Here is a 255,209-nt window from a genome sequence, read left to right as displayed (position 1 = left end):
ATATTCTATTAGATTATTCTCCACCTATGTGACAACTCAACTGAGCGTCCATGGCTATAGTGCATAAATGTCAAAGGGAATATTTGCAGGGGCAGAAACCAGTCAGGTGAGGGCCACGACCTGAGTGTGTACACTTGTTTTCAAGAGTCATTAAAAGTTGAACGCCTGTGGAACTTGTTAAATGTCTAAGTGTTTTTAAAGTTATGTAGTGACAGTAAGATGGGGTGAGTGCTGAGCACCTCAGTTTTGGAAGTCTTGAAGAATTGTTGGAAACTGTGGAGTTGACTACGGTGAGAAGCGCTCACAATGAAACTCTACATACAAATAACTGTTAGTAATTTATAAAAATGCACAGAGCAAACTGTTGATGTAATTTAATAATATAATAATATTAAACTTAACCCCTAGAGGTTACTTGCTCTTGTTCGATGTGCTTCAAATTGTTATTTGACGCCAACCAATAAATTAAGAATACAAATTTGTTATAAGATGAACAGTGAAAGGGGATGTTATTTTTAAATGCCAAACAGTGATACAGTTAAATGCTTTGCTTTGTTTTAGGTGCGACTGGTTTGGTTACTGGGAGTCCACTCAGTTACAGGGTTGGTTTTTGGCTAGCATTGTTCTTTTCAAAGGTAAAATACCATCAGTGTTCCACCAGTGGGCGGCTGGCTTCCTGGCTGTGGTACAACTGTCTGTCCTCTCCTCTGTAGTCTCTTTTAGACTTTTAGTGTTTGTTCTCTGGAGCTGACTTGACAAACAGAAGGTTTATATTCTGCATTACTCATCAAGCAATTTGATACCTTATTTGATACCTCGATGTATTACCTAACATCCTCAAATTATATTTTGCAAAACACCTTCAATACATTAATGTGAAAATCCTGAAAGAACTGTATAATGCCTCAGGCTGCGTATCCTTGCATTCAAGGCAAATGAAACAAAATAAATGCTTTCTCAGTTGTGCAGATCAAGGCCAAAAACATCCACAGGCGGACTTTAATAGTCTATTAGACTTTATGTTTTGTCATCACTGGACAAAAGAAATCAATAATAACCTTTCAGCACAGTGTAATTTAAGTGCTCTGAGAGGGAAGTAGACTGGCGCACCTCCTTGAGGCTTTGTTTTCATGCTTGTAGCCTGTGAGGGACACAGATCTTATACACTTGATCAGAGAAATCAGATCAGGAAAGCAGATTAAAATAGTAAAAAGAGCAAAGCAGTTCATGCACAGAAAAGGCTATGGTGGTGCAATGGGTTTAGTGCAGAGGAATTTCACCAGGGAGAGCAGAGTTTCAACCCTGTGAAGCCGTGAATTCAGGGTTGGCTTTCTGATTCCATAAGAAGCAGGTGCGTTTGCCTGTGGTCATGTCATTAGTGGGGCTTACAAGAAAGGATGAGCTTCGGCAAGGGTCTGTCTCCTTTTTAGATTTTGGGTGTTTGTTAGTTTTTTGCCCCACTAGATCTATATATATATATATATATATATATATATATATATATATATATATATATATATATATATATATATAGCAGCTGGATAGCTGATCTTATGTATATATGCTATACAATGAGCTACATCCCCACATAAATTTTTAGTGCCAAATGATAAATGTCTGGATGCAGAGCACATTTTAATTTACACCTACAGCGACAAAACAAAGGCAGTGAATGTGGAGAGCAAAACAAACTGTTCTAATGGTTCATTATCTATTATCACCAGGTGGCGAAATCCCACTCTTGCTCCTAGGTTAACAGTGACATCAGCTCTGAAGTGGTCCAGAGGCTCATTAAATCAGAGGAAACAGACTCCTCTGGTAAATACAGCTGCCGCCCACCACCAGCACAAGCATCGCACTGATATATAGTTCATTTCTATAGTTCCTTCCACAGGAAGCAGTGTTAAAGGTCCTGTGTTTACATAATGCTTTCTTCATACTGTAGTCCTTAGGGGACTAATCGGGAGGATAACCACTGAATATATACATATGTGGATTTATGTAAAAGGCACTATTTTGAAACCGTGCTTAGTGACATCTCATCTGTTGTATGTCGAAGGCAAATATTTTCCTGAAGAAATAATAATAATACACTCAAAACACACTCAGCTGCAATCAATCGTTCCATTGTTATGATCGGTGTTTGCTTTGTTCTTTTCCTTCGTGTGCCGCCTTCTTTGCGTTGCCATTTCCTGTTTTTCACACCGACTTCCAGCATCTGTCAGTAGGTGTGTTTGTTTTTTTCAGTTACAGGTGGGCATACATGTGGGTGCAGGGTTGGTGGTCAGCTAGTTTTGCGAGCTTATGATAGACTTAGCCTTTGTTTGAAATACACAACATTGTATTGTTAATGAAGTCTATGAGGAATCGAATCCCTTTCTTTAATCATAAGGCTGATTGTAATACTTTCAAAACAATGCGACTGGAGAGATTGCTGTAATATTTTGGATATTAAAAATAATAAAATCATGAAAGTAATTCTGGTAAAAGCTTCATATTTGTGATTTAAATTGAATTATTCAGTACTGTGCAACTTTGAGCTGTGTATTTATACCATCACTATATTTGATGTTTTGAAACCTCACATGACAGGTGGATCTGAATGAGCAACCATGGGACACTGCAGACTCATATGGTAGCATCACATCACAAACTCGGTCGAAACTTAACCTTACCATGCTTTATTTTTCTTTTTTACTCTAACTTGGACCATCATTTAAAAAAAAAAACATGGTGGATTGATTCAATAAGAAGTAACGACCAATTGAGACCAGGAAAAGGTTCACTAAGCTCATAGATGAAGGCAGCCAAAGAGGTTTCCCACAGACTTCCCTGCAATCTCTGCAGTTGTTTTTGCAATCTGAGGAGTCGCCCCCTGCTGGCTATTAAGAACACTACACATTTAAGATGCTTCCACAGTGAATGAAATGGATATTTCCATTCACAGATATATTTAGTTGTGTTTAATGCTAATTATGTCTCTTGAACAATCTTGCTGATCTGAGCTGAACTTCTAAATGTAATTATTACTTTTTCAGTGTTGTTATCTAAGACCTAGCATTGTTGTAGACTGTTCTCGCTGGCTTTCATTTTATGCTTTGACAATTGAAAACGGACACAACAGTAAGAATTTTCATACTGAACATTTTACCCTTGACATGATATTGACATGATGGAATTTCTGCAATAATTCTGTATCTTTACTACATTCTTGCTGCAAATATAGAATAAATGTGACTTTTCCTGCAGTGTTACAGGTGTCATTTGAGGGTTACGTGACATTTACATAAGTATTTCTGCATTTATTCTTGTGGCAGAGGAGTGGGTGACTTCTGGAGCACACAATAGCTAATTTAATTTCCCCTTCTTGATTTTTCTAACCAACAGTTATGCTTAAAGTCATCAGCCCATGCTACTCTGAAGCTACAAACTACAGTAAGCCTTTGTGGTGCTATGGCTGATAATGCTGTAAGACTAGTAGATCTTATCTATGACTGTTTCCTCCACTTTTCAAATTATTTCTGGTTATCACAGAAGCAGTAAGAACTTGATGGTGTGAAGATGTTCACCCACAATGGTGCTTTTTCCTTCTTTTTTTCTTTTTTGCACTTGTTCCTGTCTAGTTGTTGTCATAGAGAGTGTTTCAGTGAAGTGCTACCAGTAAGTCAAGACCTCTGTTATGATGGACTCTCACATTTCACATGCACTCACTGCGTGGACGCCTCAGGAGAATAAAAATGGCATCAGGAGTTTTATCTCGGGAATCATTATTTAAATGTGCAGTTTTCTAGAGTGAAGCAGGGGAGATGTGCCCTGCAAAATCTGGAAAACGTGTATTTGTCCCTCTCAGTAAAAACATGAAAGCAGCAGAAGACATATATTTGTGCTATTAAAGCTTATAAAAATAAAAACATATCCACAATAAATTGACACAGAAAAAAATAAAAATAAATAGCCTGTATTCCAGTCCTGCACTCAAGAATACAACTAAAATTGCCAGAACATCATTTATTTTGTTTTGTATGATTATATGATTAAGACTTACAGTCAGTAACTTAGACCACTGATTCATTCCAAATGTACTTATTGTGTTTACAGTAAGTTATGGTAATAAGCTGAATGATAATTTTCCCAGCAACTTGGATAAACACAGACCTTTAGCATTCAGTTGTATGTCAACACAATTCCAAAGAGGAAAGACATCAGCAACCATCTTAGAGAAGCGACTATTGCTGCCCATCCATCTGGGAAGGGTTATAAACATTTTCAAACAATTTGAGGTCCATTATTATGCACTGAGAAAGATTATTCACGAGTGAAAAATACTGAAGATGATCTTCCCAGTATGTCCTGGCAAATTTGCCTCAAGGTCAGACCATGTAATGTTCAGAGATATTGTAAAAACCTACAAGCTACATCCCAGACATCCATCAGGTAGCATGTTAGATGTTACAGTTAATGACAGTACAATTAAAGGCAAGATAAAATAAGTATGTGGTTTTTTTTTTTTATTGGAAATGTTGGCAAGAGAAAGCCTCAGCTTTATGAGGACAGACTAGACCACTGTGGAAAGGCTGTAATTGAAGGCCCCTCCCTGAACCTGGGTCTAGTGGAGGGTTTTTTCTTACTGTTAAAGGGGAGTTTTTCCTTTCCACTGCTCATAGAAGTCAACTGGTAGTTGTGGTTTTCTCTGTTCTCTCTGTAGGGTCTTTACCTTACAGCAGGGGTGGGAGAACTCCAGCCCTCAAGGGCCGGTGTCCTGCAGGTTTTACATGTGTCCTTGATCTAACACAGCAGATTTAAATGGTTAAATTACCTCCTCAACATGTCTTGAAGTTCTCCAGAGTCCTGGGAATGAACTAATCATTTGCTTCAGGGGTGTTGACCCAGGGTGAGATCTAAAACCTGCAGGACACTGGCTCTCGAGGCCTGGAGTTGGCCTCCTCTGACTTACACGATAAAAAGCTTTGAGGCAAATGTTGTGATTTTGTGCTATATAAATAAAATTGAAGGAACTTGAATTAAATTAATGGACAGTGCCACATTTGGTGAAAACCAAGCAGGACTTCCTACCATCTGTCAATGGTCAGTGCAAAGAGGAATGATTTGGGTTTTTTCCTGCAGCCACAGAGCCGGGGCATCTTCCACCCCCCAGTCACTGAGTTGACAACTCCTCTCTATACCAAAGTATGCTACAGTCAAATTTCAGGGCATGTGAAGCTTGGCTAAATTGAGTCATTAAACAGGACAATTACCCCAAGGCTAGCTGAAAATCTACAAAAGAATTGCCTAAAAAGAAAAGAATGAAGGTGTTCCAGTTATTCCAGTCAAAGTTCAGACCTCAAAATGATTAAAATGCTGTGGTGGGACCTTAAGAGGGCTGTGCATTAAGAAATACTTGCAGCCTCAATGAACTGAAGCAATGTTGTAAAGAAGAGTGGGTCAGAATTCTGATTACGACTTGCGGTCATACAAAAACAATTACTTGAAATTACTGCTGCTAAAGGTTTTTCTGTAAGCTGTTGAGTATGTGCTTAGTTTTCATTTAATAAATAATGAAACAGTGCAATATGTAATGTGTTGTTATTCATCTAAGGTTGTATTTAAAAATTTAGAACCTGGTAAAGACCAGAGGGGAAACCTTAGAGAATATACTTTCTTTTTCACATGACTGTTCGCTGATATTAGCATGTTAGCCCTGTCATAACTGCCAGTGTGAGACGTTATCATTTAGCCCAGTGGTTCCCAAACTTTTTTTGCTGGGCCCCCTTTGTTTTACAAGAAAAATGTTCGTCCCCCCCACCCACGCACAAACACATCCTCCAACCACACACACCCATATTTTGCTCCATTGCGGTTTATTTCACACCTCAAACATTTAGTAAACAATTAAGCAAATACAAGTAATCTGCAATAAATTACAGGTAGCAAGAAAGTAAACTACTAACTCTTTTACGCTACGTCCACACCTACACGGGTATTTTTGAAAACGCAGCTGTTTCGTCCACACGTAAACGGCGTTTCGAATCACCGAAAATGGAGATTATTTAAAACTCCTTTTTACGTGTTTACGTGTGGACGAGGAATACAGAGTTCGTCAAGCAACGTCAAAGGTATGTGCCTTTTTTCACGTCACGCTGTGTGCCACGTTATTGTTTACATGAGATGAATTGCAGAATGGCAGATAGAGACAAAATACTGTTAATATGACTATCTGCAGGTTTTACATGCTTACATACACACGCAGTTACTGTCCCTCCATTTAGAAAGGCAGAGGCATCACGGTGTGATTATTTTACATGTATTGTTTGTTTTTTTTCCCCCTGTGTAATAATACTCAACATTGCTATCAATGCATTTTTCAAAAAAATGCCTCTCTGTACAAAATGGGTTTAAAAACATAAACAACTGTGGGATACTGTTTGTCCGTGATTTGAACCGGGGAACAAATCGTGGCAGGACCAGCCTGATGTTATTTGTATCCCGCTGTAACTTTACTGTATAAAGAGCAAACATCTCCAAAATGTCAGGAGTAGTTAGTGATTTGAGCAGCCGAAGGGAAAACCAATTCTGCAGGGGAGACCTACCTTGGCACTTGTGCAGGTGAAACCAAAGGGCAGATATGCTTCACCACATTTTCTCTTCTTTGGCTTAGAATGACGTTGGTTTGGAAACATATTCAGCTATGCTTCATCTCCTGTTTTGCGTTTCTGTGGCCGCCTGGTGATAGCAGTGTCCTTTTTCATACTGCGCCCCCCCCCAGGGGGTGGGCCCCACACTTTGGGAAGGTCTGATTTAGCCAAACCTCCTTTCTGCCTGTCCGTAAAGAGCTGGGTATACAATTGTGAATGGAGCCTTTTTAAAATTTTGTTCATCTGGCCCCAAACTACATTAAATTATTAATATCTCTAACAGTTTTTGGGATGACCTTGTTCAATTTTGGTGTTGACTATACTTCATTATACCGTATTTGATTCCTTTACAAGAAAAAAAAATATTTGAACAGAATTCACAGCTTTTAAAATTAGTTCCTTTTTCAGTTTGTTACATTTGTGTATTATAGTTTTAATTTTTGAACCATCATTCCTAATTATGAAAAAGGAAGACCCATATCGTCTTCAATGGTGAAAATGGTGAAAAACTGGCAAAGAGCGGGAAAACATGTCAAGTTGAAAACTGACACCACAGATGTCCTGTTACTTCACTTATACATCAAATCCAAGAGCTAATTTACATCCAGTGGAAACATGAATATGAGTGAAAAATCTGACAAAAATAAAATAAAAATCTAAGTAGTTGCGCAACCTCCCCAAGAGAGAGCTGGCAAACAAACAAAACCAAAGCACCACCACTAAATCTTCAATTTTACATTCATTGATTAAATATAAAATCTGATCAGCTGCATTTTAAATGCTTTTTAATGCGTTCAGTAATTACAGAGACAGTGACAAGACCAGCGTGGAATAATGATATTTCTCTAACAAAGTTTGAGCAAGATAAAAAATAGATAAGTAAATGCATTTTTCATTACATTTAATAGAATGACATTGTTGTAATTTGCTAATAATAGCCATCATCACAGAGACCTGGGACCCCATTAAATGGCACACAACAGAGCTGATAGAGTATTGCCTGCACAGATTGCGCTGAGAGGAGAGGCTGTTATTTTGCACAGCTATAATCAAAGCCATAGTGATCAACAGACCTGCTGAGTTATAAGCTGACATCTCCTTAACACTAACAGCAGACGTTGGCTCTTGGCGCTTAAAGTAGATTTAGAGAAAAGCAGAGTAGAAGGAGAGAGTGAGTGGAGGAGAGAGGAGAACGACTTTTTGGCATCTCTGTGCTTTCCCCTGGTAATTTGAATTTTTTTTAATCACTACGCGTTTCTGTGAAGCCTAACCAGGCAAACAAAGAGGCTTCAAACAATGCAAAAAAACCAAGAGAAGACCTTGGATCTGGCCTTGCTGAATTAATGAACCACAACTAATTGGGTATTCAGTTACTCTAAGCCCTTTGCCAAACAGGTCATATTCAGTATTCAGCCCAACAGGAGTGGTTAATCCCCACAATTGACTTTAATCTAATTAGAAAACAGATCTCATGTGTATTTTTTAGTAAAAAACACACACATTTGTTTTCAGTCTGTTGCATAAAAAGTATCCAAAAACACCAGTTTCATTAGATGGATCTCCCCTGCTGTTGGCGGATGGAAATACAGCGTTTATAAAAATACAAATTCATCAAACTGCATGTGCATCGCATGTTCATGCATACTACATCTACACTCTTCAGCTCATGCCTCAACTCCGTCACATAGCAACGATTTGGTCTCCATAGAAACGGAATTAAATTTATAACAAAGGATATTTATAACAAACTTTCATCAACAAATTCCCTGAATAGAAAATGCTATTCTAGCAAAGCTTATTCTTTGTTTTTGTTTTTGTACTCATCGAGGGACTGCCTGAGATGTTCTGGTCGTTCGTTTCAGGTATAACAATATAAAAAATGCAACTTGGAACGCAATAATGGTTCATTCATTCACTTAAGATGCTGGGAAAACACCAGATAAATATATATATACTTTATTTAGTGTTGAAAGCTCTTTATTTTAAATAGGAAAAAAAATGTAAGGAAAATGGTTTTTAAACTTTATTTAGGGGGAAATCATAAAGTTTTTTAAGCATTTTCAACATATTTTTTTTTTAAATCAGATTTTTCTGGGGTTTACATACATGTATGACAACTGAAACTAAAGTTATAGCTTTCTTTATAATAACCCAGAAAACAGAAAGCTGAACAAAACCTTAATTTAAACAAAATACATTTAGATCTCATTTTAGAGTCTGCCTAAATGGATGGAGTTGCCTATTTTTTTTTTATTGGTAAATCAAATGTGGATGTTCAATCTTTTATTGCTCTAAGCTTGTTAAAAGATTCTCCAGACTAAGAAGCAGAGAAGTTAATTATTCAACAGACTAAATAGATTTACTGGGACTTTACTTCGCACTGGACTCAATACTTCACAGTGGAATTTAACTCCCCTGAGCCTGAACAGATACCGTTTTTAACACAATAGTCTTCAGCTCTGGTCTTTGAGATTCAGTTCTTGGCAAGTTTAATAATTTAAAAATTATAGCCACCCTACATATTGATTTAAACTGTTCTATTATTGCATACTTAGAATGAAGATCAGACACTATAGACTATAGACACTGTAGGCAGGATATCAAGTCCACTCTGCGTTTGCTTTATATTTCTTTGAATGACTGGTTGTTTATAGAAGCTTCATAGGTATATCTGTAAAGAAAAGTCTGAAAGATCTTTCAAACCATTTTCAAGATGATGTACAGTACATGTTTCTCGTTTTCACAACTCTCCCGGTGACCAGATGACAGTGTCTCTGCAGGGATGCGTCCTGCTGCTGTCCATGAAGCCAAAGGTCATCAGCTGCTCACCGTCAGCAGGATGAGAGTCTTAAAAACTTGCTGCACAGTGGGAACTCTCACTTTCTTGTGGAGCGATTAACAGGAAAGCAACTTTTTTTCTTCTTTTTTGTTGAGAAGGAATCATGAATGAAAACAGAGCTGGGGAAGAACGAATAACTTTACAATCACTTGTGTAATAGTTGCATTCACTGCTGCAATAACTGAAATGGCTGTAGTGAAAACTTATGTTAACAAGAGGGAGGAACAGGGGTGAAGAGTGGAGGAAGGTGCACACAGGTGGACTAAATTGTATGTAAAAGGTGCAATCTGAAACAGATAGGAGGCTGTACGGTGGTGGCAGAGGGAATGTTGGATATATTGGACAAAGGATTTTTAATGTGGAGCTGCCAGGGACAAGGAAAAGGAGAACACCACAGCACTGGTTTACTGAGGTCATAAAGGAAGCTAGAGAGTTGGTGGGACTGAAAAGGAACATGAACGTGATTTATTGATGAACAGAAATTAGGTAGAGGTGGTTGGTGGTTAGACTCTGATGGTGCGTCTCAGCAGAACTGCACCCCAGCTGTGAAAGGGATTAGAGCAGGACCCCTGGAGCCTAGATGCTGGTGGTGGAGATGAAGGTGGCTTGTATGGAGCCTGACATGAAGAGAGGTGGAGATATGGAGGAGGTGGATTGCACAAAGGCGTCTGCAAAGGAGAAGGACAGTGAGATTTAAAGTAGGCGTCATGAATGCCGATTGGCCTGGAGAAGGCTGGGAGAGGGTGATTGGACTAGACCAGTGATAAAACAAACAGTTTGACAGCGTGGGAAAGTCGGAGAGAGCAAGCTTAGATTTAGCCAGCACCACCTGCGTGTGGACAGATGTGAGGCCACAGATCTTCCTTATTGAACCTATATATAATATACATTTAGTTTGCTTGGTTTGGTGAGTTTAATTAATTTGTTTAACCCTTTAAAACCGGTCAGAGCAGGCACGCTCCGTTTTGTGTAACTATTTTTAAATCCTGGTAGCACTGCAACCATGTGAGCTAGCGCAAAAATTTTTTTTGCGTATGAAACTGGAGGAGTTGTACTTACATCTTATGCCATCAGCTTGTCCTAGGTCACGGTTTCCATCCACATATAGCTTTGCAAAAACTGCATAAAAAGCGCTTGCAGCAACAAAAATATAATATTCCAGAAACTTGCTTTGGATCCGATCAGCTGTTCATAACACTTCCTACGTCCATCAGCTGAACTATGCATGTCCCTGCCCAAAACCGGAAGTGACGTCATTTTCGCGGAAATGTAGTTTTTTACCATCAAGGCCTCATGAGCTTATCAGAAACCGGAAGTGACGTCATTTTCGCGGAAATGTAGGTTTTTACCATCAAGGCCTCATGAGCTTATACTGGTGTTTTTAAAAGTTATGTTTGACTTTATGACTTTCTGTGTCGTTTCTGGGATGCTTAGGACTCATATTGCACTGCTGGAAATAATTTATTTTGATGCATATGCTGCTTTTTTGCAAATTTGCACTATAATATTTATTTTCGTTTTTCCTGCAGTGTATAGAAATTGGTGTATTTCAAAAACAAAACTATGAAGACACTCAAAATAAATTTCCTGTGGTGGGAAACTAGTTTGTGCAACTTTTTTGTATTTACAGTTTTGAGGGATAAGCCTCTTAAATTTCTCTAACTAGAAATATATATAACGATTTTAAATTTTTTTGTCGTTTATTGCACTTTTTTGCAATTTATGTAATTACTATGCACTTAATGCATGCATATTATTAAAATTTAGGCTGTAATGGTTGTATTGATGTATAGCAACTTGAAATGCTCCCAAAAATGGCTCTACAACATGTAAAAATATAATATAAGCTCTGGCGGACTTGGTTCTATGGTAGGTCTTAAAGGGTTAAACACTCTTTTATAAGCTCCATCGATTCCTTGTTGCTGAACCTCTCTGGTGTTTCTCCAGTCCATTCAAGTTAAACATAAGAGAACCCAGGGTGAAGCTGGCTGAAATTTCCATTGCATGTCCATTTCATTTCTTAAAGTAGCTCACTGTCATCCCTCCATACATATTTTTAATGGACAAAAGAGAAATTAAAATGAAATCCAGACACAGTGGCTACTAAGAGGTAAACTTATATTAAAAAGTGGATCCAAGGTGTCCCCAGAGTCAGAAAGCATAATAACTCTGTGACTGTCAACAGCATTTTCAAAGTGTAATGCTTATTTAATATGAAGCTGCAGTGAAAAACTATTGTGACTTCAGCCTCTCTACTTATTGGTCTCTTGGCCTTTGACTGTGTGGATGGGTGTGTGTTCTCACTTGATTGCAGTTTTCCGGTAAAGCATGACTTCATCTGTTTTCATTACTCAGAAATAAAAAGTCTTTTTCTTCTTCGCTTTTCAGCTGCTCCTTTTAAGCAGTCGCCACAGTGAATCATCTGCCTTCATCTCATCCTATGATCAGCATCCTCTTCTGTCACACCATCAGAATCCGAATACTTTAGTAATCCATAAGGAAATTTGGCTGTTTTACTTATCAGCCTTTGTTCCTGTGTCTGTCCTTGTCTCATCTGTTTAGTTATTTTTAGTGGTCCCTGCCTGGCTCTCCTGTCGTGTCCCCTTACCTATCTTGTTTTCTCTGTCTTGTCTTTTTACTGTTAAATGAGTCTTATCTCCTTATCCAGCCTTATCCCATGATGCATTGAGTATTTCTTCTTCAGTCACCTTTCTCACTCACTATGTGCTAATAGACCTCTCTGCATTGAATCATACCTGTTATTAATCTCTGTCTCTCTTCCACAGCATGTCTTTTATCCTGTCTTCCTTCTCTCACCCCAACCGGTCGCAGCAGATGGCCCCGCCCCTCCCTGAGCCTGGTTGTGACGTAGGTTTCTTCCTGTTGGACGGGAGTTTTTCCTTCCCGTTGTCGCCAAAGTGCTTGCTAATCCGGTTGTTCAGTCTGACGTCACTAGCCGTGTCTGGGCCTAAACGCCGCTGCAGGTCCATATATCAAACGATCACTATGGCATTACTGAGAGTTGAAAAATTGTCTAAAGTCTTTCATCTTTAATAAAATGATCAGCGTTCTGCTCTACCAGGTGTGACAATTGAGTTTAACATCCAGGCATCCATGAAAACGGAATTTATGACATTTAACGGAGTTAGAAGTTAGCAGGAAGTTAGCTCGCTAGCTTCTATCTAAATACAATATAGCATGTCCTGACTGCGGGGTGTTGGAAACAAATTAAAACGTACAGCTCTGCTATCACTTCCAACATAAATGAAGACAGAAAACTAAACAGCAGTGACGTTTGTAGGGTTACTGAAGTTTGGCTAGCTGGTATATAATGATGTGCTACGTGACCGCTAGCGACACAGCTATGTTAGCATAATATAAACAAGCTAACTTTTTTTCCACTCGATAAAAGTTAACGTGAGTGTTCTCGGTGGTTAGGAACAAATGTAATCGCATGGCAGGATGCTGTAAAAGGACCAAACTTCAGCCAGGAGAACAACTGAGATAATCCATCCACAATACGAGGTTAGTCATTCATATACTGCTGCATGGGCTGGGCTGTAGTTACATCCTAAGGTTTTAAAAACTGAGCTTAAATAAATGATTAGCGGTAATAAAAGCCGAGGGAGGTCAACAGTGATCACTGACTGTTTTAGGAGCTTTTTGAGATCAAATAGAAGAAAATACATAACATTAAACATGCTAACAACACAAAAGCCATATTAAACGCAGACTACTTTAGGCCCGGAAGTAGGATTCGTCGCGTCATCACTGAACAACCGGATAGGTGGTCATTTCACTGTTGGGTTTTTCTCTGTATATATCATTGTAGGGTCTACCTTACAATATAAATCACCTTGAGGCAACTGTTGTTGTGATTTGGCACTGTATACATAAAATTGAATTGAATCTCGTCTCTGTGTTTGGGGTACTTTCCTCCCTGTGCCAAGTTGGTATGTCTGAACTCTGGGTCTGTCCCTGTTGTTGATTTATTTTGATTTTGTTTCTTGTCCAGTGTGTGTTGTGTTCAGTTTTGCTTCCCCTGTTGTTACTCTGATTTAGTTCACCTGTGTTCCCAGGTGTGTTCCATCTCTCTGATTACATCATGTACATTTAAGCTTTCTGTTTCCCCTTATCGTATGTTCTGATCTCTCTCATCTCTCCTCTAGTTTTGTGTCCAGTATTTCATTTATAGCGTCCTAGTTAAGTTCCTTGTGTTCTGTCTCTGCCCAAAAATAAAGCTGCCTTTAAGTTTAGTCATGCTTCCATGTCCTAAATCTGCCTGCTTCACACATCACATCCTGAAACTAACATTCAAATCATATTAACTCTGACAGTTACACAGCAATGTCGGGAAGCATGGTTCATTAGTGTTATTAGTTCCGAATGGGGTTTTCCATCTGTAACACGACATGAAAAATGTCTACATCTGGCAGTTTTATCCAATTTATGGTATTGTAGAATTAGTTTAGGTTTTTCAGGGGACAACAAAATCGCACTGATGATGGAGAGATTTCAAAAACTCACAAAAAACCCGTGTGTCAAATATGATACACTTGGCGTTACAGGGATTAAAATCTGGCTTGCTGCAATAATCTTGTAATAATTTTTGCAGTTGTGGAACACTTGACAATTATCTCTAATAGGGCCATATATTCTAACATTTCCTCATAATTTACTTCACTGGAAACAGTTTTAGCATAAACAGTACTGTATACACAGTTCTGATGTTTCTTTCTGTATATTAGCCCACTAATGGCATTGCATTAACAGAAGTTCCAGTGCTAGCATTAGCCTTCTAGGGGACTAGGGGAATTATGGATAAGGTTATGCGGGTCACACTGAACATTTATTCTCTGGAGAGGAGAATAATTCTCTGGGAAGAGAAAAAACAGTTCGTCCGCAGCAAAAATGCAGCTAATAACACAGTGATGAAAGCAGAAATCATTATTCTGTTACAACAAACGCATCATCTCGGGTTAATCATTTGCTTGGCTTTGACACTTTGCTATTATTGGTGCCCAATTGTGAGCTCCTGACTTATGGCCATGTGTGCTGCCAATACAGAGGCTATGACAGAACCATGGTGTCTGTGTTTTCGACTCTGTGTTATGTGAAGGCGTGATATAATCGCACTCTGTCATCAAACAGCTGCAGCTAGCTCCCCAGTGCTGGATTCTTACATATCCTCACAGTGTCATGTCGGTTTTATAAGGTCTTGTGAATTCTGGGCAATTTATTTTAAAATGTGTATTACTGCTAATACAAAAGCTTCAAACACAAAGAATAAAGTTATATTACAATTGCGATCTCACAGTGAAGCTGTAATGAATTCCTAACACGATTCTTTTGTTGTTTTTCTTCTGTCGTTTCACAGATTTCTTTGACAAAAAAAGCATTTCTACATTTAAAAAATTAACTGAACTTAATACCAATCTAATAATTCTGTTATCACACAGCGACTTTACTCCTGCATGACTACAGAAGGAATAAATAATAACTGGAAGTCAGCAGAGCTAATCTATGATTTGTAAGCAATATTTTCACTTTTCAAACTGACTTCAAGGTGAGTGTGTTCCCATTTACAGACATATTTGTTTAACACATAATCACCAAGCTTATCTTTAATTAAACAAAAGTCATTCAGTAGTTCAGATGGTGTTTTTCTAACCTGTCACAATCCATAGCTTTTCTCAGTTTTATAATTAGAAATGAAATAATGCTTTATGTTACTGCATGGTACTTACGGGGAAAATGATTAATTTAATTTGTAAAATTAATCTGAAACAAATCTAATCTGAGAGAAATTACCCTACTTACTGGACTCGCAGAGGGTTTGCAGATCTTTAATTAGGCACTTAGATTTAATTATTCCTAGAGGTACTGTGCTGTGTATCAGGTACATATACACTCAGTTGCCAGTAGGTACAGTTTAGACCCACTTTTGCCTTCACAACCACGTAATTCTTTGTGGCATAATTTTAACAAGGTGCTACAAATATTTCTGAGAGTTTTGGTCCATATTGATAGGACAGTCACACAGTTGCTGCAGATTTGTCAGCTGCATGTCCATGATGTGATTGTCCCATAGAGATACATTGACTGTGGAGGGCATTTGAGTGCAATGACATGTTGCATTATACTGGTGGAGACAGCCATCAAAAGATTTGTATAGTTAGGTCAGAAAGGTATGGACATGATTTGTAACAATACTCAGGTAGGCTACTTTATGCTTAGTTGCTACTAAAGTTGCATCAAAGTGTGCCAAGAACCAACAACCTGAGCCACTGATGCAAGCCAGGATGGAACCATGTCTCAGCAGAAACACTCAGGACAGGCAATGTTTTTCCAAACCTCTATTGTCCAGTTCTGGTGAGCCCTTGTGAACTGTAATCACAGTTTTCCAGTCATACTTGACAGGAGTGGCACCCGGTGTGGTCTTCTGTTGCTCTAGCCCAGTGTTTCCCAACCACTGTGCCGTGGCACATAGGTGTGCTGTGAGAAATGGTCAGGTGTGCCATTGAAGATTATTTGGTTCCACCTGATTAGTAATCTAAGCGAGAAGTGTGAGTAATGGGCAGAACAATTACCTTCTCTTCTACTAGAGGGCAGTACAACTACCTGCTCTAATTAAATGGATTGCCAACTGCCAGTAAAACAGAAGAAGACGCAGAAGAAATTACATAATAGTCATGCTGGGAGTGAAACAACGCAGTACGTAATAGCAATGGATAAATATTTGAAAAGAAAAAGTAGTCAGTCTGACCTGGTCCTGGAGAAAATTCTGACTGAGATGAAGGCCCTAGCATGAGTCGTGGTCAGAAGAAAGCAAAAAATACTGGGGGTATACTGGGGACAAACAGAGCCAATTCCACTATACCTGGTGCGTGCCAAAAGGTCAATATCCTTTTTGTGACATTTCTTGTTTGGTGGTGTGCCGTGTGATCTTTCTAATGTGATGGGCTAGAGCAAACACTGCTCTAGCCCATCTGCTTCACGGTTTGATCTATGTGTTCAAAGATGCTCTGCATAGTTGCTTGTAAGTAGTGATTACTTTTTCCTTTCTCAGCTTAAAGCAGATTAGCCATTCCCCTCTGACATCTGGCAACAACAAGGCATTTTCACAAATAAAACTGCTGCTCGCTGGTTATTTCCCCCTTCTTCAGACGATTCTCTGTAAACTTTAGCGAACTCCCAGTAAATCCACGCTTTCCAAAATATTACAGCAGCATATTTAGCATCCTTCATTTGGATGTTTGGTTTGAACGTCAGCAGGTCATCTTGACCAAATCTACACATTTAAATGTAAATGTATGAGTTCCATCCATGTGATGATCAAATATGTGCGTGAACAAATATTGAACAAATAAATAATAATAATAAAGTGGCTCAATGAGTCTTTGACAGGGCTTCAAGTGGGTTAGAGTCATCCAACTGTCATGTTCAGCTTGAGCAGGTTGTTCTCTCCCCTGACTGACAGAAGACGTCTCACTTTGGACTTTCAGTAAGATTTGCGCTGCAATACTCCCCTATCAGCCCGCCAAGTGAAAAGTGACATGTAAATTGCATATCAAATTTACCACTGCAGAATGTGAGGGTTACATGGCAGCTGTTAATCAGTGGAGGTTATAAAGTGATATGATGTACGGATGTATTTTTCTGTGAAGGGGAGATGGTTTCACTTTGAGCAGTGTGTGACTTGAATTTAAAAATCAATGTTTATACCAAAGGCAGCACTAAGAGAGTAGTTTTCCCATCTCACTGCACATGCTCGTTCTGTTTATTTTAAATTTGTTAGCTTACCATCCTTCTGCTACCAAAAGTCTTCAAATGCCACGATCCCGTCATTGATTTTCCTCTGAAGACATGATCAAAGAGACTCAGAAGAAACTGTTAAACTTCCTCTTTTCACCTTCACAGGTCTGTTTACCTGGCTAAGAAAATGTCTAGTGTTGGTGAGAGGACACAAAGGTCTGCTTAGTCATACTGAGAGACTAAAGAGCAGGGGCAATGCTTCCAACTGTGGGAGGTTTCTGTGCTTTAAAAGTATTCCTCTAAATTCTTTGCAAAAAATCCATTTACAGATATCCTGTCTAATGGTCAGTGTCTAATAAAATGTGCTTCTTCAGCTTTTAAACCCTGTGCATCAGTGTGTTATTATATACTCAATGCAAAGTGATACAAGGTTATGTTCCTATGATTTCTAAGAGCCATGTACACATATTGGACTTTCCATGAGAATTGTGCACTCCTTACACTTAGTTGCATAATAAGAGGCTTTTGTTTCCTCTGTTTCAGGTCCTGGTTAATGGCCTGTGTCGTTTGAGAAAGGAAATGACGAGCTTGCTGCTTGGGAAACTATATGAGCTGGTTCACTACTTTATTTTGTGAAGCTCCCTGCTTTGTTATGCTATGAAGCCAGGCACAAAAATGTTCAGTACTGTCACTGAGAAATAAGAAAAAAAAATATATACTAGAATTCATGTATAAAATGTATAAAATGAGAGAAAATTGTTGCGCATAAATGTTTTTTCATTAGAGTAATTATGCTCATGTGGGGGTAATGTGTTAAAAAGCTCCCTCCCCTTTCAATTCTTTAACTTCTTCACTTCTATTTGGTACATGGGGATCAGTCAGGCCCGGGAGCCGCCGTCAGTTCCTGCAAAAAATTAAAAATGATAAAGCTAATAGTCAGGGCTGGGTCAGGTCATCGTAAACCTCTCTGTAGTTGTGCTGAAAGCCTGCAGTGCTGTGGGATGTGCTTAGTCCTTTCCTCGTGTGCTCTACACTCTAATTGAGAGAGAGTTGCGATAACTGCCATAGTGTTGTCATGAGACATGCTTCCAACTGAAGTGCATTCGTTTCTAATCATGATCCTTACACCAGCATGCCATCACATCGATTTAAGACCATATTTATTTGTTTATTTCTTTTCTACTCTCTGTAATGTGTGCTTCCACAATGACTAGTTAGTAAATGATTAATGATGTTTAATAAAAAGTGGTCCTCGTATAATGTGGTTCCAAGAGCTGAGCTTATCTTTACTCTGTGGTTGAGATCATTTAAAACTTTGAAAAGTATTGTGTTCACTTTGGAAAGCAATTAATCTCACTTTTGTTTCAGTCGGAGATGTTCTTGTGGTTTCTTCGCTTCCAATCTAATCTTTCTATTAAAAAAGCAATAAAACTGGAGGCAGGGGTCCATCTGTCAAGGTGTTTATAATGTTGAATACGGGCGTTGGAATAACGATATCTGATACGATGCAAAGTGTAAAATTACATAACTGTCAGTCTACTAGAGATATTTTCAATCACATACGTAAATTAACGCTGCGATCCTTAACTGCAGAATCTGGAGAGGTGTTTATAGTCAGGTGTGAGTCGGGCGAGAGGTTGTCAGAGGTTGTTTTAACATATCCAATAGGTTGATAATACTTTTCCGCTGCTCAAGATAATTTAAAACCATGCACTTGAATCTGATAAATGATCATATTTTTACCACCAACCTCGGTGTGCTCTGGCTGCTTTTAAGCCTTTTAAGCCCACTGTGTGCTCACCAGAGTCTTTGTTATCCTGCTTAATAGAGCATTACTTTGAGAGGAAGCTGTTCAAGCTGAGCTCAAATTTTAGAAACTATCCAAACTATTTTACTCAACAGATGGACCATTACATCTGCCAAAAAAGGGTTTGAAATAAATCCTTGGGTTATTTTGAAACATGCAGTTTTTAGAGCATCCAGGTTGATGATTTTATATGTTATGGACTCGAGCAAACCCGTGCAGAAAGATGGTGTGTTTTAATGCAGTTATCTGAAAAATTATATGGCTTACTGTGTGGTCATTTTAGCTTTTATATCTTACGTTATGTGTATATTGTTTCTTTTTCAATTCCTTTCTCTCTGTTATATTTAGCTTATCTGTTGTCTTGTTTTAAAAGGTCTGTTTGTGAAGATGGATGACTCACCTTCCACAAACCACATGTACCAAAGCAGCCGTCAGCAGGGCTAACACAGAGAAACAGACAACCATTCGCACTTCTATGGGCAATTTAGAGTCATCAATTAACTTAACCCCGCTAACTGCATGTCTTTGGGCTGAGGGAGGAGTCTGAAGTACTACACAGGCCCAGATGGTAGATTTAAACCCAGGTGGAGTCAGTGTTTTAACAGAAGTTATACTAATTGCTTGCAAGTTAGCTTAAATAAATACTAATTAATAGGCAGTTCAATTCCCATATTGATCAGTAGCGTCTTGTGTAACCAAAGGTGCTTACAATGTGCAGCCATTAGTGGAAGACTGCATGTTTTTTACATGTAAAAACCATTAACAGTGCATTGTTTGAAAAAACTGTGTGACCCATTAGCTGTGGAAAGTAGGCTGGGGTCACAGAGACCTCCCACACATTTACACACTGTCATAAATTGTGTTCATACTCGTCCACCCTGTGACAGCTGGCCCTGGTCTATTGTATATTAATTTTCCTCTCTCTTCTTTTGTTTCAGCACATACTGAGGTCATCTTTACCATTTTCTCACACTCAAAGAAGTTACAATATTGACACTTGCGCTGCCAAGTTGCAAAGACTTATGAGTGATCTCAGTCAAACAGACACAGCTGCGATTCTTTGGTGGCGAAATCACATTTTGGACTGCTTTTTGTCAAATCCTGAAAATTATCCATCTGTTTATAAGCTACTGTCCATGCAATTATCAACAGAGAATATTTATTACATAAAATATGTTACGTCAAGTAGTAGAAATACACTGTGACTTGTGATTTCATTGAATCAAACATACGTTTGTAAAACTAAAGATTTAGTCAGTGGATCCCAGCCATTTTGGCTTGCAGTAATCAGGTTGCAGTTGTTGTGGTTTCACCAAAGATATACTGTTGAAACTGTTAACACTCACTAAACTTCTAAGATTTATAAGATTAATTTCAATAATTCTTGAGACCTCAAAAAACTGTAATAACTCTACAGCCCAACAGATTTATCGTGTGTGCTCTCAGCGAGGCCCAAATATTGTGAACTACTGCATTAAGATATTTACATTAAGTATTTAAAAAATAGTGGCTTCATATATTAGCATATGTATGCATGAAGGCACAAAGTCTGTGTGCCGATGTTAATGCTACAGATCGTTGGTGACTTTTCCACACTTATGCATCCTCAGCAAACACTGACCAGACGCCTTTACTTTACGTGGTAGTTCCTAAACACTTCCTCTTTGCAGTTATACAACTTACAAAAATTGGGGAGAGAAGATGTTTCAGGAGCTGACCTACTGCAGTGAGGACTCTTTCAAAGGACTAATACACGGCAGACTGCATTTACAGGTGATTGATTTGATACACTTGCAGCAAGGGGGCTGAACAAAGTTGAAGGTATTCCCCAATATATTTATCCATATAGTGTATATTATTTATATTTAGTCTTGAAGAACAATATTTTAGTCCTAATGTGACACATTTTTACCTTAAAATTCTTCCTAGAAGACATGGATTTTTTTTTAGCTTTCTTTTGTTGGCAAATGTTGTTAAATGATCTGAATATTTCTTTCAATAATGTAACCACTGCGGCAGATTGTATCTCACCTTGTTGCACTGGCTTCATAAACCTTCAGGCTAATTCTTCCAGAGAAACGTTCTTATCCCGCCACAACAGGTCAACTAATGAGAAAATTAGACGACCGCTCTCATTTATCTCACCTACTCGCATTCAGTATCTTAAATTATGCAAGGCTGGATAGATCATACAGAGCATTATTATGAGAAGCCCAAACAGTAATAGCTCGAGTATGTTGCAATTTAGTCAAAACTGGTAATAACCAGAGATAATGAGTGTGATTCTCATTAGCTTCAAGGCCTTTGTCGAACTCAAACTGCAGAGGATTTTTTAAATTAGTGTCACCAGGACCGCTACATGACCAGCATCAACTATTTGAAAGGACTGTTTAAAAAAAGCAAAGCCATTTTGGGTACTCTGTTGGCAATGAAAAGGGAAAGAGCGGCTGTTGAAACAATGCAGTTGTGCGAGTAAGACGGCTTGTTTGTTTTGTTTGAATGGAAATAAAGATCTTTCATGTTCAAAGAATGCCTCCCACAGAGTATCTTTTCCTCTTTTTCCCTTCATAGTTGAAACTGTCGAGCCAAACAGTGGCCGAAAGGCTTTTAGTACCCTGTAGCAGTTCAATGTTAAAATGCCCGTGGATAAATGCAGAGACGCTTGGACACATTTAAATAATTACCAGCAGGCTTTATTCTTTAGAATCACAAGCTTTTATAAAATCGATATTTAACTCTTGAAACGTAGTGGCTCCATCTTCACAGTTATTGTGGGTACGAGTCAATTCTTATGTGCCGGGCAGTCTGAGTGATCGTGTCCTTGAGGTCAATTAGCCTTGAGGGAAATAATGAGTGTGGTGCCCCAGCTTTACCCTGCTGCTTAAGACCACTGCGGCCACACTTTAAAGACATTATTCACAAAGCATCATTTCATAGCTGTGAGTAAGAAAAACTTCCTGACTTGACAGAAAGTGCTGAGTTTATTTCACTTTGCAGAGTAATCAGAACTTTGGAGTGCTTTTCACATCAACCACTTTTGCCAAAGACTCATCCTAATTAGAAGTGCAATGTCGGATGTCTAAGATAGAAAGGGAAGATGCTACCTGAACTTCAGTTCCAGTAGATGTATAAACATAAAACTGCAGAAGTCTCACATACATCACCAACATCAGGAAATGAATGAAGGTAAATATGCAAAGCATGATGATAGATAGACAAACTGACTGAAATGGGATTCTCAATCATGCTGGTGCCATTAATGTGTTTTGGAACAAATAACATGGCTCGCTGTGAGGAACAGACTGTAGAATAATTTTCTGCTTCAGTTTTGTTGAGTGAACTTCTAATATCTCTTTTTCTACTCAGCTTTAATTAGCAGATGTGCGTCTGCCTACAACAATTTTCTCTAAAAATGAAAGTGAGACGCTGCACTGATTAAAACCTTTGAAGATAAATTAAACATGCATAAAATTGTGACAAGATGTGAAGTGATAATGCCTGATACTGTACTTGTCAGTTTTAACATGCGCATACACTTAAAATAGCACATGCAAGTTTGGAAGTACAAAATTTGAGACACAGCATGCCATTTGGGTGTAGCTTTAATACTGTGCAAGAAAGTGATTAATTTCCTCACATGTACCCAGCCTAAAAGGTCCCTTTTATATTTTATCATGTGTGGTATCTAATGATCCTATGATACTATCAGGAAGTCACTATTCATTATCTGTAAAAATTTGGAGATAAAGTTGCCTTTGAGGTCTGCATTTTATTTTTAGGTACTTTTAGGGGTTCAGAGTGTCTTCAATGAAGGGTGGAAATTCAACCCTTAAATCAGTAAACCAAGGTGAAAATAATAATCATTGAGAGAAGTGATGAAGAGGTGTAATTTCAGAGAGTACATAAATTCTCAACAAAAAGGTTAAAAGTGTATCAGCAATTAGCAATCAGCAATCAGCAAGTGAACACCTGTAGACACAATCACTGCCAGTGCTGGCTTGATGAAAACACTTCACTAAACATCCAGTTTAAGCATCCAATTCTTGTTTTATTTAGCTCTTATTGTATCATATTTGGATGATGTTCCATACTAAGTCACCCGGTGCCTGCTGCTCATATGTATGAGAAAGCACAGTGTGTCTCAATCCTAATATACTTTGATTAATAATTAATAATTGCAAATCCAACAAAGGTGGATTTGTTGCTACTGTGATTTCAGAATCTATTTAGGCCCCTTGTTTGAGCGCTGCAGCATAGCTGGAGCTCTCCTAGCACCCATAAACTGGCCCACTCAAGTGTCAAGCCAATATCTGCATATATTAAGACTTAGTCATAAAAAACAACAGGCTGTCTTTAATGGGAAAATAAAAATGCTCTGCAGACAAAGACTGCAACACACACATATTTTTAGCAGCATAGCCCTAAAGGTGACCGTGTTAGTCTGTTAATGACGTAAGCATCTGTGCCAAATAGATCCAACAGAATAAATGTTCATTTTTGAAGAAACACAGCTTTTTCTACGCTGGATGATTTTCTCTATGCTTTGACTTGGGTCAGTTTTATAGAATTCATTCGCTAAGTTTTATAAAATAAAATAAAATAGCTGTGTATGACTAGTGATGGAAAAAATACAGGTAAATGAGGATGAATCAGAGACTCTTTAGGTAGGTCTCAAGGCTTAAGGCACCAGATTCACTCCTTTGTAAACTCTTGCATACTTGTAAACTTGTAAACTATGTAAAGCCACAAAACATACGAGTGAATGATAGATGTTGATATCTGCGAGATTTAGATAACTAAAAGCAGACTAAAGTCTGAAAAGGGGTTCAAACATTTATTACCAGTAAAGATTGCTGTAATGCTGCTTTCCTGGATTTACAAAAGCAGGTGTTAAAAATCCCCCAGTGAAACTATAAAATGTTCTTCTAGCACTGCTCGACATACTTGTAATGGATTTTTATATGACTGGCTTAGTTTCCTCCATTGTTGACAATGTCACTGAATAAATTATTCCTTCTTCTTTGATTCCTTTTAGCTGTACTACCTTCTCCGTTTTGTGTTTTTAGTTGACCTTTTTTTAGTGTGGGTAACACCCTTGCTCCTGTCATGTATGATCTGCCTTTTTTTGCAAACACATTTAGACCGTGCATCTTGTTTGGAATTTGCTTAATCAATAAACCTGACATTCTTCATACAGGGAGTGCAGAATTATTAGGCAAGTTGTATTTTTGAGGAATAATTTTATTATTGAACAACAACCATGTTCTCAATGAACCCAAAAAACTTATTAATATCAAAGCTGAATGTTTTTGGAAGTAGTTTTTAGTTTGTTTTTAGTTTTAGCTATTTTAGGGGGATATCTGTGTGTGCAGGTGACTATTACTGTGCATAATTATTAGGCAACTTAATAAAAAACAAATATATACCCATTTCAATTATTTATTTTTACCAGTGAAACCAATATAACATCTCCACATAACACACAATACTCTGGTTTGCTGCGGTGGATTGGTTCTGTGTAAACTGACGTGCAGTCTGGATTGCAACAGCGCACAGAGATGATAATCATTTAACCTTGTTTGTTTGTTTTGAGAGGAGACATATCTCTTATGCCCCTCAGTATGAGATCGGCATTGTAGAAGGCGAGGTTATTATGAGGATATTATGATTTTTTTGGCCACAGGGATTTCTGGCTCTTTTTCTTTCTAGGAAATGTTGTGAGTGTCTTATTTCCATTCCAGGACTGTATCACAATCTTTAGTTGCCTTCAGTCACCCATCTAACAGCAGCTCTAACAACTCTATTCTGAGACACAATAGCTCACAGGAATTACACCTGACGCTTTTCCTTCCAATATGTCTTTTTGAATAAAACATACTGAGCGCAACCATAAAATAATAGTACTTTTTACACACTGCAGTCACACACCGCTGACTGAGGAACAAAATTGGACTCTTACATACAAAAAAATGTGCACATTTATTTATTTTTTCACCATTATGGGGTCATAACAGAACCGAAGGGGGAATAATATGCTGAGATTGACTTGTCACATGTGGATATATCTTTACTTCTGCAGTTTCCATTTAAGTAGATAAATAAGGGATAATAGGTTTTGTGATCATTCTCAGTGGAGGTACCATATAGCAGAACTAAATAAATCAGAATGGATTGATTTTATGTTGTTTACTCTTTTGGATTTCATTTCCTCAGTCTCTTTGTTTATTATTTTTACAGATTTATTGATGATGTTTGGCTTTCACTTCTGGTGGTTATATGCTGCTAAAACTTGGCATTATCATCCAAAGGCAATTCAAAACAAGTATTTATTTAAGAAAAAAAAATAAAGGAAAATTGCATATATACATTTGCTCCGGTTGCAATGAACATTCTCAGTATGAGCCATGCGTTCCACCTCATCATCATACTTCATGTTAACATTTCCCACCACTTGTCTAAAATTGGACACCCTGGTGAGTGTGAGCCAGCCTACAACCGGCCCTCCCCTCCTCCCTCAGCCAAGTAACCCACTGGACAAATATAAACCTTTGTGTGAGTCTACAATCAAAAGACAGTGATTATTCTCATTTTAAAGGTGAAGGGGAAGTACGGCTCTTTCTAGATGGTGGTTGCCATGGATTTCTCTCAAAAGGTTTTGGTATAATGGCACATCCCACTTCTGATGTCAGCGCTCGAGGAAGGGGAGGAAGAAGGATTCGAGAGAGAAAGCGAGAGTCGAGGGAAAAGGAAAGGGAAGGAGGGAACGAGGGAGGGAGGGCGAGAGGAGGGGAGGCAGCCTGTTGCTCATGATTATCAAATAGCGTTCTCGTACTCCACAAGCCCAGTGCCTTTGCATAGATGGACCAGAGTTGAAGGAGGTAGCAGCAGTGCCTGAAAATACACTTCACATTTTCCCTCATGTACATTCTTCTCATCGCCTTCAGGCTTCTTCAGCAAACTAACAGCTGCAGAGGAACTGATTTGAGAGCGCAGTGAGTATGGATTTTTTTGTTTACATGTTTTTAAACTTAATGCTTGTTGTATAGAAAAAAACAAACAATACTCCTTAGTTGTAAGTGACACTTTGGGAGTTTTTCTCATTCGTGCGTTCAGTGTTTAAATTCCAAATCATGTACGTAAATAGCTGCTTCCTCAGGCTTGATATTATAACTGTGTGCGCCATGTGCCTACCTGTTAGTGTTTTCGTAGGTCACACTGATGTGCTGTCAGTATTTCTTTTAAAGTAACTTGAAGGGTGCATCAGCAGTGTCAGTTGTAATCAGACTGAGCTAATTAATGGTTTCCTGTGAGGTCCACTTTTCATTGAACGAGGAATTATCTGTCTCGAACAGATGACCGAGACTCGCATGCCCGATGTGCTGCATGTACGCCATGGTAACAAGGGTGCAGCAGCATGACACTGTATGATGTGTAAACATTTACTGAGACAGGGTTCGATGCAGAGACAGATTTTGTCTGGCATGCTCTCTGAGGAGGGACATATATTTGATATATATATACATTATCTTTGCAGTGTCCTTTGAAATGAAAAACACTTTTCAAAATCTAATTTTAAACTGAAAATTGATGCAAGGGAAACTTTTGAACGTGGGAACAACTTCAAGTCCTCAAACAGCGTATCACAGCTTATGTTTCTGTCAGTGAACCCATATGAGATCAGTTCAAACACAGCACATGGTTTCATTCTGAAGATGATTTTAGATAATGGCCCATAATGTGATTAGAGTCCGCAATGCAAATCCCTCTTTGGAGACCTTGGAGCAGTGATATATGATATGTAATCCATCATCCTCTCTCCCTCCACCAGGTAATTGTGACTCTAATGAGATGAACTAATGACTTTTCCTATTCTAATAACTAATAGTGGCTCTCTGATTCTACTCCACAAAAAAGATCCATAAAGTAATTATAGTATGCTTCTCAGGTGCTTTTATGTTTAAGGTGCTTGAGAGACATCTCCTGATCTGCTGTTTCCCTGAGCACCAGTGGGTACCCAAAGAGATCTGCAGCCAGGGCTCGGACTCAATACAAATTGGGCGATGGATGTGCTTTGAAAGTGTAAGTAAGAAAAAGTCCTCGTCTTTCCTTCTGAAGTCTTTTATCTGCACAGACTTGGATGTGAATTTAGTCCATCTTCTAAAACCCTTGGCTCTTTCATGTTCTGATTTGACTGTTTAGGTTTTTAACCAGTTCAAGCTGTGGTAAAATGTAAAAATACAACTAACTTAACCAACACACAGATGTGGTGTCCTTTGACAAGAAAGCTTTTATTTTCTACACTCAGCACTGACCATCAAGTGTCTAATTTCCCACTTAAAGGACAACTGTTAGTTTACAGTCCATTTATACCATCTCATCAGCTTATTTTAAGTTGAGTTGAGTTCTTCTTTTTTCCTTGCTGAGCTTTTAAGCGACTGGTGCGAGCACCTTCTGTCACTTCAGCCTGCAGGGACTTGCGCTGCGCCCTAGTGCAGAGGTCTTTTGAAACACTCTGTCCAAAGTGACAGACAGTCGGGTCTTCTCTGCAGTGAGGTTGTGATGCCTGCACACATGCTCGCTGTCTTTTATCTGCTGCTTGTGAAAAACACATTATTTACACAGCCCTGAAAGATTAGGTGGTCGGATGATTGCAGCTCGACAGGAAAAGGGCAGCAAGAGATGAAAAGTGAGTATCGGTTAATGCACGCAAACGATGCAGAGAACTTAATGTTATGCAATCTTTATATAATCAAGTTAGATGAGCACTCGCAAATGGTGAGAGTGTGCAATCATCCACTCAGGAAAATTCCTGAGATGAAAAAGAAAAACACATGCTGTCGTTATACATCGGATGTGAGTGATGGGTGTAACGTTGAGGTGTTTTGTGTGCTGACTAAATATTGTGTGTCACAGTTTGTCAGGGATCAGAGGACGGGAAGTGCTGAGGCATGAGGTAGAAGCCTAGAGAGTCGGTGGGCCGGCTCAGATCGTGTCTGGGGAATAGAGCCCTTTAAAAAGGAAGGACGGGCAGAGGACAGATTGGAAAATAAACTGTGGACAGAAAATGACAGAGGTGTGATGCTTCTCATTTGCTCTTTGTTACACGACATTTTATTCCAAGCGAGACATGAAGAAGTACTTGAATTGCATTTCAATAATTGACTTTTAAGCTTTTAAAACGACATTTTTATAAAATGAAAGGTGGTTTATTTTACAGATACATTTCATTCTGTTGCTGCTTTTCACTCCAGTTGAATTGAACAGTGAACAGGATGAAAAAGAGTAGCCATTAGTGCTGAGATAGCTCATTACTGAAACATATTATCTGCACAGAATACTTCTGTACCTCAGAAGTAGAGAGCAGCGCACTGTGGTGGACGACAGACAGAGTTGGGGAGACATTTATTGCCCTGGAGCTATACTGTAGCTTCTTCCAGGGTTCTCGGCATGCATTAATACCACCCACATCCAACAAAAAAGAAACACTTTTGTTTACAACTATTCCTGCTTGAATTACTGTAAGGAAAGGTCTTCGGGGTAGGATTGCTTCTGGCATGCCTGACTGTTTCAGTGTTTAACCAGATTTCAGAGAGAGAGAGAGAGAGACAGTTGGGTCTTGGCAGCTCTTGCGGTCCATTTCTGGAAACACCATCCTCTTATAGTCCATTAGAGAACAGTGAGCTGTTAAGGGAATAGGAGCAGAAGTGGTTGTTGGGGAGAACAAAAGGAACATTGTGTGGTTTAAATGGTCATTAAGCCTGAGAGGACATGACTGACATGACTTCATTGTCAGGTGACATGCGCTTTTCTGGAACATCTCTATAGAGAGCATTTATTTTACAGCACGTTATTGCTTTAAATATGGTTGAGGGGCTACATGCAAGAAAATAAGACTGAACTCTACACTTTGAACAGCTGCCACTGGAAAGCTTAGAGGTTTCGATTTTCATCAGAAACACTGACAAAAATCCGATACTCATCAAATTACCATGTGTCTGTATTTCACAGAATGAGTCAAGCTGAATTGCAAATCTTTGATTCAGAGACAGATTGGTAAAATCTGTCTTACACAGCACTTCCAGCAATATGGAGATATGCAGCAATAAATAGTCATCGCTAAGTAAACTATTTGTATCTCTTTGCGGGCACAAACACATAGACACTCTTCAGATGTTCATTTTTACTATTAAATTTGAATATGAACCACCCATACTGAACAAAATTCTTTAACACATGCCTCTGCAGGCAGGTAAAAAGAAAATAACAGACAGATCTCAACAGTTACAACACATTTCCTTATTTTTAAAAGCTTATAATTTTTTTAAATTGCTCTTTGATCTTGTGGTCATGATCACTAGTGGGCTCTTTAAAATGATCTCAGTCAATATTGGTGGTATTAAAAGTCTCCAAAGACTCTTGAGGAGGGAACCATGGGAAATGCATGCACAATACTGTCAGGCAACTGAGACTCACAACCCAGTGACTCACCAGGCAATCTGGAGAACATGCCCTGTGGCTTAGCTGTGATAACGCTGGCACAGAAAGAGGCCAGACCTCAGCCGATCTGGTGGGGAGAACAGCCTTCGCTGTCTTTGCAGCGTTTCATCTCTCCTTCTCCTTCTAGACTTTGTCCCCCAGAGGAAACATCAGAGGCGCAACATTGCACGGAAAGGAAAACAAAACAAAACAAGAGTTTAAAAAAATGCTCCTGTGACTGCGGAGATGGAAAAGCACAATCGGTTTAAAGGCAAAGTGAGAAATCAAACAGCCTCAAGGGGTTAAGTGTGATTTAATCTAGTAGGAGAGTGGCGTAGGCTTGTGCACATCCACACCGGCGATGCATTGTAGGCGTATTGATAACCTCCACCGCATGGAGGGAGAGTGTGAGAAGAATCAAAAAGGAGGGATTTTGCCTTTTTTGAAAATTGATTTTCATTCTTGTGTTTGGCTTTTGTTTAATGGTACTACTGTTTATTTTGCAGGCAGCGTTTATATTTAAGAAAAGTGGGAAGCGATTGAATGTGAATCTGCTGATGGCCTGCATGATTTCCCTGACTGCACTGGGGTTTTGTTATGATCTGACCTCAGGGGCATTCCACATGTGACGAGTCCAATAAAGCCAAAAATCTATATTATCAGGAAGTTAATGCAACAAGGCAGAGCACTGGAGGGAAAAGCTTCGGGCGGGTTTGCTCTGATTTCAGGGGTGAAAGATGGTGCTGACTGTAATCAGTGGCTCACACAGGCTGACAATGCAGGTGCCTAATAACCATTCAGTTGACACATTCACATCCCCATTTTAGAATCCTTACTCAGAATTTGGCCAAGCAGCAATCCAGGCACTGACATTTTAATTTCTAACTGGCTAACCTGCCTCCCCCTAAATCACTGTAATTGATTAAATTAGTTTGGACAGAGGCCACAAGGCCGTCACTGCACTGGTGATAAAGTGGTGATAAAGTGGTAAACATTTTCCAGTTCCTTCTCTTTCTTATTGCAATATAGTGCTGCTCCTCTTCTCGTGCTCGTCTCTTGTTCTGCCGAAGAGTCTTTGGTAAATGTGCATAAGCTGGCACTCGGAACAGCCTGCATAACTGTGTGATTGCACGTTAGTACACACACACCTCAACCGACACCTAACTGCGTTTTAAAGCCTCCCGCTCTAAATGTGAGAGGGCCAGAAATAGCACAGACGGATTATTAAGTGTGTTTGAAAACAGCCTCTTCAGTATCTGTAGGATAACAGTTACATCAGTGAATTACTGAGTCAGTACAGCATCACTGGGTGACAAATCTTTATACAAAAATGTGAGGAGTTAAATAGTTGCCCACATAAATGTATACTGTTAAGAGTTTAACATTTAATCATGATCTGTTACCTCAGTCAAAAGAAACTAATGCCTCATTGTTATTTGCCCTCCTTTTCAAATTGAAGTAACAGTACGACTTTGGGGTAAATACATGGAATCAAGTCTTGAAATGGGGACACAGTTAGTCAGGCTCATTCCAAAGTTACATAAATCCACATATTGTCCCCCAAAGCTTAGTTTATTCCACTCAAAACATATGACAAGTTAAACTGTTGTCGCCAAAGCATTGTTTCCCCTTCTTTGTCTCCTCATATTAAGTAAAGTTGAACAGTGCCTCTCTGTCACTCCATAATTAACACAGAAACCTCAGAGTGGTATCAGTTTTGCCATTAAACTGAGGACAAATTCTATTTTAAAACGTATAATACAGTAAATACAATCTCATGTAGCAAAGCAGGGTTGAATTTCTGTTTATGTCCACCAGATATCTTTGCCCCCTAGTGGCCATTCATTGGCTAATACAGCTTACCTCTCCAGCGTTGGGATTTGCATCTTGCGGCTTTATAGCAGGGCGGATTCACCGAGACCAGTGTGTGTGATCGAGCCAGACACTGGAAGGAGATATCTGCAAATATCGTTCAACGACCAGAATACTATTGTTATGTTTGAATGAGTGGAAATAAACAGTATGCAAATTAACCTACAGCAATATGTAAATGTCACCTCAGTTCATTCTCTTGTAAAGTTATGCAATTGACTATACTAAACATTTACCTCAAGGCAGAGCAACAGCAATAAATATTATCATTGTCATCATCATCATACTTTCTTTACTTATTGTTGTTGTAACAATATTCCTTGAGGTTCATGTTTAGTACATTAGATAAGGAAGCAAACAGAAGCAATAATATCAAGTTAAAATAGGTAAATTAGTAAAAAAAGAAAAGAAAAATATTTGCTGTAACATTAAAGTAGTAATAAGGAAAGTAGGAAAACGCTAATAAAATCTAAACTTTTTCCAATGGCGCTGTTCTAAAAGGGACTAGATACTAAACTAGAGTGCACTATGACAAAATAAATGTTGAAAGACATTTTTTAATTAAGGCCTTATAAAACCCAGAAAGACTTTATTTACAAATGCCTACAGCTGCAGATTCCTGTAAACCCTGAGGCACAGTGCTCTGTGGCGCATAGTTAATAAAAGCTACTGCTTCATGACTTCAGTGCGGCTCAAACTTCAGCCTGAGGCTCGAACAAGCAGGAAACACCATCCAAGTGCAGAAACGCACATATTTTAATCTATTTAATCATCACACGTTTAAAAAGAAGAATATTAAGGTTTTATTACAAGTCAGTGTGACATATTTAATGGAAGTAATGTTAATGAAAACAGTCTTCTAGGATTTCACTAATATGTTTACACATATTAATATTATGCTCGGTGGAGTTTCCCCGCTGTAGCTTTACAATAGCTGAAAAGTGTGTTGGTGGTAATGTTTCACGCAGCTTTCTTGCTTTCATTTCTACAGTGAGTGGGCTGTTCTGCAGGCAGAGATTGTTTACATATCACTCTGCTTTTCTTATAATTTCACGTATCCATTTGAATCATAATGCAAACAGTCCGAGTTCCTCCTGCTGCAGTAAAGTGCATTGTGATGGTATTCATTTAGTAAGAGTGTACTGCTCAGTATGTTGGCAGGTGAATTGAAGTACTTCTCACAGTGATATGATGATTTTAACTGACCTGGACACCATGACTTTTTTGTCTCAAGCTTCCTTATAATTGAACCTCATAACTTTGTCTGTTGTTTGCATTTTACTCTTTATCAAATAATAATGGACTTTTCTTTCTCTGCGTGTATTACTAGTCTGTGTAATACTGCTGACTGTACCTTGGTCAGGACTCTGAGATTTTTAAACTTTGCTTTTTAATTAGTTTGGCCGATTGTGTCAAACCTGCACTGGTGCACTAACTTCAGACTCTCTATTGTTTCTGTGAAGGTGACAGTGTGTTGATGGGAGGTTGAGCACAGGGATGTGAGCGGACCGGTAAAGATGACCCTGCTGGCGGGTGACGGCTCTGACTATGACTACAGTGCCCTGAGCTGTGCCTCTGATAACTCCCTCAACCCTCCCCTCCCACAAGAGAAGGAGGCTCACAAGGGAGCCTTCTATAAAAGGGCGCAGCCTGCCCCTGAGCTCAGCACCATCCACGATAACACACTCCTGTCCAGTGCCCGTAAACTCCATGCCATTATCAACGTGGGTGGCCTGCGCTACCAGCTGCCTTGGACCACCTTAGAGGACTTCCCCTTGTCACGTCTGGGCCAGCTGCACCTCTGCAGCAGCTTCGATGAGATTATGCGCATCTGTGATGACTATGATGTCACACACAACGAGTTCTTCTTTGACCGCAGCCCCTGTGCCTTCCGTAACATCCTGACCTTTCTGCGGGCGGGCAAACTGCGGTCCCTCAGGGAGATGTGCGCCCTCTCCTTCAGAGAGGAGCTGCTGTACTGGGGGGTTCCAGAGGAGAGCCTGGAGTGGTGCTGTCGCAGGCGTCTGCTGCAGCGCATGGAGGAGTTTGAAGCCATGGAGAGAGCAGAGGAGGAGGAAGAACTCCTGGAGGATCTGCTGGATTCAGACAGTGGCCACAGGGGACGCGCGGCTGAATCTAGACTCAGTCGGTGCATGGCTAAGCTGAGGGACATGGTGGAGAGGCCTCACTCTGGCCTCCCAGGGAAGATCTTTGCCTGTTTGTCCGTGCTGTTTGTCACCATCACTGCCATCAACTTATCCATCAGCACCATGCCGGCCATGAGGGAGGAGGAGGAGTTGGTAAGTAGAAACGTGGTGTTTGACACAGCACATGAAGATTAAAAATGATATAAAAAAGAAGAGGTTGTAAGGCTACAAAAGCAAAACAAAACGTATGGTTTCTGTGAGGTACAGTTGGGACAACAACAGGTTTTGTCCCAAAGCTTCTGAGGCTCTTACAGCTGATAAATGTGGTTAATATTGTTATGATATCCAATTTTTTCAAAATAGCTGCCCAGAAGACTCAATTTCCAGTGTCTAAAATTAAAGAACTGCTTAGCTATGGTTAAATTAATAATTAACCAATTATCTAAATGAAGACAGAAGAAGCAGAAAAGTAACTTGTGCCTAAATATAGTTCATTTTTGAAGTATTTGTATTAATAAGGAAAAAATGAGAATATCACAAACTCATTTCATTCTAAATTTGACAAACATTTCAAATATAAGAATTCATTTTGAAACCAATATAGTTAAAACAGTTCACCAAAACTTGTACTCTGTTTTAATTTCATTTCTATTTATATATTTTTAATTCATTTTAATGTATTTGTCATTAAAACTGCTTTGCACAGCCACAATACATAAAGAGATGCCACCATACTGACAATGAATATGTGAACCCAGCAGGTTTATGTCGTTTTTTCTATCCATTCTTTTTAAACTGATGTATCCAAAGGGAAAAAAAGAGGTTATGTGCTTTACAAAAACCCCTCAGCCATTAAAGAAAATGCTAATAATGTCACGTCATTTTAAAACCTCATTCCAGTAAGAGAAGGAAGGCTGCTGAGAGAGCCACAATTTTTCCCCCAGATTAGAATAAATGTTTGAAGACGTCTCAGGCTGCTTTCATGAAATGCTTCCATTATTATGTCTGACTTCAATCACAAACATAATTAGCACCCCAGCCTTTTTAGTCAAATCAAAGGAAAATTGAATATCTGAGCCACACACGTAATCTTCTCGCAGAGTAAAGTGCAAACAGGTTGTGAATTAATTAATTGATTTGTCGTGAAAGCTTTTGTGAAAATTAAAAAAGCAGGCTTTTGATAGAAGTGCAGATTGACTGCAAACTCTTTGATTTCCACTGTGGGGGAAAAAGTTTGTGTTGTTTTTTTCTTTCTTTCTGTTTTAAGTTGTTCAGATAATCAAGTGCAGATACAGTAATTGTGGGAAATGGGTGGAGTGCAAAACGTTCGCTCCTGTACAGTGAGACATTAGCTCAGGAGTGAGGGAACTCCAGGCCTCGAGGGCCGGTGTCCTGCAGGTTTTAGATGTGTCCTTGATCCAGCACAGCTGATTCAAATGGTTAAATTACCTCCTCAACATGTCCTGAAGTTCTCCAGAGGCCTGGTAATGAACTAATCAAGTGATTGAGGTGTGTTGAGCCAGGGTGAGATCTAAAACCTGCAGGACACCGGCCCTCGAGGCCTGGAGTTGGCCACCCCTGCATTAGCTGCAGATGAGTTAAACATCACCTCTGTCACACTGTTAAACCAATAACTGCCTAAGAAAACGGGGGAGGGGAAAAAAAGAAAAACAAAATTGAAAAAGGAAATGAAAAGCTGCTTGTTGTCTGATTTAGTCACTGATATATTCATCTGACACCCTTGCACTGTATTCTCACTTGAGAGTCTGAATTCATTTGTTTTTAAAATAAAGTGCCAATGATCTCATTCTAACAGCTCCTCAACAAGACGACAAAGCCTTGCATTAAAAGTACACAAGTGTTTCAGGTTATCTGGAGTTTTCAGGTGGTCAGGCCACTTCCTCCTCTGTGGGAGTATGTTTCATAATAATGATATTATTCCCTGATATGGACTGCATTCAGCGGCTATTGCAGTATGTGCTTTTAAATGCTTTGAACCATATTTCAACCACGCACTGAATCATGAAGAAAAATACACTGCTTCTGGAAGTGTGGCGGTATCGTTTTAGACGCTTTGACCTAAGATTTACTGCCTAATGACATTACTTTTTCCCCCATAACCAAAACTGGTGGTTTGATCTGTAATGAGCAATTATTTTTATTTTTTCATTGTCTTGGCTGCCGTGCTGAGGGCTGCAGAGTCCTACCACTGTTTAGCGTTTGAATTTCACACTGAGGTGGCTCCCTCTAGTGATTCGACCTCATCTACATGCTGGTGACCACATTTTGTTTCTTTCCTAAACAGGGGACCTGTTCCCAGATGTGCTATAATATCTTCATTGTGGAGACTGTGTGTGTAGCCTGGTTCTCCCTGGAGTTCACCCTGCGCTTCATCCAAGATCGCAGCAAGCTGACCTTCCTCAGACAGCCCCTGAACCTGATTGATGTGGTAGCAATCCTGCCGTACTACATTACACTAGTGGTGGACAGCACTTCCAAAGGAGAGAAGAGGCTGGGCTCAGGCAACACCTACTTGGACAAAGTGGGCTTGGTGCTGCGTGTGCTGAGGGCCCTGCGTATCCTCTACGTGATGCGGTTAGCTCGCCATTCCCTGGGCCTGCAAACTCTAGGCCTGACAGCACGCCGCTGCACACGGGAGTTTGGACTGCTACTCCTTTTCCTGTGTGTGGCGATCGCACTATACTCCCCCCTGCTGTACTTGATTGAGAATGAAATGGCCACCACACAGGAATTCACAAGCATCCCTGCTACCTACTGGTGGGCTGTCATCACCATGACAACAGTGGGCTATGGGGATATGGTGCCAAGGAGCATCCCGGGTCAGGTGGTGGCTCTGAGCAGCATCCTAAGTGGCATCCTCCTCATGGCCTTTCCCGTCACCTCCATCTTCCACACATTCTCACGCTCCTACGTGGAGCTGAAGCAGGAGCAGCAGAGGCTCCTGCAGAGGAGGACACACTTTCTACTGCGGAGCCGCATGGCCGGGCTAGGCAGCAACCTGTCCTTAGAGAGCGACATGCTCTTTCCTATTGGGTCGTCTGACATGAGAGAAATGGATGACTGAGACTGCAGGACAACTGAGGACATGAGAGAGTGGGTCTAGAATAGAAACCAAGGATGAAGGAGGTAACGCATGGGATTGAATGTGTAACTAAGACAGGAAGAGAGGCTGACATTCGATGGATTGGCTGGTTGAAAGGGGCGTCAAAAAGTGAGACACAGAAGAGACAGAGATTATTTTTTCTTCCCAAAAAATGCAGCTTGATTTGTAGCAGTGTACACTTAAAGAAAATGATGAAGAGATGAGAGAGAAATAAGAACAGCAAAAAAGGATCTCTTTATTAAGCGCATATAAGAGCAAACATAAGTCCAGCTGACAAAAAAGACAAAATACGCATAAACCTCGAGCTTACCGGTGACCTGTAGTGTTAAAACAGTCATATTCTAAAACGTGTTTATGAACAGAAGACATGCCTGAAGAGCACAGTCACAGCTTCACATCATTCAACAACATTGTGATGTTTTTTTTAATCTCTGGTTTCAGTGGATTTGGTGATGTTGTGTGCTCTCGGGACAGTGCCAGTTAACTGAAGATGCTTTTTGCTTTTGTTAAGTCCCAAAGATATAAATTCCTTCCCAACTACAATGTGACCCTTGATCAACTCATTATTTTCTAACTGCTTTGAAAACATTGAAACTTATGTTGGGGTTCCTTAATAATACTGTGGCACAGCCAGCATCTACACATTACTTATGATGTCCTAACTGTCCTTCTTCTACACTTTGGGGTTCATATGCAATTTTTGAACAAGTTCTGGAAACAGCATTATTGTGCTTGTAATTACTGCATTTGCTGTGCATAGCTGTTTATAAACTATATCTCACTTTAAATTGGATTTGAGTGGAATCTCTCCTTTTTTCTGTTGATGATTCATTGATGCCTCTTGTTTTAACTTCAACTTTTCACTTTAGAAACAGGGAAAGGAAACTGTTTTACTAAACTGATGCCTAAAGACATCATCCATGGGAACCAGACTCTCTTGGTGAGCTTCTCTTTCCAGACTGTATCAGTTATATTGTTATAAATTGATATTTCATTCTCATCTATTCGGTTACTGATGGTTTACACCAGTGGTTTTTGAAGGAAATTGCCTTCCCGGGTTTCCTCCGTGGCGTGAGCGATAAGCAGAGTTCTGTCCTTTCCTTCTAAGATTCCTAATTATTTAAAGTAACACTCAGGTATGCCATTCAGCGTGTTAGTACGAGCTCGGGAGCAGCTTGGGAGAACAAGGAAACACAGACTGCTTCAGGTTGTCTTCCCAAATCGACTCAAAGGTTTATTTGATACACAGCAGTTTATATAGATGAAAAAAAAGGTTCGTGTGTCAGCTTTCCCAGTTCAAACCGGTACAGACCAAATAAGGAAACGTCTTCCTGCCTTCTGAGCAAAGAAGTATCCTGTGTGTAGTTTATCAGTTCAGCTATAATTTATGATCATCCCAGCAAAATACACTCCTAGACATAAAATACAGAGTTCTTTCATTAGTGAATTCTGAAACAAACCACCTAGCCTTTAACGAGCCTTTTCCAGGAGATAAAGAAAAGGGAGGATGGGAGTAAGGAAGTGGTCTCATCTCTGTGGTGTTTTCGACCTTGGGGTACCAGCTTGTGAGTCCTACACATTAATTCTTGGGTCAGAGAGAAAGAGAAAAACAACTAGTAGTTGGGCCTTATTGAGTAACAGTTTTCCTGTATAAAACAATATCCTGTAAATGCTACTATGGTATCAAAATACCTAACAGTTCCCCTCTTTTATTATTTTTTAAAAATAATAACTCAAATAGAAAGGAAAAATCACAAATGTAATAACATAATATAAAAAGCAAATCATAAAATGTAATAGTTCACAACCTAATGTTCAATATACACATCAGGAACATCATTGATGACATCTGACACATAATCTGGGTCAATTTGTGCCAATTGCAAATACATTGAAGTAGCTGTACTAGTAGCTATACGGGTTATCATTGAACGTACACAGGGTACCACACAACAGACAATAATCATCAAAAACATGCTGCAACGGTTACAAAGGCTACAATTAGTTCCTTCCATCTTCCAAACGTGTCCTGTAGCCACTTATGTAGCCACTGACCGTGACCTGTATTGGCAATTAGTTCTATCTGCAATGCTTCAAGTTTATTCATAGCTTGTGTGAATGAACCGTTAGGAGCGGTATTATTGGGAATGAAAGTACAGCATACATCAACGGTTACTAAACCACAGGTACCGGTCCAATTAACAGGTAAAGCTAATCTAAGGGTATTATTGCACAACCAATAAGCATGTGGGATTGGTCTGGTCAGGCGCGTGATCATGTGTGATTTAACTAACTCCCCCCAGTCAGTATCATTTAAGACACCGTCTGGGGGAACAATGATCGATTCTCTGCTCGAACTTGAACTGTGTGTGTGTTCCTCCAGATATGATACAACTTCAGCCACAGAGACAGCTAGCCATGTCTCATTACAGCGTGCACCTGGGGAGTCAGAGAAGAATGTATAGTTATCCTTTATATAATCTATGTGTGTGTCTGGGCCAGTTAACTTTAGTCTGCGCAGACATATCATACTAGTATTAAAATGGAGAGGGATCTGTCCTAAGGGCAGTGAGGGCTTTAACCTATTCTTAGGGCGTTTCATCGGGGCGCAGGTCCCTGCGGTGTCATTAGATAACTTCAATAATTCGCCTAATGGAGTCTCAGGGTTAGTTGGTGTGTGTGTGTGTCTAAGTAGGCAGTCGAGAGGGCTCAGAGTCAACTGTAAAGCGTCTTTAAAGAGAGCATTATTTCCGCTGATTTTCTCTAGTCCCTCAGTGAGGGGGAAACCGGATATGGGGTATCCTACTATTACCTGTTCTGGATTAGCCTTTGAACAGACATAACAGTTACTGTTTCCTAAATCACGAGCGGCTGTTCTGGCATTTTCATACCAGGCGTTAGCTCCTGTTCTAGAGGGTGCATAAAATGGTTTATTAGTGGCGTCTATGTTGCTATTTACTGATTTTAGGGAGCGTGAGGAGTGCATTAAGTAGGTGTCTTGCAAAATGGAGCATGAGGTATAGTCAGCAAAATATGACCTGCAGAAATGTGAACATGGTTGCAGTTTACAATACAAAATAGCAAAGAGAAATCCTAAGGTTAATGCGATAGATATGATAAATAACCTAAATATATAAGAAAGTATATAAGAAAAACAGTTCTTCAGTCGTCTCCTGGCCTGGTCCCAGGTTCGAGAGACATTGAATAAGCGTCGTATGATGACAATGGGCATTTCATTTTCTCCATTATCAGGATGAAATGAGTCTGGCTTTATCAGGTTAGACATCATGTGGTACTTTTGGCTTTCTGTTCCTGCTGGATGTTTGAGTACCTTGTCTTTGTTCTTTCATACGTTGTGTGTTAATCAGTGATTGCGTGTGTGCACTGGATCCGGGCGCTGGCTCGCCTGAGATGTCATCTACCCGTGTGTGTTTATTTGCTCTAGTTCCGGGCGCTGGCTCGCCGGAGATGTCGTCTGCTTGATCCGACGCCTGAGATGGTCCGATTGGGCTGGTCTTAACCCTGCTGGCATGAATCCACTGAGGTTGTCCGTCCGTAAGGATGCTGGTTCTTCGTCACTGCCAGTAAAGCCTGGGGGCTGGAAAACGCGGCCTCCCAGAGTGTCCTTGGTTTTAGTGGCTTCTCCAACATGCGTCTCCTTGTCTCCACTGGTGGAACTGTGGAGGGGAAAGGCTGAGAGAGACAAACTTTCTGATAGTTATTATTCAGTTTTTCTACCAGGTTGTGAACATCAGTGGACAATGCAATATACATCACCTTCTACTAGCGGTGCCCCTCTGGAAGCTGACCATGGTCTTGGAAATAGTCTTATTTCAAATGGAAATAATTTGGTTACTGCAGATTGAGTCATTCTAATCTCACACAGGACTTGAGTAAGTAATTTGACCCAGGTCATTAAAGTTTTAGCACATTTTTTAATTACTTCTCATGTGAATGAAGGTCCTCTATCACTGTTAATTTGGTGAGGTATTCCGAATCTGGGTATTATTTCATTGCTCAACTTTTGACAGACTACTTCTGCAGTTTCTTTTGAGGTTGGATAAGCTTCTACTCATTTACTAAATTGGTCCACTATTGCCAGTAAGTACTTGATGCTTCCTTGCGCTGGCATATGTGTGAAATCAATTTGTAATGTATGAAATGGAAAATCTGGTTGTGGTAAATGCTGATGTTTTGCTTTTGATTTTCCTACATTAGTTCGTGCACATGTTAGACAGGTTGCTAATATGCTTTTACTGCATGTGATGTTTTCTCAATTACAAATCTTGATTTTATTGCCCCTATTACCCCTCTTTGTCCGACATGACTCACACAGTGAAAATGTCGGGCAAGGACTGGCATCAGGGAATATGGGAGGGCAATCAAACCCTTAAGATTTTTGTATAGGCCATCTCTGTCTTCTAAGGTACAGTCATTATTCTATGCAGAGGCTTGCTCTTGTATGAATTTTAAATCAACATTTGTGTCTAAATAGTCCGGGAGTGTAACAAGTGGCAGCTGTAGGGGCACAGATAATACTTCCTGCGGAGGTGGGAGCTGTGATGCAGCTGCAGCCTTGGCTGTCACGTCTGCTAAGGCATTACCTGTTGCTTCGTCTGTGTCAGCTGTACTGTGTCCTTTCGTTTTTACAACTGCAACGGCCGATGGCAGCTGTATAGCCTGCAAAAGTCTTTGAACAAAATCAGAATTTAGCAATTTATTTTCCATCAGCAGATCTAAATCCTCTCTGTCTCCACAATGTGCCAAAGTCATGCACAACGCCAAATGCATAGCGGCTGTCTGCGTAAATTGTCACATGCTTATCCAAATGTAGCTCACAGGCGCGTATTAAAGCCATGAGCTCTGCTTTTTGTGCTGAGTGAAATGGTAATGAGTGAGCCTCTAGTATGATGTCAGGCACTGTTACCACTGAATAGCCACAAAGAAATGAGTTGTCATTCGGCCTTGAACAGGACCCGTCCACATAAACCGTGGCTGAGTCTGAGATAGGTGTTTGCTCTAAATCTGGACGTGGTGCTGTGGATTCCTGTATACGTGTCATGCAGTCATGATCGTCAAGCCTGTCTGAGCCATCCTGTCGGTCAGAAGAACACAGCATAGGATCAATAAATGTGCTGGCGAATCAGGTGTGCTGCTCGCTTTTATAGTGAGATTTGCATATGTTGTGTAGTTATGTTTGCTAGAATGGTCGTGACCTGGTGATTGGTGTGTAGAATAGTGTCATGTGAGAGTGTGAGCTTCTCGCAGTCCCTTATCATGATAGAGCAAGCTGCTACTGCCCTCAGGCAGGCCGGCATTCCCTGAACAATTCAGGCAGCACCTTTGAGTGGCGGAGGTCAGCACTCCCTTTAATGCATTGAAAGAGACAGTCATTTCTGTGGATCACAGTATTCGAGGAGGCTTGTCTTTTTTGCAGCATTCACGCAGAATGTGGTCATGAAAAGAACAGTCTGGTATCCACTGTCTGCAATAGTTCACCATGCCTAAGAAGGACGACATTTCCTTCTGTGTAGTGGGACGAGGGACGGAGGTCACAGCTTTGACCCTGTCTGCAGTCATGGAACGTTTTCCGTGAGACAGTGTGAATCCCAAATATTGAACAGAAGTCTGACAGTACTGCATTTTCTTTGCAGATGCTTTGTGGCCAGTCTTTTGGAGGTGCTGGAGAAGCATGTGTGTAGCAGTTTGACATAGTTTTTCACTTTCAGCACAGAGGAGGAGGTCATCCACATGTGGATCAGAGTACAGCCCTCAGGAGGAGTAAAGCTGTCCAGGGTAGCACGGATCACCATTGAGAAAGCAGCAGGGCCGTCTATCATGCCTTGAGGCAAACGAGTGCAAGTGTACTGCTTATTTCTATGTGTGAATGCAAATAACGGCTGTGTGTCACAGGTACTGAGAAAAAGGAGCGGAGCATAAATCCACCACGGTAAAATGTGTATGCAATGCATGTCAATATGCTGTGAACATCTGAAACGAGAGGTGGCAGAGGAATGTTGACTGCATTAATTTGCCTTAAGTCTTGTATGAAACGCCATACGCCAGGTTTGTTAGGCTTTGGCACAGGATTGACAGGAGTGTGGGCTTTATTACTCCTGTAGTCAATAAATCTCCTATGATGACATCTAGAGCTGCGGCTTTTTCCGTGGAAAGGGGACATTGCCTGACATATACTCGCTTTTTGTTTTTTAGCTGTGCGTGATAAGGTATGCAGTCAATAAATCCTATATCATTCTCACTTTTTGACCATAATGTCATATTCTGGTATTCAGCTGGCAATGTAACTGCAGAAATAGTACAGTGGATAGGGTAGGTTAGATCTATGTGACGACATGGTGTAGTTATGTCATAAACTATGTCTGAGTTATGTGACAAAATCACTGTTTGACCTTCACTTGTGTGAGCAGTTATCATGTTGTTGAACAGTGTGAGAGAAACAAAAGTGTGGCTCCCAGTCATGGGATTACCTGTTAGTGGCGTCTGTACACGTTTTTTTTTTTGGCACAGTGTGTGACATAGAGTACCGGACAAAAAGGATGTTGAGTTCATTCTCTGCTGAGGGTCCAGCTGACACAGAGGATGTTCCTTCTCCATCATGTCGGTACATAGGGCAGAGAAAACATAAGCTGTTATCAGTGTCAGCAAACATTTCACCCTTTATGTTAAATTAAATACACAAATTCATTTTTGCTTTGGGTGTCTGCGGCTGCTGGAAAACTGAGCTAAATTTGCACCTCTAGCTTGTCCAACAGTGCATAAAGCGTTTTATGAATACTAGGATGGATTCATCAGGCTTCTGTTTACACATAGTTACTGCATTTAAGTCAATTTTGTCTCTGGACATTGTTAGCAGGAATTTCTTTAGATTCTTAAAGAAATCGGCGACTTTGTCATTATTTACCCTCCTTTTGTCCATAGCGGTAACATTTGATGCATCACGTCGCGGCATTCTATCATATATTTTCTACAGGACTTTTTAAGCAGACTACTTTTCTTATCACAAATGATATTCAACATTTCTACTGACCTGTTTTCTGGCGATAATCGTTCGGGATAAGGCTCCGGAAATAAATTAGAATGCATTGAACTTCTTAAGTTGTAAACAAAGTCAGTCACATAAGCACTCCCGCATGTTCTGGATACGTGATCATGGACGTCTTCACCGATTCGTGGACGTAGGTTACACGTAACCGGAAATGGGAGTTATACTGAGCCGTTATTTGAGACTTTATTTTGTATTTTATTAATTTTTGGTTTTACAGGTACTTTAGATTTTTTATCGGACCTGTCTGTGGTCTTTGAATTATTCTGACCCATGTTCAGTGATTTCCAGAGGGGTTTACACGCTAGGAGGATTTATGTTAGTATTTTCGCTGCGGCACAGCTGAGGTCACTTTAAATTTATTGCTAGCAATTTTTTGTTTGTGTGAGCAACTCTCACTTAGCGAGCAACTTCTCGCTTAACGAGCAACTTCTCGTAAAACAACAGGCAACTTCCTGTGTCTTTCTGCTTTTAATTTACTGCTTTTAACCCTTGTATGGTAATCGGGTCTGTGAGACCCTTTCAACTTCTCCCTGTGTCACTCTTTGGTGAGCAACTTCTCACTTAACGAGAAGTATTTAAGACAACAGGCAACTCCCTGTGTCACTCTTTGGTGAGCAACTTCTCACTTAACGAGAAGTATTTAAGACAACAGGCAACTTCCTGTGTCACTCTTTCTGAGTGAGCAACTTAAACAAAATTAAAATATTCAAGACAACAGGCAACTTCCTGTGTCCACCAACACCACACAAGGGTTAATTTACTTTATTCGGGGACTGAGGAAGTCAGTCAGTGTATCTCTCTGGATCACTAAGTGAAACTTCGTCAGCATATCCCGTTTTTTTATGGATTCGGGGACTGAGGAAGTCAGTCAGTGTATCTCTCTGGATCACTAAGTGAAACTTCGTCAGCATATCCCGTTTTTTTATGGATCGATCACTGAGAGAGGTATAATAGGTCTTTATATAAATATGAAAGACGCATATTTACCTTCTGTCAGTATCCCACTTCTGACACCAAAATTGAAGGAAATTGCCTTCCCGGGTTTCCTCCGTGGCGTGAGCGATAAGCAGAGTTCTGTCCTTTCCTTCTAAGATTCCTAATTATTTAAAGTAACACTCAGGTATGCCATTCAGCGTGTTAGTACGAGCTCGGGAGCAGCTTGGGAGAACAAGGAAACACAGACTGCTTCAGGTTGTCTTCCCAAATCGACTCAAAGGTTTATTTGATACACAGCAGTTTATATAGATGAAAAAAAAGGTTCGTGTGTCAGCTTTCCCAGTTCAAACCGGTACAGACCAAATAAGGAAACGTCTTCCTGCCTTCTGAGCAAAGAAGTATCCTGTGTGTAGTTTATCAGTTCAGCTATAATTTATGATCATCCCAGCAAAATACACTCCTAGACATAAAATACAGAGTTCTTTCATTAGTGAATTCTGAAACAAACCACCTAGCCTTTAACGAGCCTTTTCCAGGAGATAAAGAAAAGAGAGGATGGGAGTAAGGAAGTGGTCTCATCTCTGTGGTGTTTTCGACCTTGGGGTACCAGCTTGTGAGTCCTACACATTAATTCTTGGGTCAGAGAGAAAGAGAAAAACAACTAGTAGTTGGGCCTTATTGAGTAACAGTTTTCCTGTATAAAACAATATCCTGTAAATGCTACTATGGTATCAAAATACCTAACAGTTTTCAAACTGTGGGCCATAGGCAGTTTCACTGCAGGTGGCATGTGGACGATTAGGGTAAATATATGCAATGACAGCATTGAAAATATTGTGATGCTAAATTTATTATTTATTTAGTATTGACTCTCCAATAATACATACAGGAAAAAAAAAACCAACAATCAAATGACCCCCTCTGAGCAAGCACTTTGGCGACAGTGGGAAGGAAAAACTCCCTTTTAACAGGAAGAAACCTCCGGCAGAACCAGGCTTAGGGAGGGGCGGGGCCATCTGCTGCGATCGGTTGGGGTGAGAGAAGGAAGACAGGATAAAAGACATGCTGTGGAAAAGAAACATAGATTAATGACAAGTATAATTCAATGCAGAGAGATCTATTGACTCATAGTGTGTGAGAAAGGTGACTGAAGAAGAAATACTCAGTGCATCATGGGAATCCCCCAGCTGTCTACACCTATTGCAGAATAACTAAGGGAGGATTCAGGGTCACCTGATCCAGCCCTAACTATATGCTTTAGCAAAAAGAAACGTTTTAAGCCTAATGTTAAAAGTAGAGATAGTGTCTGTCTCCTGAAACCAAACTGGAAGCTGGCTCCACAGAAGAGGGGCCTGAAAACGGAAGGCTCTCCCTCCCATTCTACTTTTAAATACTCTTGGAACAAGTCTGCCATGTCAGAGCGAAATGCTCTAATGGGGGTACTGACATAAATGCAGTGATGAAACGCCAAGAGGTACAAGGCAGTGATGGACTGTCTGAAGTATTCTAATTAAGTATTTGTCTGTTATATTTATGCGCTTCCTTTTCACCTAATTAATACAGTAATACCTGTCTCTGCAAATTATACTTCTTGCTACATTATAGCCGTCTTACAGCTAGATACATTCTTTATTAATATTTTTCATACAAAATCTACAGATTACAAAATAGAAGAGAAAAAAGGCAGGGCAGTAGCTGCACACTAACCAAGGGCTGTATTTGGAACACCTATACATCTGGTGCAGTTCGACAACAGTTTGGTTGGTTGCATTCAATGCACTCGATCGCTAAAGTGGTTCTAATAAGGTGTTTAGTACGTGCATAACATAGGTTTAAGTAAATTTACCTCGACATCACTCATCTAAAATGCTGGCAAAAAGCCATACATGTCATGCATGCAAGTTTTTAAATTGCCAACTCGCTACATGTGCAGGAAAGGAGGAAAATCATAAACGGTTTCCTTCCCTCTCCGTATAAGAAGAAAGATTACAGGATACTTCTGGGACAAGCCAGCATGTTTGCTTGTATGCGTTTTATTTTTTTAATCGTAGGGGCATTGTTAGTACTTGTAGGTAAACTGAAGTACTTCTTTCCTCAGAGTTTAATGTGTAAAGTTGACAGAAGCCTCCAATTCTGCAGCAGCTGCTTCGATTTAGAAATGCTGCTTCATGGCCAGCAGGTGGCAGCATTGTGTCATCAAATAGAAACATCACAAGCAAGCCTGATCTTTGATTTTCACGCTAACAAAGAGAATAATCAAAATCGAAAATTAGACTACCTCGCATTCTAGTTCAGTGATATTAGGGATTATTTCATGATGTCAGATTAAAAAAAAATTCAAACAATTTTTAAGGATCTAAATTTATATTATAGTTAAAATATCTCCATGTTTTTAGGTCAGCCTTTGAAACTTTACATGGAAAATTCAGCAGTATTTGTGTGCAGGGTATGATTTAATGGTGTGAAGTTGGCTCACATCACAAAACGTAACATGTGTCATAGGCTAAACTAAACAGTCTCAACCGCCAAGAGCAGGACGAGTAATTGTACAACGAACCGCGTTTGAACCTGCACTACTCAGGTGAGGTGGGGCTTCTATGACATGCCATTCACGCCAATCGGGCAAATCCACAGTGCAAAAACCCTCCCACCAATCAGAGCTTTCACGATGCGGTGAAGTCTCCTCCCTTTCTTGCCTCAAGCACATCCCAGTGTTTTGGTCATGATTTGGTGTTTTTGCTCAGCCTTGTCGCAAACCGGGGGTTTCTGTTACGCGCAAAGCTCGGAGTTTTTAATCAGGGACGTTCCGGTGCTTTTCTTCATTTAGACCGTGTCAGTGAAAAATGTTTCCACAGCTTCAAAGGCTTTCCCCGTCATGACTTCACCGGGCGCTCCCTCCAGTTGAATGGGATCCCTCCTCATCGCCTCTGTGTCACTCGCTTTGGCACCGACTCTCTCTTCAGCTGCCCGTCTTCTCCAAAGCCCCAGTTTTAGGAATCAGTGAAGCTTTTTAGTGTATATCATCAGTTCATTAATGCTTTGATGCCAAATCCTCCGGTCTGATCGACAGAAGAGCGACGCCGTTAAATCTCCGGTAGCCTGCGCTTCACGGTGAGTAAAGCCAACTTGTTGTTTTAGTCGCTTGACAGGCGGACAGACAGGGATTAATAAAAAATGAATGAGCAGTTGGAGCTCAGCCGTGCATCAAATAAGTACAGACAAAGCTTCACTCTTTGGGGCATTAAAACAAACAAACATCTCTAATCTAAATTTACACTCAGCATCTTATTCAGCGTATATTTTTGTAAACAAGTGCTCCTGTTAATGGTGACCAGCAGCTGGTAGTTTTCGCACCTTGTAATAAATTAAACCACGTTGCATCCACACCAGTCTGAAAGTTTATCATCACAGTTTTTCTTGAATAACTAAACTACACGGGGTGTGAGGAGTCTCTCCTCTGCTGTACGTGGCTTCAGGAAATAATCACACCACACCTTTTAGTTGCACATCCTTGATTTTAGGGCCATGGGAGTTTACACAAGTGAAACTTTCTGTCTTTTGCTCCAGTTGATTTATTTATATGAAAGCTGAAATGAGTTTAGATTCATTACATATATGTGTGTATGTATGTATAGTAGGATTTTGCTTGTTCACTCGTCATGACACATATTTTCCCTCTCAAATTCCCCCACACAGTTTAAAGACATGACTGTCATATGCTTAGGATTAGTCTCTCCCACTCAACATGACTCAAAAGGTCTAAATATTGACTCTGTTGTGGTGTAGTAGCTAATAACTGAAAAACTAGGTGTGCATATTTCAAAGTTATTGTACAATCTGTAACATAACGTTGAAAGCCATGCCCCTGAGAAGTTGTAGTTTCAGTCCATAATGTTTAACATTGTGATTAGTCATTGGCTTGCATTTAGTGTACACATCAGTCCCGACTCTTGGCCAATGGCTAGGATCTGCTAACCTAGCCTTTGTGTCAAAAATTAAAACCGATTTAGTGTCTAGACGAGATTTTCTTGCAGACACTTAAATATTGGTCTCTCAGTTCCTGCAAGACGTCACCGTGCGGCATATGTGTTATCATGGCTGTTGAGATATGACAGCTGGCACAGCCCTTGTGCTCTCCACACACACACAGTTAAACCTGCTGTACCACTATTGCAGTGTGTTGTCGCAGCTTTTTGGTCTGCCTAAGATCGCAATATTGTATATAAACATTCAGCTTATTTTCTTTCTCTCACTCTAATCCTTTCTGAAACCTCAAACATTTCTCGGGAGACATATTTCAGTGACATGCGTGGAGGTTTAATGATAATAAAATTGCTGTTACATTTGATTATCAGTAGTGCATTAGACTAATCCTCTACAGATTTTCTAGTGTTTTTTTCCCTCCCATGTCTGTGTGTGTGTGTGTCTATGTGCGTGAATGTTTAGTCTTTTCCTGAAAGCATTAAAATGCTTGGCAGCAGGCAGAAAGAACATATTATTTCCCATGTGTTCAATATAAGTTGATCCAGCAACACGCAAGCTGATGCTCGAGATGAAGCAGGGCATGCTTGATCATTTCTGTTAACCACTATCTTCTCTCCTCATAAGTGTTTTCAGCTAATGTAAATACGGGTCAGATGTTGCCATTTTCACTATTATTAGCATGCTTCCTGCAACCAGTGAGTGAGAAGTGTTTCTCAAAGTGGTACGAGATGGTCCATTGTGATTTCTAACTGCCAGATTTCAGGCTCTGCAGAGGGGACCTAATGCTCCTTGGAATCCCATGAATGTCTTCAGTGAAAGCCATAGATGTTTATGTCAACTCCAATGAGACTAGTGGAAACTGGCTCTTGAGGCTGAAATTCCTGCTAATTGGCAACGTGGATGTGGACTGGCCGCTTTGTTCCCTCTTATACTGGAGTGGTTTGTCTGTCAGGGTGATGCACTGCGCCTGGCATCAATGAACTGCTTGTTTCTGCAGCTATCCAGACTGGGAGAATCAGCGTCTTTAAGACAAGTTGCTTCCACTTTCAAAAATGCCTTTGTGCACCTATTCATAGAGAAGGAAGGAAAGCGATTTGGGGTGGTCTGCAGAGAGAAACTGTTTCTCAGGAGTTTCAGCTAAGCGTTTTGTTAGTGATGTGTGTATTTGTCTCTGCCTTTAACTGCACTGAAGCAAAGTGAGCAGTGGCAGTAAACAGCTTTCACTCTAGCTGGCAGTTTGCTGAGTTCATCATTTGATCTAGCTCATGTCCCACTTTCCTTTAGGTCAGATGAGGATTAATTGGCAGTGAGCTCTGAGGACATATTGTAATTAGATTTTTTAAAGGATTTTCCTTTTGTGTATATTTATTGGTGTAGCTACATTAAAGCCATATAATTCTAATGTTAAATATCAAAACATAATTGCACACACAGAGCTTAAGCACAAAGTTGTTATATATTATAAATAAACTGATGTCAGTATTGGCATTTATATCAGTTCTTCCCACACATCGGCTTATTCATTAGGCGGGTCGCCAGAGAATATTTTAGTGCTGATTTTTAAATTTTTGTTTACTGTTTTGATCTATCTAACAGAATTGGACCAACCAAACTCATTTTACCAGTGGACAATCTTGATTTTTATTTCTAAAGCGCAGTCATCGCAAACCAATCGAGAGTTATTAGCAGTAATAATAATAATAATAATAATATGAATTGTGTAAATCTTTATGTTGTGCAATTTTTGAAGCCTTAAAAACATTTTATAAAACATATTGCAGAAAAAGATGCTCATGTGGCCAAGCAGGGACCACAGAGCATAATTATTAAATATGTCTGTGTAAGTTCTCAGTCATCCAGGTCATGATAGGAACTTGGAAAGAAAGCGAATTATCAAGAAACATAATAAATAATTAATAAATGAATAATTTACCCTTTCCAATAAGACTATAAATTACATACAGTGCTTAATAAATTTATTAGTCCAAGGGAAAGCGTTTTAATCTAAATGATATTTTGTAATACTAAAATATAATATAGTTATTGTTGTATGAAATAAATTTTCAATTTTAAGGTTTTACCAAAAAACAAACAAACAGTAAAGCACCTCTTTTATATTAAGATACCAAACTGTATTTTAATTTTCTTTGTTACTATATTTTTTTTCTTCTTTCTTTCCAATTACAAGTTTCAAAATGTGAAAGCAAAAGTACCATAGAAAGCCATATTACTGTTATGTTCAACTGCTTTCTCAATTAAAGAAAAAAAAATACCATATTGCAGTTGTTTACTTGCATTCCTGAACAGGAAAATGTGTTATAGTGGTTGAGCGATTGATTAATTTCAGCCGGCTCAAAATGGTTATAAAGCATGAATTCAGTTGGTGACTTGCCTAATAAATAACTAATTTTTAGCTTTAAACAAGTTTTTGATAGTTTGCTTGTTTTTAATGAAAAGTGGTTTCATAAATTCGTTAACCACTGTAGTTTTAACTAAAGAATGAATGAATGAAAGCCGGAATCTCTTGAAATCCAGATTTTTTACCCTCTAAACATTTTTGTGGGCATAGGCCTAAAAAGTGTATAATCAGTGAGGCACTAATTAAAAAGAAGAAGCATAACTGTCCAGAGAACCAGAGATGAAAAAAGAATCTAAATGATCTGGGGCTTCAGTAGTAATAGGAGTAGTAGTGTGGCTGCGCTTTGCTAAAACAACATACTATTCCCCTTTGGCTTTTGAGTACTTAACAAACAAAACACTTGTCTGATGCCAGTGTCAACCCCTCTTCGGTTTGCCAACGAGATACGCGAAGCACTCCAAAAAGAGAGAAAGCGGGAAAGACTGTATCTGTGAAAAGGGGGCATGAAATTTGTGATGGCTTCCTGCTGACAAAAGCCTTTGAATTTTTCATGTTGCAGATACTAAACTTCTGTTGCTCTAGCCCAGATTTGTTGCTAATTAGTGCCCAGCCACATTCAAGGGCATACGGTTGAGCATGGGAATGCCAGTGCCACCTGTTCTCTCGTTCTCCCTGTCTTACATCACTCCCACCCTGTCACATGCTGTCTGTCTCTCTCTGTTTGGGCTTTGTGTACCATTGGCATAGTTTTGAATCCTTAACTGTAAGTCTACTTTTCATCTACTCCGTACGGTGTCACTGCTTGAATTAGTGTCTGCAGAGGAAATGCGGGTCACCGTGTATACACCAATAAAACATGAAGTTACAAAGCTGTCCAGTTCACCCAGTAAAAGCACTTGAATAATAAAGATGAAGAACTGAAGTGCTCTGACATATCCCTTCAAGGCTTCACTCAGAGGGGTCTGTGCTTGCTGGCCGTCTGAATGAAGTATCTGATAGTGGTTTGATACAGACAAACAGAGGAGGGTTTGTATCCTCCCAGGATCGTTGGCCACTTCCTGCCCCTGTGCTCTGGGAATTAGCCAGGGTGACACAGGCCACGCATCTTCTCTCAATCCACCCACTGTTGCCTCTGTGGAAAAGCGATCACTCGCACACCCTCATTCCCATCGCTCCGTTCGCATTTCTTGTGACAGGAAAAGCGTCTTTGGCATTTAAAAAGATGCCTCTCTGTGTAGCTTTGTGTAGGCGCAGCTGTGCGAGCCCGGTCAGGCTGATGAGATGCTGGGAAGAGCGCACGCTGCTCTCCCCTCCCTCAAAACGTGAGGCTGTCCATCCTCTGAGAATCACCGCCACATATGTCGACATGGGAGTTTTTACACAGATCGTGTTCCGGCAGGGAGCACAGACCATGTCAGAATCAACCTCTGGACCAGGCAAATCTTATAATCTCACCAAAACCAGATAACAGGAGCATGCGTGGAATTTGTGGAGCAAAGCTGCACTAAGGGATGAGGGTACTCAATATGATTTGTGATCCTTTCAGTGAGTCGTGTCAGGCAATGAAAAGCAAAATCCGGATGAAGAGAAATTTGCTTGAATGAAGTGTTACTGTGTTCACGACAGCTGTGTCACTACTCAAATGACTCAGTTGCGACAGAAACGACCGGGCCATGCCGGGTCATATCCTGGGGTCTTGGTTTGACTAAATCTGTTTTTTATGTTTTACAGAACCAGCTGATATAATTGGTAAATCATTTCACCATATAATTACTGGTTGCAGTTTAGATGTTGTTTCTTTGTTGCAAGTAAAAACAGGTAACGAAACTGAAATATATCAGTGTGTGGTTGCTAAACAATACTGATGACTCAGGGATTATTTTCCCAAATGATGTGATTTCTCAGTTTTAAATTTGGCTTTTTGGCTCATCGCCTGCTTTGGACTAAAATCTCTGCATCCACTGACATTTCAGAATATGTTCACAATCCACTGTGTTTATGGCAGTTTTGGATCATGAAACATGACTTCATCATCATTTTTTTTCCTTTTTACTCATCTCTAATGTAAAATATGACTCCAGTCATAGTCACAGAGATAGCAGGAATTGCTGCACCTCGTCTTTCCTGCCTCTTTCCTCTGGTTTCACTCCTGTCTGTTGTTAGGTGAGTCAGACATCTTCCTCTTCCTCAGCAGAGGCAGCTTAGTGGCCCAACCCATCTGTAGCTTATGAAACCTCCAACTGCACCATCAACTCAGTGCTCTTTACTGATTGCCTCGCAAACTGTGTCTCAGTCTCTGCTTCACCACCCCACAGAGTAACATTTGAATATTGAAATCAGGGCCTACTGAACAAAGGCTGGTTTAAAAGAGTTGGAGGAAATCACTTCAGTGTTGGGGGCCTCGTCCTCCAATCTATTATGGAAATGTCATGGCAGGGAGCAGTTATGTTTTGATGATGAAATGTGACATGGGTACATTTGAATATTTTATTGCTTCTGCATCTCTGATACTTTTATTTGTCTATCTCCAAGGAAGCAGTGCTCAACACTGGGCTCTTTGTGTCTTGGTTTCAGTTTGAATTCAAAGCCAAAGCAGCTATAGAAATGTAGACTGAGCATGCTTTAGTTATGCTGGGTGTGCACAGAAGTGCATAACTTTAGCTATAGCCCTATCTATTTGAAATATTCAGCTTTATCACTGAAGACAACCTAATAATGGAGGCGTATCAGCTGATTATCAGCTACAGCGTGGCATTCTTAGCATACATTTATTTCTGTTGACACAATAAGAAGTCTGGGGGTGTTTTTCGTGTGTGTGTTGCGACCTTGAATTGCATTCCTGTTCTTTAATTGTGTGAAAAATTCCTGCGTGAAGCTGCCGTTTCTTACCCCGAGAGGCAGTGGAGGGAAACTTTTGGAGTGGATGTTATGTGTGGCTGAGGGAAACTTGTGCTTTTGAACATCTAGGAAGAGACAGTGTCTCTACCTGCTCCCAATAAATTCCTGATTTGGGTTGTGTGAGCAGGAGAGCAGTTCAAACTCGTCTTGTCCTCCTCTCTGCATTCCTTAGCCATGACTGAACTCAGTCACTCTGCTGCAACAAACCTCAGATGGTAAAATGCACATCTAGCGCACTTCTTCCTGCATTAAACAGTGTAAAACAGTACATATATACGGTGCATGTTCCCTCCTGGTGAATCAGGAGCTGCAGGGATTTCTTAGTGCCTGGCTGTGCAGATGAGAAGTTAAACGGTAGAAGCCCTCGAAAAGCCTTAGCTTACTGAAGCGTGAGGCACATGGGAGTTTCTGTGGAAACTGAGAAGATCAAATACCTCCTCTTTGAAATGTGATGAGATGAGGTGAATTTAAGGTTTGCTATCACAGCAGTGGAGTCAACTGTAGGCGACATATTCTGAAGCAGTAAAACACATCCTATGTGATACTGCAGAAGGCTTTCTGATCCTGTATCTGTAGTGTCTTTGTTGTCTTTGGACCCCTCCGTTTTCTCATGTCAAATATGTTCCTCAACCGCTTTGAGCTCACTACCAGTTCAGCAGTGTTTTAGAAAAACATTGTTTTTTCCACCTCACGTGACTTGTGCCTGACACATCAGTGGAAATGAAATCCTTTATTTCCACCATTTCTTGAGGGATTGGAGAAAGAATAGAGGATAGAGTGGGAGAAGGGAGATAGACCAAGTGTAAGGGAGTAAGATGGGGATGGGAAGTGGGGGTGGGGGGTTCAATGCCCTTGAGGATTATCTTTCTCTTCTCCTCCCTTCCTCTTTCTCCTCCATTTCTTGTTTGAACACATGACCGCAGCTCATCAATCTCAGTTCGCATAATGACCATATTTAGATGAGAGCTGCACGATATGAAGCTGATGTTGGAGTAAGTCCCAGAAGCCACGCAACCTGGACGTTTGTCAGCGGAGGTACCTCATATTGCAACAATACAGTAGTAAACCAGTCTATTCTTGGCATTTAATATGCCACAGTGGAACAGCGCTCTGCCTCTCACACCGTCAACACAAGTGAACACCCTCAGGGGTCTTAAATGCAGTCGCAGTACTGTGCATGCCACAAATGCCTCAGATCTCATAGTTGTTCAGGAGCCGCCGCTGTTTCGTTTTGATCCTCGTCTGTATTCATCACCGGTGACACAGAACGGCCAAAAACAGTCTTTGAGGTTCAGCTGCTTGCGATGTTCCACTTAAAATCTCCTCCTCATAAACATAAACCTGCAAATGTTGAAACTGTGAAATGCTAACTATGGGTTAATGTGCTGGAATATATTTGCTGTTTTGCAACAAACATGATGAGCTAAGCAGAGGGAATTGCAGTAATGTCATCGCTCTGTCTCGATTCAGCTGGGCCCCCGTCACACCCAGACTGGGGAGGTTAGTCACAGGTCTCAGGCAAATCAGGTGCAAGAAAGGTGATACTTCTTTTTACTAGTTCTGCACTAGGAAGGCTACATTCAAGTTACTCTGTTGAGAGAGATATTTAAGAAACTTGGAGTAGAAAGAGGGCATGATTTACTGAATAATTATTGAAATACATAGACTTCCACAGATTTGGTACAGGTAAGCTCTTACCTGATGGAGTTATACTGTAAGTAAGAACACAAATGTCAGATACAGCTTGATTTGACTTCTACATACTACATGTAGGTCCCTAACTGTGTGGTGCGCTAGTGAGAAGATGCACTGATAATTTATAGCTAGTCATGTGTTTTCATGTGTTTTCATGTCTCTTCCTGCGCGCTCTGCCTTAGCCTAAACCAGTAGTTAGAACATATCCAAAGCAGACCAAATCCTGCAGGGTAGGAAATTACTCTGGGTTTATGTGCTAAAATGGTTATAATGTGAACACATAATGGTTTGAAGTTTAGCGTCGATATGAAATATGTCCAAGAGCGACGTGGCTACGTCTCTGATTTTAATGACAGTGCTAGCTGTGGAAGTAGGAAGTGTTGGGCTCAAGACATAATGTAGGGAATGAATGGTGGAGCTGGTTTTTCATGAGTGAACAGAAGGATGGAAAGAAGGAACTGGAAACAAGTGAAAAAAAGTCTCCTTAGAGTTTACTTATCTTACTGGTTCTATTGGAGGAATAGTTCAGTATAATTGAAGAGACTTACCTTCTTCACTGGGTCGATCCTACTGCCCTATTTACTCCTGCCAGGTCCTCTACAGTAATGTCTTCTAAATAGTTTTTCAAGAAAAGTACTTTACAACTTGAATTTGTCAAAGTCACAGTTAAGCCATGAAATACTGCTGCATGTAATCTACCTAGAAAACAGGTTGTTGCTTTTACATTTAAGTTTGTATGCATATGAAACATTTAATATATTTCTACATCCTTAGTAAGTAGCTCTCCCTCTTTGTTACTTTGCAACCTTTGCAAAAGGCAACAGATCGCTCATGTAAAATGGCCCAGATATTTTCTTTTTGAGTTTCAATCCCAAAATAATTTGATATATGTCATACTCAGATTAGGAGCAGGGGATAAACAAAAATCCTTGAACCTGCAGTTGCTGCCAGCAGTGTTTGTTGTTTGGAAGTGGACAAAAATTCCTCTGTAAGCACGGGGTTTAAGACAGAGTGGCCAGCTGCTCGACTCCATGAGCCCAGAGATGTCAAGGCCAGGTTGGCTGTGGTGTTTGGCAGCAAAAGGTGATCTGCAGGTTGCTTTGATAACAAAGAAAAAAAGCAACAACAACAAATAAAAACCCACTGCAGAGAAATACACACACACACATACACATACATTTTCACACAGTGAAAGGGATAAGAGCTCACAGCCTCTGATCCTATTATAGAAGCCAGAGCACTGCATGCTCCTAAGAGGCAGGGAATATGGGTAAACAGGGTGTTTTTCTGTTTTTTTCTTGTGGGAATCGCCCTGTGCTATAACTGAAAACAGGACAATGGGAATAATTTCTCCAGGTGATCTCACCATCTTTCTCTGAGCCACTTTTTCTTTCACACTCATCTCTCTCTTTCTCCTTTTATAATGCTTTCAGGAAGTGACACATCCCACGTAATTTGGCGAGATGGAGCCTCTGCTAATCTTACCTTTCTCTCTGTCAGATAGGCACGCTGCGCTCTCTGAGTGTTTTGGCCTAGAAAGTGCCTGCGCGTAGCTATCCTACATCTGTGCAGTTTGTTGGTTTGAGGAATGCTTGGAATTGCCTCCATGGCAACGTTTGTGTGTGTATGTGGAGCAGTAAATATTGACTTCATCACCTCCCCATCCTTGTGTCTGTCCGTGGCAGGAGCACAGCGTGGGTGGGTGGGTTGGGGGGGGTTTGGTACACACTTTATCCAGGACTCAGCAAAGTCCTGATATGGGGAGGGTGGTGTTTACCTTCAGATATCCAAACATGGTGAAGCTTTCTGGCTTTGAGTGGTTCACAGTTTGATAAAGGATGGATGTACTTTACAAAAGAGGTGAAATGCCAGGGGCTTCGTGACGTATTCTTTGCTATGTCACTCTATTTTAGCTCAGTAATAATCAGCCTAATGAATAACGAAATGTGAAGCCTGGGCAAACGCAGATACAAACCTGTGCAGGGGTAGTACTGCTGTGCAAACATGTCCAATATGCCATTTCCTCTATTCGTGTTTGTTTAAAGAGAGGGGAAACAAGGTGACATGAAGCTACACCCAGTGTTTGTTCAGCACCAGGAAGCAGCTCACCTGTATATGATGAGTGTAAACTGTTCTCTCTGCTCTGAGTTCAGGTTTTTAGTATTTTTCCCACAGCAGATGGATTTGTTGGGACAGGATACGAGAGCTTGGAGGAATAGCGGCAGCCGCAGCCGAAGTAGTGGTTTGACCGGTTTATCCTGTCTTGTCATTGCAGCACTCGTGCTGTTTGTAGGCCCCAGATGGAATGTCCTCACTGCATTTGATGAATACGATTAGGGAATAGATGTTGATAATCTGGAGAGAACAAGCAGGCTTGGATTATGCTAGAGTTGGCGACTGGTGACGCAGAAGCCAAAGCCTCCCTACTTTTCCCTCCATAGTAATTACATAGAGAGCATTAAGATGAAGGAATACACCAGGCAGGCTGACATTAGGATCACATGCTTTCGCTCACACAGGCATATTCTCTTTGCGTGCACACATGCTTCCTAACCCCTGTACTTCTGTTCACTCTCCATTCAAATGAGCCATATTCTTTAAAAGCAAGAAACCTTGACTTTATCAGCAGCCTCTTCAGCGTGCAGGGATGTTTTTCCACTGTAGCGCGATCAAATAGAAAACCCCTTTGGAACGATGTTGCAGCTGGTCAAGTGTGAGCTTGTTAGCACAGTTCTGATTTTAACTGAGTACAGCCTGGTCACACATCCACTTCAATTCATGTGATCAGACCACTCACGCACAAAACCCCACTTTAACGGGTGGTGTCTGTTTATGCAAATGCAATAACAACATGATGTTATCTTCCTGCCTGCAGTCTGGCAGCTGTTGTTCACTCAGTGGACTTTTATTGGAGGCCTACAGATAATAAATGTCACTATGCCTCTCTTATATCATATGTCCCATTTTCCAGCATTGTGCCTGCATTCAGGATTGTAACAACTCAGCATAAATCTTGTTTTTTGATCTGTAGTTTAAATATACATTTTAACTGATAAAGGTCTCAGGGTGTAAATACAGAGGGAACTCACTATCATCACTCTTTATCAGCATCACTACAATGTTAGCAAACATCAGCCTGGGGGGGACCATCTCGCTATTTGGAGCCAATGGGGTGATAATGAAACTTTCACTCGATGGTGTGACACAAACTGCAAAAGGACACAGAGGGGGCCCAGAGGCCGGAGGCCCGAGGGCCCCCTTTGCCCCGGAAGAGGCCTGACCGAGCAACAGGCACCAGGCCCCGCCAAGTAGTCACCGGGAGTGAGCTGGTACATACCTGAGCGCCCAGCCCCGGACACCAAGAACCACCAACGCACCAACCCCTGAGGGCATCAACTTTTACTTTGAAGGTGAACCTTTTCATCTCTACCAGTTTCACCGAATACCAAGAAGCAACTTTCCGCAGCCACTGTATTTTTCTGACCATAAGGCGCACCGGATTATAAGGCGCATTAAGCGAAACAAGCATTAGCATTCATCCTCCAGCCTCACTGTTTATGTTATGCTAACATAGCTGTGTCGCTAGCGATCATGTAGCACATCTTTATATACCAGCTAGCCCAATTTCAGTAACCCTACAAACGTCACTGCCTTTTAGTTTTCTGTCTTCGTTTACGTTGGAAGTGACAACAGAACTGTACGTTTTAATTTATTCAGAAATCCCTCTTTCAGAACATGCTATATCATTTTTAGGTGGAAACTAGCAAGCTAAATTCCTGCTAACTTCTAACTCTGTTAAATTTAATAAATTCTGTTTTCATGTCACTATGCCTGGATGTTAAACTTAATTGTTACACCCGGAAAAGCAGCAACACTGATCATTTTATTACAGATGAAAGAATTTAGATAGTTTTTCAACTTGGAGGGACGGAGTTTTGGACCCAGAATACTCTGCGAGGCTCCTGACGACAGTAGCCGTAATGCTCCGGCAATCGATCAAGTCGTGCGGCTTCGTAGCTTAGCAAAGTCGTACTAAAACATTTTTTGACAGATTTTTGAGCACCGTTTCGAGGTCAGTAAGCACAACCAGAATTCATACATAAGGCGCACGAGATTATAAGGCGCACTATCGATTTCTGAGATAATGAAAGGATTTTAAATGCGCCTTACAGGGAGTGCAGAATTATTAGGCAAATGAGTATTTTGTCCACATCATCCTCTCCATGCATGTTGTCTTACTCCAAGCTGTATAGGCTCGAAAGCCTACTACCAATTAAGCATATTAGGTGATGTGCATCTCTGTAATGAGGAGGGGTGTGGTCTAATGACACCAACACCCTATATCAGGTGTGCATAATTATTAGGCAACTTCCTTTCCTTTGGCAAAATGGGTCAAAAGAAGGACTTGACAGGCTCAGAAAAGTCAAAAATAGTGAGATATCTTGCAGAGGGATGCAGCAGTCTCAAAATTGCAAAGCTTCTGAAGTGTGATCATCGAACAATCAAGCGTTTCATTCAAAATAGTCAACAGGGTCGCAAGAAGCGTGTGGAAAAACCAAGGCGCAAAATAACTGCCCATGAACTGAGAAAAGTCAAGCGTGCAGCTGCCAAGATGCCACTTGCCACCAGTTTGGCCATATTTCAGAGCTGCAACATCACTGGAGTGCCCAAAAGCACAAGGTGTGCAATACTCAGAGACATGGCCAAGGTAAGAAAGGCTGAAAGACGACCACCACTGAACAAGACACACAAGCTGAAACGTCAAGACTGGGCCAAGAAATATCTCAAGACTGGTTTTTCTAAGGTTTTATGGACTGATGAAATGAGAGTGAGTCTTGATGGGCCAGATGGATGGGCCCGTGGCTGGATTGGTAAAGGGCAGAGAGCTCCAGTCCGACTCAGACGCCAGCAAGGTGGAGGTGGAGTACTGGTTTGGGCTGGTATCATCAAAGATGAGCTTGTGGGGCCTTTTCGGGTTGAGGATGGAGTCAAGCTCAACTCCCAGTCCTACTGCCAGTTTCTGGAAGACACCTTCTTCAAGCAGTGGTACAGGAAGAAGTCTGCATCCTTCAAGAAAAATGTGATTTTCATGCAGGACAATGCTCCATCACACGCGTCCAAGTACTCCACAGCGTGGCTGGCAAGAAAGGGTATAAAAGAAGAAAAACTAATGACATGGCCTCCTTGTTCACCTGATTTGAACCCCATTGAGAACCTGTGGTCCATCATCAAATGTGAGATTTACAAGGAGGGAAAACAGTACACCTCTCTGAACAGTGTCTGGGAGGCTGTGGTTGCTGCTGCACGCAATGTTGATGGTGAACAGATCAAAACACTGACAGAATCCATGGATGGCAGGCTTTTGAGTGTCCTTGCAAAGAAAGGTGGCTATATTGGTCGCTGATTTGTTTTTGTTTTGTTTTTGAATGTCAGAAATGTATATTTGTGAATGTGGAGATGTTATATTGGTTTCACTGGTAAAAATAAATAATTGAAATGGGTATATATTTGTTTTTTGTTAAGTTGCCTAATAATTATGCACAGTAATAGTCACCTGCACACACAGATATCCCCCTAAAATAGCTAAAACTAAAAACAAACTAAAAACTACTTCCAAAAACATTCAGCTTTGATATTAATGAGTTTTTTGGGTTCATTGAGAACATGGTTGTTGTTCAATAATAAAATTATTCCTCAAAAATACAACTTGCCTAATAATTCTGCACTCCCTGTATAGTGCCGAAAATACGGTACTTGCCAACCTGTCGAGGAAAACATATTTCTCCCAAGCAACTGACCTGTGTGACCTTTTAGAATTTGAGAATTGTCCTTAATGGGACCACCAACAGGAAAACATCCTCAACTAACATCTCTCTTTTTTTGTGGTAACTCCAATCAAATGGGAGAGAATTCCAGTATCAACAGTGTGTCTTTGTTCCAGGCTGTAAGCATGTTTATTTCTGCACTACCATCTTAACATGGAAGTCTGTAACAACTGACACATTTGGAGCCAGTCTCGGGAGGCCACAAAAGGAACTGTTCTTGGCGCTTACAAATTAATTTTTCAGGCCCGAAGGTTTACAGAGCGATTAAAACAAGAAATTAAATTACTCTTGACATACAGTAGTTTGCATGTATCATCCACAATGTCCTTAATGAAGTGATTAATTTTAAGCTTTGGTTACACATCAGTTCATGTTTTTTTCAGCTTATTTACCTCAGGCGTGATAATGAAATTACATGGCCATTAATGCATAAAGAGTAAATAAAAGCATGTCTGTGATGCCAGTAAAACTGTTGAAAGCTCTGCAGCAAATCCCATATTGTTTGGCCTCAATATTCATCATCAAAGTTGAATAGAGAGAAAGAACATGTTACTAATAATACATTCACAGCAATAACTTAAATGTGACCTTTAACCTGGGCGGGCTATATGAAACACAGCTCTTTCCAATAAGGGTGACTGTCATAACTTGTCCAATCATGTATTAGATGCCAGGCCGACAGGAACAAGTCTCCTGAGACAGATATGAGGGGTCTACTGCAGTTGTCATGGTAAGATACAAGCCCTTACATGCTTCTTCACAGAACCATAGTTTCACGATCTGACTCAGTATTACTTGGAGTTTTCTTCAGTTTCATACTGGGAAAACCCTCATTAAACTCACATACAGAAGATCTTAAGCTAGCTTGTTCAATTTTGATGTTCGTGACTGTTTGATCCTTCCCAAAAGATGAAAAGGCTTTTTTTTAAAGGGCCAGAGCACGACAGGCTGTGTTGTTGGTGAAATGGACTAGTACCATGACAAAGACTTGTGCGGTGAATGAACGACACATCTTTTTATTTGGATGAGAGGATACCATTCAGAAATTGTAATTGTTCTCGTTTCACAATAAATGATAAAGAAAGCGGAACAGGGATAGACAGTATCCTGTTCTGGTTGGGGTAGCAGAAACCCCAGCAGCAATATTAAAAGACTATACCCATTTACCAAAAGCTCAGGAGACTTGAAGGATTTGGAATTCATTGCCAGATCTTATACATAATTAAGCAAACCCCCCTCCCACCAACCCAGCCACACCCCCTGCCTTGCTGGAGAGATTTTCATGCAGCCATGCCTCAGACAGTTGGTGCTTATTACAGTACCTCAGCGCATTTAGGCTTTTGTTATCATTAACTACTGCAGATAGTACACGTGGAGACATGATTCCACTTACTCTGCTGCAAATGATGACAATGTTTGGCTTCATGACTTCCTTCATTTCCATATTGCCTAATGGCTGTTAGAGCTAAAACACGCTAGGATCTGGCAACCAGAAAGCCACAGGCCACAGGCTGTTTCTGTGCCTTGTTTATGCTGCCTGCTGTGAGTTGACAAAAGATGGCTTTGTTGGAAACTGAGTGTGAAGGGAAAAAAAATGAGACTCTATTAATGCTCCGTTTCATGTTTACTTGATTGAGTCTTCCTTTCCAGGGAGGTTTTAGTGTATTTGTCTGTGTCTAGGACACTGTTGGCCAAAGGAACTGAATTCTATTCAGTCTTGAAATTTGCGAAAGGTCTTAATGGCTCTTTTTAATTTGTTCACTTCATCAGATTCTATGCTGCTGCTGCTGAACCCTAAAAGCATAATTACTGAGTCAGTAAAATTCACCCGTGTTTACCAAAGTTTCTCCACAAAATTTGTTATTTAAATGCCATCTGATTGATCCTATTAAGGCAGCGTCCCTTAAGAATAAGCGTCTTGCGTGTGGAATTGGGAAGCCTCTTACAAGACTGACGACTGCAGATCAGAGAGGTCTCTGCTCTGCCTCAAACAGCTTATTAACCATGCAAACAGTCTGCTGGGGGAGAGCACAGAACACACAAAGAGCAGCTCCCTGAGCCACCCGGCATCTTTGTGTCTACTCTCTTGTGTCTGTGTTTTTGTGTTAACCTGCAACCCATGCAACCCCCCCTCCACCCCTTAATGCAGACATACCCAGGGGGTAGACTTATCGACTCTTCGGCCCCACTGCCCCTCATCCCTTTCTCCTCCCTCCTCCCATTTCACGATGATAACCCCCCCCCCCCCCCCCCCAAAAAAAAAATCAACCCCATGTTATGTTCACCTCCCTTTAATTTTTTCTCCTTATAATGCCTTTACATATTTTTTTGTATTAAATCAACCCTGGATGAGCTCATATGTGCACTTGCACATATGGCCACAGGCATCTTCTAAACTGTATACAAACTACAAACACAGAAATAACTTCCACATCTCCTTTTGTCACCTCTGCTTCTCCTCTCCTGGCGGAGGGGCAAAATAAGAGACAAGAACCAGCTTTGCAACTTCATTTCCTTATCTTGCATAGTGAACTCAGTCCTTTTATAGTAAGATATTTTCCACCATATGTCATCATTCATAGCTTTGAGTGGCTGCTATCCAACGTTTTGTAGCTGGCTTTGTTTTTGCATTCGCTTGTTAACAACAGTGGGCTGTGTATTGGCTGAGTTGAGCAGATTCACAGCCACCTAAATAACAGAGGTCAGGCAGGCCAAATAACTCAACACTATCCAAATGCACTTTTACCCTTATCTGCTTATCAGAAGTGTTTCCAAGCCATCCCACCTTAGTGTCTTTTCTAAATTAACATTTCTTAGCAGATCGCCTGTGGCTATGTCTATCCATGATAGCAGTCCTTAAATTATTCTGGGCTTAGTGTAAGGATTTCCCTGCACTAAGCTGTGGTTAGAGTTCATGAACCTCCTCAGGTGGGGGAGCTTCAGAAATAAAAACTAAGCAGCAATCCAAAACTGGCCTCCTCTGTTCTCATCTTCTTAGTGCAGTTTCTCAGTTTTGTAATTTATTGACAACTTGAACACCATCAGCACTGATGAGTGATCTGCTATGTGTAAGATGCACTAGTTTATCATTTTACCAAAAATCATCACATTTTAAATGTATCAGTTATAACTGGTAACTGGCTGTTCAGACTTAGTTATCCATTTCTGTGTTGTTCAAGTTAGCTTGCGCAGCACGATGGACCCCAACGCAGTCTGAGGGCCAGAGGACGATCACCTGCACTGTAATAACAGTATTATTTATTTACTTATTTATTTGTTTGTTTGTTTTGATAATTGTTCAGTTTTCTTGGGCATTTTACTTTGCCAAGTGGTCAGATTATCCGACTTGCTAAATAGCGATATCGTCTCCTGTTGTGATATGTCATTGCATTTAGTGTATGCAGACCAACACCTCACAGGGCCACACTGGGTTAGGACAAACACTGTTGTGGTGTACAAAATAGGTTTGCAACTAAAAATGATTTGTGTGTACTTTGTGTTTGGGTGGGTTTTAAATTAAAGAATCAGTCAATCAGAAAATTATCATCTGAGTCAGCTCTATTGTACATTTGTTTTTGTTTTTCCTGGTAACAGCTTTTACAACTCTGACATGCCCACAGGTCTAGTTTCTGAAAACAGCAGGACGCTGCTGAAAGCAAACATGCTTTGATTAACCAGAGTGCACAGTGCAGCATTTAGCAGCCTGAGAGATAACTGTATATTGGACTTACTAACACATTCAATGCAAAACACTATGGGTAATAATGCTTCTATAGCTTGTTTCAGTTAAAAGAAAATCATTTGTGTTTTTTGGTGTTTATATTATTTTAATATCTTATTTTTCTTTTGTTAAAGGTACTGAAAAGTACTCATGACAGCTGTCAGTGCTCAAACTTGCCCGCTCAGTAGTGACTAAATGCTGTAAATCCTCACATTTAAATGCTAAAACTCCTGAATGTGGGCATTACTTTAGCCACACTCACGTAATGGCTCTAAATTATTACCATAATTGATGTTTACCAATCTTCTGTCGATCGTTTACTTACTCAGCACTGCTGTTGAAATGAAGGACTTTTTCATTCCCCCTCAACAAGACATGAACGTGAGTTTTGACGCAATGGGAATGCCACCTCAAAATGCTTCAGCCTTTCTCTGGAATTATTCTGCTTCTGACACATGTTCATGCTTGCATGTGTGACATAACTGCTGTCTGTGTTCATGCTGCTGGTGGGAGTGGGGTAAAGTGGATCTCGTGTCTGTGTTGAAACCGAAGAGTGGCAGCTGCTCCAACGTCTGCTGGAGATCAAAATCAAATCAAATCAAATCACTTTTTATTGTCACATCACATGTGCAGGCACACTGGCACAGCACATGCGAGTGAAATTCTTGTGTGCGAGCCCCACAAGCAACAGAGATGTGCAAACACAACAACACAAACGAGCAAAATACAAGAATGGCCAACCTGAAACTAATAAATATATGTACAATATATAATAGTGTATGCATTTCTGGATGTGTATACTAAATATTTTCCTACGTGTGTGTGTGTGTGTGTGTGTGTGTGTGTGTGTGTGTGTGTATACATTTTTACAAATTAAATAGTAAAAAAATAAAATAAAATAATAATAATAATAATAAAATATATAAAATATACAGAGTTGAATATGTGCAAAACAAGTGGCAGTGGAGATGTTTTGCTTCTTGTGGTCCGTGTGACACCGTGTCTCTGTGGGTTTAATAGTAGTCTCCGGTCCGTCTCTGGTTTCTGCATCTGGCTTTGTGGCAGTCAGAGGAATTTTTCCAGAGAATGTATTCTAAGAAGATCACATAAGAAAGCAAGTCTATTTGATGCCAAATTATAGTGTAATTTTTCTATTACAGTGCCTGGAAATTCAATTTGAATTAAGTTTATTCTTAATCTGCTGTCTCACAGAGTTTTCTCTGTCTTTGAATGCACAACAGGCCTTGGCTATGGGGGGATCCAAGAGCAAGTCCAAGGATGTAGGCCAACGAACACGCAGCCTCGATGGCAACCTCAGCTCGGGTGGAGGGGCTGGCGGCCACCACCTCAACTCCACTCAACAGTCCTTAACACCAAACCGCAGCCCTACTGTGGATGCAGGTCTCAGTGGGAATCAGTCAATGGCTAATACTGCAGAGCTAACGCTCTTTGGAGGAGTGGACAATAACAGTGTCACCTCTTCAAACTGCATAGCACGAGCAGGTGAGAACCTTCGCTGAGAGCTTTCAGTTTTACAGTTACCACCTTGTTGTGCTGGCTATTTAAACTGTGCACTCTGTATGCTTCACTTTATCAAAACCCACACTTTATCGTCTCACAGGAGGGGTGACGACCTTTGTGGCATTATACGATTATGAATCTCGAACAGCCACAGATCTGTCTTTTAGGAAGGGCGAACGGCTCCAGATAGTAAACAATACGTAAGTAAAACATTCACACTCCTTCTCTGTCGTCTTTTGGCATAAGTTATTGCTCACCGTCTGGTTACTGTGCTCTCCAAAATTGATGTCACTTGTCTACTGAAGACTTCTGTCTTTACAGTCAAGGGAAACATTTCCTATTCCCTATACTGTTGTTGTTTTTTTAAGTACGGGCTTGCTCTTTGACTCAATAGCTATGCAGTGAACCATATAGTGTAGTCATGCACCCCCATTGCTGCCTGCCTACTGACAAATTACTGACCAAGAAGGCAGTTTGGAACAATAGTGGATTATCATTGACCCGCTAAGCCAGAGATCTGGCCCATTAATGGGTCAAGGATACTAAGAATGCTCGAACCAATTCTAAGACTTGTTAATGTAAGTGTCAGATAGGCTTGTCCTAGTTTTCTGTTTGGTCAGGTTCACTGGATTAGTAAAGCTATGCATAGTTTTTTCTCTCCCTGGCCTCATTACTGTGCCTCATTCAATACACAGTAGTTCAAGTAGTTTAGGTTCAAAGCTTTATCATATGTGCTGTGCTGAAGTCTGTTTGTTCTGCGTACTTTGCTATTCTGCCACTGCTCATAATATGCTCTCTGTATTTCTCCAACGCTCTTCTTTTTCACCATTTCATCTCTCTTTCCCATTTCTCCTTCACAAACCATCACATTTTGATAGGAGGAAGGTGAACTGCAGGTTTGTGAAGCTTCTCTACGACTGTGTTTAAATCAACCATTTGTGAGCCTGTGTTCTTTGTATCACATGAAGCATATGTGAAACTGATGCCTCTGCCCTCGCCCCGTAGCAGTTGGTTGAAAGCCTTGCAGCACTATCAATGGGAGGCAAATAATCAAAGCAAATAAACATATTGCTTTAAAATTTGACTTGTGAATATAGTGCTGCAAAGCTTCAACAGCTCAACCTCTCGTAAAGTGTAGCCTTCATGCACCATCAGTCTGCCTTTTGCAATATCCATATGTTTCTATAATTACTAGGGATGGGAATCACAAGAATATCATCCCCTGTTGTGATATGGCATGAGTACACTGACAGTAAACATCAGCATTTTTATTAAAGCGTGCAAAGGGTCTAGATGGAGTCCCTTTGCCAGTTTGACTTACCAGAATCACTGCTTCATTTACCGCAACTAATTATGGATCATATCAAATGAAAGAGGGTGAAGGGAACAGAAGTTAACTAACATGTGCTGATGGAAAAGAAACTCTCAGAGGGGAAACTAGCCGGGGGAAAGCAAATCAGAGAACTAATTAACTGAACCGACACGTTATTATATAATAATATTAATTGAATAAGGATGATAATACATACCCACACTGACACCACAGTGGTGTACATAATTGCTGCATTTTGTCATTTCAGGGATATCTTTTCCTCACTTACAGATATCAGGATGTATTGTAGGCGCATAGATCATGTTGCTGTTGTGTGCAGTAAATTATGATATTATCATTTTGTTAGTTACAGCGATTCCCAACCATAGTAATTGCATAACAGAAAAAGAACCTGGGCTGACTTTCATCAAGCTTCTCCAAGAGCCAAGAGCTGAAATACTACAGCTATTGCAGCAGTTACTAAAATTGCAAAACAAACTCTATCCTTTCATTTATGGTCTGAGACACTTGATAAACAGCCCGAAAATTCACATTTGTGTTTTGGACTTGTGATGAGCCTTGGTAAAGCTGTGTGTTATCATTTCGTCTGTGCAGAGAAGGGGACTGGTGGCTGGCGCGCTCCCTGACCACCGGAGAGAGCGGTTATATCCCCAGCAATTATGTGGCTCCATCTGACTCCATCCAAGCAGAAGAGTAAACCCCTTTATTTTTTTTCTCTCTCTCTCTCCCTCTCGATGTGACACTTATCTGTCTTTCACCAAGTGCATGGAAAGATTAACCCTCAAACTTTGTGTTCTTTGGAGCTTTCAGTATTATTACTTTTATTGTGAATTAGAAATTTGACCTTAAAGGAATAGTTTTACATTTTGGGAGGTAATTTTATTTCATTTTTTTTGCTGATAGCTATGTAAAATTAGCACCAAAGCTACAGCGAGTTCACAACAGCTAGCCAGGTTCTCACTAAAAGTAGTGAAATACATGAACCTAACCATTTCAAAGCGACTACTGCTACATATTATTAGTTTGAAGTAATGAGGTCAGTGTATGTGGAAAATAATACTTCAGCCAAATGCTTAGGCTTCTAAATACTTGATTTCAGACAGTCTCTTATACTCTGTGCTCCGTGTAAAGGTGGATGTCTATTATATGGTCATATCAGGCACACGGCTCTGGCTGTGAGGGCAGAAGCACCACCAAATAGTCAAGTCCAAGAATGCTGGAAATGAGTGTCACAGATCCCATTTAAAGCTCACTATGAGGCTACGAAAGTAGTAGCAACTGAGCAAAAGGACTAGAAAGAGCATAAAAATTGGGCTTGCTGGCAAGTGAACTTTGTTACTATTTGACTGTATTTGCCTTTGTAATGTAACACTGACTTGATCTTGGGCTTGATGCTGGGATGAAAGTCATTACACCGAAATCTTAAACTATCCATTCAACTCGCTGTAGCTCAGAAACCACTTTCTCTGCTAAACCTCTCATGCTAACCTGCTTGCTTACAATAAAACTCACAAACTAACTTTTTGTAACAACTTCGTTTCTCACCTTTGCCTCTTTCTCCATCAGTCATCTCAAACTGGCTCTAGAGTCCAGGTAAGCAGCTGTTGCACTGTAGGCACTTGTATGCACTGCATCTGGAATAACCGAAACCTTCTGAGACTATAAGCGAGTTCAGCCTCGATTTCCCATTCCCTCTCTTTCTCCCACTCATATCTCCTTCCCCTCACCAATCTGCTCCCTTGTGTCCCATGTGTTGTGTCTTGACCTCAACCAGGTGGTACTTTGGCAAAATCACACGCCGCGATTCTGAGAGGCTGCTGCTGAGTTTAGAGAACAGGAGAGGGACTTTCCTGGTGCGAGAGAGTGAAACCACCAAGGGTAAGTTGAATCACAATTGAAACTGGAATACGGTGAAGTATCTGAATGACTTAGTTAATTTGTTCTCTAATCAGAAACTCCCTGTAACTACTATTTTGGCATTGATCATCAGACTGTTCGTTAAATATATCTGGTCTTGGTCGTAAAGTAGCTCTAAAAATGAAAGCTGTGCCAGCATCTACAACATTACTTTCCTTACTTCCTTACTCAATCGTATTTAAACATCACCTAGATATCCTTTTTAGATTTTCTAAAGTGTAGTTTGTGTACAAACTGATCCCTTAATCTGTTAAAAAAAACTTTGAACAAACAAAAACATTATTGCTTCTGGAAATTGTAAGAAAGCTATAAAAGGTAATTCACCACAAGCAAGAATCAAGAGATCATGTGTTATCCCACTGATTTAGCTGATCTTCCCACTAACTCATCCACAACACAGTTTTAAAGGGATATGATTTGCATGTAGATATACATCAGTGTCGGATTGTTTTGTTTTTTTAATATATTTTGAATAAAAGTGTACTGAACTGAAAACACAGAATCATACAATATTAATATTTAATGTGCTGTAGGAGAGTTTCTGATTGGAGCTCTATTGTAGGTGGAAACACCATCAACATCTGTTAGTTTGCAGTGCAGTGTTTCCAGTTTTTAGTCATACAATAACTAGTTGAGGTGTTTCAGGCATGCAAGCTGTGTACATGTACTTTTTGTTAAGACAAGGAAAAAGTTAAAAGCTTGCCTGCATTTTTTTAGGATCTGTGATTGTTTTTCTGATTTTAAAAAGTGTTTTTTCAAAGCACACTCATTCCTATTGAACAAAACTACTCCTGAATCAGTGACTTCTGATATCCTTCAAACACCAGCCCTCGGCTTTCTCACAAGTTTTCCTTTATGACAGAGTATGAGAAAGAGTAATTGTAAATGTAAAACTTTTAGGGCCTGGGCATGTAGATTTTTATTTTTAAAACCAGTCTACCAGGGAACTTTTTTTAAAAATCTCAGAAACATAGTGTGCAGTTATTTTTACACCTCTTCGTGTATCTTTCTATGAACTTGTAAAATGTTCAGATTTCAAAATGAATTTTCTGTTCTGTGACATATCAGACTAAAAAGGCACCGAGGAGAAGAAAGCAAATTCTTTCTACAGTAAGGCAAGCCTCCGTGCTGCTCACTGTGCTCCCCGCTGTGCCGTGTCAGTCATGTGGCAACGTGGGTACAGAAGAGAAACAAATCAGGCAGATGGGAAAAGGTTGGATGTGATGCCTGTGGGACTCAGTGTAGAGAGATGGTTCTGATAGGCAGCTACTCTGATGCTGCTGCTGCAGCAGTAAAATAGTCTCTTCGGGCTCAGTCAGTTGTGTGTATATGTCGTGTGTACACACTGGTACATTACAGGATTACTGTTATGGAGCAGATATATGGAATCTGGAGAGACTGAGAAAAGATTGAAGGTAGGGAGAGATAGGCAGAAGGGGAGTAGGTGGGTGAGCTGGAGCAGAGGCGAAATACTGGGTGAGTGAGTGAGACAGAATTAGGTCATTGTGGAGCTGAGGCTATACAACCACAGGCCATATTGCCCAGTTCAAAAATAAAGAGAAAGGCTAGGCATCGCCTTGGGCCAAATCTGTGATTCAGACTGTTTTTTGGTTGACCAGCACTGCCCTCTGGTGTTGCAATGAACACACTGCCCACAAAAATGGACTCCAATTACTCTTCATTCTGAATGGCAAATGTTCTGTTACTTTCCACCAGGTGATTTAAAAGAAAGAACACAGATTTAACATCATTCGATGAATCAATGCTATCAATGTCTTTGCTACTTTGTGTTAATTGGTTATCATTTTCCCCCAGGTGCCTACTGTTTGTCTGTATTGGATTATGACAACACAAAAGGGTTAAATGTGAAGCACTACAAGATCAGGAAGCTGGACAGTGGAGGCTTCTACATCACGTCACGCACCCAGTTCAACTCCCTACAGCAGCTTGTCAATCATTACCGCAGTGAGTTCAGTGCAGACAAAATGCTTTTTAGCTTCCCCAACAGAGTCTTTAGTAATTACACAAATGAGCAGAGCGGCTCTAATATTCATTCACTTATTCTTTTAGTTAAACCTTTCCTGTGTTTCCTGCCCATTATTTGCTTTACCACTGACCAGCTTCACAATCTTCCCTCCCCAGAGCATGCTGATGGATTGTGTCACAGCCTAACAGACATATGTCCTGTACTGAAGCCTCAGACTCAGGGCTTAGCAAAGGACGCCTGGGAGATCCCGAGAGAGTCTCTCCGTCTTGACATAAAGCTTGGACAGGGCTGCTTCGGCGAAGTCTGGATGGGTGAGTCAGGCTTTATTCCTTTAATGGATATTCAGTTATTTTCTCTGGTCACAGCTATTGTAAGACCAAAGTGCATAAATTATTTTAGCGCTGCATGACTGAAAAATTGCACAGCTATAACTATTACTGCTGTAACTGATAGCTGATTCTGATTAGAATATTATTGCATGATCACTGTTGATGCCAGGGAAAATAAAATGCCAAACGTTTTAGAAATTTGGCCAATATGCCCTTTAAATATGCCGACGTCACTTCTGGAACATTTTCAGTGTGGCTGCTTTTTTCAAATTGTTCAGTAGATCTTTGTTTCTGTCGCTTTGCATTTTTTCCACTACAGTGTGCAATGAATCTTCTCCAGTGTATGAAAACAATGACCTGTCAGTTAGAATTTCATTTTGGGAACGTGGATGAACTGACAGGGAGGCAAATTAAGTGTAATGGAGGTTGGTGCTGGTGCGACCACAAAGCTCTTGTGTTTTCAGGCACACCCAGGTATGCTCAGGTCATACCTACTGACTGTCCTCCCACAAATGTCTTAAGGCATAACAGTAGAAATCAGCAATCATTTGTCTTTCCCTTTGGGGCAAATTCATAGTGAAAAAACAGGAGTCTTCCATTTGCTTGAGCTCTGACTAATTACTGGAAACTACCAGTAATTAGCTTTTAAGCAGAAATGTTTTGTTGTCAGAAAAGGATGGTCATGGAGCAACATTTAAAAAAGCAACCATATACAAGACTGTCCAGAGGTGCATTAGAAAATTATTTAACACTTAAATGACTTCAGTTTTAATGGGGGAAAGCTGGAGTTGAATTAAGTTCTAACAATCAATACTAATGTTATACTAATAACATTTGTTTTTAATCAGGAACATGGAACGGTACAACGCAGGTGGCGATTAAGACCCTGAAGCCCAGCACCATGTCCCCAGAGGCCTTCCTGCAGGAGGCTCAGGTCATGAAGAAACTGAGACATGAAAAGCTGGTTCAGCTTTACGCTGTGGTGTCTGAGGAGCCGATTTACATCGTCACAGAGTACATGGGCCAAGGTCAGCGTGGGGTCCTCACTTGGCCACATTTAAATATTTTTTCAGAGTACATTTTTTCATTTGTAAATATAAATAAACATGTGTTGTACTTAAAATATTATTTGATTATGACTCATCGAAATCATATTTCTAAGTCTAATTAAAAGATGGACACGTCTTAAAAAAGGGGATGTGATTAAGCAGAAACAGCCAAAAATTGAGCTAAACTATGATGTGTTTACTGCCTGGGAAAAAAGAAAGTTCTAGACAATGAATTTATTTATAAATAAACATCATTTCTGCATACATTTTTTTCAAAATTTAAAATGAATTTCAGGAATTTTATAATCACAGTGGTGATTAACTTATTCTAATCCACACTAACAGGTAGCCTACTGGACTTTCTGAAAGGGGACATGGGTAAGATGCTTCGCCTTCCCCAGCTGGTGGACATGGCCTCACAGGTCAGTGCAAATAATATCACGTTTTATTATTTAATTGTTTGTTACTTTTCTGTTATAAAACAGAGATTTGCCCCTTTCTTAGATTGCTTCAGGGATGGCTTATGTCGAGAGGATGAACTATGTGCACCGTGATCTAAGAGCTGCTAACATCCTGGTGGGAGATAACCTGGTTTGCAAAGTGGCTGACTTTGGTTTGGCTCGCCTCATAGAGGATAACGAATATACTGCCAGGCAAGGTAAAAGCATAAGGGTAAAAAAGACAGCATTTATTTTATCATGCTGTTTCTCGATGTGACACAGTAGCCTTTCTCTCTTTTTCTAACACCAGGCCAAATATAGAGTATTTCAAAGGCATCACATATCTAGTTGGATTTTGTTTCTTCACTTTTGTGTAAGGAATCAGTGATTTTGTGATGTCACAGCTGTTGAACAGCAGGAAGCTCTGCCAGTTGGTTTTTTGTTTCAGCCTGTTTACAATGATCTAATTTCAGCCTCCTGATAAACTTGTTCTTTTGCAGGTGCCAAGTTTCCCATCAAGTGGACGGCCCCTGAGGCTGCGCTGTATGGCCGCTTTACCATTAAATCAGATGTATGGTCATTTGGGATCCTACTGACTGAACTGGCTACTAAAGGCCGAGTCCCATACCCAGGCAAGTATAGATAATTTTGTTTAAGGCTTTATTATGGTTGAAGGAATTTGAACCTCAAAACTTAATGCTTAAAGGAAATGTATGTTTATTTTTTCCCTGTGAGAGACTAAATAACACATAAAAAAATCAATCCTAAAGGTCATTTGAGATCTAAAACCACTGGTGGGCAGATAATCCCAGATTATAAACCCACAGTAGGGGTGTCAACCTTTGGAGGTTGTTCTGAGGATCATTAACCCACTATTGGTCATTTGACCTGGATAACCTACACAGACTGTGCATTTCCTAAATTTGGTAACTGTAACATTTTTGGCTTTTCAAAAATATTCACAACCCCTTTTTAAAAAAAAGGTCATCCTGTTTTTAGTAACTCTCAGGAGTCCTTCTGTTTATGAAGTATGTCAGTTTCGTGGTCTCTTCATAGTCAGTGTTTGCTGAAGGACCAGCCACAGCTTTCAAAATGCTGTTAAAGAATGGAGAAAGCCTGCATTTGTTTATGATGTGATTGAATTCATATGTGGGTTATATCCGAGGCCTTTGTTGACTATCTAGTCAGAATGGAAAACTCCCACCAGCTCATCCTTAATAGTACTAGCCCTAACCAGATTCTTGAAAGTGGTCATCTGCATCAGTTAGCCCACCTACCACGTCCATCAAGAGTCAGTCTTAGTTTATATTTATTTTTATTATTATTATTTTTTGGCTCGCTCCTAATGCTTCATTATATCAATCTTATTGATTTGTGGTCGTGTTTCAGCGTTCCAGTTCTTGAATATCGTGGCACCAGAGAATAATGGGTTTCTGATAGTCTTGTGTTTTTATAAAAAATGGGAAGACTGTAGAGTTTGGCTGCTTCACAATAAAAATAAAAAGTGTAACCACTAGGGGGCATCAGTTAGCATGCACTCAGAAAGGTTTCTGACTGAGTGACCTGAAAGATTTGCAAGACAGCCATAATAAGAGCTGGTTGACTTCTCTAAATGCTCTGTGACATCATACAAATATGAAAAAGTTAAAAATTTTGTGTCTTAAGAGTAAGTGCTGCTGTAATGTCAGCCCTTAGGAGTTTTATTAATAACTCAGTGAAAGAAAATAATTGTAAAATATGCATAAAAATAATAAAAAGATCAGAATACACACTTACCTAATAATTCTGTATTCTGTGTATAGCATAAAGATGTCTTACTTAGTACTCCAACTATGGATATAGTTTTTCAGCTGCATACCTTTCATAATGCTTTATTTTCTCTACCAGGTATGGTGAACCGGGAGGTGTTAGACCAGGTGGAGCGTGGTTATAGGATGCCGTGTCCAGCAGAGTGCCCCGAATCCCTTCATGAGCTGATGCTGAGCTGCTGGAGGAAGGAACCTGAGGAGAGGCCAACTTTCGAGTACCTGCAGGGCTTCCTGGAGGATTACTTTACCTCCACAGAGCCTCAGTACCAGCCAGGAGAGAACCTGTAACCAAGCTGGCAACATATCTGTGCACACAGTATGGATGTGCATAACTGAGCATGTGCATCGTCTTTAAAGTGCATGGATAATTGTGTATGGGGCGGTTGTGTTTTTTGGGGGGTTTTTTGTCCAGTGGGGCAAAGAACTGACACATATTTGGGTACAATCATTGATTCTGAGTGACATCAAACCAATCAGCAAAATCCAGTCTTTCCAAAGTCTCTCCAACATTTCCAGTTTGAGAGACTGTTTTCAAGGTATGGTATTATTTTTCAACAACCCAAAACAGGCAAAGAGGTGTGTCTGCCTTTTATGTGTTTGTAAGGTGTCCTAATAAGCCTTCCTCGTGGGTTCTTCCTATGTTATTTCTCCTGACTGATCTTATAATTATCACCATCAATTACACAACATGGCCTACAAGACAGCATATCAGTCAAACATGGGTGGGTGTCCAGAGAGTTAAGTTTATTGGTTACAACAGGATGTCTCTTTTCGCCACATTTTCTTTGGGATCCCCTTCGAAACGCACACGCTCAGACGCCGTCTTCCATTTTTCTGCTCAAGAAGCATCTATGTGGTACCAACATCAAATTTTAAGATATTATCGATCTCTTTAAAAAGAATTTGCTATTATACCTGGATTAACTGGAAATTTTCTATGGTAATACTTCAGTTTTTAGCACCACACTTCCCCTGTGCAACATTGAGGCTTGTTTCTGGATTGCTGTGAGATTTTGTGATGTGAAAGTCTCTTTCACCAGCTGGACTAATTGAGTTATTGCTGTGACCAACATACAGCTCAACGCAAAGAAGAAAAGAAGCCGTCCCTGTCTCTATTTGCTAATTGTGACTTTTCTTAATCTATAAAGATAAATGGCTACTGATCACTAAAGATCATCTCAGGATGGAGAAAACAAGAATTCTTCTGTGAGGATTTTTGTGCCAATGAAAAATGTCTTTTTTACTCTCTTCTACTGTGTAAAAGTGTATTTTAATACTCCGGACTTTTCTTACAATGAAGCTTGTGTTATCTAAACAGAGGTTATGCTGTTCTGTTCTTCTTAAAGGATAATCCACTGTTTGTGAGATCCTGCATCTGTGTACACTTTTGGATCACAATTGGATCACCAGCATGCATTTTAATCTGTAGATTTACTTTCAAGCATTCGCATTAAAATCAGGTGAATGTCCCCGCGCAGTTCTCAACTTCATGGATATGAAGACGATTTTTAACCAGCAGTAGTATTTCACTAATGAGTGCAAGTTTTCGGACAATGTTACACTGGAGATATTGTCATTGTGTTCTTATTGAATATGATAAACGAGCAGCAGTATGGTTATGCCTCCCTGATGCCTATAGGAGGCAGACTACAATGCTTTCCCAGGACCACGGTGGCAGGTATAACAAAAAAAAATTGGCTTCTTGAAACCTAATTGTAAATATTCTTAATGATAATATTTGTATATATCTTTATAATTTATTACTTTAAAGAATAACCCAATTGTTTATTTTGCTTTCTGGTACTTTTCTGGGTTACATAACATCTTAAAGTATAAGATTAATCATAGTTGCAACACTTCTGAGCACAGGTATGTTTCTTGTGCACGTATTTCTGTGAAACCTTTCTCAGATGAACATTAACGTGCCAGTTGTTTCTCGCCACATACTGATAATCTACCAGCATCGATGCTTCCCATAATACAATCAATACCACAATGTTTACATCGTGATGACCTTTAGATCATTTTGATGCTGCTATACAGGCTGAGAAATTAGCAGGTAATCGTGTGTCATTCTTGTCAGACATATTGCTTTCATGAATCTGTTTGACAGTGTTGTGCTGCCACCTTCTGTTGTTCCTCGAGTGGGCTCTCCAGCCGGGATTTCCCAAAGCACTGCTGGTTAAGGCTGAGTAACTCCACGCAAAAGGATGATGCAGCTGCCATGAATAGGAGCTTGATATCTGTGTTACATCTGCTGTGTTGCACGGATAAAGAATGCAATGGCCTGCAGGTGTAGTTGGGTTGTTTGCATCGTTCCCTTTTCCTGCTGTCTCATTGAATGTTTGAGCAAAAATATGGATAAAGTGCATGAAAAAGATCATATAGTCAGTATGCAGCCTTGCTAATAAGCCAAGGACATTTCCTGTGGGGTTCTGTGGGTCTCCTTTCTGGCTATGCAGATATTTTAAAATCAGTGATATTCCTATATATACTCTTTTTCTACTGTATCCAATGGGAATTTTCTCATAAATAACTCTTTGTTAAATCCTACTGATTACTGTTCAAATTTGAATAAAATTTGTATACTGCCTATGACTCGCGCTTTTGTTTATTAACTGAACAAATGCTTCTTTAAAAAAGAAAGAAAAACATACTCACACAAAGCAGTAATGTACACAAAATACTTGATTATCCTTTTCTAAGACACAAAGGTAATCTTCCATTGACCTAGAAAAAGATTTGAAAGCATATTTATAGCGACATGCAACGAACAGTAGTGTCAATTTTTTTTATCTACATATAAATAGTCTAATTACAAGACTTTTGCATAGTCTTTATTTCTTCATATTTTGTTTCCAAGGAGCCACATTTTTTCTTAATTTTTAAAGTGCTTTTAAGCAATAGTTCTTTCAAAGTTTTTCTCTGCATATCTTGTCTGGTTTTTCACTCATTTTCAGTCTAGTCCTTGTACCTGAATATTTTAAGAGGAATGTTTTTTTGTTTATTGTGCCACTTAACAATGAGCTGAATCATTCAAGCCTAAAATAGACGCCTAACTCACGGGATGAACCGGTATTGCGTCTACACATAACAACTTGACAGCTAACCAAAATTGTATCTTTAGGCATTTTGTTAGTAGATTCCTGTCACAAGAGCACGTAACTTGTTCCCATTTGTTTAATTGAATCAATGAAAAAATACCAAAGATAATACAGTTTGACAGGCATAAATTTTTTTGAACCAGCAATGTGATTCCTGAAGATTTTTAGCAAAAAAAAAAAAAAAAGAAAAGAAAAAAGGCATATCTCAGTATGGTGTACAGTCTGTCTGTACAAAAGGTGAATGGTATCTAAAAGTCATGTCCTTAAGAAACTGGAAAAATCCCAGCAAAGAACTGACACTGGACCTGAGATATGCATTTCGCCCTTCAGTGCTTCCATCTACTGTCCACTGAATCCTCATCAAAAACATGTCTTACAGATGCATTTCAACCAGTGGTGTTGGGGATCTTCTCAAAATTGTTAGAAATCTGTCATCTAGTCTGATTGGCAGTGGCTTCATTGTTTCAGCTGGAAAATGATCCCAAACCTGGATTCAACAACAAATAATGGAAGATTATCAGCCTTTGATTGGCCTCCAAAGGGCTCAGACCTCAACACTACTGAAGTACTAGGGGGTCATCTTGATAGACAACAAAACATCTATTTATGAGCTTTGAATGTCCTTCAAGAAGCCAAGAGAATTATTCCTAATGACTACTTAAAGAAACTACAAGACAGCTTGCCTGAGAGAGTTCAGGAGAGTTAATCAATAAAGGTGGTCATACTAAATACCAAACAAGTCACAGTGCACCATGGACAGGTCGCCAGTCAGATGTAGGGCTAACAGATAGAGTCAAATAATTAAGTAAAATAATTTGATAGATATAGCACAAGAAGCTTATTTCGCCTGCTCCCGTATACATACGGAATGAGAATGCATATTTATTCGTATGCATACGGATTCTTGTCGCAGTCGCCAAGATCTTTCGAGTATTTTATATATGGGGGACTATGTAGCCTACATTATCCGTGCCATTATGAAGTAATGGTAGAAGTTGTAATTAATGTATTTTCAAGTGTCCTTTTATTTGTTTCTTTTCCCTTGTAAAAGAGAATAAAGTAGGAGTAGAAAGTTGGAAATATTCAAGTTAAATAAATTGAGTCCAAGTTCTTCTTTGACATTAAACATTGTTTCACGATATGGTTGCTCTATGCATTTTCTTAACGTGTAAAACCCACTGATGACATGTTTCACAAGTATAATTGGATTATTATTATTATTGTTGTTATTATTATTATTATTATGGCAGTATTAACATGAATACTGAGCTGTGATCACAGAACGTGTCGTCCGCGTGCATCGCCTCACAGCTCGTCACGTGGGGCTCGCGCTGTGTGTAGCTTTACAGAATGTCCCGGAAGAGGCTCCACTAGTGTAGTGCGGGCGCGAGGTGCAGGTGAGGCAGTCCACGTCCTTACCTGTAACCAAAGGAGAAAAAAAAAACGAAAAAATGGGAGCGACAGCGTGGACACAGTTTCAAGGAAACCCGCTTCTAGGTCGACCTCAGAGCTGGTAATGTAATGTTGTATATTGTGCCTGTATTTTCCCCCCTCTCGATCTCTGAGGCGGGTACTTTTTCTATAAGTTTTCAAGTTTATTGATTGATTGTGTAGGTCATTACGTGCTGCTGTCTGAAGCGTATCTTTTAAAATTCTCTTCCATCATAAAACACCCAATTAAATCATTTAGTTTTTATGATGCAGCTCTATAAGATATATTTTCTCTGAACTTAAGTCAGCTCCTGTTTCAGGGTGCAGTTTGCAATCTGGTTGCTTGCATACAGTAACATGTTGGGACTGCATCCTGCTTTGGCATAGCAGAACGCGATCAGTGCCACGCCTGCTCATTTAACAGTTTCCTATGATTGTGAGATCACAAGTATTAAAAAAAAATGCCAGCACAAAGTCTAGATACGTGTCCAGGAAATAATCTCTCTGTTTCCTCTCACGTCTTCTTCGCGTCACTCATTCTCCTTTCTCTTTCTCTTCTTTTATGTCCTTCTGTAAACCTGCCAGGCTGGACAAGAGAATATGATCCATCCACGAGTCAGCGTTGCTGCCAAACAAAGTGCACAGAGCTTACACGTTAAATAAGGTGGGTCAATCCACTCGAATCCAATCCACTGGCAGTGAGTGAAATTAGGTCAAATTACCTTTCAGTCCTGTTATTTTCTGTCTGATCATGCTGTCAGCAACAACATTACTGAGAAGACTTGCTTCTTGCCTAGAATTGCTTAACAGAAGTCAGATGATGATGGTGGTTGTGTGTTGTCTTACCTTTGTCACAGATGACACTTCTTTTCGCGTGGCCATTCTTAAACTTGTATTTTAGTGTGAGAATATTTTCTTTTTTAACATTGCAACACTTACAAAAAGGAAATATGTCTGTGGGCTTGTGGTTTCAGCTGTGCAGTTTTACATGTTTAAGAAGGGAAAAAAAAGAACATGACAACAGATTATAAAAACAGCAGCCTCCCTGAGAATTAGATCAAAGTATCAAGTCGGCCGTGTGAGCTATTTTAAGTTTTTAGATTTGACAGTTTATTTTGTCTTCAAAGAGTACCTCACTCTTCTTAAATGTTCTGTTTTTAATGGGAGGAGTGGTTCACTTCATAGCCTGCTTGGAGACAAATAATCACCAAGTCATATGTGTCTGCTATATATAGCCTGTAGCTGTGTATTCTTGTCAGTTCAATTCAGTTATATTTATATAGCGCCAAATTACAACAACACTCAACTCAAGGAACTTAATATTGTATAAGCACTTGATTACAGTGGGAAAGGAATGTCTCCTTTTATAAAGGTAGAAACCTTCAACAGAACCAGGCTCAGGGAGGGGCGGCCATCTGCTACGACCGGTTGGCGGTGAGGGCAGGGAGACAGGAAAAAAGACACGCTGAGAAAAAGAGCCAGAGATTAACTATAACTAATGATTAAACACTGACTGGTGTGTAAATACACAGAGAGTGAAACACACAGGGTATTATATACACATATATGGTCGATAGCTGTATATAATAAAATAAGATAAGATGATATAAGGTGTAATTGGAAAATTCCTGCGTTAAAGCCGCCAAAATATTACATAAAGTACTAAGGTTTAATAAATCATAGAAAATAGAAAATAAAGTTAAAATCTACATAAAATACAAAAAGGGTAAAAATAATAAATATTTCTAAACTATGTAACAAGTTAAACATTCGAGTATTAAAGTAAAAATATACCGTTAGATATTTTAGTTGAACAAGAGCTGTTTTTGTTTTTTTCATTTGCATTGTGCCTTTTTCGTTGAAGCTAGTGTTTTGCATCTCCATGGAGGTTTATCTAACACACCAACACAACTGTTTATCTTTGTGTTTATGGCAGGTTGTGATATCTCTTTAGTGACTGAAAACTGTCCTGCACAGTAACAAGCATTAAGTCAATAAACAGAATAAGAGGAGTGATTTATTTAAAAATTTTTAGCATCTTGTCATATGGACGCAAAAGCTGCCTCGTTTTGATGCCCATTTTCAGGAAACTGTAGTAAAATGTGAGGACGGGAATGTTGGCCTTAGGAAAAGCTAAAATGCAGTTGTGTTCACACGCATACGGGGGCAGTCATGCAAAGCATGCAGGTGTACTCTCTATAATGAAAGACGTTGTCTCAGGTGGAGGGCAAGAGCTGACAACTTTACAGAAGAGAAGCGTAAATACCAGTAAATGGTACAGTGATAGTTACAGGAAATGTCAGCCTCACACTTTTGGTGTCATCTGCATTTTCTTCAGCTTGCTGTTAGGAAAGCGTTAACTTGTGGTAAATTTTCAGAATTCACCTTTCAAACATTGTATTTGTTGCTTAAGGATGCTGTTGACTTAAAAGATTAGCATGTTGCTAGGAGTGCCACTAATTTTAGGTTAGTCAACAATCTTTGCCAACATTGGGTAAATGTTGACCGAGAATATATGAGCTCATAGCTCCTATTTTAAACCAAATATTTCCCACAATGAGACATGCATTGTTTAGGAGTTTACTGTTCCTTTTAACATTCTTTTGTTCTACACACATCGTAGAGGCTTCATCTGATAGACACTAGGGTCAGATGGTGTTGAAAACCTATAGCTGTACTCTTTGTACTCACTGTTACATCTGCAGTAATATAGTACAGAAATGTGATTTCCGTGTTCTTAGTTAGGTCCTCCCCTCACAGGCCCATATTCACGCAACGCTGTGCATGACTTGCAACCAGAGATGTAAGGTTGAAAAAAGATCCACGGGCATATTTCTTTAATTGCTAAGATTCTTCAGAAGTCAAAATCTAGGCCATTATCGTTCTCTTATATTCGATTTATGTTTCATCTTCTCTTGTTGGTCACTTTTCTTTGAACCATATGACATCACTGAAGCATGTCTGTCCTAAAAAGAAATAGTTGTATATAACTTGGTTTTGCCAGGGTTAGGACAAAAGAATTACCAGCAGACCAAACACAGGAAACCGTGCTTGAAATGCCAGATTGTTAATGTGAGTTTGTTGTCTACTGCCTTTCCTTTTCCCATACTTTATTTGATCATATTATAAAATATCTTTGGACTTTGAACTGTTAGGCAGACAAAGCAAGATCTTCGGAGTAGGCCCTGCCCACCATGTGTTTTTAACTACCCGTCATCAATTAATAGCAAAAGAATCAACAGATTAGCTGAGTATAACATTACATATTCATTTTCACCCCTTTTGTTTACTGAAAAGTAAGCATATAAAACATGTGTTTTAGCCACATGTTTCTATTACAGTGTCCTCTTTCTTACAAGCAAGTAAATTTCCTGAGACTGCATGTGAGAATGACACATCAGCTGTGGGCGGGCTGTTTGGTTGTAAAAAGAAAGATAGAGAGAGCCACAGGGGCCCCATGGAGGAAGTTAGTAATGACTCAGCCAACCAGGTGACATAAAGCCATCAGTGTTCAAACATCTGGACTATAATTAAGTGCACACGAGGAGGGAAATTCCCACAACAAGGCATGTAGGAGTTTTACATAACTGGACCACCTCTAAACATTACAGCAACAAAGGCTGTAAACAGTGGGAAAACGTTTGATCATTTACATGAACCTATCCCGAGGAGGTGTTACTTCCAGGTAGGAAAAGATGATGTCACGATATAATTTCTTCTTTCACAGCTACCCAACCCAGTGACCAAAAGGAACTGGTCTTCTTGACATCCTCAGCTATGGCGAGCCAAGGTCCTGTCAACCCTTCACATGCTACGTTTGACCTCTTTGTCCAAGCCCAGACCTGTAAGGATGTAAAGCACCATTTCACTCAGCTCTGCAGGCAGCTGGAGATCGATCCGGAGGATTTCGGGAGCTTCTACGCAAAGTTAAAAGAAAGACTGAACTACTGGAAGGCCAAAGCTTTGTGGACCAAGCTTGATAAAAGAGCTTCTCATGAAGATTATCAGCAAGGAAAGGTCTGCACTAAAAACAAGGTACAGACAACTAAAGGTCATTTATTGTCATTTTCAAAAGTTAAAAGATTTTGATGTAAGAAGTTGAGATTGTGGTTCTAGCATGATAGAGATTCCTCTTTAATCGCAGCTACATTAAAAGAGTTAAATCACGTCTCGTAGCTTTTCCAGAGATTGGATCGTGTCACAGAATCTTCATTAGTAGAGGAAGTTTATCCATTTATGTCGTGGCTCATTATAGAAAGTTAAAATTCGACTCGAGTAGGTTAAATTTGCAAGAGCGTTTGCAACATGTGGATCATTAATCGATTAGGTTAGGCCATGAGTACTGCTGTCCACGAAGACTTTCTGGCATTTTATGACATTTATCTTTCTCAACTTTGTGTATTTTAATCTTCATTGAATGCTTTTTTGATGCATTTATTTTAGTCAGAACATAAATGTATCAACCTGTGATAATAATGGTGTTTCCTTACTTTTATAGAAAACATTCTATGCCTAAAACTATAACAAAAAAAGTTGTTAAAAAGATCATACAGATTATCTATAAGTGCTTTTTCCTTTCCAAGAACCTTTGCTGCACTTGCGGATCGATAACTGCAGCCATCAAACTACAATTTATTTTCAATTCAGATGTCATATTTGATTGTGGGCTGTGACTCTGTGGGTTTTTTGCATCTCTTCCCTTTAATTTCTTGTTAAATGTTTGCCCTTTATATATAATTCATGACACTCTCACAGTCATCAAATGGCTTTATACTAATTGTCCTTCAAGAGCAGCTTAAAATCGTTCTCGTTTGTCCTCACCTTTTGCTTTAAAAATGTTTTATTATCGCGTCCATGCTGAGGGTTTGCTGATTTCCTCTCTCCTAGTGCCTCGTGCTGGGTGCTGGTCCATGTGGCCTGAGAGTGGCCATTGAACTGTCCCTGCTGGGGGCTCAGGTGGTGTTGCTGGAGAAGCGGGAGACATTCTCCAGAAACAATGTTCTCCATCTGTGGCCCTACACCATCTATGACCTCCGCGAGCTCGGAGCCAAAAAGTTCTATGGCAAATTCTGCTCTGGCTCTCTGGATCACATCAGTGAGTGCCTCAGTCAGTTATTGGAGTGAGAGTCTATATATAAAACCGTTTTGAGCCAGTCTGAAATGAATTAAATAAACTCACTGCATTGTTTATGGGGCTCCCATACTTTTAGTATTACGTGATACAATCTCAAATTTCAACCGTGTAGTTGTTTTTTTCACTTAATCGTTGCTAATCAAACAAAATGGGCTCTCAGATTCACAATTTCTGTATTTTTCTGTCATTCATGTTTTATGGCTTTATTACCTTTAAGTTCTGGTAGGTCAGCACGAGCAAATTTCAGACATCACATTACTGAATTTCCTTAACAGAAGAGTTTTTAAAGAGAGAATTGCAATATTAGCAACCATTTTTAATCTGTGCACGACTGATAGTATTTGTAGCATTTTGGTTATGCTACACACACATTTCTCATGACACCCACATATATTTTTAGGCATCCGTCAGCTGCAGTTGATTCTATTGAAGGTGGCACTCCTCCTCGGGGTAGAGGTGCACACTGGAGTGGAGTTCCAGGGTTTGATTGAGCCCTCAGGAGAAAATGGTATGTGCGTTTAACAACCATCCTCATCATCCTCCCTATTAAGTTTGCTTGCTTTATCCACTGTTGTTGTTGTTTCTCAAAACTGGAAATATTCATAGACCACCAACATGTAAAGCAGTAAACTTGTGATGAAATCCGCTGAGGTGCAGAACATAAAAGTTTGATGTGTTTCTGACAGGTTGGATGGCAAAACTGCAGCCCCGGTCTCATCCTGCCGCAGCCTTCCAGTTTGATGTCTTCATCTCTGCTGGGGGAGGCAGGTTTGTCCCTGATGGTGAGACAAATACTTATGCATGCTTGAATACTTTCATTTCCCACTGATGCAACAAGGGCTACTAAGCAATTTCACAAGGCCTAGTTGATACACATAGTTATTACGCACAATCCAAATTTACCCCAGCAGTCTTTTTCAAAATGTAGCATTTCATCAGCTAAGTTTCCTGTTTTTCTTCTTACCCAAACTCTCAGGGTTCAAGCACAAAGAGCTGCGAGGAAAACTGGCGATCGGCATCACGGCCAACTTCATCAACAGACACACAGCTGCTGAGACCCAAGTAGAGGAGATCAGTGGTGTAGCCCGCATCTATAACCAGAAGTTTTTCCAAGAGCTACTCAATGAGACTGGTAGGCATCCCTGTGACATCTGCAGTGATGTTTGGCAAAAAAAGAGGAGGACATCTTAATTTGCAGTGAAGCAGCTGTCTGCTCTTATTTATAGTATAATGTTTAAAAATTAAAGCAAGAAAAGAGAAAATCGCTGGCTTCGGATTAACTTGTTTTACTCCGCAGCGTTCACTAAGCTGAGTCACTGAACCAGAATATTTTTAATAACAACATGAGTGCTTTTATTTTCATTTAATTTTTCCTTTGTCGCGCCTTGCTGAATGCAAGCCTCAAGGCATGAAATAAATGTTCACACTGCTGCTTCGGGTTCAGCGTGAAGTGTGAAACAAACAGCAGTGCTGTTAATCTGCGTTTCAAACCTCATCTAATTTCCTGTCAGATTGTTAACTATTGGTTAACCTGCCTGAATCCTCTGAGCTAATTTATATCTACTGCACTTTCATATCAGTGAAACGCTTTAGAGGAACTGAACTGTGTTTGCTGTGCTCGCACCCCTTTGAATGACTGTCTAATCAATCCACACTGACTTTCCCTGTGTAGGCCAATAAGCTCTCACATTTTCAAAGTGGTTAAACCAAAAGAGAATAGCAAACATTCTATTGAGAGAAATATGGCACTGAGAGAAACTGCAGAAATGCTTTTGCTTTCAGCTTACCTCATTCAACCTCTCCTCCATACTTTCTCTCTCCATTCTCCGTTCCAGGTATTGATTTGGAGAATATTGTCTACTACAAAGACGACACCCACTACTTTGTCATGACTGCCAAAAAGAAGAGCTTGTTAAAGAAAGGGGTCATTAAACAGGTGAGAATAACACATCTATTACTGAGGAAAAGTGTGATTCTTATTGGCACGAGCTCTATCTCTGGCCAGTAAAGAAAAAGAAACAAACCACGTAGATGACACAGCCCTGCTGCTGCTTCAATGTAGCGACACTAAAAACTGTCAGTCATCTCTTCTTTCTCTGCTGCCTGGCCCCTCAGCTAATGCGGCAAACCAAGTGTAAGACATGTCATCTGTGTAAGTGAAGGTGCCAGAAGTCGTCCGATACACTTCTCCCTCTATATCTGCAGGATCATAATGATGCAGAACAGCTGCTGGCCCCTGCAAATGTGGATTACGAGGCTTTGTGCAACTATGCGTGTGATGCTGCCGACTTCTCCACTGGCGGCCGACTGCCTGACCTCCAGTTTGCTCAGAATCACGCCGGCCAGCGGGATGTGGCGATGTTCGACTTCACCTGCATGCACCGTGCTGAGAATGCCTCGCTGGTCAAGGAGAGGAGAGGGAAGAAGTTGTTAATTGGTCTTGTTGGAGACTGCCTAGTGGAGGTAGGGAGCAGCAATTTGGGGTCTTTTCCCTTAATTCATATCCTTAACAATGCTAGATAACTGTGGGACAGAATATTGTATTGAATTATATTATGCTGCTTCCTAATGCCATACAGTTAATGAAACACTGGAACTAAAATAAATAAAAGTAACCTCTAGTTAACTTGCAGAAAATTGCAAGGCAATTGGAGACATCAAAGAATCAAAGAACCAAATTGGTGAATTAACACATCAATAAAAGCATCTTATTAAGCTCATTTTCACAACAGTTATTTGAATTTTGGGATTTTACAAGAGAAGTTTTGCATCATTCACGATTTAAAACAAGTAGTTTTAGCTCCTCTTCCTTTAAGGCCGCCCTTTGTTTGAGCCAACTTTTTAATTGGATGCCCTTCACAAAATTTTAAACAGCAGATTTTTGGGGTTGTGGCCAGAGATGTCCTCATATTAGTGATATCCAGTCTCACTGACATCATCAGGGTCTGATTTAGAAACAGACTACTTTATCAATCCTTGAGGAAATTAGTTTTTTTTTTTTTATACCTAGCGTGGGGAAAGAAATGCATGAAACTATGTGTTTAGATGAGCATGAAGCAATTATTTTTACACACACTTGCCCCACAATTTTAACAACAGTGTTGACCATATAACGATTATAATGGTGCGTGAGTGCGCTGACTCTGACACTAAAAATTAGCACCGTCATTTTTAGTGCTTTAGCAAGCTGATGTTTTTGCAGGAAGCACAGTCTAACGTGTCTACTCACCCTGCGTCTGCCTGACTAGATAAGCCTCTGCATGAAGTTTTCTCAAAATAAGGTTGACAGGATGTTTCATTTTACACCACACAGGCTTTTACGGTTAACATATTTCTGTGGTTGATGACACGGCATACTCCATTTACTATTAATTAATTGATAAAGTGACATTTTTTGTTACAAAGTGACATTAAGTGCGTGTTCTCTGCAGCCTTTCTGGCCTCTGGGTACAGGCATCGCTCGTGGGTTCTTTGCTGCTTTTGATGCAGCATGGATGGTCAGGAGCTGGGGTAATGGGGTCCCACATCTCAAAGTCCTGGCTGAGCGGTAAGTACATTTTATACAGCTAATAATCTGCACACGGTTTTATTTCATGATCTCACATCTTGAGATTAGATTTGCTAATGTAGTTGCTGCCAGCTTGTTTACTTCTTACACTGAATGTTTATTAAAAGAAAGCTTTACTTTTTGTTTCCTTACAGCAAAGACTACAGTTCTAATATTAATGTAATTTTTGTCACAGGGAAATTACGTTAAACTTTTAAAGGAATACATCACATTGACTGAAAACTACTGAATAAAGTAGAGAAATGTCGCACTAGAATTTGTCAGCCTGCCTGTGGGTCTCATCCTCAGCAACACTACCCATCCTGACATAATCAGCGTGATGGATAGTTGTTCTGATTGCATAAGCATTATTATTATTTCAGCAGGAGTCCTTGATGTGACCAAAATAAAACAATTAGGCTTTTAGTGATAAATGTTCGTGTGGATTTTAAAACTTGAATTACATAATAAAGGAACTTTTAGCTTATTTCCTCATAAAATACCATCCTTTGGCAACAAAGTGTTAAAAAAATAAGGGTGTGTACCTGCAGATCAGCTAAAAATGGACAATGTCAGAGGCAGTTAACCAGTAATTATCCCTTACTTGCAATATACTACAGTTGTTGATTGTTTTTGGTTTTATTTGTCTTTACAAATATGCAGTGAAAGCCTCTACCAGCTCCTGTCCCAAACAACACCAGAGAACACCAGCAAAAAGTATGCTGCTTACAGCATCGACCCCAGAACACGGTACCAAAGAGTTAACTTGTCCTCCATCCAGACCCATCAGGTTAGTGGTGTTATCTTTTATTTAGTCAACAGAGATTGAAATAAAGCTTTTAAGAAATAAAGATTTCTTAAAGCCTTCATCCTAAAGTTCATTTAGGGAGGCAGAAAACAGTCTAGTACCTTCTTCAAGTGCTCTTCAAAGCAAAGCTGTGTTAAGAAATGAAACGTGAAAATTGATGAGAGCAGTTTATCAGACCTCGGCTTCTAGTCAATGCATCTGCTGTGTTAAACAAATAGATCTATGTGAACTAAACAGGTTAAACGTTGATTTATTGACTCCATCTTCTTTGTATGTACCGGTCACTCAACTTAGGTGCAGCACCTGTACGATGTTGAAAAAACTCATCCGTCGTTCAAGAAACAAAAGGAGAGTTCACTTCACATGCGTCAAGGTCAGCGACTCCTTTAGCGGTTATTCTGGTTATTCTTTCCTGGTCTTGCTAAATGAACCGGGAAACACGATTGCGATTAGCATTGGCATGAAATATGCAACTGCAAAAGCTATTAGAGGTTTCTCTGATTTATTGTCTGGTTTATTGCTGTCCCAGATTCAGCTGGCGGTTCTGAGGAGCTATTGAAATGGTGTCAGAAACACACTGCTGGTTATAAAAATGTGAATGTAAAAGACTTTACACGGTCCTGGAGGTCCGGTTTGGCTCTGTGTGCTCTGATCCACCACTTCAGACCTGACCTCATGTGAGTTCCTGCTTAGTTTTTGTTTGGCAGTACAAGAGTGCTTTGATTTTCTAATCAATCAATCATTATCTAATCAATGTAACAAACCGTCTTTGCTGTTTTCTCATTCCTTCCAAGTGATATGTCCTCCCTGGATGAGTCTAATTGTGTTCACAACAACCAACTGGCCTTCAGTATCCTGGAGAAGGAGCTGGGCATCCCCCCTGTCATGTCTCCCAACAGCCTGGCTAACACTGATCACATAGACAAGTTGACCATGGTTCTTTACCTCACCCAGATCCAAAGCGGTTTCGCTTTACCAAAAAAAGGTGAAAGTTTTAGAATAAAGAAATCAATCAACCCACATTCATACACACACACACACACACACACACACACACACATACAAAACTATGACATTTATCATCTATGCAAATATTAAGAAAGTCAAATTTAATCAGTGCATTTGCAAAATTCCACAGTCCATCGAACGTCTCTTTAAATATAAGCTTATATTTTATAAATATATATATATATATATATATATATATATATATATATATATATATATATATATATGTATATGTAGTATATATTAGTAGCTATTAGTGACAGCAATATCAGTCTTACATAACTCTGTTGCCTAGACACAGCGCAGCATTAGAATCACCTTAAAAGGTTCAGGTGTCCTCCCACCTGAACCTTTCAAATCAGTGCTACCCCTTTAAGAAGCATATTACCCAGAATTCATTTGGCTTAAGTGGCTAGTGCTGTGCTCAGAGCCAGCCTCTACTGGTTGTGCTGCTCTCCTGCACTTGAGCCAGCCCAGCAGCAGACAGATCAGTCATCGTGTAGAGCTGACTTATCGGGGGTCTGATGTGAGCAGCGCCTCTAGAAGGGGTTCTGCTTTTCCTGCGCTGAAGGAAGGGTTTCCCCTGGCTTTTTGTAGAGGTACACGTACAGTTTCTTTTTTCAGTATGTGGACTTATTCAGTGTAGATGTGAGCTCAGCCTTTGGAGGTACTGAATGAGCTGAGGTGGGTGTGATATACTCTGTGATGCTGTGCTTGTGCTCCGCTGACTGATGTGCAGACAGCAGGGAGCTGTCAGTCTTGGGTAACCTTATCTGAATGATGAAAGAGTGGGGGTGATAGTCAGAACTGCAGCTGAAGAGTTTTTTTATGTAGATTGACAAGTTAAATCCAACTGCTGCTTGATGTGACGCCACTGAAAATTCAACTAAGACTGATTTGTCATATTTCTGATAGAGACAATTTTTAAAACGGTGCCCTAAGAATATACTGGGCAGCTGTATTGAAGAGCTGCAAGTAGGCCAACACTCACATTCAGGTGTCTTTATATTAGCATTCTAGTCTAATTTAAGATGATTTTGCTGTGTGTCCCTCTTTGACATTTTGCATTTTTGTATTTTCTGTTGGCAACAGAGCCCACAGGCTTCCAGCCATCGTCCAAGTCTCTGTCTTTCTCCCGGACACAGTCAGCTGTCTTTTTCCTGAGCAAGCTGAAGCACAACTCTCTGCAAAGACGTAAGGTACGCCCACTGAGCCTTGAGTTCACTGTTTACACAGCACGGAGGAATCTTTGATAAAGATATTTTCAAACACACTAGCTTGTTGGCTGGAGTTCACTCCGGGGCCTTCGGTCTGTGTTCTCGAGCTGTTGGTGACTCACATGTCTGCTTTGTCTGGGATTCCTGTTTGTGATGACAAGATGTTAGATGTTAATTCAGAGGAAGTGGCTTTTGCTGTTCTACTCCTTGATATTGTTTAATCATGTTTGTTTTGCAACTGTTCTCGATATCCTCAACAAAATCAGGTCATGTGGTAGTTTATTTTATTTTCTCTGCAGGAAAAGCTGGCAGCTAACAAACAAGCCACTGGAACAGCGACAAGAATGGGAGATGAGGACAGTGTGAGTGTGATTCAACAACTCGTGCTGGACTATGCAAGCTTTCTGCATGATACTGATCTTTAAAAACCATCGTGCTCTGTTGTTAAATCTCAGTCTGCTGTCTGACCTTTTTCCTCAGACATTAGCATCTCCCGTCTCCTCTGAGCTCGATCCTGTCGCCGAGGTGGCTCCTGAGCCGGATACTCCTGCGCTGATGACAAACAGTGAGGAGTGTTACTTCTGTGGTGAAAGGGTTTATCTGCTGGAGCGAATCAGTGCTGAGGGAAAGTTCTTCCATCGGACCTGCTTCACCTGCGCTCGATGCAACATCACACTTAGGCTAGGAGGATACACCTTTGACCAGGATACAGGTGACTCCTAGTTGCGGAATTTATATATTTCTATATTTTGACTATACTCAAGTTTTCAACTATATCCATATCTGTCGCTCTACCTATAGGTGTATATACCATCTTAGCTAAAACCACAGATTAACGTCTTATTCTTCACTCTAGAGTAACGCTACAGCAACTATCATTATAAAGTGTTGTTTTTTTTCTCTCAAAGCTGTTATAGAATCAAATATTAGATATCCGCCCCACGCTGACTGAAGCTTCGAGTATTTGCTGGTGATTACTGTCAAAGAGGCAGCTTTCGTCCATATCTGGTCTAACTCCTTCGCTTTTGTTGTCTTTTTGCCTATCTAGCACTCCTCCGTGAAACTGCTTGATGCTGTATTATTGTGTATAAAGTGCTTATATCTATGTTTTCAACAGCTCTTGCATCAGTACTGTGATTGTTCTCTCAAAGCCAAGATCAGATTTTGCTCCTATAAGTGAATCACCGCTTAATTATTTATATGTATAATTAATCATTTGCGCTGAGACCCTTTTCAAAGGGGTCTGTACTCAGACTAAAAGGAGATGAATAATTTAAGAAAGCAGCAGGGGTTTCCCTCTTTAGCGTTCACTTGTCTCTAAATTTCAACTTTTCTTGTTTTGTTTTTTTAACATTTTTTTTTATCTCTGATTTCTCCACAGGGAAATTTTACTGTGAGCTACACTCTGAAGAGCTGGCAAATGGGCCTGCAACATCTTGTGAGGTGGGTCACTGAAGAGAACTGATGTAAACCATGCTGTTGCTTGCTGCTGATGACTCCAGACACCATGTTGAGTCCTCTTATTCATTATGCTCTTGTTACACAATCTTCAGTTGCATCATCTTTCTGGCTGACGGGTTCTGTGTCAGAAGGACTCGCTTGATTGCGGAGAAACATCTAATGAGAATATTTGTTTCCAAACATACAGTTAGAGCCCAGTAATCATGATAACAACAAAACAAGTTTACAATACATAAAATCATTAGGAACACAGATTTGTATGACAGGTGGAAGGTAATCATAATGAGTATGCCAATTTATAGAGGTGCATTTTGAGACAGGATTTGAAAGCAGAGGGAGAGTCTATGTTATGGATCTCTGGTGGGAGGGAAGCCACGGGTCGGCCAGAGCAGCTGAAGGCTCTAGATCCCATGGTAGTCACGTGGATGGATGCCACAGTGAGATGGATAGAAGAAAAAGACTTGAGAGTGAATGGACTGGTTCTTATATAGCGCTTTTCTACTCTCCTGGAGTACTCAAAGCACTATACAACACGCCGCACACACCCATTCACACAAGCACTATTATCCATACGGTGAGTGCTTTCTAACTATCATTCATAAGCATTCATACTCTGATGGATGTATCAGAGAGCAAGTCGGGGTTAGTATCTTGCCCAAGGATATCTGGCATGCAAACTGGGGGAGCCAGGGATCGAACCACCAACCTTCCGATCAGCAGCTAACCTGCTCTACCTCCTGAGCTACAGCCACTCCAAAGCTTACAGCACCTGGTATTCCCAGGCGGGCTCCCATCCGAGAAATCAGAGGTAAAAAAAAAAAAAAAAATGCTTAGCTTCCGAGATCAGACGAGATCGGGCGTGCTCAGGGTGGTATGGCCGTAAGCCGTAAGAGTGCGAATGGGTTTGTTGATGTGCAGAGGCTCATAGAGGTACTGTGAAGAAAGGTTAAGAATGGCATTAAAACTGAGGAACAGAATATTGAAATTAGTGCAATATTTAACTTGAGCGCTGCTGAAGGACAGGTGTGATGTGACCAACGGACTGAATTCTGGTGATGATGCAAGCAGCAGAGTTACGGATCAGTTCAAGGATGATAACAACAATATCCTATAAACAATAAGAGGAAGACCAAAGAGACAGGACTCGGAGTAATCAGTGAGAGATATAGCCAAGGTGTGAATTAGGACAGGAATACCGTTCGGTGTGAAAGATGGATGGAGCCAATCAATGTCATGAGGATGGAGTGACGCTACTGATGTGAGCTTGGAAGGAAAGTGTGCTGTCAAGGATGACACACAGACTCTTAATCTGGGAATGGGAGAGAGAGAAACTGAGGAGGTGTCAATGGTGGTGTTGGTGCGAATGAGGAGAACATCAGTTTCATCACTGTTCAGTTTGAGAAACTTGGGGGAGAACTGGATTTTCCTAGAAGCTAACACAGATGGATGTGGGTGGGACAGCAAAGGAGTATTTGGTGGACAGATAGAGCTGGTGTCATCAGCATAACCTGGAAATTGATATTGAATTTATGGAAGATATGGCCAAGATGAGGGAGATAAATAGACGAGGCCCTAGGACAAATCCCTGAGGAACACTAGAAGTATTTAGAAATGGGTGGGATTTGAAGTGAGGCCAGAGAGAGAGAGAGAGGATTGAAACCAGTTTAAAGAGGTGTCAGTGATTCTAATAGAGACTAGAATTTTAAATACACTAGACTAAAAGTTATTGACATTGTTGGGGTCTGCTGCAGGCTTCTAAAGTATAGATGTTACTGCCGCTGGTTTAAGAGAAAAGTGTACAATAACAGAGGTAAGGGGGGAACGCATGGTGACAGTCATTATGGTGAGCAGGGTTTATTCAAGACAGCAGGAAGATGATTTCATTTACTGGTAGATGGCTTTGATTTTTCAACAACAGAGGTACGTTTCAAACAAGTGAACAGGAGGGAGGGGCTGAGGGAACTTGTAGATACAAATTTTAAGAAGGGTTACTTGTTAGTTGCTGGTGAATCTTATTTGGGCTTTTTTTTTTAACATATTTCATTTTTAGCTATGTGATGAAGATAAGCTTAGTGCAGACACAGTTTTAATTCAAGGTCATTTGCATCCAAATTGGACGAAGCGTTTAAGAATTACAGCCTATATGTAGCCTTGTGTTTTAGATTTAATTTAGTTTTTTTCCAAGAGGCCAAACCTAATTGTATCATTCACTCAGAAGCTGTTTTGTGGACAGTTATAAGATATTCCAAGTGTAGTATTTGGATTTTGAGGCAACGGCTGTAAACCCACAACATGAGTTCAAAGGTACTCTCCATGCAAAAGAAGCGGCCTATCCTTAATTTGCAAATCAAAACAAAGCATCAAAGAGATAGCGGGAATGTTAGGAGTGGACAAATGAACTAGCACTTTCAACAACATAAAAAGCTAAAAAATCTAGTCCATTGACCATAGGGCTGTATGATTTTAGGATCATGGGGATTTAGTCATGAGAGAAAAAGCAGTGTTCATCACAAGCTGCAAAGTGGTGATAAAATCACCTGAAAAGCCAGACCAGCTCCTGAATAGCATTGTTTGGACAGCTGAAGGGTAGGTTAACCTGTGCCAGTGTGATGGGAAGAAAAAAAGTGTGGAGACATCATAAATTGCTCATAATCCAAAGTAAAACTGTGTAGGCAGTGTGATCCATGCATGGATGGCTTCTAAAAGCTCTGAGTCACTAGCATTTATTAATGATAAATGACAGAGTGACAGATGACAGAAGCAGCAGGAGGAAATCTGAAGCATACAGTACAATACTGCCTGCTCACATTCAGCCAGATGCAGAAAAGTGGAGTGGACTACATTACTAAAGAAGTGGATTATTCTATAATAGCCAATGGAAATGCCTAATCTCAACCAAACTGCACGTACATTTCTTTCATTTCATTTTCCTGTCTCGCAAGATACAACTAGGGGGGCATGCACACAATTGAACTAAAGACAGTCCTAATATTTCATGTAACATCACATTAAATATATACATTTATATATATTTAAAAATGGCTGCAGTCACTCAACAGTTGATGCAATATTTTTGTTAATCCTTTTAATTACCGTAAATCCTGGACTACAGGCCGCACCGGATTTTAAGCCGTAAGGCGTTTCACCTGTAATATGAGATATTTACACAGAAATGCTACACGTGAGTATTTTTAATCCGTAAGGTAACATAAACATGGTAACATAAACGTTATGGTAACATAGAAAAATACATACTGCAAATGCTTTTTTTTCCTCGAACAGCGCCTGTAACACGGCTACCTTTAAGTATACGTACGTATCAGTAACACACAAATTACATTGCTTATGGTTTTTTTACAGAACAATACACAAACAACATTACAATGTCTCTTAACAACCGATAAAAATATATACACTACTTATCATTTTGATTGGTCTACTGTTACCAGGCAAAATGTTTTTGGCGGCATGAAACAAAATGTGCATTAGCCGCAGTCAGTGTTCACAGTGTGGGAAAAAGTAGCGGCTTATGACCCGAAAACTACTGTACATCTGAGTTATTGAAACTACAATTGCATCTTCTTTCATTTCAAATCTCTAAAATAATTTGTTAATATATAGTTAAATAAACTTAACTAATTTGTATATAGTCTGTGGGCTAATTTAAATTAAACATGTTTTTCATGCTTTTTATCAATTTAGGAAAGCAAAGGAACTCAGAGAGAGACAGAAGAAGGAAACGGAGTTTCCAGTGATGAATATACTCCATCGCCGTCAGATGAGGAGTATGAAAACACCCTGGACTGTGGTCCTCCTACTCACACACAATCACAAACATCTGAAGAAAAGGACCACCGCATATATGAGTCAAAAGAAGACTCCCAAGAACCACTTGTATCAAAAACTCCCACAGACCATCCACCTAAATCTGAGGTAGCAGCAGCCATTAAGGAGGCGGAGGAGACAAAAAAAATGACTCCGTGTCCAGTTCCAAAGCCCCGTCGCTCTCGGCAGACTACTCCCAGCCATCAGCCCTCTCCCCCAGTAGCAAAGCCTCGCACAGTCCACCTCATCAGCCTCACCGTCCCAGAAGAACCTTCATCTCCGACTCCCACAGAGGAGGGCTCTAAAGCAAGACCAGACTCCCGTCCTAAACAGTCACTGCGGAAGCTTCAGTTGACCGCTGAGGAAAAAACCCAGCTGGTGAATCTTCACAGCTTCAGCGCAGACTCGGATTCAGAAACCCATGGCGGATCCTCCTCCTGCTCCTCTTCCTCAGCTAATGCAGGGCCTCCTAAAACAGAGGGCCTGGATGGGCAAGAAGAGGAGGGCTACTGGAGTGGGAGCACTGCTGGGCAAATGCGGGAGAAGAGGAATCGACGCTGCTTCAGAAGAAAAGAGATGCCAAGTGGGCAGGCCAGAGTGCGATCAAAGTTTTCTCCGTGGAATCTCTCTTCACCAAGGATCAGCAGAGACACCCGGCTGAGTGTCCACGTTAATCAGCCGGGGAGAGTGGGTAAGCTGGCAACTCATCTCTTTGGTTTTAGCTCAATCTGGAGTCATCCAGGCTTATTGCAACACTTACTCTTACTTTTTCCCACAGAAACAACATTCAGACATGTCCACCACACCTCAGAAGAGGGCGTCGAAGGAGATGAGGACGATGATGATGAGGACGATGATGAACAAGACATTGACTTGTTTGATGACCAAGTAAGGATATCGGTAGAGTTCATTTGTTTCAGTTTTTCAGGGGGAGGATATTTTGCACTAACTGTACTATTACTTTACCTCTAGTTTCAGAGTGTGCCATCAGACCCCGTGGAGGCAGAGAAGCTGGAGTTTAAGAAGATGAAGACGTTGGAGCGGCGAGCCAGGATGAGTGAATTACAGCGATTCCGCAAAGCTCAGGTGAGTGATCTAAAACTCATTCCTGGTCCGTTTTTCTACAACTTCACTTAGTGGAGCAATGAATATGCACATAATTATATATTATTATTATTATTATACAATATTGTAATTTATGTCATTTCTAAGATATGTTTTTATCATCTGTAAAGTTATGTGAATCCATGCTTACTAGTCATTTTTGCTGCAGCCAGTCATACAGTTTGCATAAAATTGAAATCCAGTAAATGCAAACACATGCAAATCACAACACAGCTAGCAGTTGGCAATCTATAGTGGAGACAAATTCATCAGCCTGTAATCAGCTGTTAATCCCACCTAAAATGTTAAGAGAAACAAATTTTTGCAGAAAATTGTTCTTAATATTAAAGAAAGTTTGCAGATGAGTCACCGTGTTGGTTTACGTTTAAAATTCAGAAGCAGACAGCCCATTCATCTGCTTCAGAGGCATTCATCCAATCAGGTGCGCCTCAGTGTTTGCACAGTTATTAGAGTATGCAGGAGAGGGAGTGTACTTGTCAATCATCTGTCTTCACACCCCATCGAGCAATGCCACGAAGCTGGGTGAACCCTTGAGTGTAACTCATCCATATCCATTTTACAAGAATTGGCTCAATTGCATGTTTTTTTTTTTTTTATATATCTGCCCTATATGGAATTCAGATTTGTCACCAAAGCCTATTTCAAGAAATTAAAGCAATTTCATTAAAATATTTGTCAAGATGTACTTTTTGATTTTGTGTTTCACAGTCTATCCAGAGAAGACTGGAGGAGATTGAGGTGACCTACAAAGACCTGGAGGACAAAGGTGTGACTCTGGAGCGGACACTGCGAGGAGAGGCTGGTAAGATCAGATCTTCTTTTTTTATACATATTTAAAGAACTTGGGGTGTATTGTTCTATATCTCTGGACATTTGCGATGGAAAAAAAGCTTATTTTGGAAGTATAAAGTCATTCTAAAAGTGTATGCTTCCACATAAATAAAGATTCATAGTTGAGGAAGATCGATAAATTTGAAATTGTTTGTGGGAATGATGTGTCCCCTCTGGACTAAAGAGGAGAGTCAAACATCCAGTTTGTTAGCAGCTTTCACTTTAAAAGCATGCCTCTCTAATGGTATGTTCTCTATGGAATTAGCAGCTCGCACATCCGGAAAGACGGCATCAGTACTGAAAGTTGTCTATGCATGTTGCATGCTTTAGCATGAGAATGTTCTGTTGTGAGCTTTTACGACAGCTTTTACAACAACATAGCTTTGTAGTAGAAGAGTCCAGGTGCTGAACTGGTCTGCCTGCAGTCTAGAGCTCTCACCAGCTGAAAACATTCGGCACATGATGACACAAAAATATGAGATAGAAGACCCAGGACTGCTGAACAGCTAGAATCTGTATTTTCAATCGACTTTTTAGCAGTATTTTATACGAACCAAGTGCACAAACCGAGATTACTGAGATTTGCAACACACCATTTACTTCAAACTACGGCGATATTTAACACTAAACAAACCAGCAGGTCTGATTATCTGCCCTTGATATAAAAATGAACTGACTGCATCTCTGTTTAGAAAGCCGTGAAACTTTTGTAAACCACACGTATGAGCGCTATTTGGGGATTGCATTCCTATGCTATTTTGGTCTGTTTAGTAAATCTAGCCCTAAATTTGTAGGTCAGCTGAATTCTTTTTATTACAGCCTCTTGGAATCCTTATACAAGTTAGCGTGTGGGCTTGTAGACAAACACTCACATGGGTGCTGTGTCAGATGCTGCAAATAAATCTGGTTCCTCCTCACCACTTTATTGAGAACCCACCCCACCCAAAAAAAGCACATCTTCCTGTTTTCTTAAAGAAAATATGCACCATTTTTTCCTTGCAGAACGCAGCGGTTCTCCTGATATGATCGAACAGTGGATCCAGCTCGTTCATGAAAAGAATGCATTGGTTTCCGAGGAGTCTGAACTCATGGTGGCGTAAGTCTGCAGCCTCACTGGTTCATTCTTTATTTCATGGAGTAAAAGTTTGTCTAGTCATACAAGTAATACAACAGAGCATCTGTATACAAGTGACATGGTAGATGGAGCAGATCTCACATCAAAACACTGCGGTGACTGGCTGACCTCACAATGCTAAAAGCCAGTCTTTTTTTTTTACAGTGAAATGTCGTTTGTTGTCGGTCCTCATGATAACATACAGCGTTACTACTGACAGGACTCAGCTGATGCTTGTTTCTCTTGCAGGTCTCGACAGCTGGAACTCGAAGACAAGCAGAGCATGTTGGAGCTGGAGCTCAGGAAATACATGGAGATAAATGGTGTGTACTTTGGTGTGCACACAGAAAGACTTGTAACTAAAAGTGTCTTTGATGTAGTTAAAGGGAGGAGCCTAACTTCTAAACAGGCACCAGGCCGAGCAAGGCCCGTACTGCAGTGCATGTTTGTCCTACTAATGAGCACATCAATGCTTTCTTTGTCTTTGCCACGTTTGTTGTTGTCCCATTAACTCAGTTCTGCATATAGCAATGTCCTGCATTTTGTAGGACACTATACACTACTGGACCATGTTTTTTCTTTTACTAAATTACATATCATATGATTATTTATTGACCATAATTTCTTCCAGCATTAATGCCACTAAACTAGTTACTTACGCCCGTTCATAATGTTTCCCCTGGGGTTTCCAGGTAGTGTATTGTGCAGTAAAACAAATTTTGACCATTTTCTGCAAACAAATAACTGAATATAAGAATATATGAATATGGAGAATCTTTTGGCAAGAGATAAGGCTTCTGGCACCAGAAGCATTCGGCTTCTGTTTTTAGTCTAATCACATTTAGTCAGGTTTTGGTTGCATGGAGGTAAACAGTCCATTTAAAGAGCAAAAAAACAGGGATGCACATGCCAAAATGCAGTCCCATAATCATCATCTATTACCTGATGAGAATTTTTAAATATATTACAATTAATTAACACAGACTGGTGCACTGAGCAGGAAGTTCATATTAGCCTTTATTTCCAGAAAACATCAAACAAGGGTCAAAGAGTCCCCGGTTTGGCCCAAACAGGCCACAGATTGCCTTTGAAGCACTTTCAACAGTGCAATAATGGGCTCAGCATTTCGAGTCAGACATATCAAGTAGATAATTTCCAGTCTGCTTAAGCTTTAATTAGATTTAGGTGAAATGTATGGAATGTGTTCTTCCACTGAAAGAGGGCAATGAATAGATATTTAGTTGGAAATGTTTTCTCCTCATGGCAAGTATGGACAGGAGAGGAATAACTGAAGGGACTATAAAAAAGTACAAACCTTGGCCTTGGCAATCTAACTGTTTGAAAGTTTGAAATGACTCACTAAGGGGCCTTTTGCTTCTATGGAAAAATAAAAATACATTCCTGGCAAGTCTGGCAGCCTTTCTACTCAGAAAGGTTTTTGCATCATAGTCAGCAGATGTTGGGAAGGGAGGGGTACAGTACCAATTACCCATTTTTTCCCCCTAATTAGTGAGAGGACGAGAGTTTACTTGCAAGAACCACTATTCAGCTTAGACTTGATGTTTGTGTCTGTTATTAATTAGAATTGGGTGTGTGCATATGTTTTCGTTTTCCAGATAAGACATCAGAGCAGCAGGCAGAAGAAGAGCGAATCCTTCAGGAGATGATCGAAGTGGTGGACATGAGGGACTCTCTGGTATCGTTTCTGGACGAGAAGAGGCAGAAGGAAATAAGCGAGGAGCAAGAAGCTTTCTGCATCATGGAGGCCAAACGGCAATCAAAGGGAGGATCTCAGGTTCACTGGGCGTAGGGTGAACCTGCATGTCCCGCGCTGGTGATTATTTCACATCTTCTGTGTGTGAGACTCGCTGCTTTCAGACTTGAAACCTGAAATGTACATTTGAAAAGCCAAAGATGATCGAGCTTCGTTATGGAAAGTAACACACCACAAGCACTCAGTCAGCGGATAGGATTTAGTTCAGGCTTGTGAGCCCGGAGGCTCAGAGAGTGTCAGTTGCAATCCACCCCCTAGAGGGAGACATAAGCCTGGAGATCTGAGTCTTTCAGTTGACATGCCCAGAGTCTGTGCAGCTAAAGTCTGCCTGCCATATTGGGGTCATAGCAACATAGCCGCATAGGAAAAATTATCTTTAGTGTATACTGAACTATTGAACATCTATCACACAAATGATGATCAGTGACCAGCCTGGGACTTGGCCTGATTTACTGTCAGATATGTGACTTTAGCACTGAGCCAAGATAGAGCAGTATGAAATCACAGTGGCTGGAAAGCTGCTGTACCTGACTTTGTCTCCTTAGAGATAGTTCTAGGCTGATAATACAGGACAGCTGGTGTTTTTGAAAATAGATGTTCATGTTGATTTTACTTGTTTCATCATGGGGAGTGCTACTGTACACAAACACATGATATCCTAATTCTATCTTTAGTATTTGTATTACATAAATGTGATGGGATTGTAAAGAAAAAAAAGAAAAACTAAGTGACATTTAAACATTACAAATATTCAAACTTTGTTTTTCATTTCTTTTTGTCGATGTTGATGCTTTGTAGCACTTACAGCTGTTCACCGTGTCCTGTCCTGCAAGCACATTGGATAGTTAATCTCAGGGGTTGATTGTTCAGTCCTTTCGGGTCAGAGTTAGTTTTCCAGTGATAGTCTTCAAAAGTTGGCTGCACTTTATTAGTGGATGTAGTTAATTCGGGGTAATTGGGGGGGGGGGGGGGGCAAATATGGACAGATTTATCTATTTATAAAAACCAATATTTATTATTTGTAGGTATTCCTGTCATTGTGCAGGATGAATGGCCAAAATCTAAACAAAGACCGTTTCTTGTATAAGTGAAAAGGAGCCTTATTTAGTCATTGTCCTGCTGCCATTTTGTGCTATCTGGACAGCCATTCACAGCATATCAAATAAAGTACATGCACTTTGTCGTTTTTGTTTATTTATGCATTTAGTCTTATATTGAAGCACTGTGCAGTATAACTAATACTAACTCATAATATGTAAGGTGTTGCCATAAAGGCTTGACCTCGCCTGTTATTCTAATTGCTATCCTGTAGGGCAGCGGTCCCCAACCCCCGGGCCACGGACCGGAGTCATTTGGTACCGGGCCGTGAGACTCGGGTGTGAAATGTATGATTTTCAGGGTTTTTATCGGTTTTTAAGCGTTATTTTGTTATCGTTTTTTCGTTAACTCTGTTTGAATGGATCTTTTCACGTGTGTTATGAATAAATCTTCTTTTTTTCGGTACCGATACTAGTTTTATTTTGTTTTATTTATCCACGAAACCTTGAAGGCCGGTCCGTGAAAATATATTGTTGGGCACAAACCGGTCCGTGGTGCAAAAAAGGTTGGGGACCGCTGCTCTAGGGTGCATACTTGGCCTTGATTAAGATTTAAGTAGTGAAGACGCTCCTTCCTATTAAGGTCCACAAGTCAGTAAAATAAAATGCAGCGAAAGTCCCAAATCGTAATTTTATTGAAACGAATAAATAAATATAATCACCTAAACTATCAGAAGAACTTGGAAGTGCAGGGAAACCTTAGTCAGTGTGAGCAACAACCAGCTTTGCAGCGTCACATTCATGTCTAACAAGTACATTTTAAGGTCTTCTTTCCTTAAAAAAGTGTTTATGGGCAACATCAAGTCAGATATAAATGAAGGTTGTTACTGAGTTAATTAACAAGTGCGCGTTTGTTTGCTAACGGAATATTTATCAGACCTTGTGATCTCACGGAGGAAGTGCGGAGGATGAACACAATGTCAGATGTTCTGAATTGATACATAAAAGTGAATAATTGCAGCTCATCATCATCATTACAGGTATACTGCCCACATTTTTTACAGTGAAGATCATGTTAACAATATGCATTATGTAATACTTTTCACAAAGAAACATCTTTTTTTGGAGTAGTTACATAAAGCAAATAATTGCTTTCTGTAAATTTGAGTGCAAATGTCACACACGGGTCGCTAGTTTTCTGCAAGCACTCACTTGTATTTAATCTAAGGTTATGTAAGCACTTAATATATTAAGCAATGATTAAAATAACTTGCAAAACACTTTACTCATGCTTGTTTGGATTCAAATCCTGGTAACATTTGCTGGATCTTTTTAAGATGTATCTGCTTATATGACTTTTTCCCACATGGGAGCTGTGTAAATATAGCTCTGAGCACAGATTCCTTGATCCATTTATTGTAATCCCATTGACCATTAATTTAGCTGCAATGGATCTTAAGCGCCTGAGGTGGTGTAAGGTACTTTGTTGCACCTGTGAAGAGAATGGGGAGCTTTGTTTTACATCCCTTTAATGACATAGTCTTGGATAATCCCTGTTGCGGGGATTAAAAAGTTCACACTGAATGATGTAAGGCGACATGAGTCGCTGTTTTATCAGTCTTTGTCAACAACTACTGCATAATGTGTTGGGAATTGAAAAGCTACCGAAAAGTATCACAATTAAAAGTATTTTATGAAATTTATTTCAGAATTTGTTGTTGCAGGTAAATGATAATGATGGTAATATCCGAGTAAATGAGCTGGGAACAATTTAATCAGATTCGTGCTTCTTCCTTCTTTTTTGTATTTGAAGATGGTTTTACAGAAGATGTACATTCCTGCAGTCTTTATTTCCCGGTGACCATTGCAATTCACTTAATGTAGATGATGTTTAGATCATGCTTTAAAACGCCCTTCAAAGATCTATCTTAGGGGTCTATCTCACTTGAAGAAGAACTTTGGTGAGGGAACTGAGTAACAGAAAACAATGCAAGAATTCCAAAATACACCTGCTAACCTTGAAAATGAACATTTATGCAAAGACCAAATGGATGAGCATAACTTTCTGCAATTATTATCAGAATATTTGATTTTTCCTGCAACCCTTTCATGCATGAATTATGACAACCTCAATAGGACTTCTTTCTTAAGTATTTTTATTCATCTTTAGGCATGACAAAAAGATTTTTGAACTTCACTTTTTTAAACATGGACTTTTCAAAGAGGTTTTTACATGTCTACTTAGGTGGACAACACACATTTTGACTGAATTTGGTATGAAGTGACACATCAGTGTCCAGTGTCGTGGTTTATGTGCAAGTATACCATCAACACTGGCACAAATACAAGAAAACAGCCTTTGAGTCATGACCACTATGCGTGAAAGGGTTAATGCAATGAATTAACTTGTTAAGTTTCCTGTCCTTTCTCTGTGTATAATGTATCCATTAGCAATGTTCCAATTGATTTGCATATTAATTTACCATATCAGGATATATTGATTTTCATATTTTGTGCAGTAGGATCCAAGAGAGAGTGGGGCCCAATCCAACTGACTTTAGGCAGTAGGGTACACCCTGGAGAGATTATTTGTTAATATAGGGCTAACACAGAGTAACAAACAACTATTCACGACCAGTTTGGGATAATCAATCAAGCTTGCATGCATGACTGTTGGAAAGGTGCAAGCAGCTGGAATGAACTTGTCAGGCACAGGAAGAATATGCAGACTCTACACAGGAAGCAGCAGTGAGTCAGCATATTCACATTCACATGTGTTGCCAATTCTTAAGACTAGCCTGGTAAACTTGACATATTTGAGGTTTGAATAAAAGTAAAAATGTATATTTGCAAATATTTAAAGCTCTGTAAACACCGATTAAGGTGGACACTGAGCAACCTATTATACAGAAATGTGCCCCACAGTAAACTTAATATGAGCCTAATTTTTATTTATAACTGCTCCTCATATTAAACTCTGCCAAAGTGAGTCAAAACATCGTCCTTCAACTCATTCTTAACATGTTTTCCTACTTTCTTTTTTTCTTCTGGATCTGTAGGATATCAACGAGACAGGATATCCCTACTACAGAGATTTCTGGCACAGAGTTCCACCCACCTGCTGCTCAAATCTTTTGTTTGAGCTGGCTTAAAGGAAAGGTGGCCTCTAGGGGAGAGCAGCGAAAACAGTTTGTTTCAAACAGAGGATTAACTGCACCAAAGCCCAGTATGAGATAATAAGGATTATTTTCACATGTGAATTGTCCAAAGCTACACGAATACAAGTCCAAGAATAAAACATATTGAGCTGAAAATGAACAGAATAGGTCCACTTAAAAAATAAATAAATCTAGTCCAGTTAGTCAGTTGGAATATATAGGGTTTAAAGAATATTAAGAGATAAATCCTTGGCTGTACTGAAAACTGCCTGGCATTTAAAACTATTTTTCTGTGTAGCTCATCTCCGTGGTGAAATAACTCTAGCCTAGCAACTGTGCTAATTATGTGGAGTGATCTGTCATCAAACGTGACACTTCCATCATGAAAGGGCCTTTTTACTGCTGACCTATGTGCCTTCTCTTCTGATTAAAGAAGACGTCAACTATTTGTCATTCTTAAAAAAAAATCATCTGAAATGGAATGTGACCATGGCATCATTTTGAACTGGTAACCATGACAACAAGGCCAATTTTAATAGTCTCTGCTGCAGCACATTACAAATGTGCAGGTAGTCAAATCGATTAATTTTCTCCTGGCAGGTTAATATTGCAGATTTGGATGGCAGATAAAATCCTGCAGGATTTATCTTTAGGTTATGTCTGCATTTCTTTATTTATCAGAAAGGACTCATAGATTATAAAGGTTATTAAAGCTGAACTGGTTTGTTCTGTCTGCTAGGAAGCCTTTAGCTTAGCTAGGCTGTTTGTGAATAATTAACCTTTTGCATTTCACAAACACTGGAGTGAATACATGAGCAGCAGAGGCCTGCAGTATTATTAGTGTGACCTGTCTGTTGTCATTGCATTTCGTATGGTTCCTTCTGTGGAGGGTTACATGAGCACCTAATGCAGATTAATGCATAAACCTGTTAAGGGATGCCTCCTCAGGCTACAGATTATAATGCAACACTGTCACAGCCTGATGGTGCACTGTGGTTTCAAGCAGTTGGTAGCCAGGTGTAAAATATCTTCAACCTTCAAAAAAGCTGGGACACATTTTACAATGTAAATGAGAATGCAATGATTTGAAAACCTCATAAACCCATATTATATTTGCAATAGAAATTAGGAAACAGATTAAATGTTTAAAGTGAGAAAATGCGTCATTACAAAAACATACAATCATTTTGGAAAAGATGGTAGCAACACAGCTCCGAAAAGTTGGGAAATAACTAATTTATCACTCTCTAGCATCGCCTCTTCTTTTAACAACAGTCTGTGAACTGAGGAGACGTCTGCTGGCTGGACTCCGGGGCATTTGCCCCATACGTGTCCAATACATTCTAGCTATTGATCAATCCTAGATCTGCTTTGTTATATTTTCAATTTCATAATGTTCAAAATGCGTTCAATTCGGTGAAAGATCTGGACTGCAGAAAGCCCAGATCAGCACCTGGATTCTTCAACTTCAAAGCCTTGCTGTTGTAATAGATGTAGTATGCTTTTTAGGATTGTCTTGCTGAAGTGTGTAAGGCCTCGCTTATAAGAGACATTGTAAGGATGGGAGCATATGTTACTCTAAAATCTCTGCATCCCTTTCAGCATTATTGGGATGCCGATTCTACTAATGCACCCCCTATGTCATCAGAAGTGCAGACTTTTGAACTGAGTACTGATCAAAAACCCAGATGGTCCCTCGCGTCTTCAGTCCAGAGGATGCACTGTCCAGGTTTTACTGTAAATATTTCAAATTTAGATGTGTCTGAGCACAGAACTGTTTTCCACGTTGCTTCAGTCTGGATCAGGTTCACATATGGCTTCTTCTTTAACCTGAATTTCCCGTTGGCATGGTGATAAACAGCCTTGTTTCAGACAGATGTCAGATAAATGAGGGGTATTTTCATAATGCAAACCTGCTCTAGAGTCCAAGAATGAAAATATGAAGATGGAGCACAATAGGTCCACTTTAATTAATCATTAATATTTTACAGGTAGACAAAATGTTTTGAAATGTTAGCTCTACATCCAATTGAACTATTATCTAATTTTGCAGACAAAACTTTAATTTTGACAGGTCACTCATACACCAGGATATTATTTATTACACTGGCAGTAACTTATTTTAATTTAATATTGCTAATTAATTAAATCGTTAACCAATGTATAACTAATGTATATACCAATATTTAGTTTGTTGCTGAAGTCTTTCCTCTTCATTGGTGTCACAGAGCTGCAGAAAATCCACTTTCATTCAGCATTTAAACACAACATTAAAAAGACTCTGCATAACAACCATAACCTGTGTATAAAGCTTTTATAAATTGTCATATTTTTTTTTAAAATTATTTTATATTGAGCATCATCAAAAATTAGTCGTCATATATTTTAAAATACAGCCTACTTGCTTGTCGTGAGCACGGCGTGGGCTGTTTTACATGAATCGTGCTGTTTTACAATAGGAGGCCGTTTCTACGCAGGAAGCGCAGTTTTCTATAAAACCTGAAACTGTGTGGAAAGATGTGATGCAGCGGCGGCAGCAGCGAGTGCACCAGCCTCAACTGTGCCACAAGTCTCAATGAGCACCTGTGAGACTCTCCGCCCCTCCCATCGACTATCTTCATGGATGTAATCTCCGACTTAACAACAGGTACTTGTAAGGTCCCAGATAAAGTAATCTCCCCAGACCTCGCTGAGCTTTTGGCAGGAGAGTCAGAGCAGAGCTCCAACCGCGCAAAGTCTCTAGGTAAGTCTCAGTCAGCGTGCTGATGAATGAACCTCTTCTTTATTAAATTAACTATACGTCTTCAGATGTCTCACACTACAGTAATTACATCTAAAGAGCTGCAGATTGGAGATTTTTTCCGGCCTAGGATGAGGCAGAGGACCAGTGATGTGTAATTTATATTCTGCGCGTAAATTGGGTAGTTTTTAAACGTCCTGCATCTTGAATAGATCTGTCTTGAGTACATTTATGTGTGTATATTCAGAAGTGTTTCTGCTCAGGCGTGGCAGATGTGTGCTTCAAGCTTGATCTGAATATCTGATCATCCGCCTGTTTGCCGCAGAGTGATCTTTCCACGGATGCCGCAGCGAACTTGGTTCAGCTGTTGGTATGATGCACGATGCTGTATCGCGAGGCACCGCACGGGACATATCTGCTGTCATTTACTGACAGAGGAGCCTGTCTCCGTGCTGCAAGTCACGTCATTTATCGGTGTACCTATGCGTGAGATAACGTGGATTTTCTCTCCCACCTTTTTTTTTTTTTTTGCACGATGGCAGAAACGTGTGGCTGAGCTTTAAGCGTGAAGTTGATGAATAAATGACAAAGATAAGGTGAAAGTTTTCGTAAAGGGAACCGGATGTATTAAAATGTAAATCACTGATGCAGGTTTTGACTTTGCAAATTAGGTTTTGCGTGGCTGACTGTGGTTTTGGATCCACCTGCTGAGTTTTATGTTGTGATCTGTGCTGTTAAAACAACAACACACGCTCAGGATGAAAAGAAGTACTGCAGGGGAGGAGTAAACAACAGGAAACCCCTTTCATATCAGATCCTCTGTGCTCATCACTGTCTACATATGTATTTATGTATATAAATCTGGACACTGGATTATTAGAATAAATATGTTTCTGAGCTTTAGGTTTTGGTAAATTTGCATATGCACTGAATTGAAACTGTTTTTTCTGCTTTATTTATTCATATAATTTATGTTTTTATACCACTGTCAGCAGATACCACTTTAGCAATAGTATACTTAATTAATTAAGATATATTGTCACATTTAAAATAATTTGTTCTAGGCTGTTCTAAGTTTTTTTTAGTTTTTTTTTTATTTTTTTTTTTTTTTACCTGTGATGGTGTCAGGTATACAGATCAGGAGTTAATCCATTATATAAGAGAAAAGGGGGCAGGAAATCAGACTGAGTAACTTGTCCTTCTAAAGTGTTCCTAATCCTCCTCAGTACATTGAGTTCTACTCAACAAGTCATTCTTGTTTTAGATGCTCATCATTTGAGAAAATACAATCATTTTTCTCATTATACTGAATATATTCCTGAGCTGCAAGGTATTTTCTTTTCTAAAAAGTTTCATTTACAACAGTTATAAAGGTTAATTTCTTTTTCAAATGATTTTTTTTTATGTCAGGAAACAAAAGTGACACACTAGTCTCACATTTCATTCCCATTTGCTTTTAGATTGTGTATCAGCCTTGTTGATACACAGCTTTATGATACAGCATCATGTGGTGCTGATGTGGGCCAAGCCCGGCATAGCTTTACACCTCCCTGTGTGCTAGTTACAGCGCGGATTAGTGCGCTAACCTTTTGTCAGCCAGACAGAGACCGGCTGACAAAAGCAGTCTCACCGGCTGCTCCCACCTGTAGACAGTCTGAGCAGCTCAGCAGACGCGTCAACCTTCATAGCTGCTTTGTTAGGACTTTTCAATAATCCCAGATGACTTTTTTGTTTACATTTACAATGACGAGGAAGCCTGTACACTGAGCCTGGATGGTTTTTGTTTGTTGCAGTTGTATGCAAATAAACTAAGGAAACAAGGGCAATGTGGATCTTTTCCTTTGAGTGACATCTATTCTTCTGTCTTTTGCTTTTCCTTAACATCAAAAAGAATTCCCTGGCAAAGCACCTGCAGACATGGGTCGTCAAGAGGCCGACTATGTGTGGAAGAAGAACACTGAAAACATCCAAGAGGTTTTTGACTTCATGGAAGAGTTGGGATCGTAAGTATCATTTAACTCACTGTAAGATGACTTTGATTAAAGTTTAAAAAATGTTTAAGTAACTGAACAGTTTTTTGCTTCCCTGGCGAATGCTTTGCACCATTAGATGGTTTATTTTACTGATACTGATGTGAACTGCAGTGGCTGGCATGATAATAGCCATCAGCATGCTGTTTGAATTAGAGGACAGATTACTGATTTGATTGGATTAACATGCTAAGGCTTACTGTACTTAAGTATTGGCAGCAAGATGCTCTAACTGTTAGACAACTAGGCTGATTTTCCAGAGGGATCCAGGCTTTGGCATCAGTGCAGCAGTTCATTCACAATTTTTTTTTGTAATTTTTTAAATTTGCTAATCATTGCTTTTTAGTTTTTATATGCAAACAAAACAGAGGAAAATGTAAATATTTGATTATAAATCTGGCACAAATAATAAGACAGTAGAATCGTTATTGAGGTCAGGGGTTCTCGAAGTTTTCATGACTGAGTGCCAACATATGATGGAGACTTGCACAGGAAAAATGTGATAATGTGATAACGTGATATTCTGTGCCGGGTTTAAACAATTAGTGAAGTGACTTTAAATGAAAAAAAGCAGCAGTATTTATCAAAGTTAGGACAGTTTAATTTTCTATGAAGGGAAGAACAGAGCTGGAATTAATGAGAAGTGCTTCCAAGAACCGCTGGCACATTTGCAATTAAAAAATAAAAACTAAATAAGAATCCACCTAATGTTATTGCTTTCTAACGTCTAACTTTGTGCTGTACACATTCAGTCGACACTCGCTCACCTGCGCTCACCTAATTTTTGTCACGGCGGTGATAAAAACCAGTGGCAGTGTTGAGTATTTTGCAATAGACTGGAGAACTACTGGTGAGAGACTAACATTAAATCATGATGTAAGCTAGAGTGCTGCCAGAGTGAGAAAATAGAGCTTACTGTGCTGAGGGCTGAAGAGGCTGCCAAGAGGTTTTATCTAACACATCATCAATGATTGGACCGTGAAGGAGGCAACACCCTCCTGAGCAAAGAGCGTTATCTAATTTGGTTCAGTTCAGTTCTGTTGGTCTACAGCAATTACTTTTATTCCCCCCAAACAATTTGAACACCCAAGAGTTTCACGTAAAAGTGGGAAAACAAGTTTTAAAATTACTTGTAATGCGGTTATTTCTGTGGCACCTCCCCTAGAAGAGAAGACAGATTGGATTACTGCTGTCTGAGCCACCCAGTAAGTTTGCTTTCGGTGAACTCTCTGAATGATGCCTATTCCCGGGTGAACATTTTCGTTTTTTTGTGTTCTGTCACAATAAAAGCAAGAGACTCCAAAAGGGACTGGAGATTTTGCAGTCTTTCCCACTGGGCCTCATCAGACATTGTGTAAACAGCATCCTAATGGTTTCCTGGAAATAGGGACTGAGTTTATTCGGGGTTAAGAAGAACCACCAGAGTGCATTGAAAAGCAGTGCGATTTTAGTCTGTACTGAATTCTAAGCACTCAGATTCACACAGTCGGGTGAATTCTTGCAATTTCTGATCGCTCCTAATCTTTTTGATCATGGTTGTTGCTTAGCTTTCATTTTCAGGTCTTGACCGGCAATTTTTCTTGAAAGTCAAAGTATTTTTTTCAAGTAGGTCCTTGGAACAAAAATCAAAGCAATTCAGGGAAAGTAGTGCTATAATGGGAAAGGGACAGCTTGTTCCTGACTGCCAAACTGAGCTGGAATTAGAGTTTATATGAACGTGGGAAAAGTGGTCTGCCGATAGTTCTTGACATCTGCCTGTGACCTGACCTACACATGGTCCGTTGCTGACCTTCTGTGCCTGGAGCCTGCCACCGTTTCCTTTGCGTCAGGGATAAAGCACCTAATCCACCCAGTAGAACAACTATTCCCAGACAACGCTGAAGATAGCATGGACACAGGAGCACAGCGCACAATAATAAGCCCCTGACATGTGAATTGTTAAGTCACAGAGGTCCTTACAAGAGCTTAATTAAACCCTTTGATATTGCTATTTCTGCCCTGAGTTGATTTTAAATTAGATGGTCTCTAAGAAGTCCGTATCAGAAAGTTTCCTTTCCTAAATGATGTAATACGACAGGGAGAAAAAAACAAAGTCATTATTGACGGTTACACAACAGAAGCCTTTAAAGTCTTTAAATGCAATTATGGACTAAATGTTTTTCTGGTGATCTTGTTTATACAGTAAATTAGAATCAAAACCTGTATGCGCAGTTAGTTAGCTTAGCTCGACTTTTACAGCTTTAGTATTTATCTATACAAAAATACATATGGTTTATGGAAGGCTCCACACTATTCACAGTCTCTGCAAATTCAGCTGCTTATCTCAGTTTCCAAACTAAGCACAGCTAACCAGCTCTTTATCATTTATTCAACATAAACCATTTGCTCACGTTTACAGCAACCTTCAACTTGACGTTGCCCACCAGAGACGCTTGTGAGAATGCATGTATGTAGATGTATCATGTCAAACTGGACATAAATAAATATGCCAACCTCATAGTACAGTAAGTGAGTATGAGTCAATATGAGCCAGTATAATCAGTATGAATCAGTATATCCGATTGTACTCCTGAGAACAGCACAGGTGAATACACAGCTAGAGAGTAGGTGTTTGCATGCTCAATCCAGGGAGCTTAGTCACCTAAACCAAGCAGAATGTTCCAGTACTGAGAACACATCTGTGTGAAGTAATGTGAGAGAGGACATCTTTGTCTGACGTTTATGTTCTTAAAAAGAAAAACAAACAAAATAATGGAAATGAATGTTCCAGTCTCATCTCCTAACTCTGCAGGAAGAAAACAGCCTATTTCCCAATGTCCTACTAACCCTGCAGCACTTCCTCATTCAGGAAATGGGACTTGCATTATTATATTTTAAATCATAAAGAAAATAAAATAGGATGTGTCATTAATTAAAAAATAATGTGTTTAAAACATGAGCCCTTCAAATAAAAGTTGGCTGAAAACCAATAACATTTAATGTATGCACAAATTGAGAAACTGAATGAAGCAATAGCTTCTCCCAGTTGCACGAGAGCAATATAAAAGTAGACACACAGGAGTCCAATGTTCTGTGTTGTTAATGTGCCCATGTTTTATTAACAACAGCCCTCTAGTAATAAGCGAGAAGGCTTATTTCCCCTTACCAAGGGAGACTTTGTGTGTTGTTTCAAAGCAATCAGTGAAGGCATCATCAGTAATGTATTTTCAATATGTGTTTATGTGTTAATGAGCAGTGGGGCATTCTCAGAGGTTTACATGGTGAAGGAGAAGAAGACGGGAAAAAATTTCGCCATGAAGTGTGTGAAAAAGAAACAGAAGAGGGATCTGAATCTGGAGAATGAGATCGCTGTGCTGCGAAGGTAATTCACATGTGAATTTTTATGAGCCTCCAGCTTTCATCTCTCAGACGTGAGCACAGGAGGAGGATTGCCATTGATGTCGGGTTTTTTTGGATGTTGTTTGGGTTGAAAGTATGTGGAACTTTGTGATAGGTATAAAAGCAATGTCATAATGAAAGCATCATGTTATTTTTTCAAACAGAATTAAACATGAGAACGTTGTGGGGCTGGAGGATTTCTATGAAAGTCGAACGCATTACTATCTTGTCATGCAGCTGTGAGTATTCCAGATTTTGTGTCCAATATTATCAAATTATCACCATAAAAGGAAAAGGAGCATATAGTTTTAATGCTGGCGGTGGCTCTGTACCAGGGTTTCAGGCGGTGAGCTATTTGACCGTATCCTGGATCGGGGGGTGTACTCAGAGAAGGATGCCAGCAGAGTGATTCAGCAGGTGCTGGAGGCCGTCAGCTATCTGCACCAAAACGGAATAGTGCATCGGGACCTGAAGGTATGGCTGATAATATCCCAAACACTAGTGAAATATATGGTTTTTCTCCTTTACATCACATTTGACTCATTTGTATCATGCTTACTCCTTAAACCCGAGGGTACATTAGATAGAAAGATACACAACATACAGTATTATAAAGAAAAGCCCAACAATTTGCCTTCTTGACGAAGCACTTTGCAGCATAATGGAGACCTCAGGGGGAAATTGGTTGGGATAAGGTGACAGAGAAAAGGGAAAAGATGTCCATGGAGAGATGAAAAATGATATGGTGTTTGGCTGGCTGATGGGACTTTTAACATCAGGAACATTTAGCTTTAAAGACAGATATATACACTCAGAGGAAAGAAACAATAATGTGCAATAGCAGGATCTAAATGAATGATATACATGTGGAGGAGACATTCTCCTTACATCATGGGAAATCCTCCAGCAGCCTGAGTCTTTAGCCGCAGGAGAGAGGATTTCTGAAGGCTCTGCCTGCCATTGTAGTTTCTAAACTGGAGGAACCACAATTAAACCTGCTCTCTGACAGCAGTTCTAAAGTGGGACAATATGCTACTATGAGGACTTTAAGACATGTTGAAGCAAAACCAATTCAGTGCTTCACAGGGAGCCAATGAAAAGAATCTAATATGGGCAAATGAAGAGAATCATTTTAGCTACTAACTCCATTGTGTGGCTCAGCTGGAGACTGCTGCAGCCGTTAGGTAACAAGAAATTACAATAGTCCAGCCTAGAAATAATAAATGGCCTGATTAGTTTCTCAGTGTCACTCTGAGACACAGTATTATGCAGGTGAAAGAGGGCCCTCCTGGAGACTTTTTATGTGCAGGTTAAAAGACATATGTTGGTCAAAAGTGAGCTTTAAGGGTTTAGTGGTGCTTGGAACTGAGGTACTGGCATTCATAGAAACTATCTGGTAAGATGGTGTGTTAGAACCGTAAAAGGTAATGAATTACTGGATCTATAACTATCAGCTTATTGATGGAACAGCCTGGCAGAGCCATTGTGACTTATCCATCTGGTAATTATCCATACCTGAATATCATTTACAGGGTCATATGTTGAAGGGGTTTTTAATTCTTAGCTCATCAGAAAAACTAACTTAACCTTTGAGAGAAATTCTTAGAGAAATAATTTGACATAGTTGACATTATTTAGCATACAACTAAAGAGCGGTTTTACCTTTGCAAAACAGTAGGTACCCCAAAGCTCAACTGTTACTTGAAGTCCAGACCTCATTAATCATATAGATAATACTGCTTTGATTTTTTCCCCCTCTTGCTTTGGCTTAATTTACAATATTATCACTTTGACAGAAAGTAAGATATTAAGAATTTGTTCCACCACAGGTGAAATAACTATTTGAGAAGTTCTTCATTGAGGACATCAGTGTGTGAACAGCTCTTGTCCCTCCTTTTTTCCCTTGTGCAGCCCGAGAACATCCTGTACTACAGCCAGGAGGAAAACTCCAAGATCATGATCAGTGATTTCGGCCTGTCGAAGATGGTAGACAATGGCATCATGTCGACAGCCTGTGGCACCCCAGGATATGTTGGTAAGAAAACATGTCATTCTAGAGGAATAATCTCACACTCGCTGAGTTAGACCCTCAGAGTGGGTCATACTGCATGTTACCGATGCTTCACGAGCTTTTGAGCAATCACTGATATAGCTTTAAAATTTTCTCTAACCAGCTCCTGAAGTTTTGGCACAGAAGCCCTACAGCAACGCCGTTGACTGCTGGTCTATCGGAGTCATCACCTACATCCTGTAAGTAGAAAGCTATTCACCACCTGCTCCAGATTTTTCTCTTAGTAACAAGACGATCAGATTAAAGGCCCCAGCTGTGTCTTATGCAATGACACAGTTACCTATATACAGAAAAATGGAGCACATTGAGTCCATGCATGTACCATGTAGGGGATTTTTTTCACAGATGCTAAATGTTTGTATTTATTTGGTTTTTTCAGACTTTGCGGTTACCCCCCTTTTTATGAAGAAAGTGAGTCACGGCTCTTCTCCAAGATCATGAAGGCACAGTATGAGTTTGACTCACCATTCTGGGACGACATCTCTGAATCCGGTAATTACACTGAAAGATGGCACACACCGACTGTGTTTCTAATCAGCGTTGTCTAAGCTCTAATGTATCTATTGTTTTTTTCTGCAGCCAAGGATTTTATTCGTAACATGATGCAGAAGAATCCCAAGATGCGCTACACTACAGACCTAGCGCTCAGACATCCATGGTGACTACCACTCATACACTACACTTGTATTATGGAAACTTATTATGCTCCTTTCACCCATGTTGACATTTTTTGGACTTTTTGGCATTATTTATAGTTTACTGTAATCCTTTTTTATCTGACAATCAGTTCATTCACAGTCTTCAACAAGACAATTTAGCATTTTCTCTCTTTTTATCAGATCCTCTATCACATTAGGGACATTTGCTCTCACTGACATGACCCAATGCCAAAAGCAGACAAAAAAACAGCATTTAAACCTCATTATTTGAGATTCTGATCATATTTAATATGAAAACCCACCCCAAAAGTTGATTCTGTTCATTAGGACGTAGCGTTTTTTACAGTGGGAGAAATGTTTCATTTGCCTAATGACTGAAATTAGCACCATTGAAGGAACAATGGGCTGGGAGTTCAGTTCCTTGATCATTAATATGCAAATTCTAATGAGCATTGATCAAAGACCACTGATCAATGGCCATGAGTACCATTTGCAGAGAGTTGGGGAATGGCTGCAATCAAACCTGCAGTCCGCTGAAACTGAAGACATCACTGAAGACGCTACGTCCAGATAAACAGAATCAACTTTTGGGGATTTACTTTCCTGGATGATTGAGCATGCATCAAGACATGAAAACCCACCATTGTACCAGTATAGTTGTGACAAAACAATAATTACATATTATCTTTTATTAATGACTCCCTTTTTGTAATATAAGTACATATTTTGTGCAATATAGTAGCATGTCTCGAGCAAAATTCACAACTGTCACTGAATTATTACGTTGTAACAGTTAATGTGTAATAGTCCATAAAATGTCATCTAAGCCTGATCATAAAATAACTTTCTACAATTAACATTTTAGTGGCACTGCACACAGGAGGCATCAATCTTCCTGCCCAGCACCAGTTACAAATGCATTCAGAATTAATCTCTACCTAAAATAAATTTAAGCTTTCTGTGCCGTCATTCGTTTTCCAGGATTATTGGGAAGACAGCTCGGAGCCAGGACATCTACTATTCCGTCAGCGTTCAGATTCAAAAGAACTTTGCCAAGTCCAAGTGGAAGGTTAGTCTGCACGGATTTCTTGGCTTCAGTGTGGTAACCTTACTGAAGACCTGCAGTTTATAGTAGATTAATCGGGTGCCAACCTAAATCCTTCCTGGCCAGGGAGACTTTAATAAGATACTGTTTAGTAATCGAGGGCACTAAGGGCTGATGTAGTGCATACACTGCCTAGGAAATCAAATGCACTTGGCTGCTCAGTGGTAAAAAAGAAGAAGAAAAGATCCTAAAATATGAATCTATAATTTATCAATCAATGATAAATGAACAAGACATTTCATTTAATGTCTACTCAATATCACCATATATAAGGACATCTAAAGTGAAGCTAGGCTATTTTTCAACCTCTTTTTTATATTCGCTTTTACAGCAAGCCTACAATGCTGCTGTTGCCATCAACCACATGAAGAAGCTGCAGCTGGCCCACTCAGAGCAGGTCCTGAGGCAGGCCAGCATCCCAGACATCAGGGTCATCGACGTGTCCTCCCCAACGAAAAACCGGAAACATCTTGATCCAGACAAGGTTGAGCCCAAGGTGCCAGAGGTCAACGGGAGTGTGCAGGGGACACATCACATGTCCTTGCCCACAAGCCATGTTGAACTAAAGAGCCACTGCCACCCACTGAAGACCAGTCAGAGCCATTGCAGTGCACAACACGCACCTACAATAGCTGAACAGGGAAAGCATGTGTACCACTCAGAGCCTGCCAACCTGAATGGGTTTGTAGCTGTTTTATATCAAATTGTGACCTTTGACCTTTTGAGTTTATAATATGACTGACTAAAACATTTCTCTTTTGCTTTTAGATACGGTAAAAAAAACAATAATAGCAAGACCATAACTGGTGTTTGCGCCATCATGTGAAAGCTGCACAGAGTTTACATGGAAATAAAACATTTTACCTGGTAGGTACACTTAAAGCATGTGGATATAATGAACAAATACATTAAACTGTTTTTAAATTACACTTTTATTATTAAACTACAGTTTAATGGTGAAAAATTTATTTCTCACCCTGAATGTATTTCTGCCCTCTACAGGTCAGTGTTGCTGTTTTGACCCAGCATACAGCTGGTTTGCGTCAGCAGCTCCCAGGTACTGAGAACGACAAGTGGTTGATTCAAGCGGTGTGGGAGATCCACAGTCTGTGTGGAGCATTTTATTTTGGAGAGAGTGCCTAGGAAGCTTCCCCAAAACCACACCAAAGTACACAAACCACAACGAAACTCACACGCTCAGATGCACGAGTCTCATTTTTAACCAGAACATTTTTGACAGTATTCAACAGAACTGTGTGATCTAGGACGGAAAGCAATGGATTAAATGGGCTCATCTCTAGCCGGGCTTTGCATGAATATCCATGTTGTTTATGGTGACGATGTTCCTGACCACTGGTTTTTGATGGGGCAGAAGTCAGATCATCCGAACACTTTGTGTTCATGGTTCCATGCTTAAAATAATACACACAATGACGTCAATGACAATTATTGTACTTGAAGAAAACCGCATGCTTACTGCATCCAATAAGCCATACTGATGTAATTTAATATGGTAAAGTTGTCTCATATTTTTGTTACTTTCTTTAAGTTAATTGTTTCGCTAATTTATTTTTTTAATTATTTGCTTCTTTTTTTAAAAAATAAAATAAAATAGAGCAGATCAAATTCAAATTTGAAATAAAAATATATATAACAATGTATATTTAAACAAACCTATCATTAACAGTGTAAATGCCACAAGTATATTCATTAAATGCCATAAACCTACTAGAACTTTTACATTCAGGTAAAGTCTATTGTTAGAAATGTTTATTCACTTATTGTAAGCGGTTTACTTTGGGCAGTCTGCTGTTTGTCTTGGTATGTGCTTTGTAATGATGGATTTAACATATATTCATGTTATATATGTATTATGCTGGGAATCCTGTATACTCAAAAATAAAGGATCTGCATTTGTTTTGCTGTGGTTGTTTTACCTTCACTCCTGGTAAACAAATTAATGGTAGACTTTGCAAAATTAAATTAAGCTATTGCCAGTACATACACTAGCTAATCAATCACAGTATAATCAGCAGGCAGCTCAATGCATGGTCAAGATGAGAATACAAAGCAAGGTGATTTGCAGTAAGTTACTTTGAACGTAGCATTGTTGCTTGTGCCAGATGAGTTGGTCTGCATATTTTACAAAATACTGATCCTTTTTAGCACATTTAGCACCACATTGAATCCTGAAGCTGATGGGCTACAGCAGCAGAAGGCCACACTGGATCCCTGCCAGGTAGGCAACAGGAAACTCCGGCTACAGTTTGAACAGGCTTTGTTCAGACGTGTTTACTTTCTAATAATAGATTTTTTCTTCTTCTTGTTAATTTCTGCAACTTTCTGCAAACTTGCATGTTATTAAGCATCACCCTAATATAAATACACCATATTTGGGACTCATTTAACCTGAGCTGGTAACCTCAGTTAATCTAACCAGCAAGCCAATTAGCAGGCTGTACTTCTGTACTTCAGCCTTTCCAGCACAGTCAGGATTACAAGGAGCAGCGTACTTAGAACAGCACGTTCCAGACGGAGTAAATTAAGCCAAGTAAGCCAACAGATACAAAACATGTCTTTGTGACCAGGTTTAAACAGCTTTTATTATAAGATGTGAATAGGAGTCAAAAGCTGAGAAATGTATGTTGACTTAAAGGGTGCTTTAGATTATTATTCATTTCACCCCATTTATGAATTTCCTGCAAACACTGTGTTACAGGTAAAACACTCACTATTAAAATCTCTGAAATAAAAAAGTCACTGTGTGTGTAATTTTCCTTTCACATATAAACATTTTAAATACTGTGGATCTAAACTCCTTCTCCCCTTAGCTCCTGTTGAAAGAGTTTTCACATCCACATTTGTCATAAAACTTCCCCCTCAACCACAGCATGGTGCCTTGGTGAAGTCCAGAATAGAGACAGACTGTTCATTTCAAGCAGAAGTGACAAAAAAATGGAGCAAAGGTCTCCAAACAGTCTCAACATTTTCCCAGCAGAGGCAAACATAAATGCCCAGAGCTGAGTTGCTCAAAGAGGAACATTATCGACTGCGTAATTATTGCGTTATTACCTGCAATATTTTAGGCAACTCTGCAATCCAAAAGTGGACAAACGGGGTGAAAGGTTGTCCCTGGATTAGCTATGAAGAGTGGAATCAGTGTGGATACTTTTTAGCATTTTCTCCTGTATTTTACTCTGACCTGATGTATTAGTATGAAATTCTTTACATAGAATCTTCACCTCCATTTTCAGTTCAAAATCTCAAAGTACTGAAAAAATAATGCTTTATCAAATCAAATCAAATCACTTTTATTGTCACATCACATGTGCAGGTACATTGGTACAGCACATGTGAGTGAAATTCTTGTGTGCGAGCTTCACAAGCAACAGAGTTGTGCAAAATACAAGAATGGCTACATCTGAAACTAATAAATATATGTACAATATATAATAGTATATGCATTTCTGGATGTGTATACTAAATATTTTTCTACGTGTGTGTGTGTGTGTGTGTGTGTGTGTGTGTGTGTGTGTGTGTGTGTGTGTGTGTGTGTGTGTACACATAGTTTACAAATTAAATAGAGTAAACAATTAATAAAATATATAAAAATATACAGAGTTGAGACATTACTTTAATGTAATGTCATGAGTAATCTGTATAACTGCTGCATTTTACTTAGAGAATTATATTAATATGCAATGTGACAGTTACAAAACTAATAATAAGTGTAACTTATTTGGTCACTACCAGCACAGCTAAAAGTCAAACTGGATAAAATGTTAAGCACGATTCATCTGGTGTACAGATGTTGAAGCAATGTGTGGTTGTCATTTTCACTCAGTGATGATGTCTCTGTGACAAAGATCAGACACATTTCCCAACTCGCTACTCTTCTCTCGTGCAGCAGGGAACTGGTTCAAAGTGCAGAGAGTTTGAGACACGTACACACGCATGTACTGTCAGCATTTTGGACAGATTTAGGTACAGGAGCAGAGCAGCTCAGGACAGCATGATTTGGGGGATTCTATCTACCCTTATCTTCTAATGAGGCTTATCTATTGCTGTTCAATAGGGGGTATTCCATGTGTAACCAATACTGTTGTCAGACAATAACTATTAACCAATAAATGGGGCTGGCTTTCCACAGCCTAGCATACTCTTATTGGACACTAATGAAGCTCTCCTGATAAAGATCAATATGCATGGTAACAAAGCACAAACCCAGGACTGTTGTTGTTCAGTGGTCCGTAACATGTTAACTGTCTGAATGTTAACATCCTTTATTTATTTATTTTTAACTTTTCTTAAACAGTGCCTGTGTGTGCTTGAAGAAGTTAATGAGTACCAACTAATGTTGCAAAGCATTACTTACTGTCAGAACAATATAATGTTTACTGCATGAACTGCACATGCAGAGTTCAGGCAACATGTCACATCACATGCATTTCATCACATACAGGGATTGGATGTGTCTGCCCTTTTACCCAAACAAGTTCTAATCTCCAACAAAACAATTGGAGTACAAGTGGCCTCATGAATATGCATTGTGTCCCCAGTGTGGGCGTTAACCTGGCCCTGCTTGGGTTTAAATATGCAGGCTCTGCCTTTGCCTCTGCCTGCAAAGCCTGATTACTCAGAACGCACAGAAAAAGAGAATAAGAGAGTTTGTGCGTGTGCTTCGACGTAAGTATTATTCTCTTTTTTTGTGGATAGTAGAATTTTTGCATTTTAATTAAATGGATTAGTTGTCAGGAGTAAATCTTTGTTCTCTTTACAGAATATCTGGTTACAATTGTTCCTTTTCTTTTAACAGACTCATCGACAACACAATATGGAAAACTTTGGCGAGATCATCCCATTTGCTAAAGAAATGCTGACACAGAGGCCCAGCCGGAGCATGCTGAAGATCTACATGCTCGGCTCTACTCTGGCAATGCTTGGCATGGTCGGGGGACTGGTAGAGATGGCTTTCCTGCCCTTTGTGGAGAGAGATACTGAGGAGGATGAACCAGCAGAGCTTATCATCCTGAAGAAGAAGGAGAAGAAGCAGGTGCTGAAGCCACACACTGCCTCTGCTGATAGTGAAGTTGCTGATGTGGTGGATACAGTAATGCCCGAGGAAAAAGCCAAATATCTTTTGACTTCAAGGCGGAGAAGCTCAGCCAACCGCTTACATGCTTCTTAAAGAAACTTTCTCCTCTTCACATAAATGGACACTAGAGATGATGGTAATGTTGGTGAATCAAGTCATTGTGCGGAAATGGCCCATTCATTATTTCAAAAATTGGTTAAATGTGCAGTTTGCTCCTGTTGACTGGGTAAAAAATGAGATGAGATACAGTGAAGACTGCGGGTTACAGTAACGTTGGCTGCTGGGCAGCAGATATTTGTGAATGTGATGTGATAGATGTGATGTAAAAGTGGAATGTGTGTGATTAAATTTGTTTTGCACCCCAATAAAAATATATTTTTTTCTCCAAACAATTGTCTCAGACTATGACTTTAATATAATCTGTGGGGTAGGTTACTTCAAAGAGCGGACCTCATGTTATAATTAGCAAAAAGAGAGAAAATGTAACTAAAAAGATGCAACTGATCTTTTAATCTCATTTTTCTTCATTTAATGCAATAATTTTAGAACTATGACTGGAAAATATATTTTAAAAAGTATCACAAATACCTTTTTCCAAGTACTTATTTTGTATTACAAATAACTAAAAGCCTGTTATATTAATTTTACAGCAGAGGATTTTCACAAATTAGAAGCAAGTTGAAGCAGGTGTAATTTTACAGATGAACACTCGGGGGCGACAGACAAACAACGTGTGTGATACGATCGTGATACGGCGGAAATAACGTCATACAGTCGTGCCGTGTTTACCAACGGCGGCTAAACGGTGTTCGGAGAGATACAAATATAAATCTGCTCAAAACAACGAGGAGATTTCCAATAACTGCAGATGGCGGATCCTGCGGTGGCGTCGGGAGGCCCTCTGAATGCGGGAGCGGTAAGAAATGTTTTTTGGGTCACGGAGAGGAGGCGGATGTAGCATGTAGAGCCGGATTCACGGTGCATGGCTAACAGTCAGACTGCACTGAAGTCCTAATTCGATTTAACAACTTTAAATAAATATGATTTAGTCCGGTGAAAGCTTGAAATACGTTTTTATAGACTATAAGGTGGGTTAACTTTATCTATGTCAGTGCTTACCCTGTCTGAATAAATGTTTGTGTCCTTACCAGTGTTGGTCAAGTTACTTGAAAAAAGTAATCAGTAACTAATTACTGATTACTCCCCCAAAAAAGTAATCCCGTTACTTTACTGATTACTTATTTTCAAAAGTAATTAATTACTTAGTTACTTAGTTACTTTTTAAAAACACGATTTACAACCTGAAGAGGTGATAAAGTGATAGATCTTTCAGCCCAATTCTACTTTTCTACATAATCCATCATACAAAATGTAATCAAATGAAAAAGTCTCTTTTTTTAACTTGTTTTATCAGTTTTAATCTTTTAACTTTATGCATCAAGAAAAACATTTAATTATATGCAACATTCTCTGACTTGAATAAATTAGTTTAACATTTAAACCTATTTTCTACACATTCCAGCACATAAAATAAAATATTTTTTGTGTTTTCACTCACTCTTTCAAACAGATGCAAGTAAAACACAGCAGAAAATAAATAAAGTCAAAGACTCAGCGGTCCTTTTGCTCTATTTTCACCTGTAAAGCAGGAGCAGGGTAGGCGGAGGGTTACCCTGGTGCAGGTGTGCTGCGGTCAGTTGAAGAATCCGCGCGAGTGTCTCTGTGAGTTTCCCATCACGTCATAGCTACTCGGTGCTTGCTCGGAAGTTTAGGGGTTTTTTTCGCTGTAAAAAGAAGTTTTCTTCCCACGCACGATGGACGCTAATGTTTTTGTCACTTTTTATGGAATCAAACTCAAAGTAAGGTCAGTACTTCCACACTTTAAACGCTGCACGCTCATACTCTCTCCCGCACTCGATATATTATCCATTGTTGATCTGCACACAGCTGCTGTCACCAACGTCGCACTTGCTTACGTCACTGTCATGAGACATTCTCGCAAAAAAAATCACGGATTTAGTAACGCAGTAACGCAGCGTTCCTACGGGAAAGTAACGGTAATCTAATTACTGATTTTGCAATAGTAATCCCTTACTTTACTCGTTACTTGAAAAAAGTAATCAGATTACAGTAACGCGTTACAAGTAACGCGTTACTGCCCATCTCTGGTCCTTACAGTGACAGGAAGAGGTACGTTTCACATGTTCTTTAGTCTTAACATATGGGCACATCCTCATCTAAATTACAGGTGTGAACAAATAGAGTCTATACCAATATCACAAACACTAAATTTAGGGAGAATGAAGGGTTTAGCAACACTTCTTGTATTTTTCATCGATATTTGGGGTAGACCAACAAACCGTTCGAGCGGTTCCCATCTGTCTGCTAACTACAAGGGATGGCTATTAATAATATTTTAGACAAGGTCAGTTTATTTATGTAGCACCTTTATTATTAATAATAAAGTGGCACAACCATTCAGTACGGTTTAGTTTTATTTATATAGTGCCAATTCACAGCAACACCCCCCCCCCCCCCCCCCCCCCCCCTTTAAGGCGCTCTATATTATAGACAAAAAACCCTACAATAATACAAAGAAATCCAACAGTCAGACCACCCCTAGGCAGCTTTAATGTTTGTCTGTTTTGTTTGGCCTATAAAGTATAAATCGTGCCTATTTGGATCTAAAAATGCTGGCGGAAAAAAAACGAAAATTCAAAAAAATGTTTGATCTTTGTTGATATCCCTGACGTTTACATGAGCTAACCATGCCACTACGTCTGGATTCAAAATGTTGAGGACAGTCCAGTTTGTTTGTTTGTTGTTTTTTTCCCCAATAAATACAGCAGCAGATTTTAAACGTGTTTTCTGTCCACATGGTTGGGGAAGGTTCAGTGAGCATTTGCAGTATGTGTTATCACTTTGACTCAGAACTGTTGCAGGGTCTCCAGTGTAATCAATGGAGTGAGCGTTGCAGTTTGGAGCTGCTTTAGTACCTCAGGGACAATGCAGCTTGCTGCAGTGGCAAAAATTAAATCTCTCAATTACACAAATATATCTTACAGAAACATGTCCACCATCCTAAGCTCACTAAGAACTGGATGATGAATTAGAACAATACATTTTAATATTAACATAAAATTAATCATTATAGAATTGATTCAGATAAACAAAACGTCTTTTTAAATCACCCAGAGCCCAAATATTCTCCCACTTTCACCACCGGCACTGGGAATGTTTAATATGTCTGTTCAGTAAGGACTCTTGAGAAATGTTTGTGAAATGTAGAAAATATGACGATTTTGTAGGTTTAATGGCTCCTTGCCACTATATTTGTTAAAAGTCACATTTATTTCTAACATTATAGTAATAGCCCTCATAACCGTAGTGTATGTGCACATTGTTGGCATATTGGTGTGCCCACCAAGCAAAGGGAATAGCATACACTGTGTGGTAAATTTGCAAGGCTTGGGTCATTACTCTGTTTGTTTTACTTCAAATTACAAAAGCTAATGTCCATGTGCCCCTTAGCTGTAAGTCAATTAAAGATTCTGGAACCATGTGTCTGTTTATTTAGCCTTTTAAAGAATCCTTTAGTCCCAAGTGTGTTGTGACTATAGTGAGATATTTTTCTCATAAAGACAACAGCATGTCTATGTATTTCTGTTGTATACCCTTATTCACATTTATTTTACTTCCAGCGAGGAAGTGCTGGTAAAGCAACTTCTAGCCCTGCAGAAAACTACCTCCTGGCACGCCGTCGCACTCTGCAGGTCGTTGTCAGCGCCCTGTTGACTGAGAGTGGCTTCGAGAGTGCGGAGAAGGCAGCTGTGGAAACCCTAACTGAGATGTTGCAGAGCTGTATGTATGATTTTTAAGTGTACACCATCCACTGGGAAAGCTGTAAATCTTTAAGTGCCACTTTTACAATATATATCTGAACACCAGTGCAAGTACACCTCACTTTATTTAACCTACTTTCTTAAATAAACACCAATGGGAATAATTTTGGTTGAAGTTGGTGAAAAAAAGCTGAGAAACTGACATAACTGAGCCCCTGTAGACTATTTTCAGAGCAGACGTTTCTTGAATTTGCAGTTGGTTGTTGATTCATGTTTACAGAACTGATTCTTTTTTCTCTGTTTTTAGATATTACTGAAATAGGTCGATGTGCCAAAGCATACTGTGAACACACAGCCAGGAGCGTCCCGACACTGTCAGACACAGTGGTCACGCTTATTGAAATGGGTAAGACCTCCTATAACACATATGGATTAAACGTTGCTAAGGGAACACAATACTGATTCGATTTATTCTGCTTGTGTCATTAAAGGTTTCAATGTTGATACTTTGCCCATATATGCTAAAAGATCACAAAGGATGGTCATAACTGCCCGTAAGTAGGAACTCAGCTCTCCATTATTAGTATTAAAATGAATGACTTGAGACCTTTTGATCCAGTGGTTTTAGATGTGAAAAATGTTTTATTTTTTAATTTCAGCTCCAGTGACAAATGCTCCTGTGACTCCCAAAGCGCTGTCAGCTGGACAGAAGCGCACACATCCAGCCCACATCCCCAGCCACTTCCCAGAATTCCCCGACCCTCACACGTATATCAAAACACCTGTGAGTCAGAACTTTTCCACTTCATCATGGAGATCCCTAGAAAGCTGGATTGTGTATTATAGAAGTAGAACTGTGCTAAAAAGTAAGCCACTTAAGAGTTTTTCTTCCTGTAGACTTTCAGAGAACCCGTGTCAGACTACCAAGTGGTGAGAGAGAAAGCAGCAACTCAGAGGAGAGACGTGGAACGAGCACTTACACGCTTCATTGCCAAGACTGGAGAAACTCAAAGCCTATTCAAAGATGACATCACTACCTTCCCATGTGAGTGATTCTCAGTAAGCTGATCTTTATTTAAAGCCAGATTATGTCTTGTGATTACTGAATGAAGCATGCTGCATTTTCACGAGTTCTGCTTCCTGTGATTGTCATCAGTAATTGCAGCGCAGCCGAGCACCATCCCATATCTCAGTGCCCTCCTGCCCTCAGAGCTGGAACTGCAGGCTCTGGAGGAGACGGACTCCTCTGAGCAGGATGACCAGACTGATGGCGAGAACACAGCAGGAAACGCCATTACTGTAAGTCTCCATGTCCGGGACCTGGTGTGCCATAGATATATATAGTATATATGGTATAAACAGAAATTGTAAAGCAAATTAATATCTTCTTGGGATATTTCACAAAATCCTGAATCTTTGTTAAATTAAAATTGTATCACACATTGAAATTTTAAGGAACAGAAAAAAAAATTGCTGCTGCTGGCAGGCGTACAGAATCATCTGATCTCTAAATGTTTGTGGATCTTCTCTTACTGTTACTGTAGTGACAGGGAAAGATCTGTTGCAGATTAGCCTGAACAAATTTAAGTGAGAATCTGATCTATTTCATTACCGTGATAACAGAATTCCAGGGTCATTTTTTTCAGTATTAAGCTCCATTAGTTGCACAGGGTTATCAGATTTTCAGAGAGAATATTGGTCTCAGTACAGATGCTCAAGTATATTAGCAAACACGTGGGAGAAGTTTCTCAGAAAACCAGTAGATTTTCTTAGGAACTGAAAGCTACTCAAGCCTTCCATAAACTTTAATAATGGAGCTTTTGTGAACATTTATTTGAGCTAATTTCGAAGTAAAAAGAGGCTTTATGAAACTGAAGTCATAGTGCATTTCCATGTTCTGGTTGAGTTCTGTTGCCATCAAGACATCACACAATTTAAAGTAATTGTTTTAAAATGGGAGAGTTTTGTTTATGCTGAAAATGTATACTTGAAAGTTGATATCATCCTCATATTTACCCTTTAAATTGGACCTATAATGCTTCTTGTTTATTTTCTACCCTGTCTGTTACAATGGCGGATGCTCATATTAAAGAAGTTTCAAACAAAGATTCAGCACAGGTGATCTGTGAGCCAAAAGCCTGAGCTTTTTCGCTCACAGGGTCTTGGCTCTGTATGATGGTGAGAGAGATGTAAGAGTGGATATCCTTAACAGAGCACATAGCTCTGGCTGTGAGCACAGAAGCCCCAGCCATCTGCAGTTTGTTTAGGAGGTGCTGCCAAATTTAAGGTGGCTGGATTTTTCTGGGGATTGATTTGCTTGAATTTAGGAGGGCATACAAAGAGTCCAGTAAAAGATTAATAAGGATTATTTTGAATGTTGTGCATAACAGCCCCCCTTTAAATGTGAAAATACAGCCAAGGAACAGCTCAGCTTAACAGAGTGACTAGAAATGGGATGAATTAGCTAGCAGCTAAACTATTAAAATAAAGCTAATGCACTTCTGAAGCTAGGAAACGTGCTTCATTCATTTAATACATACCAAAAAATTAAACAAACAAGTAATGTTTCATGCTCTAATTACTTATCATTAGTATCCTGGTTAATGCTGGAAATCAAACTTTCATTACTTTGATTTCAATGAATTCATAATTGTGTAAATTACTTTCAGTGTGTTGATAGGGTACCCGTGTGTCCATATTGCAATCATTATGTTCAGCTAAGCTAATCACATCTAAAGTGGCATTTATACATCTGCATGAAGCCCACACCCAGAGCTACATCATAACAGGTTGCATCCAACCCTAACTTAACTCTGATTCAAGTTTTCTATTTACCATGTAGTTATACGTTGGTACCTATGCCAACAGTTAGCAAGAAGTTTCCCAGAATGCCCTTCAAATATACCACTGCTAATATTGTTTTACATTTCCATCATTCAGGATGATCCAGGAGCTGACAAAGAGAATTCCATGCTTCCTCCCAGCGGCGTAGTTCCATCCACCAAGGCTAGTGAGGACAATGTAATCGACAATCCGTACCTCCGGCCGGTCAAGAAACCCAAAGTAAGGAGGAAGAAATGAGAAGGGACGAAAGTTAAAGAAACAGACTCATATCTGCTCCAGTCTTTGGTGCTTACAACAGTCCAGTCAGTGATTCCCTGCACAGGGGAAGTGGCCCGGGGTTGAAACCCGCTGCGTGAGCTGAGACCAGCGACTGCTTTGCCTCAGCAGCGGGACCAGTACTGCAGACTGACTTCCACAGAAGATGGCTTTTTTTTTTGTTGTGTTAAGTGTCACCTTTTCAGCTGTTTAAAAATCTGTCCTACATTATTTTGTAAGCAACATCTTTATGTAACATACAGGTCACATAGGAATTCTGTCATTTTGTAATTAAAGGAAATTAAGTTTCTTTTAAAAAAGAAAAAAAAAACCTTACATGTTCATATTTTGTTTATATTTTAAGGGGAAAGACAAAAAACAAAAAACGACATCTTCTTGCTTCGCCAGTGTCATGATAGGTTTCCATGTAAGACCTTCAGGGTTAATAGTACAAACTCAGGTAGGCCACTCTGTTCCTCTGTTTAAGGTACTCCTTTTCACTGGCAAGCTGTGGGAGGAAAATAAAATATGTATATCACTATTTTTTTGGTGCAGCAACATGTAGTTTTGTACAGGTATAGGTGACGAGCACACCTAATATTACACCAAATTAAAGGCTAACAGGCTTACAGTTAGTGAGTTTATCTGAGTAATCGTGCATAGAATCAGCACATCTACAGAGAGACAACATTTCTGATACTAGAGAGATATCTGTGGTCTTTATGTATAAGCTGGCTGTGCCTTTTAAGTTTTTGTAACAGCAAAATTAAGGCCATGAAATTTCTCAACTTGCTTCGCTCACCTTCACCCTGAGTGACTTCTTGCCTATTTGAGGCAGGCTGGACCAGTCTGGTCTCCCAAAGCACATGGGCCAGCTCACTTTCCTGTTTGTCACTCTGTCGTGGGCATACGTCCCAGGGCTGTGTCACAAAATAACATCTGTCAGCTCAGTTTAGCACCGTAACATTTCTGCCACGTGTCAGTTTCTCTCTGTCTCACCCTGGACTCCTCTCAGATGTACATGGTGTGGTTTTGAACCTCTGTGCTTTTGAGCTGAAAGCTATTTTGCCAGGAGGAGAGACCCTAGAACCACTTTGATCCTGCTGGTACTGCCACGGTGAAGGGGTCACTGCCTGGTGATCAGAAGGATTATAAAGATCTTGTATTAAGCATTACATATTAAAAAGCCAGTAGCAGGTTTATACTTGCACAGAAAATGTTTTGACAACCCCCCCAACAAGTAGAATACAGCGACTTCTAACTATGTGACTTAATTTGGTTTTAATTTCACCAGATAGCTGACAGAGTAATGAAGATTTATTGCCAATACTGTAAGCAGACCAGTCATGCTAATGTAAACAGTCATAGAGCAAAGACCCATTAAGAACCAGGAAAAGATTTCATTTTCACATCAACAACTTTATATTAAGTGAAGGGCCACTTTTATTCTTTCATACCCCACAACTTTAGCTAACTTTAACTGTGTAAAAAAAGATGAAAATTGCAAGCATAAAATACTTCCATGATAAAATTCCCAGCTTTACAGTATTTTTTAAGCATGTTTACATCCTGGAACTCATCTGAATCACTGAACCTCTTGTGTCCTCTCAGTCCTTTTCGAAGCATTTGAAAAAAAACCCATAAAACATGGTTTGTCCAACATGTTTATACTTAATTTTAGGTGAGCAAAGTTCCAGTCTTCTGTTAGTCTGTTACTTAACACTAATTACAAAGTATATGTCTTTGCAAAGCACCTGTCCTGTCTGTTTGCTAATGACAGTTGATAAATTAGTACTCTACTCACTCATCCTAATTATCAATGGTGTAAAATTTGGATGAAGTCCTCTTATGAGGCCTTGAGCTGGGCATTTTTGCCACCTTGGTGTTTTCATATCAGATGTGATAACCGAGGAGTGGATTTAACTGTAAAACCACAAACTCATCACAAATTGAACTTAAGCTCTTTTCTGACTCTTGGAATGATCTTATTTTGAAAAACTGACTTAATCTTCTGTTCAATATAATCAGAAACTAGTGCACGAGTTCCCAAAGTTAACAGGAAAGTGTTTACTAAGGATGCAGAGCAAGGTGGCCAAAGGCCAATTTCTATCCAACTGGAAGTCCTTTTCCAGCCACAGAGGTCAGACCTGGAAGCTCCCTCCATCTTTTATACATTCTATCGTCCTAGTATCATTTTTGCCTCAAAAACCCCCAATATATTTAAAAATTACAATACCATGATAGCAACTAAAAAACCTTTAAGAAACCGCTGGGCAATATGAAGATGTCCTAAGATAGTCACTTCATGGCAACATGGAAATAAATGTAGAGGTTTGGGCTAAACTGTCGTAATATATCAAAATCTGAACCTTAAAAAAGACTGAACTCATGAGAGGATTTCCAAAGAAGAAATCAAGGGAGCAGTAGAGTGGCTTTCTCACAGGCTTCTCTTTTTGCAAACCAACTTATGTTTGTAACCACTCCTGCTGGCCTTAGAAATGACACAAATTTCAGACACTTATGCAGTGGAGCTAGTTTCAAGTCCTGGAGGCATTGACCATTGTTAATACAGGCGAAGGCTGTAAGTACAGTGGGGCAAAAAAGTATTTAGTCAGCCACCGATTGTGCAAGTTCCCCCACCTAAAATGATGACAGAGGTCAGTAATTTGCACCAGAGGTACACTTCAACTGTGAGAGACAGAATGTGAAAAAAAAAAAAAAAAAAATCCATGAATCCACATGGTAGGATTTGTAAAGAATTTTTTCGTAAATCAGGGTGGAAAATAAGTATTTGGTCAATAACAAAAATACAACTCAATACTTTGTAACATAACCTTTGTTGGCAATAACAGAAGTCAAACGTTCACTATAGGTCTTTACCAGGTTTGCACACACAGTAGCTGGTATTTTGGCCCATTCCTCCATGCAGATCTTCTCGAGAGCAGTGATGTTTTGGGGCTGTCGCCGAGCAACACGGACTTTCAACTCCCGCCACAGATTTTCTATGGGGTTGAGGTCTGGAGACTGGCTAGGCCACTCCAGGACTTTCAAATGCTTCTTACGGAGCCACTCCTTTGTTGCCCGGGCGGTGTGTTTTGGATCATTGTCATGTTGGAAGACCCAGCCTCGTTTCATCTTCAAAGTTCTCACTGATGGAAGGAGGTTTTGGCTCAAAATCTCACGATACATGGCCCCATTCATTCTGTCCTTAACACGGATCAGTCGTCCTGTCCCCTTGGCAGAAAAACAGCCCCATAGCATGATGTTTCCACCCCCATGCTTCACAGTAGGTATGGTGTTCTTGGGATGCAACTCAGTATTCTTCGTCCTCCAAACACGACGAGTTGAGTTTATACCAAAAAGTTCTACTTTGGTTTCATCTGACCACATGACATTCTCCCAATCCTCTGCTGTATCATCCATGTGCTCTCTGGCAAACTTCAGACGGGCCTGGACATGCACTGGCTTCAGCAGCGGAACACGTCTGGCACTGCGGGATTTGATTCCCTGCCGTTGTAGTGTGTTACTGATGGTGACCTTTGTTACTTTGGTCCCAGCTCTCTGCAGGTCATTCACCAGGTCCCCCCGTGTGGTTCTGGGATCTTTGCTCACCGTTCTCATGATCATTTTGACCCCACGGGATGAGATCTTGCGTGGAGCCCCAGATCCAGGGAGATTATCAGTGGTCTTGTATGTCTTCCATTTTCTGATGATTGCTCCCACAGTTGATTTTTTCACACCAAGCTGCTTGCCTATTGTAGATTCACTCTTCCCAGTCTGGTGCAGGTCTACAATACTTTTCCTGGTGTCCTTCGAAAGCTCTTTGGTCTTGGCCATGGCGGAGTTTGGAGTCTGACTGTTTGAGGCTGTGGACAGGTGTCTTTTATACAGATGATGAGTTCAAACAGGTGCCATTCATACAGGTAACGAGTGGGGGACAGAAAAGCTTCTTACAGAAGACGTTACAGGTCTGTGAGAGCCAGAGATTTTCCTTGTTTGAGGTGATCAAATACTTATTTTCCACCCTAATTTATGAATAAATTCTTTACAAATCCTACCATGTGGATTCATGGATTTTTCTTTCACATTCTGTCTCTCACAGTTGAAGTGTACCTCTGGTGCAAATTACTGACCTCTGTCATCATTTTAGGTGGGGGAACTTGCACAATCGGTGGCTGACTAAATACTTTTTTGCCCCACTGTAGACAGTCCAAGTGGAACGACCCTTAGGCTGATATACAGTAAGGCTGTTAATACACTTCTTAATGTGCTCTCAGTATAACAGGAAACTTCTTTGTGTAAACGCACCTTGTTACAAGGCGGAAAGCGCACAGCAGTCCTTGCAGAGAGACTATATCCTTTCTTACTCCCAGGTGTCTTCTGTATGTCATAAAGTATGGTGCCAAACTGTGATAGAAAGGGCAAGTTTATTAATGGAAAATACAAGAGAGAGGTAAAGAGGAGAGTGCAGGCAAGGTGGAGCAGGTTGATTTGTAACAGAAGGAAAGCAGCAAAGTTGAAAGGGCAGGTTTACAACGTGGTAGTGAGACCTGCTACAATGTGTGGTTTGGAGAAGGTGGAAACAAAGTTAAAAGGGGCAAGGCTGAGGTGAGACAGGATGTTGAATGTGCAGCACAAGACAGGAGAAAAACAGGAAGACCACAGAGCAGCTTCATGAATGTAGTAAAGGAGGATATGAGGAGGGTCTGTGTGACAGAAGAGGATATTAATATTGGGTCAGATGGATACTTAAAGGGTGCAGCCGTTAAAGGAAGAGGAAGCAGATGTTAATGAGCAAGGCAAACTATCAACAAACATTTAGAAGCACTACTTTACAAAACAAGTATGTAAATAATTATTCTGAATATACCATTCATTCACCAAAAGTCAGCCGAAAAATCAAACCTCGCAGCTGGCCTGCATCTCAATGCACTTACTGTAGCTGACTTATTTTAAAGCATCACCTAAATTAACTTTAACGGTCACGTGGACATAAAAACTGCATGCATAGAAAGAAAGGGGAAAAATATGTAAAACAACTTGTGAAAGTACCCAGTGGCGGCCCTAGCCTGTTTGGCGCCCTGGGCGAACACTCCCTCTACCCCCCCCCCCCACCCCCACCCCACACACCCCCACCCCACACACAAACAGACAAAACATATTATATATATTGTTTGTTTACTTGCACTGCTGTAACTGGGGCCTCGTTGTCTCGTCTCTCTATATACTGGACTGTAGCGGAGATGACAATAAAGTTTACTTTGACTTCAGCAGCAAGCAGGTGCACCGAGGGCTCTCGCACTCACTTTTCTATAGAATTTCGAAAAAACATCGGTGCAAATTATAAGTCTGTATCATAATGTCTGGTGTTTTCGTGTTTGTTGGTTTGTTTTTATTTTGTTTTATTTTGCAAGTTGGTTATTAGATGCTGCTCCAGCTGGTCAGAGAATCCCCCGCCCTCTCCTCTCTGCGCCGCAAGCAGCAGGTGCACCTCGCAAACGGAGGGCGCCCTTACTCCCAGGAAATGGGCGACAGAAAACCGATCGGTGCCTATGCCATTCCCAATATGCGTTGGCTGACGTCGGGGCAGCATGAGTACGAGCATTTATTTTTTTTTTTTTTTTGCCGATGCCCGTGATGCCGCCCCCCACCACGATGCCGCCCCGGGCAACCGCCCGTATCTAAAACCGCTACTGAAAGTACCCCTTGACTCTTTCTCTCTCACACAAACCTCGTGGTTGTCATAGCTTCCCGGGCCGACATGTGGCGGTCCCTGTTGTGACATTTGGTTTCCCAGCCGGTCTGGCGCGTAATGGAGAGGAAACAGCCTCCTCTCCAGTGAGCTCCCAAAACATACTCTCTGAGCAGGAGCGGTCAGCATCGTTGAAGCAAACGTTTGGTAACGTAACGAAAACCCAAGTAGGAGGAAAAATACTGCTAGCTACTTTCTAGCTGTCCAACACCTCTGACCGTCGTAGCGTTTCTGCTTGCTGTAACTATGGCAACCGAGCAGCATATCCTGTTCAACGCTGATTGGTCAACTTTATTAAAGCTCCCACATTTCGATAGGCTTAAATTTACATTATGCGTGGCGGATAGCTTGTATTTATGCTTGATCAAGAGTTGGGAAAACTGCACTCAGTTAATACACATCATTTTTTCATCCCAGCGATTTATGCAAAACATTGAACCTCTCTCGTTTTATGAATTTGCATATCTAAATTTCAAGACGCTTCCCCACTTAAGTAGCGATGCCCATCCTGTCGTACAGAAACATCCGCTTTACCCTGCATTTAGTTTGCAAGTATCTTTCAGCCTGTATATGACCTCAAAATAATGAAATAAAACAACTGCAACTGAGGGGCCCACAACTTCAGAATTACTTAGGAATTTATAGATTTATTTGCAATTAAACAAATCATATTGTACTTCATTGCAAATGCACGTCAATATTTTTTTTTGAAAACAAGGCACTGTTATTAAAATAGCTGATAACCCAGAAGCAAAGGGTAAACCTTAAAGGCAAATGAAGTCCTTTTATACAAATAAATTACTTGCCAAGAAAAATGGCAACACTGATATCCAATGTTAAGCCATGACAAGTGGCCACAGAACTGAATCCAAGGTATGTTATTGGGAAAAACAGCAGCACTACACAACACATCACAAATGATCATTTATATACACAGGCACTTCTTTCATTAACAGTAGTTTTTAAATTACAGTTAGGCCAGTGAAATTAAAATAAAAAATTAAGAACTGAGGTCTGAAACGGTCCTACAGCATTTAGCGATCACATTCGTATTGGCAAGGAAGTCATTCCATGATATGTGTGAAAATTATTTTAGTAAAAATACTAGCTGTATCTGGCACACGCTCTAAAATAATAGTCATTAAAAATACACTCTGGAACCTGTAAAATATGGCAATATGACGTGGAATGTGCCAAAATAACTGTGGAAGGACTCAAAAGAAACATACATTAAAGAAAAAGACCCAAAAACACAAAAGCTAGAAGGCAAAGGGATACTTTCTTTGATCAACAAAGGGGCACTCAAAAACTGAGGAGTGGATGTTCTTACTTTTTTTTTTTTTTTTTTTAAGTAAAAAAGTGATTTACTCTGACTGAGGCACTGAAATTGATGGGCCTTTGGGGTCATCGAACCGATCCATGGTGTTAATCTGCATGATCATGTGCAGACCGTACACTAAAATTAGCAGCGTAAGGAGCACAGTCACCAGTCCCATCCAAATTGCTGGGGTGAAGAAGCTTGCACAGTCACTGGCGTAGGAGAAGTTTGTGCTGTTGGCCAACCCAAAGCCCTGAATCTGTATAAAAAACAGAAAACAATTATTTAAGAAACCCTTCATCAACACACCTCTTCATGCATTGGTGTTTGACTTTAAAATTAGCAAATGCGGCACTATATTTGTACCTGGAAGTCGATAAAATTTAGCCTCCATTGAGATGAATTTGTGTCTGTTGTGTTTGTGTGGAGCAGGATATCTCCGAAGTTGGCGACAGACTGGCAATGAAAGGAATACTCTGCGGGAGCATAGATGTCACGGCTCGCGATGTAAGATGCACTGAGGTTAGCGTACTGCAGCTCAACTGCATCCAGGGAGAACCATTCTCGTGCAGAGACAGAATAGAAACGCTTGCTCATTGAAAAACTGGAGATCAGCAAGAGAAGGATGGTCAGAAAGCGTATCAGTGTAAAAAGCACAATCACTGTTTAACTATTCTTTCCAAAATAGTTGTTCTAAACTCTTACATATCCGTGAAGGATTTTAAAATAAACTGATGCTAGCAGTGATATTAAAAATATAGTATATTACATTACATGGAAATAATATCTCTACTGCAGAGATTGAGAAAGTTATTTTTGCCTTTTTAGAAAACAAGAAAACTTTGTTTTTGAAAAAGAGAACTGTCTTCAAATGGAAGCCGTGATTTCAGGAATTTCAACAAAATACTTCATTTTTTGAAATGCATTCTTACTAAGAATTAAACAGGAAGATCCCATTTATCACTTAAACATAAATCCACATTAATTTAGCAACCCTATTTATAAAAATGCCTCAAGATGATCATTTCATGAACTCTGTTGTGTGATAAGAAAGCTGTAAAAACAGTAAATTGCTTAATACTTGCACAAAGGCTTGTCCTCCTAGTTGTGTAAGTTTCTATGTTGAAACTAGACAGAAAATAGTCCTTGAGCTAAAATGTCCATAGTGACAACCCCCACTGCTCACTGCTTCCAAGATGTGTGCAAAATAAAAATAACTAAAATGCATCAGCTACAAACAAAGTGAACCAAATGACCAGCTGTTGACTCCAAGATTTTAAATGTCAGGTAAATGTCATTTTGTGTTTCAATTGTAGAACAAAGTGATCTCTTAGAGAAAGCAAAGCAACAGAACGCCTCATTCATGCCAGCACTGTGCTGCACCCATTAGTACACACTGTCACTCACAAACTTCTTTTTAAACAGGGTGTGGGCAGAAGCAGCAGCGGCTCAGCTAGATTTAAAGCCACACACACTGAAAGAACCGGTTTGGAAAAGCAGGTGTGTAGAGCATGATATCTAAACAGTAAATACAAATACATAGAAATACTATTGCTGTGGTACATTGAGCACAAAATTGAAAAGCACATCCTGGGGACATGTTAGAGTTATTAACTAATTGAAAAGGTACAATATTGAATCTTTAATAAGCAACTTTTTGCCTTACCTTAATCTAAAGCCTGATTGGTAACTAAGCACAAGCCTGAAATGAGAAAAAAAATAAAACATGCAACTGATTATTTCTCTTTAAATAACAAAAAAAAAAAAAACCTAAACTCATCACAGGCTGGATATTGCTTTGGGAAATAATGAAAGGCCACTTTACCGTGAGGTACTGCCATTACACAGTGATCCAACAAAGGAAGGTACATCCTGAGCAAGGTCGATCCATGGTGAGCTCGGACTCAGTCTGACAGTGAGATTTTGAGCCCACAGCATTATGCAGGGACCACCAGATACATTAAACATGATGGGAGGCTTAACTTCAGGTCCATCTGCTTGTAGCAAGGACCGACCCACTGGCTGATCAGAAATCGGGGTTTCTGAAATCACCTGCAAAGTTATCAAAATGTTGTTCATTCTCAAAAAATACCCAAACATTGAGAATGTGTTATAATGTGGCACGTTTTGACTAATTTTAAAAACATACTCGTGATGGCTGGAATCCTGTGTATATTGCAGTGTATGGGATGTTTTTTGCTTTCATTGAACTCAGAACTTTTCCAATAATTTCATCTGTTGACAGCAAAATGCATTCAAATTATACACAAATCAAAATATAACATATAATGCTGACTACAATTATACATGTTTGTAATTGTAAATGTCATATACAGTTATAAATGTTTTTAATCCTCAGCACTTAAAAACATACCATTCTCATGTAGGACTTCCTTGCATGACTTCTGTAAGCTACAAAACAATTTAAAAATAATAGACTTTAAGTATTAATTAAAAACAGATAACTGATTATTCAATATAACTTTGAACAAAACAAAATCTCACCTGCTACAATAAGGAAGATTGATGAGCAGGAGGTTGCTGACAGACGTTTTGATAGTCAGATGTGAGAGAGTGTCTGCATCGACGAGCACAGGCGAAACACCGAGCTTCTCCTGCAGCAGAGCTGCCATGTTAAAGGAACCAGACCACTCCAAGGCAGGCAGTGTCACTTTTGAGGTAGAAGACTGCATTGCATCCTGAAAAGGATCAAGTGGGCACAATTATCAGTCTGTTTGTCTAGGAAAAAACTATATTAATTTTGGACTAACATATAGTTTATAAAAACATACCTCAATGTTTTTAAAGGCACTATCCTCCTTATTCCCAAATACGCCACCAAAGACTGTGAAGTCATCTTTGCTTAACTAAATACAAAAAAGGAAATAATTCTTGAATTCAGGAAGACTTTAATAACTAAAACATTTACCAGTCCCATTAACTCACGAGCAATTAATTTAGCAGCTAAATTGACTGAATGCCATTCATAATCAGACATTATTTTAACGGAATTCTTTTTTAATGGCTCAGTTTGTATTTATCATTCTTAAAAAAAAATACAGTCTGTACAAATTACATTAATTTGGACAATTATTATCTGCTACTTCTTTCATTTTCTTTGTTTCAGTAATACTAGGAAAAACTACATTTCAAATCTTAATGTCTGTTTGAGTGACTTGTTGTGTGTATGCATGACAGTATGCTAGTGTGCCAAAAAAATAAGTGAACTGGCGGCTCCACGATACCTCAATTGACAACAAACTGGAATGAAATCATTGTCACGTTCATACTTTTCACGCAAGCTACATCTAAAGGAATATCTTGTTTGTGCTTGTGTAGTTGATTAAAAGTCATAGAGGATTTACAATGACAATTTCATGACGATTACAGTCACGATTAAAAATATCACATGGGAAAATATAAATATATGGCTCAGTCACAACACTGAGTGTTCACCACCACCACAAAAAAGACCCAATGTATCACAGAGGAACAGAGAAATGGGAAGTGATGCCAAAACTCACTGTCACACCACACTGCTGCAGTGTCACATGGGAATGCAGTACAACTACCCCATTTTGCACAACTTGCATATAAAATGACTAGCTTTCAAATCAACAAATGGTGAACAATTTAGTGACATAAACATATTCATTACAGGGCCAGAATCTAGTTTATGTGTCAGGTACTGACCTTGTCCTGCAAGAACAGCAGCACGGTGTGGGAGCCAGAGCTGAAGGCAGAGGTGAGGTAGGCACTCAGCTGCTCATAAGATGCTATATGACCAGCTGTAGGTGAGGCCAGTGGTGGCAAGCTAAACATAAAGAAAAAAAAAAATAAAGATGAATTGTGATATTAAGTGGTTCAGTTGCACTGACACATTTTTTGAAAATGCTGAAAATCCCAGCGGCTTTTATTATGGCTTTATGTACTTCATTTTTAAAAGAGACCCATTAGTCAATCAAATGAATCCTTTGAGTAGGCCCAAACAAACCTGTGTTTCCTGTAAAGCTGGCACATATATAAGAAATGTCTAAATAACAACAACAAAAATAAAAATAACGAATCGGATATTCATCCTATCATCAAAGAAAACTATTTTGGTATATCAACCTTGCTTTGTCCTCCTGCTTAACACACCACCTCATACAGTAGTATACTTCCACATTTTAAACTCCTGTGTGCATCATCATAAGGAAGTGCAGTACCCTAGCAAAAGTCACTGTCTGTAGTGTAAATGTGTTTGATGTTACAGCTTACTTTGCTTTTTGCAGATGAAGATCAACAACAACAGAATAAACATATCTACTAGTGCTAAAGAGCGTCAGGTTAGGGGTTAAATCAGGGAGACTCGTTACTTCTATGGGTTATTTCAAAATTAAGAAATAAAAGGATGGCCATTATGAACAAATTGTAACAAAACGCACAAGCAAATCTCTACAATTTATGTGTAAATACTCCTCTATATATTTAGCATCTAGACTTTAAACGATTGGTGTTTGCTAGGTTTGCTGTAAATTTAAGTTAATTTGTAAATTTGTGTAGTAACCTGTAAATTGTAAATGCTATAAATCTTTTTCTGTCATTTAATGGTCGGGAATTGCACAGCTACAAGCATTTCACCCCCATGTCATACTGTGTATGGTTGTGTGTGTGTGTGTGTGACAAATAAAATTTGAATTTGAATTTGAATAGGTTGGGCAGCAAAGTAGCTAGAAGAGTTAGCATTCGAGTTAGCATACAAGATAACTTTGCCGGTAGTTAAAGTGAGTTTTGCTGAATGAATAAGTAAGAAAAACTAAATATTACCGTTCACTGGACCACATAAGAAAAGGCACTTGAGACGTGGCGCTCCCCAAGGCGAAAAAAGGGGCGAAAAGTAGAATATAAAGACCCATTAACCGAGTGGAGCTCCTCGAACCTGCCATTTTCGTTTAGACTTTTCCGTAACTCTATGCTCACGTGACCCACACCACCTGACAGTCATGTGCTGAAGAGATGACTTCCTGCTTGTTTCATTCAGCCCGAACAGCCCGCAGCAGCTGCTGACACCAATGACACACTACAGCTTTGCTCTCAGTTGAGCATTTCCAGGAGAGAAACCGCTACAGTACCACCAGCTGACCACATTGCTTAGCAGAACAACTGATTCTTTAAAGTATGGTGTGCGTGTGTTTGTGTGTGCATGTGTGTGCGTTTAAACAAATACGGCAGTCTTCCATTATTACTTCATTTATATTCATATTTTCTTTTTTTCACACTTTCATTTAGGGCGTAGACTAATTATCCAAGATACTCTTAAGCGTTTAAGAGTTAAAGTGTTAAATTCCCTCTTTGTTTCATGTCCTAACAATTACATATAAGTAATTAAGTAAATAATAAATAGATAAATAAATCAGTCTAAACATTTATTTAATTGAAAAGCCACTCCTCAAAAAAAATAAAAAAACAACAACAATCCAACAACCCTCTATGAGCAAACACTTGATGTCAATGGGAAGGAAAAACTCCCTTTAAACAGGAAGAAATCTCCAAGAGAACCAGGCTCAGAGAGGGGCAGCTGTGTGCTGCAATGGGTTGGGGTGATGGGAGAAAGCCAGGACAAAAGATTCATTGTGGAAGTGAGCCTGAGATGAATAATTACTAATAATTAAATAAACAGTAGCCTAATAACAGTTATGTTAATGCTGTAGTTACTTATCATTTTACCTGTCCCAAAAAGCATAATTATGCTAACATCTTACTGCTGAACTCCTATGTGATATTATCAAATGTAAGGCATATATAAACCTCAGCATCACGGTAACATAAAAAGGACAATATATTAATCATTCAGTGATCATGACTGCATAATTAACTCTGTATAACAAATACTTTTACTTTAGCTACTTGGGACTGTAGGTAGCGTTTCACAGCCAAAACAGACTACTTAAATAGGAATGTGACATTTACTTAAAAAAGAGGCCTAAATGCTTGTTTAGCCACTTTGCAGAAAGGTTATCCAAATCTTTTGCAGCACTGCTTTTCTTGTAACACCGTCTTTATTGGGAGACAGGGCTGCAGAAAAGACACTTTTCTTTAATAATATTTAAATCCGATCAAACATTACGACCCCCTGCCATACTCCTGGTCCCCCACCCCACACCCCTGTACCACCCCGTTAAAAAGAAAGAAAGAAGAAAAGCTTGGAAACACCCCTGCTGTAAAGGCCTAGTGCGTGCGCTCAGTCAGTGAAAGCAACTCCCATCCACACAGCTGTAGCAGCGGAAGGATATCGCTGCCTTCATCCACGCAACGCTGCGCCTACAACTGGGAAGGAAAGATAGAATAAGAAATTAGAGAACACAAACATTGTGGTTTCAAAATGGCCAAAAACAAAAGCCAAACTCCACAACAGCACAGCCCGTGTGCAAAATAAACAATCGCCAAAGCCGGCTCAAAGCGGCGTCTCTCGCTTTGCAGCTTGAGTCCATTGTGTGGCAGGATGGGAAATAGGGAAGGAGGATGCGCACTATTTGCCGACGCGCAGTGACATTGTTCTAGACTGCTCCACGATCAGGGCCATCTTTGGTCGTCCTCGCCGGTGACAGTGTGGACTGTGTATTCCATTGGCCATTTATACCCAATGATTAATAAATAATATTTTACTTTGAAGAGCAATTTAAAGGACCTGTGCAGAGACAGTGAGAGACAGTTACCCGGTTTGTGGACTAACCAATTTTATTTGCTTTCAATACCCTTCATTTCTCAAGGCAAAAAGAGGGCGAGACGGGAGAGGCGGTGAGACAACATGGATGAGGAATATGATGTGATCGTTTTGGGCACCGGACTCACAGTGAGTAGTCAAGCTTCGTTTTGTCTGCACAGAAACACACCGAATTGATTCTGTCAGCTTCCCAAAGGATGGTTTTAGCCAGACCAGAGGCCCGATATCCTCTATCCTAGCCAAAGAGTGGAAGCCCCTTGCTTCCCGGCGTGCGTGTCACATTAGAAATTTATCACAAGAGATGCGCTTTGGAAATAAACCGCACCAGCTGATCTGCTTGTACACGACGAGAAGAAAATAGTTCCTCGACCGGGAGTTGTTTGCTTTCCAGAGTCACAGCCGGCTCAGTGTTGTGTTACACCCAGCAGCATCTTTTAGGCGTAACCCTACAGTGTGTCATGGTCCTCTTTGCATAGGCAGGCCTCCATCCTGAGGTTGGCGCAGGCCTGAGCTCCGGTTTATTAAATGACAGAGCTTTTCACTGCTGCCACTATCGCCGCACTTTCCTTTCACTCATCACACCCTCTGCGGCAGAAGTGCGCTTTCTGTGCTATTCTCCCAGCTCTTTGCAGACACGGAAGCGGATATTCTGGTAGTTTTATAAATGGAATCAAATACAACGATGCATATCCACACAATTTTTCTTTTTTATGTAATACATTTTTAATTACATTATTGTTATTATTATTAGTAGTATTAGTATTATTATTATCGTAGCTACGTTGTTAAGACGATGCAATCACGCATGCGTACATCTTTTCCACTGTCCCCCGCATCCTTCTGTCAGAACCTCCTTACTTCAGTGTCTAAACTAAGCAGCGTGCCTATCTCTAATCATATGCTAAGGTCTAGACCAAAATACTAGAAACATTTCTCATCTTGACAACTTAAACTACACCCCTCAATGAATGATTCAACACATCTCTAAAACACTGGAGCCTTGACAGGAGAAGGATTTATTATAGGGCTGTTTTATACCTAAGAGTTATTGATGTGATTGATGTGTTGGATAAATAAATCCGTTTTCGTGCAGGAATGCATTCTGTCTGGGATCATGTCCGTGAATGGCAAGAAGGTTCTGCACATGGACCGAAACCCCTACTACGGTGGGGAGAGTTCTTCCATTACCCCCCTGGAGGAGGTAAGGACTTCTGGGATCTATAAAACCAATCAATAAACTTTTAATGTTTCTCAGTATATCTCATTTTACTTCAAGTCCCATCTGTCACCCTTTTACTGTCTTCATTTGCTAACTGCTTTATTATCTGTAAAGCCTCAGATTCGATGGGCCTCACAGGCTTTCCTTTCCTTTTCCACAGCTGTACAAGCGCTTCAGTCTGCCAGATACCCCACCTGAGTCAATGGGCAGAGGACGTGACTGGAACGTTGACCTCATACCCAAGTTTCTCATGGCCAACGGTTAGAATCCTGTTGCTAATTATATAAAGAAATGCCATAAAAGTTAGCACGTGATAAGTACACAAGAGCCAAAGGGCTTTTCAGACTATTCAACAGGGTAATTCTGGAGCTTAATACTGTGACTGCAAAATGCTTTAATTCTTCAAGGTTGGTCACACACTAACTGCTTGTTTAGGTGACTCTGGAGACCTGGCAATGTAACCTATTTAAGTGGCCAACACCTTTGCCAGCATTAATGCTTGTGGGTGGTGTTTTACCATGTCCTGGTGTTTTATAAGCAGTGCCATTCGTGACAGGAACAAATAAAATGCTGGGACTTTTTTCTCTCCTGGCCTTTAATCTTTGTTCCAATCAGTATTTTTTCAGAGGCCATCATATTTGTCCATGAAGTTTTTCCACTTTTTTGTGCATTTCCTCATATTTATTCTAGTAATTTTCAAAATCCCCCACCAGGAATCTGATGACATTTCTGAGTTCTTACATTAAGACGGTGGCTGTTGTCCTCTTAGAGATCCATTCAAAAACTAGGGTAAAAAAGTAGCTGGAAATGCATAGGAGGAATCGACCAGACTAAGCAGGCGAAATACAATAGCTGTGGGATTTGTTAACGCGACATATAGTTATATTTCCTGTGAGGTGCGCGTCATGTTACAGCATGTTATGTTGTAGGCTTTCAAGGGATTTGTGGTTATGTTGTATATGTAGTGTGGATTTAACACAGAGCCTGTAAGATGTTGCGTGTGTTTGCCTCCCTGATTGCAGGTCAGCTTGTAAAGATGCTGCTATACACAGAAGTGACACGGTATCTGGACTTTAAAGTAGTGGAAGGCAGCTTTGTCTACAAAGGAGGAAAGATCTACAAGGTGCCATCAACTGAGACTGAGGCACTAGCTTCAAGTAAGTCACCTGAATGTTGTCTCATTACGTTTTGCACGCGATGACGTCGACAGTAGAGTGCTGAAACCTCGGTTTGAATTCACAGATCTGATGGGAATGTTTGAAAAGAGGAGGTTTCGAAAGTTTTTAGTCTTTGTGGCCAATTTTGATGAGAATGACCCCAAGACCTTTGAGGGCGTGGACCCTAAAACCACAACGATGAGGGACGTTTACAAGAAGTTTGACCTCGGTCAGGATGTCATTGACTTCACTGGCCACGCCCTGGCCCTCTACAGGACAGATGAGTAAGAACAACATCACCCATCATCAACCGTTTAATTGTTTATTTCTGCTTAATGTCACAGTTGCATGCTTTCAAATATGAGTCACAGATGTTCTTATCGGGGAATACCAAGGGTTTATTGTTATTATGTGCTTAAACAGATACCAATGGGGTTCTCACATTGCTTTTGCTCCACTTCAGCTATCTTGATGTTCCTTGTTTGGAGACGATCAACCGTATCAAACTCTACAGTGAATCACTGGCACGGTATGGCAAGAGCCCTTATCTCTACCCCCTCTATGGTCTGGGAGAACTGCCACAGGGCTTTGCCAGGTATTTTAACTTAAATTAAACTTCTGATATTTATGATGGAGTCTGTCATAACTATCAAAACCACTCCTCGAGTTAACGGATCATACTCGTTTGTAATCTTAGGTTGAGTGCAATCTATGGAGGAACCTACATGCTGAACAAACCTGTGGATGAGATTGTGATGGAAGGTGGTAAAGTGATTGGAGTAAAGTCTGAGGGCGAGGTAAAGCAGATTCTGCCTTATTGTCCACAGCTACACAAGTTTAACAGTATCATTACAAATTTTAAAGTGGTTACGCCTAAGGTTTATTCAGCCAAATGCACTTAGCCAGCAGACTCACATCATTACTGTCTCGTTCCCACTGCAGGTGGCTCGTTGTAAGCAGCTCATTTGCGACCCTAGTTACATCCCAGACCGTGTCCGTAAAGCGGGTCAGGTGATCCGTGTGATCTGCATCCTCAGCCATCCCATCAAAAACACTAATGATGCCAACTCCTGTCAGATCATCATTCCTCAGAATCAGGTTAATCGCAACTCAGGTGAGCAATATTTTCTATATTCAATATTTCTGCTTTTTATTCTTCAAAGAAATGGTGCAAATTTAGTCCCCTACAGATTAAATTTAGATTATTTTTTAACATCCCTAATCAATAAACATCAGACTCCATGTTAAATGTGACAAACTAGAAGTGATGAGCTCTGCAGTTGCCCTTAGCTCCATGGTGCCTTTTAGCACCTTTCTGCTAATAGTTTCAGTTGTACTGTTTTGATTTACTATCACTGTTACTCACCTGATTTAAACAGTAAAGTTGGAAAAAATAAAAGAAGGAAGGAAAATAAGCACTATAGACAACTTGCTTGACAACAAGAAGAAGAAAGACAATTTAAAAAAGTAACTTGTGCATATACTGGAGCAACCCTGAGATTTTTTTTTTTGTTAAAAAGTTATGGAAACAAAAGCAAAGCTAAAGGAAATGAGATATGAGACACACAGCAGGTGGCTAGAAACATGACTCCAGATGAATGCTTATATAAACAGGCAACTGTTTACTCAACTGGGACGATAACGTGTCAGTGTGTATACAGCTCGTTCCTGCTGCCTCCAAGTGGACAAAAACGTCAATTAATCCTGCTTGAAGTTAACTCTTGATTTAACCATCTCTTCCTGTTAACTCCTTTGTCTGTTCTTTAGACATCTATGTGTGCATGATCTCCTATGCTCACAACGTGGCGGCCCAGGGGAAGTACATCGCTATTGTCAGCACCACAGTGGAAACCAGTGAACCTGAGAATGAAATTGAGCCAGCTCTGGAGCTGCTGGAGCCCATCGACCAAAAGTGAGTCCCACATTTTACGTCTTGCTTATTCAAATTCATGTATGTTTTTAGTTACATGAGGGGGGGGGGGTGCATATATAACTGGGATAAATCACATTTTTTTCCCCACAGGTTTGTGGCTATTAGCGACCTTTATGAGCCCACAGATGATGGTACTGAGAGCCAGGTGAGACATTTTTTCCAAGGGTAACATCCAGAAAAAATATTGTATTTTACAATATAACAAATTAATATGCTGCCACAACTAATACGGCTGAGTTGAAGGGTCAGTTGACCAGTTTGTTGCAAAGAAATGTTGTACTAGATAGGTAATTATCATTCTATCATAGACTGTCCATAGAAGATGGCTGTAGTGATGATCTAGTGATGTCACTTGTATCGTGATCTCCTTTTTGGAAGCTTCAATTTTATGGGCAACAGCTGGCCCGCTTGGTTATTTTGGACCCATAAATGGGTTGCTAACCAAACTTGGGTTAACAAGTTTGGTTAGCAAGAGGCACCCATAAACTATGAGTACATAAAATAGATGCAGACACCTGCTAATTAGTGCTAAGTTCCATACAGAATGATAGAATTCACTCACCAAATGCATAGCGCTTTTAATACAGTTAAATGCAAGATATTTGACAGTTAATTGTTTTTAAAATAGCCCAAAAGACCTTAAATAAAGCCCAGATTTGTTTCTGCTCTAAAATGTTAGAATAGGAGGCTGTGGGGATTGACTCACTTTTGAAGCCAGCTTGTATGTGCATGTGAGGCGTTTAGGTGCCAGCTTGAAATTTTAGCTGCAAGCATCAGACTGCTCTAAACAATCAGATTCAGAGTTTTTTTCCCCTCTTGCCTCTGTATAATGTTACTATGAGTGGATATCCCTAATATGTTCATATTAGACACAGAGCTGTGTTGTGTTTAAACCCTCTGTTTTCAGTCATTTACAAAGCTTTGTTAGGAGATGGGAGATAGATCTGCTTGTTTCAAACAGATAAACTGTGCAGGTGCACAGAGGCCTGGTATGACAATAAATAAGGATCATGCAAAGCTACTTTTGTATATTTTTGAATAAAAATGTGAAGCTGGAAATGAGCACTGCAGCCTCACAGACCTGCTAGCAATGCTGTAAAATCTAACTCTTGTTATTGAACTCTTTCCTCAGATCTTCGCATCAAGGTCCTACGATGCCACCACTCACTTCGAGACCACTTGCAATGACATCAAGGACATCTACAAACGTACGACCGGGAGCGACTTTGACTTTGAAAACATGAAACGCAAACAGAACGATGTGTTTGGGGAGGATGAGCAGTGAGCTAGAGAGGGGGGCTTCTGAGAGAGGGCAAGGCTGGGAAAGGAGGTGGATGCAAAACTGGAGGCAACGGGGCTTTCAGTAGAGGGCCGGGGCTGCCTAAACAGTGCTTTAAAAGCAAAATGGGTAAAATGTGAGAGTGGTGGAGAGGGTGTGCGTCTGAGCCTCTGAGCCCGTCTTCAGCCGTTTGCCTCCACCTCCTCGCGTCGCTCTCTCTCGCCCTCTCTTGGCACGCATTCAGACACATAAATGCTCACAGACACACACATACACGCTTTTCAAATGCTCACATTCCCTTTCTCTGTCACTGAAAAGCAGGGTTGATATGGTTTTTCATTCCATTGTAGAATTTACAGTATAATCATGTCTTAACTATTATCATTAGAGGTGAATTTATTACTTGTTGTTGGCAATTTCCAAAGCATTTCATTCCTCCTGTAACATCGTTCTCCTCATATCAGAGGTTGGGTCGATGGAAGGTTGATGGCACCGAGAGGTCTCAACAGATAGCTCTGACATGAGAGATGTGTAACGGCTTAGTGTAGAATCCTCTGGAAGGGTCACCTCCAGTGGACGTGCATGCATCTTTTACACACAGTAGTATTGTACATAGATTCAAATGACACTGCGGTATGAAGGCTGGACCATTCCACGCATCACTCCTGTCAACCCTGCTTTCACTTTTCTCTTACTTGGTCTTTTACCTGTGTTTCTTCAATAGATGCCGCTCATTTTGGCAAAATCTGTTGGTCGGGCAAAAACAGGAAAAAAACAAAACAAAAAAATGTGATGAAAAGTTACATATAAATGGGCTGTTCTGTCAGCTGATAGTGCTCACTTTGCAATGCTGTTGTGTTTCCTGTGCTAGCAGGCAAGCTAATCAGTGGCTACTAACTGTCAACCCTTCCCTCCTGAAAAAGAAAAACACAAAAAAAGTTTCTTTGTTTATCTCTGTTGTGTGATGTCACTTTTGAATTTGAATAGTTTACTTTCTAACATTTTAAATTATTGAAGAGTTTTATTTCTATATGCTTGGTGCACATTTCACTGGCTGAAGTTATGAAGTTTACAGAGCAGAGGATGAAACCGTGGTCTTCGAGTTGAACATTTACAAGAAAAAGGGAACATTGGGGCAAAAAGGCATGGTGAGGATTTGTCTTGTGTTAGGTGAGGGTTTCTGTGAAGAGATCTGGAAGATTTTTGAAATGGTGAAGGATAAGAATGTATGTGAGGAGATTGTTGTCTTGGCGAAGTTTCACTTGCGGGGGAAGAGAGTGAAGACTGAAATTTCGGCTCTCAGTGGAAGCACCAGATTGTGTCTTGGTTGTTTCAACCCTTGTGTTTGTCATTGAGATAAGTCATTACCCTTGGGATTAAAACTCAGAAAAAAATTGTAGTGTGACATAGAGGGAAAAGCAAGAAATTTTCAAAAGACTGTAGCATAGCATAAGTATGAAACCACAGTTCCAAGTGCCGCCCCATGAGAGTGAACCAAGATGCTTTTATTTGGTTGTAGCCTTAATTTTGGGTCTAATTCAAATGTTTGGACCCATTCAAAACATTGACTGCTTTGTTTTTACTAACATGTAGTGGGAGGCCAGTCTTGTGCCAAAACTGGTGATTCTGTTATTGGCAAAGCTCGCTGACATTAAAAGTTTGGTGGTGTATGTTGCTCTGCAGAGCTGGCTGAACACTATAGAGAGGATGCTGTTTCCTACCGAGTCAGAGGTGTTATTGTACACCTGAGACAGTTCCTCATATCTCTACAGTGCACACTCGCAGTCAGATTGATCTGTGGCTTGGCTCGTTATGGATCAAAACAAACACGAGATGCTACGATCCATTTTACTTTACTGAAAACTGAAGCGGTTCCATTTCACTTTATCCACCGCGACCAACCCCTTGACAACTCTAAACAAAGTTATCGCGTCTGGGGTGTTGACGTGTCTTATCTTTGAGCTCTATTTATTTGAATTTCGCTGACGTATCGTGGAAGGGTTTACGTCAAATGCTGAATATGCTATGCTAATAGTTTACGTTCTGATGATAAAATGGATTTAAAACGTTATGCACACCGATTTCTTTTGTTTGTTTATTTGCTGTGTCATGTGTTATGTTTACCTAATTTAGTGATCATTCCAGTGTTGCATCAGGATTTAATGATTTTTAGCATTCCTAAGAAACAGGTTTTGATGGAGGGACAACAGCAGCAGTCAGTCATAGATCTGGAGTCAAAATCGATACAGCTGTGTGTTCGCACTGTGCGTCATTTAACATTGTGTGTGCTCTTCATCCTGGAAACACATTATCTGGTGATAACTGGAATACTGTTTACTTCTTGAACATAGATATATCTGAAGCCCCCCACCCACCCTTCCTCAGCATCAGATACTATCCTCTTTTTTATTTATTGAAAACAAAAGCCTCATGTGTGGTTGTACTGTTTAGTATGGCCTTTGAAAACCACTATTGACAAATATCCCTTGAAATTGACAAAAGAAATAGACTGAGTAGTAGAAAACTTACTGTCCTTGTTTGATCACTAGTATGTGAACAATGCCTAATGTCTTGTGTAACAAATAAAATGAATTAAACTATGAATGAAATGACAGAAAAATAAAAAGCACATGGCAAACCTGGAAAAGGCTGATTTGTGTTGCTTATTAAAGATGCAATGCTGACACGGGAAGTTTATCTATACACAAATACATACATTAATGTTTTATATACACTTGTACTAAAAATACAACTTATTGAATTACACTATGATTACAAGTAATTCTGAAAGATAGCTTTTGACTATCAAAAATTCAATCATAAAATATAAGAATAATCTGATAAACAACTTGTAAACAGGGTTGTTTTGCAAGACATTTTGGAGCATGCGCAAACTGCTGCAGCAACCATTGGATATTTTGTAGTTGCCATGCGACCAGGAGTACATTGCGTCTCTGTCATAGATACGAAGCTTGAATCTGGTTCAAATTCAGTGGTGGAGATGGAACAAGGGCACCATTCAATCCTTTGCTGTATTTACTTCTTTACAGGAAACTTTTCTTTGCAGTCTGTAATCTGTCCCACCCTTCCAGAAAGCCATTCAGGCAACTAACCCAGTTGGATCCCAGCTTTGGTTCATCCTTTTGTGATAACCTATCCACATTACCTGCTGTGACTTGAGCTGTGCAGCAAACAGACAACATGGTGGAAATGACTCGGCTAGAATTACACATGATTCACCACGTAGCTCTCATACGAATGACCCAGTAGTCTCTCTATCTCTGTCTTGGGCACCACCCAGCAGCTGCTTCGGTGGCGTTTTTGCACCGAGTCCTTCAGCGTCTTGTCTTGCAGGGTAACTGGCATTTGCTCTGATCCCCACCTCAGGATCCCTCTGGCCAGAATTTGTTCCTTCTTAACTCGATGAAGACCTTCATCCACGTAGTCTTTCACCACTGTTATATTAATGTCAGCGCGTTGAAACTGGCCTGCAGATGGATAAAGGACAGAAATGATGAGAAGTAACAACTTAAACTCACTTCCTGTATTCATCTATAAATTTGAGGTATCCGATTATTATTTTTTGACACTTGATTGAGTAAATAAGCACGTTTGATTGCTCTATTTATCAATTACATTTAACACTAAGATCATAGACTGTACATAAAAGATGGAAAGTGTCTTCGAGTCTAAAAAGTAAGGCCTTCTGTAGTGTGCTACATTCTTTTGTTAAAAGTTTTAAAATCCATGTGTACAAGAGATTGTTTACATAATGCTTGTTTGGTATATTACAAAACAGTCATCATCACATCAAGTACTGGAGTTGGCTGACAAGTCAGTACAGTATGAATATGCAGCAGCCCCCATTTACACTGTCAGGTCCACTACATTATTAATGATGCATCATACTTCAAAAAACTATGATGATGAAATGCTTTAAATGGTAAAATAGTCAAATAAAATAGTAAAAATGGTCAACAACAGGCTTCAAAGTAATGGTAATAGTGGCTACATAATCTTTTATATAGAGTCTATGATTAAGCAAAGAGACATACTAACCCCAAATCCCATTAGCTCCTTAGACTACCTTAACCTGGATGACTGAGAACCTACGCTGACACTTACGGTTGCGATGGGATTTAAACATTTGTAGCATTAGTTAGCTGATGTTTAGGTTGGCAATGGTAGAAATTAGAAAGGTTGTACATTAAACTGTTGACAGTGAGGTTTGCAGGTTTTTTTCTAGTAATCAGATCAGGAAGGAGATATTGATCCTGAATATTTTTGTTTATTTGCTATTTATTTTTTTTATTACATTCAAGGGAACTATTGGCTGAGATGAAACATCTTCCAGAAAACTAAAGAAGTCCAGTTGTCTTCTTTTTTTAAGCTAGTAAGACTGAATACAACAACTCTCTTTCTATAACTGATATCACATCTAAAGAAATGAAAATTGAATGTCGTGGCCAGCTTTCTTTTAAACCACTGGGCACAGTAGCCAACAGTGTAGTATTTAAAATGGTTTTGTAAGTGGGAGCTTTTTATCTGCAATTAAGTATTTTAAGTGTTTTATGCCATATGTACCAAAACAAAACAACATATTCATTTTCAGTGGAAGCTTCAGTGTACGCACCCAGAAGGCCTTGGGTGGAGTCAGAAAGCCCTCGCCCATCTGTGATGTAAAAGCCCAGGTGAGCCAACTGCAGGTAGCTTGGATGTTTATAATGATGGAACAGGACCAGGAACTGCACGCCCTCTGCCAGCTCGATCCAGCAGCTCTGGTGGTTGTCCACAGTAACAGTCACGCCTTGCCTCGTCACTGATCCCTGCTGATTGATGGGAAGCGTATCCCGCCCTTCACCTTCCAAAACTACAGCGTCCAGCGTGAGTGTGATCATGATGTCACCAGAGTTGCCCGTGACCGCGGAGATTGTGAGCTGGTCAAAGTAGTTTCGCAAACGGTCTTCAACACCATCTTTGGAGGGAGCCCCCATTAGGTGGCCATCTACAATGATATCTTGAAGAGAAAGGAGACATATGTAGACGTTTAAACACCAAAATTACAGTGTCAGATTATAGATCTTATTGCTCTGCATACTTCTCTCTGGGTCTTCCAGCAGTCTGAGGACATCATTAGCCCTGCCATCTACTGTGAAACACAGGTTTTGGTGAAGCTTTGCTAGCTGGACCACAAAATGAGGATCTCCATCAACTGCAAAAGATAATATTTAGTATATACATTAACTACTGAAATTAGTTTAAGGGCCTACTAAAGAGAAAATAAATAAAATGTTGACTCAACCTGATGAGGAGAATCCCCTGATGGCTCCCATTTTGGGTTGAGGCTCTAAAAACACAAGACATTCAGCTAAAGGACAATCCTCCTCACTCCCAAGCACTGAAACCAATGACAGGACTGTATTGCAAGCAGCATCTTTACAGTTAATGACTTTATATGCAGCTTTTGCATTCTCAAATACTCACCAAAAGTGTCAGTAATATACCCTGAAAATAAGTCAGACATGTATTGTAAAGAAACATTTCAGGTCGTAAGTGAGAGTAGAGTATTGCTTCCAATATACATTGAAAACTTACAGTTATCTTGATCGTCATCGTAATCATATTCATAGGTTGCATCATAGTCTGAGAAATGGAAACAATGTATGAAAAGCAGGTTCACTTCACACTGCACTGCTCACCAAAGGAGCTGATTTTAGAAATAACAGAATATAATGATTTAATCATGATGCTTACCTTTCACCAGGTCAATATCTATTTAATAGAAAAGATGTGCAAATTATTACTGATTTATATTCTGATATATATAGTTGTCATGGTGTATTTTAACAGCTAGATAATGTTACTGAATCTAAGAACTGTGTACAGTATTTTAAAATGCAAATTTATCATTTTAAAATATATATAACACAATTTTGAAAAGCATTTGATTAATTTCCTCTTATGTTGTTTTTATAGTTTTATAGTTTAATTTTGTTTTATTTACTGTTATATTGTTTATATTTCCATTTCCTGTGTTGTAAAGCACTTTGTGATTTTTTATCTGTGAAAAGCGCTATATAAATAAATTTTACTTACTTACTTACAATTATAAAATATGTTGTTTTTGCTTCAACACTGAAAATAAAGCATTTCTTTAATTCTTTAAAGCGAACATTTCCACCAGAGAATAATTTCCCCTCCAATGTTGTCAGATGCTTTAATTTCCAGAGACAATTTTATGAAGGGGAACTATTATGCTCAATTATCACTTTCTATTTTTTTTCATCCTATTTGTCCATCCCTCCTTCTTTGTCTTTGGATGAACTCGGTCAAAGTGAGGCATTTTCTTATTTTTCAAAATTTCCTGCTTTCGATAATACAGGAAAAATGTACAACAACACAACAACATCAGCTGAGTTCTTCAGTGACCTGCAGTAAGCTGAGTTTCCTTTGCCATACTGAACCAGGAAATTGGTCCTGATATGAAATAAAGATACCCAAAGAGTGATCAGGATGTCCGCATTTAGCATATCTGACCACTACAGTATGTTCACTATGTACAAGAGTTTCATTTTGGTTTTTTTATTAAACTTGTCCATAATCTCGAGTGTGTCCTAACTTTTTAGTCCTGCCCACTTGCAGTGAACCCTTCTGTTTTTGAGGTGCTGCCAGTCAAGTTTTTTTTTTTTTTTTTGCCTTTAATTAAAGCGTGTATTAACAGATTTCAGATGGCAGATAAATTAAAGAGCTATGTCAAGGTCCAGTATAAGATGAACAGGAATTATTCTAAACTTAGACTTATGTTAACCTACTCTAGAATCCAAGAATAAAAGTACAGGGCACTACAATAGGTCCCCTTTAAGTAAATTCTATTCTTGTATATGATATAACTATTACTACTAGCTCCAGTATAAACAGGTACAAATCTATACAAATATATACAAATAGCGCTTTGACTAACAAAGTGTTTGTTATAGAGAGGAAATCCAGTTTTACCTCGTCTTTGAATTTGAATGGAAGAAGAGACATCTAGTGGAGAGACAATAAACAGTTCAATAAATGATAAACAAACAGTCTACTCCTCATCATCCACCTTATAACTCCCAGGTTGCAAAAAAAGCTTTGACTGTGAATTAAGCTCAGCACACAACAGATGAGACGAGGTGTAACCTACCCAGAAGCTGTGCTGCCTCCCACAGTTGTTCCCCATCTGTTACGCCAGGCATGGGAGCAAAGGTAGCTGACACTAGGGTGGCAATCCTCAGGTCTGTGTCAACATTTGATTTTGTGATGTTGTTTTCCACTGCTGGAGCTGGAGCTGGAGTGGGAGAGGTTAGTGTAGATGACAAGTGAGTGAGGGAAGGAGTGCTTTCGGACAGGTGAGCATATGGAGCAGACGATGTGCTGTTCTTTGCTCTTAGAGTCACTTTGACAGGAGGGAGAGCTGTCCGTGCTGTACTGGGTAGGGGGGCAGGGTTAGTTCTGACTGAACTTAGTGGTGGTGAGAGACTGGTGGTGAATGTCAGCATAGGGGTGGTTGTGGGAGTATTTGGTTTCTTGGCATTGGGCAGGGGAGTGGAGACCTTTCCAGGTGCAGGAGGTGGTGCTGTTTTTAAAATCTTTAGCAGAGAAGTGGGTATCTTTCCAGCTGGAGGAGGAGGAGACGTTTTCAGGCCATTATGGGAAGGAGTGAGCTTTTTAGCAGAGAATGGTGCAGGGGCTGTTTTCATAGAGCTCGGACTTGAGGTTGTAGCTGCTTTTTTGGATGATGTAACCACTGATGTTTTGGGGGGTTTTAGGGTATTTGGAGGTGACTTAGGCAGGCCTGGATTTAACTTCTTATGCTTAAGGTTAGGTGGTGAGCCGGACTTCTTTGCTACACCAGCAGCTGACATTTTGGTTGTAGCTGTAGTTGTTGCTGTTGTGGTTATAGTGGCAGCTGTGGTGGGTTCTGGAGTGGTTGGACTTTGAGTTGCTTCATCTTCATCTGGCTTAACTACAACTAAAGAAGTGACTGGTGTAACAAAGTTATATTTGAGGGAGAGGTTGGTTGCTTTATCTGTTAGCAACTTTTGAGTTGCAGGATCAGTAGAATTCAGTTTAGCCAGTAGAAGCTCTTTGATAGTGAAATATGCCCAGAGGCGATGAACAAAGCTGGATATCCCTTCTAAATCTCCCGAACACTCAAGTGAATCTGTTGTCCCATTTTCTTGGGAAATAAACACGTCGTTCTCCAGCTTCATTTGCTGCTTTGAATCTATAGCTGAGACTAGCACCTTTAAATCTTTGACCCCGGTCTTAACTCTCCCAGTCACAACCAACTCAGATCCTTGGAAGTAGTTTGGAAAAAGGGAGCGGGTGACATCAAATGCTTGATCATCCAGATAAGACAGCTGTATGTCTGATAACAAAGGGCTAGCTACTTCATCATAGAAGTCCTTAAGCTGCAAGGCTGCATCTGCATCTTCATACACCATCCGGGCTACACCTCGGTTTTCCAGAGCCAGGCGTTTGAGAAGCAGGAAGTCTGCATCATCTCCAAAGGCAAGGCCAAACAGAGAGGCCGAGCCCAAAGCCTTCTTGGCATTACTGAGGATAGTCTCACTGGATGTGACTCCAATGGTTGCTTCCCCATCAGTGAGGAAAATCACCAGAGGAACACGATGAGATGAGGTGCGTCTGGAAGGGCCAGAGGATGGAGGATTGACAAGCTGGGCAGCTGAGAGCAGAGCTGCATTAATATTGGTCCCTGACACAAAGGAGTGGAAAAAGGAGAGAATTAGTTGAAGGCACAAGTTTAACAATCAGCTGATGCAATGATTCAAATTGTGTACAGTGCAGCAGTTCAGTCAGTATCAGTTTTGGACTCACATCCTTCTGCTATAATCCTCTTCACAAACTCTTTGGCTTCCCATACATTCTGCCGAGTTGCCCGCACTGTTTTGCCTTTTTTCCAAGTGTGAACCTTGTCCGAGAAGGTGATGATGTTGAAGTGGTCTCCCTCTCTAAGGTCCCCAAGGATGGTGCTCATAGCTTGCTTTGTCTACTGACAGAAATTCTTGGAATTATTTACAGAAAACCGACGTTGCTGTCATATGTGAGCAAGTTTCTTCATCTTAAGACACTTAATACAGGTCTAGCTATCCAAATGAGCCTTTGTCCACTTTACCTGCTTTATCTTATTGCCTATCATTGAGCTACTGACATCAATGACAAATATAACATCCTTAGGAACCACAGGAAGTCCCCTAGGTGCAAAGTAATGCACAAAGTAGCCATCATACACCTGACAGTGAGTGAGAAAAGAGATTGTTAAAAGCAACCTTTGCTTCTATCGGTATTACATGTTTATAGTGTGACAAAGTCAGGAATGAAAGGTGCTGACCTGAACATCACCTATGAGGTCTTTTAGATCCACATCATACTGGATGATGAAATCAGCATTAAGACCATTGGGAGAAATGCTCTTCTGTTGATTTAGAGTCGGAGTGTAGCGGACCCGAGCACACTCGGGACTCTGCTCGACATGAGTAGAGGCAGGGGCATCGGCATTAGCTGTGGGAAACATGCCATGAGGTTGGACTCAAAACCAATAGAAGAGAATTTACAAAATTTCCATCAAAGTAAGTAGACTTATTTGCATTTTTCTCACCAACCATTTAAGAATATACCATCCCTGTGTGGTATGAAATTACAGCCAGCAAAAACAAGACATTATGTTAAGTCAAATAATGCACATGTAAATATTCTGATGGCTAACCGTTCAGATTTTACCTTGAGCTGGGGTGTTGGTGACCGCTTGGCTTGTCCTAAGAGGAAGGACCTTAAGAAAACTGATGCCTGTCCTCTCTCTTATGCAGACATCTAATGTGAGGTTCTGGACAAGTTGACCGGGCCTCAGACCCAGAGTGAGCTCATAGCGGCCGAGCCGACGCTGTAACAGCTCCTCGTACGTCAGGAAGAAGGACACCCTAGCCCCTGATGGCACACTCACTGCAACACGAAACTTCTCAATTTCCCTCTCTCTGCAAAACCACAAATGTAACATTTGCAAAGTTGTATTTCTGTAAATATAGTATGATACTGCAAACATGAAAAAACTACCCCCCCAAAACAAAACATAATATTCTGCAGTTATCAAAGGTGGTAAAAAGTTCCAATTTTCCCTAAGACTGACTTGGTAGCGACAAGTCCTGCTGTTTTTCCTTGCTTCTTAGCTGTGTCGTACATTTTCCTGGCAGCAGCCCTTTCCTTCACCTGGGCCACATACACCTTGCCGCTGGAAGTGCTGATGGGAAAAGGAAAGAAGAAATACCTCTCTGTGTGACACACACGGGGATGTTAAACATGATTTGTTTTACTTTACACATCGTATTTCCACAGAAATTACAAAGCTGCCACACAAACTTGTATACATATCGAGTTCATACAACATGAAAAGGAGGTGAAGGTTATAAACAGGAAGAGTGGAAAAGAGTAATTTTCGTGTAAAAATAACAATAATGGAGCGAGAGAGCTCACAAGCTGATGATCCTCCAGGGGAGTGCCACTGTGTGCTACACCCAGCTAAATCCCAACCAAAACCAGCGCTCAAAAATGAGATTAAATTCACACAGTGCACTTTCTAGGCATCGTGACCACTGCTGGCACGTGACAAGGTGCTAAATTAAGGTCAGGTCCACAGAACAAATATATCCAAAGGGAAAAAAACATCAAGAGCTAACTAAAATAAACCCGCAGCCTTGAAGCGGGTCTTGTTTGAAAAGCAGAGCAGAATGGCATGAGAGAGCAGAGTGGAAAATGAAGGTGCTTATATTTATATGTGTGGCTGGCTGAGAGGGTGAAGGAACGGCTGTACGTCAGTGATCTACACATAGAGTTCTTAGTGTTGGAAGCCGAAATGCCAAAGAACTAACGCAATACATATACCACAACTTTTTTCCTCTGGGTATTTAGTGACATACAGGCAGTCTTATGAGTTCTGAATGTCTGTGTGAAAACATTTATGAATGTACGCAAGTCTGTGTGTGACAAGGAGTGAGAGAGAAATGTCAAGAATTATGGGTGCAAGAAGCTGTACGAGCTCCAAACTCACACATACTTAAAAAATTCAAGTCTAAATCCTCCTGTGTACACACACACACACACACACACACACACACACACACACACACACACACACACACACACACACACACACACACACACACACACACACGGACAGCTGATGTAAGTGTGTGTCTATGCAGCATATCTGAACTGGCAAGGTGCCTTAGTAAACTGTATGGGGGAGAAAGGGGAACTGGGCAAACTCCTATTAACTTTTGGACTTGGGTTTACAAAGCTTGGCATTCATGTACCCTCAGGTTCCTTCTCCTCCTGACCTGCTTCCGCTCCCAAATTCAACTCCGGGCTTGCTGTTTGGCCTGCAGTGTTGACTTATTTGTCTTGTTTATATTTAGCATTTTTAAAGGGGAGCGGTTTTGAAACCTCTCGGTCATAAAATTATGCATCTACTCCAGACCAGAATTCTAGTTTCCTAGAGCAAAAATGATCTACACGTACTAATTTCTACTAATTTGTCTCAAGTTTTACTTTATGATTCAGGCCACCAATGAAAACGATTACTTTTGTTCATTTCAATTTGCGTTATTTCTCAATTGTGAGATACTCTACATATTTATATTGATACTGCTTTTTTTCTATTATTTGTATCTTGTCTTCTCTCTATATAGCAGACAAAAAGCGTTTTTTTTCTTGTCCACTCTATAATGTGGGACTTAGTAGCTATGCATTATTATATTTTAATCAATATACAGTGAACACTACTGGAAGACAGTTATTCAAAAGAGTGAGACACAGATTGGGTGCTGTTTCAGGCTTTTAAAGTAAGAGCAAACAAGTAGAGAAGAAGAAAAGGAAACAGAAAGAACACAGGCACACTAACAAAGAAATGATACCATAGGTAGCAGACTTGATAATACTGGGCCGACTTACATGGTGAAGTTAGAGATGAAAGCAGAGGAGGGCAGGTCCACCTCAAAGGCAGCCTCCTTAGTTATTGGGAGCTGGTTCCACACTGAACTCTGGACTGTAGTAACAGCATAGCGGGACACCACTGAACACTTAACAAGGTAGTCTGTCACCTTCAGCTGGAGACATAAAAAATAAGTGAATAACTTAAAGGTTGGAGAAGAAAGCAGCAAACTGAAGGATTTACAGGAGATTCTCGTCACATAGGAGCAAAGCCCTGTTTTACTGTAAAAATACAAGACGTCAATCAAATCAACTGACTGCAAAAATAGAAATAAAAATAAATAAATTACAGTTTACTGTAGATTTGCCACCTGTATGAATCTTTCCCAGTTGCCACATGCATATGAACTTACTGTCAATGTGGTATCCTTGTTTTTCTTTTTTTATATATTACTGATTCTCCTGCATCAAGCCAGTGAAACAACACAAAGCAGTTCCCTGCAGGGTGTCTGTGCCCTCCTGTTGTTTACTTAGGGACTGCTGGCGCCTACTGAGACCAATCTGGTTAATGCTGGCCACATTAGTGCAGGACAAGGCGACAGGCAGGGGGCAGAGACAGCCACATCAGGCTTCCACCTCAGCGGTATTTAGGAAAGCTGTGGTTTGCCCAAGAATTACTGTATGTTACCAGGGAACTGCTACAGACTGAAGTAACCTGAAGGAAAAATCCCACAGTGGAGTTACTGAAGATATCCTGAGAGGCAGTGGTGGTTGACTGTGAAGCTTGTTGTTCAGTTCAGGTTGTGCAACCAACAGAACAGAATGAAATCTGCACAGCTGTTAGAGCCACAGAACAGCCATTACTTAGCACTATTACAAAAAAATGCACAGACTTACCACTGGTTTTGTTGGTTTGCTTTGACGTTTTGCTCTCTGGAAAAGAAACAAGGCACCACATAAAAAAACAAAAAACAAACCACACTGGTATTTCAAGTGCATTTAGGAAATGGCACATTTTGTAAGTGTAACAAGAGATTCTTGGTTCAATAACTTGTCCAAAATGTCCCATTTTTGAATCAATCTGTACAATCTTCCTGTGTGAGGGTTGGGTCAAGATTGAGTGTCATAACAGTTTGAATCAAAGTCATTCATGAATGGAGGGGAAGTGGAACTGGAAATAAATGCTTTCACTGTATGCAGGCCCGGGCCAGGGTTGCACTGTTCGGTGTCCAATGTTAATTCAATACACTAGTCATTGCTGTGTCAATACATTACCAAATATCCTGTGTATTGGTGCGAAGTTAGCATAAACAAATAGTAAGTGTGGAAACCCCCTAAAGAGAAAGTTACGCAACATTAATTATACGGGTTACAGAAAAATAGGACTATATAATAAGATCTTTTTTGGTAATCTTATTATATAGTTCTCCATTGTGCAAACTTTCACTTTAGGAAATATAGCTTTAATAAATTTTAAATATTTCGCAAAGGGTTGACTGAGATTTACTGGATTTAGATGCATGTTTGTGCGTTTAAAATGCATTAAATATAAAGCTCTGCGTCATTAATATTGTCCTAATGCAATAGGGATGATATTTCAGAAAGCAGCATTAACTGTGTAATAAAAAACCAAAATCTTACCTGTAAATTAATATTCGTGCTAACTTTTGCGTCATAATCCTCTGATAATCCCTCTCGCATGTACAAAGTGAAGAAGACTAGAACACAGGGAACCTTTAAAAACATTTTGCCCTTAATCATTTGGACTTGGTGCTGAAAAATAAGGAAATCGTCCAGTGGTCTCACGCTGACTGAAGCAAGCAGAGCACACGCCTAATTTTTACACTTTTTGCAGTGGGCAGTCCACCCCCTCTCTCGCGTCACCTAAACTGCGGCTTTGATATTGACATAAAAATACATTCAGAAAGGAGCCAAACATCCGTGAGGTGTTGTGGAAGAAAAAATGCCAAAGAGAGTGAAGTTCATTTAGAAACCTGCACGACTTTTCACGGAAAAGGAGGAGGCCGCTTCCAGCATGCATTCATATATACTGGAAACTTTGGGGACTTAACGAGAACTTCAGGAAAACACCAAAACAGTCTCCCCTCCCCAGCTTCTCCGTAACAGCGCTCCTTAAAATAATCACAGTCGTATTTTTTTTCTAATTACTGCCAAATGTTTTCGTTTCACTCGAGCGACATTTCTCAAAGACCCATTATTTAAAAGAAAAAGGAAAAAAAAAAAGGAAACAGTAACATTGGTCATTAGGTATGTGGGAAGAATTTAGACTTTAATTGTTGCACGTGGCAATTAGAAGAATAAAACAAAGACTCCTGAATTTTAATGCGAATTTATTTTCTCACATATTGGAGATAATTATTCTTATATATTTTCTATGTACAACTTTTATTTATTCGAACTCACCATGCTATTTAATTTCATTACAGTAGTTACAGTCATCCAAGTATAAAGTAAATGTTTTGTTTGGGTGCTGTCCATGGTGCTGATTCCTAATTACATAACTTGATGATCAACAACACATTTTGTTATCTGTACCACAGTTAAATGTACATGAAGGCAAGGTTAAGAGTGATAATGAAAACCCATCTACATCTACAATTTTATTCTTGCCTTCAGCTCAAGACAAAGTGCATTGTTACTGTCTATAAATCATTTGTAAACACTGTGTGCTTTCAGAAAAGAAAACCACATTAAGTCTGATGAGACAGAAATATTCCACAGACATCCTGAAAACAGAGCCAGCTGTAGGTTATTCCCTTTTCACTCACTCCTTGTGCTTCGGTGTTGATGCAGTCCCGTGTCTAGAATCACCTCTTCAGCTTCAAAGACCTCCTGTCTTCTATTTTCCCACATTCAGCTGTGACTGGAGTGCATCTCTAAAACTTAGTGAAGCTTATCAGTAGTAACAAATCCAGTTTCACATAACTCAGTTTTCCAGCAAACAGTGTTTATATGTGGTCAGGAACAGTCTGCAGAGCTTCCTCTGGGTTTCTGGTGATGTTGACATTCTGCAAAAATAAAAGCAACAAAAGAATCTTTCAAGACTAAAGTGGAAGTTACTGAAAAACAGAACGATGAATCAGATCTAACTTTAGTACGAGTAGTATGTAATATTACCATTTATGAATCCAACTTTACAATGTCAATAAGTTCAATGTAAGTGAAAAAGGGATAATTAAGCAAAGGCATCGTTTCTTCACAACTGCACACATATTTATTTAATCAGCACATACAAATGATACAACTTTACTGCCTACAGATGAATTATTGGCAAAGCTAAGTATTACAACAAATGTGCAGTTATGTAAACTCACCAGTGGCCTCTCTCTGTGTGTGTTGACAGCTTCAATATTGAGGAAAAATGACTCAACCTTACACCCTACAAATGAAGATGTAAGAAAAAGATTTACATAGAGTGAATGTGCGATACACTAAAGATGGGATATCATATATAATTAAGTTCTTACCACCTACCGTAGGCTATTGGTGTGAGTTTGAGCACAGTGTGAAGAGGGCATCTTAGATAAGGCAGCTCATCTTCAGAGACACAAATGTAAATATTAGAAGAAGTGTTTGTGGAATTAAAACAATATCACAAACTGTTGTATATTGTATCACATGTTTGTGCACAGTTTGGGACGTTTTTTTGTTCTACCTGCAGGTTTGTCAAGGAAATAGGCTAACAGGCAGCGCATCACAGCTTGGTGGCAAATGACCAAAACATTTTCCTGCCTCTCCAGCTCCATGATGACTGGCTCTAGACGATGGACTAGATCTTCATAGGACTGGACAAGAGACATAATTTCAAACATTTTTCCACAAGACCCAGACCCTAACCCAGGCTCATTTTATTCTGATTCTCTTAAGGTACATTTTTGGTAAAATGGTAAATGGTCTGTATTTGTATAGCGCTTTACTCAGTCCCTAAGGACCCCAAAGCGCTTTATACTACATTCACCCATTCACACACTGGCAATGGCAAGCTACATTGCAGCCACAGCCGCCCTGGGGCGCACTGACAGAGGTGAGGCTGCCGGACACTGGCATCACCGGGCCCTCTGACCATCACCAGTAGGCAAACATGGGGTTAGTATCTTGCCCAAGGATATTTGGAATGCAGCCCGGAGGCAGCCTGGGATCGAACCACCGACCTTTAGTGGCTGACCTGCTCTGCCACCTGAGCTACAGCCACCCCATTTTTCTGGAAATGGTAGGGACAACAAATTGTAGAGCTAAAAAAGAGGGGACCCAAATGAAGGAAACAGGAAGCAGGTAGACTAAGCCAAAGGCTAGCATCAATGCTGATCTGATTTAGAACAAAAAAGCAAGAGCAGGAAGAAAATCTGCTTAAAGACACTTAGTCTTTATTATTTTTAAATTTTTAAAGACTAAGTGACCTCCGACAGTGTTTGCAACATTTTGAAAGCTTGGAGCACACAACTCCTCAATTTGTTTCCTCTCTAAAGTTTTGTCAAAGCCACTCTAAAGCTTTATTTTTGTAAGACAAATATCAAAATAATTTAAATCTTTTTTAGCTCTACATTCCAAACTAAATACTCTCCCTGAATGATCAAGTCAGTGTGCAAACTGCTTCTGGTCAGCTGCTCACTGGCCAACAGAGGAAATTATTTGTACTAGAAAGATTCCAGGTGTCAGCAGTGTGTTTATTAAAATCACAGTTATGCTTCCTTGGTTGCATAAAATATATTTCTAAAACTCATTCAGAGCAGGGCTTACCTCACCCTTTGGGTACCGATAGCGATATTTGTCCTGGTCTCTTAGTGCAAATTCTTCTGGGAAATTCTCCTGAATTTCCTCATAAGTTAGTTCCTCACATACACCCTTAGTGAGAAAAATATAACACGAAAATCTTTTTTGCAATTGTACCGTAGCATAAAAGCACAAAACCTCTAAGGTATTGAAATTTCAGTCTCTTGGAGATTTTAATCGCAGATTAAGATTAAAACAAAAATTATAACATCCACGCTAGCGACTTAGAAAAAGTGGTGATGTGAGCAAAAAGCAAAGTGTATAACTGTGCAATGGCAACATTTCCTTACTAGCACCAAGTACACAGTGAAGCTCATAGTGATGCCAGTAACCAAGATTGCAATTTATGTTTTGGACTGAAGATGGTGCTAGAGGATAAACAATGTTGCAGGTCATCTGTCAAGACACTTGATCAAATATTCATATACGTTACACTCAAAATTGCCTCTTCTGCAAACTTAAAACATTTGTGGATAATTTTATAATGTTTTTAATATACTTTGGTATATTACAGACTGAACCAAAGGGAAAAACATACTAACTGACTATGTAATCATATCAACTTGTCAAGCATTAGAAAAACAAAATAAATCATTTATTGGAATAATTGAATTAGTGTTGCTGAGGTATTATTGTTTTATAACTCACCGCATCTATCTCATTAAGAGCCTTCCACTGTTCATACTGGACTCCCAGGGCCTCTGCAGTCTGGACAGTCCTCTTCATGTGACTCGTCCACACCTTGAGGTCTATGATTTTCTGTCCTTTGATGAAGGTCGCCAGGGCACTAGCATACTAAGAGAAAGAGTATGATTTTAAGAAGCTAGTTGACCTTTTAGGAAATAGACTGGCATTTATACCACATTTTTGCAATTTTACTCACCAAATGAAATGCATAAGATTACAAACTACAGGTAACTAATTTTGCTTTTTCAGAAAATGTCAGTTCTTTATATGTTTTTATTTGTCAGCCAAATTACCTTTTGTCCTCTAGGGGATAAGCCCGTGTCTCCACCAATCCGACCTAACAGGTTGAGTTCGCTCTCTCCATGGCGGCTCAGGTAGATGGATCTTGGTGTGACGTGTATGTTCATGAGGTAGTACACTATTCTGCTCTGAATGTGGTCCTGGACCCGGTTCACAAGGTATCTACTGCCCACATCGAAGATCTTTATGTAGGAGAGTTTCCTGATCAAATTTATGGCAGTGAAGATAAAAAAAAAAGTTATGGAAGTATTTTTTATGCATTCTTATCATCACTGGAAGAAAGGTGTCATAGGTCGCACCTGTCTTTCTCATCATCTATAGGCATGTAGCTTGCCCTGTAACAGTCGATGCGCTGGGTGAAATCTTCCATGGCTTCATCTATGTCACGGTCTGCATAATCAGGGCTGCCGAATTTTACTTGCTGAAATGAAAAGAAGATTCAGGTTTAGATTAAAACATTTTTTAATTGCACAACAGCTTCTGTACATACTGAAGTCTACACACAAAAAGGTTATAGCATAGATGTGCTTCTCACCCTGATATTCTCTGCAATGATTTCTGGGTCATCACAGATGGATTCAACGAAGAACACCTGCATTCAAGAAGTCAGTTGAAAAAAGTATTTTTACATCATGAGTAAATACAGTATAGTTAGTGGTTAGCTTAAAGGAACCACATGGTAAGCGTTGATATAACTCTGTACAAAAATCACAGGTAATGACATTATTAAGTAGAAGGTCAATATGATTCTTTGGACTTGACAGTAAATACAACGCTACAATATCCAGATGCTCAGCTCCCAGAAACACAAAGTAACAGCTAGCCTGGCTTTTCTTTGAGGCATACACAAAAATATATATCCAAATAAATATTTAGGTTACTCTTAGCTTTTAAACTAAAGCAATATAGGATGTTTTTAGTTGTGCAGGATTGCCTCCATTGCTAGACTCAACCACTGCCACAGCTGAAAACAATTTACCTCACATTGACTATGGCTGTATATGCACTAATCACCTAAACAGGTAAAACAGTATTAAGCCATAAAACCGGTCTCTTTAATGTTTCTCTTTTTTTATTTCTTATTTTTTACTTTTTTTTTTATGTGAAGAAAAATAATTATAGGATGAAAATAGGTGGACTTTTGGGCTTGTAATACACGGGTAAAAATCCTGTATTGACCTTTAGCTTACCTAAGTTAACTGGTTGTGATGCATGTCTTTGATTCATGAATATATAGTGACAGAAAATTGATGTCATTTTATTTATTCTACTCTAAACAAGACCCCCCCCCACAAATAATTGCTTTAAATAGCCGTTTAACACTTACCTTGTAGCCCATTTCCATTGCAAAACTAACAATGATTGCCCTCCTTTCTCTTGTGGTGTTTGTAGCATCAAATACCTGCATGAGACAGGACACAGGTGTTATCATTTGGTAACAGTGACACGATTAGATAGATAGAGATAGATAGGGAAAGTTTTTTCAAAATTAGAAGGACAGTTTTAGTTGTCCTCTTACTCACGGCTACTTGCCCCAGTTCCTTTGTGAAGTACAAAGCAACATCTTTGAGTGCAGCTGCTGCACAGGCCCTGGGAGAGAAGTGACACTCGTATATGCAAAGAGACAAAAACTGCAAAAATATGAATGATTGATGAGTGTCGTGTGAAAATGAAGATAAATCAAATCTGTCACACCATGATTTTACAAAATTCTCTTCAGTTATTTACATACTGTTACAAATGCCAATATTAAAAATGGCCAGTCTGTTGTTTTAAATGAGTAAACAGGTGCACCTTTGAGTAGTTTATCGTTAGCGTTCTTACTTGCGAATCTTCATGGCTTCCTCATTATCAGGTTTGAAGAATTCAAAGTTTTTATAGATCTTGACGGCCTCCCTGCGGTACTGGCCCACGTTAAACACTGATGGAGTCGATAAACAGAGAAAAATTAACTGTTTCTTTCTGACACTTATATGATTAGGACTCAAGAATTCATTTGGAAAACTGACTTTTTGTCGGAACCCCGATCCAGTTCAGGTAACGAGTGAGCTTCTTGGAAATGTATGTCTTCCCTCTGGCTGGCAATCCAACCATCACAATCATTGTGGGAGAGTTACAGAACTGAGGCACAGAGGCTGAGAACAAAGTAAACACACAAAAAACACAATGAATTCTTTCAGGTACACTTGGGACTTGTGAGCTGACTGGGTTATTCAGCATTAGAGCATCTGTTTTGTGTTCAGTGGGTCACATGCAATCTAGAACATGTTTTGTCTCTGGCTGCTGAGGTCGTTTTCATTAACAGAGAGAATAAGAGCTTCACAGTGCTGCTCAAATGTCAAGTTTACGGTTGGTGTAGTAAGTTGCATGGGTTTTGTCTGTGCACAAAACAACTGCCCAACTGACCAAAAAAAATAAAACGGACACAAAAGCAGAACAGAAATTAAATAAAACTCTTTAGGTAGTCACATCTTAGAAGCAACCAGAGAAGCACACTGCACCATACGGCTGACAGGACATAATGCCTTTAATCTCCAAGTATGTTAAAATGTCCCTGCATGTTGTTAAAGCTCAGCTCAGCTACTGCAAGAATTTCCAAATGTAACAATATTAATCTCCCTGGAAAAACCTAAATTGGTTTAGACTTTGTCACCTATTATTTATGAAGGAGCAGCAAGCAAAGGAAAACTTCATTAGGTGCCTTTATAAATGCATCTTACCTTACCAAGGAATGGTCCAGTAGTCTCAATACTACTGTGTCTCAAAGTTCAGTAATTTATAACGTAGACTGCTTTGTTGCTTGCCGGCTAGCTGTACCCCAACAGGTACCCGGATGGCCTGTGTATATGTCCATATGAGGACATGGAAAGAGTTAGCCTCCAGACTGTTCGATTATGAATGGAGTATGCAGCGTCAGCAAAATGCTCAAAGGACCATGCCAGACACTCAACTGAGAGCCAACTCAGACCTGGTTTGGTCTAGGCTGGCTGTAATCCCATCGCTGTGTCTATGTCTATGTCGCTCTCACACTGCTGTCTTTCTACGCGTCTCCCTTGAAAGGCCTGAGCTCAGTTCAAAATTAACAGGAGAGAAAGGTTAGAGTGTAAAACAGACTTGTGACTGCTGGACGTCTTGATGCTGATGAAAGCTTTTGCTGGAGCAAGAAATAAGTTGAAGCAGAGACAGAACAAACATCAGGGAAGATAATGTACTGTAATCTCATACTCAAAGTGAGACAGGCTTTTAATAAACTTACATCCTCTCCTGCGGTTCAAGTTGCCTCCACTCCATGGCACCCAGATCTTGAGCAGAGGTGTCTGTGTAAGATTTTTATGCTCTGTGGATATATTAATTGCCAAAGCCATGAGGCCTGTGAAGCAGGTCGAGGAGTTAACGACTGAGACGCACAGTCCTGTGATCTGTGTGCATATTTGTGCCTCACTGAACACTAACTACTGCAGGTCAGGTGACAGTTGCTAAGGAGAAGTAAGCTACTTGGTAGGCAGGAGGGGGAGGAACTGAGGCCATGCTGCTTCTCTGCCTCTCCATCTGTTTCATGATTTAAAAGGCTTGAGAGAAGCTGCCAACAGAAGGACCCCTCATGAGCTGAGCACTGCTGGTGCTGCTGCACAAGCTGTACAGAAAGTGCAGTGCCAGTATTCTCCTTCCTTACCACTAGATGGCAGTTTAGACCATCTGTTTAGTCGCTCATAATCAAAACGGTCAAAATTTCAAATAATTAAATAATTCCATATAAGCCAACAACAACGATTAGACAGCACTAACCACCACTGCTCTGCCTAATTTAGGCCACATAGTTCATATCAACAGTCATCAAACAGTTATTTATATTATGGCTGAAGAAATCACGATAGTAGACAACATTAGACAGATCGGATTACCCCTATGAGCAAGTATTTGGTGATGGTGGAAAGGCGGGACTCTTCAATAGTAAAGGGCTTCAGACAGAAGTGGGAGGGGCATCCTACCTTTACGCTTTCAAAGTTGAGGGGGAAGAGAAGATACAAAGAAGAGCTTTGAAGGACTACAAACAACAAAGGCAACACAATGAAGCAAAAATAATGTTTTAAAAGAAGTCAGCCACTTCCTGTCAAAGCCCAATTAAAGGTTGTGTAAGAACAGAATGAGTGTTCCTGTATGTGGTTGGAACAATCACTTTCTTGAGCAACGAATCATTCAAGCATTTAAACAGCAGCTAACTCAAAGGATAAATCAGTGTTGTGTCCACCAATAACAGAAAACAAAGCAATTTTAAATATGTATCATAAGGTATTTTTTCTAGCAGCATGTCACAAAACATAATTTAGCCCAATTTGTTGAGTTGAATCTCTGAAAAATGGCAAATATAACATAGTTTGATAGGCATTAAATAACAATGTGATTCTCACAGAGTTATTAGCTGAAAACCTGGATTATATCAGCATGGTGTGCAGTACGTTCTCAAAGAATTTCAGGAAACCTGAAAAGTGGAGGACAAAAAGAAGTGGCAGGCCTAAAAAAGTATCTACAAGACATAAGCAGCATCTCAAAGCCAGGTCTTTAAGAAATAGGAAAGAAAGACCTGAAAGGCCTGAGATAGGACCTGAGAGGTGCATATGATCAATCAGATGTACGGTTCCCCAAAGCCTCATCAGAAACGTTCGAAGGAAGAGCGGCTGTCAAGAAGCAATTTCTAAACAAGGTAAACAGGGACATTATTGTTAGTATGTATGGAGGAGGTCAGGAGAGCAGTACAGCAGTGAGTGCTTACAACCTTCTGTAAAACACAGTGAAGGCTCTGTGATGATCGGGTCTGCATTTCAGCTAGACTCTTTGAATTATGAACCCAGAAAAGTTACATTACATTACATGTAAAACCATCTAGAAAGCATCTGATTGGCAAGGGGTTTGTTTTCTTTTTAGAAATAGCAATAATCCCAAACACACTGCCAATGTATTAAAAGGTTATCTGTATAGAAAAACACACAATCGAACACTGTCAGTCTTGGACTGGCCTCCTTGGGGCCTGGGCCTTATTAATATTGAGATTGCATTATGAGATCATCTTAAAAGACAACAAAACCAAAGATCTTTGAATGTCTTCAAGAAGTCTGGAGAACTATTCCTAAAATCTCCTTAAAGAATAACAAGAAAGCTGCCTAAGAGAGCTCAGGCTGTGTTGGTAAGAATAAATGTGATCACATCAGATATTTTCAAGATCATTCAAATTATGCAAAGTCTGTTTTTGCTTTTTATGCTGTACTTTCATGTTTGTTTGCACATAATTTAATAAATAAAAATAAACTAACGCACCGATTTCCCATTTTCCTAGCAAACATATAAAGAAATGTGGGGTGGCTCATTTTTGAATTGTTCCCTGTGGCTTTCAGTTTCTCTTCTCAGTGCTAACAGTAGCTCCTGATGTGTGACGTTTCTCCAAATCTCATTTCAAGTGTCGAGAAAACCTGCAAGTTTTGAGCAGAGCACTTGAGCAAAACTTTGACTATCTGCACCACAGTTAAGTCTTTGTTTGATAAAGACACAATTTTTGTAGTTTTCCCTTGATACACCAAAGTGGAGTAATTTAATACACGCTTGAGATACTCAGTCAGGTTTGGTTTGCAGTGTGCTTTGGATCATTATTCATTATTGCACTGTGATGGACTGTGCAATTAGTTTTGCCACATTTGGCTGAATCTGAACAGAGAGTATAGGCCTGTCCACCTCAGAATTCCTTCTACCTCTACTATCAGCACTCCCATCGACAATAAACATCAGTGACCCCAAGTTGTCTTTTGTGGTATTTCAAGCCTGTTGGTGTTGCTGAGCTGGTCAGTGCACCCTTTATAAGAATATATCAGCCATCCAGATTTTAAAACTCCTAAAGATTTTCCTATCACTTCTTTAGATTTACTTTTGTTTATCAGCCTTATTAGGTGTCATATTTGAAATTACAAGAAAAAGCTACAAAATACAAATCTGAAGCTTTAAATCAAGTTCAGATATTTTGTCAAATTCATCTGTCATGTAAAGTCAAAGGAACTGGTCTCACCTGCCTATGAAACCACTTGTCAATCAACTGCCAATCAATTTTGAGCCTCTGAAAAAAAGTCTACTTGACACAGTGTACTGTGAAAATCCTCCCTGCCATCATTAGCCACTCATGACATTTGCTTGTGACACTTGCACAAGTCCAAGTACTCAAACCTTAATGTCAACTACTCAAACTTCAGAGAACATCGTGACCCAGTTCTGGACCAGGTTTAAAGGGCAGCTAGCCTTGGGATAAGCTCAACAGAAGGAACATACTATTCTATTGGCTGTTTTTCTTGGTAGGAGAGGTACTTCCAAAAACAACGGCCATGCAGGATTGGAGTGCTTTATAATGTTTCTTTATATTTCGTCCAACTTAAAAGAAGTCATTTAACACGTGAGAAAATTACACCAAATAGTAAAAAAATTGAATATAATAATAATATCTCCATGATCTCTGTGATAAGGCGCACTGATCACTTATTTGTTTGCTTGTTTTAGTTTCTGTTTTAGTTTCTTGTTTACCTGTTCAAGTGCATGAGCCTTTTATTATCTCATAACCTTACTTCACTTCTTTGTTGTTCATTCATGATCAATGTATTACCTATAAACAAGGCAACCAGTGATGGTATAGATCAAAAATAAAGCAAGCTGCACACGCAATTTCTCATTGTTTGTGGGCGATTTGTATTCTTATCTTCCTTTAAAGTGGAAGTTGATTCATTGATTCGTAGGAACACATTCAATTATTTACTCATATTTATGTTGCATTCAGTATGTCCATGTTGTTGAATCACATATTAATAGAGATTTTCTTGCAGTATTTTGTCTGGATATTGCTAAGACACATGCTCTCTTTAAAGGTAGTTAATCTGTGATCTCACCTGCGCTATCATGTCTTCGGAGCCTCGTATGTTCAAGCTGGGGAAGCTCCATTATGTGCAACACTCCAACAAAACAACCAACAGACCATCAGCACAATCAACAGACAGAATTATATGGTCAGTGGCAACAGGATTACTGCTCTTTTTAAAGAACCCGAACAGAGTGCCAAAGTATTTTCAGCTCACCCCCACTCCCACTCTTCAGAGTCCTCAACATGCTGACATATGATAGCAGCACACTGGGCTTGTCCTTTGCCGTTTGCCAGGGCCAGAGTTCACAACAAACATAATGAAAGGGGAAGCAGCACTCATAGGATGCATCATAATAAGTGCAAAGGTCTTTGAGATGGTAGTTGCTGTTTTGCAAATGAAGATATGGCAGCATTCATGTTAAATTGCTATCTCTTATCATGCACGTCTGATTTAAAGTACATCAGGGAGATCATTGTCATCGACTGTGTGATATATGTTCGGCCTCACTAGGCTTGTTGGGCCACTGGAAGCAGTGGGATAATGTGTTATTTATATAAAAGCCAGACTTAAACATGAGATAAGTCTTTAAAGCCTACCCAATATTATATTATCTAATTTTCTAGCCATCCATCAATACATTTTCTTCCACTTATACAGGGCAGGGTTGCGGGGGCAGCAGCATAGGAGCCCAGACATCCCTACAACCTCCTCTAGCTTGTCCAGGGGAAAACCAAGAAATTCACACGGCAGCCAAGAGATATAATCTCTCCGGCGTGTCCTGTGTCTCCCCCCAAAACACCACACAGGAGGTGCCCAGAATTCTTTCGAGGCAGTCCGAAAGACTTTTTCCATGTCCCAGTTGTGATCTCGGTAACAGGGGATTGGTCTCCCCATGGCTGCCACCCAATAAGCATTGCACCCAGCCCCTATGGCACCTTCTGTGGGTGTTGGACCTACAGGAGGGTGGGCCCATGTTTTTCTGGCTGTGCCTTGCCTGGCCACATGGACTAAGGCCTAGGCACCCTAGGCCTGGCTCCAGGGTGGGGTCCCGGTAGGGGTGAACAGTTTCCTCGATCTTCTTGTCACAGGGGTTTTTGAACTGTCTAGCAACTAGAAAAAGGGCGCAGAGTAAACACATAGAGACAGACAACCATACACACCTATGGTCCGTTTAAAATCACTAATTAACCTAATGCTGTGCATGTCTTTGGTTGGAGGGAAGAAGCCTGAGTACCCAGAGAAGCCACACAGACCCAGGGAAGTGGCTGATGGCCACTCCACTCCTAAATTAGTACCTGTTGTTAGCAAAACCCTGATATGTGCTGTCAGGTGTTCATGGAGAGCTGCTAGCATCTTCAGCCAGTAGGTGTGAGTTATGCCAGGTCCTTGTCCAGCTCTTCATACCAGAGACCCATTGCTTGTCTGCTTTTGTGTTGCTGAGTAGTTCTTCATGTAGGAGGTTGCTGTGGTCTGCTCTTAGGTCCATTTACATTTTAGGCCATATTATTTCCTTGATACAGACCTCCCCCTTGCCCCACCCCACACACACACACACAAAAAAAGAAAAACACTTTAAACTGTATTTCACACCTGAGAGCTTATGAACCCATGAGAAACAGCACATAGATGTTTGTGGCTTTGTCCACAAGCTTCTCCCAGTAACCCCATGTCACAGAGTGTGGTTTACAGGAAGTGTAACTGAAGTTTTCTCATATCTACTTTACATTTACAGAAAACAGCAAATTGTAAAAACACAAATGTAATCAGAATAATGTGAATAACATATTGTTGTGTTTAAACTGTCATTCTATCATGTCATTTATTATTAATTATTGTCAATTCCAGTTCAGTGTAAACTTCCTTTGTGGTGCCAACATTTATGTATTGTCACAATATTTATGTATGCCTGGATTTCCTCATCCTGATCAGACATCTAATGAGAAATTTACAGAAGACACACACTAATGGGCCTTCCCACGCACCAAGTTGTCATACTGGCTAAAGATGAGAGTTATGAGTAGAACTGGCACACCATGATAAATATCTTGGCAAAACCATTTACCATGTTAAAAAACTTTGCTTTTAGGTTGGCCGATTATATAATTCGGAGGTCTTTTGCCAACATGTTACTCAGCAGGATCCCAGCGGTCATGCATTCATGTTTCTGTCCACCTGTCAAACTTTCCTAGGGCCAGTCCTTGAATAATCACTCAGCACCTCCTGTTTTAAACTTTTGTATTTTGATAAAAGGATCATCTACCCATAAACCTTTGGTAATGTAGTAATGTAGTGTATTACTGTGGGTTCCATGTGTACATATTTCTACAGTAGAACCACAGCAACGTCTCTGTGGGCTGTTTTATATTGTTTATAAAGTGCATTGCAGACCATGTTGCAGACTCATGTAAAGATTCATAGTGAAACTGATTCTCACCTCTAGCCGTGACTGTGAGCACGTATTCAAACCAAGGAAAATATATGTCAGAGCTGCTTGTGCAAAAGAACTGATGGCCTGATTGCAAGATGAGTCGATGTATAATTTTAAATGTCAGACTGAAGTTGTTCACTTTTTCTTACTTTGGTCTTTTTGATCAGTATATACAAAAGTAAATAAAAAAACATTCTGAAATTAACCAGAGCGATCAACAAATATGGAAAAACAACCCAGCGTCTGTGATGTAATCTCTAAAACGTCCATGTATTGGAGTCATTAAGATTGTGAGTGCATTGAACATGACCACTATGATGAGAAAATAAAGTGGACAGCAAAGAGCAGAGAGAGAGAGGGAAAGGGAGTGAGAGCAAGACAGAGACACAAACTTGACACTAGTAAACAGACAAAACTGACTACACACAGGTGACACTGGAGAAGACGCAAAGAGGAGAGACTAAGACTGATTGGACATGACCTTATTAATTGGTGGTCACATATTCTGTAGCATATACTGATAAACTGCATTTATCAAACAATTTTAGTTCCTAAATAATTTTTTTTTTTTTGCTTTGATTGGTTTTGCTTGTTTGTTTTTTAAAAAAAAAACATTTTTTTCCCCCCTCGCCTGTCCCGTTTGGTTTTTTACCATCAGAATTATTCTCTAAAGGCAAAGAAAGATGCCCAACTTTTTTTCACAGCTTCATATTTAGCCCACCATTTCAAATCAAGATATTAATCTATGTGAATTGATTATAGTTCAGTCAAGCTTCTGTGTAACTTACTTTGTGTCAGTAATGTCTGCTGTTGTATTCCAGGCCAAAGGTTTATAATATTGTTTACTATGGGTCAACCAGGACAAGTGATGGATGGAATTTTACTTTGGTCATCGAAATCCTAGACAGGGACGAGGACCAAAGTTAGAAAGTATTGCTATCAAGTAGGACAATATATTACTTAAAACGTATTTAATTTTGTAGGCTGTGGGACAGATTTACAACAAAATGCTGAGCTAGGGTGAAGGAGTGTTGTAGGCCTAATAACCAAATAATACAGTGTAAGCTCACATTTTATTCATGTGTTTCTCTCTGAAATGCAGATTAAAGAACTGCTGCTGACGAGAATAAATATATTTTTGATTTAAGGGATATATTTTCTGATGCCAGTCACTGGGCACTGTGCATGAGGTCCTGATGACTGATATGCAGGTGCAAAAGAAGATTTGTCTATAGGACAGCTGCATTATAATGGCACAGTGAACCACGCAGATCTACTCGGCCTGGGGGAGCTCCCCTCCACCTTTTTACAGGTCCCATGTCGTTAGGTTTTTACTACTGTCCACTCAGCACTTTACAGTCCATCCCTGATCATATTCGGAAGGGTATTTCCAGTCTCTTTTATAAACTACCTTTAAAAAAAAAAAAAAAAACGTCCTTAGCAGACCTTCCTTCTTCCAGTAGTTGCGTGAATACCTCATCCCACGTTACCACCTTCAACAAATCTCTCCCATTTCCTCCAGTTTTTATGAAATTGGTCCATTTTAAGGTAAAAAAAAAAGTAAGTTTTTCCATTCTATATATTTCCTCCATTATTCCTATCCAATCTTTCTTTGTTGGGGGTGCTTTCTCCAGGATGTTTATCAAGTATTTGTCCTTTAAGGAGGCTGCTGATGGGATATCGCCCAAGTACACAGTACAAAAATCCAAATTTAGTTTGAGACCAGTCACCAAGTAAATTGATTCGACCAATTCACTCCAGTATGACAGGATTATTGGGCATTTCCAAAATATATGGAAATGATCTGCCATGTTTTCCCCACAGTTTCTCCAGCAGTGTCCATCTGTCAGTTGACCTTTTTGTTTGTATTTTATTTTGGGTGTTATAAAAAACCTAATAAAATTTTTCCACGTGAATTCCCTCCAATAACCCGAGCTAGTAGTTTCCATCTGTGTCCTGCATATATTTAACCAACTGTCCTCTGATGTGTTGATTTTAGCCTCCGTTTCCCATTTAATTTTGATATAATTGGTTGATTGATCCTTAAGTGATTGTAAGTTCTGATAAAGTTTAGCAATCAATTTGTTTTTAATCTGACCTTTATAAGCTTCTTTTATAACGGGGACTAGGCCTTCATTACGTTCTTCTATAGTTTTTATATTACTATTGAAATAGGACATAACTTGGAGATATCTGACAAAATCTTGGTTTTCCAAACCATAGGTGTCTCTTAATTTTTCAAAACTTTGTAATCCTTCTTTTCCTAACAATGAGCAAAATGGTCCGATCCCCCTTGTTAACCAAGTTGTATAACGTCTATCTATTTGTGCAGGGATAAATTCCTTATCATGTGTGACCTACCTGAATTGTTTGAGACCAGCTCCTAATTTAAGACTTTCACATTCATCAAACCATATCTTTAAAGGAGTTTTAGTCCATTCATTTAGATTATTTTTCTGTTCCAAATATAATTTTTTATCTCCTAACATTGTCTGTAGTGGTAATTTTAATTGTGTCACATCTAAATATTTCCATTTTGCTTCATACGTTGGATCACACCAATAAATTAAATATCTTAATTGTGTTTGCTTTAAAATAACTTTCTAAGTTTGGGAGGGAATGTCCACCTCTTTCCTTAGGTAGTTGCAATGTTATATATCTAACTCTTGGTTTGCGGCCTTTCCATATAAATCCCGAAATCATTCTGTTCCATAACGCAAATTGTTTGGCTGGTATGTGTACCGGTATAGATTGAAAAAGGAAAAGCAGTGGTGGAAGTATATTCATTTTGATCAGGTCAATCCTATTGTACAGATCAAGTGGCAGTAGGTTCCACCTTTGAATGTTTTCTTTCAATTCCCTTATAATTGGTGAATAGTTTATTTCATAGATTTCTGTCAGTGTTTTAGGAATCTTAATACCTAGATATTTAATTATTTTATTATTCCAATTAAATTTAGACATACTTTTGATCTTTGTTGTGGGTACGTAATTGTATGTGATCACCTGTGTTTTTTGTATGTTTATTTTATATCCAGAAAGTTCTCCAAACATTTCCATCTTTAACCATAACTTAGGTAAGCTTCTTTCTGGGTCTGTGAGGGTCAGCAAAACATCATCTGCGTATAATCCCATTTTGTATTCCGTATTCCGTATCCATATCCCTTTAATTTGTTCATCCTCTCTAATAGCTTGCACCAGTGGTTCAATAAATAAAGCAAACAGGGCTGGGCTAAGCGGACATCCCTGCCGACATCCCCTCTGCAAGTCCACTACTCCAGTTAAGCTCCCATTTATTTTTATTCTTGCTGAAGGTAAATAATATAAATTTTTAATCAGTTGAATAAAAGGGTCTCCGAAACCAAACCGCTCGATAACCAAAAATAAATAATCCCACTGGACGGAGTCAAACGCCTTTTCTGCATCAAGGCTTAATGCAATTGATTCCGTTTGGGATTTATTCATATAATCCATTAAATGTAAGGCACGTCTTATACTGTCCTGTATCTGTCTGTTTTTGAGAAATCCTGTCTGATCTTCGTCAATAATTTCTGGTATAGTATTTTAAAGTCTTTCTGCTATTATTGAGGTGAATAATCTATAATCCATATTCAGAATTGAAATTGGTCGATATGAACTGCATTCCCTTTTGTCCTTGCCCACCTTTGGAATTACTGAAATGATTGCCTGTCTCCAGGATGCTGGTGACTCCCCTCCCTCCAACACATAGTTAAAACTTTTTAATAATAGCGGTGATAATAACTCTCTAAAGGTTTTATAATATTCTGATGTAAATCCGTCCATACCCGGCATCTTATTTGTTTTTGTTTTCGCAATGGCTTTATCCAGTTCTTGTTTAGTAATTTGTTGCATTAGTCTTTTGTTTTGTTCCCGTCCAATATTAGGTAAATCCAGAGAGTGCAAAAATTTCTGAATGTTTAGAGGGTCAGCCTTTTGTGTCTCTGAATATAAGTTTTTATAATAGTTTTCAAATGAGTTTTGTATTTCTTTAGCAGTGTAACACATTTTTTGTGTCTCATCATCTTTTATACTGTAAATTCCTCTTTCTTCTTGTTGTTTTTTAATTCTCCAGGCTAATAGTTTCTTTGCCCTAGGGCTGTAATCATAATACTTTTGCTTAACAAATCTGGCTTTTAGTTCTTCTTGTCTGTCATATATATCATTTAATTTACGTTTTGTTAAATTTATCTCTTCCAATGTTTGAGAGTCTTCAACAGTGGCATGTTTAGTCTCTAAATTCTTTAATGTAAGTAGTAACTCATTAATTTGCCTTTGATTCTCTTTCTTTTTGTACGAGGACCACACTTTTTCTTCTTTTTTTTGGGAGGGGGGGGGGGTGTTTGGTTTTTGTTTGTTCGTTTGTGAAATAAAAAGTTCTTTATTTTTCAGTAATGATGGGAACAAACGTTAGTATACAAACCTAGCTTTTTGTGTTTGCATCTTCATGTGACATTATCACGGTGTGGTTTATAAATACGTTTTCTGTGATTTTCATTTAAAAATGAAATAAAGGGTTGAATGGAAAAAAAAAGGACAGCTGCATTATATTAAATAAAATATTCCAATGTATAAACCTGAAATCTGTGTGTAACAGTTGATTTTTTTTTTTTGCAGCACTAGAAACAACTATCACAGGCATATCAGGCATAAGACATCCCATCTCTGTCATTAAGTTTTGTGCAATTTGCTTCAAACCTTGTTAAATTATGTTTATGCATTAATTTAAAGACATTCTGCTGAAAGGAGAACTCCTACAAAGGCATATGCCTTAAAGCCAGCTGCAAAAATCCCCCTGTCCAATGCTTTAAATCATAAAAGTGACTGTTAGTAAGCCCCTTTACTTTGCAATGGTATTTTGTTCTTCTTTACATAATTTGTGTTTTTGATTTAAGGGATTTTTTTTTTGATGTAAGTCACTGGGCACTGCGCATGAGGTCCTGAGGTTCTTTAAAATGCCACCCTTCGTCATGGTATTTTGTTCTTGTTACAAACAAGAGGGTAAGAACATTTGTGGTGAAGTTAGATGCACATTTTGTTCTTTATCTTTACCACATCGCGGTTTCAAAATGTCAGGCATCTACTATCACATTGTTGAAGAGACTAGTGAAAACACTTTTGATTCTTTGCACACTGCTCTTTTGTTTTCCTAGGTCTGTCACAATTTCCATACCCACTTTTCTTTGCTAGTTTTGAAATTTTCTTTGTGGTTAGGAGGAGGAGACAGGACACACTTTTCAAGCATATCTCATTTCTTGTTATCTTCCTTTGTTGAAAACCCAGTCAGTTTGCTGTGTTTAGTTAGTCCTGTCACCTCTCTCTCTCACTTCTTTTTGATGATTTAATTTTGTTTTGCTCCTGTGAATTTTCCCCCATTCTACCTTGGTCATATGGTATACCTTGGTATATTTGGTATATTTTCTGGCTCCCTGTGTTATGTTCACTTGACTGTTTTTTCTTCTTCTGATCTCTTGTGATTTTGGACATTTGTTATCTTTTGGACTTTTTTTAGCCATTAGTGCGTTATTACAGCTTTGTTTTGGTAGATTTTGTACCTCTTGTGTACTGTACTTCAGGTCCATAACATCTGCTAAAGACTTCAAGATGGACACAGACGTCCAAAAAAAACGACAGAAAACTCAACTGAGAACTGCAAGTTATGCCAAATGTCATTGCGCAAATGATCTGAATAAGCCACACTATGCAGTTGACTGATAAACAAATAGTGTATTCACACCCCCCAAGTTGCTCATCAAAATCAGGTTCTCTTTTCTTACACGTAGTAAATGGCAGCATGACTTTCTTTATCCCCCATCTGGATTACTAAGTGCTTCTCTTTTCCAATAGTCAGCTGACCTGCAGTAGTATTTGGGGAAACATCAGCATGCTATAAACTTACTTGTGGTTTGGACAATTGTTATCTTTTGGACTTTGTATTTTTGGACTTCAGCGAGCTATTACAACTTGATTTTAGTAGATTGTGTGCCTCCTGTGTACTGTATTGGCCCACAATGTCTCAAAATTCCACAAAACACTGATTACTCATATGTGTCTCCCACTCACATATGTTTACAGAAAATAAATTCTTGGAGATACACAACACAAGATACAAAAGATATATGGAAGTGAAAACCACAAATTTTGAAGGCCTTTGAAGGCTTACCTTGGAAGCCGCCGATATAGATGACATTGGGCATGGTGGGACGAGGGAACTCAAATGTAAAGTCAACCCGCATGAGCCACAGGTCAGCCTTTTGGGTTAGAGACATGAGGCTAACATTATTTCCAAAATAACGATCACACAAGGCCTAATATGGTTGTCTGGAGACATAGTAGTCCCTGTAAAAAACCATGATGTAATGGATCATATTTCTGATTCTTTGAAAAAAATCTATTTTGTCAGAGTTATGGGAAAAGCATATAGGGATGTAGGACACTGAAGAAGGAGCGACGGCAAGGTGTGCCTCTCCACTAAAAAGCCAGCGCACATTGAAAACCAAAGGCAGCTGGAGGTGATGTGCTAACAGCACACCACCTGGAAATGTAGGATCGGTCAGAAAAAGATCATATCCAGTTTTGTTTAGGTCCCCAATCAGTGTCTTATTCTCAAAGATGGTGGAAGTAAATTTTGCCACAACTTCCTGGTTTTGTAGCAAAAGGGTAAACATATTCCAGAGTGAGCCGGCATTCTTATTAATTTCCACTGACCTCTTCAAAAAAGAGCTCATGAAGTCTTGACTCTCAACGGGCTGAGATTCTTCCTGGATGATCGTGATGGAGGTGTAATAAGGTGAGAATTCAGAAATATACCAGCTGGTGGATGAACGTAGCACCGTGATTTGATGACCTTGAGAGTGAAGAGCCTTCACAAGGACTTTCATGTTAAGCCAGTGGCTTTCATCTACTGGAAACACTAGCACTTTTGCACCATCACATGGGAAAGTCAGAGTTAAATAAATAAATAAAATTCAGTTGAATCAAATTGAGCACATGATATCTACTATAGACTTCTTCTAAAATTGTAATAGTTAACCTTATCAAACACCTGCCCATTTACACAATAACTGAAGCATGGCATTTATTTTAATTATTTACATTTGTTTGTGGTCACCTTACAAATGTTCCTAGGGTCATTCCTTCTACAATTTATCAGAACATTCAACGGCCAAATAGCTGTCACCACCAGTTACGGGATCAGAAACATGTCATTTTACCAATATTTTGATAATAGGCTCATCTACCAGTTATTTCTTGTGTCAAATGCTGTGAAATGGATAAAGAAAAAATTACGGTCTATTTCCCTGTTTCCAGTATTTGTTCTATTTTTAATTTAAATATTATTTTTTTATTTACCATGGAGGTAAACTTCTGCATGACCTCTATGCAAGAAGCAAATGATGTTTGTGGCTCAAGAAGCAAGGGACGATCATGGCTCAGGAGTTGGTAGTTCTTCTTGTAACCGGGAGGTTGCCGGTTCTCGGCCGTTGTGTCCTTGGGCAAGACACTTCACCTGTTGCCTACTGGTGATGGTCAGAGGGCCCGGTGGCGCCAGTGTCCGGCAGCCTCGCCTCTGTCAGTGCGCCCCAGGGCAGCTGTGGCTACAATGTAGCTTGCCATCACCAGTGTGTGAATGTGTGTGTGAATGGGTGAATGTAGTGTGAAGCGCTTTGGGGTCCTTAGGGACTAAGTAAAGCGCTATACAAGTACAGGCCATTTTATCATGTTCTTCTTTTGCTTTTTGATCTAGGACTTTTATTGCATCATTGTTCAGGAGTTGTGTTCCTATAGGTTGAAGCAAATCCTCCTTTTTCCACATCTTCCAGATGTAATCTTTTCTCCAAAGTCCTTGAACTCTCTCATATTGATAGGAGGTGCTGGTTCTTTTCCTTAAGTGGTACAGAGATGTCGGTTGTCATTATAATTTCTTTTTTAAAAATCTTCCACTCTTCTGGTTTGAATTCTCAGAATTTACTCTTATTTTATTTTGTCTTAATTTTGAATTCGTCCTACTCGAATTATGTCGTTGTTTTCGTATTTATTTCCTGTTTTTAATTTGTCGTTACTTGTTTCAGCCTCAACTGTTATTTTGTTATTATTATCATTTTCAATTTCTTTCTCTAAATACTTCTCTTATTATTATTATTATTTTGGAAATTATCAGTATTTGTTTATACTTTATTATTACTCCGGTCTTTTTGTTAATCAATTAATGACTTAAAAAAAATCCTATCCTCAAATGAATGTCAGTGCGCCCCAGGGTGGCTGTGGCTACAGTGCAGCTTGCCATCACCAATGGTTTGAATGTGTGTGTGAATGGGTGGATGACTGAATATGTAAAGCGCTTTGGGATCCTTAGGAACTAGTAAGGCGTTATACAAATACAGGCCATTTACCATTTTACCATTTTACCATGAATGAGGTGAAACGTCTTTAAGTAGCTTAAAGAAGTCCAGACGCTTCTCTTTCCAAGCTCCTTAGACTGTGATGACCTGGATAACTGAGTAACTTCACAGACATATCTTCAAATAGTTTTTCTTAAAATTGTGTTTAATTAATTTATTTAGTGTTCTTGTTCTATTTTATTTATTCATTTTATTATTATTTTCAGTTCCACCTGCGCCCACCAGGGACTGGGGAGTGACCTGCAGTATCACCCTCCCACTGGATTGAGCCAGATAGCACATGAGCTCAGTCCTCCGACGAGTTGGCACTATTTTTTCTTTTAGCTGTAATACCCTCTTTGGATACAGGGTGTCGCACTCTGATGAATAGACCCATGCTTCCTACTTCTTCACTTTCCCTTAGCGTTCTACCACTTCCAGTTTTATTGGTTGTGCAACATAAGGAAGAAAATTAGAAAGAAAAACAAAGAACTACTACAGTGAAAGACGTACATTTACCCCAATTTGCTGTTTTTATAAGAAGTACAATATCCCAAAAAGCTTTAAAATACGTTATACCATAGAATTTTCATGATGTTGCTTTCATTATCCTCTTCGATTAAGATACTTTAAATACAGTGAGTACTTCCTATTTTTACTGTCCTCAATTTTTTTTACCAATTCACTACCTCGACTGGACTTTGATACCAATGTGGAGGTAAAATGAAAAATAAAATTGTTGTATAACAATTAAGGCCTCAACTGGACTTTGGTTAAGAGAAAATTGCTTGACACTGAGACTGGGGGAGACACACACATGGAAACAAGACAGACTGAAGAGACAGAGAAAACGAGGGACACAGAGGGGGCGAGAGACACAATGGGCAATGAAAGGGAACAGAGTAGATGAACATGAACCTAAGAACTAGAAATATAAATGATTCAACTATAGGAAGAGCAAACTCATGTCACTGAGTTTGCTCTTCACTCAAACATGAATGACACTAAATCAAAGAATATCAATTAAACCACAAAATACATAAATACTGGGTCACAGTCCCAGGACCATGACATCAGTATGCTATTACAACATGCGTACCTCCCTTATACTGCATTGTTCCATAAGATCTCAAAATTCCACACAGCACTGAATGAGAACAGTGAGAATTCAGAAATGTGATTTGATGACATTGAGAATGAACAGCCTCCACAAGGATTTTCATGTTAAGCCAGTGGCTTCCATCTACTGGAAATACTAGCACTTTTCCACCATCACATGACAAAGTCATAACTAAAAACGACAGTAAGAAAGTCCAGGCTGGATATGGCTCCATCTCTGCAAAACAGACAAATTATTGAATCAACAAATATTTTCAATTCAAATTATACAGTCCACCATTTTCAGATGTTCAAAACTCACAGTTTAACAAGATTAACCTGAACTAGAATGATGCATAACTCTAATCACATTCAGTCCGTGTGACCACCTGCCCAAGCCAAAGAAAATTTATATATCTGAGCTGCTTGTGCAACAGAACTGAGGACCTGCTGGTTGAACGATGAGTAAATGTATAACTATACATGTCTGACTAAACCTTTTCAGTCTGTTCAGTCTTTGCTCCCTTTACCCATGTAAATAAAAAATCCTCCAAAGATTACTATAGCTTTCGGTAAATGCCAAAAACAGCAGCTGTGACAGTATAGCTAAACAAGTATGCATTGCATTTTTTATATAATAATAATGGATACTTTATTGATCCCCATGGGGAAATTACTTGTTTTTCTCTGCATTTGACCCATTCACTCAGTGAAGCAGTGGGCAGCCCACTAAGCAGGTGCCCGGGGAGCAGTGTGTAGGGACGGTACCTTGCTCAGGGGTACCTCAGGGTAGCCGTTAAGTGGATTCGAACCGCCGACCTTCCGATCATGGGGCGACCACTTTACCTACTGAGCTATCCCTGCCCCCATATTGGGAGTGATTTGAAAACAACCACTACCACGAGAACGTATAGAAACAGAAACTTACGAGTAGTGTAGCACCTTTGCTTGCTCGTGTCATGTTCTTAATTCTTGCTTCTCAATTAATTAGCTATCTTAACTATTTGAACACTGAGATTGTCAGACATTCAGTTCAAACTGCCTCACCACTGGAAACCCAAGTCCCTGGCAAGACCTTACTATTTACCATCATTGAGCATATAGTGTGAAAGTTAAAAAATGGAGTTGATTGATCCTAATCTCACAGATTTCATAACTAAAAAAATCCATTTCGAACATTGGAACAGTTACAGTAACATTAAAATGCTATCCACCGCAGTTTTTGAGTTTCTTGTTCAAATTTTCTAGTCCTTAGTTTAAAATTGTTTTGTTTAGGTGTGCGTCTATCCTTTGCATTTGTTAGTTACTTCTTGATTTTTTTTGTGTGCTATTTGTATTTAGTTTCACTTCCCCATGCGTCATTACGTTGGTTATTTGCACTTGTGTGCAAATAATCCCGTAAGTAGAGATATTTATACACACAGCGCTACTTAGCAGAAGTAGCGCTGTGTGTATATATAGCTTCACTTTTCTTCTTGTTCCTTGTAAGACTACTTCATACTGCATACTCTGATAGATGCATTAGAAAGCAACTTGGGATTAGCATCTTGCCCAAAGATATTTGGCATGTAGTTCAATCACTAGAGTGTTGCAAAAACTGGCACTTTGACACCTAAAATCTCTGGAGATGTAACAATAGAGGTAACATATGCAGATAAATGTTTTTTTACTTAAAGCACAGAGTACTATTTGATATGAATATAGGGAAAGTGCAAAGCAGGGTAAAAATAGAGCTGTCATGCAGCAACACATTGACTTCCTTTTTAACTACATGGAAAATTTTACTCCTTTTGAAATAATGAGTCACTACTAATTACGAGTCTTCAGTGTTCCTTAAATGTCATTGTTACACTTACTATTTTGACAAAGTTTAAGATATGCCAGGTCTCTCTTGGAAATGAGATTTTTAATCTCAATGAGATTTTTACCTGGATAAATAAAGGATTAATATAAAAAAATATATATTTTCTACTTTATTGTTTAGAATAAATTCAAATACACAAAATCTAGTTTCTTCATGTTCATACTCTTCATATTAGTTGTTGTAGTTTAAAAAACAAACACCCCCCCCCCCCCCCAGAAAGGTTTACTAAGGATGCAGCTTGGCTGTGGAAAGATCACTTCAAGGATCTTCTTCTAGAATGAGCACAGACTGAGAACAAAGATCTAGTCCAACTCTCAAGCATATTTCGAGGTGTGTGGGATAAGGCTAAGGCTGGCCTTTGTAACTGATTCTGTTCATAGTATTTTATTATCAGTTCAATACAATTTAAATTTTCATAGAACCAAACGACAGCAACACTTACCTCAGACAAACCACCACAAACCAAAGACCCTTCAGTAAGAGAGAATAATTAGAATTTCTAAGCTAACTGAGTGACAGAGGGTGATGGGTTTGGTGGTTTCTCATCTCTGCATTTTGAATATAATATAGTTTAATTTCGAACTCCAGCTGACACTGGAGTGGTTTACAGAGGAGTTGGGGTGGCTGTATTTGAGCAGGTAGAGCATCTGTTAATGGGGAGGTTGGTGGTTCATTCCCTGGCTCCTCCAGTCTACTTGTCAAATGTCCTTGGGCAAGATACTAACCCCAAGTTACTCTCTGATGCATCCATCAGAGTGTGAATGGCTGTGAATAGTGTGAACAAGGCAAGCTGGCCCTCCCTCTGGTTTCACTGATCAGAAATGTAGTGTTTATTAAAAACACCAGGCACTTAAATCTCTCTTAGAAACGTAGACTATGGTCCTACCTACATTTTGGTATTCTGCAAACCTCAGGTGGGTTTGTTTGCATTTGGCTATAAATATTCATATTTTCTGTGTTTGTATTTTCTCTTTGTGCTTTGTCTGTCAATGTCATGTCATTTTTCTGCTGTGAAGAAAGCTGAGACTTCCTCGAGTCTTGGCTAATTTGATAGCCAAGCTTTAAATGTTTTAGAAATACCTTAAGAAGCGTGTGACAATCAATTTCTCTACATAAAATTACAGCACATTTCGATGTTCAGATTTAAATATCTGCTGGGCTCACAGCTCTGTGTACTTTAGAAATGATCACATTATTTTTAACTGTCGTTTCCGTTACTACCGCACCCAATTGCAAAGTATACACAGGATGTAACAAAATCATTATCTAGATCTGCTGTAAGATGCGGTGGATTAGATGTCTGCTAGAAAAAAAAAAAACTGCGCACACAGAAACTGTTGATCCCCCCGGCTTGATAACCTAAGTCTCTCTCTACTTGTCTAAACCACAAGAACCGATACACAGACGTAAGAAAGCAGCAGAGTTTCTCATAAACATTGTTATATTTGAATATGAAGAAGAGGTGTCCAAGAGAGCAATCAAGTTTCCTGCTGTTGTTGCTTCTGTTCTCCTCTTATTTTACCTAGCCTGTCAGCTGAGATAGTATAGAATGAACTTCAAATCATATGAGGTGAAATCCCATTTAATGAGTTTCTTACAGCAACGACAAATCAAATTAAATGAATCCATCCATCCATCCATTCGCTTCCGCTTATCCTTTTCAGGGTCGCGGGGGGCGCTGGAGCCTATCCCAGCTGTCATAGGGCGAAAGGCGGGGTACACCCTGGACAGGTCGCCAGTCTGTCACAGGGCCAACACATAGGGACAGACAACCATTCACACTCACATTCACACCTAGTGGCAATTTGAATTATCCAATTAACCTATCCCCACAAATTAAATGAAAAAAGAAAAAAAAAAACATGAAGGGAAAGCAAAAAACAAAACACGTAACAAAACCTAAGAAATGATCCACTGAGGCCACTGATTTCTGTACATTTTTTTTCTTATCTGTGAGGAACCTTAGAGAAATTTTTGACCAGGACATGTCCTTCAATGCACATATTAAACAAATATGTAAGACTTCTTTTTTCCATTTTTGCAACATCTCTAAAATTAGAAATATCCTGTCTCAGGGTGATGCTGAAAAACTAGTTCATGCATTTATTACTTCCAGGCTGGGCTATTGTAATTCATTATTACAATAGTACTAATGAGCCTCCACAAGGATTTTCATGTGAAGCCAGTGGCTTCCATCTACTGGAAATATTAGCACTTTTCCACCATCACATGAGGAAGTCATAGCTAAAAACGACAGTAAGAAAGTCAAAGCTGGATATGGCTCCATCTCTGCAAAACAGACACATTCTTGAATCAACAAATATTTTCAATTCAAAGAGTTTTTGGGCTTCAGAAGAACAGTATCCATACTTAGTTGGTCACATGATTGTTGGCTTTTGGAAATTTCTCCTTGTTATTGTTAGGGTCTTTAACTTCCAATATAAAGTGCCTTGAGGTGACTATTGTTGCGGGTGGTTTAAATAAAAGTGTATTGAATTGAATTGAACACAGGATCTCTAATATGGACTTCTTCCAAAATGATAATAGTTAACCTTAGCAAACAACTGTCCATTTGCACAATAACTGGAACATCAAATATATTTGCATTATCTTAAGTTTCTTGTTCGAATTTTCTAGTCCCTATTTTAAAAAATGTTTTGTTTAAGTGTGCATCTATCCTTTGATATTATCACATTTGTTAGTTACTTCTTGTTTTATTTTATGTGTTATTTGTCACTTGTATTTAGTTTCACTTCCACATGTGTCATTACGTCGGTGTTTTGCAATAATCCCGTAAGTAGTTATATTTATAATGGGCTACTTATCAGAAGTAGCACTGTGATTATAAATAGCTTCACTTTTCTTTTTGTTTCTTTTAAGAGCATCTGTGTCCCTTCATACTCTGATAGATGCACTGGACTTGGGGTTAGCATCTTTCCCAATGATATTTGGCATGTAGAAGTTGAATCACTAGAATGTTGCAAAAACAGGCACTTTGACACCTAAGATGTGAGTCTCTGGAGATGTAACAATCGAAGTGAGGGCTTGAGGGGTATGTGGTATCAGGCCTGCTTTTGAGGGGCTATCTACTCCCTATACAACAGTGTAACCTTGGTTCACATTGTTGGTGAACCAAGGATACTATGAACACTGATTCTGTTCATAGTATTTTATTATCAGTTCAATACAATTTATATTTTCATAGCACCAAACCTCAACAACACTTACCTCAGGGCATTTCATATGGTAAATTAAAGACCCTTCAGTAATAGAGACTAATTAGAATTTCTAAGGTAAAATTACAGAGGGTGATGGGTTTGGTGGTTTCTCATCTCTGCATTTTGAAGATAATGTGCCTTGACTTCAAACTCCAGCTGACACTGGAGTGGTTTACAGAGGGGTTGGGGTGGCTGTATTTGAGCAGGTAGAGCATCTGTTAATGGGAAGGTTGGTGGTTCATTCCCTGGCTCCTCCATCATTCTATCATCCATTAGAGTGTGAATGGTTGAACAAGACAAGCTGGCCCTCCCTCTGGTTTCACTGATCAGTTTTGACCGGCATGTTAATACACACATGCAGATATTTTTAGAAATGTAGTGTTTATTAAAAACAACAGGCACTAAAATCTCTCTTAGAAACTTAGGCTATGGTCCTACTTACATTTCGGTATTCTGCAAACCTCAGGTGGGTTTGTTTGCATCTGGCTATAAATATTTGTGTTTGTAAGTTGTCTTTGTGCTTTGTCTGTTAATTTTATGTCATTTTTCTGTTATGCAGAAAGCTGAGACTTCCTCAAGTCTTGAGGAACTTTCATTTTCACAAAATACTTACCTAACATCTAATAGGTGCCTGAATTAACCATGAATTAAAATACGAAAATAATTTTTATGAAACATCTATTAACACACTCACTAACTCACTCACTAACACGTAATGGCGTGTTAGTGAGTGAGCATTAAGTGTCACATTAAAATAACCTTCTCCTGTTTTAATCATTGTGGTTATGTTGTCCTGATTTAGGTGTTTATTGTGTTTGGACTTAATGCAATTCAGAATAATGAACTACATGGTCAGAGTTTGTTAAAATGTCTAGTAAGGATGTATATGGGTGTTATGCTACACTGCATGCCTTGCTTTTGCCATGTTTACCTTGTTATTTCCTCTAATTATTAATTAATGACCAGCACAAGTTGGCTATAAGTTAAAGCTCTTGCACAAGCATCAAATCCTTATGTATCAGGTCTGCATTATTTAAGCATGTAGTTTTGCTCTTATACTTACAGCATGAACAACAAGATGTGCATGCAAATGTTTTAAGAAGCGTGTGACACTCAGTTTCTATATATAAATTTACAGTACATTTTCATGTTCAGATTTAAATATCTGCTGGGCACACAGCTCTGTCGTTTCCGTTATTACCGCACCCAACTGCAAAGTATACACAGGATCTAACAAAATCATGACCTAGATCTGCTGTACGAAGCTGTGGATTAGATGCCTGTAGCTTTGTGGAAAAAAAGCTGTGCATAAAAACGTGAAAAGTGAGCACACACAAACTGTTGATCCTCCACTTCTAAACCACAAAAATCGATACACAGATGTAAGAAAGTAGCAGAGTTTCTCATAAACACCTTTATGTTTGAATACTAACACGAGGTGTTCAGGAGAGCAATCAAGTATCCCTCTGTTGTTGCTTCTGTTCTCCTCTTATTTTACCTAGCTTGTCAGGTGAGATAGTATAGAATGAACTTCAAATCATAACAGGTGAGATTGTATTAAATGAGTTACTTACAGCAACGACAAATCAAATTAAATAAAAAAAAAAACCCCAGGAAGTGGAAGTGAAAACACGTGACAAAACCTACGAAATGATCCACTGACGCCACTGATTTCTGTACATTTTTTCTTATCTAAAGTTATCAGACTCTGCCACTTTTGCAATATTTATCTGTGACTCCGTTGTTTTTACACTAAGAAGCCAAGTGTGTCTCAAAAACAGATGGACACTTTGCTCTATTCAGAGAGTGTGGCAGCTCCAGTCAGGCCTTTTGAGAAAATGAGAGATGCAGAAGAGCACATGACGACGTATCTGTCCCCAGAGACAGCAGCTAGTTGTCAAAAATGCACACGTGCTCACAATGGTTGTTTTCCCTTTTTCAGCTACACTGGCCTCATGACCTTATGACCATGTCCAAAGAGTTAGATTCTTCTGCTCAATATGTACGCACAACAAATGGATGACACTTTAACCAGGAGGTGAGGCTATAAGCTATGAAGGTTTTTAAGAAACAAACTGTTGGTAATACATGTGCTGAGTTTTGTATTATCTTTTAAATTTGTTTGCTTAACTCGGTTTTTTTTTTGGTTTTTTTTACATGTGAAGGATTTTTATTGTTCTGCTGCACTTCTTTTCAGTGTTGCCATCTTCCCAGAGCTCTGAAATGGCTTAATGTGGGCTACTTTTGACATAACTGAGGTGGTTATTGGAATAACCTATTAAGTTATATTTTTTTCATCCAAACACTGCCTGAAAGCTCAACTTGACCTGAGCTGCTGGTAGTATTGTATGGGCCTGATGATACCTGGCATCTAACATCTGACCTTAAATTTTTTAAGCAATAGGGGAATAGCAACATTTACCAGATTTCCCAGAGTCAATGATGTCAGTCGAGGACAATTATGGCCATAGAAAACTGTAGATGTGGGTCTCAGCAGGATCAAACGTTTATTGTTATCTGGGATTTGACTTTTGAATTTTTAGCAAAAAACAGCCGAACCCCAGTCCACCTGCTGGTTCTGTTCTTTGAAAGTAAGGTAGAAAAATATTGGCCACTCTGAAAATAAAGGTGATGATATGAAACTTTAAATAGAAATAAAAACAAAAAGAAAACAAGAAAATAAAATTAACACGAAAAACTGCTTCTTAGTTTCTTTGTAGCTTTTAATTGTTTTCACACGATAAAGTTTATTATCACATCTATTCATGCTTGGACTTCTTTGTCTTCAACAAAAACGTAATTAGACATGAACAAGAAGCCCAAACGAAGGTAATGATCAGCAAACCAAATACTACAAGGACTGCCATCACATCTAGGCAATGATAGGCATACCAAGGCAGCTTATATGACTCACTGCGTAGATGTGCTGCACCCTTGTGCCTCATGACATGCTCTATCCGGAAAAGTCAACATCCAATTTTGTCACGTCAACTATTTCAGCCACTCCCCGGGCCTTCATATGTAACAAGTTGTCCTGCTGGTCAAAAATGAGAGGAATGCCCAGAACTGGCAAGCCATGGTAGATGGCTTCGTACAGGCCATTGGTGCCCCCATGTGTGACAAAAACCTTGGTTTTAGGGTGGCCTAGTAGATCATTCTGAGGCAGCCATTCAACCAGCATGGTGTTGTTTCCCAGGGTGGCTGGTCTTTTCCCAACATGTCTCCACACAATCTTCTGAGGGAGGCTGGCAAATGCTGAGGCAAAGCTCTCTGTTAACTCAGGTCCAAGGTCACTCAGCAGGGTCCCCAATGTCACGACTATCACCCTATGTTCACCACAACTCTGGACGAATTCCTCAAACTCTGATGGGAGAGGCTTTGAAGGCTTACCTTGAAAGCCTCCGATGTAAACGACGTTGGGCATGGTGGGACGAGGGAACTCAAATGTAAAGTCGACACGCATGAGTCAGAGGTCAGCCTTTTGGACTAGAGACATAAGCTTGACACCTTTTCCAAATGATCACATAGAGGTTGGTAACATGGACTGGCAGCATAGTAGTGAATGTAAGCCATTATGTTGTGATAAAATATATTTCTGATTCTTTGGAAAAAGTCCATTTTGTCAGAGTTATGGGAGAACAATACAGGAACATAGGACAATGGAGTAGGAGCAATAGCATAGTGCGCCTCTCCACTGAAAAACCAGCGTACATTGTAAACCAAGGGAACTCGAAGATAATTTGCGAGTAGCAGTACACCTGGAAATGCAAGATGAGTAAGAAAAAGATCATATCCAGTTTCATTCAGCTCTTTAATCAATGTCTTATTCTCAAAAATCCTGCGAACAAGCTTTGTCACAGTTTGATGGTTTTCATGTACCATTTTAAAAAGGCTGTAAAACTCAACGAATGTCCATAGTGAACTTTTGCTCCGGATCTCAAGTGACGTCTTCAGGAATGAGGTCATGAAGTCTTGCCTTTCTATGTTTTGGGACTGTTCCTGGGTAATTGTGATGGAGGTGTAATAAGACGAGACCTCAGAAATGTACCAGCTGGTGGAGGAACGAATTAAAGTGATTTGCTGACCACGAGAATGAAGAGCCTCCACAAGGACTTTCATGTGAAGCCAGTGGCTTCCATCTACTGGAAATATTAGCACTTTTCCACCATCACACAAGGAAGTCAGAGCTGCTGAAAACAGTACAAAAAATGCCAAGGCTGGACATGACCCCATTTCTGCAGAAGAGACACATTATTGAATTAAATAGATTGAGTTCAATGAGTTCTTGACCTTCAGACGAACAATTCCCCTGTTGTTGAAAATGGTTATAGTTTAAGCAAACAATTACTCAACTACTTTTCAACAAAACTGGAATATTTATAACGATTTTAATAATTCAATCCAAAATTTACATGGGATACCGTGAGGTGTTTACATGCTTGTGAGTGCTCAGCCCACAGGAAATGCCCTAAGTTTTGGGTGCAGTCTGTACATGAGAGGCCAGAGTGGGAACCCTATACTAGTAGTAGTAGTAGTATAGTGTTTGTGTAATCTCAGATACAGAGGAACTACAGGTTTCGTCCTTGTTGTGGAACACTGAACCAGGTCTTTATGCTCTTAAGGATATTCAAGGGTGTCCGGAATTTTCTCCAACCAGTCTACTTGTGTTTTGTGGAATCGGACAAGGGTTTTTAACCAGACCCCTCATAATGCAACACTTCCAGAGCAACCAAATGGCCTGTTGCCGCAAGCCATTTGGTTCCTGTACAACCACTGCAGGGGTTTGGTCCACGTTGCGGGCTGGATGGATTGATGGATGGGTGAGTGGATGGATGGACAAGTGGAATGACGGAACAAAGTTAGTTATAATTTGTATGTCTATACACTCCCCAGGCAATGAAGCATGTGGTGCAATCCAATTAGGCTGTCAGTGGTACTTCAGGTCTCGCAGCCCTTTGCCACACCTTTTGCCAGACAGGAGAAGCCAACCCCCAGGTAACTCAAACAAAGAAAGATGTATTAATATAACATAAAACAGAACTTTGACCTTGCAAGGTTAATATGTGTGCACGCCATATAAACATTGGAAGGTGTGATGGAAAAATGAATACATTTAATAAAGAAACGATATTGAACAATAAATAGAATATTTTAAAGTAGTGACTGTAAATTAAACTAAAGTGAATCAACGGGTGGTGAGGTGTGGAGCTTACCATGTATGGCATGCCATCATATTCACAAACACTTCTTATAATGACTAACTACTCCCGAAATTTTGGAGATGTTGCCTCTGCCTTTATATAGTGGGGGCGATCGTGGCTCAAGAGTTGGGAGTTCGCCTTGTAATCGGAAGGTTGCCGGTTCGAGCCCCGGCTCGGACAGTCTCGGTCGTTGTGTCCTTGGGCAAGACACTTCACCCGTTGCCTACTGGTGGTGGTCAGAGGGCCCGGTGGCGCCAGTGTCCGGCAGCCTCGCCTCTGTCAGTGCGCCCCAGGGTGGCTGTGGCTACAATGTAGCTTGCCATCACCAGTGTGTGAATGTGAGTGTGAATGGGTGGATGACTGGATATGTAAAGTGCCTTAGGGACTAGTAAAGCGCTATATAAATACAGGCCATTTACCATAAATGTAACTGCTCCTGAAGGTATTTCATGTTCGAAGTAGAATAAAGGGCCATGCTCCAACTGATGTTTAGCCAGTATTTTAATCTTCTTTTCACCAGCAAACACCGTGAAAAACTATGGTGAAATGATCAATGAAAAACACAGAATCAAATTTACCATCACTAGTGTGCGCTTTCTACTGAACATTCATGAGCAATTGTAGTGCATCACAAACTATCAGTTCATATTCATATTTTGATCACAGCTGCATTTTTCCACAACTGCACACTTCATTATGCTCAACTACATCTAGGATACAGCCGATACGCTATTGATCGACATGTGGTTTAGTGTTAAACTGAGATAAAGTGCAGCTCAAGTGATAAGGGAGTCATAACAGTACAGTTTCTTCACATATGAGTTGGCTTTATGAATTAAAATAATTTTTTGTGGTTAGGAGTCATCTGCAAAACATTTTATTTGTTTTCGGCATATTTAGAGAATATGTTGTTCAGTATTTATTTTCACCAGAGGCAAAACAATTAAATATTTACCTGCAAAATTTGCATTTAATAGTCTAAAACCTGCCAGCAAATAAGATCAGCTCAACATTAAAGTGAAGGTTTTTTTTTTACTGAAGTACCTATACATTGTTTCCTAGAATGAGGCCAGGGCACATCCTGTCCATCTGTTAAATGAATGTTTCAGTTTACACTGCTGACCACATAGTCTCACTTCTGAGTATTAAATAGGGCACATGTTTTTTGTTTGCAGTGCATACATGTTGCCATTATATCATGTGCTGTATATCAAGTGTATCAAGTAACCAATGTGTTTTGGCTCGTGGCCTTGATCAAGGTCATTTGTTGCTGCACAAAAACAAGCAGAAAGCTCTGCATGTTTTCATGCTGTAGGCAGCAATGAAGCAATTTCCCTTTTTAAAGTGTTAAAGCCTGCATGCTTAGCTGATAAAAGTAAGAAATGGGGAAGTTAAAAGAGCCCGTTATTTGATGGAAACATTGCTCTTCTATACCTTTCTGGGTTGTAATTTCAAAAGTTCAAACACTTTCATGCTTTTCAACACTTTTTTTTATGTTTTGCCAGAGCAAATATGCAATAGAGTACCATGTTCATGGTTGACCAAACTAGTAATTAGGGATTAAGCAAAACTGCCTGTTAGAGTTGTTCTTAAAACTGTGCTGTGCATTATTATTGCAAGTGGAACTAACTATTGGTCTGTGGGGGTTTTTTTTTTTACACCCAAACACCCACAAAAGTACAACAAATGTATCTATATCAGCAGTCACTACATCATCAGTAATGACAGCAAGCATTCTGAGGAGGATTACTAATCACACAAATGTAAATGTAAAGAAAGGGATTAAAATTTTCATGATGCCACGCTTGCTTTGAAGTGTTAAAATCAAACGGACAGAAACCCTGCAGAGCATTATGTTCCCCCACCCTGACAGTAACAATCATTTCATTACTCCAACACAACAGGGCATAACAAGTGCAGGTTTATCTAAATTATCCATTTATTTTTAACATGTTTAACATGTTCTAAACACAGATATGTGACCACTAATTCCAACACATAATGAAAAGAATGCAGTGTTTAAAGAATGAAAAACAATGTAATGTACAATGCAGTCAGTTTTTGAAGGTGTCAGTGTCACAGTTGTGCAATGACTGCTGCTTCTCTGTGGCTTGTACCGCACGCACTCAGCAACAGCCATAAAAAACATTTGATAAGAGCACGGAAGCGGTCTGTGAGCCAGCAATTAAAAATACAGTAAATATGAAATCAATTTTAATAGTATGCCAGTGTTCTTTCCTGATCTATTCTTAAAGTAAAAGTTCTCAGTGTAAGGTGTTTAAATAACACAAATTTCAAAGACTAAATTACATTTATTTTAGAAAAATAATATCATTAGCAACTGGTTGTTGATACTGACTCCGTCAAAATGAGTGAGGCTTATTCAGAGCAATTACAATCATGCATACAAAATAAAGACAATGTGTTTTAAACCAAAAGAGAAAATGTGTTCCACTGGCTTTCAGTTATTCACAATATACAAGACAACAGAACAAAAAGAGATAAAAGTATTTATATATATTTATATAGTAACTTGTGCCCAAACTGTTGTTGCAGGAAAAGAGAACAATAATTAACTGGATGAAGCACAGTATAATAAACAAACTCAAAGTGAATCATCTGTGCTAAACTCCTGTTAAACATCTGCATTTTGTGCCACTGGTACACTGCTGAACTCTGACACAAAGATCTGACGAAAATGATGAAGCATCTGTCTGATTTGAGCAGGAATATCCATGACATGGAGGTAAACCAGGGGGTTCAAAACACTATTCAGACACACAAGACCACGACTGAGCTGATGAGCACTAAAGACTCCCTTATCCCATTTTGGATGCATCCTGTGATTTGACAAAACTCTTGAATAAAGGCTGAGGTTCTTAAAAATATGGTAGGGGATGTAACAAACTGAAAAGAGCAAAATCAAAATGAACATCAACTTTAAGCTTCTTTGTTTCACCACCTTATCAATGGTATTAATGCGGCAGAGAACAAGAGTCACATGTCCATAGGAGCCAAGTAAGATAAGGAGTGGCATAACAAACCCAGTGAGTGTCCAGCCCACACTGTATTTTAGGTAATCCTCCACATACTCTGTAGATGTGGTATGGTAGCATTTTTCAGTTTTATTTGGTGAGTTTTTGGGGAAGAACATATCTGGAAAACTTTGAACACTCACCAACAGCCAAACCAAAACTGAAATAGCCACAGAGTTAGTCACAGTTATTCTTCCCATCACTTTCATTGGATGGACAATAGCCAGGTACCTGTACACACTTATACAGGTGAGGAATCCAATGCTGCCGTATAAATTCAAGTTGAAGCAGAATCTTGTGATCTTGCAGAAGGCATCTCCAAATATCCATTTACTGTCCATAAAGTAGTACGCTGACAAAAATGGGAGTGATGGCAGGAACAAAAAATTGGCAATTCCAAGGTTCAGAAGAAACACGTTAATGTGTCCAAGAATTTTCCATTTCTGCAGTAGAGACTTTAGTCCCCATACATTAGCTCCAAGACCAATGATGAAGCCAGTGGTGTAAATAGCAGGCAGAGTTGTATACTCATAGACTGAACGAGTCCAGTGAGTTGTATTCATTCTGTTTCCTAAGAAGACAATACATTAAAACTCTTCAGTGGCAGAGGTGGTTTTTGAGGGGCAGAGAAGGTATGACCTATTTGTTGAAAGAAAACTTCCTGTTTGACACATTTCAGTCATCTCAAAATCCTATTTGACATCTCAGAGTAACGCCTCATGCACAGATTCACACATGCGTATAATCTCTATGTAGGCTGTTTCCTTGTTTGTGCATAAAAAAGGAAGTGCCAAAAAAAAAAAAAGATATACCCTTTTGGTTAAAATTCAAAATTCTTAGCCAACAGGCTTCAGTTCATCTCAGAATGGTTAAAACATACCTTCTTAGTTGAGCCCTGGCTAGATGTTGAACAGGCACTATGCAAGGATCTAGAGATTTCAGACCTACCATTTATTAGCTCAAACATCAAAAGACATGAATGCTTTAAAAGTATCAACATCAGCTTTTCTCTAACAGCATGGTGGGAGTTTCTAAAAATAACGGAGTCTTCATTAATCCCATGCAAACGTACACCTATCTGGAATAACCCTGACATATTACAAAACAATAATATGATTAATTTCCCAGAATGGAGTTGTAAAGGAATTAAATACTTAGAACATATATTAGAGGGAACAGAATTTATTCCATTTGACAGACTAGTTGAACAATATGGGATCAACAAGACAAGGTTTTTAGAATATCAACAAATTAAATCCATAGTAAAAAAGAAATTTAACCTCAGTCAAGTTGAATTACAAACACCACTAAGTGCGGCACATTTTCTTACTCTTAAATCCCCCAAATTATTATCTAAAATATACAGAACACTTTCTAAATTAGATGAATCAATATCCCTTCCTACTGCAAAGTGGGAAGCAGATTTATCAGTCAACCTAGACCAAAACTTCTGGTCTCAGATTTGCTTAAAAACTTTTAAATTAATTAAAAATCCCAGTCTGCAATTAATACAATACAAAATACTTCATAGAGTGCACTATACAGGTCATCGGATGTTCAAGATGGGCTTTACATCTTCCAACAACTGCTCACACTGTCAAGGCAATACACCAGACAATTACATCCACGCTCTTTGGTTCTGTCCACCAGTGCAAAAGTTTTGGCGCGAGATATGTGAAGACTTATCAAAATGTCTGAAATGTAACATTCCAACCTCCCCCTTAGTGTGTTTGTTGGGCAGCTTAGATAATGTCACTTCAGAAAAGAATATAGCCCATATGATCTTCACTGCCCTATGCATAGCCAAGAAAACAGTCCTCATGAACTGGAAAAATAAAAATAATCTTAATTCTAACCAATATAGAAATTATCTATTAGATTACATTAGTCTTGACACAGCCTCTGCCACCACATTAGATCAATTGCTCTGGGCCCCTTTTATCAGCTCCATCACCTAGTGGGGGTGGGGGGTCATAGTTTGGTCCCGCCTTCACTGTTGTGATTGGTGAGGGGGTAGGGACAGGCTTAGGGCGTCGGGGGGTTCCCCGGAGGCATCTTCCTTGGGGGGCTCAACCCGGGGTAGCGGTCACGTCCGGTTGAGGGCTCTGTTGGCTCTCAGGTGACTGTTTCCTCGCGGCTGCGTGCAGCGGGGCTAGGGGAGGGTCTGTGCTGACGGACGCGGGTTACTGACCTGGCAACCTGGCTGCCCCTGGGTGGGTCCGGGATGGGCGTGAGGTTCTGGGGGCGCTCCGTCTCTGGGCTGGGGCCCGGGCCGGGCCTCGGGGGCTCGGGTCCTGGTTGGTGTGTTGCCGGGGTTGTGGGCGGGTGGGTGAATGGGGGCCCGGCCCTGGAGCAGGGTGCCGCCGGTGCATCGAGCCGCCTGGGGGGCTCTTCAACTGGTGGGGGGGATGGTCACATCTTGCAGGAGCTTTCTTCTCTCAGGAACTCTCTGCAGGAGGGGGAGATACAGGAGAGGTGGAGGAAGATCTCAGCCTGGGCGTTTACCGTCTTATGTAGTCTGGAAGATGTGTGGTTGGTGGGGTGGGTGCAGTTTTCTCTGTGGTGGGGTTGGGTGGACTGTCCAGGGCTCTGTGGAGCCGGGGGGCGCTACTGCACTGGGCCCCGGTCTGATGGGCCTGGGCCCCCCTTCCCTGGCGGGTCGCGGAGGGTGGGAGTGCCTACTGGGGTCAGCGGGGGAGCTGGCCCCAGGGAGGGGTTACCTGCCCCTCCCTTCCTTCCCTCCCCATCTCCAGCTGCCTCCCTCTTCCCGCTCCTCCACAACCACCCACACATGCAGGGCCTTGGAGTGGGGGTATGTCACCAAGGTGCAGAGGAGGCTACCCCCCCCCCCCCCCCCTGTCCCCTTCTGGCTGCCTCTGCCTCAATTTTATCCCACAACTTAGACATTCACATTATTCACACTCTCATTACACATACATATAGGATCTTGGGGGTGGGCACAATCACGGAGTCCAAATCACCATCAGGGTGTATACCTCACCCCTGACGTCGTTGCCCACCTCTCAATTTTAAATACACTTAGTCATTGAGGGTCAGCAGGAGGGACTATGCGCTTACCTGCTGCTCCTTGGCAGGTAGCTCCATGCCCTCCTGGGTTTTAATTGCACCTTAGAACACATATGCATCAACACTACAATGAGCGGGTGGAGGGAGGTTTGGAGTCTTCTCCCACCCCCATTCTCTGCGGCCTGCTGGAGCGGGAGGGCTAGTAGGAGGAGTTGGCCGTCCGACTGCGGTCTGGGGTGTGGGGCCTCCCTGCTGCTGCGGAGTCGGGGTGGTCTGCCTCTCCCCACCGCAGGGAAAAGGGTAACACCACCTGGGTCTGGGTGCAATTCCCCCCTCCAGGGGCAAGGGTACCTAGACCCGGTTTGTAGAGTACGCTTGGGGAGTGTGATTGTGTGTACAGCGTCTCTTTATGTCTGTCTCCACGTTGGTTGAGTGTGGAGTGAGTGCATATGAGAGCATGAGGGTGGGAATGGATGTTTGTGTCTGTGTGTGCCTGTATGTCTGTGTCTATATGTCAGGTTGGGTATCAGACGCCACCTCTCTGGGGACACCTCTGGCCCTCCAAGGTTTGGAGGCCTATCTCCACCCACCACCACTTCCCCTGCCGGTGGCGGACTCCCTCAGGTGTCGGTGTGTTGGTGGTTCTTTGTGTCTGGGGGTGGGCGTCCGGGTACACACCGGCTCACTCCTTGGCGGCCGCTTGTCGGGGCCTGGGGCCTGGGGCTCGCTCGGGCCCCTTTGGAGGTGGGGTGCCCCCGGCCTCTCGGCCTAGGGCTCGGTCACACAGGCGCAGCTGGGGGCCGGCGGAGCTCACGGGCGCGTCACTGCAACTCCCCCTGACTTCTGCTCCGCGGCTGCTGGGCGAGCCCTCATCTGGGACTCTCCTCAGCTCTTACTGGGACAGTGGCGCGGCTGCCCCTCTGTTGGTCTTCCATGGTCTCTTGTGTTCTGGGGGCCTCTGGATGTCTGGAGTTTTGATCTCCTCCATACCCGCTTCACACCCTGGAGGACGGGGCTGTGGCCCCCCCACACTCCCTAGCAGATCATTACATGGAGAAACCTTTGGAATGCAAGCATGCTGATCCACACAGGTATGCACACATGGGTATTCACAGACGCGGACTAAAGCTTTCTTGGCTGCTGCCTCAAAGCACACTGTGCGCTGTCTATCTTGCGTGCTGCACAATATCGTTTATTATTTAGTAAATACTGATATCTATGACTAGCTAGTTTATTGTGATGGTGCTTTGTTTTCTCTATTATTATGTTGCTCTTTGTTGTTTGCTGTCTCCTCTGTTTGTTTTTGTTTGTTTGTTTGTTTTCTTTTTTTTCTCCATACAGGTGACCCAGGAGTTTTTTTTTTTTTGTCTCTCTTCCCCCCCCTTCTCACCGTCTCTTCTCCCCTTTGGTTTTCTTTCTTTCTCTCCCCCTCTCTCTCTCATTCATTCCCCCTGTCCTATTTATTTAAAAAAAAAAAAAAAAAAAAAAAATGACAAAGGATGAACTGAAGCTCTGCCATCACGTAATGTCGCATACTGCTGTTTCTGATGTCATTTAGAAAAAAAAAAAAAAAAAAAAAAATTCAAGAAAAGGGGATTTCTAAAAATAGGTGCTCTGCTAAAAATGTTGTTTGAAATTCTTTATGGTGTAAACCCACAGTCTATATCCACATGTTATTTTGTAAAAGGTTAGCAGTCAGTATTAATGTATATAACTAACAGGAAGAGAGATAAGTGAGCGAATTTAGCAGACAAAGGGCAGGTGCAGGTTAGCTGTACTGAATGCGTGGGTGGGCAGTTTTATGGCTGAAAAGAAAGGTAAAAATTTCCCTTCAGTTACGGTTTTGAATGTGAAAGTGGAAGTCTTAGTCTGTGTCATGATCCTTGGTTCACACACAGTGGTGACTCAAAAGCAGACTCAATACAAAATTCACAGGAATTATATACAAATGTATTTCTTTGACAAAAATGAACAGGAACAACAAAGGGAATGATAATATAACTCAAGCCGAGGAAACCAGAAACTGAAATGCCCTGGGAAGCTGCAACAGAAAGGGGAACAATTACCTGAGTGCAGGAAAGTGGTGAGTTAACAACTAAACATGAGTTAGAATATGGGTTACAATCAGAGTCAGACCGTGGGGCTCGGAGGGGAAGGTGTCCATGTGAGAAAGTCCGAGGAGGGAGAAATGGAGGCTCAGGGAGTTCCCTTACATGCAAAACAGGCAGGAGGACTGGCAGGAGAGGTCTTCAAATGCTGGACTTGACAAAGGGTTGTGGTGACCGGTTTAACTTGCGAGACATGGAACGTTGGATGTACGAGCAGCAGGATGTTCTTAGCATCTAACTAGACCTTCTGCCCAGGCCAATATTCAGGGGCTGGGGTGCAGCATAGTGTGCGTGTCGCTTCTTGGTCTTCTTGGTCATTTATAAAATCCCGAAGCTCGTCATTGACCAAGGTTTTGGAAAACCGCAGGGGAGTTAGTTAAGCCAAACAGCAGGACCATATACTTAAAGTGCCTCAGTGGAGTTTTATAGGCAGTCTTCCACTCATCCCCCTCATGTATCTGAACAAGGTGATAGGTGTTCCATAGATACAACTTAGTAAGAGTGGTAGGCACTTGAAGAGACTCAAAAACAGAATTGATTAGGCAGTGGGTATTTGTTCTTTATGGTAATCAATACAAGGTTGCATGCAGCGACTTTTTCCCCACAAAGAAGAGACCTGCAGCGGCCCAATCAATGTGATGATTATGTTTCTGTAACCACAGATAACCAAGAATAAGTGGGGTGTCAGGAGAGTGAAGAGTGAAGAAGGGAATTAATTCATTATGGTTTACGGAGGTGATTAATTTTTACTGGTGCAGTCTGATGAGGAATGGAAGAGGTTCTAACGGCGTGAGTGTTATGTGAAGGCTGTGTGCAGGCAGGAAAAGGACCCAAAGTGCAGACTCACGACAGGCAAAAGTGCACTCCAAAACTCAGCTTTTATTGCTAGATGACAAAACGTAACAAAAACCCAAAAATGCAAAATAAACTTACACACGCAGGCAGACAGAACACACAGCATGAATGAGGGTAGATCACAACATGGACACAGAGAAACACAGGGCTTAAATCCACAGAGGGTGCAATCAGGGAATGGGAAACACCGCTGGTATCAACTTAGGCCTAACGAGACAAAGGAAGCACAACCAGACACATTAACATGAGACACGGACTTTCAAAGTAAAACAGGAAACATAACACAGACTGAACTTACAGACACAGACTCACAGGCAGGCACTGCAACAGAGGGAACAGAGACGTAAACCATAAGACAGAACTCTAACAAAGAAACCAAAGACTAGAAATGATAAATAATATAATAAACTCAAAACTCAACGACCCAGGTATCCTAACAGTGAGTGGCAATTTTAACTCTCTTGCTAGCTTAACGTCCATTAAATTTTGCTCCACTCCATTGAAGGTCTTATTGGTGGTCACTATGGCAACAGTTAATATCAATCGGGGGTCTCGCTGAACTTAAAGCACTCCCCACCTGTATTCCTGGGCCTACCAGTGGGCTGGTTCGTTTAGGCAAACCGGGCAGCCCCCGATGCAGTGTCCTGGCTTCCCGCAGTACAAGCAGTCCACGGCCCAAAAACGGTGTTCCCTTTCCTCTGGCAAGGGAACACCGTTCACCGACCACCTACCGATGGGTTCTGGAGTAGGGGGGGATGCCAAGCGGGCGCCCCTAGCTGCGGGCACAGATGGGAGCATAGGCGGTGCAGTGCAGAACTCGGGACGCAACACAGGTCTTTGAAGCCTGGACCATTGTTCAGCTTCCCTCTCTCACGGACGATTATCAATTCTACGGGAGAGGGAAACCAATTCCTCAATGGGGCTGCCACGATTAGGTGGATCACAATTATGTTGACTATCAAAATCGTCGACAACAAATTTAATAGTCAACGCGTCGTTTGTTGCTTTGTAAGATCCTGAAAGACACAGGAATAAGTAGTAGAGTGTAATAACGGACTGAAACAGAAGATGGCAGCAATGCATCTACAAGGATGCCAGCTGCCATTAAACGCCAAAAAAGAAGAAGAAGAAGAAGCAGCTTTTGGTGTATCATAGCTGTGTCCAAATTCAGGGGCCACATCCTTCCCTGCTTCACTGGGTGAATGGGTTAAATGCAGAGGAACTATTTCCCTATGGGGACTAACACGGGGACTAACATGGGGACTAACACACACACTTTACACTTTACACTTCGGGGGCGCATTTGTAGACCGATTATGTGACCGCGACGTGGCAAAGGCTGTCCAAATTCGAAGACTCCTCTAAATGCGGCCGACAAATGTGTCATCCTTTTCCCCAGATTTGAAGAATGGGCCGGGTGTATTCCTCACGGCTCAACCTATCCCAGAATTCATAGCACGGCCCAGCCAATTCCAGTTTCCAACAATGGCGGCAGCTACTTAGTTTTAATGCAACATGCCACATTCACTTTCTTCTATGCTTTTTCAGTGCTTTCTTAAGCTAACATTCACACTCCAATGGATACATTAGAGATCATCTTGGGGTTAGTATCTTGCCCAGGATACTTTGGATGCAGACTGGGCTGAACCACTAACCTTTCGATCAGTAGATGACCTGTTCTACCTCCTGAGCTACAGCCACCAGCAAGTAAGTGTAAAGAAGTGTTGCACAAGCAAGCATCCATTTGATTACTTCTGCAACATGCCTTTTCTGTTTACGTTATAATGTGACCATTAGGAACTATTATTAGAACGTACAGTATACATTTTCATTTCTATGCATATATGATTCCAAGGTTTATGTATCCATAAAGTGGTGGTTTCTAGGGTATATAAAAGTAGATTTAGAGGCAAAGCCTTCAGTTTTCAGGCCCCTCATCTGTAGAACGGCTCCCAGTTTAGATTTGGGAGACAGACACCATCTCTGCCTTTAAAATTAGGCTTAAAATTTTCCTTGTTGCCAAAGCATAGTTTGGGCTGGATTAGATGACCCTGAATCCTCCCTTAGTTATGCTGCATGATTCTACTTGAGGTTTCTTCTTTTCGACAAATGCATGCATGTAGTGCATCGTCTGATTGCTAGAGTTTTGTCTGTATTGATGTAGAGTGTTTACCTTACAATATAAAGCACTTTGGGGGTGACCGTTTCTATGACTTGGCACTATGAAAATAAAACTGATTAAACTGCTTGTTCACAAGAAGTGTTTTATTCTATGACTTGAAAAGTACTAAGAAAATATAAAATATATCACGGTGGATATGTTTTGCTTTCAAATTAATTAACCAGCAGCACTTTATAATTTGATCTACTGTACAGCTAAGGCTGTAATTCTTCCAAAATTAAATTGCAAATGCAATTAAAGTGAAATTTCTGTGAAATCAGGGCATAAAATTGCAATTAAATGTCATTTTATGAAATTAGTCAAATGCTAGTCATATGCCATAATAAAAAGTGCTGCTAAACATTATGTTTTAAAATCTTCATACAGCAAACCAACAGTGAATGTCCTATGGTCTGGTTTAGCAGTTTAATTAGCAGTTAGTATTACACGCAGGTCTCTATGAGAGAATAATTCAGCATAAAAAGTGTAGACGAATAGTAATATATATAAGGTTCAAGTGTGTTTACAGGGTGACACCAGAGCAAGGACAGTACAGGTATGAGCCTCCCTCTGGTGGTAATTTAAAATATGAACACATAGTATTTTTGAAGCATCTGTGAACTCCTTAATATTGTTTTTATTTTTTATAAATATAGAATTATACAATCATATTTTAACATCTTTTAAACAAAAGAGAACTGAAATAATCAGAATTATATTTTTGTATTGTTCTTAAAGCACTTCTTTAACCACTTTTTTAATCACATGACTATATGCTGCCACACAAAGTCCAGCTGAAGCAGGATCTGGTTATCTAACTGAAGGCATCTAATATCACTCCCATTCAAATACAGACACAATGGAGACTGCTTTATAAGATTCAGAGTCTTCATTATTCACAACCACAATTTGTTGTGAACAGATGCCGGTACAGGAGAGGAGAACAGCAGAGGGGAGTTAATCCAACAGTTCCAGATGTTTCTCTTCTGGTGACCAAAAATGTGTTGAGAAACTTTTACTCACTTGAATGAGTTTGTTTTGGGGAGGGGTCGTTGTTGAGAGCGTAGGAGGAGGAATCAGACTACAGGTGAGGGATTCAAAGTTCAGATCAGTTCCAAGGATTCAGGTAAATTGTACAGGTTAGTAATATGTTCTTGAGCCAGATGGGGTAAAGCTGGAGATAAGGAGACACAGACACAGGTTAGCACAGAGGAACAGAGGACCAACAACAAGAGTCAACAGCCACCCAGATTCACTCATCCAATAAGTGATGGACTTAGTGATGATGGATGGATCCAAGATGAACAACTGAGGAATCCAGAACCACTCCTCTGATCATGTCCTTCCCACTCCTCAAGGTATTGAAGGTCTGAGGGTGTATGCTATATGACCATAATCGCAACAGGTGGTGGGGGGTCGGCTGGAAGGCTTAAATGACTAAACAAGACAAGTTTAACCTGGCATCATTACTGTCTGTATTTCATAAGCATGTAATGTGGAGCCAGTTTCTTGGACAGAGATTTTAGAGGTATGTCTTTGGAGGATAACCAAACTTTCTTAACTTTCAATGTATTAGGTGGCGCCTAAAGGATGGACATCCCATCCGCCAACGTCCATACCGGGTTCCACAACACTTAGTGGATAAACTGCGACAGGAGGTGGAGAAGATGCTGGAGCTTGGGGTGATAGAGCCGTCCTGCTCAGAGTGGTGTAGCCCGGTGGTCATCATCTTCAAGAAAGATGGCTCCCTACCCATCTGCATTGATTTCCGGAAGCTTAATTCCATTTCAGAGTTTGATGCCTACCCCATGCCTCGAATCGAGGACTTGCTGGAGAAGATCGGAGTGGCCAGGTACATCACCACCTTGGATCTGTGCAAAGGTTACTGGCAAGTGCCACTGGAGGAGTCTTCTCGACCGTACACCGCCTTCAGGACACCTGCCGGCCTGTTCCAGTTCACGGTGATGCCATTTGGCCTACATGGGGCACCGGCCACCTTTCAACGGCTGATGGACAAATTACTACAGGGGTGTGACCCCTATAGTGCCGCCTACCTGGATGATGTAGTGATCTTCAGCAACACCTGGGAGGAGCATCTGCAGCACCTGTCCGAAGTCCTGGGAAGAATCCATAAGGCAGGGTTGACCCTCAACCCCTCTAAATGTGAGTGGGCACGGCAGGAGACCCGCTACCTTGGTTACCAAGTGGGCAGAGGTGAGGTGCGCCCGCAGTTGGATAAAGTGGAACCTATCCAGAACTGCCCTCGGCCTCGCACCAAAAAGGAAGTCCGGTCTTTCCTGGGGCTGGTTGGCTGGTACCGAAGATTTGTGCCCCAGTTTGCAACTATTGCGGCCCCTCTTACTGCGTTGACCAGCAAGGACCAACGGAATCCTGTCACATGGACAGCGGAATGTGAACAAGCCTTCAAAGGGCTGAAAACCTGCCTGTGTACGACCCCAGTTCTCAGGAGCCCAGACTTCAGGAAGAGATTTCTGGTCCAGGTGGATGCCTCCAAAAGCGGCCTGGGAGCAGTGCTGGCCCAAGGGGACCCTGGAGATGAGCATCCGGTCCTATACCTAAGCCGCAAGCTGCTGCCACGGGAGACCAACTACTTAACGGTGGAGAAGGAGGCCTTGGCTATTAAGTGGGCACTGGAGAAACTCAGGTATTATTTACTTGGAAGAGAGTTTGAGCTGGAAACTGATCATCGAGCGCTCACCTGGATCCATTCCATGAAGGACCATAACAGCCGACTGACACGCTGGTACCTTTCACTGCAGCCTTTCAGATTCATCATCCGTCACAGACCAGGCAAACTCAATGTAGTGGCAGATTATCTCTCCAGGTTGCCGCACAACGCCAACCTCCGGGTGGAAGGGGATGATGTGACGGAGTTACGCCGTCCCGGGCTGCAGACAGCTGATCTGGGCGCATACATGCACCACCACCATTAGTTTCTACAATTAACGTGGCTGCGCGTCTTTTCGTCGACCGGGCAGATAAACAAAAAGGGGTGAGAGGTATATTTTGAGCAGCGCAGAGGGTGGCCAACATATTTTCCCACTTACCTTTAATAAAGCTGGTCGCGGAGACTCGCTGTGATCGCCGATTATACGGGGGTTATGCAAGCCGATGGTATGGTGTTCCGGGGTTTAAATAGTGGGTTCGCGCACGCTTGAAAGGTCACGCGAACTGCATCATTTTTTGGTTTGTTTTTTGTTATTGTGAAACACTGTAGGCTGCCTGGAATTGGCCATAAATGTCTGTATATACATATATGTATTGTAGGAATACAGCGGGAAATAAGCTGAGGGGGAAAGATTGTTTGGTAAAAGAAATAATAAAGAGATGACTATTATGCCTAGTGGGAGGGGCTATGGGGTATAAGAGAAGGCGGTCAGGGCCTACCTGGCGTCTTTTTTCAGTGAGATGTTACAGAGAGGGTAACATGCAGACTGTGTTTTGTATATAGATGTTTGTTTTGTGTTGACTTAAGTTAGTTTCCTATTTTCTTTGTAAATAATCTTTTGTGCACCTGGGAGGCCGGCAGAATAAATTATCCACACTGAATGCTTTCTGACTATGCCTGCATTTGTTCGGGAGAAGTTTAGGAGAGGGCCCCGCGACAGAGACTTTTAGCTTGGCGTGTTTCTTTTTTGTTATTATTTTTTTACGAGTTCAAAATGTGTTCATTACATAAATAAAATTCAATTTTCTCTGTAGCACTTCATGGATTTCATAAGCAACACACTATAGTAGTTTATACAAAGCGTAAAGGTAAAAAAAACAGAATATATACAGTGTTATCTTCATTTTAGATGTCAAAAAGTATTTGCGGCTCTCTGTCTTTTCTTTTCCATGAAAACTGGGTCCAAATGGCTCTTTGAGTGTTAAAGGTTCCCAGCCCCTGGGCTAGGTCTTTGATTGACAAGACAGAAAGAGCCCATGATATTTGATGCTAGTTTTAAATTGGAGCTTGATTCTAACTAAGGTGAGTGTTCCAAATTTTTTTCCTAATTTCTGACAAATGTAGAGTTGAAAACTTACTTGATTATTTTTATCAACAGACTGTATGCCTGACTGGCTGGAGGTGTTCAGAAGAAACAGCTGAAGATAACGGTGCAAAATGGGCAGGCAGGTAGCAGGTGCTTGTGTTATGTAACCAGCTTGCATGAGCATGAGGTTTGAATGGCAGCAGATTTGAACTCAGGATTGGCAAAGAGGATGTTTCAGTCAACCTTTCCCTGAGGGATGTACTGGAAACTGAGAGAGTAAGATTAAACAGAGCATGAAGCTGTCATGGTCCTGGGTCAAGCGACCCAGTGTTTGAGTTTATGTATCTTTTGTACTTCTGTTGTGCCTTAGCTTAGTGCACCTAGTTAATTTCTAGATTGCTGTTTAGTCTTGTTCCTTAGTTGTTTATGTCATCTTCCCCTGTACTAAGTCTCCCTGGTTCATGTGTCACGTCTGCGTGGTTATGTTTAGTTCATGTCTAATCTCCATGTTTCCTGTTTTACTTTGAAAGTCTGTATTCAATGTCAGTGTGTTCAGTTTCACCTGTCCTGTTGTTATGGTTCATGTGTGTCAGCTGTGTTCCCATGTGTGACCACTTCCCCGGATCATCCCTCATGTGTATTTAGTCTCTGTGTTTCATGTAGTCTGTGTCGCGTCGTCTGTGTTCCCACCCCCTGTGTTCCGTATCTCCAGCCATAGCTTTTCCTTAGTTTATGTCCAGTTTAGGTTTCTGTTTGAACTATTACTCTTATACTGCCCTCACTCTGGTTTGTTCTGTTCATCAGCCATAATAAAAGGCCCGCTTTTGTTTAATCCACTCCTGTATCTTCGCTTGTGTTCACACCTGGGTCCACCACACACATTTCCGCACGGTCTGCCTCCGCAGATCATGACAGAAGCAACTAGTTGTGAACAAGTCCACATTAAGGAAGTCAGACTTGAATTTTGAAATAAAATTATACCAAACTTTTTTTTAGAGAATTTGGCTATATTCCATTCAACACAGTGCAAATGGCTTGAATACGAAAAACACAAAAGCCACAAAAAGGTCCCAAGACCATTTATGGGTTAAAACCCTTGATGCAACAACAATCTGGCAGCAAAAGGGAAGCACAAGTTGGTCTAAAAACATTGACTTAAACGCTTTTCACTGATGAGGAAATGAGAAACCAGTGTCACAGCTGAAGCCTGTGAAAAACAGAAGATGTATGTAGTATTATTTATTGTATTGTCTTATTACTTGTCATTTCTGTTTGTTGAAAAAACAAAAAACAAAACAAAAAAAAAAGACCCAACTATTTATTATATTATTTATTATTTTTGTTTCTTTTCACTCCGGACCGTGTGTACATAATTTCGTTACACCTCATGTTAACATGTGATGCAAATGACAAATAAAGCTCCTTGAATCCTTGAATACGTGTTTGAACGATTACTTCTTCACCTGTGACACTGCAGTGACTGGCGAGAGATAACAATCTAATTACAGAGACCTGCATAAAGCAGTTAAAGTGGTAACTGGAGCGCCAGGTGCAGCGCTAGGAGTCAGTATACCATGGTCCACACCCTGTGTTAGATTTGTATTGTTGATTGTCATTTATGCTTAGAAATATTTACTTATATATGCTTAGAGTTTTGTAATTAGTTGTAGATTGGTAGAGGTTTTGATCCTTGATAGTCTGCAAACTTTGTGTGTATTAGACAGCACTTTGGGAGCATGAGAGGTCATACCGTGTCTTATTATTTTATGGTAGGATTAACGTAGTTGCGTCTGTTCTAGTCTAAGTGCTCTTTGTTTAGATGAACTGCAGGACTTCCTCACCATGTTATCTAGGATGAACCATCTAGGGGGAGGGGGAGGCTACCCTCTTCCTGACCAAGGATGTTTGACCCTTTGATCAGCAGTCCACACACACACACACACACACACACACACACACACACACACACACACACACACACACACACAGGCAAGGTACTCTTTGTGTATGTAGACGTTATATGTTAATGAACCTATGCATATTCATGTAACCTCAATAAAAGGACAGTGTATGGGAGGACGGACGAGAGCTACTGGGGTCAAGCGAAGGAACGGCGCTCTGTCCGGTTCTCTCCCGTGCACGAGTACCATGAAGAAGTTTGCCTACTTGTGTCTTGCTTGCAGTGTAATTATATTGTCTTAACGTTCCAGCGGATGGGTTCAAGCTACAAACCTAACATTAATTGGTCCTTCGATGCCGGCTCCCTGGGATCGCATTCACCGAGGAGGGGGAGGCACGCTGAAAGACTGACGTCAGCCAGGAAGTTCCTGTGGATTCGCTGTCTGTCTTTCTCCTCGATGAATGGCGATCGGCGGGATTCAGGCTGATATTACACGCTAAGCAACGCCAAGTAAGTTTACAGAGGCCGACTCTATAACCGTGTCGTTGTGCAGTCTCCGCCATTTTGTGAGGCGTTGAGAAGTTCGCTGCTTTGTGGAGCGATAACTGGGTTAGTGTCCCGAAAAAGAAGTTTTGGTTAAATCGCCCAAGGGTCCCAAGCGTCCGGTGAGTGTCCGGTTTTGAAATCGCCCTGGGTGTGTGTCCCGAGCGTCCCTTCATTGGGTTTTGTCGCGCGAGTGGGTGAGCGTCCCACAACTGGGTCAGGGTCCCGAGCGGTCCGGTGTGAGTCCGGAGTAGGCCTATTTTGTGTTGTTGTCATTGTCGTCGTCGTTGTTGTTGTTGTTGTTGTGTGTGCGGAGCAGAACATGTGGTCTGTGACACCGACTGTTGTTGTTATCATGGGTTTCTAAGCAACCAAGAGTGAGTTAGAGGGAGAAAGACGTTTGTGCTGGACTTTGCTCCTGGCAGCTGACACAAAATGTTTATTCTTTAGCTTGCCCTGATCGACAACAGCCTGTGTGCCAGACCATAGACGTAATTGAGGTGGATAGTTGTTAAAAGTAACCTACATTAAACTTGTGGTTGCTTAAATTCAGTACAATGACATGTGAGATGAAGTGATATAGGTAAATATTTAAACTAATGAAGTGCATAGAGGCACTTGACCTGTGTGGAAGACTGTCGTCTTATTATGAACCATTGTTGAGATGTAGAGCACACCTGTGAAAACAACTAATATGCTGAACCCTGTATGAAACATCTAAAAGTACATGATGGAGAAGCTGTGTTGAATATGTAAGTGTAAGACTTTGCCACTGTGGGCAGAGCATGCAACTACTGTGTGATGTCGCGTTGCAGTTTTGTTTTTGTTTTTTGAGCTGATGAGCAAGCTACACATTATCAGATCAAGAGCTGTCTGAGAACTACTCAAAGAGAGGGAAACAGAGCTATGAGTGTGCAACGTTTCCATGAGCAGTTTTTCTGCACCTTGACTCGTGTGTGTGTGTAGCATCAGCATCATGTTTTTGTTTATTTGTTTTGTTGGATTAAAAATAATTAAATAAACTGGTGATCATGCTTATGGATCACCATGGCACATATCTCCAGCCATATGGTTTATTTATGCAGATGACAAAGTGAGTGTGAATGTGTCTGACATCACAGTGTTTTTGTGCACTGTGCAAGAGTAATTGCCTTTGATTGTGAGTGAGAGCGGTGATTCTGCAGGTCACCAGCTATTGTAACGAAAAAAAAAAAAAAAAAAAGAGTGACAAAGAAAAATCATAGGAAAAAGGTTTTGTGTTGATCAGCCAAAAACAACTACAATTTCATTTTCTGCTTTTAAGAAAAGACTGTTCACAAAAACACACACAGAGAGAGAGAGATGTGTGTTGATTAAGCAGTGATGATAATAATGAAATGTCTTAGTTTGTCACTTTCAGGTGAAAAGCAGACCTGAATCAATTTTCCACATGCAGCGGTCGGAAGAAAGTTATAGTTTAACATCATTGGAAACATGCAGGCCAAGTTTCTGGCTGACTTATTTACAGTGCCATGTGTTTCTCAACCTCACAAGCGAGCTCACTCCTCCCTGAAGATAAGGAATGCAGCTCCATGATAAAGAGACAGCAGCAAGTCCTGAGCACAAAAAGTCCCAGCAAAGCAGCAGCAATGTGGATAAACAGCAGCAGCAGAAGAAAGCAAACCCATCTTCCTGTCTGATTGGATGAATTCCACGGAGGGGCGAGCAAGATGGCGGTGGCAGCATGTTGAAATGCTCAAAGGACTGAGTGACTCGGGCAAGCCACATGCAGCTAGCATGCTGGCTAGCGACATGAAAGAAATGGACCCTTCATGATGCGTTCAACGTGCCAGCGCTGTGGTGGGAAAGGCTCCATCATAAACACGCCCTGCGCCCTGCGCCGAGGTTCAGGCCAAGAAGAAGAAGACGATGACTTCCAAGCCCAAGAAGGTCGGCCTCAGCGTGGGCGAGCTGATTGTGAAAGCCGTGGCCGCTTCCAAGGAGCGCAACGGCCTGTCTGTGGCCGCTCTCAAGAAGGCTCTGGCTGCCGGAGGCTACGATGTGGACAAGAACAAGGCCCGTGTCAAGACCGCCATCAAGAGCCTGGTGGCGAAGGGCACTCTGGTGCAGACCAAGGGCACCAGGACCTCCGGATCCTTCAAGATGAACAAGGCTACTGAGAGCAAAGCCAAGAAGCCCGCCGCAGCCAAAGCCAAGAAACCGGCAGCAGCTGCTAAGAAGTCGCCCAAGAAGGCAGCAGCAGCACTTCAGCTACTAGACAGGACAAAGCTGAAGGAGAACTGCCGGGACTGTTGAAGAGGGAGAGGACAAAAGAGTGAGAGGACAACAGAGTGAGAAGACTAGGTGAGAACACATAGGAATTATTTAATGTGGGAAATCAAAATTTGGGTTAGCAAACCTGGGGAAAAGAAAACTGACTGCTTAAGTTGGAAAATAGAAACATATACAAAATCACACACACACAAGCAGAACATGCATTAACCCTACTAACAATTCCAAACACAAAATGACTCATGAAGACTCATAGCACATTAGTTAAGAAATGATTAAATAATAGCAGAGAAATGTGTAGGAAAGGCAGCTTTAAGAACATGCTCTGCTGGAGATGCAGCTCCACAGACATGCATTAGACCTGCCTAATAACACAAACCCATGCAATGAAAATTAGCTTGTTATCTTTCATCAGTGTTACAATAGTGTCAATTTAGCAGACACTTGTTATCAAATACTGAATTTATCCTAAAGAAAAAAATTGACTCTACAAGTTGCAGGACAACAATTTAACTTTTGTGGGGAAAAAAAAAAAAATCCTGGTTTGATAAATCAGTGATCAGACAATAAATTTAGTGTTAAAATGGTAAATTGGGAGAAGCTTCCTGCTTGATTGAGGCAGCATAAGTAATTTACTGTATGAGGGAAATTGTCTTTTGTGATACTATTTTGAACATGCTTTTCTGTCGTCCTGTCAACTTAGTGGGTTAATAGCTGATATGCAAATTAGTTGATCGGTTTTAGATTAATGAAAGGTGATTGAATTCTAGCACGAGTGAATGAGATGTGTTGGAGTTTGTTGTGTGTTGAGTAGAGACTCTAAAACACTGAGTTTCCTGCTTTGATGTGCGAGTGAATCCTGTATTTAGATACACAACTCTGAATACGTCAGAACAGACTGTTTTGTGAAGTGCATGACAGCATGTCACATGTTTTATGATGAAGGGAAAAAGGAAAAATTGAATAAAATAGATCTGTGGCTTAAATGAGTGAAGAGCACAGACCGGGTGATTAAACTCATAGCTAATATGACATTAGGGTTATGTTGTGTGTTGTGCAGCTGATGGTTGGTTTGGAGTGAATCTAGCTGATGATTCTTCTCCTGTTGTGAAGATGATGAGGAGTTTGTGTCATGACTTAACAAGGCCTTTTTATTTTGATACTTTCACAGTGCACTGAGAGTTTGGTTTGATAATCTCTGTTATTTTTTATTTTTCATTTTTGAACAAGCACTGATTTTTGCTTGTGAATTTCTTTTCTTTGAGCAGATCTGCAAGTCGGGAATTAAAAGCGTTACACGTCGTCAAGAAAATTGTTGCAAGTGAGTTTCTCCACATTTAAAATGGGTTCAGGAGGAAGCCACTTATTTGGGACAATTAGGAAATGAGAGTCCCCCCCAAAAAGGATTCAACGAGGAAATCCAGTCTAAATTATTTTTCTTTTTGAAATAACGTCGTTTTGCTGAGCGTGGAAACGAATGCGATGATAATTTCCACAATTAGCAAAAGAAGGAACCACTGAGTGAATGAGTAAGAATTTTAAAATAACTGACTGACTGACTGAACATGATTGTGTGAAGCTAACCCCCACCTGACAAAGGTGCAGATGAACCCATGTGTTTCCTTTTACAGGAGCAGAAAGATGACAGCAACACTCGAGGTTGCATGATGATTTAACCTTTTAAATGCCATTTTCTGTGTCTGTGCATTTATCAGGTGTGTTATTCATAGGCTTGAGTTGCTCACAGAGATAACTGTGACAAAGTATGCATACGCCTGCGCAAGCGCTAATATTTGCATTTTCTTTTCTTACAGCATGCCAGTTCTTCATGTGAATTGATGATGCGATTTATACCAGGACAACTGGTTGATGTTTTTTCCTACTACAGGATTTCTGGGTTTATGTGTGAGGAAAACTGTGTTTACAGGTTATGAGTGGTGATGCTGTTGCATTGTGTTGATGGGAAAATGTGAAGGTTACTTTGATAATGTGAATAACATGTGTGAAATTTCCTGTGTTGAGAACTGGTGTTACTTCTTTCCACAGCTAGGGTTGACTTTATGGTGTTTTTATGGCACCTCTAGAATCCGTTGACCTGTGTCTGACCTCCGTCTGACCACAGTCAATGTGTATTGCTAATGTTTGTTTCTTTGAGAATGCTGTAGTAGATTCAGCTGAAGCGGACAAGTGACATGGGTGAAACAAATAAGAGATTACGGTATTTATGGAATAGTTTATTATGGGCTCATTTGCTGGCCACTTTTGAACCCATAATAATAATATATGAGTGGAGTGACTTTGCTTAAGAGAAGTCACTGATTACATTAATGTTAACAGAGTACATGGGATAATCCATGTCTGAGGTGAATTAGGGTAATAGTTGTAGTTACTGATTTGAGAAAACCTGCACATGACACTTGTCTTGCTAGTGTTGAATGCTTATTGTTCTTATGATACAATTGTTTACAGGTATGAAGTTTGATTTTACTTCCAGATTTTGCTTTCCAGGCCATGATGGTGTGTATGCAGGCTCCTGGGAGAGCCCGGTGTTAAGCATACTTAATATGCAAAACACGCTAACATCTTTTATTGCAGGGTTACGGAGCTACTCCAGAGGAGATGCCCTGATGTTGCCTGGGACATGATCTAGCTAATCTTTTTCTTTAAGACTGGAATCCAGGTTTGGTGAGTTGACGCATGGGTGTGTCCATGCGTCAAGAGGAGGGGTCCAAGGATTAACATTAAACAATGTTTTTTATTATTGTTGCAGTGATTTGTGTGATTAGCCGTTTTATTTACAAATATTAAACCTATGCAAGTGGTGCACCCATGTTCAGATGAGGCTTTGATGGCCTATAAGTGAAGTTCACTGAACTAAAGAATGTGGTTTGATGATTGTTGACATACTCTCCAAATAGTTTGTCTTCCTAGCAAGGAAATACAGGTGCAGCAGTAATCTCCTGAGAAATCTTCAGAGGCCCAGTGAGAAGCGCATAGCTGACAGGACCAGGCAGTGGTTGAGGTCAAAGATCAAGCTGATTGGGGCCCATCATGAAATCAGACCTTGGAGCCACAGCAAGGACCATGAAACTGCCTGCAAAATAGAGGAGAGGATCGTCCACAAGATGGGAGAGAGGCTTCAGGAGGATCAGAGATCATCTTCAGCACAGCAGACATCACACAGAGAGCTGTGCTACTAAGCTTCCAGGAAATCAAGAGGAGACTTCCCACAGCAAGATTTTAAATAAAAGAAAGATTCAATATTGACGCTGAGGAAGACGACTAAGGTGTACGACGTGCTCTGCCTTAAACCTTCAGCAGCGTTGGAACATGAAAACTCGTGGGATGAGGGGAGCGTGCCAAGCTCCATCGACAGCGCAGAAGGAGTTCGAGGATGACATCATGATTCTGTGAAAGCACAGGAACCAGAAGCTATGGTGGTGATGACAGCAGTTTCCTATGAACATCACCTAATGCTGTGCCACTATACTGTGCATACGATGACACTCTGAAGGCTGCTGGGATCATAACAGCAGTAAGATGACGGAACCCAGCACCCTTTCCACAGAGAGCTTTTTCTGCAGAGCGTGGACAATTAAGGAGTCATAAATATCCCCCTCACAAGACGAAGGTCTGAAGTCAGGTGATGGGGGCTGGTAAGAGGCCATAAAACTAGAGTGCTGAGAGGTCTGCAGCTTGGAAATAGCTGAGACCCATGTTGACGAACCACAAAACCAACTAGTATGTTTGAATGTCTATTCTACATACATTTGGACTCTGGTCCTATGGACAGTGATGGAAACAACTGGAAGAGACATTCATGACGCCCTGCAGAGCTTAAACCACTCTGCAGAAAGACATGTGATGTGCACACCCGGAGGAAGCACCACCAAGTTGAGATGTTTTTCAAAATGTTACTTTTTTAGTTTCACTATTAAATTAACAATTTCTTTGGTTGCTCGTAAGATGCAGTTTGCCATGAGATGAGCTCAATGAATGGGGTAACTGCTAATACATTTATTAAACTGTGTACCTTTCAGTAATTTAGGGTGATTTGACATATGCTGAGTATAAAAATGTTTGCATTGAAACTGTCAGACATGAGGTATTCATACCTGGGAACTTTTCAGGCATAAAGGTCAAAAAAGGGGGGAAATGTTAGATTTGTATTGTTGATTGTCATTTATGCTTAGAAATATTTACTTATATATGCTTAGAGTTTTGTAATTAGTTGTAGATTGGTAGAGGTTTTGATCCTTGATAGTCTGCAAACTTTGTGTGTATTAGACAGCACTTTGGGAGCATGAGAGGTCATACCGTGTCTTATTATTTTATGGTAGGATTAACGTAGTTGCGTCTGTTCTAGTCTAAGTGCTCTTTGTTTAGATGAACTGCAGGACTTCCTCACCATGTTATCTAGGATGAACCATCTAGGGGGAGGGGGAGGCTACCCTCTTCCTGACCAAGGATGTTTGACCCTTTGATCAGCAGTCCACACACACACACACACACACACACACACACACACACACACACACACACACACACACACACACACACACACACACACACACAGGCAAGGTACTCTTTGTGTATGTAGACGTTATATGTTAATGAACCTATGCATATTCATGTAACCTCAATAAAAGGACAGTGTATGGGAGGACGGACGAGAGCTACTGGGGTCAAGCGAAGGAACGGCGCTCTGTCCGGTTCTCTCCCGTGCACGAGTACCATGAAGAAGTTTGCCTACTTGTGTCTTGCTTGCAGTGTAATTATATTGTCTTAACGTTCCAGCGGATGGGTTCAAGCTACAAACCTAACACCCTGTGTTTGATTTTGTTTCACTTTTTTTTCTTGAGGCTGGTTAGTTTCATGTTGACTGGTTAAGTTTAAGCACAAAAATCTCCCTGATTACTCTTAGTTAGACAACCAAAGGCAAATATACCAACAAACAGTTTTTTAGTGTTTCACTACTGGAAAAGGGTTCATGTTTAGTCCACTTTTATTTGTATGAATTTTTACTTTCAATATTTCTGCATTGAATAAAGGTTTATTATCAACTGCTTACAAAACTGACAGTAACACAGTTTTGTAAATGAGGGTCACAATTAGTACAAAAAAAAAGATATTTTCTATGTCTGGTTGGATAGCCATCACCAATTTGTCAGTCTGTGTCTCGAATTCCCACAGGATCATAGCTCGGTTGTTTAATGTACGCAGTTGTCGTAGTCATAGCCTGTGCTGGAAAACTGGGGTGCAACATCATGATAACAGCTTTGATTGGCAGCTGTAGTTATGTAAAAGCTATGCCCCATGCACAGATGGACACTTCTTCCTTGTTTGAGCACAAATGCTGTTAATCATTCTGTGATTCTTGAAATGCACTACACCATACACACTCTGGTGTGTAATTTAAGAAATAAGTGATTTCTAAAAGTAAATACTCTACTATAAACATGAGGTTGACAGTAGTGAATCACCCACTGCATGAGTATGTGAGTGGGCTGAGCAGCTCCTTTAGTCAGAGACTGAAACACCCTTGCTGCAGGAAGGAGCGCTTTCGCAGATCATTCATCCCAACAGCAGTTAGACTCTATAACTCCTCAATCACAATGTCATAAGTCACTGGACACTGTGAACATCCACGGTCACCACTTCATGCATATAATGGACCTTCCATGTGTACGGACATGTGCAGGTATATATGTCTGTATACGTATACATATGTATATTTAGTGTGTACATGTGTGTGTGTACATGTCTATAAATAGGAATAGTAGTGGTACAATAGCTATATCAAGCTATATAGTTTATGTCTTCCATATTTCCAACCATATCCATAATCACATACTGTGTATGCTACCATTGTATATAGTGTATTATCTTACTTTTTTCATTGATTGTACTTATTTGTATTTTTGTATTTCCTTCTGATATCTGTACCTGAGCTGAGGTGACACAAAAATTTCCCCGTTGTGGGATCAATAAAGTCTTGTCTTGTCTTGTCTTATCTTATGATTGAAACAAAAGGTTAAAGTCTCCCTCTGGTTGGGGTTTAAATCTGAAAGCAAAAGTTCTCTGAAAGCATGATGGAAGTTTCTAAAAATGACTTCATTAATCTCATGCAAACGTACACTTATCTGGAAAAGCCGTGACATTCTACAGAACATTAATATGATTAACTTCCGAGATTAGAGTTGTCAAGGAATGAAATACTTAGAACATATATTAGAATGAACAGACTTTATTCCATTTGACAGTTGTACAGTATGGGATTAACAAGAAATTAATTAAAATAAATTAAATTAAGGTTTTTAATTTTAAACTGACCAATAAAAAAAGGAAAACAAAACAGAGGTTGCCACTACAAAATACATGGAATATACATCTGAACTCTGTGTCAGCAATAAACACAATAAACTTTACAGGCTTGAAGGTAGATTGAGTGTGAAGTGTGTGTATAAAAGTATGTATGTAGACCTTTTTGTTAAAAGTGTTATTTAAAAAAAACAAACAAACAAAAAAACCAGAATAATAGTTAAAAGAATGATATAAAATGAATTACATGATGCAGTCTTTAAACTCAGCTGTGCTTGAGAAAGCCAAAGTCAATACTGACAATACAACATCTGACAATACTGCCAGACCAGCTGCCTGAGCTGAGCAGGGAAATCCTTTACAAGGAATAAAACCAGGGGAGTCCAAACACTATCCAGACACACAAGACCACAACTTATCTGATGAGGACCAAAAACTCCCTCATCCCAATCTGGACTCATCCTTCATTTTGACAAAACTCTTGAATGAAGGCTGAGTTTCTTGAAAAGTGCAAAAAATACAGTAATAGCACTAATATGAAATAAATTATACTAATCTGCCAGAGCTCTGTCCTGATCTATCATTAAAGTGAAAGTTGTTGTTGTAAGAGGTTTGAATAATGCAATTTTCAAGGATTAAATTACATTTTTTTCAAATACATAACATCATTATTTAAAGGCTAATAGCTAGTGAAGCTAATACAGAGCAATAACAAGGAATAACAATGACATCTTGCATACAAGATAAGGAGAATGAGTTTTAAAGCAAAAGAGTAAATGCATTCCACCAGGTTTTAGTCATTCACAGAATACAAGGCAATAGAATAGGAAACAAAACATAGACAAAGGTATATATACATATTTGTCTAAACACTTGTGCCAAAACTGTTATCCAGAAAAAGTGAGTGATAATTAAGAGAATGAAACACATTGTAGTACATAAAGCAGTCTTTAACTTACTTACTTTTGCATGCAAAGTCATTATTTACTGTTAAGATATTGCTCTGTTTGCAGTTTGTGCCACAGGCACACTGACATAGTTTGACACAAACAAACGAGTAAATGTCTGACGAAACCGCTGAAGCAGCTGTTGGAGCTGAGCAGGAATATCCAGGACATGGAGGTAAACCAGGGGGTTCAAAACACTATTCAGACACACAAGACCACGACTGATCTGATGAGCACAGAACACTCCCTTATCCCATGATGGATACTTCTTGTTGGTTGAAAAAAGTACTCTTGAATAAAGGCTGAGGTTCTTAAAAATATGATAGGGGATGTAACAGACCGAGAAGAGCAAAATCAAAATGAACATCAACTTTAAGCTTCTTTGTTTCACCACCTTATTAATGGTATTTTTGCGGCAGAGAACAAGAGTCACATGTCCATAGCAGCCAAGAAAAATAAAGAAAGGCATAACAAACCCAGTGAGAGTCCAGCCAACACTGTATTTCAGGTAATCCTCCACATACTCGTTAGAGGTGGTATGGTAGCATTTTTCAGTTCTATTTGGTGAGTTTTTGGGAAAGAGCACGTCTGGAAGACTTTGAGCACTCACCAACAGCCAAACCATGACTGAGATAGCCACAGAGGTACGGACAGTGATCCTTCTCTTTGCTTTCAGTGGATGGACAATAGCCAGGTACCTGTTCACACTTATACAAGTGAGGAATCCAATGCTGCCGTATAAATTCAAGTTGAAGCAGAATCTTGTGATCTTGCAGAAAGCATCTCCAAATATCCATTTATTCTTCATAAAGTAGTAGGCTGTTAAAAATGGAAGTGTTGGCAGTAATAAAAAATTGGCAATTCCAAGGTTCAGAAGAAAAACATTAATGTGTCCAAGACTTTTCCATTTCTGAAGCAGAGACTTCAGTCCGCATACATTAGCTCCCAGACCAATGATGAACACAAAGGTATAAATAGCAGGCAGAGTTATCTGTTCATAGACTGAACGAAACCATTCAGTCGTATTCATTCTGTCTCCTAACATGTTGTCCACAAAAAGCTAAAACATAAGACCAGATGTACATGTTCTTCCTGCTTGTGACCCTGCAAGTTTGAGATACGTGTGCAAAATCTCATGCATCCATTTCCTTGCTTGTTCACAAGAACAGCTTGTTATTGTCTTTTGAAAATAATAAAATTGTGTGTGTTAGAGTTGATTTTTTTTAGATTGTCATTTGTGCTAAGATATATATAACCATTGCTTGTATGTGTTTTGATAAAATGTTTCTTCCATATTAGGTTCCCTACATAAGATGTAGGAAGCTGTCTTGTTGCTACAAGTTTCAATCGTATCTTTAGAAACCACAAGTTCCTGTTTTTAAAAATAGTCGGACTGCTAACTCCTGTTTTTGTATAGAGCGATTTGAGAAGAGATCGCGCCATGTATGGTGTGACAGGAGATGGCACACACACACACACACACTTGCTCATATATGCTTGCCTTAACTGTTATGTGGTTAACTGAACTGTGTGTAGCTGCTTTTTATTAATAAAAGGAGCCATAAGGGAAGTCAGGTTTGAAGCTAACTGAGTTCACATGAAGGATGAATAATTCTAAGACCCTGGCCGGACTTCCCTTGCAAGTGAAACAACAAAGAGCGCTGTGTTGTCTTGCTTTGTTTGCAGTTTGTTGGTCTCTGTTTCAGCGGGGTTTGTTTGAATAAACCCAATAGTGCGGTGTTTTGTCTGTGTTTTTCTGTGTCTCCTTTTTCGCATAGGTAGGCGTGTGCAGCAATTCACCAAACCTGGCACACCTGTCATTCATTAGACACTTAGCGTTCTTAAGGAGCTGCCCGACAGGGCTCTAGTGTCGCAGTATTGTCCTTTCTGGAGTGCCTCTAAACCGGCCCGGTTGCCTACTGGAGCTTGTGGATTTATTTTGCTTGTGACTGAATGGAGTTTTGTTTCCTCCCCAGGATTTTTGCCTCTCTGTTTCTCTGTTTAGCCTCGTCTGGTTCGTTTCCTTCCAGAGGTTTTTGCAGACAGTATCAAGTAAGCTCTACACCTCTCTCTATAAATTCTGGTTTATGTTTGTTCTCGGTTTTGGGCAAGACCCTCCTAATTCTCATGTTCCTCTCCCCTTAGATCGAGTGCGTTACTAGTGTGTGTTTCGTCCCCTGGACGTCCCGGCTCCACGTTACCATTTACATTCTGTTGCAAATACATTGTTTCTGAAATTCGCCCTCCACTGTTTTTTTTTTTTTTTTTGTCTGTCCCATTTGGTTCTTTAGCCGTCAGAATTGTTGTCTGAAGGCCAAAAAGGATACCCAATGGATTTACTTTACCAAGTGAATCATCATGGCCTTGCCGTATTGGTCCATTTGATCGACCTTTGTTATTATTATTTATGTTATTTTATTTTCAGTTCTTACAGACGGGACAGACATGACTAGGGGATAGGAAAGGGAGAAAGAAAGATGAAGGAAAAGAAAAACAGAGGGGAAGAGGGACAGTGAGAAAGGGCACTTAAAAAGAGAAAGCGAGAGAGAAAAAAACTCCTGGATCACCCGTTGAGAGAAAAAGAAGAGAAAACAAGAAAAAAAAAGAGAGCAACACAACACCATCGCATTAATCTAGCTAAGTGTAAACAGCAGTAAATACTAAATATTGAATATTGTGGTGCAGCACGCAGGACCGACAGCGCACAATGTGCTTTGAGGTAGCAGCCAAGAAAGGTGTAGTTTATGTCTATGGACAGTGAACACCCGTGTGCACACCTGTGTGGATCAGCGTGCTTGTATTCAAAAGGTTTCCCCATGTAATGGTCTGCTAGAGGGTGTAGGGAGCCATAGCCCCGTCCCCCAGGGCATGAAGCAGGAATGGAGGAGATCCAGATGCCAGACATCCAGAGGCCCCAGAGTGCGAGAGCCCAAGGAGGACCACTGGAGGGGCAACCGTGCCACCCTCCTGGGAAGAGCTGAGGAGAGCCCCAGACGAGAGGTCACCCAGCAGCCACAGAGCAGAAGACAGAGGGGGCTGCACTGGTGTGCCCGCCGGCTCTGCCGGTAGCCAGCTGTGCCAGAGTGAACCAAGCCGCAGGCCCAGAGCCCAGAGACCCGAGGGCTCCCTACGCCCTGGAAGAGGCCTGACCGACCAACAGGCGCCAGGCCCTGCCAAGTAGCCACCGGGAGTGAGCTGGTACATACCTGAGCGCCCAGCCCCAGACACCAAGAACCACCAACGCACCGACCCCTGAGGGCATCAGCCACCGGCAGGGAGTGTGGTGAGGGGAGATAGGCCTCCATACTTTGGAGGGCCTGGAAGTTCCCAGAGAGGTGCAGTCTAAGACCCGACCTGACATTAGACACAGACAAACAGGCACACACATGCATTCCCACCCTCATGCACACATATACAAATACTCAGCCAACATAATAATAATGGATTGGATTTATGAGTTTTAATAAAGCTCAAGGCACCCAAAGCGCTTTACAATGCCACTATTCATTCACTCTCACATTCACACACTGGTGGAGGCAGCTACGGTTGTAGCCACAGCTGCCCTGGGGCAGACTGACAGAAGCGAGACTGCCATATTGCGCCATCAGCCCAACACCAGTAGGCAGTAGGGTAAAGTGTCTTGCCCAAGGACACAACGACCAGGATAGAGAGGCCGGGGATCGAACCGGCGACCTTCCGGGTACAGATGCGCTTCCCAATCCCCTGAGCCACGGTTGCCACATAGACACCAATGGACATTGTACACACAATCACACTCCCCAAACATACTCTATACCCCGGGTCCAGGTATCCTCGCCCCCAGAGGGGGAAACGGCACCTAGACCCAGGAGATGTTACCCTTTCCCCTGGGGTGGAGGAAAGCAGACCGCCCCGGCTCCGCAGCAGTAGGGAGGCCCCGCATCCCAGATCCCAATCGGACGGCCAACACCTCCTCCCAGAGGTGGGGTTGAAGAGACAAACCGTCCTCTGGACACCGTTAACGTGCCCACCCTCATGGCCCTATATGTATGTGTTATGTGGATGTCTAAGTTGTGGAATAAAATTGAGGCACAGGTGGCCAGAAGGGGACGAGGGGGGGATGCCTCCCCTGCACCCTGGTGACACATCTGCACCCCAAGGCCCTACTTGTGTGGGTAGGTGTGGTGGAGCGGGAAGAGGGAGGCAGTCGGGGATGGGGAGGAAAAGAAGGTAGGGGCAAGAAGCCCCTCCCTGGCGCCAGCTGATCCCAGTAGGCACCCCTGTCCTCTGACACCCACCAAGCCAAGGGGGCCCAGGCCCATCCAGACCGGGGCCTACGGCAGCAGCACCGCTAAGCCCCACAGGACCCGGGGAAGCCCACCCGACCCCACCGCAGAGGAAACTTTACCCACCCCATCATTCAATCATCTCCCAGACTACACAGGACAATAGAGACCCAGGTTGAGTTTATTCTCCACCTCTCCTATGTCTCTTTAATAAAGTTCCTTCATCGCAATTCTGTGTCTTCGTGTGTTCTGCTCTCTGAGTCCACTCGCATTTTCTCATAACACTGATTTATTTACTTCAAGTATTAATTAATTAGTTAATCACTGATTGTTAGAAGACAACTAACAGTAGCCACGATTAAGACTAAAGTCTGGGAGGTGTCCTTTAGATCTAAAGATAATATTAATTACTTTTTATGTATTTCCAAATAATATATCATGATTGTGTTCAACTTATTTACAAAGGGCATATTTTATACAGTGTTTAAATACAGCCTATAGAAAGGTTTAGCTTTGAGCTCAGGTACACTGAAGAAAAAATCAAAATTATCTTTATCATAGTAATTTTTTTTTAAAACTAGGCTATTGTTAGGTCTGTACTCGCAGGCCTTTGTAGCTCAGAGACATCCCCATGAACGAAGCAAGACAATCAGAGTTCAGTCCATTTTAACTTGCGAGACAGTCTCTGGATCCCGTCAATCGTCATTCCCCGAGGGGAGTTCAGACGGTATCTTACTGGCCTGGCTTCAAATTCACGTTCCAGGGCTTTCTTCAGGCGCCCCAGGCATCCTGGCTGTCGACAGATTTTGGTGTGTCCTCACCCTCTTCGGTGGGGGCGATTTTGGGCTCCGGTTTAAAGGACCAAATAAATGTTAGGTCTGCGTTCGCAGGCCTTGCTAGCTCAGACACTTATCCCATTGGACAAAGCAAGACAATCAGGGCTCAATCCATTTTGACTTGCAAGCGAAGCCAGTCGGATCAGGATCTTGGAGCTGAATGCTCCTCTCTTGATCCGAGCCAGCTCCAAAAAATCAGCATCCTCTCACAGCCTTTTATTCAGTGACAATAGTTACACAAACACCTCGTTGTAAAACCCATATGGTGTGTCATGAAAGCAAAGACACTGTGTGTGTGTGTGTGTGTGTGTGTGTGTGTGTGCGTGCGTGCGTGTGCGTGTGTGTGTGTGTGCGTGCGTGCGTGAATTCCTGGTGGTCATAAAAGGATCGTCTCCCCTCACTCTGTATATGGCTGAACCTCTTTAATGATCCACCATATACAAGCATAGGTGAGCCCATAAATGGCAGGAAGTAAACATTCCTTACCAAATAAGCAAACCAGAATCTTACATAAAATGTGCCTGCAGTTAAACACTATAGCTAATAGCTTCCCTCACCATCCTAGATGTAGAGGAGGGACAGAAAAATGTTTGAACATGCTGTTCAGGACAAGGTTTACAGTTTACAGGATAACATGATACCTCTTTAGCAGTCCCCAGTAATGAGCTATGCTAATTATTAATGACAAATCTTATATGCAGTAGATAACAACTGGTAAATATTGAAAAGTTCATTCATAATGGCCATGAAATGTGCATCAGAGGAATCCACCTAAATTTCACAGTGGCTCGTATGGCAGACAGGAAATCCAAAGGTTTTCTACAGAACACAGAGCTACAAGCTGGCACATGACAGAACAAAAACAAGTTAAATCTTTCACAGGAACTTAAAGGTTAAGAAGAACCATGATTATGTTGTAGAAACTGGAAGTTTGGATGTTATTAGAACAGAAGATAATGAAACAATCTGGTGAACAAAATGACAAATGAAGCAACAGCCCTTTATACCAGCTATGGCAAATATGGTCAGTGAAGGTCGCTTTAAATCTGAGGATGTATGCTTCCAATATTTTGCACAACAATTCTTAAATGTCCAAGATTTTAAACTGACCAATAACAAAAAAGAAAACAAAACAGAGGTTGCAACAACAAAATACATGGACTATACATCTGGACTGTGTGTCAGCAATAAACACAATAAACTTTACAGGCTTGAAGGTAGATTGAGTGTGAAGTGTGTGTATAAAAGTATGTATGTAGACCTTTTTGTTAAATGTGTTATTAAAAAAACAACAACAGAATAATAGTTAAAAGAATGATATAAAATGAATTACATGATGCAGTCTTTAAACTCAGCTGTGCTTGAGAAAGCCAAAGTCAATACTGACAATACAACATCTGACAATACTGCCAGACCAGCTGCCTGAGCTGAGCAGGGAAATCCTTTACAAGGAATAAAACCAGGGGAGTCCAAACACTATCCAGACACACAAGACCACAACTTATCTGATGAGGACCAAAAAATCCCTCATCCCAATCTGGACTCATCCTCCATTTTGACAAAACTCTTGAATAAAGGCTGAGTTTCTTGAAAAGTGCAAAAAATACAGTAATAGCACTAATATGAAATAAATTATACTAATCTGCCAGAGCTCTGTCCTGATCTATCATTAAAGTGAAAGTTGTTGTTGTAAGGAGTTTGAATAATGCAATTTTCAAGGATTAAATTACATTTATTTCAGATCCATAATATCATCAGCTAAATGCTAATAGCTAGTGAAGCTAATACAGAGCAATAACAAGGAATAACAATGACATCTTGCATACATGATAAGGAGAATGAGTTTTAAAGCAAAAGAGTAAATGGATTCCATCAGGTTTTAGTCATTCACAGAATACAAGGCAATAGAATAGGAAACAAAAGATACATAAAGGTATATATATATTTGTCTAAACACTTGTGCTGTTAGAAGAACTGTTAGAAGAAGGGGAGTGATAATTAAGAGAATGAAACACATTGTAGTACATAAAGCAGTCTTTAACTTACTTACTTTTGCATGTAAAGTCATTAATCACTGTTAATATATTGCTCTGTTTGCAGTTTGTGCCACAGGCACACTGACATAGTTTGACACAAACAAACGAGTAAATGTCTGACGAAACTGCTGAAGCAGCTGTTGGAGCTGAGCAGGAATATCCATGACATGGAGGTAAACCAGGGGGTTCAAAACACTATTCAGACACACAAGACCACGACTGATCTGATGAGCACAGAAGACTCCTTTATCCCATTTTGGACGCATCCTGTATTTTATCAAAACTCTTGAATAAAGACTGAGGTTCTTAAAAATATGGTAGGGGATGTAACAAACTGAGAAGAGCAAGATCAAAATGAACAACAACCTTAAGCTTCTTTGTTTCACCACCTTATTAATGGTATTTTTGCGGCAGAGAACAAGAGTCACATGTCCATAGCAGCCAAGTAAGATAAGGAGTGGCATAACAAACCCAGTCAATGTCCAACCCACACTGTATTTCAGGTAATTCTCAACATACTCTGTAGAGGTGGTATGGTGACATTTTTCAGTTCTATTTGTATGAGTGTTGTTTGCAGAGGTTTTTGGGTAGAACATATCTGGAAGACTTTGAACACTCACCAACAGCCAAACCAAAACTGAGATAGCCACAGAGAGAGTGACGGTTATTTTTCCCATCACCCTCATCGGATGGACAATAGCCAGGTACCTGTACACACTTATACAGGTGAGGAATCCAATGCTGCCGTATAAATTCAAGTTGAAGCAGAATCTTGTGATCTTGCAGAAAGCATCTCCAAATATCCATTTATTCCTCATAAAATAGTATGCTGACAAAAATGGGAGAGTTGGCAAGAACAAAAAATTAGCAACTCAAGGTTCAGAAGAAACACATTAATGTGTCCAAGAATTTTCCATTTCTGAAGCAAGGACCTCACTGCCCATCCGTTAGCTCCCAGACCAATGAGAAAAACAAAGGTGTAAACAGCAGGCAGAGTTACATGTTCATAGTTAGAACGAAAGAAGGAAGTCTTATTAGTTGCTATTCCTGACATGTTGTCCACACAACCTCTCTCCTTTGTAGCAGAATTAAAAGTGAAAGAAGTGAAGGGACAGCAAGTGTATCTGTTGTTGCTTGAGTTTGTTTAACAGGTCTGAACCTTTGGAATGTGGCCTTCTGTTCCTGTGGCCTTTTGCTTCCTATAAACCTTATCTTTATTCCTGTAATTGTAGCCCGTCACTCCATCATGGGTGTAACTTTGTGCTGAACATGGGGGGGGGGGATTATTATATTCCATGTTTCAGTTTAATCTGCTTTAGGGTTTTGTTCTTAGATTTTGTGTCTTGTTCCCTCGTCTTTAGTGTAAGTTTAGTTCAGCGTCAAGTCTGCGTCTTTGTGAATTGCTTCCTGTTTTATTTTGATGGTCTCAGTCCTATGTCAGTGGATTCAGTTTTACTTCCCCGTGTCTTTTCAGCCCTAATTTCTCCCAGCTGTGTCTCCCTCCGGTTTCCCATGCCCTGATTATTACTCTGTGTATATAAGCCTGTGTTTTCCTTTGCTCACTGTCGCTTTGTGCCCTCAGAATTGCATGTGTGTTCTTGTTTAGCGTTCTCAGTTTGGTTTATGTTTTGTTTCATGCCAGCAGTAATGCTGAGATTCTTTGAGTTTGCCATTGAGTCTCCACAAGTCCCGCGATTGGGTCTTCCATCTCTGCCTGCCCGCACACAGAGCCCTGTTTCTTTTTGCATTTTATTTTCTTCAACTCATCTCATGCATCTAACTCCTGGCTTGTTCACAAAGACTGTTGATTATTTTATCTTTTTAAAAACACGAAAACATCAGCGTGGATACCTTTTTTTATCTTTTGTTGTTTAAGTAATGAAGTAACAGTACTTTATGACATATAAAATAAAATACAGAAAATAAAGGCAAACATGTGTGGCTTTGCACTTCCTAAAGGCAATGAAAACAGTAACACAAAACAAAAAACAAACAAAAATAAAACAACATCAGAACATATCACCAATAATGTATAGATAGGCTTGTGTGAATAAAAAGGGTTTAAGTTTGTTTTTGAATAAACGCACAAATCTTATGTCAGCAGGCAGCTTGTTCCAAAGAACAAAACCACAATGACTGAAAGCACTCTTAGTAGACTGAGATCTATTTCCGGGAACAGGTAAAACATCTGAATCTGATCCTTGAGAGGTCTGACTGAGCTGTAGACAGTGAGCAAGTCAGAGATGTACTGGGAATGATGGTACAACCCCCACAGAGTCCTGATCTCAACATCATCGAGTGTGTCTGAGATACATGAAGAGACAGAAAGATGTCACAAGACCAACTGGGGCAAGGAGCCTCTACTATACTACATGATATTATGATATTGCCCTTCTCTCCTTTTGGGTGGCAATACTTTCTTCTTAAAGTTATTTATTTTTTTCTGTACTGTTGTGGGATCTTTACCTTACAATATAAAACACCTTGAGGCAACTGTTGGTATTGTGTTCATTTTTTGTTTAATTTCCAATCATATAAACAATATACAGAAGTTTATTTAGGAAGGAAAAGAAAAAAATGCTATACAAAACAAAGCAAAAATACAATAAACATATTTCTATTATAATTTAGATACTACATAAAGTACAAGTTATTGGCTGATAGATTATTTGAATATGTACCACTTCTAGCTACTATGTAACACCATGATTTTTACATGGAAATTAAAGGATCTTTACTTATGTATCCCACCTTTATTTATTTATTGCATTTGGCAGGAGGTGCTGTAATCATGCTACAGTAGTTAATTTCAAGGATCACAAGATATTTCAGGGTCATCTGATCCAGCCCTAACTATATGCTTTAGCAAAAAGGAAAGTTTTAAGCCTAATCTTAAAAGTAGAGATAGTGTCTGTCTCCCGAATCCAAACTGGAAGCTGGTTCCACAGAAGAGGGGCCTGAAAACTGAAGGCTCTGCCTCCCATTCTACTTTTAAATACTCTAGGAAAAACAAGTAAGCCTGCAGTGCGAGAGCGAAGTGCTCTAATGGGGTGATATGGTACTACAGGGTCATTCAGATAAGATGGGGCCTGATTATTTAAGACCTTGTATGTGAGGAGCAGTTTATTGTGCTGAAACACAGCAAAAGAGTTCTGTGTTACTGACGGCTTCCATTACAATAACTGGCCTGCGTTACTTTTGTCAGGGATTATTTTGCCTGTCACCCGTTTGTCTGAGCCGCCACTGCCACCTACTGCCGAAACTAAATATCGCCCTAATATCACATCAGGTGGGAGCAAATGAGCTTTTTGCTCTGTGCTGATGCAAACTATTGTAACAACAAAAACAAAAAACAAAAAATGGTGTGAGAAAAAAAGGATTCTATTTTTCCCAAACTTTTTTCACATGTTTGCTGTTATCAGTATATTTCTTTTGTACTACTAGTATACTTATCCCTGAGTAACAATTATGGTTACACATACTAATGACATCTGTTCAATGAAACATTTCCCACACTATGTTACATTCAGCAAATTAAAACTCATAGTAGAAGCTAATCATGATTCATGTTGTGCCAAGTAATTTTTCTTCCTCAAGGTTAATGAACAAGTTACTATGAATTTTCAACTGTAACCAGACTCAATATTTGGACAACAATACACTAAATTTGTTTACATATTAAGGCACTTTTACAGATGGTCATCACCATCATATGTTCAGCCACACCATTCTGTCCATTGTCTTTTGGTGGTGTGTTTGCTCTATTGTGCTTGTCACAATGTTCATGTTAACCCTCTGGGGTCCAGGGTATAATTGGCCGTTTTTGATTTTACCTCTATATTTTACTTTTAAAAACTGTTTATCTTGCTGTCCATGGTATCATTATTTTCAGCACAACCTCAAATATCAGAAATTTGAGTTATTTTTTTCATTTTGACATACTATATTAGAACAATTGATCTAAATTCAGACAAAGAAAAATACAAATCAGAGTAGAAAAAAAGTTATTTTTTTTACTGTAAAAACCACAAACATGTTTAAAACGAAACATTTTCATAACTTGAAATGCAAATAGAAATGGTACATTTCTGAAAATTATTCACAAGTTTTTCAAACAAAGTTATATGGTACTATTTACCTAAAATGCAGCCATGGCCTCAGGAGTTTTTTATATAACCATTTAAAACTATTTACAAAACAATCAGGTGTTTTGCATCAAATAAGAATTTGTGTCCACTATAAGACAGAGGAGAACACCACAGGCCTAAACCCTGCAGGTCTGACAACAGGAGGTGTTTCAGTCCTGTTTTCCATGTGGAGACGGTGTTTACACCAGAATCTTCCTTTGGTGGGTTTTTTGGAGCAAATGTGACATTCACTTGTATAACTGACACACAAAACAAAACATTGACTACACAACACGCTAACTATAGCCTCCAAACACGCTACACGTCACTAATGTCTCACATGTGAAAACTCGCTCTCTCTCTTTCTTTCACTCACTCGCTTTCTCTCACGGGCATCACTCCTAAAATTTCCCCCTCTTCCTAAACAACCAAGTCCCACATGTTGCCATATCATTTTTTGATTGGTTGAAATGGCACACTTTAACACCAAAAGGGAAGGGGTGTTTTTTCGTTTTCCACTCGCCAGCAGAGAGTGTTTGCTGGCGCTGTCCTTAGAAAACACAGTTTTTACCATTTCTTCCCGCTGTAAACACCACTGTTTTGTTCAGAAAAAAACATTGTGTGTATTTTTCTTCATAACTCTGCTTTTACATGGCCTATCGACACAATTTAAAGACTGGTATATAGTCTGACCCAAGGTTATATGGAGTTTCTGACTCGCTGCATCTTGTAGCTGTTTCGTCTTAAATTGGTCATGTGATCTTGACGTGCCGTCACATCCGTCGACCCCAGAGGGTTAATGTCTTTATTCTGGATCAGTTTCTTATTACTGTCTCTCACACCTTGCTGGTATATATCTTCAGGCCACCAAGGCCTCCACAGTCCCTGGGTGCAAATAGCTCCCGTTTTAATATTGTCCATATCAGCTTGTCTGACTGTGGGTTGTCCTAACACGTCGTATGTCAGCAGTTTGGACTGTTGTCACTCTCTCTTGGGGTGTTTGAGGACAGGTGACAACCCTTGTTCACTGCTCGAGTCACTGTTTCCTTGCTCATCTTGTTGTTCATCTGATATTTGCTCATCTTGGGACTTCTGTTGGTTGTAATGTTGCTCTATTGTCTGCAACTCAGGTTCGTGTACCTATTCTGTTGTCCTGTAAGAAAGGGACAACAGGAAGGGGATTACATGAAGAGACAGAAAGATGTGAGGAAGCCTACATCTACAGAAGCGGTTTGAGGCTTTCCCAGTTGTTGTTCACCCACCTCAGATTTCAGGGTTTGAGGGATAATGCTGGTGGTACTATTTTGCTGTGGAAACCTTCAGACAACCTCACCCTCATCTTCACTCTCTATGTCCTTGTCTTGCTGTAGTAGATGTTGTTGAACTTCTCCCCCCCCCCCACCCCCACCCCCTTTTGTCTTAGGCTTTTACATCTTTTGTTTTGCTCCTGTCTGTGTGGTTTTTCTACAGGTAGGCTGTCACATGCAAGCAACAGGTTCCTGTGTACTGTGCGGCTTTTTCCTCCCCTCTCTGGCTTGATCTCATAAACTGGGATGTCAGGGCTTTTTTGATTCACCACCACATATACTGTGTCCTCCCAGTGTGACTGAAGCTTGCCTGGGCCTCCTTGCTCTTTGAGGCTGTGGAGCAGGACACTGTTCCCTGGGTGATGTTGAGCTCCGTAGATCTGACAGTTTATCTCTTGAAGCTTCTTTCTGGGCTGCCATAGATGCAGTCTCATAGGCCTCCTTCATTCGGGGTTGCCATTTTGTCACATACTCCACGTAGCTTAATTGCTGTTCCTGTGAAGGCAAGTTGAACAAGATGTCTAAAGGAAGTCTCGGAGTACGGCCAAACAACAAAGAGTACAGGAAAAATCCTGTAGCCTCATTCCGAGTGCAGTTGTAGGCGTGCACTACTTTTGCCAGTGACTACTTCCAGTCTGCCTTTTCAAGGTTAGTTAGTGTTCTCAACATGGACAATAAAGTTCTGTTGAAACGCTCCACTTGCCCATCCTTGTGGATGATATGGGGTAGTGTGAGAACCATGCAGACCACAGACTTTTTTGCAGCTGGGAAAACATGTGATTCTCAAATCCCCTGCCCATGTCATGGTGGATTCGTGCTGGGAAAGCAAAGTTCAGAGCAAAGTGATTGAAGACCTTATCCATATATACTATAGGACCTATAGTAGGACAGGAATTCTAGGACCCAACTCAGTTCCCCCACTGTGGATGGTGGTTTGTTTCTGAGAGCTTGTACAGAAACTATTTCCACTGTGTCCATGGTATATCCCTCTTCAGACACCATCCGACCAAGGAAACATACCTTTCTCTTGAAAATGTCACATTTCTGTAGGCTGAGTTTGATACCATGTTTTTGGTATCTCTGTAGGACAGCTCTGATGTGTTCAAGATTAGTATCAAATGAAGGAGAGTGGACTAGGTTGTCGTCCAAATATGGCTTACAGATTACATCCCGCAGGCCCCTTAAACAGTCCTCCATGCTCCGCTGAACTCTGCGGGGGCTGAGCTGAGGCCAAAGGGTATGCAGTTACACTGGTATAAGCCCCAAGGTGTGATGAAGGCTGTCAGGGTCCAGGAACCCCTGATGGTATGCTTTCCCCTGATCCAGAACAGAGAACCAGGAGCTGCCATGAAGGGAATCTAGCATGTCCTGAATTCTGGGAATTGGGTGCGTGTCTGGTACTGACTTCCGGTTGAATTCCCTGTAATCACAGCACAATCTCAGTTCACCTGACTTTTTCTGAACGCAGACAATTGGAGATGAGTAGGGTGACCTGGACTCTGAAATCCATCCATGGTTCAGCAGATCTTGAAGATAGTCTTTGACCTCTTGGTGCAGAGGTTTTGGCATGGATATGTAGGTCTTTCGAACAGGTGTTGTGTCATGCAATGTGATGTGCATGTTTAAGCTGGGGATGCACCCAACATCTTTATCATCATAAGCAAAAGCATGACATTCCTCTCTTAACAGCTGTCTCACAGTTTGTTGTTCATTTTTACTGAGATGGTCCATCTTAACTGGTGGGTCCCACTGAGGCGGCTTATGGCTGGAGGAGGGTGTGTTAATATCCTCATTTACCTGTATAGGAGACTGTGAAGAAATCTGCTCCACCGAGTCTTGCGTCTTTTCAGGGGTGATGGGGTACACTGCTTTTATTTCTTCCAGATGTCCTAGAACAGTGTGAGGAATTAAGTTGACAAGACCCTCAGGCAACTCTGATGGTTCATTTGGGACAAACAACAGACTCTGTCCTGAAAACTGCGCTCCAATATGTGCACGGACATATGTCGTGGTAATCTGTTCAGCAGCCAGACATCGTCCTCTCTTTCCTGCCAGTACTGTGCCCAAACTTTGGCTTTGGTCTGGTGACTGCAATAGTTTTAGCACTGATTTAGCAGTGTTTACCAATACTGACATGCTCTGGCAGATTTTTTGAATGTTGCGTGATCTTGGTTGACACTTGCCCCATTTACGCACAACTTCCTCTATTACATTAAATCCAGTAATGGGCAGTTGAGCAACACTGGGGTCACTGGATACAAGCATTGGAGCTAGAAGACAATTTTCAGGGTTACAGTCCAAATAGAATTCTGTCTCTATCCACCCATCATATGGGATTTCACTATCATAAGCTGCTAAAGCGACAGGAGGTTCTGTTCCCAAAACCTCAGCAAGTGGCCTGAGGTGGTAGGTGTTGTTTTTGCCACTCATTCTTAATAAGACTTGCCTGAGCTCCGGTGTCCCACAGGGCCTCTACTGGTGCCTTATCCAGGTGACACTGAACTGTACATCTTTTCCCAGTGAGACTGATGAGCTTGGTTTGCTGTTTTCAGGGTATATAACCATTAGATGTGTCGCTTGTCAATTTGTTGCTGTTTGGCTCTTTGGAGGGAGTTTGAGTGTGTGTAGAGTCATTTTGTGGTGCTTGTTGATGCGAGATGTTTTGCACAGAGACAGGATTTATCTGGGACCTGGATGATGAGTGGGCTACTGTGGGATGTAGCTCAGTAGCCCGCTCCTGTTTCCTGTCTAAACCCTTGAGACAGGTGACCCTCCTGACCACAACGGTAGCAGTGTCTACAGAGGTCACCAAGCTGAGCCTCTCTGCACATTTGACAACCTCTTGCACGAACACATAAGGAACACATCTGAGACTTGTTCTCGATGCCCAAAATACTCAGGGGTGCCGCACTGACTTAGTCAAAACCAGTGAAATTTTGTACAGTGGGATTACAATTACAACAAAGATGCATGCGTGTAGAGCTGGTTTATTTAAAACATTTTTAAGATTTCTAACATATGGCAAACTTGTTAAACTTTATCAGACTGTGTCACAGGGATTCTGCCACTCCTTGATTTCGGCCAATTAAAGATCTGGCGAGTTCGCTGGAGCAGCTGTTGGAATCGAGTAGGGAAATCCTTTACATGGAGGTAAACCAGGGGAGTCAAAACACTGTTCAAACACACAATTCCACGACTTATCTGGTGAGCCCCAAAGACTCCCTCATCCCAATCTGGACATTTCCCCTGTTTTGACAAAACTCTTGAATAAAGGCTGAGGTTCTTGAAAATATGATAGGGGATGTAACAAACCGAGAAGAGAAGGCACAAGATGAATAATAACTTTAAAACTCGTTTTTTCACCACCTCCTTTATGGTATTTGCATGACAGAGAACAAGAGTCACATGTCCATAGCAGCCAAGTAAAATAAGGAGTGGCATAACAAACCCAGTCAATGTCCAACCCACACTGTATTTCAGATAATCCTCCACATACTCGTTAGAGGTGGTATGGTAGCATTTTTCAGTTTTATTTGGTGAGATTTTGGAGAAGAAGATATCTGGAAGACTTTGAGCACTCACCAACAGCCAAACCAAAACTGAGATAGCCATAGAGTGAGTCACAGTTATTCTCCCCATCATCCTCATTGGATGGACAATAGCCAGGTACCTGTACACACTTATACAGGTGAGGAATCCAATGCTGCCGTATAAATTCAAGTTGAAGCAGAATCTTGTGATCTTGCAGAAGGCATCTCCAAATATCCATTTACTGTCCATAAAGTAGTACGCTGACAAAAATGGGAGTGTTAGCAGGAACAAAAAATTAGCAACTCCAAGGTTCAGAAGGAACAGATTAATGTGTCGAAGTTTCTTCTTTTTTTGCAGCAGAGACTTTAGTCCCAATCCATTTCCTCCCAGACCAACAATCATAACAAAGGCATAAATGGCAGGTAGAATTTTGTGTTCATGGAGTTTTAAGTTGCCTGAAGTACAGGATCTGTTATTCATTGTGCTTCTAAAGTAAAGTCTGCACAATCTTCCCCCTTCATGGAGAGTTCTATGTCATAAAGTGAAAGAAAACACACCCTTTTTTATTTTTTTACAATTTATATGTCATGTTCAACCTTGAAACCCTGCACACTGAAGCATAAGACTGAGATCTAAAGTAAATGCAACACGTCTAATAGATATGTATGCAATCTTAATCTTGCCTTTGGGCCTTGTTTGGAATGTGAAAGTTATGAATTAAAGTTGCTACTACCCTTTGTCTAGAATTGTAACAGGCTGCGAACACATTAGGAAACTCAGGTGTTTAAACCTGTGATAATTCTGAGTTTCTTGTAATAAAGCAATGCCTGCATGTTGTTTTTTGAGCTGGTTAAATATCTTTGACCTCTTTCCCCTGTGCGTAATGATGTAATGATGTAATGATGAACGCTGCGTGTTCCGCTTAGATGGGTGAAGAGAATGGAAAAACATCACTTGTTTGTAAATAAAAAGAAGAAAAATGTGTGGCGAGAGGCTCCATAAGTCTGATTATGTGTGAGCATATTAACTAATATGACCAGGAGTGTATGAGCTTGAGTGTGCGTGACCTATATGTCCCTGTGAGGCTGTGGTGAATGTGCTCCCGTTAATCACATATGTGTGTGTGATCATGCTGTGTGAGTGTGTAGAAATAGAGGGTGTTGTTTGTGGTTGCATAGGGAAACAGGTGATCCATGCAGTGAAAGAAAGAAGGGCGTAAAAACAAGCAAGGAGAAGGATGAGCTGGAGGGATGAAAGAGAAGACAGAGAGAGAGAGAAAAAAACAAAAATAAAAAAAAAAGTAAAAGTAAAAATAAATAAAAATAAACCGGAAACATTCCGGTTCAGGTGTTAGCGGAGAGTGACGGTGTTTTAGCTGTTATGGAATAGCACTGAATTAGCGTTCTGTGATTCTGTGACTCTTGAAATGCACTACACCAACAATTTAATACACACCCTGGTGTGTAATTTAAGACATAAGAGATTTCTAAAAGTAAATACTGTACTGTAAACATGAGGTTGACAGTAGGCCGACAAAGAATGTCCTTGTCCTTGTCTAAAAGGCTAGCAGTCAGTATTAATACATGTAAATCTCATTTTAGCAAATGGTATTCGGTTCAGTTCAATACTTTCGTGTCTTGGTTCGATATTTTTTCGATACAAAAAAATGTTCATGCCTTTTTTAATTTGTAATTGATTAAAATTATACATGTTTCTTTTAACTCGAGAAATCACTCATATGTGGAAAAGCTATACTGTACCCTTCTTCTGGGGTATATTCTCAGCAGCATATTAAACATATCAGGCCCCCTTAAAAGGAACTACTCTCTGAAGAACCTCCCCTCACACTCATCTTCTGGAGTGCTAGCACTTAGTTGTAACGGGGCTCAAGTACTCTCAGCCTTTCCTGAAACCCGTTGTTTTCTACAACAGAAAATAGTCGCATGTCGACAGCTATAAAAGTAGCCATTGCCCTGTTTCTTTTGCCCTCTAAGAATCATGTGCTAACGGCTGTCTCGGGTAAAGTTTGTAGCATGCGTGCTTGTCTGTTTCCACCGATGTAATTGAGCATTGCCTGGCACGTCCGACTTACTGTTTTGTCCACGCTTACCATCAGGGTCATGCTTCACATGAAAACCAAAATAGTTCCAAACGCCAGATCTCAATGATGGTAGAGGAGGTTCAATTTCGGGTAGCGTTGAGGCAGTTGCCATGTTGCAACGAGCTTAACTTCTGTCTCGCTAGCATGAGTGAATGCGTATGGGTACTCAGTGGATCTGAGCTCGACAGTGCAGCCTAGGCAGAGTAGTCGAACGCAGATCCACTGAGCTCTCAACACAGACAGCATCGTCAGAGGAAAAGTTGATAAAATAAATTAAAAATTCAGCATTGCTCAATACATATGCGTGCCGAACCAAAAGCACTGTATTGAACCATTCAATACAGATACATTGTAGCACCCCTAAGATATATATATTCATTCCTTCTAGTTAACATTTCACTTATGATTTTACATTATGCACTTTTATGCTAATTTAATTCCTTGTTTGTTCTGTATATGCTGCTTCTCCCATGTATCAGTGACAGTTATCTGCTTGCATACCTAGTACTTGCTTTGGTCCTATTTCTATTATCTTCCTTTTACTCTCTATGTTACTTATTAAGCACCTTGGTATACCCTTGGTTTTAAGTGTGCTTTATAAATAAAGTTTATTATTATTATAAAACATCATAAAATTGCTCACCCAACCTGTCGGCAGTTTTATGATTGAAACAAAAGGTTAAAGTCTCCCTCTGTTTGGAGTTTAAATGTGAAAGCAAAAGTTCTCTGAAAGCATGGTGGAAGTTTCTAAAAATGACTTCATTAATCTCATGCAAACATACACTAATCTGGAACAACTGTGACATCATACAGAACATTAATATGATTACCTTCCCAGATTGGAGTTGTCAAGGAATGAAATACTTACAACATATATTAGAATGAACAGACTTTATTTCATTTGACAGACTAGTTGTACAGTATGGGATTAACAAGAAAAGAATGTGAAAGTAAAATTTTGTCTTTAAATAAAAGTCTTTAAATTAAATTGAAGACTTTAAATACATTTTTTTAAAATAGTCAATTAAACATTTTACATTTTTAAGTTCAAAAAGATGGAGAGAAATACATAAAAAAATATTATAGTTAGAAATCCATCAATTACTTTCTTAGAAAGGATAACTCTTTACTGTCATTTACAGTTCAAAAAATGTTATGACTTATAAAAATAATGAATCTAGGGTGTGTGTGTGTGTGTGTGTGTGTGTGTGTGTGTGTGTGTGTGTGTGTGTGTGTGTGTGTGTGTGTGTGTGTGTGTACCCTTGCCTAGAGCAGTATACATCAAATACTATACATTAGAATTCCAGAGCAAACTAAAAGCCAAATATTGTGTATCTTATGTCAAATATGAATCACACGTTCACTGCCAAGCTGACTTATAGTAGGCATGAAACAAAAGTTAATGTTGATTAAATTTCACCAACACTGTTCTACTGCTATACAAACGCAATAATCCAGCAGATGTTTTTTATGGGAAATTATTTTGCTGTACACATAACCTACACAAATCTAAAGAAAAGTGGTTACTAACCTGAAAACTGTGTCAGTGAACATAAAATAAATGATACTAATCTGCCAGCGCTCTTTCCTGATCTTTGCTTAAATTAAAAGTGTCACGGTCCTGGGTCTGTGACCCAGCATTTCTATGGCAGGTTAAGAAGCAGTTCCTTGTGTTAGTTACTATAGCTATTCCTCTGTTTAGCATTTGTTGAGATCACCTTAGCTTTCTTATCTGGTCTTTAGTTTCTGTTGTCTTGCCTCCAATCCCCTACGCATGTGTAGTCATGTCTCAGTGGTTGTTTATATTTTCAATGTGACAAAAAAAAATGTTGCTGTAAAGGATTTGAATAATGCAATTTTCAATAATGCAATTTTCAATGCAGGGCAACAGAAGAACAACAAACACAGAAACAAAGCTTTTTTATTTATAAATCCATTTGAGCCAAAACCGTTATCCCGAAAAAGATAGTATAGACAGTATAATACGTAAAACAGTCTTTACACTCTACTCTAAAAGACAAAGTCAAAGTCACTAATTACTGTTAAGATATTGTTGTGGTCACTGTTTGTTCCACGGGTACACTGCCGTATTCTGACACAAACAAACGAGTAAATGTCTGACGAAACTGCTGAAGCAGCTGTTGGAGCTGAGCAGGAATATCCATGACATGGAGGTAAACCAGGGGGTTCAAAACACTATTCAGACACACAAGACCACGACTGATCTGATGAGCACAGAAGACTGTCTTATCCCATGATGGATACTTCTTGTTGGTTGAAAAAAGTACTCTTGAATAAAGGCTAAGGTTCTTAAAAATATGGTAGGGGATGTAACAGACCGAGAAGAGCAAAATCAAAATGAACATCAACTTTAAGCTTCTTTGTTTCACCACCTTATTAATGGTATTTTTGCGCCAGAGAACAAGAGTCACATGTCCATAGCAGCCAAGAAAAATAAGGAAAGGCATAACAAACCCAGTCAATGTCCAACCCACACTGTATTTCAGATAATTCTCAACATACTCTGTAGAGGTGGTATGGTGACATTTTTCAGTTCTATTTGTTGAGTTTTTGGGAAAGAGCACGTCTGGAAGACTTTGAGCACTCACCAACAGCCAAACCATGACTGAGATAACCACAGAATTACGGACAGTGATCCTTCTCTTTGCTTTCATCGGATGGACAATAACCAGGTACCTGTACACACTTATACAGGTGAGGAATCCAATGCTGCCGTATAAATTCAAGTTGAAGCAGAATCTTGTGATCTTGCAGAAGGCATCTCCAAATATCCATTTATTCCTCATAAAATAGTATGCTGACAAAAATGGGAGAGTTGGCAGGAACAAAAAATTAGCAACTCCAAGGTTCAGAAGAAACACATTAATGTGTCCAAGAATTTTCCATTTCTGAAGTAAGGACCTCACCGCCCATCCGTTAGCTCCCAGACCAATGATAAAAACAAAGGTGTAAACAGCAGGCAGAGTTACATGTTCATAGTCTGAATGAAAGAAGGAAGTTTTATTAGTTGCTATTCCTGACATGTTGTCCACACAACCTCTCTCCTTTGTAGCAGAATTAAAAGTGAAAGAAGTGAAGGGACAGCAAATGCACTTGTTGTTGCTTGAAGCCCTAAATGTTGAGTTTCAGGTTTCAGAGCTGAGATAAACATCTTTGCATCATCCCGTAACCCTCTGATTTGTTTTGATAGATCTGAACCTTTGGAATGTGGCCTCCTGTTCCTGTGGCCATTTGCTTTTTTATGAACCTTATCTTTATTCCTGTTATTGTAGCCTGTTACCCCATGATCAGTGACAAAACCCTTTTAACTTTTACCTTTTTGTTCTTTGTATGTAATTAGCAACCCTTCCACTACTCTCTGTTACCCTTCTGGTATAAATAACAGTGGTCTGGTTTACCCACTCATACCCACTCTCTGTGTCTGTAAATCCATCTTATAAAGGTATACTTTGATAAGCACACCACCACAGCAAACAAAAGGAAAAAGGACCTGAAGTCAGATTTTTTTCTTCAACACATCTCATGCATCTAATTCCTTGCTTTTTCACAAAGACTGTAGATTATTTTATCTTTTTAAAAACACTGCATGAAAATATAAAATCCATCATTGTGGATAACTTTTTTGTCTTTTTTGTTTAAGTAATGAAGTAACAGCACTTTATGATATGTTAAATAAATAAAACTCAGTGTGCTTAACACAGAAAATAAAGACAGATTTGTCTTTAAACTTCCTACAAGAAATGAAAACAGTAAAACCAAAGAAAAAACAATAACTGAAAGCACTCTTAGTAGACTGAGATCTATTTCTGGGAACATGTAAAACATCTGAATCTGATCCTTGAGAGGTCTGACTGAGCTGTAGACAGTGAGCAAGTCAGAGATGTACTTGGAACGATGGTACAGCCCCCACAGAGTCCTGATCTCAACATCATCGAGTGTGTCTGAGATTGCATGAAGAGACAGAAAGATGTGAGGAAGCTTACATCCACAGAAGATCTGTGGTTAGTTCTCCAAGATGATTGGAACAACCTACCAGTCGAGTTCGTTCAAAAACTGTGTGCAAGTGTGCCTAGCAGTATATGCTGTTTTGAAGGCAAAGGGTGGTCACACCAAATATTGATTTGTCTTAGCTTTCTCTTTTGTTCATTCACTTGATGAAAATAAAAGATTAGCACTTCCATTTTTGAAAGCATTCTTTGTTTACAGCATATTTTTTTTCACCTGCCTAAAACCTTTGCACAGTGCCGTATGTATGGATTTATTATGTGTTGTGCATTGTTTATGTTATGAAACGGCTGTGTGCAGGCAGGAAAAGGACCCAAAGTGCAGACACTCAGAGGCAAAACGTGAACTCCAAAAAGGTAACACAACTGAGACTCCAAGGGTGGCGGGCGGGCTGCACAGCAAGATGAGGGTAGATCACAGTAAAGACACAGAGAAACACGGGGCTTAAATACACAGAGGGAGCAATCAGGGAATGGGAAACAGGAGGGAAACACAGCTGGGGCAAATCAGGCCTAACGAGACAAAGGAATTAAAACCAGACACATTAACATGAGACACGGACTTTCAAAGTAAAACAGGAAACATAACACAGAGACGCATGACTTGACACAAGGATACAGCAGACAGGGGAGACAGCAACTATGGATCACAGACAGAAAACCAGAACACTAAAACTCTAACAAAACCCACACAGAAAACCTAAACTAAGAATAAACCTATAAACCATAAGGCACAGCTAGAATATAATGAAATAAACTAAATCAAAGAACCAAAAACACAAAACACTGGGTCGACGACCCAGGCACCCTAACAGTTTAGTCTTCTAGCTTGGTATTATTTTCCACTGCTCCCTACTTTAGTTATCCACGTTTCTATTTCCTAGTTCATTGTCTGATTTGGTTGGTTCTCTTTCACGTCCAGTCTGTCTCTGTCTCATCTGTGTGTACGTGTGTCAGTTGTGTGTTGTCAGTTTGCTCATCACGTCTTTCATCTCTGTGTTCTCTGCTTGTCTCTTCCTGTTTTACTTTGTTAGTCTCCGTCTGCATGAGTAGTTCTTAAACCTTTGCAATATAAGTTAAAAAAAATAATCTATAAATCTTAAATCAACATGAACACTTCAACACAAGACCAACTGGGGCAAGAAGCCTCTACTATACTACATGCACTTGTGTATGATATTGCCCTTCTCTCCTTTTGGGTGGCAAAATTCTAAAAATTATTTATTTTTTCTATACTATTGTAGGATCTTTACATTATAATATAAAACACCTTGAGGCAACTGTTGGTGTTGTGTTGATTTTTTGTTTAATTTTTGATCATGTAAACAGTATACAAAAGTTTGTTTAGGAAAGAAAAGAAAAAATGCAATACAAAATAAAGCTAAATACAATAAACATATATAATTTAGACACTACATAAAGTACAGGTCATTATCATTTCAGCATATTTTGCCACAAAGGTAAGATAATGACATTACTGTTTAACTATAGTGTTATGAGGGTCTTGGTGGCCTCTCATAATAAGCCAAGGGGTGTGGGTGAAAGCGTGTCATAGATATTAGCTGATTAGATGATTAGCTGTACCAATTCTAGGCACTGCTGTCTATGTAACATCATTTTACCAGGATGCTTTACATGGAAAATAAAGGATCTTTACTTATGTATCGCATCTTTATTTATTGATTGCATTTAGCAGGAGGTGCTGTAATCATGCCACAGTTGTCCATTTCAAGGATCACAAGATATTTGCATCAGAAATAAAATATTGTTATTAAGTGGCTGCTAATGTTGACTTAGTCAAAACCAGTGGAATTTTACACAGTGTGAATACAATTACAACAAAGATGCATGTGTGTAGAGCTGGTTATGTAAAACATTTTTAAGATTTCTAACATATGGCAAACTTGTTAAACTTCATCAGACTGTGTCACAGGGATTCTGCCACTCCTTGATTTCGGCCAATTAAAGATCTGGCGAGTTCGCTGGAGCAGCTGTTGGAATCGAGTAGGGAAATCCTTTACATGGAGGTAAACCAGGGGAGTCAAAACACTGTTCAAACACACAATTCCACGACTTATCTGGTGAGCCCCAAAGACTCCCTCATTCCAATCTGGACATTTCCCCTGTTTTGACAAAACTCTTGAATAAAGGCTGAGGCTCTTGAAAATATGATAGGGGATGTAACAAACCGAGAAGAGAAGGCACAAGATGAATAACAACTTTAAAACTCGTTTTTTCACCACCTCCTTTATGGTATTTGCATGACAGAGAACAAGAGTCACATGTCCATAGCAGCCAAGTAAAATAAGGAGTGGCATAACAAACCCAGTCAATGTCCAACCCACACTGTATTTCAGATAATCCTCCACATACTCGTTAGAGGTGGTATGGTAGCATTCTTCAGTTTTATTTGGTGAGATTTTGGAGAAGAAGATATCTGGAAGACTTTGAACACTCACCAACAGCCAAACCAAAACTGAGATAGCCACAGAGTGAGTCACAGTTATTCTCCCCATCATCCTCATTGGATGGACAATAGCCAGGTACCTGTACACACTTATACAGGTGAGGAATCCAATGCTGCCGTATAAATTCAGGTTGAAGCAGAATCTTGTGATCTTGCAGAAGGCATCTCCAAATATCCATTTACTGTCCATAAAGTAGTACGCTGACAAAAATGGGAGTGTTAGCAGGAACAAAAAATTTGCAACTCCAAGGTTCAGAAGGAACAGATTAATGTGTCGAAGTTTCTTCTTTTTCTGCAGCAGAGACTTTAGTCCCAATCCATTTCCTCCCAGACCAACAATCATAACAAAGGCATAAATGGCAGGTAGAATTTTGTGTTCATGGAGTTTTAAGTTGCCTGAAGTACAGGATCTGTTATTCATTGTGCTTCTAAAGTAAAGTCTGCACAATCTCCCCCCTTCATGGAGAGTTATATGTCATGAAAGTGAAAGAAAACACACCCTATTTTTGTTTTTTTTGTTTTAACAATTTATACGTCATGTTCAAGCTTGAATTCCTGCCCACTGAAGCATAAGACTGAGATCGCAAGTAAATGCAACATGTCTAATAGATATGCATGCAATCTTAATCTTGCCTTTGGGCATTGTTTGGAATATGAAAGCAAGCAGCATATTGTTTTTGTATTTTTACTATATTTTTCAATAAATCTAAAAATGAACATCCTCACATTTTCACACAAGTTCTCAAAGTACACAAAGACACTTAAACCAAAACAAAGAAATGCAGAAATATAATATTTGAGGCCTGTCTGGTGGTGGCATGCAAGAGTGGGCAGGCATGGAATCCTAAAATTCACCAGGTGTTGCAAATGCTTTTGCAGGATAGTCAGTGTCAACAAGAACTCGTATTACTAGATGTAAACGGGAAGCTTAGGTCTCTTCCACAGAACAAGATTAAATTATTTGGAAAAGAAGATGGGGGAGGAGATAGACTGATAGTAGGTGTATCAGCTGGCATGTGTGGGGAAACCACAGTAAACAAGTGGTGGAGAGGTTGGAGGGAGTGCACAATAGAAAAGGTGAAAACTGAATCCTTCAGTGACTATAGTTGCTATGAGGTAGTGACCTGATAAAAAATTATTAGGTTTCATGATTTTGACAGACCTCGCTTTTCTTGTTCACCCTGACAACTTTGTGCTTTTTTTGCAGTCTTTCATGGCTAAACAACTGTAAATTATCACTTTTACAGTTGCCAAAATATTTATCAAAATAAAAAATGATAGATTGTTTTTAACTGTTTAACTATTAGTTTCATGTGAGTCAATATTACTTATTCTGAATCAGTAATAGATTATAATAAATCAGTAATGTTTAAGGTTTTGAAATGAAGCTTATTCCCAAGTTCAATAAGAAAGTTCTATGGCCACACATGTGTCAGCTCCTGGGTGCTGACGCCTAAATGTAAGCTTTATCAGACTTTCCCACGCTGTCAAGCCGCTTGTGTCATCACTGGTTGTTGTGTGGTGTTAGTTCAGCAAGCATTACACACACACGCAGGTAGGAACAGAGGATTACCGGAGTTGACTCCTTTCTTTATTTTTCTTTTTTCTTCTTCAAAACCACAACCAGAACAACATACTCACTAGCGCCCTCTAGCGCTTCTGGTAAATGCATCTACAGAACAAATGCAATAGTATGTGTGGACACAACACTGGTCTAGTCCAATCACCTTCTCGCTGCTTTCTCCAAGCCAATCGGCATTCATGGTGCATACTTTAGATTTATCTGTGAATCTCTTTCTCTTTCACAGAGGTCCTGCTCTAAACCCTGTCACAGCTGGGGTTCCGTTCTGCTCGCCGTTGGAGTCAAAGTCATGTTAATTGTTTCTAATGATCTGTCCTTATTGAAATATTCACCAGGTGTTGCAAATGCTTTTGCAGGATAGTCAGTGTCAACAAGAACTCGTATTACTAGATGCAAACAGGAAGCTTAGGTCTCTTCCACAGAGCAAGATTAAATTATTTAGAAAAGGGGTGTATCAGCTGGCATGTGTGGGGAAACCACAGTAAACAAGTGGTGGAGAGGTTGGAGGGAGTGTGCAATAGAAAAGAAAAAACTGACTCTGTGTGTGTGTGTGAGTTGATTAGTCAGAGAAAAATATTAAAATATTTTATTACAAAGAGTTCTGAGCAATTTTTCAGTTGCCATCTTTAAATATTTACAGTGGGGCAAAAAAGTATTTAGTCAGCCACCGATTGTGCAAGTTCCCCCACTTAAAATGATGACAGAGGTCAGTAATTTGCACCAGAGGTACACTTCAACTGTGAGAGACAGAATGTGAAAAAAAAAAAAAAATCCATGAATCCACATGGTAGGTTTTGTAAAGAATTTATTCGTAAATCAGGGTGGAAAATAAGTATTTGGTCAATAACAAAAATACAACTCAATACTTTGTAACATAACCTTTGTTGGCAATAACAGAGGTCAAACGTTTACTATAGGTCTTTACCAGGTTTGCACACACAGTAGCTGGTATTTTGGCCCATTCCTCCATGCAGATCTTCGCGAGAGCAGTGATGTTTTGGGGCTGTTGCCGAGCAACACGGACTTTCAACTCCCGCCACAGATTTTCTATGGGGTTGAGGTCTGGAGACTGGCTAGGCCACTCCAGGACTTTCAAATGCTTCTTACGGAGCCACTCCTTTGTTGCCCGGGCGGTGTGTTTTGGATCATTGTCATGTTGGAAGACCCAGCCTCGTTTCATCTTCAAAGTTCTCACTGATGGAAGGAGGTTTTGGCTCAAAATCTCACGATACATGGCCCCATTCATTCTGTCCTTAACATGGATCAGTCGTCCTGTCCTCTTGGCAGAAAAACAGCCCCATAGCATGATGTTTCCACCCCCATGCTTCACAGTAGGTATGGTGTTCTTGGGATGCAACTCAGTATTCTTCTTCCTCCAAACATGACGAGTTGAGTTTATACCAAAAAGTTCTACTTTGGTTTCATCTGACCACATGACATTCTCCCAATCCTCTGCAGTATCATCCATGTGCTCTCTGGCAAACTTCAGACGGGTCTGGACATGCACTGGCTTCAGCAGCGGAACACGTCTGGCACTGCGGGATTTGATTCCCTGCCATTGTAGTGTGTTACTGATGGTGACCTTTGTTTTTTGTTTTTTTTTGCCTGTCCCATTTGGTTCTTTAGCCATCAGAATTGTTGTCTGAAGACCAACAAGGATACCCAATGGATTTACTTTGCCAAATGGATCATCGTGGCATTGCCGTATTGGTCCATTTGATCGATCTTTGTTTTTATTATTTATCCATCCATCCATTCGCTTCCGCTTATCCTTTTCAGCGTCGCGGGGGGCGCTGGAGCCTATCCCAGCTGTCATAGGGCGAGAGGCAGGGTACACCCTGGACAGGTCGCCAGTCTGTCGCAGGGCTAACACATAGAAACAGACAACCATTCGCACTCACATTCACACCTAGTGGCAATTTGGATTATCCAATTAACCTATCCCCACAAGTTGCATGTCTTTGGACGGTGGGAGGAAGCCGGAGTACCCGGAGAGAACCCACGCAAACACGGGGAGAACATGCAAACTCCACACAGAAAGACCCCGGCCTGATGGTGGAATTGAACTCAGGACCTTCTTGCTGTGCGGCAACAGTGCTAACCACCGTGCCACCGTGCTGCCGTTTTTATTATTTATTATATTTTATTTTCAGATGTTACAGACGGGACAGACATGAGTGAGGGATAGGAAAGGGAGAAAGAAAGAGGAAGGAAAAGAAAAACAGAAAGGGAGAGGGACAGTGAGAAAGGGGGGGAGAAAAAAAAATCTCCTGGATCACCTGTTGAGAGAAGAAGAATAGAAAAAAAGCAAAAAAACAACAACCCCAAAGCAACATACTAAACACAACACCATCGCATTAATCTAGCTAAGTGTAAACAGCAGTAAATACTAAATATTCAATGTTGTTGTGCAGCACGCAGGACAGACAGCGCACAATGTGCTTTGAAGTAGCAGCCAAGAAAGGTGTAATTTAAGTCTACGAGCAGTGAACACCCGTGTGCATACCTGTGTGGATCAGCGCGCTTGTATTCAAATGGTTTCCACATGTAATGGTCTGCAAGAGGATGTAGCGAGCCATAGCCCCGTCCCCCAGGGCATGAAGCAGGCATGGAGATGGTGACCTTTGTTACTTTGGTCCCAGCTCTCTGCAGGTCATTCACCAGGTCCCCCCGTGTGGTTCTGGGATCTTTGCTCACCGTTCTCATGATCATTTTGACCCCACGGGATGAGATCTTGCGTGGAGCCCCAGATCGAGGGAGATTATCAGTGGTCTTGTATGTCTTCCATTTTCTGATGATTGCTCCCACAGTTGATTTTTTCACACCAAGCTGCTTGCCTATTGTAGATTCACTCTTCCCAGTCTGGTGCAGGTCTACAATACTTTTCCTGGTGTCCTTCGAAAGCTCTTTGGTCTTGGCCATGGCGGAGTTTGGAGTCTGACTGTTTGAGGCTGTGGACAGGTGTCTTTTATACAGATGATGAGTTCAAACAGGTGCCATTCATACAGGTAACGAGTGGGGGACAGAAAAGCTTCTTACAGAAGACGTTACAGGTCTGTGAGAGCCAGAGATTTTCCTTGTTTGAGGTGACCAAATACTTATTTTCCACCCTAATTTACAAATAAATTCTTTACAAATCCTACCATGTGAATTCATGGATTTTTTTTTCACATTCTGTCTCTCACAGTTGAAGTGTACCTCTGGTGCAAATTACTGACCTCTGTCATCATTTTAAGTGGAGGAACTTGCACAATCGGTGGCTGACTAAATACTTTTTTGCCCCACTGTATTAGAACTGCATTTGCATTGCCGCTGTGCAACATGTGCATGCAATATGAGAACAGAAAAGCAAAGTTTCGTTAGAGAATAAATTAAATATATTGTCAAAATATTTTGTTTTTTATCTGGTTTAAAGAAAAATCTGTTTTATATGATTTATGTTATTTTCTTTCACTAGAACGCACTGTGTGAACTCATGCGGTCTTCTTTTAAAAAAGATGCAAGTACAAGCCATATGAACCCATTCACAAAGCAGTTGTACTCTATGCTCTTAGGTCTTTTTATCTGTATACACACACTTATACACCAATGACCCAGGGGCTGCTTGTGAGTGTTTTAACTACTAACCACAACTTGTTAATGATTGCACTGAAAAATAAATCATGATAATCATCTCCCAGTGCTCTGCCCTGACCTTATTGTGTGCAAGTGTTGCTGTTGTGATATATGTGAATAAATGTGGATAAGAGTATATTTACATCAAAAATCTAATGTCATTAGGAACTGGCTGTTGATTTTTTTTCTCAGTCACAGCTTTAGTCATTCTCTGTTGACATTAGCTTCCTTTCACAGATCTGTCATAACACAGACACATGGAGCTGTTTCCTCTGAATCCATAGTTTATTTAAAACATTGTATAATATAGTATAAAAAAGAATGTAATAAATAAATAAAAAGGACAGCAAATGAACAGTGTAGCTGTTAAGCACAGCAGTAAAAGATGAGATCAAAGTCAACAATGAACTAGTCTTGTGTATACTGTGTCGCCTGCACACTGCCATATCTTGATACAGTCAGACGATTTAACATATGACAAGATCGCAGGAGAAGCTTATTGAACTGAGTAGAAATATCTGTGATATGGAGGTAAACCAGGGGGTTCAAAACACTGTTCAGACACACAAGACCACGACTTATCTGATGAGCACTGAAGACTCCATTATTCCATGTAGGGCATTGCCCCTTTTCTAATAATCCTCTTGCATGAAGGTTGAGGTTCCTAAAAATATGATATGGGATGTAACAAACTGAGAAGAGAAGAATCAAAATAAACAACAACTTTAAGCTTCTTTGTTTTACTTCCTTGTCAATGGTATTACTTTGGCAGAGAACCAAAATCACATGTCCATAGCAGCCAAGTAGGATAAGGAACGGGATGCAAAACCCAGTGAGTGTCTGTCCAAGACTGTATGTCAGGTAATCCTCGACATACTTTGTAGAGGTGGTATGGTAGCATTTTGCGGTTTCATTTGTTTTGGTGGTGTTGTTTGTGGATGTTTTGAGGTAGAGCATGTCTGGAAGACTTTGAACACTCACCAACAGCCAAACCACAACTGAGATAACCACAGTGTTACGGACAGTCATCCTTCCCATCGCTTTCAGTGGATGGACAATAGCCAGGTACCTGTACACACTTATACAGGTGAGGAATCCAATGCTGCCGTATAAATTCAAGTTGAAGCAGAATCTTGTGATCTTGCAGAAGGCATCTCCAAATATCCAATTACTGTTCATAAAATAGTATGCTGACAAAAATGGTAGTGTTGGAAGGAACAAAAAATTGGCAATTCCAATGTTTAAAAGAAACACATTGTTTCCAACTTTCTTCTGTTTCTGCAGGATCGACTTCATCCCCCATCCATTAGCTCCCAGACCAATGATCAATACCATGGTGTAAATGGACGGTAGAATTTTGCGTTCGAAGTCATATTCAACAGAAGTACAATTATCAGGCATTGTGTGTCTGTACAACCTCACTCCTCTGTGGCAGAATTACAAATGAGGCAAGTGAAAGAAAACAAGTTCATAGAGTGATCGGTCATGTCCCTGCTTGTAAACCAGCACCGAGAAGCTGGAAAGAGATTCCTAATAATTGTGCAACACCTTGTGTATACATCCTTGTGAAACTGTCTGTTTGCTTGCTAGCGCACAAATACTGTTTACCTTTCTATCAATGCACCACACAAAAGCATGTTTGTTATTGTATTGTTATCATTTGTGTCATTCAAAACATTTTTTTAACTAAAACTTTCAGAAAAGATCGCATTTTCAAGTCCTAGACATTGAATGTTCATTATAACTTGGATTACAAGGTTATTTTTATTGCATGTAACATTCTGTGTGAAAGTTAGTTTAGCATATGAAATGCAGATGCATATTA

The 255,209-nt window shown here is 40.1% G+C and overlaps 17 protein-coding genes, 1 long non-coding RNA gene and 4 pseudogenes across 29 annotated transcripts; 8 read left to right on the top strand and 14 right to left on the bottom strand.

Annotated features, from left to right (window-relative positions):
• The first annotated feature begins 25,878 nt into the window (after positions 1-25,878).
• Positions 25,879-37,434, top strand: kcng1 (potassium voltage-gated channel, subfamily G, member 1). Of its 3 annotated transcripts, none has more exons than XM_085444393.1 (4): positions 25,879-26,025; positions 26,996-27,112; positions 32,845-33,681; positions 35,834-37,434. In XM_085444393.1, exons 3-4 carry the CDS (start codon positions 32,899-32,901, stop codon positions 36,611-36,613), a joined length of 1,563 nt encoding a protein of 520 aa, XP_085300519.1. In that variant the 5' UTR covers positions 25,879-26,025; positions 26,996-27,112; positions 32,845-32,898; the 3' UTR covers positions 36,614-37,434. The 3 variants fall into 3 exon arrangements, with proteins under 3 accessions (XP_085300519.1, XP_085300517.1, XP_085300518.1); XM_085444391.1 differs by having other exon boundaries at positions 26,979-27,112; XM_085444392.1 differs by lacking the exon at positions 25,879-26,025 and having other exon boundaries at positions 26,281-27,112.
• A 9,927-nt stretch (positions 37,435-47,361) lies between these two features.
• On the top strand, positions 47,362-78,113 carry src (SRC proto-oncogene, non-receptor tyrosine kinase). 4 transcript variants are annotated; one of them, XM_085443064.1, is made up of 14 exons: positions 47,362-47,765; positions 66,378-66,639; positions 66,758-66,857; positions 67,536-67,553; positions 68,585-68,683; positions 69,557-69,583; positions 69,765-69,868; positions 71,723-71,872; positions 72,050-72,205; positions 73,072-73,251; positions 73,618-73,694; positions 73,777-73,930; positions 74,213-74,344; positions 75,600-78,113. In XM_085443064.1, the coding sequence occupies exons 2-14, from the start codon at positions 66,387-66,389 to the stop codon at positions 75,806-75,808; spliced, it is 1,659 nt and encodes a 552-aa protein (XP_085299190.1). In that variant the 5' UTR covers positions 47,362-47,765; positions 66,378-66,386; the 3' UTR covers positions 75,809-78,113. The 4 variants fall into 4 exon arrangements, with proteins under 4 accessions (XP_085299190.1, XP_085299191.1, XP_085299192.1 ...); XM_085443065.1 differs by lacking the exon at positions 67,536-67,553; XM_085443066.1 differs by lacking the exon at positions 69,557-69,583.
• A 1,895-nt stretch (positions 78,114-80,008) lies between these two features.
• mical1 (microtubule associated monooxygenase, calponin and LIM domain containing 1) lies at positions 80,009-102,859 on the top strand. Of its 2 annotated transcripts, XM_085443501.1 has the most exons (25): positions 80,009-80,137; positions 80,641-80,719; positions 83,783-84,090; positions 84,943-85,150; positions 85,590-85,697; positions 85,876-85,971; positions 86,166-86,321; positions 87,025-87,125; positions 87,395-87,652; positions 88,621-88,736; positions 89,400-89,526; positions 89,839-89,917; positions 90,074-90,221; positions 90,339-90,529; positions 91,645-91,751; positions 92,069-92,131; positions 92,250-92,481; positions 93,151-93,212; positions 96,933-97,746; positions 97,834-97,943; positions 98,028-98,141; positions 98,889-98,982; positions 100,014-100,107; positions 100,375-100,448; positions 101,742-102,859. In XM_085443501.1, exons 3-25 carry the CDS (start codon positions 83,833-83,835, stop codon positions 101,933-101,935), a joined length of 3,804 nt encoding a protein of 1,267 aa, XP_085299627.1. In that variant the 5' UTR covers positions 80,009-80,137; positions 80,641-80,719; positions 83,783-83,832; the 3' UTR covers positions 101,936-102,859. The 2 variants fall into 2 exon arrangements, with proteins under 2 accessions (XP_085299627.1, XP_085299626.1); XM_085443500.1 differs by having other exon boundaries at positions 96,933-97,943.
• Positions 85,911-90,891, bottom strand: LOC146685036 (uncharacterized). The gene is made up of 5 exons (XR_014917118.1): positions 90,871-90,891; positions 87,214-87,589; positions 86,977-87,081; positions 86,154-86,340; positions 85,911-85,965 (listed from the first exon to the last, which is right to left on the bottom strand). It is a non-coding gene; the product is annotated as an uncharacterized LOC146685036 (long non-coding RNA).
• A 5,739-nt stretch (positions 102,860-108,598) lies between the features above and the next one.
• camk1gb (calcium/calmodulin-dependent protein kinase IGb) lies at positions 108,599-119,994 on the top strand. Its single transcript, XM_085444223.1, has 13 exons — positions 108,599-108,837; positions 110,726-110,837; positions 114,100-114,225; positions 114,407-114,481; positions 114,578-114,716; positions 116,154-116,277; positions 116,417-116,492; positions 116,693-116,805; positions 116,893-116,971; positions 117,954-118,041; positions 118,409-118,758; positions 118,846-118,944; positions 119,080-119,994. The coding sequence occupies exons 1-12, from the start codon at positions 108,714-108,716 to the stop codon at positions 118,901-118,903; spliced, it is 1,464 nt and encodes a 487-aa protein (XP_085300349.1). The 5' UTR covers positions 108,599-108,713; the 3' UTR covers positions 118,904-118,944; positions 119,080-119,994.
• A 2,683-nt stretch (positions 119,995-122,677) lies between these two features.
• g0s2 (G0/G1 switch 2) lies at positions 122,678-123,560 on the top strand. The gene is made up of 2 exons (XM_085443762.1): positions 122,678-122,763; positions 122,894-123,560. The coding sequence occupies exon 2, from the start codon at positions 122,912-122,914 to the stop codon at positions 123,263-123,265; it is 354 nt and encodes a 117-aa protein (XP_085299888.1). The 5' UTR covers positions 122,678-122,763; positions 122,894-122,911; the 3' UTR covers positions 123,266-123,560.
• Positions 123,561-123,922: 362 nt separating this feature from the next.
• Positions 123,923-130,740, top strand: taf8 (TAF8 RNA polymerase II, TATA box binding protein (TBP)-associated factor). The gene is made up of 8 exons (XM_085443167.1): positions 123,923-124,088; positions 126,874-127,033; positions 127,322-127,420; positions 127,506-127,568; positions 127,674-127,798; positions 127,912-128,059; positions 128,171-128,313; positions 129,955-130,740. Exons 1-8 carry the CDS (start codon positions 124,041-124,043, stop codon positions 130,093-130,095), a joined length of 927 nt encoding a protein of 308 aa, XP_085299293.1. The 5' UTR covers positions 123,923-124,040; the 3' UTR covers positions 130,096-130,740.
• On the bottom strand, positions 130,447-136,141 carry LOC146685031 (ciliary microtubule-associated protein 3). 2 transcript variants are annotated; one of them, XM_085443168.1, is made up of 5 exons: positions 135,845-136,138; positions 134,422-134,520; positions 131,113-131,246; positions 130,916-131,033; positions 130,447-130,621 (listed from the first exon to the last, which is right to left on the bottom strand). In XM_085443168.1, exons 1-5 carry the CDS (start codon positions 135,992-135,994, stop codon positions 130,556-130,558), a joined length of 567 nt encoding a protein of 188 aa, XP_085299294.1. In that variant the 5' UTR covers positions 135,995-136,138; the 3' UTR covers positions 130,447-130,555. The 2 variants fall into 2 exon arrangements, with proteins under 2 accessions (XP_085299294.1, XP_085299295.1); XM_085443169.1 differs by lacking the exon at positions 134,422-134,520 and having other exon boundaries at positions 135,845-136,141.
• Positions 136,142-136,492: 351 nt separating this feature from the next.
• LOC146685030 (V-type proton ATPase subunit S1-like) lies at positions 136,493-142,431 on the bottom strand. Its single transcript, XM_085443166.1, has 10 exons — positions 141,993-142,431; positions 140,877-140,997; positions 139,976-140,050; positions 139,689-139,882; positions 139,558-139,595; positions 139,333-139,418; positions 139,009-139,235; positions 138,850-138,885; positions 137,550-137,787; positions 136,493-137,442 (listed from the first exon to the last, which is right to left on the bottom strand). The coding sequence occupies exons 1-10, from the start codon at positions 142,109-142,111 to the stop codon at positions 137,230-137,232; spliced, it is 1,347 nt and encodes a 448-aa protein (XP_085299292.1). The 5' UTR covers positions 142,112-142,431; the 3' UTR covers positions 136,493-137,229.
• A 1,261-nt stretch (positions 142,432-143,692) lies between these two features.
• gdi1 (GDP dissociation inhibitor 1) lies at positions 143,693-152,127 on the top strand. The gene is made up of 11 exons (XM_085444374.1): positions 143,693-144,018; positions 144,983-145,090; positions 145,269-145,368; positions 146,131-146,265; positions 146,351-146,549; positions 146,729-146,860; positions 146,963-147,062; positions 147,208-147,379; positions 148,033-148,177; positions 148,289-148,343; positions 149,331-152,127. Exons 1-11 carry the CDS (start codon positions 143,974-143,976, stop codon positions 149,481-149,483), a joined length of 1,344 nt encoding a protein of 447 aa, XP_085300500.1. The 5' UTR covers positions 143,693-143,973; the 3' UTR covers positions 149,484-152,127.
• itih6 (inter-alpha-trypsin inhibitor heavy chain family member 6) lies at positions 150,693-163,711 on the bottom strand. 2 transcript variants are annotated; one of them, XM_085444368.1, is made up of 17 exons: positions 163,095-163,711; positions 162,351-162,386; positions 161,475-161,629; positions 159,655-159,765; positions 159,252-159,502; positions 158,863-159,032; positions 158,647-158,763; positions 158,349-158,520; positions 156,652-158,226; positions 156,474-156,506; positions 155,232-155,249; positions 155,073-155,120; positions 154,962-154,982; positions 154,780-154,875; positions 154,576-154,689; positions 154,111-154,494; positions 150,693-152,965 (listed from the first exon to the last, which is right to left on the bottom strand). In XM_085444368.1, the coding sequence occupies exons 1-17, from the start codon at positions 163,212-163,214 to the stop codon at positions 152,703-152,705; spliced, it is 3,684 nt and encodes a 1,227-aa protein (XP_085300494.1). In that variant the 5' UTR covers positions 163,215-163,711; the 3' UTR covers positions 150,693-152,702. The 2 variants fall into 2 exon arrangements, with proteins under 2 accessions (XP_085300494.1, XP_085300495.1); XM_085444369.1 differs by having other exon boundaries at positions 154,780-154,824.
• Positions 163,712-163,882: 171 nt separating this feature from the next.
• On the bottom strand, positions 163,883-174,278 carry LOC146685027 (6-phosphofructo-2-kinase/fructose-2,6-bisphosphatase-like). Of its 4 annotated transcripts, none has more exons than XM_085444371.1 (14): positions 174,149-174,278; positions 169,241-169,366; positions 169,056-169,152; positions 168,755-168,821; positions 168,559-168,633; positions 167,767-167,823; positions 167,531-167,652; positions 167,225-167,432; positions 166,893-167,039; positions 166,212-166,316; positions 165,130-165,259; positions 164,949-165,011; positions 164,789-164,853; positions 163,883-164,482 (listed from the first exon to the last, which is right to left on the bottom strand). In XM_085444371.1, exons 1-14 carry the CDS (start codon positions 174,198-174,200, stop codon positions 164,423-164,425), a joined length of 1,374 nt encoding a protein of 457 aa, XP_085300497.1. In that variant the 5' UTR covers positions 174,201-174,278; the 3' UTR covers positions 163,883-164,422. The 4 variants fall into 4 exon arrangements, with proteins under 4 accessions (XP_085300497.1, XP_085300496.1, XP_085300498.1 ...); XM_085444370.1 differs by lacking the exon at positions 174,149-174,278 and adding an exon at positions 170,488-171,057; XM_085444372.1 differs by lacking the exon at positions 174,149-174,278 and adding an exon at positions 169,952-170,471.
• An 8,062-nt stretch (positions 174,279-182,340) lies between these two features.
• LOC146685026 (UDP-glucuronosyltransferase 1-2-like) lies at positions 182,341-186,063 on the bottom strand (annotated as a pseudogene).
• Positions 186,064-193,887: 7,824 nt separating this feature from the next.
• On the bottom strand, positions 193,888-195,361 carry LOC146685025 (UDP-glucuronosyltransferase 2B17 pseudogene; annotated as a pseudogene).
• A 2,876-nt stretch (positions 195,362-198,237) lies between these two features.
• On the bottom strand, positions 198,238-199,997 carry LOC146685024 (P2Y purinoceptor 1-like). The gene has a single exon (XM_085443536.1). The coding sequence runs from the start codon at positions 199,925-199,927 to the stop codon at positions 198,965-198,967; it is 963 nt and encodes a 320-aa protein (XP_085299662.1). The 5' UTR covers positions 199,928-199,997; the 3' UTR covers positions 198,238-198,964.
• A 14,687-nt stretch (positions 199,998-214,684) lies between these two features.
• Positions 214,685-216,379, top strand: LOC146685023 (histone H1-like; annotated as a pseudogene).
• Positions 216,380-222,455: 6,076 nt separating this feature from the next.
• On the bottom strand, positions 222,456-224,769 carry LOC146685022 (P2Y purinoceptor 1-like). The gene has a single exon (XM_085443766.1). It carries the CDS (start codon positions 224,535-224,537, stop codon positions 223,536-223,538), a length of 1,002 nt encoding a protein of 333 aa, XP_085299892.1. The 5' UTR covers positions 224,538-224,769; the 3' UTR covers positions 222,456-223,535.
• A 5,605-nt stretch (positions 224,770-230,374) lies between these two features.
• On the bottom strand, positions 230,375-231,748 carry LOC146685021 (P2Y purinoceptor 1-like; annotated as a pseudogene).
• Positions 231,749-239,066: 7,318 nt separating this feature from the next.
• On the bottom strand, positions 239,067-240,075 carry LOC146685020 (P2Y purinoceptor 1-like). Its single transcript, XM_085443869.1, has one exon. The coding sequence runs from the start codon at positions 240,072-240,074 to the stop codon at positions 239,094-239,096; it is 981 nt and encodes a 326-aa protein (XP_085299995.1). The 5' UTR covers position 240,075; the 3' UTR covers positions 239,067-239,093.
• Positions 240,076-243,599: 3,524 nt separating this feature from the next.
• LOC146685019 (P2Y purinoceptor 1-like) lies at positions 243,600-244,783 on the bottom strand. The gene has a single exon (XM_085443450.1). It carries the CDS (start codon positions 244,737-244,739, stop codon positions 243,738-243,740), a length of 1,002 nt encoding a protein of 333 aa, XP_085299576.1. The 5' UTR covers positions 244,740-244,783; the 3' UTR covers positions 243,600-243,737.
• Positions 244,784-246,975: 2,192 nt separating this feature from the next.
• On the bottom strand, positions 246,976-248,619 carry LOC146685018 (P2Y purinoceptor 1-like). The gene has a single exon (XM_085443667.1). The coding sequence runs from the start codon at positions 248,606-248,608 to the stop codon at positions 247,628-247,630; it is 981 nt and encodes a 326-aa protein (XP_085299793.1). The 5' UTR covers positions 248,609-248,619; the 3' UTR covers positions 246,976-247,627.
• A 5,037-nt stretch (positions 248,620-253,656) lies between these two features.
• On the bottom strand, positions 253,657-254,837 carry LOC146685017 (P2Y purinoceptor 1-like). Its single transcript, XM_085443698.1, has one exon. It carries the CDS (start codon positions 254,783-254,785, stop codon positions 253,793-253,795), a length of 993 nt encoding a protein of 330 aa, XP_085299824.1. The 5' UTR covers positions 254,786-254,837; the 3' UTR covers positions 253,657-253,792.
• Between the last annotated feature and the right edge of the window lie 372 nt (positions 254,838-255,209).

Source organism: Copadichromis virginalis, linkage group LG20 (assembly GCF_057382275.1).
Source record: "Copadichromis virginalis isolate Kocher_CV1m ecotype Utaka linkage group LG20, C_Virginalis_male_GT1.1, whole genome shotgun sequence".
Classification (NCBI taxonomy): domain Eukaryota; kingdom Metazoa; phylum Chordata; class Actinopteri; order Cichliformes; family Cichlidae; genus Copadichromis; species Copadichromis virginalis.
Note: the sequence above shows the minus strand (reverse complement) of the source record. Positions and strands in the feature narration are given on the sequence as shown.

Excerpts from the sequence above, each read along its gene's own strand:
- kcng1 (XM_085444393.1), top strand. The coding sequence starts at position 32,899 with ATGACCCTGCTGGCGGGTGACGGCTCTGACTATGACTACAGTGCCCTG. Across the intron at positions 33,682-35,833 it reads TGAGGGAGGAGGAGGAGTTG|GGGACCTGTTCCCAGATGTG; the intron begins GTAAGTAGAAAC and ends TTTCCTAAACAG.
- src (XM_085443064.1), top strand. The coding sequence starts at position 66,387 with ATGGGGGGATCCAAGAGCAAGTCCAAGGATGTAGGCCAACGAACACGC. Across the intron at positions 73,695-73,776 it reads TGGTGGACATGGCCTCACAG|ATTGCTTCAGGGATGGCTTA; the intron begins GTCAGTGCAAAT and ends CCCCTTTCTTAG. Across the intron at positions 73,931-74,212 it reads CGAATATACTGCCAGGCAAG|GTGCCAAGTTTCCCATCAAG; the intron begins GTAAAAGCATAA and ends GTTCTTTTGCAG.
- mical1 (XM_085443500.1), top strand. The coding sequence starts at position 83,833 with ATGGCGAGCCAAGGTCCTGTCAACCCTTCACATGCTACGTTTGACCTC. Across the intron at positions 88,737-89,399 it reads CTCAAAGTCCTGGCTGAGCG|TGAAAGCCTCTACCAGCTCC; the intron begins GTAAGTACATTT and ends ACAAATATGCAG. Across the intron at positions 90,530-91,644 it reads TTTCGCTTTACCAAAAAAAG|AGCCCACAGGCTTCCAGCCA; the intron begins GTGAAAGTTTTA and ends TGTTGGCAACAG.
- camk1gb (XM_085444223.1), top strand. The coding sequence starts at position 108,714 with ATGGATGTAATCTCCGACTTAACAACAGGTACTTGTAAGGTCCCAGAT. Across the intron at positions 116,493-116,692 it reads GGAGTCATCACCTACATCCT|ACTTTGCGGTTACCCCCCTT; the intron begins GTAAGTAGAAAG and ends TGGTTTTTTCAG. Across the intron at positions 118,042-118,408 it reads TTGCCAAGTCCAAGTGGAAG|CAAGCCTACAATGCTGCTGT; the intron begins GTTAGTCTGCAC and ends TCGCTTTTACAG.
- g0s2 (XM_085443762.1), top strand. The coding sequence starts at position 122,912 with ATGGAAAACTTTGGCGAGATCATCCCATTTGCTAAAGAAATGCTGACA.
- taf8 (XM_085443167.1), top strand. The coding sequence starts at position 124,041 with ATGGCGGATCCTGCGGTGGCGTCGGGAGGCCCTCTGAATGCGGGAGCG. Across the intron at positions 127,034-127,321 it reads AACTGAGATGTTGCAGAGCT|ATATTACTGAAATAGGTCGA; the intron begins GTATGTATGATT and ends CTCTGTTTTTAG. Across the intron at positions 128,060-128,170 it reads TGACATCACTACCTTCCCAT|TAATTGCAGCGCAGCCGAGC; the intron begins GTGAGTGATTCT and ends GATTGTCATCAG.
- LOC146685031 (XM_085443168.1), bottom strand. The coding sequence starts at position 135,994 with ATGCTGACCGCTCCTGCTCAGAGAGTATGTTTTGGGAGCTCACTGGAG. Across the intron at positions 134,521-135,844 it reads GAAGCTATGACAACCACGAG|TTTGGCACCATACTTTATGA; the intron begins GTTTGTGTGAGA and ends TTTCTATCACAG. Across the intron at positions 130,622-130,915 it reads AGAAGTCACTCAGGGTGAAG|CTTGCCAGTGAAAAGGAGTA; the intron begins GTGAGCGAAGCA and ends TTCCTCCCACAG.
- LOC146685030 (XM_085443166.1), bottom strand. The coding sequence starts at position 142,111 with ATGGCAGGTTCGAGGAGCTCCACTCGGTTAATGGGTCTTTATATTCTA. Across the intron at positions 139,596-139,688 it reads AATCTTCCTTATTGTAGCAG|CTTACAGAAGTCATGCAAGG; the intron begins GTGAGATTTTGT and ends ATTGTTTTGTAG. Across the intron at positions 139,236-139,332 it reads CAGGATTCCAGCCATCACGA|GTGATTTCAGAAACCCCGAT; the intron begins GTATGTTTTTAA and ends ATAACTTTGCAG.
- gdi1 (XM_085444374.1), top strand. The coding sequence starts at position 143,974 with ATGGATGAGGAATATGATGTGATCGTTTTGGGCACCGGACTCACA. Across the intron at positions 146,861-146,962 it reads CTGCCACAGGGCTTTGCCAG|GTTGAGTGCAATCTATGGAG; the intron begins GTATTTTAACTT and ends TTGTAATCTTAG. Across the intron at positions 148,178-148,288 it reads CTGGAGCCCATCGACCAAAA|GTTTGTGGCTATTAGCGACC; the intron begins GTGAGTCCCACA and ends TTTTCCCCACAG.
- itih6 (XM_085444368.1), bottom strand. The coding sequence starts at position 163,214 with ATGATTAAGGGCAAAATGTTTTTAAAGGTTCCCTGTGTTCTAGTCTTC. Across the intron at positions 159,766-161,474 it reads TTCATCTCTAACTTCACCAT|CACTTCCAGCGGCAAGGTGT; the intron begins GTAAGTCGGCCC and ends TTTTCCCATCAG. Across the intron at positions 154,876-154,961 it reads GTATATTACTGACACTTTTG|TGCTTGGGAGTGAGGAGGAT; the intron begins GTGAGTATTTGA and ends CATTGGTTTCAG.
- LOC146685027 (XM_085444370.1), bottom strand. The coding sequence starts at position 170,596 with ATGGCTTTGGCAATTAATATATCCACAGAGCATAAAAATCTTACACAG. Across the intron at positions 167,824-168,558 it reads CAATGGAAATGGGCTACAAG|GTGTTCTTCGTTGAATCCAT; the intron begins GTAAGTGTTAAA and ends TCTTGAATGCAG. Across the intron at positions 165,012-165,129 it reads TTTCCTTGACAAACCTGCAG|ATGAGCTGCCTTATCTAAGA; the intron begins GTAGAACAAAAA and ends GTGTCTCTGAAG.
- LOC146685024 (XM_085443536.1), bottom strand. The coding sequence starts at position 199,927 with ATGAATACAACTCACTGGACTCGTTCAGTCTATGAGTATACAACTCTG.
- LOC146685022 (XM_085443766.1), bottom strand. The coding sequence starts at position 224,537 with ATGTTAGGAGACAGAATGAATACGACTGAATGGTTTCGTTCAGTCTAT.
- LOC146685020 (XM_085443869.1), bottom strand. The coding sequence starts at position 240,074 with ATGAATAACAGATCCTGTACTTCAGGCAACTTAAAACTCCATGAACAC.
- LOC146685019 (XM_085443450.1), bottom strand. The coding sequence starts at position 244,739 with ATGTCAGGAATAGCAACTAATAAAACTTCCTTCTTTCATTCAGACTAT.
- LOC146685018 (XM_085443667.1), bottom strand. The coding sequence starts at position 248,608 with ATGAATAACAGATCCTGTACTTCAGGCAACTTAAAACTCCATGAACAC.
- LOC146685017 (XM_085443698.1), bottom strand. The coding sequence starts at position 254,785 with ATGCCTGATAATTGTACTTCTGTTGAATATGACTTCGAACGCAAAATT.